Source organism: Chiloscyllium plagiosum, unplaced genomic scaffold (genome assembly GCF_037043375.1).
Source record: "Chiloscyllium plagiosum isolate Xiang-an unplaced genomic scaffold, Cpla_swu_hap1 HiC_scaffold_2, whole genome shotgun sequence".
In the NCBI taxonomy this organism is placed as follows: domain Eukaryota; kingdom Metazoa; phylum Chordata; class Chondrichthyes; order Orectolobiformes; family Hemiscylliidae; genus Chiloscyllium; species Chiloscyllium plagiosum.
In genome coordinates, this window is record NW_028270140.1 from 13,483,580 (window position 1) to 13,727,372 (window position 243,793).

The 243,793-nt window shown below is 40.5% G+C and overlaps 1 protein-coding gene across 4 annotated transcripts; it reads right to left on the minus strand.

Annotated features, from left to right (window-relative positions):
* Window positions 1-22,536: 22,536 nt before the first annotated feature.
* Window positions 22,537-238,701, minus strand: pax5 (paired box 5). 4 transcript variants are annotated; one of them, XM_087994671.1, is made up of 11 exons: window positions 238,434-238,701; window positions 222,278-222,443; window positions 213,805-214,002; window positions 208,248-208,312; window positions 204,419-204,550; window positions 159,802-159,977; window positions 152,599-152,643; window positions 118,224-118,347; window positions 73,610-73,711; window positions 44,344-44,430; window positions 22,537-29,945 (listed from the first exon to the last, which is right to left on the minus strand). In XM_087994671.1, exons 1-11 carry the CDS (start codon window positions 238,471-238,473, stop codon window positions 29,869-29,871), a joined length of 1,212 nt encoding a protein of 403 aa, XP_087850797.1. In that variant the 5' UTR covers window positions 238,474-238,701; the 3' UTR covers window positions 22,537-29,868. The 4 variants fall into 4 exon arrangements, with proteins under 4 accessions (XP_087850797.1, XP_087850806.1, XP_087850791.1 ...); XM_087994680.1 differs by lacking the exon at window positions 238,434-238,701 and adding an exon at window positions 224,992-225,480; XM_087994665.1 differs by lacking the exon at window positions 238,434-238,701 and adding an exon at window positions 224,962-225,480.
* Window positions 238,702-243,793: the final 5,092 nt, after the last annotated feature.

A 243,793-nucleotide genomic window follows, 5' to 3' on the forward strand; every position in this document is an offset into this window, starting at 1 on the left:
AGGAGAAAGTGAGGATTGCAGATGCTGGAGATCAGAGCTGAAAAATGTGTTGCTGGAAAAGCACAGCAGGTCAGGCAGCATCCAAGGAGCAGGAGAATCGTTGTATCGGGCGTAAGCCCTTCTTCAGGAATCAGAAGGGCTTATGCCTGAAACGTCGATTCTCCTGCTCCTTGGATGCTGCCTGACCTGCTGCGCTTTTCCAGCAACACATTTTTCAGCTCAGACATATCAAGCCTGGCATTTCATCTTGTTATATGGCCTTGTATTTTGTGTCATAGCTGCACTGAGCTCTAAAATCCTGTAATATGACTCAACCACTAACATCACCTTCAGAAGACTGCCAATTAATTGAACTAGTCTAGTTGACTCGAGTCAACTGCAATATGTTCCAGAAAACAAGTCATCTTATTCGCTCTTCAGGTGTAGATTACCTGGTAAAGATGGCATTTCTTGCCCATTCTGAGATGTTCTGAGAAGTTTTCCCTCTCTTTGAACCACAGCAGTGCGTCTGGTGCTGAGGTGGCCACAGTGGTGTGTAATATATATTATTGAAAATGGAACAATTGCCATACAACACAGAAGAGGCTCTTCAGTCCATTAAGTCTGCACGACTTGTCTACACTAATTCCTCTTTCCAGTACTTGACCCATAGCTTTGAATGCTATGACATTTCAAGTGCTCAGCCATGTACCTTTTAAAGGTTGTGAGGTTTCCACACCTCTACTACATCTCTGGGCAAGGTATTCCAGATTTCCCCTGCACCCTGGGGGACAAAGGTTTATTCAGATTCCTTCTAACTCCATTTCCCTTCATCTTAAAATTATGTCCCCTCATTACTGACCACTCAACTAAGGAAAACAGATGCTTCCTATCTACCCTATGCTTGCCCTTCAGAATCTTAGACACTTCATATAGATCCCCTCTTAGCCTTCTCTGCTGTAAAGAAAACAACCCAAGTTTACCCACTCTCTCTTCATTGCTAAATGCTCTATCCCAGGCAACACCCTGGTGAATCTCTTCTGCACCTCAGCTAGTGCAATCACATCCTTCCCATAGTGCAGTGACCAGAACTGCACACAGCACACAGCTTTTACATCGCTCCAACATAACCTCCCTGTTCTTGTAATCTGTACCATGACTTATAAAGACAAGTGTCATTTATGCGCCCTTAGCTACCCTATTAATCTCTCCTGCCATCTTCAACAATATCATTGTTCCTCTCAGCTTCCAAATGTCCAGCCATTCATTAAGCACTCCCTTATCTTATTATTTCTTCCAGAGTGCATCACCTCACAATACATCAGGGTTATGTTCCCTCTGTAACTGATCTGACAAAGCCATCAATATCTTTCTGTAATCAAAAATCTACTTCTTCATTATTAACCACCACATTACTTCTTCATTACTAACCAATCTTTGTAACATCTGCAAACATACTTATCATCACCCCACATTTTCTTGTATATTGCTTTATATATTTATATGTGTATATATAAATAATCACAAACAATAAGGGAACCAGCAAGTGATCTCCAATCACGCAAACAGCCTTCGATCACGAACATCTGTCTCTTACCACTACGTCAAGTTTGGATCCAACTTGTCAAATTACCGTTTACTCCTAAAATGGCCTGATCAGTAAAGCTCTTATGTAGTATTGAGGGAAAGCTGCGCTGTCAGAGGTTCCCTGGTTGAATGTTAAGCCAGTGTCCCAGCTGTCTGATCAAACAGATGTAAAATATTCCATAGGACCATGTTGAGGAAGAGAAGGGAGTAACCTCTGGTGTCCTGTCAATATTCATATTCATTCCTCAAATAATGTCAATGCTGTCTGGGCCGGAGCATTTCAGTTCTGAAGACAGACTAAATAGCCTGAGATTATTTTCCTTAGAGCAGTGAAGGCTGAGAAGAGACTTGATTGAGGTGTACAAAATGTAAAGATAATGGATAGGAAGAAACTTTCCCCCTTAGTAGTAGGTTCAATAATAGGGAGCATGGATTCAACTTGAAGGGCAGGAGGTTTAGAGGGGTTTGTGTTCACCCAAGGGTGGTGGGTATTTGGAACTCACTGCCTGAAAGGGTGGTAGAGATGGGAACAATCATAACGTTTAAGTATTAGACAAATTATTTGAAGCAGCACAACATGGACTGAAGAGCCTCTTCTGTGTTGTATGGCAATTGTTCCATTTTCAATTTCCTTTGTTCCAGAGGCAAAGTGCTGGGAAATGGAACGAGAGTAGATATGTGCTTGATGACCAGCACAGATTCAATGGGCTGAAGGCCCTCCTTCCAAAAAGTATTACTCCAAGACACTATGACAACAGCAGATTAACTGTTCATTATAGCATTGTTTATTGGAGATTACTGTGTGCATATTGATATGTAATTGCGACATTAGGACAATAACAATGCTTCAAAGAATCATTCATTGGCTTACAATGAATTACTTTGAGACATCCAGAAATTTCTTTCTTTCTTTATTTTGTCTGTTATAGATTACAACTGGTAAGTGAGTTCCATTTCAAAATACATTCAATATTCTGTCAGCCCGCATTCATGGAAAAATCCATTTTATAGGTATCAATATTTATCCACATTACTTATTATGGAGCTTAATCGGGCTTGTCACTTTTCAATGTCACATAACATTAACAGCCTCAACAACAGCAGCAGCTCTGAAGAGAAGTACCACAAAGGGTTGGATCTGTTTGTAGTTGCAAATTCTGGCCACTGAGGGCTGCTGAATTTGAGCCTTTATTGCCTTAGACAGCTGCCCTCAGCAAATAAAGGAGACAAAAGTTTAAAAGCAAGTTTATGAATTTACGTGGCGACTTTCTTCTCCTTATGGCTCTCCAAGACTTTCCTCGTTGGCTGCCTTCTCTTTGAGGCATGTTCATCTCCAACCTTCAATCAACCTGTGGACCGTCCATCCAATTTCAGCACCCAACATCCCATACACTCACCCCAGTAGCTTCTGCTGGACACCATCCTTAACCACCCTGTCCCGATCCAAATTTCCCCCAGATTGCTGTCCTCTTTTTCTCGTCAGTTGGCGGTCATTTGGATCAGGACCCTGCTCCATCACTCCACTGATTCCATCTTGGTCACTGTCAAACTCTGTGGGATTTCCACAGCCACTCCTCAAGATCCTTCCCTCAAGACCATTATCAGCCCATGCCCCACCACAACAGAATCCAAACTGACCTTTCTGAGTGGAGAAAAAGTGAGGTCTGCAGATGCTGGAGATCAGAGATGGAAATGTGTTGCTGGAGAAGGGCTCCTGAAGAAGGGCTAATGCCCGAAATGTCGATTCTCCTGTTCCCTAGATGCTGCCTGACCTGACCTTTCTGAGTGACAATTCAGACACCATCCAATCATGTCAACCCTTGCACACTACCCAAACAGAATGGGTATATGCCACATCTTAAACGACATCCGGAAGAAATCTTTCCACTACTTAACACTCCTTCACCCTAGTGAGCAATACTCCATCCCCGAGCACTCACAGAACAGAATCCAATGCCTCTTTGTTAATACACATGTGACTTTAATGCAGAGTAATTCGGCAAGAATGGACAACAGTATCTTAACATGAACCCATTCTCTTTTCCACAAGAAGCTTAGAACACAGGTTTCTGTGTTTAATGTAATGGAAGCACTACCACCTGTATAAAATAATCATCTAATGTTATATAAAATAATCTATCTAAACAGTCACTGCACCCTGGATAAACAGCATGATAACTGCACCCTATACACAGTCTGATTGCTAAACCTTACATAAACAGTCTGATCGCTGCACCCTATGTAAACAGACTTTTCAGCACATGCTTTATAAACAACATGATCACTATATGGTAGATTTTTAAAAAATGCCTAATTCTGGTGCATTATTTTGTAACTTGACCACAATATGCTACATATTTTTCACCTGTCCATTAAATGATTGATGGCAAACCCTCCTAAAATAAATGTAAAACAAAGCAATGTAACTAGTGAGTTTTATTTAAATTCTCTGATCACTCCATATTATACAAGATAGTTGTTGCATTCCCCTAGTCGTTTATGATGCTTTCCCAATTTTAATGAATGCTTTTGATATGGAGACAGAAAATTTATGATACAAAAGAGGCCTTTCAGCCCATTATATCTATGCCAGAACAAAATGAGCAATACAGTTTAATCTCATTTTCAAGGTCTTGGTCCATAGCCTCACTCCCCAAGTACTCACAGAACAGAGTCCAAAGCCTTTCTGTTAAAACGTAATTAGGCAAGAATGTAAAACAGTAGCTTAACATGAACCCATTCTCTTATCCACAAGGAGCTAGATCACAGGTTTCTGTGTTTAATGTTAGGTAACAACAACTCAAGTATATATCCAAGCACATTTTTTAAAATGTGATGAGATCTCCAGCAACCTCTGGGTGGAAAAAAGGTTTCTTCAACTCTCCTCAAAGCTTACTACAAATTATTTTAAATTTATGCCCCTGGTTATTGACCTTTTTTTGCTAGGGAAAATAGTCTTATCCACTTTATCTCAGCCCCTCACTATTTTCTGCACCTTAGTTAACTCTCCTTTTAGCCTATTCTTTTCTAAAGAAAACCATGCGAGCCTATCCAATCTTTCTTGATAGATAAAATTCTGGAAAAATCCTTGTATATGTCCTCTTTACTGTCAGTAATGCTGTCAGATCCTTTCAGTGCTGCAGTGATCAAAATGCACACAGTGTCTAACTGGAGTTTAATTAGTGTCCTATATAGTTCTAGCATGACCTCCTAGCTCTGATATTCTATGTCGAGGCTAATACAGAAATGTTCCATTAACTTCTGAACGTAGGTACTTGTATCATTCAATAGTCCCATCATTATTGTGTGCATTTATTCAGTATATCTGTTTGACAAATAACTGATGATCAGATTAAAATGGACACATTGGACACAGTTTTGAATTATAATGCAAGCCTTGAGTTTAGATTAGATTACAGTGTGGAAACAGGCCCTTCGGCCCAACAAGTCCACACCGACCCGCCAAAGCGAAACCCACCCATAACCCTACATTTACCCCTTACCTAACACTACGGGCAATTTAGTATGGCCAATTCACCTGACCCTGCACATCTTTGTGACTGTGGGAGGAAACCGGAGCACCCGGAGGAAACCCACGCAGACACGGGGAGAACGTGCAAACTCCACACAGTCAGTCGCCTGAGGCGGGAATTGAACCCGGATCTCTGGCGCTGTGAGGCAGCAGTGCTAACCACTGTGCCACCGTGCCGCCCACTGAGTTCTCTCAGAGATCACCCATTCAGATAGATGTAGATTATCATTATTCAAAGAAGAAGTTCTCCCACCCAGTTTTTTCCAAATATCAAATTATCACTCATGACTAGCAAATTTAGGACCTCTCAATTGATGAAAATTCAGAAATGCTATGGAATTGAAATTCATTAGTTTCAATGCAATTGATGAAATTAAATATCTGGCTCTGTAGCAGGTGAGAATTCTACCACTCACCATGCATTGAGTATGGGAGTTGAGAGGTCATGTTGCAGATGTACAGCACATTGGTTAGCCCACTACTGGAATACTGCATGAAATTCTGGTCTCCCTCCTATAGGAGTGATGTTGTGAAACTTGAAAAAATTCAGAAAAGATTTACAAGGATGTGGCCAGGGTTGGAGAGTTTGAGCTATAGGGTGAGGCTGAGTAGGCTGGGACTGTTTTCCCTGGAGCGTCGGAGGCTGAGGGGTGACCTTAGAGAGGTTTATAAAATCATGGCGGGCATAAATATGGTAAACAGAGAGTAACTTGCTTTTTCCTGGGGTAGGGGAGTCCAAAATAGAGGGCATAGGTTTAGGGTGAGAGGGGAAAAATTTTAAAGGGACCTAAGGGGCAATTTATTTCATGCAGAGGGTGGTGCATGTATGAAGTGAGCTGCCAGAGGAAGTGGTGGAGACTGATACAATTAGAACATTTAAAAGGCACCTGGATGGGTTTATGATAGGAAGAGTTTAGAGGGATATGGGCCAAATGCTGGCAAATGGGACTAGATTAGGTTAGGATATCTGGTCAGCATGGACAAGTTGGACCAAAGAGTCTGTCCTGTGCTGCACATCTCTATGACTCCATGACTTGTCCTAGAACCTTCACCTGAAATTGCAGATCAATCTAACAGAAAAATTATTGCAACGTAAGTTGCGTCTTCCTTACATTTTCTTTGAATAGTTTAGTTTATTTGATTATAAAAATATTGGAAATAGGAAGTAGGACATGGCTGGGCAGTTGGGAATGGGAGGTCATATTGGAGGAACTTCCAAGGTAATGCACAATCAGAGTTAGAAACCATAACACACACACACCATCCTGTGCACACTATGTGCAAACATTCCCACCAACTGTTTGAAGACAGCACCAGTGTAACACCACACGCAATCAGTTTTAGTAACTTACTTTTAAAAGTGCTGTAATAGCTTCCACAAGTCTTGGTATGAATATAGCTGTTTTTCCATTTTAATCCACAAAAACATGAAAACAAAATGATACAGTCATTACAGGCCATTTTCTGCCCATCTTGAAAGGGTGCACTAGTGTAATGCAGACGATTGTTAGATATAATTTGTTGAGGAACACTGAACATACTTTCTGAACATGCTTTCGACAAAGACCTACGTCAGAGATTCTTGTGCAATATTAAAGCACACGGGATTGGGATGGTGTATTGAGATGGATAGAAAATTGGTTATCAGACAGAAAACAAAGCGTAGAAATAAATGGATCTTTTCCGAATGGCAGGCAGTGGGGTACTGTAGGGACTGGTACTGGGAGTGCAGCTATTCACAAAATATGTCAATGACTTAGAGATAGGAACAAAACATAATATTTCAAAATGTGCAGATCACATAAAGTTGGGTGGAAGGGGGAAAGGTGAGGAGGATGCTGAGATGTTACAGTACGATTTGGACAGAGTGAGCAGGCAAATACTATACAACACAATCTCCAATATAATACAGCACAGGAACAGGCCTTGAGCCACCAAGCCGGCACTGATTCCTAATGATTATTTGGACCCAATACGTATTGGCGATGCACAGTTTCTATCCCTCTGTTCGCCTCCCGTTCATCTGTCTATCAAGATACACCTTAAATGTTGCTAACATGCCTGCTTCCACCATCTCCACTGGCAGTGAGTTCCAGGCACCCTCTGTGTGAAAAATATTTTCCCACACTTCTCCTATAAACTTTCACCCTCTCACCTGGAACCCGTGACCTCTTGTCATTGACCTTTCCACTCTAGGAAAAAGCCTCTGACTATCTACCCTATCTATGTCTCTCATAATTTTGTAGACTTCTATCAGGTCGCTCTCAGTCTTTGCCTTTCCAGTAAAAACAATGGTTTATCCAACTTCTTCTCATAATTAAAACCCTCCAGACCAGGAAACATCCTGGTAAACCTTCTTTGCACCCCCTCCAAAGCATCCATGTTCTTCTGGTAGTGTGGTGACCAGGACTGCATGCAATATTCCAAATGTGGCCTAGCTAAAGGGTTACACAGCTGTAACATAACTTTGATGAAGTGACATGTGGATAAGTGTGAAGGTATCCACTTTGGCAGCAAAAATAGGAAGACAGATTATTATTTGAATGGCTCTAAATTGAAAGTAGGGTATGTTCAATGAGACCGGAGTGTCCTTGTGCACTAGTTGCTGAAAGTAAGTGTGTAGGTGGAAGAAGCAGCAACTGTATGTTGGCCTTCATAGCTAGAGGATTCGAGTACAGGAACAAGAATGTCTTGCTGCAATTATACAAGGCATTAGTGAAGCCATGCCTGGAATATAGTGTGCAGTTGTGTCTCCTTACCTGAGGAAGAGTGTTCTTGCTAAAGTAGAAGTGCAGCAAAGGTTTCCCAGATTGATTCCTGGAATGGCAGACTGAGGAGAGGTTGCATCAGTTAGGAATGTATTCACTGGAGTTTAGAAGAGTGAGAGGGAATCTTGTAGAAACCTATAAAATTCCAACAGGGCTAGAAAGGTTAGATGCTGGAAGGATGCTCCGGATGGAGAGGGAGTCCAGAGTCAGGGGTCATAGTTTAGGGATAAGGGGTTAACCTTTTAGTGCTGAGATGAGAAGAAATGTCTTCACCCAGAGAGCAATGGGTCTGTGGAATTCACTACCACAGAAGGTCGAGGTCAAAACATTACGTATTTTCAGGAAGGAGGTAGATAAAGCTTGTCAATCTAATGGGAATCAAGGGGTATGGGGGAAGGGTGGGATACGGGCATTAAGCTTGATGATCAGCCACGATCATATTAAATGGTGAAGTAGGCTAAAAGGGTCAAAGGGCCTGATCATTTTCCTATCTTCTATGAATATAGGAGTAAGTCTGTCATTATTGCTATCTTTGATTTATTGCACCAAAGGAAAATTGGTGATGTAGTCAGTGTTCAATATAGGGGTCCCATAAAAATGGGATTTTCCTGGTATGAGATTTTATTTTACAGCTATTACAGTGGTACTTACTTTTCCAAACTTCTAACATATGAAAACAAAGGGCTGAATTGCAAGGAACACAGAAATCCCAGTGCCCACTGAACTAGTGTTAACAATTTATCTAGCACCAAATGCACCACACTGTTGGTGTGCTGTTTTCAAAAGTAAGAAGATTATATTCTTAGAAAGAATGGTAAACTAACTCTCAGATGAAGGTGGGCAAGGGGACAATGGTCATGAGTAGCTATCTCGTGGCCATTGACCAAAGCGGGGGGGTTAAACAGGAACTGTCATAGCACCAATGGCCAGCCCCTAAAGTAAGGCAGATTAACAGGCACAGTAGGGCAGGAAGGGACAAGAAAATCCAGAGAGACAAGCTACACCATCTCCTTGGGACAACACCAGGACATCCCCCAATATCAGACCCAAGGAAGAACAAAGGCTGCTGGCATCGAGACCACTAACAACTACCAGAGATTATGAATGACTACCACAGACTACCCAATGTTAACCAGACACCATCACAAAAGAGCACAGGATCACTGGGATATGGGAACATGTTGCTTCTGCTCCATTCTACAGAACAGTTCCAGGATCAGTAGAGTGCTCCCATTTGTCTCTGGTGGTATACTTCCTTCCTTTGTCTAATTAATTAATGTACCACATCTAAACTGCTGCCTCTCAATAAACAATCAGAAATTTGCTATAAATCCTCGACTACCCATCTGAGGTAGTTGTGATCACAAGCCCCCTAAATCTAATATCAGTTACCAGAATATATTCATGTCCTTGAGTATGAAAGTACCAGTGGCAAACACAGCTCAGAAGGAATCTTGTGTGAAATGAAAAGTTCGTTCGATTGTTGAGGTTGATGGAGTTCTGGCCAGAAAATAGATTCTGGGTTTTCTTCTGCACTCAAAAAGTGACCTAAATGTGTATTGTCTAATATGATGCAAGCCTTGAGGAATTATCACTTGTTTATCTTTGAACAAATATCCAGCACCAACTACACAACCAATTATACAAACAAACATAAACCATAGAGTCATAGTCATAGAGATGCACAGCATGGAAACCGACACTTCGGTCCAACCCGTCCATGCCGACCAGATACCCCAACCCAATCTAGTCCCACCTGCCAGCACCCGGCCCATATCTCTCCAAACCCTTCCTATTCATATACCCATCCAAATGCCTCTTAAATGTTGCAATTGTACCAGCTTGCACCACTTCCTCTGGCAGCTCATTCCACACACGTACCACCCTCTGTGTGAAAAGGTTGCCCCTTAGGTCCTTTTTATATCTTTCCCTTCTCACCTTAAACCTATGCCCTCTAGTTCTGGACTCCCCCATCCCCGGGAAAAGACTTTGTCTATTTATTCTATCCATGCCCCTCATAATTTTGTAAACTTCTATAAGGTCACCCCTCAGCCTCCGACGCTCCAGGGAAAATAGCCACAGCCTGTTCAGTCTCTCCCTGTAGCTCAAATCCTCCAATCCTAGCAACATCCTTGTAAATCTTTTCTGAACCCTGTCAAGTTTCACAACATCTTTCTAATTGGAAGGAGACCAACAGTGGCCTAACCAATGTCCTGTACAGCCGCAACATGACATCCCAACTCCTGTACTCAATACTCTGACCAATAAAAGAAAGCATACCAAACGCCGTCTTCACTATCTTATCTACCTGTGACTCCACTTTCAAGGAGCTATGAACCTGCACTCCAAGGTCTCTTTGTTCAGCAACACTCTCTAGGATCTTACCATTAAGTGTATAAGTCCTGCTAAGATTTGCTTTCCCAAAATGCAGCACCTTGCATTTATCTGAATTAAACTCCATCTGCCACTTCTCGGCCCATTGGCTCATCTGATCAAGATCCTGTTGTAATCTGAGGTAACCTTCTTCGCCGTCAACCAATCATCTTTGTACATGCTCTTGTAGTGCCTGTGTCTTTGCTTACGCTGACATTCCTACATTTGGCTGGTGGAAGGCTGTTGACTTTCACTGTGGAATATTGCACATGAACTTGCAAGATGCCATTGAACAGCTCAAGGTCTAAAGAGTCCAGTTTCAGACTCCATCATCTCAGCATGAGTGGCATCAGTCTAAGCTGGTTGGCTGACAGGCATCAACCTGGAGAACTGGTGATGGTGTGAGCACAAATATTAACATTTACAGACAGGTTTATCTTTCATTGAGACATTGCCACTATTATAGGACAGGAGCTCGATAATCCTGATAATCTACTCTCAGACAGATCGCTGGACTACTGTGAGAGTTTGCATGACCCTTTGAGCACTGAGATCCTCAAAACAGCATTCTGAGCTTGCATGGCACCAAAGATGAATGTCATGACATCCACTGGAAAGTCCATACCAGCACTGTAACATTGGCTGTGAGTGGAAGCTGAGACAGACACTCGATCAGAGTCTGCTCCACTCATACAATCATGGAGTTGGCCATTGGTTGCATGCTGGGAAGTATGCTCTCTGCAATGTTGGAGCCAGTCTTCCCCATGTCGCTAAATACTGACGGGAAGCTGTCTGATGCACTTGCCAACGCACCAAACATTATCATTCTCATTATTACCATATTTTTCTTTCTCTCCCTCTCAATTGTATTCCTCATTTGAAACCCTGTAGCAAAATTTATCTGTGATCATGAGTTGAGGCACGAGCCACTCTTTCCACTATTCTGGCTGCACCTTACTTCTGCCTGATGATATGCTAAGTTTATATTGGGCCCTGCACTATGCGTGGTACCAGGATCTGAGCTGCTGACTCAGGGTGTGAGAATAAGCAATGGTCATATATCATCACTATATGGATTTGTCCACTCTGTTACCCCTGGCTCTGTTGAGACTGTCTCAAAGACAATTTCTGAATATCTGGAAGCATAACAGCAGGAGGAATGAATGATGGTGGCAGGTCTTGGAGCAAAAACAGGAACTCCGTGGTTACACCATCTACAGCATTCAACCTGTAGCAGGTCTCAGAAGGAGAGTGAAGAAGAAGTTGAGAAGAGGGCAAAAGGCTATAACTCTCCCTCACCCTATATGTTCTCAGTATGCTACATAGCTCACTCTCAGCCATTGCTGGATCCATGGTTGTAAGCATCATCTTAATTGACAAGCTGAGGGGTAGAGTTATGCTGGACCATGTCTGTCGTCAATTGCTCCCTCTTTTTATGGATGCCCTGTTGCTGCAAAGGGAGTGAGAGGCCTGCCATGAACTGTGTGGAATTGTGTTTGGATGGTGCACCTGTCATAATGGAAAAACTACAAGCCATTCTAGTCAGCGAGAGGTGGATGTGAGGTTAACAGCATTTGAAGGTATGCGGCTAAGGTGGAGTTTGTGAATCTTTGGCTGAGTTCTCACTGAACTGCTGCTGAGTGAGTGGTGGGGGTGTGGTATGAAATGGGATGTAAATATGCATTCTCTTATCCTGACCATCCAGTGTGAGGCCATTAGACATCATGTGACATTGTTGCCAGGCCCTTGGGCCTAGGCTCTGATCATTGGCCTCTGGATCACATGCCTCCTAGTCCCTTCTAAGAAATGCTTTGAGGACCTCCTTGGCTCCAAAGAAACATGGTCTCTCTCCTTCTGTCCAACGTCATTACTATTGCCTTGCAGTGGCATCAGTGAATCTTTGATCTTGGGCTGTTGTTCCGGTTCCCTTCATCTTGAATATTTCTGCTGGAGATTGCCTGCAAAGTATATGAACCTCACAAGCTCTTAGGTCCCTCTATTTTGTGTGAAACCAACCAACAGCTTAGATTGCAAAGGACTGCCCGCAGAAATCATGGCAATGAGGAAAGAGCATGAAGTTTGTTGTGTTCACCTCCAAAGGAACCAGCACAGAGAAGTCACAAATTGTGATTTCTACATCTGTGACCTTTTAGCCCATAATTTTAACATTCTGTGTACAATCCATGGGAAACAGATTAATATATTATTTGAAATAACCTGAGTATTGGGTATAGCAAAAGTGGGTACCGCAGATGCTAGAGATCAGAGTCAAGATTAGAGTGGTGCTGGAAAAGCAGAGCAGGTCAGGCAGCATCTGAGGAGCAGGAAAATCGACTTTTCGGGCAAAAGCATTCCTGATGAAGGGCTTTTGCCTGAAACGTCGATTTTCCTGCTCCTCTGATGCTGTCTGACCTGCTGTGCTTTTCCAGCACCACTCTAATCTTGACTCTGAATATTGGCTATGTCAAGCAACTCATTTTAGCGCAGAGCTACAATAGGAGGAATGTCTAATATGTTAATGTGATCAACTATTTTGTTTATTTCAACTTTTTTCGGTGACATCGTACTAATTGTAGTAAACAGTTGAAACTATGTTAACAAAGTTCAAGAAGACATAGACAGAGTAGTCGAATGGACAGACATATGGTAGGTCAAACAAAATGTAGAGAATTGTGAAGAGGTGGAAGTCGGATTGAAGATTAAGGGAATGAAATGTGAAATTAATGGTACAATTTTAATTCCGGTGTAGGAACAGGATAATATTTGCGGAGGGTTAGTTCTTGAACACAAATCTTTGAAAATGACAGATCAACTTGATAACAACTGAGAAAAAAGGGATTATGAGATTTATAAATAGAAGCATAGCAAGGATGTTATACTAAACCTTTCTAATTCTCTTGTTAGGCCTCAGGTGAAATATCTCACATCAGGAGGGATACCAAGACTTTGTAGAGAGGATGGATTATGAAAGGCTTCAGACAAATGGCGAAATTAAAGAAGTATTTGGTTTCACTGGGTCAGTTGGTTAGACGACCAGTGTGTGGTAGTAATAAGTACTAAAAGTGAAGGTTCAATCTCTCCACTGGCTGATATGGTACTTGGGACCTGCCTCCTTTCATATCCCACAATAATATCACAGTATAAACCAAATACCTATCTTGAGCAACATGGGTGCTACATAGAGAGAGAAAGGATGGTAGAAGCAAACTTACTACCACTTCTTAGAAAGCAAATTATATATTGTTGAATGGGAATGATTTTGAAAGGGTTAATGTTGAAGATTTCATTAAGCTCCACCCAGCCTGATGCTGTGGTGGAGGCTGGTACAATTGCAGCATTTAAGAGGCATTTGGATGAGTATATGAATAGGAAGGGTTTGGAGGGATATGGACTGGGTGCTGGCAGGTGGGACTAGATTGGGTTGGGATATCTGGTCATCATGGACGGGTTGGACCGAAGGGTCGGTTTCCATGCTGTACATCTCTATGACTCTATGAGTAGGGAAAGGTTGGATAGCTCTGGGTCTCGGGGAAGACAGATTTATTGTGTAAAAGAAAACCAAAAGAATTTGGATGCTGTAAATCAAAATCAAAAACAGAAATTGCTGTAAAAGCTGAGTATGTCTAGCAGCATCTGTGGACAGAAATCAGAGTTAATATTTCAGGTCGAGTGAGCCTTCCTTAGGTTTATTGTCTCTGGAACAATGTCTATTACTAATGTAATTTGTATCTGATTTCTAAACCTGCTCAGGCACATAAACTGGAAACATTTTCAGGAGTCTCAGCCCCGGTACCTCTAGAGAAGAAGTTAGGTTACAACACATGTAAACAGTGCTGATCCTGTTTTCTAGTAGTTAGTGAGCAGTGTTCATGTCAACAGACTGACCTCAGGACTGGCTCATTTCACTTTCAGCAATTCTCCTCCATGCTGAAGGTATGTTTCCACGGGACTTACCGGAAATGAGTTTACTAGAGCAATAACAAAATTTGCTTCCAAAGACTTATTTTGCAACAAGAAATTGTTTCCATTAATCTGACAACTCAAATATAATAAATAAAATTTTAAAACAATATTGGCATACAATAACCAAGTACACAGAGTCCAAATGTTGGTTTTGATACTAGTCTATCGTAAACTTTGCTGAATATCTTTTATGAATTGAGTTACAGTGCTGAATAGTTCTGTGTTCTTAATACAATTGGAAAAGAAATGAAATATACATTTCAACCTCTGGCAAGTTCTGCGATGTTATCAGGCAACGTGGGATTGAGTCAGGTAGAGCAAAAACAATTCCCCATTTGAAGGTTGGAGGAAGAGCTACCATGCTATCTTGAAAATCCTGCTAGTTCCTTGCAGATTCTGTCCAATGGTTGCTTCTCCATGCGAGTTTGCTGTCCCAGCTGTAGTTCAGCTATCAATGGAGTCCAATATTAGGTGTTCAATAAATAACTGATCTCAGAGTTAAGAAAATGGAAAGGGCTTTTCTTAAATTCTGACGCAGTTCCCCAGTAATGGGATAAATGTTGTGAATGTCTACCACAGATAAATTACTCTGTGCCTAGGATTTAGCACTTAATTGTTGCACACAGTCTGATGAATGTTACATTCACTGTTTTTTCAATACTGGGACACTCTGACAGGAAGTGATTGAGTTGCCATAGTTTTTGCACATGTGCAGGGGCGGCCTGGTGGCACAGTGGTTAGCACTGCTGCCTCACAGCGCCAGAGACCCGGGTTCAATTCCCGCCTCAGGCGACTGTCTGTGTGGAGTTTGCACATTCTCCCCATGTCTGCATGGGTTTCCTCCGGGTGCTCCGGTTTCCTCCCACATTCCAAAAACGTGCAGGTCAGGTGAATTGGCCATGCTAAATTGCCCGTAGTGTTAGGTGCAGGGGTAAATGTAGGGGAATGGGTCTGGGTGGGTGCGCTTCGGCGGGTCGGTGTGGACTTGTTGGGCCGAAGGGCCTGTTTCCACACTGTAAGTAATCTAATCTAATCTAAAAAATACCTTGCAGAATGGACATGCCCCAAATGCATTTTCCGAGTTGTGACTTTCAACATGTGGGCTATCTGTGGCCACGAAGATTGAGGTGGAGACCATATCATTTCATGTATCCATTTCCATAAGGATTGTAGCCTTGGCCCAAGTGGTGGTTCCTGTGTGTTCCAAGATATCTGAAGCCCCTATACACAGAGGGGATGCCATATTGTGCTGTTTGGCACATGTATGGTACTGCCAGTCTTGTCTTATTAAAGGGAAGGTACAGAAATTATATCACGAGGACAATTCAAGGGTTCCTGAGAGAAGGATACAGACCTGCAGGCATGACTGATGCAGATGGACAGGGAAAGAGATATTATGATAGAATCCCTACAAGTGTAGAAACAGGCCATTTTGGCCTAACAAATCCACACTGACCCTCCGAAGAGTAACCCACCCAGACTCATTCCCTTACCCTATTACTCTACATTTCCCCTAACTAATGCAACTACACACCCCTGAACACTATGGGCAATTTAGCATGGCCAATTCACCTAACCTGCACATCTTTGGACTGTGGGAGGAAACTGGAGCACCCGGAGGAAACCCACATAGACACGGGGAGAATGTGCAAACTCCACACAGACAGTCGACCAAGGCTGGAATCAAACCCAAGTCCCTGGCACCGTGGGGCCTGTAATGCTAACCACGGAGCCACCACGCCTGTAGGGGCTAGGTGGCCTCCATGGATCATGCTTGGAAGGGATTTGGAGAAGGTGGACAGAAAGGTCAATGAGAGGAGCTGAGTGCAGTATCTGACAATGTCTAATAGTCTCAAATAGGTAGTCAACCTCAAAGTATGCATCTTTATATGACTATCATGGTCACCATATCGCCAATCTCTCATACTGCTCAATGCACCACACATCCAGCCACACACCCAACATTCAGGACACCGAGGTACTTTACTTCAAATGTTACCTCAAATTGAGCAAATACTTCATTTAAGAATGTATCCAGGGCATGTCCATTCTGCAAGCTATTTCTAGAATCCCAAAAGTCCTTTGCTTGCTTCTCTTACAATTTTGTTTTCACAATGTTTCCTGTTCCTGCTGTTAATGGTCACCCCACTTCTGCCAGAATTCCAGTTCAGTTTGTCTAAAACCTGCTAGTAACTATTGCAGTCAAAATCAGTATTGGGATGTTCTAAACTATGGGCTTTTCAATGTCCATTAGTTTGCAGACATTAAAACAAATAGTAAAACCATGTCAATAGGACAAAGGACAATCAAACTGCAAATGGGAATTTAGGATATTTGAATATTTGAGATTTGGAGATGCCGGTGTTGGACTGGGGTGTACAAAGTTAAAAATCACACAACTCCAGGTTATAGTCCAATAGATTTAATTGGAAGCACTAGCTTTCAGAGCGATGCTCCTTCATCAGGTGATGGAGGAGCGTTGCTCCGAAAGCTAGTGTGCTTCCAATTAAACCTATTGGACAATAACCTGGTGTTGTGTGATTTTTAACTTTGAATATTTGAGAGCAGGGAATTCCTCTACACAAAGTGAATGGTCAATTTGTGGACAGAAAATTGGTGGTTCTGAAGAAGGGTCACTGGTTTAATTACTCTCCATAGATGCTGCCAGACCTGCTGAGATTTTCCAACAACATCTGTTTTTGTTTCTGATTTCCAGCATCTGTAACTCTTTTGGATTTTTTTGAGGGTTTTGCATGTTCCCAAGTATGAGGGGCAGAAGGGATTTCTGTCCTTCAAACAAGAAATAGACAAAAGGAATGGCTATGAATATATGAAGGAATTCCAAAATGGAAACAGCAGTATGGGATTCCTATCATCCCGTCTAGGATCAGCCAGGCCTACCATTCTCCCTCTCAGAACAAACAGAATGATTCCCAATTTCACCAGTGGGAACAGATGAAAGGATTCCCATGTTCTCAATTTTCCCAGCTGTGACATTCAACACAAAAACATTTGAAAAGGCTGCAGGAAGCTAGTATCGAAAAATTTCAGCCAATCAGGCAAACCATGTGTTGGCCTTCATAGCAAAAGGCATCGAATACGGGAACAAGGATCGAAAACAAAACTTGTTGTAAAAGCTCAGCAGGTCTGACAGCATCTACGGGGAGAAATCAGATTTCAACATTTCAGGTTGAGTGACCCTTGCTGCAACTATAGAGGACATTGGTGAGGCCACTCCTGGAATATTGTGGGCAGTTTTGGGGTCCTTATCTGTGGAAAATGTTCTTGCTATAGAGGGAGTGCAGCAAAGGTTTACTAAATTGATTCATGGGATGGCAGGACTGGCATATGAGGAGAGTTATAGAGTCATAGAGATGTACAGCACGGAAACAACCCGTCCATGGCAACCAGATACCCCAATCCAATCTAGTCCCACCTGCCAGCACCCGGCCCATATCCCTCCAAACCCTTCCTATTCATGTACCCATCCAAATGCCTCTTAAATATTGCAATTGTACCAGCCTCCACCACTTCCTCTGGCAGCTCATTCCATACACGTGCCACCCTCTGCGTGAAAAAGTTGCCCTGTAGGTCTCTTTTATATCTTTCCCCTCTCATCCTAAACCTATGCCCTCTAGTTCTGAACTCCCCGATCCCAGGGAAAATACTTTGCCTATTTATCCTATCCATGCCCCTCATAATTTTGTAATCCTCTATAAGGTCACCTTTCAGCCTCTGACGCTCCAGGGAAAACAGCCCCAGCCTGTTCAGCCTCTCCCTATAACTCAAATCCTTCAACCCTGGCAACATCCTTGGAAATCTTTTCTGAAACTTTGGACAGAAACTCCAAAAATTCAACTGGGATACAAACTCCAAAGCAGAGGATGATTAATGGAGATTGACAGTGATGCTGATGGGAGAACTCTGCTTTGTGCCATAACACTACATGACCTACTGTTGGAGGAGGGGTCCCATTAGGAGAAGACCACTCCATGAGACAGATGGCAACTTGGGAAGATGCCAGATCATTTAGTGCCTAATTCACTATTGTCCTGTTTCAACCCTTCCATGGAATATTTTCCTCATTTCTTTTATGTCTCTTTGCACAATCACTGAATGTGATGGATTTTAATTAAATAACTGCCTGGGTGCAAATAGTTTTAACTTGTAAATCTTTCAAGTTTCACAACATATTTCCAATAGGAAGGAGACCAGAATTGCACGTAATATTCCAACAGTGGCCTAACCAATGCAGTGTACAGCCACAACATGACCTTCCAACTCCTATCCTCAATAGTTGGTTAGGATTGTATTTCCTGGAGTTTAGAAGAGTGAGAGGGTATCTTATAGAAACCTACAAAATTCTAACAGGATAGGTTAGATGCAGGAAGGATGCTCCTGATGATAGGAGAGCTCAGAACCAGGGGTCATAGTTTAAGGATAAGGGGAAACATTTTAGGACTGAGACAAGGAGAAATTTCTTCATCCGGACAGCAGTGAGCCTTTGGAATTCTCCATTACAGAAAGTGGTTGAGGCCAAAGCATTGTGTTTTCAAGAACAAAGTAGGTATCGCTTTTGTTGCTAAAGGTATCAAGGGACATCAAGTTGGGGGGTTGGGGAATTGAGCTCGATAATCAGCCATGATCAGATTGAATAGAGGAGCAGGCTCAAGGAACCAAATGGCTTATTCCTTCTCCTAGTTTCTGTGTTCCTATACTAAGGTCAATAAGGATCAGACGATGAAAAACTGCAGAACTAGATAAACACTTGTTGTGTAAAGGAAGCCACACTTAACACCAGCACTGCCAAACAGCAGCAACATCTGTTTTCAGGGTTAGTCAGGAGCAGGCTAGTACAGTGCAGTCTAACCCACCTGTTTAAAAATGGGTAGACAGCAGTTTGTGGTTTGGTGAACATTATGAAATTCAGCATGGGGAGCTAATGCTAATAATTACCCTTTAAGCAACACTGTCTCACATGGCCCTACAGAGCAAGACCTCAAAATTCAGAGCACTATTAAGCTTGCCGTCAGGGTGTCTGGCTATGTGACCTTGCACTCCCCATAGTGTAGATGGACGGATGTGAAAAAGTGCTTTATAATTATAGATTCATATTCAGGAGGTACGAGTCTATGAACGAGGGACCCAAGGGGAAATTTAGTTTCAGATTAAATTCTAGCTTTCATTACATGTGAATCTGGTACAAAGGATCACCATTTTTTTTTTGAAATACAGGTGTGCATTTTATGTTTGAATTTTAAATCCACTTGATGTTGAAAACAAAAACAAACTGAAATACCTGTATTGCGAAGTGGTCCACAGTAGTCGGTACGATTTGGAGTCCCATTTGGAATTCATTTTCTTATGCCACACACATTGTGAAACCGTATCATCACCTTAAATCCTCCAAACCTGCCTCCCCAAATAGTTTGACATATGGAATGTGATTTACTCAGCATTTTTCAGAGACAAATGCTGAAAATAGTGACTGAGTTTGAGTAATCAGTGCCTAACCTATATGTTCTCCTTCAACAAAACTTCAGTGAGATGTGGTGAGAAAATGGCATTACGATCATTTTTGAGAGAATCAAAATGCCATGTTCACATTGAATTAAGGACAATGGTTGGGCTGTGATAGCAGGAACACAATGGGAGGGCCCAGAGTACTACCTGAGTAGCAGCTCCACTGTCAGACAACAAAGCACAAAGGAACCTCAATATGAGGGCCATCTCAGAAGTCTGCTTTTATTTTAAATACATGAAGACAGTGTAATTGGGCCATAAATACGGAAGGGAAACATCCCCTCAGGGATGGCTAAAGCTCAGGCTGTGGCCTCTTCAAGTTTTTTTAAAATCTGATCTGATTTATTACTGTCACGTGCCAACATACAGTAAAAAGTTTGTTTTGCATAAAGTACAGGCATATGATGACATACAAAGTGCATAGGGGTAATAGAACGCAGTGAGGAATACAAGGGCAACAAAGAAGGTACACAAATAGCAAGATCAACATTAAATTTAAGATTGGAATGGTCCATTCAGAAATTTAATAACATCAGGGAAGAAGCTATTCCTGAATCTGTTGGCATATGTGTTTAAGCTTTTGTTTCCTCTACCCAACGAGTAAATTGGAAGAAATTATAAGCAAGGCTGGAGGGATCTTTGATGATCTGGATGTAGATTTGCTCACTGAGCTGGGAGGTTCATTTCCAGACGTTATGTCATCCTACTAGGTAATATCTTCAGTGGGCCTCAGGCGAAGCAGTGTACATGATTCCTGCTTTCTATTTATATGTTTGGGTTTCTTTGGGTTGGTGATGCTATTTCCTGTGTTGATGTAATTTCCTATGCTGATGCCATTTCCTGTTCTTTTTCTCAGGGGGTGGTAGATGGGGTCTAACTCGATGTGTTTGTTGATAGAGTTCCGGTTGGAATGCCATGATTCTAGGAATTCTCGTGAGTGTCTCTGTTTGGCTTGTCCTAAGATGGATGTGTTGTCCCAGTCGAAGTGGTGTCCTTCCTTATCTGTATGTAAGGGACTAGTGAGAGAGGGTCTTTGATGATGTCGGCTGCCTTCCCGAGTCAGCGAGAAGCATAGATGGAGTCAATGGATGGAAGGTTTGGTTTGTGTAATGGATTGGACTGTGTTCACTGCTCTCTGTATATATCTTGTGACTCATTTGCTGGACCAGTGAGTGAAGACTCCAGTGGCCCTCTAAGTTGCTGCCAACTTTCAGACTCAGTGTGAGGCAGGTCAGGAAAATCCCAATAGCACCTGAAACGTGTACTGGATAAAACCTTAATTGGCCTCATTGGCTTCACCATCAGCTGGGTAGCCTGTGTAGCCTTTAGCCTGTCCAGCAAGGACACAGAGGCAGGAATATGTTAGAGAGCTGACCCAATGCAGAACTCCAAGATTTCCCCGTACTTTTGTCTCCAAAGCGGGGATGGTAGTGAGACTATCAGTTACTTCCATTCTGGCAGTTAGATACACCATTGTTCTGCCATGCTCACATTCCAATCACTTCATCTGAACTATCAACATCCTTTCTCCCCAGCACTACACTCCCCTCCCCCCACTGTTGCATAAATGCTGACCCCTCTACACTTCACTTCAGCCCTGAGGAAGTCATCTAGACTCAAAATGTTGGCTTGCTTTCTCTCCATGGATGCTGCCTGACCTATTGCAATCTCCAGCATTCTTTGTTTTCAGCGATGTTACAACCCATTGGGTTTGAGTGTTTTTATTTCAAAGGCTTAAGGGATACATTGATAATCTAGCTGTGATATTGTTTCTCCCAAATTGTAAATAACCAATTTATTAGTCTGTTCTGAAGAAAACAATAAACATTTCACATTGTATTGGAAAATCTAGGATCTGATCTGGCTGCAAGCAGAAAGAGATTGTTTACAAAATAGACACAGAGACAGAGACAGAGACAGAGGAGGTTAGCTCATTTTTCTGAAACAGAATCAGGCCCAGAGACGTCTGCTATCATGTTGAAGTGTAAGGAGCACCACTAGGTATCACCCATGTGGGAAAGTATAACAAGCTCAATATTTTCATAATGTGCAAGAACAAATTGCGCAGGTTCACATATTTATGGATTAAATTAATTTAGCAACCTGGCCTCATGTCACCAAATGGATGCTTGGTTCCTCTCTGGGGAGATTGTTGAAGCATATATTTGAATGAAAGAGATGAACATGCAGTTCAGATCACCAGGGGGCCCTATTGTCTCGCCCAGGGGTATATTGTACAGTGAGACATGAGGCAGTAAGGACACCTTCCTATGACTACAACCAGATTGTAGCTATGACCAACACAGCAGTATCTCAGAGAATTTCCAAGATAATACACAAATTTGTGACATACTCCTATACCAGATCCAAAAAGTGTTTGCTGTACATCTGCACACGCATAATTGGAAAGATATCCTATTCTCCACCACTGCTGACTCCACTTCCAGCTTCTACAGTCAGTGCATTCCAAACTATCATAACTTCGTTTACTAAAAAAAAACTTCTCATCTTGCTTCTGGTTCTAATATCAATAATCTTTAATTTGGATTCTCTGACTATTGTTCCTCCTTCAATGGGAACAATTCTTAAAACTTCAACAAAATGACTCAATTCTGAACCACTGTAATAAATCTCCTTCCAATCTTATCTGCATCCATGCATAGCAATCCCATATTCTCTAGTTTCGGTATATACAGTAAGACTCTCAACCCTCTCCTTTCAATTTTGTCCAGGCTTTTAATACCTGGAAGTATAGTTCATAGAACTGGAAAAATTTCCATGTTTCAAATGATGACCAAGGATAAATACATTGAACTTAAAAAAAGTTTACTTATATTCTTATGTATGAACCAATAAAATTATAGTAAATATTTACAAATAATTATTCTTATATTAAGATTACATACATCAACAGGTCACAAACAATCATCCTTGTAAACACACATACATTGAATCTACACCCATCTTATTGCATGGTACTTTTAGCTAAATCTAATATCAGAAAACTCAGGTTGCATTCAACAGTTTACTTGGAACAGAAAGCACAAATCCCAGTATTGCAATGATGATAAAGAAAAATATCAGATATCTTTGGCAAATTGGCACTGCAGTAATTACATTCAAATGTTATTACACCAGAAAGCAACACACACAGCACAAAATAAAAACACCAAGAATTCATTTCAGTCTGTAAATTACATCCTACAAAAAACAGATAGAAAAACAGAGTTTAAAGAAGCATTTCCTGCTGGAAACAACTTTTTTTTTGTCTTCATCCTTCAAAGGCAATTACTTTCACAAGAAGTACTTAATATTTACTGTACAGAGTTTCTAAGTTGGCCTAGTGACCTTTGGTGAATGCACTGCTTATGCATTTCACAAACTGAGTTTTGCTTGTTTAATTGCAAGCTGCTTTTACTGTCTTTTGATTGTTGCTCTTCATAAAAGTATTTTAAGTTTACATTTGAAATGCGAACGCACTCACCCTTGCTGGGTGTAGCTAGTCCAGTTTGGGAGGGCATTCTGAAGTTAAAGAAGGTAGAAAGACATTTGGAACTTGGATAAAAGAAAAGGCTATCAAGAGTAAAAGATGTGCTCAGCATTCTGGACCATTCAAGTGCATCCAGTATGCTGTGTGGCTTAGTTAACAGACAAGACATCACATTCAAGAGGCCCAGCTGTCGAGTTCCTAATCTCTGTCTGGTCAATGAGGGAGACTGTCCACAAGGCTGATGGGCAACCACAGAGAAAGGGAGGGAGGATTGGGGTGGGGGGGAGCAAGTCAACCTGTGATAGTGCCCTGCAGCTCCTAGTAGCATATAGAATGGTAATGTGAAATGCCAGTTGCCATTGTCTGAGGCAACTCATACCCTCAGCCCTTTTGGATTTAATTTGCAAAAACCAAACGAGGGACAGAGAGAAATATTTTAAAATCAATGGGAGGAGTGAAAAACACTAATTGGATTTTAATAACTTACCATATTAATGACTAATTATTGAAATGGGTATAAAATGACTAGGACAAGTGAATCAGACAAGATGCCTAGGAGGAGATGAGTAACTTATCTCTGAGGGAGAAAAAAAAACAATATCTCTCCCCCTTATCATTGCTGAGCAAAGATCAAGATTCTGACAGTGACAAAGCCACACTTATAGCCCCTTCATTTTAACTGATCTGCTCAAAAGGATGCAAAGAGTCAACCACACAGGACTGAAGTCTTTTGTACACAGACTCACTCAAAGTGGCAGGTTTCCTCCTGAACGAGCTGAGTTTGTGCATTTTCACAATCACTTGCTTTCCCTCCTGGTATCTCTCTATTCCTCAAGCCAATTGCATGACAGGGTTTATTGTTAAGGTGTGGGCTGCTAGTTCAGTTCATGAAGTGTTTCTCTGCCAATCCCATCACCACCGTTCCATCAAAAGGTAGAAACACACAAAATAGGTAGAAGATTAGACTGTCCTGGCTGTCCCTCTTCTCTCTTATGACACTGACACATAACAGTAAAAGGACCAAAACCCTACATGCAGGATGAAAAAGGTTGTCAATAATCTTGTCAGACCATTTAATAATATGTACCTCACATTTCACGTGAAGGTTGAATGTTTTTGTACTAAATGAGGAAGTATGAAATTGGCAATACCCATTTTAACCATGCCATCCTCCCAGGAATCTTCCAGAACCCAATTTGATGAAGAGTCACACTGAATGTGCACTAATTTGGGAAGTGTTGATATAATATCTACATAATTAACCAAATATATTTTGGAGGTGGCCAGGAGATTACTGATGTGACAGTGAGAGTAAATATGGATGACAGAGTGCATGTGAGAGAAAGGTATAAAAGTGTGCAAGAGTGAAAGAGAAAATGTAGGGGATAATTGGCCTTCAGCAGTCACACAAGTTGTTTGATAGTAAATCAGTAGCCTGTTTTGCACTTTAGCCAACTATCTTTTTCACATATATAAACTGTTGTTGATCATATTATCCTTCACATGCTATAGAACAAGATGAAATGTTACCCCATGTATTTCCACATAACTAAAATGAATATTTTAATAAATGCAATGTTCACTTGTGCATCTCTATTTTTGCCTGTGGCATCATCTGAATATATCTCGGGGAGTTGGGAGACACTTAGTGTAACCAACCTGTGAACCGAGCAGCCCACTGTTTGCTGATCACTTGTGGGTTATGGAATCATGAGCAGGCATTAATCAAACATCCTACCCATTCCTCTGACATCCCTCTTATTTTCTATTTGATTGTATTAGGCTAAATGTTTGTCAGCAGGGAAGAGCATTCTAGCTGTTGCTGCTCGGGAGCAAGACTGCTTAAGGACACTGATGGTTCATTTTAATTTTGCTTCTGAAGTACTTCTCATGCTTTTATAGGAAATGGTAACAATCATTAAATTCTGCAGAGACAATAGGAACAATTTTAATCCAACTCCTCCATTGGGATATTGACAGTACCACATGAAACACTGGTTTTCCACCTCACCCGAGATTACTCTATTGAAATGAAAGGAGAGTAAGGTCTGGTAATGTACAAATCCAGGATGCAACACTTCAGTCTCTTGCTGACAAGTTGGTTATAACTGACTCCATGATCTATTTGCTTCAGTCTTAATGCTGCGCGCTGATTCAAAAGTTTGAACAGGAGGCTCTTGTACAATCAACTGCAGACTACTGAAGCAGATGCCTGTAGGAAATAATCTTGAGGGTTCTTGTGGCACAGTGGTAGAGTTCCTCTTCTGAGCCAGGAGGTTTAAGTCTCACCTGCTCCAGAGGGGTGTCATAACATCTTTGAACAGGTTGATGAGAAAATATTTGTAGGAAATGATCTCTAGCACAAGTGAGGATTCAAGACCACTAACTACAAAGAGGAATGACAGGACTGTTATTTATGCTGGCTAACTGCATGTACAAAATCAGTAAATAAATAATTGGCACAAGCTGCCCAGGAGTTCACTGGTAACACCTCACATATTTGCTGACTATTTAAATGTCAATTAGAGTTTGTAATGGAAATCTGCCATATCTTTTACCTCATTCTCACTGGCTGTGGTTTATCAGTCTGAGCTAGCATGAGAGTGGGATCAAATGGCCAACACTTCCACCACAGATAAGGAGGAGCAGTTTCCCACCCATTATCCAATAGCCCAAGAAAAAGGAGACATCTGAGAACACAATGGCAACATAACCAATGTTCAGAAGATGAGTTGGGCCAGTTTCTAACCTTGGCAGAGAATGTACTTTATAAATGGCAGGTAAACTACCAATTAATATTGCTAAAATTGAGAGGCTTCTAAGATTGCTCTGTTTGGGACTGTTTCTTTAAATTTACAGTCAAATTAAGGGAGTCCGATTACCTGTTCAGAAGTCTGACTGACAGTAAGCCTAGGTGGTTTGATAGAGATCAAAGGAGGGCTTAGATTGGTTTACAGGGAAGGAGGTGCTGGATATTCATGCTTAAAGACATACAATGATCGGTGCATCAACAGTAGAGGCAAAGTTTCTAGCTCCCCAACACCCCCAAAAATGGTTTAACATGTAACCTTACTTTTTAAGCTGATCATTCAGTTGCAAGATGGAGAAGAATTGAGCTCTCAAGGATAGCTTATTAGCATTGCTACCTAGGTAGAAAACCCCTATGATTCACATTAATACCAGGAAGTATGCTAATGTAAAGATCAGGTTACATAATTGAATATCACAATATTTTTGAGACTGGCTTGATATGGGAGAGGGCCAACTCAAGGCCAAAAATGTTACTATGATTTTCTACACAGGAATGCAAGTGAAAAGTTTATGCTAAGGTTAAAGATCATATGTTGTGAGGAGTTCAAACAAGACTGGAAGATTAGCCCAGCTTTGGTGAGAGAATGAGTCTCAGAGAAAAAAACCTCACTGCTCTCAGACTCAAAGGAAATAAAATGGAAATAAACCCTCAGATGCTAAGAATCACTTTTGGATTAATTCTGGGAATAATGATTAAAGAATTATAAAGAATACCTGTTTGTGTATGTTTTCTCTGTTGGACTAAGAAGTAGTTGTAGAGGTATCCCATTCTGTGATTTAAAGCATAATTACCTAAAATGGTAGTGTTCAGTTAATAGTGTCTTTAGTCATTTGTTACAGTAATTCACCAAAAATGTGAAATTTTGACCGGTCGTTCTTTCAGCTATTAACTGCATTTTCTGTTCAAAAGTTATCAAGTCCAATAGGGGTTTGTGACAACATACACATGGTTAATGTGTTCTCCAGGGCAATTTCAATTAGTTAAGGATATCCAAAAGATATTTTGTAGAGTTTTGTCCCCCTTAAATGTCCTTCTATTCTTACCATTCTTTTTTTCCCTCTCTCGGGGGTTACATTGCTGGTGGAGAAGTTGCCCGGATGGGGGTCGAGGATTTGGGTTGTGGGCTGAATGGATGTCTAGTCATTCTTTAAACATACCAATTGTATAGAGTAGGTTTTGATGGATAAGATGATCCTCATCATTTACTTCAGTTTTATTTACTTCTACAGAAGAGTCCAGCTCAGTGAACATTGCAAGAAGTGGGAATATCTTCTGTCTTCACCCACAGTTCTTTGAAACCCAAATCTAACCCACGTGTAATGAAGGGAAAGTGTGTTTCTCCCCAAGGGTTTCAGCTTGGTCTTTTATTCAGACAGCCCCGTTCTCATCTCCACATTGCACATGTTATGCAAAAGAGTTAACCATTTAAGAGCTATTTCTCAAAATAAAACACTTTTAAAAGTAATTTTAACAACTCAAAAGAATTTATGCATGAAAAACAACACAGAATAGTGGCAACACAATTACTCACTGCACCAAACCATTGTCTGAGCTTCACAAACAGAGATAAAGTAACAGTGTGTTAACTCAGGAACAGCAGGCTGCATTTTATGAATCTATGTCTGAACTTTATTTGGGGGAATGGGGTCCCCTTCCAGTATATTCCAAAACACACAAACACGTTGCACAATGCAGAATATACAGCACAGAAACAGTCAATTCAGACTCACTGATATGTGCTGATGACCATATTGCACACAAACCTTTTTCCATGTATATCATCTATTCCGTTGGTATACTCTCCTACTGCTTACACCCTCAAGTCTTTATCCAGATTCTGTGTAAATACACTTGTGCCATCTGCCTCACCTACTCCTCAACCTCCACCTCCCAATCACTCCATGTGAAGAAGTAACACACAGGCTCACCTCAGCCAACCCATACTATGGGTTTCTAGTGCCAAAAGTTTAACAAAATTAAAGGTAAAAATCTCAAAATTCATCATTATCTTAATAAATAAACACTTTAAAACTATTTTCTTATGTTCCTGAATATGATATGCAAAGCTCAAAGAGTTAAACATTCACGCCCCAATTTTAACTGCCCCCATCTGGCAAAATCTGGGGGTGAGAGCTACCACCACCCAACCCCCACATCCTTCCAGCTTTGTCCTCTTGTTTGCACTGCAAGTGTGCAGGACAACCCAAGGAATGAAGTGGACCTTTAACAGGCTAAAGGCTCGCCTCTCTCCCATCACAGACACCTACATTACTGCAGGCACCCACACAGTCCCAATCTCACAACACCCAATCATGGCTCTAACCCCTCAGTATAAATCCCACTCCCTCCAGTGGTGACCCCCAGCCTCTAAGCATATCCCAAACAATGGCCCCCACAAATGGAGACAATGGCCCAGTGGTGTTATCATGGACTATTAATCCAGAGACCCAGGTAATGTTCTGCAGATACAGGGTTGAATCCCACCATGGCAGATGGTTGAAATTGGAAGTTCCAATTAAAAGAAATGTCTGGAATTAAGAGTCGAATGATGATGACCATGAATCTATTGTCAATTGTTGGAAAAACCCATCTGGTTCGCTAATGTCCTTTAAAATCTTGTAGGCCTGGTCTGGCCTACAAGAGTCTCCAGATCCACAGCAACATGGTTGACTCATAACTGCCCTCTGGCACAATTAGGGATGGGCAATAAATGCTGGCCTAGCCATCCCATGAATGAGTTTTGAAAAATATGACCCATGACTAATACTTGGAGATGACTTTATCTTCCTTCTGCTTGTAGGTGTTACTGAGTTACAGTCATCAAGGTCCTTACACCCCCTGCATCCCTTTCACCTCCCTATTAACATCAAAGTCTTCAGTGTTGGGTATGTGAGAGAGAGAGAGAGAGAAAGAGAGAGAGCGCATACACACAGTTTCAAAAAGGAATTTGGTACTGAGTGATTCTCATATCATACCAGACTTATGGATACAATGGAAGTGAGTGGCCAGTTCTGAACTCAATGTTCAGAACCTGCTTAGTTTTCCATGGTCATCCTGTGTGCCTGCTATCATCAGCGCAAGACCAGTTGTGATTCAGTGCCTTCTAAACCCAGAATGCAGGAAGACTTCAATTTCGTTTCTAAATCATATTGTAATACTGATACAACAGTGATTTAATCTAAACATGAAATTTGATAAATTAGAATTCACAAACTGGATTGACCAAAATGCAATATTTTCTGAAATTTTTCAGAAGTCATAAATGTTTTAAGAAGCTTCTTTTTAAAAAGCAGATGCTGTTATAGGACACAAAGGATTAAGGTTGAGGCTCCCGTGATATGATGCAGTGTGTAATTATTCTACAGTTTGTTTCTTCCCCACATCAGTCTTCAAATACTTGTAAGTGCAGTGATTCAGTAATCCAAATTATGATCTTTAAATATAGACAGTTCTTTTGCTGCTTCTCAGTTTGAAATCATTTCTCAGAAAAAATATGACATGGAATAAAATATTACCCTCATTTTGAAAACCACATTACCCTAATTCAAAAAGAAACTTGAACAGTCTTTCTTTGTTACCAACTGGATGCACTCCATCGATTGCCTGGTTAACAATTGGTGTGGGTCCAAAGTCAGTAGTTTCAGTCATTCTGCAATGACTAGAACAAATGTTTGGCAGCAGTCTTTCGAAAGCCAGTTTGATTATCCTGCAGGAAGTTCACATTTGACCTTCTGAGCTTCACACATTTCCTGTTGTCTCAGACCTGATTGATATGTGTTGTAAGTGCACAATTTCTTCACTACCTGCAGGTCATGCCTCCACCCCACCCCACTCCCACCAGCTAGTGACGATCATAGGCTGTAGCAGCAGCCGCTGGTGCTGACCCTCGGGTTGCTGTGCTGTAATAATAAGGGGAACCTGAAAAAAGAACGACACCAGGGTTAGAAAAATTTGCACTATGAAAAAAATAAGTTCATGCTAAAAAGGACCACGTTGACCACATACCAATTTCCACACAGTCAGGATGATGAGCTAATTCATCAGACCAGACCGTTTGGGAACAGCTACACTTTGGAATAACTTGGGCTAATTGGCCAGCTACTCATTCACTTGGTATTAGAAGACATTAAGTTGAAACCTGCAGCATCACTGAAGCACACCAAGAAATAACATTAAACAAAAAAAAACCCAAAGGCCTACCAATGTTGGAAATCAGAAACAAAATCAGAAATTGTTAGTAAAGCTTAGCAGGTCTGGCAATGTCTGTGGAGAGAAAGCAGAGTTAATGATTGAGGTCCAGTGACCCTTCTTCAGAACTGATCATGGCTTAGGTAGAGGAGTGGAGGGAGGAGAAAGGAAAACCGACTTTTCGGGCAAAAGAGGTCTCTATTCCTGATGAAGGGCTTTTGCCCGAAACATCGATTTTCCTGCTCCCCGGATGCTGCCTGACCTGCTGTGCTTTTCCAGCACCACTCTGATCTAAACTCTGGTTTCCAGCATCAGCAGTCCTTACTTTTGCCATGTCAAGACAAGACCTAGTGTATGGATTTGAGTAAGCACTTGGAGGAGGTTGCTCAGGCCCCAAAATTATTGAATTTGACATTGAGTTCAGAAAGTTGCAAGGTTCCCAAGCTACAAATGAGGTGTTAATCTTCCTGCTTGCAATGAGTTTTGCTGGAGTACAGATGTTGGCCCGGGAACATGGTGCTATGTTGAAATAGCAGGCAACCAGAAGCTCAGGGTCATTTTTGCAGACAAAGTAGGTGTGACCAATTTGCAGAAAGAGTTCAATCATTTTAAGAAATAACACTGATCCCCTTGCAGCATTGTTCATTAACAAACATTCCCAGCTCTGATTCTCAAAATGGACATATCCCTGTTAAGAAAGTTGTTTGCAGTCAGCGCTGGATGGAAATTCATGGATCCACAACCTTCCAATTAACTGTGGAGAGGTGACGGCTTAGTGGCAATGTGTCTGGCCTGTAATCAGGCTAGTGCCCTGGGAACATGGGGTCAAATCTCACCATAGCAGATCTGCAGCTTATATTTCACAAAACTCTAGAATAAAGTACTAGCCTGGTTGAGACCATGCAGCCACTGCCAACTGTTGTAAAAACCCATCTGCTTCACTAAGGACTTTTCAGGAAATCAGTGTTAAATTTACTCAGTTAAGCAACAAATCCTATAAAAGAATAAATCGATAAACAATCTTAGCAGATCTAACAGTGGAGTACCGCAACTCAGACAGCAGCTTTTATATATTTGTATCTGAACTCCTTTTTGCTTATTAACAAAAGTTTCTATCTAATATATTTTTGGAAGTCTGAAAAAAATCACAACACTGGAGAAACTCAGCAGGTGTGGCAGCATCTGTGGAGATTTAAACAAAGTTAATGTTTTGAGTTTGATAAGACTCTTCTTCAGAAAGACACGTGTGATTTGCCTCACTGTTCTTTCAATAGCAAATTTTGTTCTAGAAAATATAGTGTTTGTTGGATCTTACTGTATATAAATTGTTCCTACCTTACAACAGTGACTATGCTTTGAAATTCAAGTATTAACTGTGGAATGGTTTTGGACATCCTGAGGCTGTAAAAGGACCTACATAAGTCCAAGTTCTGTTTGCCATTTAAGGAGTGTATCATAAATAGAGATAACCATAAAAAGAGTATAATTTGAAGAGAAGAATTACCCAAAGTGACAATACACAATAATGTTCTTCAGTAATTTCATTAAAGCTTAGTTTTAATGAATCTGTATCCTGTTCATTAAGTACTGGGAGGTGATGGCCTAGCCGTGTTATCACAAAACTATTAATCCAGAGACCCAGGCAATGTTCTGGGGAGCTGGGCTCCAATTCCAATATGGTGGATCATGGGGTTTGAATTCAATAAACTGTGGGACCAAAGTCCAATGATGATCATGAAACTGTTGTTGATTGTCAGGGAAAAAAAAACCCATCTGGTTTACTAATGCCCTTTAGGGAAGGAAACCGCTATCCTTACCCAGCCTGGCTTACATGTGACTCCAGACCCACAGCAATGTGGTTGACTCTCAACTGCCCTCTGGGCAATTGGGGATGGGCAGTAAGTGCTGGCCTCGCCAGTAATGCTCACATCCTATAAATGAATAAGATGGGCTGTGTTAGCCACAGCAGTTGCTGAATATGTTATGGCGGTTGGTGAATAATATTGCATTTTTGTCACCGTGGAAATAGATTGAAGTCTTAAGATTTGTTTCTGTTGAAGACAGATAGAACCATCTTCAATTAAGACATCTGTATCCAAAACCCCAAGAGTGAAATATTGGATTCAAGATGTTAAAGTGGTGAACATGACTAGAGTCCTGGGTTAAACATCCCACGATGTCTTTAACTTTGTCTGAAAATAATATCAAGCATTTGGTAAAAATAATACAATCTGAAACCAGACGCTCAGTGCCACATTTGCAGATGGAAGGTGGTGTCTCACAAAACTGTCAAACAGTTTAAGTTTGGTCTTCCCTATATACAGTAGACTGCTTACTGAGTAGCAAATATAGTATGCTATACTGAAAGAAGTGCACACGAATTGTTGTTTCACAGAGGGGATTTGTTCCTTCTCAGAGATTTGTGCAACAGCTTTCAAAATCTGATTGGGGGCAGATGTTCGCAGCTGGAAAATGGGAAGCCTTCAAAAATGAGATAACGAGAATCCAGAGAAAGTATATTCCTGTTAGGATGAAAGGAAAGGCTGATAGGTACAGGGAATGCTCAATGACTAAAGAAATGGAGGGTTTGGTTAAGAAAAAGAAGGAAGCATATATCAGGTATAAGACAGGATACATCGAGTGAATCCTTAGAAGAGTATAAAGGAAGTAGGAGTATACTTAAGAGGGAAATCAGGAGGGCAAAAAGGGGACACGAGATAGCTTTGGCAAATAGAATTAAGGAGAATCCAAAGGGTTTTGACAAATACATTAAGGACAAAAAGGTAACTAGGGAGAGAATAGAGCCCCTCAAAGATCAGCAAGGTGGCCTTTGTGTGGAGCTGCAGAAAGTGGGGGAGATACTAAACAAGTATTTTGCATCAGTATTTACTGTGGAAAAGGATATGGAAGATATAGAATGTAGGGAAATAGATGGTGACACCTTGCAAAATGTCCATATTACAGAGGAGGAAGTGCTGGATGTCTTGAAATGCATAAAAGTGGATAAATCCCCAGGACCTGATCAGGTGTACCCTAGAACTCTGTGGGAAGCTAGAGAAGTGATTGCTGGGCCTCTTGCTGAGATTTTTGTATCATCAATAGTCACAGGTGAGGTGCCGGAAGACTGGAGGTTGGCTAGTGTGGTGCCACAGTAAGGGTAGTAAGGACAAGACAGGGAACTATAAACCGGTGAGCCTGACATTGGTGGTGGGCAAGTTGTTGGAGGGAATCCTGAGGGACAGGATGTACATGTATTTGGAAAGGCAAGGAATGATTAGGGATAGTCAACATGGCTTTGTGCTTGGGAAATCATGTCTCACAAACTTGATTGAGTTTTTTGAAGTAGTAACAAAGAAGATCGATGAGGGCAGAGCAGTAGATGTGATCTATATGGACTTCAGTAAAACATTCGACATGGTTCCCCATGGGAGATTGGTTAGCAAGGTTACATCTCACGGAATACAGGGAGAACTAGCCATTTGGATACAGAACTGGCTTAAAGGTAGAAGGCAGAGGGTGGTGGTGGAGGGTTGCTTTTCAGACTGGAGGCCTGTAACCAGTGGAGTGCCACTACGATTGGTGCTGTGTCCACTACTTTTTGACATTTACATAAATGATTTGGATGTGAGCATAAGAGGTACAGTTAGTAAATTTGCAAATGACACCATAATTGGAGTTGTAGTGGACAGCAAAGAAGGTTACATCAGATTACAACAGGATCTTGACCAGATGGGCCAATGGGCTGAGAAGTGGCAGATGGAGTTGAATTCAGATAAATGCAAGGTGCTGCATTTTGGGAAAGCAAATCTTAGCAGAACTTATACACTTAATGGTAAGGTCCTAGGGAGTGTTGCTGAACAAAGAGACCTTGGAGTGCAGGTTCATAGGTTGCATATTGAAAGTGGAGTCGCAAGTAGATAGGATAGTGAAGGCATGCTTTCCTTTATTGGTCAGAGTATGGAGTACAGGAGTTGGAAGGTCATGTTGTGGCTGTACAGGACATTGGTTAGGCCACTGTTGGAATATTGCATGCAATTCTGGTCTCCTTCATATTGGAAGGATGCTGTGAAACTTGAAAGGGTTCAGAAAAGATTTACAAGGATGTTGTCAGGGTTGGAGGACTTGAGCTATAGAGAGAGGCTGAACAGGCTGGGACTGTTTTCCCTGGAGCGTCAGAGGTTGAGTGGTGACCTTATACAGATTTACAAAATCATGAGGGGCAAAGTCTTTTCCTTGAGGTCAGGGAGTCCAGAACTAGAGGGCTTAGATTTAGGGTAAGAGGGGAAAGATATAAGAGAGACCTAAGGGGCAACCTTTTCACACAGAGAATGGTACGTGTATGGAATGAGCTGCCAGAAGAAGTGGTGGAGGCTGGTACAATTGCAAGATTTAAAAGGCATTTGGATGGGTATATGAATAGGAAAGGTTTGGAGGGATATGGGCAGGTGGGACTAGATTGGGTTGGGATATCTGATCGGTATGGACGTGTTGGACCGAAGGGTCTGTTTCCATGCTGTACATCTCTATGACAAAAAAAACCTGTGGAGACAGTCACTGAATATTCATGTTAAACAGGGGAATTATAAATTATCTGGGCTGGATGGGGATGTGGAATTGGGAACACAAAAAATCAACCATGATTTTCTTGAATGACAGCCAAGGCTTGAAGGGCCAAATGGCCTATTTCTGCTCCCAACTCAGGCGTTCCTTTGATGGTGAGGAGGGAGGAGGTGGAAGAGATTGTTTCACATTTCCTCTTAAGTGCCACGGGTAGACGGGGGGGAATCTTGGGGATGGCCCTGGGTGCTAGGGATCTAACAGTCTCCCCTGAATGCTGAAATCAGAGAGGAGGGGAAACATGTATGTGGTGGTGGTATCGCTCTGGATTAGGCCGGAATGCTAGTGGATGACATATTGAATACAAGAAGCTGGTAGGATCTCTGGATGAAGCAGGGCCGAGAGTGTGGTGCTGGAAAAGCACAGCAGGTCAGGCAGCTTCCAAGGAGCCTGACAATCAACATTTCAGGCATAAGTCCTTCATCAGGAATGCCTGAAAGTTCGATTCTCCTCCTACTCGGAATGTGCCTGACCTGCTGTGCTTTTCAAGCACCACACTCTCGACTCTGATCTCCAGCATCTGCAGTCCTCACTTTCTCCTCTGGAAGAAGCAGTAATGACCTCCAAACTCAAAGTCTCGTTACCCTGATCGGCCCAGTTTCTATTTTCTTTCCAAGATTCACAAACACAACTGCTCTGTTGGAATTACCATTTCAGCCTGTTCCTACAGTACTGAACCAATTTGGTTTGTTTTAATTACCTTTTCTTCCTTGGTCCATTCTCCTCCCACCTATATCTAGGACTCTTTCAGGGCATGCCATTGTTTTAACAATTTCCAGATTCCTGGTCCAAACCATCACCTCTTTGTTCCCAACAACCCCTTAGGGAAAATGGGGATTTCTAACAAGAGAAGCTCAGTTTCTAACTGAATCCCAGTGACTTCTGCTGGGCTGTATTCATACAGACAATTACTGGAGTAGCTTTCCACAATAAAACCTGCTGTACAAAGGGGAGCTCAAATGCAAATTACATCATCACTTTGCTTTCAGTGTGCAAACATGGCTTTATGCTCTTGGATATCCATCTCACCCTTACACCTTGACCTGTGTGTCCTCAGCCTCCCGCAGTGCTCCAATGAAACTGAAAATGTGTTGCTGGAAAAGCGCAGCAGGTCAGGCAGCATCCAGGGAACAGGAGAATTGACGTTTCGGGCATAAGCCCTTCCTGAAGAAGGGCTTATGCCCGAAACGTCGATTCTCCTGTTCCCTGGATGCTGCCTGACCTGCTGCGCTTTTCCAGCAACACATTTTCAGCTCTGATCTCCAGCATCTGCCGACCTCACTTTCTCTCCAATGAAACTGAACAAACTCAAAGAATAGCATCTTCTCTTTTGATTAGCTACTTTATAGCCTTCTGAACTTGACAGGGAGTTCAACAATTTCACACTCTGACCCCTGTTGCCACCTGAGGTAGACAATCAGCCATGGTCATATTGAATGATGGAGCAGGTTCAAAGAACAAAGGGCCTACTCCTGCTCCCAGTTTCTAGGTCTAGGTTTCTTTTTCTTTGTAGGTTTCTGATCCACTTTGATGTTTTTCATCTCAGCTGGCAGCTGTTCATTTTTCTGCCATCACACTTCAAGACAACTCTTGATTCTCTGTCTCATTATCGTTTCCTTGGACCTTGCACCACCGATCCTTTTGTCATTTCATCTTTGTATCTTTTTTTCTACCAGACCCCCATCACGTTTACCTTGCTGAATTTCTCCAATTGTAATGAAAGGTCATTGACCTGAAATATGCAAACTACTTTTCTCCCTTCATAGATGCTGTCAGCTCTGCTGAGTAATTCTAGTGGTTTTTGCTATTATTTTAAATTCCCACCATGCTCAGAGCTTTGACATCTGCAACATGCCCCCTTGTAGGCAAAGTGCCACTCAGATGCCCCACTACCCTCCAATGTGGTGCTTGTCAATGACTAAGAGCTAACACCATAACATCAGTCATTGTGACATCCACGGAGAAGTCAGAAACTTGAAGCAAAACATTTTGTATCTTCACTTTCTTTCCTACTGAATAGTGGGACATAACCTCCCAATGTCACAGTATTACTATGCTTCCTAAGCACAATAGGTCATTAGTGATTGCCATGTACCCAATCTAAAGTTCATCCCAGTTCCTATTAGCATTTACCATGCTTGCCCAAAAAAGTCTACAGAACATATAGGTCTGACAAAACTTTCAAATGTAATTTGCCACCTGAATATATGCCCTCCCTAAGTATTGATGTGCTCACGACAGGATGCAAATAAATTAATGAACTATGGTAGCGATGGCTGGGCAGGTGATGTGTTGCAGCGGTATTTTGTGGGATCTAGTGTACACCAGTGTGGCCTACAGTGACCGTAATCTGCAGTAAGTTCTGCAGAATTCTGAGGAAGTCTCACTGGATCTGAAACATTAACTCTTATTTCTCTCCATAGATGCTTCCAGACCTGCTGAGCTTTTCCAGCTGTTTCTGTTTTTGTTGCTGCAGTTATTATTGGCTGTTTGAGGGACTTTGGCTCAACATGAGCCACGGGTAATGTGACATAAAAGGGAGGTGGAAAAGGTGCCTGGACACTGTTTGAGGAACCAGTCACACATCTTAAATGAATTCAAATGCAATTTGGTCCATGGTTAGGGACAGGAGGGTGTGATTGCAAGTAAGGCATGTGTTGAATACATAATTTAGCTTTGAAAGAGCCTCAGCCACTGCCCATGTCCAATATGTACAAGGTTATTGCTCCCACAGCACAGACTGATAGAGATAAGTGATCTGACCACAACAGTGTGGTTCAGAGCAGCCTGTGTGTGTGGGAGAAAAAAAGAACTGTAGTAGTATTAGGTCTACCATAATTAGGGGAATAAATACAGTTGTCTGCAGCTAAGAATGTCCTGATGACTGTGTTGCCTATTTGGTGCCAAGGTTCAGGGCACCTCTCCAAAGCTGTAGAGAGTGAGAGGAAAAGATAAAGTTACCATGATCCACCTATGCACCAATGACAAAGGTAGGACTAGGAAAGAGGTTCTGCTGAGGAATTACAAAGCAACTTTGTGGTTAAATTGAAAAGCAAAACCAAAAAAGGTACTAATCTCAGGATTACTAATTACCTAAACCACATGCAAATTGGTAAAGGATAAATAAGATTGGTGAGGTATATGCATGGCTCAAAAATTGGCATGGGAGAAGTAGGTTCTGATTCATGGGGCACTGGCACTAGTACTGGGGAAAGACAACAATCCTCCATTGGGGCCGGCTTGTATATTGGAACCAGCGTCCTAGCAAGTCATGTAACTGTAGTTATAACTAAATCTCTAAACTACTTGGGTTCAATCAAAAGTAAAAAAAAAACGAAAAGAAACAAAAGAGAGCAGAGCAGAGATGGTGAAGGAGTGAACGATAAGGTCTGACAGGAAGATGAGAAAAATCGACAGAATATTGCAGCAGTCATGCAGCGTAAGTAATAATGGTAACAAGTCAAAGCTTAAAACTCTTTATCAAATTACCTGCAGCATTTATAACAAGGAGGATGAGTTGCAATCACAAATTGAAATAAATGAAAATGACTTGATAGCTATTACAGAGAACTGGTTGCAATGTGTTCAGAACTGGAAACTCAATATTCAAGAGTTTTTGATGCTCTTGAAAACAGGTAAAAGGATAAAGGATGTGGGGATAGCATTTTTAATAAAAGAAAATGCAGTGGTGGTTGGGTATAATAGATGGTGATATGGTATCAGTTTGGGTGGAAATAGCAATAGTAAGGGAAAGGAGTGGGAGTTATCAATAGGCCCATAAAGAGTTACCTGACTGCAAGACAAAGCAAAAATACATTGGTAAACAATGGAGTGTGTAATAAGCACACTTGTCACGGGTGGTTTTAATCTGCATATTGACTAGACAAGTCTGACGGATAAGAGTAACATGGAAGGCAAATTTGTGCAGTGAATCAGGAATTGTTCATTGGACCAATACATTGCAGGGCCTACCCAGGCAGAGGCTATTTTAGATCTAGTAAAGAGGAGATCTCGTAGTTAAGGATTTTCTCAGGAGTAGACATCAAAATATGGCAGAATATTAAATTCAGTTTAAGGGAGAGTAATTTGAGCTTCAAACCAGCATCCTCAATTTAAATAAGGCCAATTACAGAAACATGGAGGAAGTGCTGTATATGGGCGGCACGGTGGCACAGTGGTTAGCACTGCTGCCTCGCAGCGCCAGAGACCCGGGTTCAATTCCCGCCTCAGGCGACTGACTGTGTGGAGTTTGCACATTTTCCCCGTGTCTGCGTGGGTTTCCTCCGGGTGCTCCGGTTTCCTCCCACAGTCCAAAGATGTGCAGGTCAGGTGAATTGGCCATGCTAATTTGCCCGTAGTGGTAGGTAAGGGGTAGATGTGTAGGGGTATGGGTGGGTTGCGCTTCGGCGGGTCAGTGTGGACTTGTTGGGCCGAAGGGCCTGTTTCCACACTGTAAAGTAATCTAATCTAATCTAAAGTAATCTAATCTAATCTAATCTAAAGCATGCTGGGAAAACAGAATAAAAGGAAGATCAGCGTGAGCAATGGCAAATATTTAAGATGATATTTCATAACATTCAGGAAAAAATTATTCTGGTCAAAAAGAAAGATTCCATAAGAAGAATAAATTACCTATGGTTAACAAAGCAGATCAAGGAAAGTATCCAGTTAAAAACTAAAGCACACAAAGTGGTGAAAAACAAGTGGTAGGCCAATGGATTAGGAGTTTTTTTAAGAACCAGCAGTGAATGACCAAAAGGTTGATAAAGAGAAAGTTGACTATGAAAGTAAATTGTCAAAAAAAGTAAAATACAAATGGCATTAGCTCCTATAGGGATAGTAAAAGAGTGTAGCTAAATTAACTGGAATCTTTGGAGAATGCAAATGGGACATTAATATTAGGACAGAGAATGGCAGGTAATTTAAACCAATCAACACAGTAGAGGAAAGTATAAATATCCAAAAGATAACAGATAAGCAAGGTGCTAATGGGGGGGAAGATCATGCAACAGTTTCTATTAAAAGAGTCAAAGTAATTGACAAATGAAAGCAGACAGGTCACCAGGATCTAGTGGCCTGCATCAAAAGGTTTCAAAAGAAGCAGTTGCAGCGATCGTAGAGGTATTAGTCAAAAATTTTCCAGAACTCACAGAATTCCAGGAGGATTCCAGAGTTTTGGAAGACTCCTAATGTGACGCGGCTGTTCAAGCAGAGAGAAAGAAAGAGAAAACAGATAACAGATAACTAAAGGCCCGATAGCCTACCATCTGTCATTGAGGAAATTGCCAGAGTCCACATTTGGTAGATTGCAGGTAAATGGGATTAATGTAGTTTGGTGTTTGTTGGTCAGCTTTGACATGGTTGTCTGAAGGGCCTGTTTCTATGCTGGATAACTCTGACAGAACAGGCCACAGCCTGTTAGCCAGAAAAGAAAACGGAGGGCACTCATCCCTCCCCCTCAGGGAAGCCTCACTTGGTGTGACATCTCTATAACTCCTGCTGCAATTGCCAAACTACTCCTGATCAATTAATGATCTTTCTCTCCCCTACCTCACTTCTCAATCACAGCTGACGCACTCACACACAACCTTCCTCAAGCTGTGACATTCGAGTGCTGCAGACTATCCCTAAGGACTGTTCCTCATTGCCAGTCTGACAATTTGGCTGACTGTGACTTTGGAAAAAGAATGTAAAAAAAAAGAGATTTTTCTTTCACTTTACCACTGTTAGGCATTGAATGTCTGACAAGCAAGGTATTACATCATAGGCAGTGGAGATGCCGAGAGAAGTAGGTGGCACAGTGGTTAGCACTGCTGCCTCACAGCATCAGAAACCTGGGTTCGATTCCACCCTTGGGCAACTGTCTGTGTGGAGTTGGCACATTCTGTGTGGGTTTCCTCGGAGTGCTCCAGTTTCCTCCCATAGTCCAAAAATGTCAGGTAAGGTGGATTGGCCATGGAAAAGACAGGGTTACAGAGATAGGGTAGTGAGGTGGGTCTGAGTGAGATGCTCTTCAGAGGGTCGGTGTGTGGACTCAGTAGGCTAAATGGCCTGCTTCCACATTGTTGGGATTATATGAAGTGATGGTGGGACACAGCTGGGTGTTGCAGGTGTGGAGCACAACAGTGCGTTTTTGGATGATAACATCAAGCAGTAGGATGCAGATGAGAAGTAGGAGGGAGTTGGGGATTGATTTGTGGGAATCCGTGAAGTAATGGTGCAGGAATGGAAAGAGAACCATAGCTGTGACGGTATAAATCAGCTGACAACAAAAACAACCCTGTTGGGTCTTCAAGTATATAGTACTAAATGGGGAGAATGGGTTGAAATAAAGGAAATTAGTGCAAATTGGACAGAGAATATCGAAGTATGCTTCAGTGCAATTGAAAACAACTGAGATCAAAATTTTTGGTGGTCCTAAATATCCACTCCATGGGTGAACAGTCTGATTGTGAAAGACACACATTTGCAAGCACAAGTTAAAAACACTAGCAGGTGTATGTTTTTTGTGAGCTGAAAATGTGTTGCTGGAAAAGCGCAGCAGGTCAGGCAGCATCCAAGGAACAGGAGAATCGACATTTCGGGCATAAGCCCTTCTTCAGGTTTCCTGCGCTTTTCCAGCAACACATTTTCAGCTCTGATCTCCAGCATCTGCAGTCCTCACTTTCTCCTCTATGTTTTTGTGAGGCAGGTATAGGTTACAGAGGTCGTTGAATAAATCCAACAGCATTTACGCTAAAATTAATCATTTAGAATGGACGGCAGTAACATATCCATCATTCTCACACCATCTCAGGAACACTGAGGAATAGTTTCATTTGCCAAGTCACCTCGAGAGAACCTAATCGCCGGAAATGCCCTAATTATTTAACAATTATGGAGCAAACAATCATATACTGACCCCATATCCCAGTAAAAAATAAATGCTTAACTAGCTGGGTGTATTAGAATAGGGATTCTGTCAGCTTGAGTTAAATTCTGCAGTATACACAGATCGGTGTCAAAAAGGAGATAGGAACAATGCATCAAAAGAAATTTATCTTGATCTACGTCAAGTTAAAAGTAATGAGCTAAAATGGCACAGGAGTTATCACATTCAAAGAGCATGAAATTGGATCATTTTTCTTCATTAGATTTTGTTACTTGTATTTAGTGTTCTTTTAAAGTATCAATTTGAACTCTTCCCCCTCATTCACTTCCACTTTGTTTTAAACATTTTATTTGAATTTTCAGTCCTACCAACATTTGCACTGCACATATTCCCTCAACACTCAAAATAAACACACCTCACAAGTGCTAAGTGATGAAACAACTCACTGAAAGACACTCTGAAATGGTCAACAGTGTTCAATTATCATTGTGTGGAAAGCTATACATTACCTGTCACAGCAGTTAATGCTACAAAGAAAAGGAAACAACTGGACACACTATCAATTGTATTTGAAATAGAAATGTAATCGGTTACATGCCCCTCAGTCTTCACACACCTGGGATTTAAACCAACTTTAGTAAAATAGAGGATTGCTCAGCCAAAAGTGCTCCAGCCCCAGGACAACTCTGTCCCAATATAGGTGCTCAATGACCTTCATCTATGTTGTCTGCATATAGATTCTTGACTAGGTACTCCCAGTTTCACACCCTTGTCCCATCACCAATTTTCCATCGCAAAGAGTTTGGCAGATGGATTCTGATGGAAGCATGGATAGCACACTGTTTAAGGTGAGGACATTGGACCACTGCTACTGTTCTCTCAATCTTCATGAACTGATGGTCAGATTTCAGTAAAACCCCCACTGACTGGAAGCACCCTGGAGCTGCATCTATTCTCTGGATGTTCAAGTCCTCTCTGAACTCAACCCTCGCACTTGGAGCTATGACAGGTAATTTGAGTGACTATACACTCCTATTTACCCTTTCCCATCTTTTCTTTATGGAGAGATGGTGCAGTCTGTAATTGATAGCTTTTTAACAAACATCACTTAAATGACAAAAAATGAAAGTAAGTATTAAATCAGCATGAATTGATCCTCAATCAATAGATATACAAGTCTAGAACCAAGAAACAATGTTCAGTCACTGATATGGCACCAAATTTGGTGAGGTGGGAATGGTGAGGAAGGCAGAAAAATAAAGAATGCAATGTTAGTGACATGTGAAAAAGGGTTGTTTTTTTTAAAGAAAACTGTTATTAGCAAAATCACTGTGTCAAGGGATTGTCAGATCCAGCCATTACCACAATTAGCGTAACAGACACAGAAAAGAAAAAAAATATATAATTTTAGGTAAAACATAAATAAGATGCAATGATAGGTAGGGAATGATATACAAATTGTGGCATAACACATCATATGCTTCATGTGCTATATCTGCACATACCTTGACTCCATTTACCGTACTGTCATTAACCTACTCAGATCACATCTTATTGAATCATATCTAGCCATCACACTACACTATTTAAAATAAATTCTGTCTTCATATTTAATGAAATACTTGATCAACACATTCCCAGCCACAAAGCAATATAGAAAACTGTGGATTAATTAAAAATTGATTATAAATCTAGAGCTGTGCTATTAAGTTTTGTTTTCTATATTCTTCATTTTAACCTGCATTTATTGCTCTTCCCTAATTACCCTTACCAAGTGGCTTGCTAGGCAATTTCCTTGGGTAATTGAGAATCAGTTACTCAACAGTGGATCTGGAGTCATATGTATGCCACACCAAGTAAAGATGGGCAATTTTCTTTCCTACAGGACATTAGTTAACCACATGGATTTTTACAACAATCATTTGGGACTACCTTAATATTCCAGATTTGTTAACTGAATCCAAATTCCACTAGCCAATGTGGTGGGTATTTGAACCCAAGCCACCAGAGCAATAGCCCAGGACTCTGGAATACTAGGAGAAAGTGAGGACTGCAGATGCTGGAGATCCGAGTCGAAAAGTATGGCGCTGGAAAAGCACAGCAAATCAGGCAGCATCTGAAGAGCAGGGGAATCGACATTTCAGGCATAAACCCTTCCTCATTCCTGATGAAGGGCTTACGCCTGAAACATTTATTCTCTTGCTTCTCGGATGCTGCCTGACCTGCTGTGCTTTTCCTGCTCCTCACTTTTCAAGTCTGGAATACTATCCACCGACATTACCACTATGTCACCATGAGGGTATTGAATGCCAAGTGTGATCTCCTATTTTCAGTCAGCTCACTGGTGGAACTGAAGGAATCAACGTAGGAGAAACCTTTTGAACCTCATGAGCAGATCCAAAACAACATTGATAAAGTAGGTCTCAAGATTTTTGAGATTTAGAGGTGGAATTAAAAATAACTTACTTAAATATAATTGATTATGCACCCTCTTCATTGGCCTGGAGGAGAGGGTCATCCTTCATCTTCCCCATAATGACAAATCATCATATGGCCATCAAAAATGGCCACACAAATATTCATGGAGCTTTTATTGCGCAAACAGATTTATCAAACATCATAGTCTGAAGATGCACTTACTTAATAATCCAGCATTGGGAAATCTCCAGGAGTCATTATAAGTCGTGTACTGCGGATGGGAATATGGACTTCCAGAAAAATCACCTCCTTAAAAAAAAAGAAAGTGAAACGTTGGAAAGATCCTCAAATTAATTAATCTAGGTTGTCCTACAACTGAAAAAACTATGAAGTCGTAGTTCAACATTATGAATCAAACAATTATAACTTGCATGTAGTCACACTTTGCACTTCACTTCTTGTGAAACTCAAACCTTCACTAATTTAACTATATCACATGTAACATCTTGTACTTGTTGGTACAAGGAACATGCTGTAAAATAAATTGAGATTTAATAACAAGATCAACTAACTAGGTACACTAATTAATTGAAGTTTTCTGGCAATGTGATAGATTTTTTTAAACCAAGTTTCTATCTCTCTGTGTCTTAGCTGCTGTCTTCAGTCATTAGTACTTTCTCCCCCACACAGGTAGCATGTTAAATATCAAGAACTGAGGTCACATGATGATTATCACCAGCTATATTTTGAGAGTTCTGAACATTAACCCAATGCAAATGCCGTCTCCTATGGTTCACAAAATAATTAATACATTTTAGTACACATGTAATAAAAACAATAACTCGTCACACCAATAAAATCCATTCCTTGCTTAGCTAAGTGACATCATTAAAGTATTTCTTGTTTTCACTCAGAATCTGACAGTCTGTTTCCTTTGTTTGCCAAACTTTGCCTCACACCTCAGGACTGACAGGAGTACCTCTGCCTTCTTCAGCCCTTAACTGTTAGGATGAGGTGAAGGCACTCTGCGTTGCTCTGCATATTAATCAGCAGGCGATGGGAGATTTAAAACTCATCAGCTGCACTCCTGCTCAAATGATTTGAAGCAAGCCGACACTTTGCGATGCGATTCCCTCCGTTCCCCCCGCCTTGCTCTCAGGGGGATGCGCCAGGGCCTGACAGGCTCAGACTTCCAATTCTCTGCTTTTTATGCCTCAGTGGTCAGGGTGTCAGGCTCCTGCAGTACAGACCAGCGGAGAGCTGCAAGAGTCACTGAGCACCATCAGCTCAATGACAGAATCGCTCACTTCATCCAGAAATATTCTGCATATCGAGCAGGAGCCAGGCTGTGCTGGAGATGTGGCAGGAGCTGAGTAAAACTAGAGCAGATCAATGCACATCTAAACAGCCTGCTAGCCCCTTTATGGAAATACTACCGTCCATCAGTGGTAATTCTTGACAGCTGAACTGTTCAATCATGAACGGTGATGAGGAGTCCCAGAGAGAGATAAAAACACCTTAATAAATATCAAAGATTAGAATTTTAAGGGGCACCAATTCTGCATCCCAGTCCACTACCTACCTAACAACACAAAATGTTTAATGATTACTGATTAATTAGCCTCAAGTGAACTCTTTGTGTTTCAGCTGTAAAATCTTCCCAATGGGTATCAGAGGTGCTGCAGTTTGTAACTTAATAGCAGTCTGTATGGCGCTTTGGAAATAAAACTCTGGCTAATCACATCGAATGAACATGACAAATAATAAACAAAGATCCCAATTAACAGTGAAATGAAGGATCGGGGTTTTAAGGAGTCCAAAGGTCCTTAAGTTCCACAAATAAAGCCTCTGTGGCTGTGCACTCCAGATGAGATGTCTGTTTGGCCGAAAGCTGCCCTACAAACACCATTCATTCTAGACACACACTAAAGGAATCAAATGGAAGACTAGCCCTAGGACGTCCACTTTAAATATTGCACATCCCTATCACCAAAATAACTGTAATGCAATGCACAAATTTATTTTTATATAAAGCTTTTAATATAGTAAAGCATCCAGTTTAAATATTGCACATCCCAATCATAGGAATATTCTCATATTAAATATGCAACTTAATAAACTATTAGAAAAGGTGATGTAAAACATAGTGAAAAAGGTAGGTGAATAAGGAACACCATAAAGAATAGAGAGGGGCAGAGATGTTTAAAGATAAATTCCAGAGCTTAGGGACTCAGCAGCTAAAGGAACATCCATCAATGGTTCAATAATTAAAGGATAAAGATAGGGAAGGATTCAGAAACAAGGTCGAGAATTTTAAAATGGAGAGTGAACAGAACATGGTGCATATTAGGACCAGGACAACAGAATTCTGGATGACCTCAGGTCAATGAAGGATTGAAGAAGGAGACCAGTGAGCAGTGCTAGAAGTCTTAAAGTCTCAGAGTAACAAAGTCTTGAATAAAGGTTTCAGCAATAGACAAGCTGAGGTCAGGATGGAATTGGGAATATTATGGAAGTGGAAAAATTGATTTTACGTATGATGTGGAGGTGTGGTTAGAAGCTCCACTCAAATTCCAAGCAGCCTTAGATTTGAATCTAACCTGCTCAGGTACTTACACCCCCTCCCCTTTAACTCCCCCTCCCACTCCGCCAAGGACATGCAGGTCCTTGGCCTCCTCCATCACCAGACCAGGCAACACGACGCCTGGAGGAAGAGCACCTCATCTTCTGCTTAGGAACCCTCCAACCACAAGGGATGAATGCAGATTTCTCCAGCTTCCTCATTTCCCCTCTCCCCACCTTTTCTCAGTCCCAACCCTCAGGCTCAGCACCGCCTTCTTGACCTGCAATCTTCTTCCTGACCTCTCCGCCCCCACCCCCTCTCCGGCTTATCACCCTCACCTTAACCTCCTTCCACCTATCGCATTCCCAACGCCCCTCCCCCAAGTCCCTCCTCACTACCTTTTATCTTAGCCTGCTTGGTACACCCTCCTCATTCCTGAAGAAGGGCTTATGCCCGAAACGTCGATTCCCCTGCTCCTTTGATGCTGCCTGACCTGCTTCACTTTTCCAGCAACACAGTTTTCAGCTCTGATCTCCAGCATCTGCAGTCCTCACTTTCTCCTACTTACACCCTGTCCAAGTTTTACTCTCCACTGAAGATTATGACAGATAACATAAAATCAGGGCTATACTAATTAATTCTGAAAATCTACACCAATGGTCAAAAATACTGGAGTCACTCACAAGTAGCAAAAATCTACAAAGGCAAAAGACAGGCCAATGTTTCCTCTGTAACCTTCATCAGAAAAAGGTCTTCAGTTTTGTTAACAAGGATCAGAACACACTCTCTGCATGAATACTGACAGGCCAGAACCAACCTTTTATTTTAGTTGATGTCATCTCTGCACAGAAGCAGCTTCTGATTTTGAATTCTGAAATTACCATTATGGGTTTCAGGTTAGTCCATATTATTATTCCAAATGGGATCTGATTACTTCCTATTTGATTCATTCAGGTGTTCAGCGGGTTGTTAGTCACATTTCTGCTTTTGTTGTAAGTGGGCTTTTTGTTATCTGGATCAAGCCCTGGTGTTCTGTATCTCCCTCCATTATGGTGCAGTAACGTGGCAACTTTAAACTTTTCACTATACTCATTTGACTACACGTGACAACAAAGCTGATTCTACGCTACTCTATATCAGCTGTGGTTCAATGGCAGCACTCTTATCTCAGACACCAAAGAGCTTTGGTTTAAAAGTCCCTTACCATTATTTGACCAAATGCTGAGGGACATGCAGTGCTGTCTCAGAACGAGGTATGAAACTGAGTCCCTAAATGAAAAATACCCTATCACACTATCTGAAGAGGAATAGATGGTCCTAAGACAGCATTTCATTTTCAACCAACACAAACAAAAGAAAACAACATTATCATTCATTTCATAGCACTTTGCTGAACATAAATTGATTATTGCATTTGCCTGTTTAATAATAGTGACTATATTTCAAAATAAGTCTTTTGGTTATGCAATGTTTCGGGATGCCTGAGAATACAATAAGATACCACAACAAACTTTGTTTTAAAACAGCACTTTTGAACTGATACTGTCAATAAACCAGCAAATATTATATACCTCAAATACTGCAAAGTTTACTATATTATCGTAACCTCTGCAACGTCTGAATAGTCAGTTGAGGGTGCGACTGAGATGGTCCTGTGTTGCTAAGTTTTATCTAAGGCAGCGTTGCATTATTATTCAAGTGATTTATGCTTTAAATAAGGTATAACAGTGGTCTGTATACCCTCTGCATTATGTTTTTATTACTTTACTGTGTGTTTTCATATTGATTATGTGAATCTCTTGATCAAACAGAATATTTTATCAACAGACACATTCCTGATCCCATGGGTGCTAGTTAATAAAAGGTTTGCTGTATATAAATACTTGATTTTTTTTACTTCTCTGTTCTATTACCTTGGATTCTTTCTACCACTACCTACATCAATACCCAAAGGCACTTCACCAAATAGACCTTATCCATACCAGGTGCCAGACTAACCTCTGATACACCATCATTGCTCAACCTAAGCCTTTTTATCAGAGGAGAATGCCAGCCATCATCAACCCCCATGCCCATCGCCACTGAAATAGGGACATCCATATTATATTACACCTACATTGTATTTATGATTCACTTGGTGAGGGGGGTGGGGGGGGGGGCAAATTAAGGTTTACAAGCTCATGAAGTGGAGAGGCAAAACTATGAGGATTGTTCCTACTGGTTGACAAGTTAATAATAGGTACACAAACAATAAGAATTAAGACTGGAAAGAGAGATTGGGAGGTCTGACATATATTTATCACACAAGAAATTATTAGAACATAAAATGGTTTAACCCAAGGACTTAATGAGACAGAGACTCTAACATAATTTAGAATGCAATAGGAAATGTGTTTGCAATTGAAGACTATGCAAGAATATGGTGAAAAGACAGTGATATATGGTTGAAGGAGAGAGCTTCAGTTAAGGAGATCTCACTGTAACAGGCATGAGTTGAATGATCTTCTATGTTACAATTTCCAGAGGACCACTTCCACAACCTCAACATCTCAACAGGAGGCGAAGTGCCACAGAAATACAACTGGGAGGACTCGGAAACGTATCTTACAGCATAGTCTCCATTATGCACTACTCCTTTAGGATGGAGCTCCCTCCTGGGAGTTTGGAATCATAGGTTTTGACGCTGATTGTCTGCACCATAACCTCATACAGTATGAAACCTTTCCTGAATTAAAAACAATTGAGAATTTGTATTTTCAGCAGAACCTCACTGTGATTATGAGATGATGCCTATTTCATTCACCTTCCTTTTTAATTGAAAGTTTGGGGCTCATCTCATTAAGGGACATGGAGGTATTCTCTTCAGCCTATGCCAGCTCCATGCATTCAAGTCTGGTACAGTTTCATTAAAAATCTATAAATCTCCCCAGCCTTGTCCCAGCACATGTTTCTGTTCATGTCCCAGAGGAGCATCTCTGTCTGATACAAATGATAGAATTTTCCATTTCCTGGCCTGGCCATTCTGGAGCCCCTCTGAATGAGATTGCCAAATTATGGTAATTAGTAGCTGCTATCTGCTATGGGACTACTAGAAACTGGATTGACATTGTCCAACTCACAGCCAGCAGAGTGGGGAGACTTTCATCTCGTCAATCTCTGCTGGATTTGAGCCTAGTTGAAAGACCATTGTTTATCCCACTGGATTGTAACTCCCATTTATCATTGTGTCTATAATTGAATTGTGGTTACATTTACAGAAGTTTCCTGATTTCCCTCTGAAGTAAATAGTATTGTAATCAGTTACAAAGCCTCGTGAGCTTAAAATCAAACATTTAAGGAAGTATCATGATGACCAGTATGATATCTGCAGAGAATTGAAAGATGAGTCACAAGCATATATCATTTGGTAACATACGATTATTAACATTTTTATGCCAGATCCACAAACAAAATATAGAACAACAAGTGGGATAAACAGTTACCCAAGAGAGAGAGGAGATGGGACAACCCATGGGTGAATTCCAAAGATTCCTGGTGGGATTACATTGACAATCTCCCACTGCACATTCTGAATATAGTACAGTCATAGAACACAGCATACATTTTAAAATATCAGGATCATAGGTCCACAGGGGCAGAATATGGTTGAAATTAACATAAAGACTGTAGGCAATAGAATCAGTACAAGTGAGTCTGTATGAAACAGATCAAATAAAGAGCAGAGCATCACCATGATACCTAGTAGGATTAAACTCTCAGGAGGAGAAAATAAAATAAACCTCAATTTAATTTAATTTAACTTAATTTCTTATTTTAACAATTTTGCTTTCCATATGAATTAATTAAAACCTGCCTGAATTTGCATTTAAAAAATTTAAAATGAAAAATGCAATAAAAAATTCTAATTTGCTTCAAACAGAATAGATTAGAAACAGGAATTAACTGAGTAAGTGAATATCTGTATATAGTCCATGCTTTTTCATAATAGCAGTGAAAACCATTTAGTTTAACAGCATTAACAGTAATTAGCAGGAATAATTCTTTTTTTTTTACAAGAAGGAAATAAAATGCAGCCTTAAAGAAATGAAATAACACAAATGCATTTGGACCTGACTTTGCTGACATAGTCATACTCTCAATTCTGAGTCAAGGAGTTGTAGGTTCAAGCTAGTGTCTAGAAACTGAGCCCATAATCTAAGCAGATACTTCAGTGCATTACCAAAGGAATTCTGCACCTTGATTGTTCCAGTGTTTGACTGTCTGCACGGGTAAAGGATTCCATGACACAATTTGAAGAAGAGCATAGGACGTTTACTTGTGTCCTCACTGATAATTGTCATTTAAAACACTGCTAAAACAGATTTATCTTATCATCCTCGCATTGCTGATTGAGCTTTGTGTAGATTGGCTGGAGTGTTTCTCACTTCATAGGAATGACAATATTTCAAACATATAGTACATCATTTACAGCAAAATGCTTTGGATATTGTAATGACATGAAAGATTAAGCATAAATTTAATTATTTCTTTCAGTTAGCTGGTGATATTCCTATCTTTTTCAAATGAATGGGATAGTGAGGGAGGTTGAAAGGAGAATCCCAAGCGCACATATGGAAATCACTAGCCAAGGCAACAAGTCAGCATTGGAATCTGCATCAGTAATTACACTGTCTTTCAATCACATACTGACATATTACAGCCTCTCTGCTGGTACAAAACTACAAAATATTCTGAAATACAATTCTAAGCAGGTCAACTCCACAAGTTCACAGTGGGTCCTATAGTTTGACAGTCTTCTGTTACTTTCCAAGAATAGAAATAATTTAAGCCCAGGGTCTTGTGCAGCTCAGTGGATAGTACCCTGTGCAGGGAGTTTGAGGTGCGTGTGCATTGCACTCTATTTTCTGAACTAAATTGTTTTTCAGTACTTGAATGTACTTTATTTTAAAAAATGAATAAAATGGTGATTGACCAAATTATTTTCCATTAAAAAATCAATTAAGATCACTGATTTTAATCAGTAGCATTGGAAAATAATTGGTTATTTCTTATTGCTGAATCTCTAACTGGAATATTGGGATTCAAGCAAATGAATACTTTTGTACCACTGTTTAAAGAATAATGAAGGCACGAATATTCATGCAAAACTCCCTATCGTAACATTTTATGGGCTGTATTATTTTAGGACGATCATCAGGGAGCTCCCTAAACCTTTTCTGCAGCAGGAACCTATAGCTGGGTTTAAACAAGATGCCTGCAGTATCTCAGAAAGCTGTACTGAGGTTTGCTGTGCAATTGTATTTTATTTTAAAATAATATTCCAGTAATGGCTTGTCTTGTGAAAGAACAATACCAGTCACAGGTCGGGAGAGATGGAGACTTGAGTACTTTTTATTTATTGAAATGAGTGAAAGAGCATTTCAAGTATATCTCCCCAGCAGCCTGTGGCATCATGCCAGTTTCCCAATAAACACTGCAAGCTAATCTGTAAGATGGGTAAGGGAGGAACTTTTAATTTGAGGTTGGGGGCATCAGTGTTTCAAAAGTTGAACACACACTCTAGGTGCAACACCGGCCTCTGGGAGGTACAAGGTGAAGCTGAACAATTGCCCACAAACATTTGAAATGCTAATTTCTATTTCTTCCATCCATCAAGTGGCAACTAGTATCACTGATTAAAATAAAATTTAACTAAGCAATCTGCCCTCTCCATATTTGTCACAGCAGAAGGCGGAATTTAATGCTAGAGCAAACACGTGTTTAATAAACAGAAGAACCCTTGAGAAACATCCCCAAACTCCAAATCAGCTTCGCAACCACAGTGTTTGTCATTAACACTCACATGACATTAATATTCCATAAATGAGTGATGAATCTTAAGTTCAGGTGGGCATACCTTGCTGTGAAGTAATTGTTCCACTCTGGGCCTGAAGTAGCATCCATGAAAATTTAATGCTCCCCCCAACACATTTTATGAAATATTTCAAATAGTAATTGCTAAAATAGAAAATAATTACTTGCGAGAATTTATCACTTCCAATTTTCAATGAATTGCATTTGTAGGCAGTCAAATTAAATTTCATATAAAGTATAAAGACACCCACGGGAGCAAAATAAAAGAAACAATAAAATCCTTTCCATGCTGTTTTCACCTCCCATCACTTGTCCAGGTTTAATAGAAAAGGCAAGAACAACAGGATGAAGCAGAGATCACTTTCTTGCCAATGCACAAATTCCTTGACTTCACATGCATTAAATCAAGTAATTTACAACATCATCTAAATTTGGAGATCACTCTCTGGCATTTCTTTAAGATTGAGATTAATAGATTTTTCTTTGGTCAGAGTATCAAGGGATATAGAGCAAAGATGGGTAATTGGGAACTGAGGTACAGTCTTGGTGGAATCAAAAAATGGGTCAGCCATGAGGAGGAACTGAATGTCCTACCCCTGTTCCAAATGTTCATTGTACGCAATGATTTGGATGAAAATTCAAGATGCATGGTTAGTAAGTTTGCGGGTGACATCAAAATTGGTCATAAAGATGGTTACCTAAGAGTACAAAGGGATCTTGATCAACTGGGCCAATGGGCTGAGGAGTAGCAGATGGTGTTTGGATAAATGTGATGTATTGCATTTTGGTAAAACAAACAAGGGAAGGTCTTATACAGTTAATGTAGGGCCCTGGGTACTGCTGTTGAATAGAGAGACCTAGGGTTCTAAAACATAGCTCTTTGAAAGTTGCATCATAGGTAGACTGGGTAGTTAAGAAGGCATTTAGTACACTTGTCTTCATTGCTCAGACCAATGAGTATAGGAGTTGAGACATCATGTTGAGATTTTACAGGACGTTGGTTAGGCCACTTTTGGAGTACTGCATATAGTTCTGGTCACTTGGAACAATCTTATGCAACAAGGATAAACAATTGCATTGCATCCAGGATGTTAACTGCAAACTGCAAACTGAACAATGCTATGTTCATACAGAGAAAGTGTGTCTGGCTGTTATATTTGCTTGAGTGTATTTTAAACAATATCTGCTGAGGAAAGGCAAAGAGACAGAGAAGTCTGATGACAAGCCATGTAAAAGTACTCATTCTACCTGCTCCAAAGTGTCTGCAAAGAATTATTTTGTTTGCAGAGGTAAAAACATGGTAAACAAGCTGTCATATAAACATGCTGTCAAGAGCAGAAACTCCTATGAAGCAAGTTGAGGATGTTAAGGCAGAGTGTAAAATATTCTAGATTTATTGAAGTAATAGTTCAACAGGCTGTGTAAATAGCTCAACAGGATGCAGCAGAACTATTGAATCTGGCTTGTTCAAATCAAGTAAATTATGCAACAAGATGCATTTTTCCAAGTTGTGGTGAAAGGATGAAATTTATCCATCAGTGATGAAGCATGAGCCAAAGATTGCATCTTGCACAAATAAAAAGAGTCATAATCCCCCCCAAAGAATTACAAAGAGATGTTGAAGCACTTCCATGAAGCCATCAGGGAATGGAGTCTAGTTTTAGGAAGACAAGAGGCGTGCTCTAGTGACCAAACATGAGCAATGGGATCAGGAGAGTCATGCCGACCAGTTCAGTACTTGTAACAAACACCAAGTTAAGCATGCTAAAGAATTACTTATGCCACATGGCATTACGATCAGACCATGGATGAATCTTGGAGAAAACCTCTTTAACTCTCAAGAGCTATTACAATGTCACAGCTGACTACTATGAGCTATTTTGATGTCCATGTAGTCAAGGAGTGTACCCAATCAAAAACTAGGGCATAAAAAGCTGCAAAAACTACTGGTCAGGCAAAAGACTGGGATTTCTTTTCAAAGGAACCAGCGATGGATGACTAACAAGCTAAAAAAAAGAGGTTATGAAAGTAAATTGGCAAGATATATAAATACAAACAGCAAGCGGTCCGTTAAAAAAAGGAGAGTAGCTAAAGTGACCCTTAAATTAATAATGAGGAACAAGGATTTGCAGATAAATTAAATTGACGTTTTGCTTTGGGCTTATCAGTGGGGGATAACAGATTAGCGAAAAATAATAGATTAGCGAAGCACTAATAAGACAAAATATCATGTAACAGTTTCAACCACGAAGGAAAAAGTATTTGACAAACTAATGGGACTAAACACAAACAAGTTGCCAGGATTTGATGGTGTGAATCCAAGTGTTTGAAAGGAAGTGGCTACCCAGAGGCATTAGTCAAAATATTCCAGGATTCAAATTCTGGGAAGGTTCCAACAGATTGGAAAACTTCTAATGTGACAGTGCTGTTCTAGAAGGGAGGGAGACAGAAAGCAGGACACTAAAAGACAGTTAGGCTAATGTCTGTCACTGGGGAAAATAGTAGGTTCTATTATTAAAAAAGTAGTAATAGAATATTAAGAAACACTTAATACAAAAAACCAGAATGAATATGGTTGTGTGAAAGGGAAATCATGTTTGACAAACTTGCTAGAATTCTTTGAACAGAGTTGATCAAGGGAACTAGTCGGCGTGATGCATTTATATATCCAGAAGGTTACATATAAAGGTTATTACACAAGATAGAAGTTCAAGGTATTTGGGGTTGATGTGTTAACATGGATTAAGGATTTACCAACACACAGAAGACACTGTTGGATTACTGGGTCTTTTTCAGATTAGAAAAATGTGACTTGTGGAGTGCTACAAGGATCAGTCCTAAGACCTCAATTATTTATGATCTATATTAATGATAGGAGAAAGAGGCGGAGTTTAATGTTTTCAAATTTGTTGATGATAAGAAAATAGGTGAGAGTGCATGTTGTGATGAAGACATAAGGAATCCGAAAGGGATGTAGATAAACTGAGTGAGTTATAGATGGGAGTTAAATGTGGGAAAGTGGTAGGTAGAATCAAAAGGCAGATAATTATTAAATAGAGACGGAGTCCAAAATAGAGCAAGATGGATCTGGGTGTTCTTGTCCATGAAACACAAAAGAGTAGCTTGCAGGTGCAGTAAGTGACTAAGACAACAAATGGAATCAAGTCTTCATTGCTAGAGGGTGGAATTTTGAAAATAAGAGAGATGTGTTACAATAGAACAAGGTGTAAAACATAGAACATAATCATTACAGCACAGTACAGGCCTTTCGGCCCTCGATGTTGCGCTAACCTGTGAAACCAATCTGAGGCCCATCTAATCTACACTATTCCATTATCATCCATATATTTATCCAATGATTATTTAAATGCGCTTAAAGTTGGCGAGTCTAAGTTGAACTTGGAGGATTATGTATAGTTTTGGTTCCTGTATTTCAAAAAGGATACATAGGCATTGGAGGCAGTTGAAAAGAAATTCTGAATTAAACTAAGGAACAAGTGAAAAATTTAGCTGCTCCATAAATGATTGGAAAATTCATCACCAATAATTTCCAAACCCTCCCCATCCAAATGAGAAGGCTGAGGTAGCAGTGAAAAAGAATCACTAAGAGAGCATAAAGAAATCAAGCATCACAGCATCAACTTGAACACAATCCTCCATTGGAGAAATACACCTCATAAAAGCATGAAAGGTAAGGCAGTCTGATGACTAATGTGGTGGCCACCCACACTACTGTATGAAAAACTGAACAACTGCTGCAACCAGTAATAGTAACAGGCATGAGTGACAAAAATCAAAATGACATGACAGAAAGCCAAGTTTCACTTTGATAAAGTTGCCAAGTCATTGCCAGAGTGGAACATTGGCTAACCAGTCATAGAGCAAATGTTCAATCCACTCGAGGTCTATGGAGAACAGTTGCCATCTCGCTCATTTACATATTGTAACAGATACATTGTTGTACTGCAAACACCTACATACAACTAGAGAAGCTGTATGTTCACTGCAGGCAACAAGTGAATCAGGAACAGGTGCTCTTATAGTGCACAGAGTACAGAACAATATAAATCCCAGAGGTCCACTGTACCACAGCAACAGAAATGGATCAGCAACAAGAGTTAGCACAGTAACAGCCCTCACCATGAAAACAAGGAAGAAACATCACCCTAGGAATGAACAAATATCACAGGAACAGCCAACAACAATGCACAAGTATGTCAACAGGACAACTGCACAACTTAAAGACTATGCATGAAGTGCATGTGCAGAGACTGAGGAAAAAATGGAACTGACTTGAGTTAACTCATTGTCTTTGCCAATGAATGATAATTTTTCTTTGTGATCTTCTGCATGTATTGACTGGCTTGCATAAGTTGTAATTTTAAATGATGGTGTATGTTTTTTACTCATAATAACAGAGAAATGTAATTGCATCCTTGGTGTAATCACTGGCTTGCTATAGACATGTGACTTCTACCTCTATTGAAAGCGCCTTTGTGTGCAGTCTGTGGGAGCCAGTTTTTAATTCATTCAGGGTAGTTGGGTGTCATTATCTCAGCCAACATTTATTGACCATTTTTGTTGCCCTTAAGAGGTGGTGTTAGACTAAATTCTTGAACCACTACAGTCCATTTGACATAGGTATACTCTCAATGTTGGCAGGGAGGCAGTTCCAAGTCTTCGATATAACAAAGGATATTTCCAAGTAAGGATAATGAATGGTTTCTCTGGGATGTTGCAGGTGATGGTGTCCCACTTACTTGCTGCCTTTCTAGATGATAGTGGTCATGAGTTTAGAAGGTACTGTCCAAGGAGTCTTGGTGAATTTCTGTAGCGCATCTTGTAAATGGTTCACTATACAGCTCCTCAGTGTCAGTGGTTGAGGGAGTGAATGTTTATGAATGGCGTACCAACCAAATGGGCTGCTTTGTCCTGGATGGTATCAAGCTTTTTGAGAGTTGTCAGAACTGCAGTTATCCATCATACTCCTGATTTGTGCCTTGTAGCTGGTGGACTGGTTTTGGTGAGCCAGGAGATGAGTTATTCAATGCAGGATTCCTATTCTTTGGTCTGGTCTTGTAGCCACTGCATTTATCTGGTTAGCCCAGTTCAGTTTCTGGTAAATACTGACTTATCATGTGAAACCTGGAAAGCTTTGCTTCGAGAGTAGTCATGGCTGAGCAACAAATGCTGCCTTTGCCAGCAATGGCAACATCCCATGGATAATTTTTTAAAACTACAACATTTAGCTTGCATTGGCCGCCTGTTCCTTGACTGTAATCAATGGCTCGTCAAATGGTGAATTCCCAAAGTCCACCAGCTTCACTCAGTACATGTCACAGTGATGGATTACAACTCCCAAACTACATGAGCTTCATTCACTGCATGTCACACTGATGGACTACAACTCCCAAAATGCACCACTGTCATTCCATCATGTCACACTGATGGACTACAACAAAGCACTGATACCACTATATGCACAGTCTGTGGATTAAATTCCCTAGAATTCAGCTTGAGGCTACAAGTTAATGTCAAGTCTAATATTAATTGCAGAAAAGTTGGCCTTACTTCCTCATGAATTTCCAGTCTTCATATCAATCAGCAAAAAAATGTAGTGCTTAACATTCAGGTCACTTTTCCTCTGTTCACACAGTCATAAACTTCTCTCAAACACAGAGCATTGATTGGAAATCAGATCCAGGAAGCAGATTCTGTCTGAATCATCTGTGCTCAATAATTATGCTACCACTGAGCCAAGCTGGCACATGTTTGAAAATAGCATCATTCCGTTCCCTGGTTCAATGACTCATGCAAAGGTATTAACCAGTCACACATCTTCAACGGGCAGAGGGGAGACTTCAAAGGGGCATAAACAGAGTTGGACTGGATAGAGTCCCAAAGGTTGGCTGGAGAAGCAGTAGCTGAATACTGAGCTACCTTCAAAAAGGGATGGTTTAGCCACAGTCAAGATATATTCCCTCTAAAGGGAAAGATGGGACAAATAAATCAAAAGCTCCTTGATTATAAAGGAGATAGAAATTAAGTTAAAGAAGAAATTGTGTGCTTAAGACAAGGTAATAAATATGAAGTTGAGAACTAAGCTCAATAAAGAAGGTTCAAAAGTGAAGTGGGAAAGTAAATAAGGAAAGCGGTAAGGGAATATGAAAAAAAAACTGGTAGCTAACACAATGGGAAATCTCAAAGTCTTCGAGAAGCGCATCAATAGTAAAAGGCTGGTAAGAGGACTCAGGAAGGAGAAAGTGAGGACTGCAGATGCTGGAGATCAGAGCTGAAAATGTGTTGCTGGAAAATCGCAGCAGGTCAGGCAGCATCCAAGGAGCAGGAGAATCGACGTTTCGGGCATGTGCCCTGAAGAGGACTCAGGGTCCACTTGTGACTAAAAAAGGGATTTACACATGGAGGCAACAGCCATGGCTGAGGTCTTAAATAAATACTTGTATTCTCTCTTTACCAATGAAGCAGATGCTATCCAGATAATTGAGACTGAGGAGGAAACTCTGTCATTAGAAGGATTTAAAACAGATAAGGAAGTGGTACTGGATTAGCTGTGGATGCTTAAAGTTGATAAAGGATGAGATGAGTTGCATCCAAGGATTTTGAAGGAAAGAGAATGGAGATTGCTGAGATACTGGCCACAATCTTTCAATTTTAACTGATGCGGGGCTGGTGTCCAGGGGGTTGCAAACATTATGTTCCTGTTCAACAAAGGTTATAAAGTCTGTTCCAGCAATTACAAACCAGTCAGCTTTAAATTAGTGATAGGGTTACTTCTGGAAACAGCTATTCAGGGTAAAATGAATAGTCACTTGTAAAAATGTGGATTGATTCAGAAGAAACAGCATGGCTTGATCAAGGGAAAATCATGTCAAACTTGAACAGGCAAGAGAGAGGATGATGAGAATAGGACTGTTCATGTGGTGTACGTGTATTTCCAAAAAGTATGCAGTGCCATGCAACAGATCTTTACGAGGAAAGCTGTATGTCATAGAATAAAAGGCACATGCCTACAAAATTGGCTGAAAAGGAAACCAAAAAGATTGTTGAGGGCAAAGTGGTAGACGTTGTTTACATGGACTTTAGTAAAGCCTTTGACAAGGTTCCACATAGAGTCATAGAGATCTACAGCATGGAAACAGACCCTTTGGTCCAACCCGTCCATGCCAACCAGATATCCCAACCCAATCTAGTCCCACCTGCCTGCACCTGGCCCATGTCCCTCCAAACCCTTCCTATTCATATACCTATCCAAATGCCTCTTAAATGTTGCAATTGTACCAGCCTCCACCACTTCCTCTGTAGCTCATTCCATACACGTACCACCCTCTGCGTGAAAAAGTTGCCCCTTAGGTCTCTTTTAGATCTTTCCCCTCTCACCCTAAACCTATGCCCTCTAGTTCTGGACTCCCCAACCCCACGGAAAAGACTTTGCCTATTTATCCTATCCATGCCCCTCATAATTTTGTAATCTTCTATAAGGTCACCCCTCAGCCTCCGACGCTCCTGGGAAAACAGCCCCAGCCTGTTCAGCCTATCCCTATAGCTCAAATCCTTCAACCCTGGAAACATCCTTGTAAATCTTTTCTGAACCCTTTCAAGTTTCACAACATCTTTCTGATAGGTAGGAGACCAGAATGGCACGCAATATTCCAACAGTGGCCTAACCAATGTCCTGTACACCGCAACATGACCTCCCAACTCCTGTACTCAATACCAATAAAGGAAAGCATACCAAATGTCTTCTTCACTATCCTATCTACCTGCGACTCCACTTTCAAGGAGCTATGAACCTGCAATCCAAAGTCTCTTTGTTCAGCAACACTCCCTAGGACTTAACCATTCAGTGTATAAGTCCTGCTAAGATTTGCTTTCCCAAAATGCAGCACTTCGCATTTATCTGAATTAAACTCCATCTGCCACTTCTCAGCCCATTGGCCCATCTGGTCAAGATCCTGTTGTAATCTGAGGTAACCCTCTTCGCTGTCCACTACACCTCCAATTTTGGTGTCATCTGCAAACTTATTAACTGTACCTCTTATGCTCGCATGCAAATCATTTATGTAAATGACAAAAAGTAATTGTATACAAAATTGGCTTGATGGTAGGAGACAGAGGATGGTGGTGGAGGGTTGTTTCTTTCAACTAGAGGCCTGTAACTAATGTTTGGTACTGGGTCCACTTTTGTTTGTCATTTATATTAATGATTTGAATGAGAATTTAGGAGACATGATTAGTAAGTTTGCTGATGACACCAATATTGGTGGTATAGTGGACAGTGAAGAAGGTTATCTAAGATTACAAAGAGATCTTGATCATTTGGGTCAATGGGTTGAGGAGGGCAAATGGAGTTTAATTTGGATAAATGAGAGAAACTACATTTTGGTAAAACAACCAAGAACAAGACTTGTACAATTAATAGTAGACTCCTGGGCAGATTTGTAGGATAGAGACCGAGGGAGTTCAGGTACGTAATTCTTTGAATTTTGCATCACATATGGATAGGGTGGTTAAAAGGCATTTAGCATGCTTGCCTTCATTGCTCAGATCTTTGAGTATAGGAGTCGGGAAGCCAAGTTGATTCTGTACAGGATGTGGGTGAGGCCTCTTCTGGAGTACTGTTTACAATTCTGGCTATTCTGCTATAGGAATGACATTATTAAATTGGAGAGGGTTCAGAAGGGATATAACAAGATGTTGCTGGTACCTTTTTTCACTAGAGCACAGGAGGTTGAGGGGTGGCCCTATAGAGGTTTATAAAATCATGAGGGGGATAAATAAGGTGAATAACAAGGGTCTTTTCCCTAGAGTCAGGGAGTCCAAAACTAGGGGCTGTTTTTCCTAAGGTGAGAGAAGGTAGATTTAAAAAGAACATGCAGGGCAACTTTTTATTTTACACAGAGAATGGTTCATGTGTGGAATGAACTGCTAGAGAATGTGGTGGGTGCAGGTTCAGTTACAACATTTAAAAGATATTTGGATAAATTCATGAATAGGAAAGGTTTGGAGGGAAAAGATCCAAATGTAGTCAAGTGAGACTAGTTTAGTTTGGGAACATGGTCAGCATGGATTAGTTGGACCGCAGGGGCTATTTCTATGCTGTATGACTCTCTGGTGCAATATGAAACAGGCAGAAATGGTCAATGGCATTTATTGGGCTGGAAGAAGGTTTGTCATGGAGTTTCCCAGGGATCAGTACTTGGATCCTTGCTTTATCTGTTATCTACCTTTGTGTGCAGTGGACAATTTCAAAGTTTGTAGACAATAAAACTTGGGAGGACACCATAGAACTTCAAGAAATCATTGACACATTGGCAGAATGGGCAATTCAAGGCAGAGCAGTGTGAGCTGACATACTTTGATGCAAAGAACATGGAGAGACAGTATAAAAGGCACAGTTGTAGAGTCCCTACCTCAGGGCTAGGAGACTTGATTTTAAGTCCCATCTGCTCTAAAGATGTGTAATAACATCACTGAACAGGTTGATTGGAAAGTATCTAAAAGGTACTATTCTAAAGAGTGTGCAGGAGCAGAAAGGCCTGGCTGTATATCTACATCAATCATTAAAAGTGGCAGGAGAGAAAGAGAGCTGATTTTAAAGCATGCAACATTATAGGCCTCATTATTATAAGTATAGAGTATGAAAACAGGGAGGTTATGATAAAATTACATCTGGCAATGGTTAAACCTCAGCTGGAATATCGTGTGCGGTTCAGAGTGCCATACTATTAGAAGGATGTGAACGTGTTGGAAAGAGATTTACGAGAATGGTTCCAGGGATGAGGAAATACTGGAGAAGTTGAGACTTCTTTTTAAGAGAGGGAAAGCCACAGGGAGATTTGATAAAAGTTTTCAAAATCATAAATTGTCTGGAGAGTGGATAGAGAGAAACAACTTCCATTTGGAAATGGATCGAGAACCTCCAGGCACAGTTTTAAAGTATTTTACAAAAGAGGTAAATTTTAGGCAAGAAAAAAATATTTTCCACACAGCAAGTAGCTGGGGTTTGAAATACAGTGGCTGGAAATGGCATGGAGGCTAGTTCAATTGAGGCATTCAAGCGGGCAGTGCATAATTATTTAAATAGAAACAGAAAATATAGGAGTTTGACAAAATGTTAAAATACTCAGAGAATGAGTGCAAGCATTACGGGTTGGATGGCCTCTTTCTGCACCATAACAACTCTGATTCACCTTATGAAATATCAACTGCCTTCTCATGTGCATATTAAATACCTCCTAGACGTAAAGCTCTTTAACCTCGGTTGCCTCCAGACCAAAACTAAACTGGCCATAAATGTTCTCCAGTTTGTGGATGACTGCAGAATCTGTATACATGCTGCTCCATGATTTCCAAGTGACTCTGGATTCCTTCAATTTGCACACAAGAAACTTGCCTTATCCTTAAACGTTGCCAAAACAAAACACCTACGGAGTCACGTCTAGCCAGAGGCAAATACAACATCTTATATTTGTTGTGGGAGGGACTTCATCTTGAGCACTTCTCATATTTTGCTGCCAACTCTCCCAAAAGGCACCATTGTCAAGGAAATCCTGTGAATCTTAGTGGATCAATTTGTTTTTTTACAAAAACTCAAAAGCTTTCATAGTCATTTTCCTGGTTACAACCAATATATCACTAGATTTATTTGGATGCAGATTCACAGCTGGCTATGGTGGGATTGCAACCCTTTACATCTGTGTTTTTAGTTGAGGTTGCAAGGGGACAAGTGCACATTTGAAGAGGGTCTCAGATCAGAGTAGTGCTGAAGTTATAAAGCTTCATCTCTGACCCACATTCCCAACTAGTCAGACTTGTCAAGAGAAGCTTAGCCTTTATACATAGATACGTTCTGTCAAAATGTCTTACATTTCAACAGTGACTGCATTTTAAAATCTTCTTGGCTATGATGCAATTTACGTCTATGCCCATGAAGGGAATTATTAAAAATATAAGTTCTTTATTGGGTGGCATGGTGGCTCAGTGGTTAGCATTGCTACTTCACAGTTCCAGTGATCCAGATTTGATTCCAGCCTTGGGTCACTGTCTGTGTGGAGTTTGCATTTTCTCCCTGTGTCTATGCAGATTTCCTTGGGGTGCTCCAGTTTCCTCCCACAGCCAAAAGATGGTAGGTTAGGTGGATTGTCCATGGGAAATGCAGGACGGTTGGTGTAGACTCAATGCAGGGAACGATTTCCAATTAACAAATATAAAACACTGAACACACTTGCAGTAGTTTCAGTCAAATGAAACAGAGTAACTTCACAGAGGCTGGAATCCTATCACCGAGTCACCCCTTATTCACACGTGGACAGTCCTTGGCACTGGTACATCTTTCTTAGAGTTTATAAGCAAACAGGAACCAGGACAGTTTGGTGTCTAGTGAAGGTGTAGGCTGTTTCTTTATACCCACCTTCAAAGTTTGAACTGTTCTTTCTATCAAACCATTGGATCATGATGCTCCAACTTATAATTGTCCGCACTTAGAATTAGAGCCCACCCATGAATTCGGCCTGAAGCTATGGGTGGCACTGCATTTTTCTCTTTACATAGACCTAGCAGGGGCTTTTGGTTCGTTATTACAACAAATTTATGTCTGTAAAGGTATTGGTGGAACTTCCTGACTCCAAATATGATTGCTAAACTTTCTTTCTCTATCTGGAAGTATTTTACGCTCTGCATTAGCCAAAGCCCTGGATGCAAATATTATTGAGCATGTCTCTCCATTGGGCCACCTATGAGCTAATACTACCTTGCTGCCATACAGGGAGGCATCGTATGTCAATACCAGATCTCGCATAGAGAGTCAACATCTTAGAGGATGATAACTGTTTCTTCACTTCCCTGAAAGCCTTGTTTGGCTATACAACCATTTCCAAGGCTAACCCTGTTTTTTAAAAAGGTTGATGCAAAGATGCCAGAATGGATGTCAGGTTATGTGTGAACTTCCCGTAATAATTTACCAGCCCACCTAAGCTCTGGTACAGACATGGGAGGTGGGGCACCTTTGATTACCTTCCCTTTATCTTCCAACAGGCGTAATACAATCTTGTTGACTCTGCAGCCCAAGTAGGTCTCTTGGGGTGCTTGGAACACACATCTTTTCCTTCTAAGGTATATGCTTGCCTGAGAAAAACATCTAATCACTGTATCCAAGTTCTCTAAGTGCTCCTTATTGGTCTTCCCTGTTATTAGCACATCATTAGATAAGTGGCGACCTGGGGTAGACTTTGTAAAATGTTCACCATCATCCACAAGGTGAATCTTTCTCAACCAATTTCACCCCATTAAGCTTAGGCCCAAGCCTTTTACTACAAACGTTGGTAACTGAACCAAAGAGGCCAGAACCAAAGTTGTACCCTTAAACTATAAAGGTTCCCCCATATAGGTTCTCAGTATGGCTGCGGCTTTGTGCAAACTTAGAATCCAGAACGAATTTTGTTAAAGGCTGGTTCTGTGACCACTGACACGGCCGCACCGCGTTGACTTCATTTGAACCAGGTGACCATTTAACTAGACATTTATTTTGATTGGTTCGGATTTGGATGTTGCTAAGCAATTTAACTGTTCCAAACCAGATGTATGTGAAATTTCCAGGGTGTGCAGTCTCCGGAGTCTTGGCTAATGAGTTTCGTTATTCAATTTAGGTCTAGTAGGTCTTTGCTGTCTTGAATCCACTTAACAGCAGCAACATAAAAGATAACATATCATACCATGCCTAATCTTTGATGGCAGGATCGAATGGGTCAGTCTTCTGAAATAACAGCACGATGCCAGAAATGCTTGCCCCAACTCAAAGACAACTGTTACGAGCAAATTTCTTCTGGAGCAAGCTTTTCTCCCGTCACCACTGAAATAAATCCGCAGAGGCCAATATCTCCAAGTCACCCTTTATTTTACACATGGAGAGTCCTTGACACAGATCCACTCCCTCAGAACTAGCTCTCAGAGTGAACAGGCTGTCTGACTCCTGTTTATACCAGTCAGCCAGAGCTCGCTGACTGGACCATATTAACAGCCACAATCAGGGAACTCATATTCTATGAGGTCACCTGGCTGACCTCGTTACAATCACTACAATGGGAAAGACAGATGCTGTAGATTTCAATAGAAATTAACCCAACAGTTAAATTAAAAATATCTCCAATAAGTTTCAAACACCTTATTTTATATTATTTGTACATATGTGAGATTCTTTTCATGACCAGATTAGTTGGCACTGTTTTGTTGCCAGCCTTATATGCCATCTTTATCAATTAATTTTGCACACTTCAGCTCAGGTCAAGGCTGTTAATATATTATGATTATCCAAAGAATTTTAAGTAAAAATGAATAAAAAATGTAATAGTATTGGACCTTGTTTCATTGCAGCAATATTTGTGGTTAATGTTTTGTAGACAACACCAAAAAAATATTAGAACTACTTGGCTAAAAATCGGTTTACCCTGCAAATTTGAGATGGGGGGGGAGGCAAGGGTCGGAGTCTGATCTGAGACCTGGCCCTCATCATTTTTATTGTAGTTTGACAGTACACAATTGTTTTGTTGTTATGTAATTCAAATGAATGTAGCATGGGGCTGAGCATTCCCCATGCTGCTGGCTCCTCAGTATAACCAGTCTTCTGTTCTTAAAGACAGGCTATCCTTCTTAACAGCAGCTGCACCTCTAAAAGCTGTCAGCGAGTGATTCTGAGGGAAACCAGAGCACCAACTCAAGGAGAGGCCTTCAAGATGTGGTGATCTCACTCTGGAGGCACTCGTCACAGATGTACATTCCAAAAGAGAGGCCACTCTGGAAACAGGAGGCTGTCATTGCTAAACAGCTGAAGCAGGTGGCAAAGGAAATGAATGCCCAGAATGTAGTCATGAGGACCTGGATTTGTGCTCGAAGATGTTCATGACCTCACAGATATGATCAACGTCAATGAATAGCCACCAGATTACCAATTTCTCACACAATCCAATGATACCACACTTCCACTACCCACCCAAGACTCAACCTTAACACACAAATATTCCAGCTCACTCTCACACCTTCCAATTCTGCCAGCCTTACACCAACTGGCTTCACATTCCTCCAGATAAATAACCATCACCCAGATACAGCACACCCAATTCATAGCATTCTTCTCTGTCTCTGGCAAGTAGCAGCCACATGTTACAAGGGATAGAGAGAAAGAGAGAGAGAGAGAGAGAGAAAAACAACCAGCCATACCAACTTTGTCCCATACTCCTTTGCAGAAATTGTGCTCACAATCCTTGGATTGACCACAAATTGGCCATGGTATTTGGTTATTATCAAGGTCTTCAAAGATGACAGCAGCCCCAGCCTTCTCAACTTCCTGCATACCCTCATCCTGCTATCTGGCATGAAGTGAAAGCTGGAGGCAATGTGATGGACCTCTTGGTTACTGCCCCTCACTCTTACCATTCTGGAAGCAAGCTTAGGAGAGAGCAGAGAGGGACTTGCAGCAGCTATAAAAGATTGTGTGGTGAATGCATGGCTTTATAGTCCTCAGACATCATTCAAAAGAAAATGCAAGTATGACCTTACAGAGAAGAAAATAAGTCATGTGTTGGTAAGCACTTTCCTCTTTTTGCTTTCTAAACTGAGGTCAGATTAGGTGCTGGAAATTAAACACTTCAATCAGGTTTGCATTTATAAAAATAAGTACATGGAGCAAGTCTAGAGGTATTAACTAATATTGATTGTTTAAAAAGGTTATGAACCAATTGACAAAAAGGGAATAGAGAGGGTTTTTACATCATGTAAGGGAATCTGAATGCTGTTGCTTGCAATTCATGCACTGTGTAAAGTTTCAGGATATTTCACATATCTTGGGGGACCACATGTGTACGAAGTGTCTCCAGGAACTTAACCTCAAGCTCAGGATTTCCAAATTTGACATATAGCCAGTGTCACTACGGAGCATCTGGAATGATCAAATGTTCATGTATCATGTGTTCCAGGAACCTACAGGCATTGGGAGGTCAAGATAGTAGCTGATGGCCATCCAGAATAGCAGGAGGCAGTAGGTAAGTATGAGGGTGTGGGTCACTCACAAATAGATACTCAGTGTTAGAGACAACTTGCAATGGTGATGACCCGAAAGAGGCCAGTCCAGAGAATGGCACCAGTGTGCAAGGCACTAAACAGAATGGAACAGCAAAGATGCAGCTGCAATTGTTAAAGCTAATCCAGTTGTATAAGGTATTTACTTCCAAAAGTGTTAATTCCGTGGAGCATTAGAAGGATTTGGTGGGAAATCAGCTCTGGATGACAAATGAAATCGACAAGCCATCTAGGTCCCCTCATGGTTTTAGTAACAAAGTCTATTATACCAAAGTAACTTATACCTAATCATTATCATGCAATAAACTACATGATGTTTAAGATAAGAGCCTGCCTCATGACACTACCTTCTGATTTTCCTTTATCACACTAAACTAAGTGGGCCCTGTAAATCCAAACTTGAAAGTTGGACAGTGACAATAAAACCACCTTATGGTGACCATGAATCTAGCTTTCTCATACAACATAGTGAGCAGTGGTGAGGATTTATCACACAACAGATTCCATACTTCAGGAGATCACACAGGTACTTCTGTGTTTGTGTATGCCATATAGTGTATTTTCTTCTCAGTACCAGACTAAAACGTACCATAGAGAGGGTGCTGAATATTCTTAGATTAGATTCCCTACAGTATGGAAACAGGCACAACAAATTTGGCCCAACAAATCCACACCAACCCACCAAAGAGTAACCCACAAGGACCCATTCCCCTACCCTGATTAATTCACCTAACACTTTGGGCAATTCAGCAAGGCCAATTCACCTAACCTGCACATCTTTGGATTGGAGGAGGAAACCGGAGCATCCGGAGGAAACCACGCAGACACGTGGAGAATGACAGCCACACAGACAGTTGCCTGAAGTCAGGGTCCGTGGCGCTGTGAGGCAGCGTGACACCCTTCAGGGGTGCAAAGGGAAGGGAGTAAGCCAAAAATTGTGGTGCACTTCAGTCCAATGGGAAAAGGAATATAAATTAGAAAAGCTTTAATGCAGAGGTTAGGACATTGGTGATTCCATATCTGGAGCATTGGGATGGTAAAAGATATTATTTCTTTAGAAGCAATTCAAAAATTTGACTCATTTCTGGGATGAAAGGCTTACCTTAACAAGAAAGGCAGGATAAGTTGCACCTTTGAGCATTGGAATTTTGGAGAATAGGAGTTGATCCTCCTGAAATAAATAATTTCTTGAGAAGCCTGGATAGGATGGATCCGGACAACATTTCTTCATGTGGAGGAGGCTTAAGCTACGAGACATTGTTTAAGAATAAGAGGACTCCCTTATAAGACAGAGATGAGGAGAATTTCTTTCTTTCAAAGTGTTGCTATCCGTGGAATTCTCTTCCCCAGAAGGTGGTGGAGGCTGGATGTTTAAATTTATTAAAGACTGTGTTAGATATATTTTTGATAGACAAGGAAGTCAAGGGATTTAGGGTGCAGACATGAAAGTAGAGCTGAGCATGGCCCACAAGGGTAAGTTTCAGATCTTGGAGACAACAGGCACCTTTCCAAGGAAGTCAGGTTGTACCTCAACAGGACTGGGACCATTGTCTTCATGGAGTGGTTCACATGTGCTTTGGGAGGGTTTAAACTAAATTGGGCGGCACGGTGGCACAGTGGTTAGCACTGCTGCCTCACAGCGCCAGAGACCCGGGTTCAATTCCCGACTCAGGCGACTGACTGTGTGGAGTTTGCACATTCTCCCTGTGTCTGCGTGGGTTTCCTCCGGGTGCTCCGGTTTCCTCCCACAGTCACAAAGATGTGCGGGTCAGGTGAATTGGCCATGCTAAATTGCCCGTAGTGTTAGGTTAAAGGGGTAAATGTAGGGGTCTGGGTGGGTTGCGCTTCGGCGGGTCGGTGTGGACTTGTTGGGCCGAAGGGCCTGTTTCCACACTGTAAGTAATCTAATCTAATCTAATCTAATCTAAATTGACAGAGAATGGGCACTAGCTACACAAGTAGGAAAGGAATGAGGCGCATAAAGTGAGTGTGTCAGGCAGTGCTATTGAAGAGAATAGTTCCATATCAAACAGGAACAGACCAAGAATGACAATGCAGCACACCCCAACAGGTTTAACATGCATATACATACACACAGAAAAGTGTGGTAAATATGTTTGATGGACTTCAAGTACAAATAGCTACATGAGAAGATAATGTAAAACCATTAAAGAAGCATAGCTTAAAGTGGTGAGTATCTTGTGCCTATTATTCAAGGATATAAAGTGTTCAGAACAGATAGACAAGAAGAAAAGGAAGTAGTACTGATAAGTGTTGGAAAAGGGAAAGACCATGTGGAGACAAGGTCAGAACCCATTTGGTTAGAGATGAGAAATAAAATAGGCTCCAAAAAAAACCTGACAAAGCTAGAGGAGCAAATTGGCAGTGAAATCACAGAGAGGAGAAAGTGAGCACCGCAGACGCTGGAGATCACAGTCAAAAAGTGTGGTGCAGGAAAAGCACAGCCGGTCAGGCAGCATCCGAGGAGCAGGAGTGTCAATATTTCGAGCATAAGCTCTTCATCAGGTATGTGCAAGAACTGTATGATAGTGGGAGACTTTAATTTCAGGAGAGTATCCTTGGTCAATATCTCCCAGACCACCCAAAAAAGAAGCATTGCTAGATATGGTACTGGGAAATGAGGTAAGCTAGGTACCTGGGGGAAACATTTGTGTAAAAGTTATCATTATATCATTAGATTCATAAAAGAGATAAAAGGAAACTACAGAAAGTAGAATATCTAGATTAGAAGCCAACTAATTTTGTTGCAGTGAGAAGGGATCCAGCTGTGATCTTAAAAAGGAAGAGATGCTTCAAATTCAAGCGAAGTTCATACCAACACGCACAAAAGTGAAGGAAACCAAAAACAGGGCTCCTTACATGATAAGGGAGAAAGATCATAATGGCTGAAAAAAAATGCATATGATGCACGTCTGGTGAATGTTTGAAGTGAGGACCATGTAAAATACAATAGGTTGAAAGGTAAAGATGACAAGCAAAAAAAAAAATGAAGATAGAGTGGCGTTCAATACAAAATGGAACCCCAACACTGTCTTCCAGCATGTGAACAGTAAGCAGTGGAGTGGTTTCTATTTAGGAACAAAGAAGGTGATATACATTTAGAGGTGCAGGACAAGGCTAGAATATTTAATGAGTGCATTTTATTGTTGGTTAATTTGAAAAAAGCATCAATGTAGCCATTGATGATCCTCTTCACTGAGATTCTTCTTATTGTTGTGCAGCTTTAATAAGTCATTGACCAGTCACCTTTTCCTAAACACCATCATTGTCATTCCAGTCAAGTTTGGTGGAGAGGCTCAAAGGTTCTTTCCCCTCAAATCCCCACAATCTAGCCCCTGTCAACAAACTGTACCACGGTACAAGTTGATGTGACTGATTTATTTGACTGAAACTAACCAAACTGTCTTTCATGAAGTGCCCTAAAAATGCCTCTTCTGGACATAAATACTTCAGAATGGGAAATCTGACAAGGATTTCAAATGAACAGGCTAGCAAATGTGGAACTGACAGCTCAACTGTGGAACTGGAACCATTTGCATGCTAATTTTCACATTGCTTAACTTGCCAGCAGACTGTAGCACTGAGTTCTCGCACATTCTGAAAAAAAATGCTTGACTGATCTAACTCTATTAATGAGTAAATTATGGTAATTTTGTTATTACAAATGCACAGAAATTTCTAAAACGATTTATTCCTAATTTGATGAACACTTACATTACATTGATTGCCTTTGGTTATAATGTTTTTCTCATCTTAAAGTGACTTTCTTTTAAAAGAAGAGGTTTTGTTGGTGAAAATAAACAAATCTGTTAATTGACAGCACACAGTAAAAGCATTTGGATCGAATGCAGGTGAAATTCGTCTCAGTAATGTCAGACAAACTCACAGCAAATTGAGCATCTTCTTAGCTCTGATTCTGATTTCCTTTTCCAATTGAAATCGTCAAATGTGAAAAGTGGACACAGTTTTAAAGCAGACTGGATTCCTGTGAATAATTCTACCTTCAGTCTCTGTAGCCTTGTGCTTCACCAATGTGCTGTGCAAGTGAGGAATTGTAGGTGGCACCTACAATGAATTGTAAATGGAATGGCCCATAACATATTGAAAGTTATGGGCAAAATTAATTCTTGACACATATGAGTAAGACTCCAGAGAGGGAGAACACATATGTAAGATCTGCCCTTGTATACTACAAGGTAGACAGAGAAAGGACAGTGGGATTCAAACAAGCAAGTTTTAATGAATAATTTCTGCCTGCCTTAAAGTGGGAGTGAGATGTGAATTCTGCAGAGTGATTTCATTTCAATTCATTATGTTAACACAAATTCAAGGAAAATTCCTGGCAAAGCCAATGTTGCCCATATCCCATGTATGAGCAAAATGAAAAGACTCTCAATTAAAAGCTTCATGAAAACACAAAGCACAATTTCAGCTTGTAAAGTATTAATGATTAGCACTGCAATAGTGTCTGCTGCCCTCAGGACTATTCAGGACAAATTTTCAAGGTTTGTATTTGTCACAAACTTTAGAGACATTACTATGTTTTTTTTATTGTTTGTTGATCATTATTTTCTATCACCACTAATTCTGGGCCTGTCAGCATTCAAAGACTAAATGGAAGATAGATAGGCATTGTAGATAGAAACCACAGGAAGAAAGGAAGAAAAACAAAGAAAAAATGTACAGGGAGACACCTACAGAATTGAGACACAAATAAAGAGAACATCAGATACAGAAAGTAAGTAGAATATGTAATACAAGAACAAGCAATTCAGCTAATGCCAATATTTAAGCTCCACTTACTCCTTCTTCTCCATTCTTCCTCACCTAACATTTATCAGCATTTCCTTTCTATCTCATATGCCTATCCTTACAGTACTGGGTTTCACATGGGTGAATACATTTCTCCAGATTTTCCTACTTGATTTGCTGGTGACTATCTTACACTGATGACTTTTAATTTTGCTCCTCCCCTGCAATGGAAGTGCTCTCTTGGTGTCTAATCTATCAGAACCTTTCATATTTTAAATACCTACAATAGGTCATCAGTCAGCCTTATCATAAAGGAAAAGAGATTCAACCACTTCATTCTTTTCTGATAGGTATAACTTTATATTCCCAGTGCCATCACTGTTTTTAAAAAACCCTTCTCAACAGTCTGTCTAATACCTTCATATCCTTTATATGATATGACAACTACAATTGTGCACAGTATCTAAAATGTGAGATAATCAAGGCTTGATACACATCTAACATAGCTTCTCTACTTTTCAAATTCTATCCTTCTACAAATAAACGTGCTCAAACAATTCTGTGATTCATTTTTCATGGTCTTATAAGTTGTGTAATGTGATTTGTGTATTTGTACTCCCAGGCTCCTTTGTTCCTTTAGCCCATTTAAGTCCTTATTTTCAAAAATGTGACCTCCTTATTTTGCTGCAGACACTGGTTTTGCAGTCAGTCAGTAAACTAATGTTTGGCTTATTATTGTTCATGTAATACTGAGCTATATCATTAATAAATAGCACTGAAAACTAATTTGTTAAGGGTCATTTAAAAATAAAATGCATGTTTTCATTAAAAACAAATTACCGGTCTTCTTAAAGGACAGCTGGGCTTCTGAGTCCTGTTTAATGACCAGATTTTCTACCCACATCACAATCTTGAACACCAAACCCTTTTCTGTCGCTGAATGTTGAACATCCCAGGAGATTACTAAATCTGACAGTTAAGTGAAAGAAGAAATATTAGAGATGTATCTAAGTGTTTTATCCCTGTGGAGAAGTGTCTAACTGCATAGAGGTTAATGAGACCAGTGTCTTCGTTCCTTTTCCCAGCGCTTTTTCAGCCAGTAACTGCTTCAGATATCCTTTTCTCTACTGACGCACACAGAAACTGAAACATTTCAGAGAGTTCACCTCAGCCCAGTGCCCTACTCCAAAAGCTGGAATCCACACTCACCGGGCACCATTCCTGTCAGTGTTGGGGCTGGGTAACTGCCCTGAGCAGCAGGGGGCACATGCGGAGGGTAGCCAGGAAGAGTCGTGCTGGCCAAATCGCGACCTGGAAAACAAAACAAAATAAATGAAGCTAAAACAAGGTCTTAGGAATGTCTGTGACATTAGTGCCTGCAGCTCCTGCTGTGATCAGGTCATCCATACCAACACTGTGAAACCTGCCTGTAATGACAACGTCTGGGACAGACATCAGGTGATCACTCCAGGCAGGTGGTCTCTTAACGCAGGTTCATCCATTGACTTATCATTGAGATTGACACCAGGTATTCACCGCAGAGGAATGAGAAAGTCTACTAAACGCGTTACCCTGTCGGAGGGTATCTGACCTGAGACCACATATTGAGACCACACATTGAGGGGACACAGTGAGACTCTATGCAGAGTGGGTATAATTAGATTATAGACAAGGGACATATTTAGATCACTGATAGATGAGATACATTGAGGTTATAGACAAAGGGGATTCAGTTAGTCTTTGGACAAAGGTGGTACAGTTCGGAATGCCCATTGCTGGAAAGTAATGTACACCTGAACTCCCCAAAAGTTTTCACCAAGCCGTATCCATCTAAGACATGTGTTTGATGAAAAGATTTCTTTTGTCACGATGGGACATAGACGTGAGAAAACTTTACTATAAATGGATATAAAAATGATGTATCTGTTTTGAGGAACGGGTACACACCACGAATGTCAGTTGTTTTCAAAGCATGTACATCGGAGACACTGGATGGTGTGTAAGGGTCATAGTCAAAACACCGTTTATGAAGAGTACACCCCCAGGTGATCTATTGTTATTGAGAAGTTTATAATAAAATGGATGCTTGGTAACCTGAGGTGCACATCCAAATGCCTGCTATTATTAAACAATTCAAACCCCATACATCTGACACCTAAGATGTCTAATATTGTGAAACAATATCTGTCATCATGCAGAAACACCCGTTTGAGATTCCCGTTGCTTTTTTTTAAATTCACTCGCAAAACATTGGCATTGCTGGCTGGCCAAAATTTATTGCCTGTTCCTAGCTGCCCTTGAACTGAGTGGTTTACTAAGCCATTACAGAAGTCAGTGAGAGTCAATCACCTTGCAATGGGTCTGGAGTCACATGTGAAGACCAGGTGAGGATAAGAAAGAATATGCACTTCTGGTGTCTGTTATTATGAAGGGACATAAATCTGACATACTGGTCATTGGTATGATCCAGCTGATCTTATTACTGGCCAGGTCAGATCCCAGACTGAAACAGAGCTAGACAGATCATAATGTGGTTTGTTTTTATTTTAACAAAGTAGTCTCTCGCTGAGACTTAATGCGTTCCATGCTGCAGATTTTGCTTCAACAATAATTCAACAATTAAGAAAATAAATTAAGATAAAATAGAATAAAACAAATTATTTATAACACGAATTCAAAGATTTTAAAGCATACAGTAGAAATATAATCCCATTAATCATAAAGTTCTCCTATATAAATTGAAAAGGAAAGCTTTTATATCATAGTCAAAATGCACTCCCAGTACAGTTCCCAAAAAAACTCCACTCCCACTACTCACACTAGAATTCTGTATCTAAAACCTCAATAGGTTTAAAGGTATTTATGACTTTAACTAATAGACTGGAACTGCAGATAACTTCATTCCAAAGCTATTAAGTATCCATATTCAGCTCTTCAAGGTATTATCAGAACACCTTTTGACTGGGACTAACTGATACTTTGCTCTAAAGTAATCAAGTTTTACTATATTCTTCCTTTCTTAGGAACATTGATCTACATAGCCACTTTCATCCAAGAACTTCGCAGGATGCTAATAATTCAAGGTAAAGCAAAAACATACCTCTCTCTCTAAGTTATCGATGTTTTCATTAAGCTTTGAAACCACTCTTGACCTTCTACACTGGAGCTTACCTATCTTGTTCAGCCATAAAACCCAACTAATGTACACAAAATCTCATTATTTCCAAAGCTAGGTCTCAAAACTGTTTTAAAAGGAATCACTGTGGCTACAGAGATACTTACAAGTTAATGATTAATTTCAGACAAACCTCAAAACCCACGATTCTCCGTAACCCAGAATTCCAGGAACACACTTGCAATACTAATTTCTCTTCAATCCATTCATGGATCTGAATATCACTGGCTGTAACAGCATTTCTTAACCATCCCTAATTGCCCAGAGGCAGTTAAGAGTCAACCACCTTGCTGTGAATCTGGAGTCACATGCAGGCCAGACCAGGTACAAATGGCAGATTTTCTTCCCTAAAGTACATCAATGAATCAAATGGGATTCTCCCTAACAATCGGCAATGGCTTCACAATCATTCTAGACTCTTATTTCCAGATTATTACTGAATTCAAATTCCACCATCCATGAAGGCATGATTCAAACCTTAGTCCCCAGAACATTACTGGGCCTCTGGATTTATAGTCTGGCGAAAATATCTCTCATCCATCATCTATTAAATAGCACACAGTTTACATTGCATTACAAAACAGTGAAACCTTAACATACTCGCCGTTACAAAGTGATGCATACTCAAAATGCTTCTTTCTATGAAGAAGCATAATTAAAATATCTCTGGCTGTACTTTCTCTGCAGATTCTCCATTTCCAACATTTACCATTTGTTTCCTTTTCATTTCAAGAAAATCTAAGGTGAACTGGTGATCCTGGGCACGATTGTGACTCAGGCCTAAGCGAGATGTATCTTCGTGTAACGTGAGTTTCCAACTCTGCTGGTACTGTGCGATGGGTTCTCAAAGCTGTGGCTGCCTATGCCTTGAATCACCAGTTACCAGTCTACACCACCAGTATCTGTATGACACAGTACAATGAACAATGCACTTGCCAAGTTAATAGGATAGCAAGTGAAGCAATTACTAATGTGATGACTAGTAATGATTGCCTGGGCTGCGGGAAGCTTTGTTGAGGCTTATTGATGATGTGCTAGCTGGGACAATATATGCATGATGACTAAATTGCTAATATACCATGGACATTTTTTCCCACTTAGTCCTTCACACAGTTATTAGAAGAATCCAAACTCTGAATTCTTGTATGACCTGCAAACACAAAAGCCAATAATCACTGGATCCACTTATTAACAGCTTTAGTAAAGCTGATTCTTTAGTTGCATATTAATATATATCCATTGCTACAATTAAAGCTGCAGGAATTCTTTTCATCCCTCTTTTTGAATTAAATAGTCCACATTCCTGGCAGAAATTTGAACCCCATCTTTTGGTTTTTAGTTTAATTTGTTTTAGCCTTCTCCAGTAAAATAAAAATGATTTCGTTCAAATAACATCACAATTGCCCTTAAATTAATAACACTTCAGAATAATTAGCCATTCAGAGTGGAGGAAAAAACTGATTTTCTTTTCTTTCATGGAATGTGGAATTGAGGTAAGTTAGGATGTTGCTCACTCTAAATGCCCTTGAGAAGATGGTGACAAAGCTCTTTCTTGGATTGCTGTCATCCATTCAAATATCTGATTAGTGTCACTTTGAGTTTGATCACTGGTTTTATTTGCCTGTTGTTAGATTGGGAAATATTTCTCTGTTCTGCCTGTGAAGAAAGCTTAACGGATGTATTTTTATGACCTTAGGATTCTGTTTTACACACTTTTGGCAGCTTAATCAAGGATTCTCTACAAAGCCCTCAGAGGATTTTGTATAGCAGAAATTCACAGGAGACAGTTTAAGAGTGCCACAGACAAATTAGAATGGACACTGACAATCGGCACAAGGAAATGTGCTTCTGCAGACTTAAATTTCAAATGTCATTTACTGAATTCCACCCGATTAACTCATTGGGCTAAAAACAAGCAAAAGAGCATCTGGGGAACAGAAAGCTCTACAAATCTGCAGAAGTCTATAGAAAGCTCTGCTATACTATATACATGGTTGCTTATAGGCCAGGACAGTGGTGTAGACACACATACAAATATATACACAGAAAGAGATTGGCATCAATCTGTCTCCATTCTGGCATTAGCAATGCCTCAGTAAATATCTATGACTAACCTTTCACTCGGTTTGACCATTAAAGCCTCGTAATACCTGAGCAGAAAGGGGAACAATGAAAACTATCTCACTTTGCTGGATGATTAATATCTCTTCTGTGTTTGTTGCGATAAAATATAACAGCAGTTGGTTTCATTGGCATTTTCTCCTCTCTCCCCTAAGGAAAACAACAGCATATACTTATCCAAATTGGTTTTCATCAAGTTGTCCACTTTACTTACCTTGGATTGGTCAACAATTAAACTGCGTCATGTGCTGTGATACTGACCCATATTAATCCTAGCTTCTATACCTGACCTAAGGGTCTTCTGGTGCAGTGATAGTGCCCCTACCTCTGAGCCAGGAGATTTATGTTCAAGTTCCACTTGCTCTGCAGGTGTGTCATAACATTTCTGAATAGGTTAATTAGAAAATATCTACCCCTGATCTGTACCTGGTTGATAGAACTTTATGTTCTGACACAGATAGTGCATGCATTATCTATTAATGCATTCTAATAGTTCCTACATTACAATCGTGACTCACTTCAAACGAACATCATTGATTGTAAATGTTTTGTGATGTCCTGAAATCATACAAGACACCAAATAAATACAGGAATTTGTTTCTCCGGTTCTAACAAGGAGCAGATTTTACACAGAATGTGTCCTGGGAAATTGCTGGCATTTAGATCATGATGTTTGAAAGGGTAACTAATGAGGAATGGTTTCTATTGGTAGATGGACCAACAACCTGAAAACGCAGATTTAAGATAATTGACAAAAGAACCAGTGGCAAATAAGGAGTGTTGTATGATGCAATGTGAAATACATTGTCTAAATGGGCTGTAGTAAATATAGATTCAATCAAATTTCAAAAAAAGAGTTAAATAAACACATTAAAAGGAAGAATTTCATAGGACTATGGGGGAAAGGCCTAGGATTGATTGGAGGGATCATTCAAAGAGGCAACATTGTCATGATGGGCCAAATGGTCATTTTTGAATTGCAACTATTTCATTCCATATAGCACAGGAGGTGGTTATTTGGTCCATAGTGATGCTCTGCAAACAGCAATTCAGCTAGTCCAACACTCCTCCAACCCTGCACATTTTTTCCATTGCATTACTTCTCTCATTTCCTTTGAATGCCACAACTGAATCTGTCTTTCACATACTCTCAGACAGCGTAAGCTAAATCATTAATTAAACAAAAAAAAGCTTTCCCTTACTTTGTCTTTTGTTCTTTTAACAGTCGCTTTGGATCTGCTCTGATCCTTCTCCCAGTGGAATGGTTCTCTCTACATACTATGTCTAGATCTATCATAACTTCCTCTTAATCTTCTCTTCTCACCAGAGAGTAACTCCAGCCTATCCAACATATCCCATTAATCAGTTACTTGTCCCTGGATCCATTCTTATAAGTCTTTTCTGTACCTTGTCTAAAATCTTGACATCCTACCCAAACAGTGATGGCCAGAATTGGATACAATATTCCAAATGAAACTGAGCCCATGTTTTATCAAAATTCATCAACATTCCTTAATTTTCATGTTCCAAGCCTCTACTGATAGAACCTACAATCAGTAGAGTGTGTTCTATGTCTTTTCAACTACTTTTTCTGACTGCCCCAGCACCTTCAATGATTTGTGCACATGTACTCTCAGGTCGCTGTCTCTTCTTGCAACCTCTTTAGAATTATACCATGCAGTTCATATTGTCTCTCCTCATTATTTTTACAAATTTCTGGACTAAATTTCATCTGTCACATGCTTGCCCATTCCACTAGCCTATATCCTTTTCTACAACTTCCTGTTCATTCATTTTAATACATCGTCCATGTGCCTGAAAATTCCCAAAATGCACTGATTGGGAACAGCCACTGTTATAATTGAAATCAGAGTTACTGGTTCACTATTAAATATGTTCTACGCAGGGAAATGCAAGTAAGGAATAGTCAACTGTGGTGCTCCCCATTGTTAAATAGCTTAAACAGTCTGGTCTTCTATGTGAGTGAGGTAGCGTTATACTATTGTCAGCCATCACCTTTAAAGAAAGCACAAAAGGGAAATGTTTGGGCCTAATTAAGTTATCAGTCAGCCAGAATATGATTGGTTAACATTGTGCCAGCTCACTGACAACTGGAAAATCTTTATTTCAATAAGTATGTGAATAAAGAGCAGCAGAACCATATCAGAATCCCTATTTATGGGTGCACTGGACTATTCATACTCCCGTCCAATGGGAATGGAGTGACAATGTCCTCATCACATTTAGCTGGGCCTCCTGCTGACCTCCTCCCAGGGACTCTGAGTTAGGATAATGACCTGCCTGCTTAACAGAGCCTTTGTTAGAGCAAAATAACTAGAGCTCAATCGGTTGGATCCATAAACAGTGGCAGGAAGGTGTCACCTTGTGTGCCGCAAGCAGGGAAAAAGACAGCAGCAGAAAGTCCTGAAAAATCTAGCATGATAGAAGATAGCATCAATAAAGTCTTCAGTGAGGCTTTCCATTTGTGTGTGGAAGAACAGTTGCCCAGCAGCTCTGCTGCTGTTTCTACATTTTCAGTGTTCATGTTGAGTTCCTCCACACATTATCTCATTAGTGTTGGATAAAATAACATTAACGTACATTCAACTGGACTGCTTTCGATGGCTAGATTATTCTTTCTGACAAGAGGTCTGCACTTTATCTACACAGGATGGCACTACAGGTACTAAATGAAATCAGTAGTGAGAACAGTGCTGACCCAAGGACTGAGAGGGCAAAACTAATACCTCTGTACATTAAATGTTGATAAGGTAGATACAATTATCGATCATATTACTAGTTGCCTGGAATTACCAGCTGAAGATGGGGTGGGGGGGTGGGGGGAGAAGTTAACATTAACTATGAGCATTACAGTGGTACTGTTATGACCTAGACAGGAGGTATGTAATAATGAGTATTCCAACAGACTACTGTCATTGCATAGACCAGTACAAACAAATGAAAGGAAAGCATTTAGCATTAATCAATCACATCCAGTGCAGTGAATGAAAACCAAAGACAGACTTCCTTGAAACAATAAGGCTGTGCAGTTAATAACAAATATAATGATGATATGTTACAAACCATGCAATGATAAATCAGCTCAATGTGCTTAACCAATTCCATTCCACTGTCTTCATTCATGTTCTTGCCCTTTAATTGGCTTGCCACACTTAATTTTATCTTGCACTAATTTAGTGCATTAGTGATAATCAAAATAAAATGTAGACACACCATTTGTTTCTTTACTTGCACTAATGCTGTGAGTTATCTTAGAATGCTCGAAAACCCACTCAACCCTGGAACATTTCCTTTTCCAGGATATAACTAAGTAAATGGTCCAGGGCCATTATTCAGTGAAGTTAAATAACGCTGTCCTCATCGTGCCCCATCTCCACAACCTTTCCTCCAGTTTTCTCCCTGACCCTATTTTTCTAAAGAAGGCCAATTATTGGATCACACCAACTTTCCAAGATTTTCTAAAGAGACTATTCATCATGTGTGCACCTTAATGGGATGTATTCAAATAGAGTGGGTGATTGCCTTGGGGAAAACATCCATTCCATCTATAATCATGGTCCCCAGCTTCCAGTTGCTCATCAATTTAATTTTCTACCTTGCTCACAAGTCCAAGTTTCCAGTCCTTAGCCTCCTATCAGTGTTACCATGAAATTCAACGTAAGCCTGAGGAACAGCAACTTATGTTTCAACAGGCCCTTCATTAAAGTCTTCTGGACTGAATTTCATGATTGACAATTTTATATGTAACTTATGCTTCCTTGTTTATTTTTCGCTTTTGTTTTCCTTCTTTTTATTTTTACTTTTGTACAGCTGCACACGATCCTGTGATTTATACATCCTGTAGACATACCATTTGTTTCTTTACTTGTTACTGCTCCCCCTGGCCTTGCACCATAAAGTCTTTAATCGTTTCTCCCCTCCACCCTATCAGGGATTTTTTTAACCCAACTTTTCAGTTGCTCAAAGTCTATTATATTCCAAACATTTCCCCGTTGTAGAAAGGTCACAAACCTCTGTTTCTTACTCTCAATATAGCTGTTGAGTATGTCCAGCACTTTTTATTTTGATTGTCACAGCGACCGTCTTGTTGGGCTGCAGCAATCAAGGGAGGTGTTAGGAAGGAGGAGTCACTAAGTTTCATTAAACTGGTTCATCAACCCGTAAGGCCTTAGTCACATTTTGGTTCATCTCCTGACAGGTCTGGTAGCCTGTATGGAGAAGTTCTGAAGAAAGATCACTGGACTCAAAACATTAACTCTGTTGTCTCTCTCCATAGATGCTACCAGATCTGCTGAGTTTCTCCAGCAATTTCTGTTTTTGTTTGTTTCAGAACTTCATCATCGGTAGTTCTTCATTTTATTTTCAGTTCTTATCCTGGCTGATGATGATTCATTCCACAGAATGGAAGCTATGCAATTTATTTCCTTTATCTTTGAATCTTGTAAGCTTATGTAGAAATAACTTCCATTTATAAATTTAAACATTTGTGACATCATGTTGAGGTATTGGTAATAAAAAAAATCATACATCAATTCATAGCAGGCAGCAATATCAAATATACCTAAGTACCCTTGACTTTTACATCAATTTGCTTCAGAATTATAATCCTATCGTACTAGGCAGAACTTTGAATAACTAGACCAAACCACTCTCATGTAATTCTGACTGAATCCAGCAACTTTGTGCAAGTTGGTATCAATATGTTGTTGTAATCAGACATTATAATTATTATAATAGTAAAGTGCACATGAAATTGGATTGAGATAGTCCAAGCTCATTTCTACAAGACGTAGAAAAGGTAAAAACCCATAACAACACATAATAATATTTGAGAAAATAATTTTTCTGTTGAAGTCTCAACTCTGAAACTGTGTTCTTCCTTCAGACAAGAACAAATTATCTAATCCACCATCCCAAGCCTTAAGAAACTACAGTGGTCTTTCCACAAAGCTAGTGCTTATTGCACATTTAATTATCTTTAGGTCACCAAAAGTAAATCAGTTAGTCCGGATGTGGAATCAGATATAGATGAGACAGGGGAGGGCTGACAGTTGCCTTCTTAGAGGTGAGGAACCTTTATGAATCTGCTACATTTTCTTTTAATGATCAATCAAGACTTTTTGCAGTCATTTTCTGCGGCAATCCACATTTTCAGGTTTATCAGATTCAGTTTTACAACTTGCCATGGTGGGATTCCAGGTATTTGAAGAAGTAATTCACAATCTACTCTAAGATGTGCAATGTTCAGACACTTTGCAAATTATTTTTTACTGAATGTTATCGTCTATATATAAACAGATACAGCAACTGCAAATATATGGGTTTTTTTCCAGTTGAAATGGGAATGATTTCAAAATCAGTTATGAACGAATCTAGATATTTGTCTTTTCAAATATACATCAAAAATAGTTTTGATTTCATAACAACAACTTGCATTTACACCGTATCTTTAACACTGCAAAATATCTCAAGAAAGTTCAACCTACTGTCACCTCCAAAGGTGTAGCACACTCTCAGCACTATACTGAAGTGATAATGTAGGATACCATTTTGGAGGCATTGGCATTTGCAAGAGCAGCTAACCATTTTATAATTGTTGAAGGAAGCTGTCACCTTCGAGCCAGATTTCCATCATTAATTGTGAGATGAAATTCATTTTCTGTATTCCTCTGAAATTTGATGAAGACTGTAGCACTCAAGCTCAGGATATTTTGACTGCTGATTACATTTGATTCTGCTTAGTAATATGGGCAGGACACTATGAGAGTATTTTATTGGAGCATTCAAAAGTCACTGAAGAGCAGTTCAAGAGTCAGTTTGAGTCTATCAGAAGTCTCCAATGTAGCTGGACAGTTGCTGCTAGCTGGCTATATGGCCGGTGCTCAGGAAAAGTATCGAGAGCTGCTGTTATCGAGCTGTGAAGCTGAAGCTCAGGAGAAATCCCAGGACCCTTTTCTTGGCTGTGCTGTGGTAAAAGTTAGGTCTAAAGAGAATCCAGGAGAAACATTGATAGTTCAGTGCAGCTGAGAGTGAGAGAAGGGGGGTCCACTAGCAACATTTGTTTGTTCCATCTGAGAAATACTGGAACTCTCAGATATTCGAGCAATTTCATAGAATCATAGAGATTTATAGCATGGAAACAGACCCTTCGGTCCAACTCATCCATGCTGACCAGATATCCTAAATTAATTTACCAGCATTTGGCCCACATCCCTCTAAACGCTTCCTGTTCATATAAACATCCAAATCCCTTTTAAATGTTGTAATTCGTCCCAGTTTCCACCACCTCGTCTGGTAGCTCATTCCATACATGCACCATCTACTGCATGAAAAAGTTGCCCATTGGGTCCCTTTTAAATATTTCCCCTCTCACCTTAAATGTATGCCCTCCAGTTTTTGGACTCCCCTACCCTGGGGAAAAGACCTTAACTATTCACCCTATTCATGCCCCTCATGATTTTATAAACTTCTATAAAGTCACCTTGCAGCTTCTGACACTCCAGGGAAAGGGTCTCACTGTTTGGTAAAAAGTTGAAATTGTGCCAATAATTAGGTAGTTGCAAGCAGTTTCAGGAATTATAGGGAATGCAGTCTTGGGAGAAGAGATTGAATGACCATAACGTGAGAAGTTGTGATAGAATAGCACTGAAGGAGTTCCGAGGCTGTATCTTCCTAAGTGAACAATTAGAATCCGTTTTGATGGGATTTGATGTCCCACAATGTCCCTAACATGGGGATGTGTTGCTGAGAAATCCATGGAATCTGTCTTGAATGCATTTCCTATTTGATGTGCTCTATGGACTGTTCAACCATGGTTTGCCTGTTTATCTAAATTTACCTCAATGCTGAGTGCTAGTCTAAAAGTCATACATATAAGTACATTTTATTTTTATAATCTTCTAGTCTAATAAAGCTTATTTTGCTTATTTTAAAAATGTGGAATTTTGCAGCTTTATTATCTTAGTCAGTATCTCAGATTTCAAATTCCATTCTCCTTTAAACAAAAAGGTTACTGGTCCCTCGTCAGACCAGAGGTCTGATCTGAGATCATAACATAAATTAACAGTTCTCATCTGCCAATCTAATTTTTAAAATACTTGTCCTGGAAACCATAAATTGGTAGGGTTTTGCTCATTATCTTAGGTATTAACAGAAGTTACATTGAACAGATTAATTAGAAATGAGCATAAGTATTAATGTGCCTGAACAAAATGACTCTCTTTGGGTTAGTGAGGAGAATTTCACATCTCTATGGAGCCCTGTGAGCCTTTCAAACCATTCAGTAGATGGAGAAGTGAAGATCAGGTTATGGAAACGCCTCAGCGTTTTTTAATCTATAATGGCTATATCACTGGAAATCAGAATCCAATATTAACTGAAGCCTTCAGCAATGCAGACAATCTCTAATTTTGAGTATACTCTGACAAATATTAATTTTAGTTTTAACTGACCTCGCTTGGATTTATCTCTGTAAAATTAGCACATAAAAAACATAAAAGTCCAGAATTGACATTAATTGACCACTTAAGTGCCTCATTGGTCCCTGCTGCTATTTTACCCATAGCAAGGGAAGATTCGCATCAACAGTTAGCCTATAAGATTTTGTTAACAGGGTAGACTGCTGTTGGTTGAGGAGAGGGTCTCTTTAGGGAAACTCTGTACCTAGTGGAATCACTACTTCCTCAAGGTAATGCCCACCCCTTTGCCCTCTCAAACACTACCCTCCAAACCCCTCACTGGAGCCTTCCAGCCAGATTCTCCTTCACCCTGAACCTTCCTTCTCTCTCAGGCTTCCAAAATTATCTTCTTCATTAAGGACCAGCAGCAAGCCATTGCTCAAATTTGCTGTTCCTGATGAAGGCCTTATGCTCGAAACATCGATTTTCCTGCTCCTCGGATGCTGCCTAACCTGCTGTGCTTTTCCAGCACCACACTCTTCGACTCTGATCCCCAGCACTTGCAGTCCTCACTTGCTCCCAGCAGAGCTGCTGGCCAATCTGATTGGTTAGCAATGCTCAAAGACAGGACTTCCTCCCTACATGGGGGCAGACATCTCAGTATGAGCCAACACCACTCTGAATGGAAAATGGCTGTGGGGCAGTATGTTTTTCTCGGGTGTGTTCCTGACCAACATTTTAGCTGAGGGAGCAGTAGCCGTAAAATCCAACTCAGCGTCTAAGCTGATTGCTATATTACTGTGCACAAATTGGCTCTGCATTTGTCCATGATATATTCTTTGGTTGCAAGGCATTTTGAGATGCTCTGAGATCTCTTTAAAATGTAGCATACTGAGAGTGTAAAAATGCCATTTGCACAAAAATAGCATTAATTAATAGTAATATTATATTGAATAAGTATTCTCATTCAAAAATTGCAGGTAGATATTTTCTATGCCATTTATTGACCTTCAATTAAAAAGCAAATATAATAAATATACAGGTGAATTTTGCAGTTTTTCAGTCTCGCTTATTTGTTCATATGCTTTCTATTTTAATATGCTGCTATAACAAAAGATACTTGAACATAAACCTGTACTCAACAATAATTCTACTTGATAAATTCTGAAACTGAATGTTGTTCATTTGCGAACAAAAAAAATTCAGTGGTTTGAAAAAAAGTCGTGAATTGTTTTCATATTAGAGGGGGAAAATGATTACTTCTGTCTATGCATGATAAATGACCTTATTTACAAAAGACATCAGTCATACAGGCACACACACACAGAGGCAGGCTATGGTCATTAATTCCACTCAAAACTGTAATTAAATGCATATCACAAGTCTTCCCACTTGTTAGGCAGAATTAGATTTAGCAAGCACAAGTGCTCAGCTGAGGTTCTTGTATGGAGTACTGTTTTCGACAAGCTAGGGGCCAAGGCCAAGCATCATCTTCAACGTACACTACAACACGAAAGACCAAAAGCATTTAGGACTGGTATATTTACTTTACTCATCTCTAAAACATGAGGGTAGGCAAAAAACAACACTGGACAGTGAGGAGAATATTAGAAAATGTCCCGATCCCTAGGGCAATTAATGCGATAGCCATTAATGAAGAGCTTTGGCTTTATCCAACTGCCCCTGGCCTATTGGTGCTGGGTTGGGGAACTCATATTGAGTATATCCCTGGAGATTCTGTCAAATGAACTCCCACCTCGGAAGACTTTCCTACTTAAACACCTCCACTTTCTCATGTTTTGTTAGCAATGAAAGTGTTCATAGAAAGCAAGTTTTTTTTTAATCATTCACAGGTTGTGGGTGTCACCAGTTAGGCCGATACCTATCCCTAATTGATCACTGAGCTGTTAAGACTCAAGCACATTGATGTGGATCTGGAGTGAGTGAGGGCCAGTCTAGGTAAGGACAACTAATTGTGTTCCCTAATGGGCATTTGTGAACCAGGTGGGTTTTTATGACAATCCATAATGGCATAGCCATTGGCTAGCTTTTTATTCCATGTTTTTATTCAATTTAAATTTCACCACCTGCCATGATGGGATTTGAACCCATTTCCCCAGAACATTAACCGGGGTTCTACATGACTGGTTCAGTAACAATACCACAATGCCATGCCTCCCCATTACTCCTTATCATTTTCTGTTCTGGTGTTTTAATTATGTCTGTTATTGGGATTAAACTGAGTCACCTAACAACTCGATGTACCGCTTTCTCAATTTTGGAAATTCAAGGTACCTTTGGGATCAACTTCAAAAAATGTTGGCAGAAATTACTTACACCATTTGGTTTCTAAAGCCATACACTGTAACCCAAGAAAGACATAAAGGAATGAATATAAATTCTATGCTTTTAACCCATGTGTGCTACAACATATCACCTTTGGTTTTAAAATGTCTAAGGATGTGGGGGCAGTAACAACACCAGATTTATTGCCACTGCTGAGGACTTAAATTAATATTTAAATTCTGGAACTCCAGGACAATGACAGAGGATCAACAATTTAACTAGGACTCGTAGGGAGACGCAGATCCTACCTCTGCTATTGTCCATAGCTGAATTCCATTAATAAAGCAGATCAAAGGAACAGCATTTGTTAGTTAGCAGATTTCTGTGATCACAACAATGCTGTGCTACAATGGAGAAATCATAAAATGACAATCTTTACTTTAATTTATTCACAGCTACACCAGCATTTATTGCCAACCCCTAGTTAAGAGTCAACCACATTGCTGCAGGTCTAGAGTCACATGCAGTAATTTCCTTCCTTAAAATGAACCAGATGGGTTTTTCTCCCCCAATAATTTACGATCAATCATGCCAGAATTTTTGCTGAATTCAAATTCCACCTTCTCCATGTATCCCCAGAATATTACCTGGGTCTCTGGATTAATAGCCTAGCACCTGGTCATTGCCTCACCCTAATGAAATAAGAATAAAGAGTGCTAGAAATACTCAAAAGACCTGACAAAGTCTGTGGAAAGAGAAGATCAGTTAACATTGCAGATTGATGTCCAGACAGAAGGGCATTGCTCTGATACATTAACACTATCTCACTCTGCACATGCTGTCAGACCCACTGATCATTTTCAGCATTTCCTGTTGATATTTAAAAATTCCAGCCTCAGTAGTATTTGGCATTCAGACTAGTTAGATAGTATATCTTGAGCCTAGGTGGGGCCACGTGATGCAGATGCGTCCTATTGGTGGTTATACACAAGAACAGAGAAACTGAAATTGGTCATTCAGCAAATGGTCTCTCTAATATGCCTTTGTTGCACACAGCCTGTTTATTGAATTACACAAACCTTTTCAGTTTGCTGTGCAGTTGCGAATCTGAAAGAGAACATATGCTGTTTATTGTCCATTTGCACTGCGTGATATATTCCAGCTTCACTGGCACTTTCAAGGAAACCTCGCATTCAACCTCTGAAGCTCAATTATCATTCTATAGGATCATAATGTCACTAGACCAGAGTCAACAAAGCTTTCCTATTTCCCATAGGTTGTCATCATTCCTGAAATCTATAAACTTTGGCTACCAATCCTCCTACCTCACTAGACAGGAGTTAAATAAATTCACTCCCAGTGGATCTTGAGCAGGCTTTATCTTTTGAAAATAGTTTCAATTTTTACAAAAGTCACTCTTGCAATGCAGACAGGCAGGAGGCTGGAAGAACACAGCAAGCCAGGCAGCATCAGGAGGTATAGAAGTCAAACTTTCGGGTGTACCTCTGCTTCAGGACTGCGGTGGGTGTGGGGGGAGCTGGGGAGGTGGGGGCAGAGTGATGAAGCGGGGATAGGTGAAGACAGGTCGAGGGTACGACCTGGTTGACCAATGGGAGGACTGAATCCGTTTGGTGGCAGTGAGCAGTGGAAGGGAGGGGGAGGGGCTGAGAAGGGAGTCGGGGGATGGGGAAGGAGGCTATTTAAAATTGATGAACTCAATGTTGAGTCCTCCAAGCTGAAGGTGCCCAGGTGGAAGATGAGGTGCTGTTCCACAATAGGAGCTGTGGTTTGTTTTGGCAATGGAAGAGGCAAAGGATGGTCACGTTGGAAAGGGAGTGATTGGGGGACTTGAAGTGGATGGTGCAGGAGGTCCAGTCAGTCCTTGCAGACCCTGCTGCAATGCTCAGTGAGCCGTTCCCTAAGTTTACGTTTGGTCTCCCCAATGTAGAGAAGACCACATCGGGAGCACCTGATGCAGTAAACTAGGTTGGGCGAGAGGCAGGTGAACCTCTGTCTCACCTGGAAGGACTGTTTGGGGCCCTGGATGGAGGTGAGTGGGGGTGGTGTACCAGCAGGTTTTGCATCTTTCAGGTTGCAGGGGAAGGGACCTGGAGGTTCGGTGGCAGGGGTGGCATGAACCAAGGATTGTCGGAGGGAATGGTCCTTGTGGAAGGCAGGGACAGGTTGGGAGGGGAAGACGTTCTTGGTTGTGGGTCTATGTGGAGTTGGCAGAAGTGTTTGAGGATGATGCATTGGATGCAGAGACTGCTGGGGTGGTAGGTGAGGACAAGGGGGGCTCTGTCTTTGGGGAGAGTTTAGGGCAGTGGAGCAGAGAATAGGGGTGGTGCATTGGAGGGCTGTCTGGATGACAAAGGGAGAAAAAGCACATTGTTCAAAATAGGTGGACATCTGGGATGCTCACGAGTGGAATGTCTCCTCATCCGAGCAAATGCAGCGGAGGCAGAGGAATTGGGAGAATGGGATGGAGTTCTTGCACGATACTGGGTGGGAGGAGATGTAGTCCAAGTAGTTATGGGAGTCTGTAGGTTTGTAGTAGACATCCGTCTGGAGACTATCACCGGAGATGAAAATAGTGAGGTCAAAAAAGGAGGAGGTGGTGTCCGAGATGGACCAAGTGAATTTGAGGGCGGGGTGGAAGTTGTTGGCAAAATCGATGAACTGCTTCAGTTCGGTCTAACACTTACATTGCAGCATGCTTGCACTAATGTTAACACACAGACATCAAAAAGAATAAAAAGGCCTAAAGTTCACAAATAAATAGACATTCCAATTGTAATTTGTTTATCTTCAGCAATCTAATCTGTGACTTTCCTGTTAGACTCTTCATTTGGTCTTTCATCTGTACAGTGCCAACATTCTTCAATTTCTCTCATCCTGTCTTCTAACTCAGTGCCTTTCCTGATGACAAGGCTGTAAGGACTTAACTCAATTTCTTAATTGGCACACATAAACTGTCTTCTGAAACTAACAATGGGGATAATTCAGACATCATCTGTAATAATATATAATACCCAACAATAATCTACATACTGAGAAGCACCAGAATCTAATCACACCCTGTCAGTGCCAGTACTTAGAACATGTACAAACCATTCTGAACATGCCCAGCAATTCACTAATGAGAGCATGTTCCAGAAGACTGACTGAAAAACATTCACTCCTCATCAGCTATTACAGTCAGTTACATCGTGTGCCTAGGGTCCGCATTGTCAGAAGACTAAAGAAAGCTAAGATGATGAGTAGACTATTCTTGTCATCAAAAGAGGGACCAGGGGAAAATCCATTTTGCTGTTGAAAACACTTGAAGTTACACATTCCCTTAACTCTTGTACTCAATGCACGTTGGATTATTTATTGCAATCTTTGTGCTTAACATTGCACTATTTCAAAGCCTTCATGAGTATGCCCTTACCTACCCCTATAATATTGCCCAGCTCAAAATTCCCATTCCTCAGACTCTGAGCTCCTGTGTATCCTGTCCTATTTCCATCTCCTGCAGGCACCATACCTTCAGCCTATAATCAGGGATTCTCTGTCCATGACCCTCCATCAATTTGCCAGTCTCTTTCTCTCTCTCTCTCATCTCCCTCCCCCTCCTTAGAATCCATTTCCTGTACCGAACTTTTGCCAATGCCTCCTAAAATCTCTTCCTTTGACCCAACTTTATTTTGAATTAAAACAGGTGGATACTGGAAACTTGAAACTCAGAGAGAAAATGCAGAGATCTGGCTGTATCCATGGAGACAGAAAAAGATTGAACGAAGGCTCCATGTCAGAATGAATTCTTCTTTAATTTGCTCTGTTATCGTGATTAAACCTAGTCATCTAACAACTATTGTACTGCAATCCCAATCAAGGAAATTCAAGGGACCAAAAGTGCCCCTTCAGGATCAAATCCAAAAACCCACCATGAAAGATGGTGTCACTAAATCTCTTTTTTGTTTTCCCACATAGATACAACATCAGCTGATGGCTGACAATAACCCCAAAGGACCATCACATTCTTGATCATCAGCCAGCAGCAGCAGCTCAGGTATATGGGGTTGCATCACCTGGCTATAAGAGGGACACAATTTAGTGAGAACACATCTGAGTGACATCACAGGCTGTCAGAGACTGAGATGGAGAAGACTTCTGGCAGTCAGTCACAGTAGTGGTGGTAGGAGCCTAAAAGCTAATGGTGAAGGGCTTTTGCCCGAAGCGTCGATTTTCCTGCTCCTCGGATGCTGTCTGACCTGCTGTGCTTTTCCACCACCACATTCTCAACTCTAATCTCCAGCATCTGCAGTCCTCACTTTCTCCTAAATGCTAATCCCCAGTCTAATGACAACCTTCCATGTTGCCTGTGTGGTAGGAGATGCTGGATAAACAGTGCATGGTTTATGGAGATATGCAGTGAAACAAAAGGGGTTACACACACTGATATAGACAGTGGCCCGCTGGTTACTGCCTTCCAAAGTTTAACAATCCTTTGTGGAAAGAAATTTCACATCTCGCTCCTTACTGGCAATCCCTATTTTTACATTGTGTCCCCTGGTTCTGGGAACAATTAAGGGAAACATCTGCATCTACCTTGTCTAGTATTTTGCAAGTTTTTCAAAACTGTAAAGAACACAGGCCCAGATCTCTCTTCATAGTAGTCCCACTATTGCAGGAACAAGTCTGGTGAACCTTTGTTACATCCAATCCATGGCAGGAATCTATTCCATGTGATAAGAAGATAAAACTGTGCACACTTCTCCAGGTGCAGTCTACCCATGTTTCTACACAATTGAAGCAAGACTTCACTAATCCCATATGCAAATCCACTTGTAATAAAAGGCTAAAATTCTGTTTCTTAATAGCTTGCTGCAACTGCATGTTAGTACTCTTATCAACAATGACATCTCGATCCCTCTGTGCATCTATACTTTCCAACCTCTTACCATTTCAGAAATACTCTGCATGCCTGTTTTTTTTCTCTACAAAAGTGGAAAACCTTATATTTTTCCGCATTTTATTCCATCTTACCCATTCAGAAAACATGTCTAAATCCTCCTGAAGTCATTTTACAACTTCATCATGACATACATACCCACTTAATTTCGTATCATAATATTTGGAGAGCTGGTGGAGATTTTGTGGTATTTGTATTAGGATTAAGACCTATCCAAAAACGTAACTTGATGACGATGGGCCTTCCCCAGGGGCAAGGATGCTGGAGGTGAAGACATTCTGCCCACACAAGGCTGCCACCCACTCTCAGTCTATCTGCTCTATCAAATGGTCGTGAAATGGAGTTGGTGCTGGTACAACATCCACTGACAATTTAAGCAAGACCAAGGCCAAGGCACAGAGATGTTTTAGATTAGATTCGTAATGATTATATTAGAATAGATTCCCGACAGTGTGGAAACAGGCCCTTCGGCCCAACAAGTCCACACCGACCCTCCGAAGAGTAACCCACCCACACCCACTTCCCTCTGACTAATGCACCTAAACACTATGGGCAATTTAGCATGTCCAGTTCACCTGACCTGCACATCTTTGGACTGTGGAAGGAAACCGGAGCAACCAGAGGAAACTCACGCAGACATGGGGAGAATGTGCAAACTCCACACAGACAGTCACCCAACGCTGGAATTGAACCTGGGATCCTGGTGCTGTGAGGCAGCAATGCTAACCACTGAGCCCCTGTTGAATGTAGAATGTTTCAAGGCCACAGTTGAGTGATGGCAGGAGGGCAGGTCGCATGACACCCACCCTTTGAGACAGCGACTCCTGCAATCAGGTATTGTGTGCCTTTGAATGAAGAAAGCCTAACAAACCTCCCTCAGTCTCCTACCACACCTCCCCCCAAACCCTCCCACCACCCCAGAGCCATGGTACCTACCATTTGGTTAAAATCAGTGGTATGGTTTGAAGCCTTTGAGTAGTCATTACTTGGCCATCCTAGGCCAATTAGTTGGCAGTGGGGAAGGAAGGCCATCCAAGCTACAGCTTAAATCTGGCTGGAAGTGGGAAGGCCATGGGCCCTGATCTCTTTCTGTGGAGGGAGATGAGCAAATGCCATGTACTGAGGTGTTCCGATTTGGCTGGATCAGTAAATTGTTGTACCAGCAGTCAATGCAATAAATAATTAGACAGACTTGAAAACCTACATTCTGTCCTCTAGTCTGGACTGAGTTGGTTTATCCCAAGTAGGGCTGCAATAGATTTCAGTGAGCCAGCGAGCTAAATATCAACTAGAATTTCTGCTAACCTGTTAATTCTGGAAAATGCACTTACTTGAAAACAGGGCTGGGCTCCATTCTAAATGATTAAACAGGCTGACAGAAAAACAATATACAACAAGGCTGGGTCCATACAATCTTCAAATTACTGATTGCAACCAACATCAGTATAACATTAGTCATTAATTCAGCTGTTTATGAGATCTTGCTCTGCACAAATTGTCTGTTGTGATTCCTACATTACAACAGCAGCTATACTTCAACAAATGTTTCAATGACTGTAAAGTGCTCTGAGACCAGCTGGAACAAGGGAAACTAATTTTGTGATCATCCCTTCTGGTTTCTTTTATGTTTGCATTTTCTTTACTCATTTTCACACGTAATTCCAAGCATATGAACTAACTGCACATGAACTAACAGGAAGGATAGAAACAATGAATGTTTCCACACATCTCCTGGCACGGCCTTCCCCCACGATTGGTTTTATCAAAATAATTACAGTTTCTCTGTCCTTTCCAACCAATATGTTTTGTCTCTTTGTTTTCTCTCAGTAAATGAAATGCAGTGTCATCTATCTTTGTGACATTGTTGCAGTTTGCATCATGGATATTATACATTCTAACCTATTCAAATGATCACATGTTACCAGTCCATTATCTACACTTCTAATTCTCCACTTGACCAGTGGCAATGAGCTAAGGAGGAGAATCTCTGAGTTGTTGGCAGTGATTGCCATAGAAACCATTTCAGACAGTTAAAAACATAATGAAATAACCATCACAAAACAGGACATTTGGAGGGCAGATTTTTTTGAAATGCCCCAAAACACAACATTCCTTTTACTGAAATATATAATTTTTTTTTAAAGGCGCGATATAAAATATCTCCAATTTTCTCATCAAAACCATAAAAACGAGTGAAAATGAAAACTTTCTAATGAAGCTCAAAAGGATGTTGGAGGAACAGAGCAAAGGGCCAGTGGGAATAACCGACAGAGTTCATTGGATGAAGCATGTCGAAGGAGAAATGGGTCAAAAGGTAGGTCACCAGAGGAGTTACTGCTTCAAGATAAATGGTCTCATTGCAACCACGTTGGCATGGATCCCAGATGCAAAGCCAGCTCTAAGCACAGTAACTTTGTGAGCATAATTACATTTTTATCTGGTTTTTACTTTCCACGGGTTAGTAAAGGGATTTTTCTTACTAATATTTTAGAAATAGGAAAGGGTGTGACATTTTGCAGAAGGTGACTTTGAATCAAGGCATGATTAGTGAAAATATACAGAGTGACGGGCAGTTAGTTTGAGAAAATATCTCTTTCTGTTTTGTTAATTAAATATTGAAGGTCAAGCTTTTAATCAAAGTGCAGTAGAGGTTACTGCTGAAAGCACGTAGTACAATTGGAATTTATTGCTGCTGCATTTAGAAGCAACTCGTAATGAAGACTACGCAAAAGTTGGTCTGATTTCTCATTTCTGTTATCAGGTTACAATGATCTGCTACAAGCCATCCAAAGTAACTCCTTAATAGTGGTCTCTTATAAACATTACAGCTACTCGTAAATTGCCTGTGGTGTTGACTACGGTTAGTGAATAAATAAGTCTTTTTTTTTATATTTAAGGTCATGCTTGAGATATTTGAGAAACTTGCTGTAAGGTGCCAGCTAGTGGCCAAGTCCTATAGCTACATTGTGACTGTTGACATGTCAGAATCAAATGGGTGGTTTTGTTTTTCTAAGATTTGTCATGACTATTAGAAGCAAGGTTTGTAGAAACAAAATTGAACATTTGGAGATTTGCACAATACAGACGGCTTCATGGAATGAGAGAAACCCATGAAGCTGTTCACTCTACATGACAGCACGTATTTTAACAAGTCCAAGAGAGCAACAATTTGACTGGGGATAACAGCAGGCTCATTAGGATGGAGACCATGAGTGAACAAAATAACCTGTGCAGCCAGCTGCATTCAGAGTCTGAATTGTCATATACACCTCCAGTGTGCAAGGTCGTATGTAATCTTATCCATTGATGGGAGTGGGTATTGCTGACTGGACCAACGTATTGCCCATTCCTAGTGGCCTTTGAAAAGGAGGCTGAAATAACTGCAAAGAGGCCAGTATCCCCTTTATTTACCAGGTCACCCTTTATTTACATGTGCACAGGCTCTGACCAGGCAGCTCAGAGCCAGACTCTAGAAGCAGGAGATTCTCTGAATCTCCTGTTTATATCTGTCAGCCAGGGCTCCCTGATTGAGGTTGTAAACCTGGGCCAGTTATGAATCTCAATCAATGAGATCCACCTGGGTTGACAGGGCTGGGTTTGCCATTTGTCATTTCAGATGCCTTCATTGACACCAGATGATTTGTCCGGTTTCATTCCTTTTTGAGACGTTCTGATTGTTGATACACTGAGTGTCTTGTGAGGACATTCCAGAGGTCAGTTAAGGGTCTGGAATCATATGGAAGCTAGACCAGGTAAGGACAGCAAGCTTTCTTCTGGAGAAAGGACACTAGTGAACCAGATGAGTTTTTAAGATAATTGACAATGGTCACCTTTAGACATTGATTTCCAGATTTTTATTCAACTCAAATTTCACTATCCTCTACAGTGGATTCAAACCCAGGACCTACAACAGAACCAGAGTCTTTGGATTACTATTCCAGTGACAATACCACAATGCCACTGCCACCCTGTGTTCTCAAAGAATCCTTGTTAAATATTCCCACCAACTCATGAGAGACCCTGGTTTGTGAGCAATTAAGATGGAGAAAACTAACTAAGGAAGGCATCAAACATACTGAGGCACTTTCTCAGAAACATCAAAAGTTTTGGAGTGAATGCACAAAGTACCAAATAAACTATTTACCCAGCATATTAAACACCACGTGCCCCACACATGGCAGTCTGTCAATCTTAGACTTACCAGGCATTTCAGACCCTATCAAACTAGTGTGGGATAATGACACATTTCAATGAGACAGAATTGCACGTCCACGTTTTCCAGCTTTTGCACTGATTATTCATAAGCATCACATTTACTTGCATTTACTATGGTTATAGCCATTGACAAGTGCTCCCTCCTATTGTTTCCTGGGTACACCAGTTTTGAAAATTTAACTCACAGAGGTATGTGGTAGCAAATGGCAAAAGTACAGCAATAGCATGGCCAGAGATTATTGAATATTCATGTACCGCAGTCAGCCAAACTACAGACTCCTCTCCAAAAACCTCCACTCCGTAGTTCTGTGTATTCCTCCATTTCTTTTCACATCAGGTTTTGTGATAAATCAGAAGACAGTGAACTGAACGGTTCAGGTCTTCCACATTTGTTGAGGAGATGTAGAATTTAAACTTCTGTTGCATTGCTTTGTGACATTTGGATATGAAGTTGTGCATCTTGACAGCTGTGTCTGCCACTGACAATGCTGGTGGAAACATCAGAAGTGAACTCCCTGCCACTGTCTCTTGCCAAAGGCCCAAGGTTTTGACCTGAACCCCTGAAGTATCTGTGATGGTCAGGATCATCTCTTTAATGTCTGTGAGAAATTAGCCCACCAGTCTTCATCAGATTTTTAAGACTCAGTTCATATATTGTTAAAAACTGTTTTCTCTGCAGTTCATGAACATAACACTGTACCTTCCTGCGTAAACAATGCACCTTAGTGTGTAACAGTAAACGCTGATGCTCAGCCCCCCATCTCTAAACATAAGATATAGTGAACAAAGGTGATCTGAATGGTTGTGATTTTATGTAACTCATTATTTTCATGGCTTGCTATAATATTGCAGCTAACTCTGGTGGCATTCCTTTAGCTCCATGAGTTTCCTTATGGAGGATATAATGGGTGATCAGGATTGTGCTCTTTCACCTTAATGACAAATCCTTTGACTTTCCTCATCCTGGAGGCTGCTCTGTCAGTGCAGACATGGCCCAGGTAAGTTTGTTTTCCCTAAAGTTGGCATCTGTCACCCAAAACATTTCTCCTTGGTCACATGACTCTATAGCTCCTTTCTCAAGGAAATATTGTCTTCACCTGAATGGAGTTCCCATCAACGCTTCGAATGTTGGCCAGCAGTCGGCAGTATCCATTTATAAATCGGTGGATTAATCTAATGTGCAAAGCGAACTTCCCATTAGTAGCTAACCTCGCTTGGCAGCACCTCCTCAATATCATGACATCAATTACCCATTTAATTGTGTGATCAGAGAGTGAGGTTTTGTCAAGCTCTTTTACAGCATCAGCTCCTAACGTCACACCTACGATTTCTTTACCTGCAGGCATGATTAAGATTTTGGCAATAGTCTGGGACCTCTTTGATTTGGTACACCCTCCATTGTATCTCTAAAATTAAAAAGTAGGCATACTCCATTTGATTAGATTACATTACAGTGTGGAAACAGGCCCTTCGGCCCAACAAGTCCACACTGACCCGCCGAAACGCAACCCACCCATACCCCTACATTTACCCCTTACCTAACACTACGGCAATTTAGCATGGCCAATTCACCTGACCTGCACATCTTTGGACTGTGGGAGGAAACTGGAACACCCGGAGGAAACCCACGCAGACACGGGGAGAATGTGCAAACTCCACACAGTCAGTCGCCTGAGGCGGGAGTTGAACCTGGGTCTCTGGTGCTGTGAGGCAGCAGTGCTAACCACTGTGCCACCGTGCTGCCCACTATGGATGGCATCTTGTTGAGAAAGGGGTCTTGTCAGCTGGTGAGCTGGCAATGTACCAGTTCCAGGGCTAGCCCACCGCATCTAACATCAATCAGGCATGGGTGAGGCCACCAGCAGATGCTCACCTGCCATTATGACCATTGGAACTAGTTGATTCTGCCCATACTGTGCGCTACAGCTTTCCCTGATATAAAAGGCTTTGCTATAGATCCTTCAATACTGCCCACAAAATGAGCAGATGGCAGCAACTTTCCCCACTATACATACTAGGAGAAAGTGAGGACTGCAGGTGCTGGAGATCAGAGCTGAAAAATGTGTTGCTGGAAAAGCGCAGCAGGTCAGGCAGCATCCAAGGAGCAGGAAAATCGACGTTTCGGGTATAAGCCCTTCTTCAAGAAGGTTCCTGAAGAAGGACTTATGCCCGAAATGTCGATTCTTCGGCTCCTTGGATGCTGCTTGACCTGCTGCGCTTTTCCAGCAACACATTTTTCACCACTATACATACTGATCACCCTCAGCAAAGCTTTGGGAGAAGTCGGTGGCCTGGAAATTGGTGAGGACAAAAACGAAAAAAGTCATGTGATAGGTTAGGATAAAAATGATTAAAACATAAAAAATAGGACACAATACAGAAAGAGGAAATGAGAGACAAGCAGAAACATAAAGTAGAAAGAACTAAAATATTTTAAATGTTTTGCTTTAAGTAAATTAGCATTTGAAGTGTTAATTCTAACTGTAGGGCCTTTACTATTCCTGCCATAAAACTCTCAAATCAGCATCATTACTGTAACAATTACCTCCCAGCAGTGTAGAGAAAACTGTCCTCCATAATGGCAAGAGCAATATGTATTCAAGGCACCAACATTATTCTGCTGTAAAGATAGATGTGTGAGTAACCAGGCTATTACCTTAAGACCATGGATGCTTAACAGCTAGAACCTGCTTTTAACATGACAAACAATGTAATCAGACAAAATGTGGCACCAAACCAAAGAAGGTGTTAACAAAGGTGGCTCAGAACTTTGATATAGATACAGACAAGTGACATTTTGGAACAGGTGACAGTGAATGGAGAGAGGGAAAAATGGAGGAGATGCAGATATCAGTGTTAGATAACAGAAGGCACATGGACATGAACATATAGAACCATAGAATCCCGACAGTGTGGAAGCAGGCCATTCAGGCCATCAAATCCACACATGACCTTCCAAAGAGCATTCCACTCAGACCCACCCTCCTTCCTTATCCCTGCACTTCACATGGCTCATCCACCCTACCTATACATCCTTGGGCACTATGGTCAATTTAGCATCGCCAATCCACCTAACTGCGCATCTTTGGACTATGGGATGAAACTGGAGCACCTGAAGAAAACCCATGCAGACACCGGGAAAACATGCAAACTCCACACAGACAGTCACCCAACAGTGGAATGAAACCCAGGTCCCTGGCACTGTATCTTCAGGTCTGTACAACAGTAAAAGCTCTCTATTGATTAGCAGCTGCTTGTAAAATCCTAGCTTACAAATGAAGTCAGGAAAACATCAATTGATGATTTTCTTTGCTTTTTTTAAAATTCTTCAGGCGGTTTTAAACATAATATCCTGAGATGTCAATTGCATTTAATCTATAGCATAGAAACAGGGCATTCAAACCAACAGGGTTAGGTCAATGTTTACGTTTATCATTCACCTCCTCCAAGTGTAAGTACCTCATCCAGTCTATCTGAATATCCTTTCATCTTTGTGTATTCATCAACCCACTTCCCCACTGTTCCCTCCCTTAAAAGTATCCTTTTGACATGGGCTAGCCACTCCAAGTGGCAATAAGTTCTAAATTGTCAATACTGTACATGTACAAACTCAAACTAATGACCCATCAACAAACCTGTACAGCTGTGGTGAAGAACCAAATGAAACCTTCACCGATGGCAGAGTGTATGGAGCAAGGATCAGTGGTAGCATTCCACTTCTACAAGAATGAATGCTTCAAGCCATATACCAACCAGTCCTAGAAAATGGAGTTTGGAACATGATCTCTAAATTTTAGACTGATGTCCAGTGGGGCATGCACATCCAGTTGGAACGATCACTGGCTCAAGGTACGAGTCTCAGAACAGTCAGAAGGACTTAGCTTGGGTCCTATTCCAGTCAACTGCCTCAGTTGGCATGTTGGCTCTGAAGATTAGATTGATGTCCAGCAGAGGTAATTCCCTCTATTGCTAAATCACCTTCTGACTCCCAAAGCCTGATTGTCATCAACAAGGCACAGATCAGGAGTGTAATGGAATGCTCCCCACTTTCCTGGATGGGTGCAGCTTCAACAACACTCAAGAAGCTTGATACCGTCAAAGATAAAGCAGCCCACTTGATGGGAATTACATTCACAAACGTGCATTCTCTCTACCACTGACATTCAGTAGCAGCAATTTGCAATATCTATAAGGTGCACTGCAGAAATTCACCAAAGGTCCTCAGACAGCACTTTCCAAATTCTCAATCTCTTCCATCTAAAAGGACAAGGGCAGCAGATACATAAGACTATCACCCTCTGCAGTTCCCCTCCAAGCCACTCACCGTCCTGACTTGGAAATATAATCATTATTTCTTCACTATTGCTGGTGCAAAATCCTGGAATTCCCTCCATAAGGGCAGTGCAGGTCACCTACAGCATGTGGTTTGCAGCAGTTCAAGAAGGCAGTTTACCAGCACCTTTCTCATCAGCAATAAATACTGGTCCAGCCAAAAATGTTGACATCACATGAATTAATAAGTACATGTCATCTCCAGCAAAGGACTCATAACCTACTTAGTGAAAGGTATTATGATGAGGAAAAAATATCAGAAAAATGATCACAAACCACTTCAACTATTCTTCACTCGTAAGTGGTACAAGAATCTGAGATGTCCCAGACTTTGTAATAGGACTGGATTAAGAGGCAAACACAAAGTAACAGATAATTTCATATATACAACTAATAAAAGTTTTGCTTAAATTTTATCCTGCAAATTGATGCATGATAACAAATGGTAATTTGATTGTAGGTACAGATGCCAAACATCTATATTGCAAGTTAATAGTGCCCAAAAAATAAGGTTAGGGGGCAACTTTTTCACTTATGCATTTGTTGTAAACGTGAGCTAATGTCTGTGTGTTTATTTGTCATTAAAAAGTTTCAAATGAAATAGATGGGTAAATGTAATCTATTAAGTACTATTCCATTGCACAGCTATTATAGGTTCCAAAGATTACACCATAACCCAGACAGATGTCTAGGTGATGCACATATATTGTATTGGTGTTAGCAGTGCTATGGTGTAGATGTATTCTGAATTCCCAGCCAACTCTGAATGTTTCACTCAGCAGATCAATGGAAAGAGTTCAGAAGATCGAACAACTATCAACAAGCTATGCCTCTATTTTCAAACCATAAAGCTCTTATGTCAGATTTCACTTAATTCAGAAGTTTGTTCTGTGCCTCTCTTAGCAGCCAGTCGACAGTTTGATCTGGTTGGTCCCTGGTTCTTAATGCAAACTGACTCCTAGGCCAGTTAAACTCCTAGCTGGCTGTGGGGTTGTCAATTTCCCCGACACTGTATTGGAGAACACTGCTGAAGTGTCAATTTCATTGTCACTTTGTCCTTTCAAATTGACGGGACTAAGCTGAAGTCAGCACACTGAGCCAGGGAACTGTATCTGGCAGTAATTAGTAACAATCAAGGAGCTAGGAGAGTGCTGACTGCAGCATTTACACAGCCTGCAGGTGTCATTGCCTTACAAATGAAAGTAAAGCTTATGGATGCAGCAGGAACTAAGAATTATTCTGATTTCAAATGTTTGTTCATTATTTTTATGCATAGACAATAGCACAAATTGAAACATTTGGTCATTTACAGAGGAAATGTTGAAGCAAAATAATGTAGCATTGTTCTATTTAAGATTTTTCATCTTGCATGAAAGCATGGCCAAATTTATAAGTCAAATATTAACAATTTTCACAACCTTAATACTGACTCAGCCCTTAAGTATAAAGTTTACAGTATCTGTGCCATTACCATACTTCATATATTTGTGATTATTTGAACATTGCTTTGTTTACCATAATACAACTTTATGTCATGTTATTTTGGGGTTGATATTAGCATGCTGAAAATGGCATCAAGAGGATGGTAACATCCTCAAATGGATAAGTATGCCAGGGTGAAATTGACAATAATCGGGTCAGCACCCATAATACATTCCATCTGATTTTCTTTGACATTGAGGATGGATGAGAGAATCATGGTGGGTTGGGAGCAGATGGTTGATCCACTGGTGCTTGTTTTGCTCAGTTGAATGTTTTGCCTGTCAGGTTCACAGGGACCTTTCTCCTGCACAGAGGACTGCATGCCTAAAAACTTATTTTAAAATGCAAAGTGGAGTTCTATAATGTACATGGAACCCTGATTGAGCACTTAGTGCAGAACTAGTGTAACCATGACACCGTAGTGATAATAGAACTGAAGAGATCCCATGAAAAGTAAATAATAAATAATTGAACTGCTGCTGCCCAGAAAATGTACATAGGACTGTGTTTTGGAGCTCCAGAGTCATATATCATGCCAAACAAAATAGGCACTGAGGAGTTAAATTCTCTCCCTATATCTCTTGGATAACAGTCCCTATTTTATAAACACTATGATAAAATAAAACTATATAAAGTAATTGAGTGAATGCATTTTGAGTTTCCCAAACTCAATTTGTTTTCTCAGCCCCTAGTGTAAGGCCATAGGAGAAGTAGTCCATTCAGTCCATCAATTCTGTTCCACCATTCAAGATCATGACTGATCTGATCGTCAACTCCACTTTCCTGCCTTATCCCCATAACCCTTGAATCCTTTACTGATTAAAAATCTGTCTGTGCCAGCCTTGAATATATTGAATGACACAGCCACTACAGCTTTCTATGGTAAAGAATTCCACAGATTTGTTACTCTCTAAAAGAAGAAAATCCTCCTCATCTATCTTAAATTGACAATCTCTGAAACTGAGATGATGCCTTTTGATCCTATATTCTCCAACAGGGGTGAACAGCATTTCTGCATCGACACGGTCAAGTCCACTAAAAAATCTTTTGTGTTTCAATAAATTCTCTCATTCTTCTCAATTCTTTAATGAGAACAGACTAAGCCTATTCATTTTCTCCTCATAATAAAATCAATCCATACTCAGGGCCAACTTTGTGAATCTTCTCTGGACTGCCTCCAATGCCAATGCATCTTTTATTAGAAAGAGAAATAAGAAAAAACTGTTCACAATATTCTATTTGAAATAAAGGGCAACATTCTATTTACTTTCCCTATTACCCATTGAACCTGGATATTAGTTTTTTGCAATTCATGCTTTGAGGACCCCCAGATCCCTCTGTCATGTAACCTTCTGCAGTGTCCTTCTATTTAAATAATATTCAGCTCTTCTATTCTTCCTGCCAAAGTGCATGACCTCACATTGTCTCACATTATATTCCATCTGCAATTTTTCCCCACTCACTTAACCTGTCTACATCCTTCAGCAGATGGTGTGTAATCCTCACTATTTGTACCTCACCCCCCCACTATTTTTGTGTCATTCACATACTTCACATTAGGGTACATTAATTTCTGTCTCTATTTTATCACTGATGTTTACTGTTGCTGATTTTTCTTGACCTGGGGAGGTAACAAAGGCTTGATGATTGAAGAGTTAAATCCAGGGATGCTGCAGTCCACAGTCTGCATCTGAGACCATACCTGACCCTGCAACAGTACTGATGGTTTGTTGCAATGGCAATGGGATCATTGTTTTCAGAGGCTGTATTTAGTGGCACATGTGTACAACTAAGTAATGGATCACAACTGCTGCTTGTGTGAATGTCACCCTGGAAATGGTCCTCCACTGCTCCACATTTACAAATGCTGGAAGGTAAAGCTCCACACACCTATCCATCTTTGTGGACCCAGATCATGATGCATTGAACAGTTGCTAACTCTTAGCCTAAGGCCAGATAATGAATGCTGTACCCAGATTTGACTGCATTTTGCAGCTTCATTTCAAACCTCTCATATATATGCTCATATCGTTGAACAGAGATGCCCTACAAAATTGAAGTTTTCGCAGTAAAAAAAAATCATGGGTGCTGCCAAGTTTTTAAACGCACAGATTGGAGGTAACGGTTCATCCAGCCTCAAGCTCTCCAAGTGTGGGTTGGTGTTAAACAGGTTTGTTAGAAATTCACCTCAAGAAAAGAATTCCCAATAGGTTCAGGAGGATCCATGACTACACTTTACCAAAAAAACCAAAGAACTACAGATCCTGGAAATCAGAAACAAAACAGAAATTGTTGGAGAAACTCAGCAGGTCTGGCAGCATTTGTGGAGAGAAAACACAGATAACATTTCAGGTCCAGTGACCCTTCCCGTGGATTTCCAGTTCACTGTGCTATCTCTCACTGTGTATTTGTGCTCTAAGTGGTTTGTGGTCAGTTAGTAGTGCTCTGGATGTGTTCTATATTTAACAAGGCAGTTCCTAACTCTATGATACAAGAGGACATTAGATACCAAGAGCTGAATTTTCAACAAGTCAGATTGACTCAGAAGCTGTTTTTAAAAATAACAGGTACTCCCAATTGCAAGATTCCTGATCCTTTCCCCGATTCTAAGTTTGGCCGGACCTTTAAAAAGGTGTGGGCTGATTCAGATCCCAAGTGTCACCTAGCACTCCCAAGCTGGTCAGATCCATTGTGGCGATAAACATGACCTGCCCTCCCCGCACCCCTCACAATTCTGATAGACTCAGCCAGGTCTTTAGAAGGCTCATGATTCACAGCATCTCAAAGATGTTGTGAAGCATAGTATGCAAGAGGGAACATTACGTAAAGTTGATTCATGGTGCCCTTAAGATGCCCCCACACCAGGGCAAACACCCTCCACTGTCCATGCAATTCCAATGGCCTCTCAAAGCCCCATGCCAAACTATGTCTCTCTGCTGACTCTCCATGGCCCATCCTGCCAGACTATGGCAAAACAATTCACCCACTGTACACTGTATAGAGGCAATGAACCTGAGAATTACATTTGAGTGTGTTCAACAAAATATTTAAATACTGTAAATATTTATTTGATGATAACTTTCCACTATGTTAAAAAAAACTCCTTTTCACATCAGCCAATAAAAATAGCTATTATCCAAGCCCTTTAAAGTTTCAATAATTGAAACTACAAACATTTGAAACCTCTCAACCCTGTGAAAAAAAGCAATTGATAGCAGAGATCAGACAAGCAGGGGTTCAGCTGTTTCAATAGAGTAATGAATATCTCAGCTTTCAGCCAAGCCCTATTGTGTATCTTGGCTGAAAGGTGGCATGGGTGGTGCATAGGGAGTGTATGGGGAGCATATGGGGAGTGAGGGGTGTGAAGTTGAAGATTGGAGGTCTCTCTTTCTTGTTATAATTGGGACAAAGTCCCACTGTCCCCTTCCACCGGCAGCAGGCAGACAGCTGTATCTCCAAACATTTGTTGGGCCATCTACAGCTCATCTCCTATCCACATACTTGCTGGCATTTTCTCCTATGATAGATACGCCAATCTAGGAAATTTCCCAATTCCTGCTACCTCCCTTGAGGATTGAAATTCAGCCTCTTGTTTACATAAGCAAACATTTAGTTGCGTACTGTAAATAAATAATGCACTGTATGTACATTTATACATGGGCATATTCATAAGATCTAAGCAAGTCTGAAAATAGAACCTGGTATCAGTTTACACAACCATTAATTTTTAGGATTTCTTAATTGGTCTAACCTTGACGAAATTCCAATTCCACTAGAGGGTTGGCTCTGAAGTGCTCTGGAAAAACCATTCAGTTACTGTACATTGAATCATAATAAAACTGACCACTCGTCTCAACGGAAACTGGAGATTAGCAATAAATGCCAACCTTTCCAACACATACACATCCCAAAAGAATTCTTTTTAAAGAATTCGTCAGTCTTTCACTGTAACTCAGAGTCCTGACACTACGGATCAATCTTTTGGTTTTATTATTGCTCTGTATCTCGGTGTCTTACTGCTTCCCATGTGACATGGTGACAAGAGCAAAACCCAGTGCTCCAGATGAAGCCTGACCAGAGAACTATACAGTTTGGCATTACCTTTTCTAACTTTAATTGTACTGTATGTAACTCAATATCTTTAGCTCAGGAAATCAGAGCAGGAGCAGGATATTCAGTCTGTTTAATTTGCTCCAATATTTATGCCGATCATGGCCTGGATTCCACTTTCCTGCAATGTGCCTTCCCTATATATCAGAAATCTGTCTAATTTAGCCCTGAAATAACAACCCAGACTGCGCTGCTCTTGGTAGAAGAGAAATTTAGAGATTAATGAGAAAAACGTCATCATTTTCACCTTATATGGGAGATCCTTTGTTTCTATACTGTAACCTCCAGTTCTAGATTCCCCCACAAAGGGAATCATCATCCCAGCATCTACCCTGACAAATCTCCTCAGAATATTACAGGTTTCAATAAATTACCTCGAGGCTTAAGAGGTAGATGAGGGTAGGGCAGTTGACGTGGTATACATGAACTTCAGTAAAGTCTTTGATAAGTTTCCACATTGTAGGCTGTTGGAGAAAATACAGAGGCATTGAATTGAGGGTGATTTAGCAGTTTGGAATAGAAACTGGCTTTCTGAAAGAAGGCAGCAAGTGGTGGTTGATGGAAAATATTCAGCCTGGAGTCCGGTTACTAGTGGTGTGCCACAAGGATCTGTTTTGGGACCACTGCTGTTTGTCATTTTTATAAATGACTTAGGCGCAGACATAGGTGGATGGATTAGTAAATTTACAGACAACACTAAAGTCGGTGGAGTAGTGGACTGTTTGGAAGAATGTTACAGGTTGCAGGGGGACTTGGATAAAATGCAGAATTGGGCTGAGAGGTGGCAAATGGAGTTCAATGTGGCTAAATGTGAGGTGATGCACTTTGGGAAGAATAACAGGAAGGCAGAGTACTGGGTCAATGGAAAGATTCTTGGTAGTGTGAATGTGCAGAGGGATATTGGAGTCCATGTACATAGATCCCTGAAAGTTGCCACCCAGGTTAATAGTGCTGTTAAGAAGGCATACAGTGTGTTAAGTTTCATTCATAGAGGATTGAGTTCCGGACGCACAATATCATGTTGCAACTATATAAAACGCTAGTGCGGCCACACTTGGAATATTGTGTACAGTTCTGGTCGCCATATTTCGGGAAGGATGTGGAAGCATTGGAAAAGGTGCAGAGGAAATTTATCAGGATGTTGCCCGGTCTGGAGGGAAGTTCTTATGAGGAAAGGCTGAGAGACTTGGATCTGTTCTCATTGGAAAGAAGAAGGTCAAGAGGGGATTTGATAGAGACATACGAGATGATCAGAGGATTAGATAGGGTAGACAGTGAAAGCCTTTTTCCTAGGATGATGACGTAGCTTGTACAAGAAGGCATAACTACAAATTGAGGAGTGATAGATTTAAGACAGGTGTCAGAGACAGGTTCTTTATGCAGATAGTGGTAAGGGTGTGGAATGCCCTACCTGCCAATGTAGTCAACTCGGCCACATTAGGGAGATTTAAACAATCCTTGGATAAGCACATGGATGATGATGGGATAGTGTAAGGGGACAAGCTGAGAATAGTTTACAGGTCGGCGCAACATCAAGGGCCGAAGGACCTGTTCTGCGCTGTATTGTTCTATGTTCTATGTCCGCTAAATGCCAATGACTATTGGATCAACCTGTTCAAACATTCTTGAACAGACAAACGTTTCATCCCAAGATTCGACAAAGTGGACCTTTTCTGAACTACCACTATTGTGGAAATATCCTTTCTTAAATAAAGAGACTAAAAAACTGCATGCAGTCCCCCAAGTTTGGTTTCACCAATAATCCATTCAACTGTTCCATTTAGTCTCTCAACATCTAGGTTTATATGACTTCATTGTACCATAGGTTACACATTACTTATTTCTCTTCCTATGTCTGCACTTTGCAGTTTTCTATATTGCGGGTTATACACGTGATCAGAACAATTGGAGATATGTTATCCAACGCATGCTGTAAAAGCATTATAGCTCAGAGTTCAAGTCATAGTCTATATTGCTGTTGCACTTCCAATACCTCAGCATACACATTTGATTTTGGCACATCACCTTCCAAATAATTCAGCAACTCCCTCCTCATATCAAGTGAGTGTTTCTGCTCATGTCACCCAGCATCTGGTGATCATCATCCAAATGCTTTACCTTTAAACATAGGAGCAGTGGATAACAGAAACATAGAAATTCCTTCATACAATACATTTTCTTCCCTATTATAGTGCACTTAAATTGCTACCAGCTTACTTGGTAACATTGCTTACATGTGTCTGTGCGTTCATGAAACATTGTTGATCCACATTTCTGGCAACCATGAATTTCTTTGATCACTGTTCATGTCCTCTGCCGCTACTCCATATTCTTGACTTTTTCAGATATTTTCTAAACAACCTGTTCAGAGATGCTAATGCACTCCTCTGAAACAGTTTACATGACTTCTTGCAAACTTCTGCCAGATCCTCCTGATCTTAAACAGTTGTCTCACTCTTTCTGAGGCAAGTTGACATTCTGATCATTTCCTTTACATGTTTTGGGGTCTCTCATTACCCACCAAGAATCAGCAGTGATGCTGTGTTACAGGGCTCCTCTCTAAATTGGGTTTTGCACCTACTTCAGCATGCCACGAATCTCCATATCTGTTTAAAGAACTTTGACTCACATGCTGCTTACAAATCTCATTTACAGCTTGAAGAGCATTAGGAAGGTTCACTGTTACAGGTGAGTCACAGTTGCTGCTAGTTTTCATTTCCACAAATACAAATGTGTTTGCATGAGTCCTTTGTTTTCAAATTTGTTATTCATGTCACGTCAAGGTCATCGTTCACAAAGAAAATTAAACATTTTCCTCATTCTTTTCTTCAAATCATGTCAAGTATATCCCAGCACATTGGCAAATAAGTTTTTATAAACTCTTCTTTATGTCACATTCTCTGAAGGGAATGAGGTTCCCAATGCAATACAGATAACTCCACAAGCAGCATTTTTTGTGCATTCTTACCTATGGCATCAGTCATTCTTAACAAGCTGTCAGTTTGAAGACCATGACAACAAGCCTGCCATTCTAGTACAGTCCACCATCACTGTAACTAGCCAGACAAACAACAGGGTAAAAACCACTTCTTAATATTCCGCAAATAGATTATGGTTTTTCCCAGAACGCTAATAAGGAACTAAAGACACAGGATCTTGAATCTTACACTTGTTTTAGGTATTCTCCTTTCACATTGGAATCAGAAGTGAATGCAGCATGCCTGGACATCCTCAGGAGCCTCACAGGAGAATAATCAGATAAACATTGACAGCAGTACAAAGGAAGTATTAGGGAGAGTTGGTCAAAGCTTCCTCTAAGACATAGTTTTTCTGTCATATACTGAACCTACTGTACATCCAAACTTTTGACCAGTAGGAAATATTGTGAACATACTGAATCACTGCTGCATACGTTTTCAAGTCAAACTTATGGGTTGTCTCTTTATTACAGAAACATATACATTTTCCCTGTGACAATTATTTTTTATCAGTCTGCAAGGATATGATGTATATTATTCCTTTGTGCCACTGCCACTTGGTCTATTCAAAGTTGTATAACTGAGATTTGATAATAATGTAATTCCAGATTCTGTAAACCCTATTCTGTAATAGGGTGAGATAATCTTACCATTCACAAGCTCAGACATAAGTGGGACCACGTGCCAACACTTCATATAGTTTGCAGAATTTGCTTTTTAGTCTTTGAACAGTGATTGGTGACTGAATTTTCATTGAGTTGGGCTGACATTATTACAGAAGTGAAAATCCTTACCACTAACCCCTCAGCAGTCCCCTCTAAACCTTCCCACAAGTGTTTTGGAGTTAAGCCCCTTCCATAAATGTACATGGTCCACACACCTCAGAATGTTCATAAACCACAGGGGAAAACCCATCCTGAATGGCAAAAAAGAAACCCTGATCCTGATGGGTTTTGGAACACAACAAATTCTGTTCTTAATATTTAGTAGTTAGATGCTGTACTGTATGTTAGATGTGATTTTACAGAAATTATTGATTATAGAGTTCTATCCTGCAAAAATAAGTTGACACGGAGTTGAGTTACAGTGAAGCACTCTTCCTTATTATGCATTCTAAATTTAGGAAAATGTTGCTTTGGAACTCTATTGTCATTATCTGTAGTGAGTCAAATGTCCAAACGATTTCAAAAGAGCAGTAGGCAGTTGTAGTAAAAAATGCATCTGTTCTTGGACTACTTTGATTGACAGGATTGACAAGTCCAGTTTATCAGAAAATTAAAACAAAACCATTTGTTTTTGCAGTATATTGTTTCAATTTGAAGGGCTTGTTTTCATTACCACAAAAGTTATGAATGTCAGGCTAAATGGGGCAGCACAGTGGCTCAGAGGTTAGCAGTGCTGCCTCACAGCACCAGGGACCTGGGTTTGATTCCACCCTCCAGTGACTGTCTGTTTGGAGTTTGTATGTTTCTTCCAGGTGCTCCAGTTTCCTCTCAAAGTCCAAAGATGGGCAGGTTAGGTGGATTGGCCATGCTAAATTGTTGCAAAATGTCCAGGGATAGGTAGGCTAGGTAAGTGTACAGTTATGAGGACAGGGTGGGATTCTGTTCTGAAGGTTAGTGCAGACTTGATGTGTGAATACCCTCTTTCTGCACTGTAGGGTTTCTATGATTTTAAGATCAAAAGCTTCACCAGCACTTAATGAATCAAAGAGTGATGCAGACAATTTAATTAATAGTTTTAAGAAATTATGAAAGGATAAAGACTTACCTTGATTTGGTTTAGTTACTGAATAGATGTTTGCTTGTTTTTGCAACAGAGTGATCACTTGAGGGGCATTAAACCTTTTTAAAATGGCTTTTTTTGGGGTTCTTTTTCAGTATAAGGAGTGTTTTGTGAGACTCTTTAAAAAAAACTTCTAACAATCTAATAATGTCTACTTCAGACATGGCTCGTGATACCGACAAGTGGCTATGGAGGCTAGATGGAAGATATAGAGTGGTCATTGGGAGCATGGAGGAGCCATTAAGGTCTGAAGAGTCTAGGACAGATGTGTGAGGCCTTGGAGGCATGGGAACACGTGGAGCATTTGAGGGTCTGGGATATGCAATTGAATTGATATTCCAGTAAACAAAGGAGTGGATTCTAGACTACCTACCCTTTTTGCAACTGTGAGTTTGTCTTGACCTTCCTGTTTCCTCCATAGAAATCTAGACCTGGTGTGTGTCTGTCTACCCATATGTGTGAGAACAAACAGACTGTGAACAAACAGTATAAATGTAAACAATTTCCCATGTCTCAGTATACTTGCCTGTGTGTGCATGTCTGTGTTTATCTGTGTGAAGTCAGAGGGGTGTATATGTACGTTTGTATGATTAGAGTGGTGCTGGAAAAGCACAGCAGGTCAGGCAGCATCCAAGGAGCAGGAAAATCGACGGAAGATGGAAGAAGCGCTTTAGGGAACATCTCGGGGTGGGACACCCATACCAATCAACCCCACCGCCCTGTGGCTCAACATTTCAACTCCCCCTCCCATTCTGCCGAGGACATGCAGGTCCTGGGCCTCCTCCATCACCATTCCCTCACCACCCGACGCCTGGAGGAAGAACGCCTCATTTTCCGCCTCGGAACACTTCAACCCTAGGGCATCAACGTGGATTTCACCAGTTTCCTCATTTCTCCTTCCCCACCTCACCCCAGCTCCAACCTTCCAGCTCAGCACCGCCCTCATAACCTGTCCTACCTGCCTATCTTCCTTTCCACCTATCCACTCCACCCTCTTCTCTGACCTATCACCTTCATCCCCACCCCCATTCACCTATTGTACTCTATGCTACTTTCTCCCCACCCCCACCCTCCTCTCATTTATCTCTCCACCCTGCAGGCACTCTGCCTCTATTCCTGATGAAGGGCTTTTGCCCGAAACGTCGATTTTCCTGCTCCTCAGATGCTGCCTGACCTGCTGTGCTTTTCCAGCACCACTCTAATCCAGACTCTGGTTTCCAGTATCAGCAGTCCTTGTTTTACCTGTTCGTATGATTGTCTAACTTCGTATGATTTATTTTTTTCTGGATGATCACATGTCTGTGTGCGTTCTTTTCCTTTCTTTTTCTCTTCTCTTTGTAGCAGTTTTTCTTCCCCCACCACCCCCAAACTTCTTAAACTGCCCTAATCTACCTGGAGAATGGAGGCGAGATGGAGGGAGACAAGTCATCGCCCGAGCCTGGGTGAGAGCAGAGCATATGGACAGAGACCCGCAGTGGGAGCAGAACAAGTCATGGTCAGAGCAGTAGCAGAGCAAGTCACAGGTCAGGTCCTGGCGCGTGGAGCAGGGAGCAGAGGGAGTCACAGGTCGAGTCCCGGAGCAGGGAGCAGGGTGAATCGCGGATCATGTCCTGGAACAGGGAGAAGAGGGAGTCTCAGGTGGAATCCCGGAGCAGGGAGCAGAGGGAGTCTCAAGTAGAGTCCTGGAGCAGGGAGCAGGCAGAGTTGCAGATCGGGGCCTGGAGCAGGGAGCAGGGAACAGAGGGAGTCACAGGTCTAGTTCCAGAGCAAGGGGTATCACAGGTCGAGTGCCAGGGCAGGGAGCAGAGGAGTCACGGATTGAGTCCCAGAGCAGGGAGCAGAGCGAATCGTGAACTGAGGCCAGTGTATGGAGTCAACAGGGCCTAATGTTCTGAAGCCTGGTGGGCACAGACTCCGTGAAAAAGGATTTAACCTGAGCACTTTAAAGACACTTCCTATTTTCATTCTGGACTTTTGAACTCTTTATTCCCATGCTAATCTTTTTTCAAACTTTCCAATTCTATAACAATACATAAAGTGTCTGTACCTAGGTACCCAGTACCTAAGATGGTGCCAAGAAGTAAAATTACAAACTTTTCACTGCATTCATTCGAGTACATGTGACAACAGAGACCGTACTATCTACTCTGTGTGCCTTTGCATAAATGTGTCCTGTGCATCTGTTTGTATAAATGTGTGTGCGTGTGTCTGAGAGAGAGAGAGAGAGAGAGAGAGTTATGGTTTCTAACTCTGGTTGTGTATAACCTTGGAAGTTCCATCACATGACCTCCCATTTCCAATTGCCCAGCTCAGTCAAATATCCTATTTCCCATTTTCAAAACTTTTACAACCATATAAACTAAACTGTTCAAAGAAAATGTAAGGTCACAATTTCTGTCCCAATAATGTTTCTGTTCGATTGATCTGCAATTCCAGGTGGAGGTTCTAGGAAAAGTCATAGATGTACAGCATGGAAATAGACCCTTCGATCCAATTTGTCCAAGCTAAACAAATATCCTAAATTAATCTAGTCCCATTTGCCAGTATTTGGCCCATATTTCTGTTAACCCTTCCTACTCATATACCCATCCAGATGACTTTTAAATGTTGTAATTGTACTAGCCTCCACCACTTCCTCTGGCAGCTCATTCCATATATGTACCACCCTCTGCGTGAAAACATTTGTCCCTTTGGTCCCTTAAAAATCTTTCCCCTCTCTCCTTAAACATATGCACTCTCATTTTGGGTTCCTCCACCCCAGAGACAAGACCTTGTCAATTTACCCTATCCATGCCCATCATTATTTTATAAACCTCTAAGTTCACCTCTCAGCCTCCAACACTCCAAGGAAAATAGCCCCAGCCTACTCAGCCTCTCCCTATAGCTCAAATCCTCCAACCCTGGCAATATCCTTGTAAATCTTTTCTGAACCCTTTCAAGTTTCAAAACATCCTTCCCATAGCAGGGAGACCAGAATTGCATGCAGTATTCCAAATGTGGCCTAACCAATGTCCTATACAGTCGCAACATGACGTCCCAACTCTTGTACTCAATGCAATGATCAGTAAAGGCAAGCATACCAAACGCCTTCTTCACTATCCTATCTACCTACAATTCCACTTTCAAGGAGTTATGAATCTATACTCCAAGGTCTCTTTGTTCAGCAACACTCCCCAGGACCTTACCATTAAGTGTATAAGTCCTAACCTGATTTGCCTTCCATAATGCAGCACCTCATATTTATCTAAATTAACTCCATCTGCCACTCCTCAGCCTATTGGCTTATCTGACCAAGATCCTGTTGTAATCTGAGGTAATCTTCTTCGCTGTCCACTACACCTCCAATTTTGGTGTCATCTGCCAACTTACTAATTATACCCCCTATGTTTACATCCAAATCGTTGATATAAATCACAAAAAGTAGAGGACCCAGCACCGATCCTTGTGGCACTCCGCTGGTCACAGGCCTCCAGTCTGAAAAACAACCCTCCACCACCACCCTCTATCTTCTACCTTTGAGCCAGTTCCGTATCCAAATGGCTAGTTCTCCCTGTATTCCATGAGATCTAACCTTGCTAATCAGTCTCCCATGGGGAACCTTGTCGAACGCCTTACTGAAGTCCATATGGATCACATCTACTGCTCTGCCCTCATCAATCTTCTTTGTTACTTCTTCAAAAAACTTAATTCAATTAGTGAGACATGATTTCTCATGCACAAAGCCATGTTGACTATCCCTAATCAGTCCTTGCCTTTCCAAATACATGTTAGTCCTGTCCCTCAGGATTCTCTTCAACAACCTGCCCACCACTGAGGTCAGGCTCACTGGTCTACAGTTCCCTGGCTTTTCCTTATCGCCCTTCTTAAACAGTGGCACCATGTTTGCCAACCTCCAGTCTTCCGGCACCTCACCTGTGACTATCAATGATACAAATAACAGCAAGAAGCTCAGAAATCACTTCTCTATCTTCCCACAGAGTTATAGGGTACATCTGATCAGGTCTTGGGGATTTACCCACCTTTATGCATTTTAAGATGTCCAGCAACTCCTCGTCTATAATATGGACATTTTTCGAGATGCTGCTATCTATTTCCCCATGTTCTATATCTTCCATACCCTACTCCACAGTAAACACGGATGCAAAATACTCGTTTAGTATCTCCCCCATCTCCTGCGGCTCCACACATATGGTGGCCTTGCTGATCTTTAAGGAACCCTATTCTCTCCTTAGTTACCCTTTTGTCCTTAATGTATTTGTAGAATCCCTCTGGATTCTCCTTAATCCTATTTGCCAAAGCTATCTCATGTCCCCTTTTTTCCCTCCTGATTTCCCTCTTAAGTATACTTTTGCTGCATTTGTATTCTTCTAGGGATTCACTTGATATCTGATGTCGACACTTGACATTTGCTTCCTTCTTTTTCTTGACCAAAATCTCAAATTCTCTCATCATCCAACATTCCCTACATTTACCAGTCTTGCCCTTCACCCTAAAAGGAACATGCTGTCTCTAGACTCTCATTATCTCATTTTTTGAAGGTTTCCAATTTTCCAACCGTCCCTTTACCTGTGAACATCTGCCCCCAATCACCTTTTGAAAGTTCTTGCCTAATACCATCAAAATTGGCCTTCCTCCAATTTAGAACTTCAACTTTTAGATCCAGTCTATTGCATCACTATTTTAAAACTAATAGAATTATGGTCGCTGGCCCCAAAGTGCTCCCCTACTTACACCTCAGTCGCCTGCACTGCCTTATTTCCCAAGAGTAGGTCAAGTTTTGCACCTTCTCTAGTAGGTACATCCACATACTGAATCAGAAATTTTTCTTGTACACACTTAACAAACTCCTCTCCATCCAAGCCCTTAGCACTATAGCAGTCCCAGTCTAATGTTTAAAAAGTTAAAATCCTCTACCATAACCACCCTATTATTCTTCAGATAACTGAGATCTCCTGACAAATTTATTTCTCAATTTCCTGCTAATTATTGGGGAGGTCTACAGTAAAATCCCAATACGGTGATCATCCCTTTCTTATTTCTCAGTTCCACCCAAATAACTTCCCTGCATGCATTCTCAGGAATATCCTCCCCAAGTACAGCCAACTGTCATTCCCCCAACCCATCTCCTCTCATGCCCCCCAGCCCCACCCCCCACTCCCCTCCCCCCACCCCCACTTCCGTTCCATCCTTCCAATAGCATGTTTACCCTGGAACATTAAGCTGTCAGTCGTATCCATCCCTGAGCCACATCTCTGTAATTGCTACGATATCCCAATCCCATGTTCCCAACCATGTCCTGAGTTTACCTGCCTTACCTGTTAGGCCTCTTGCATTAAGATAAATGCAGTTTAATTTATCAGTCTTACCTTGCTCTCTCCTTTGCTCCTGCCTGCCCTGACTGTTTGACTTGCTCCTTTTCCCAACTGTACCAGTCTCTGATGAAGAGCTTATGCCAGAAACATCAACTCTCCTGTTGCTCGGCTGCTGCCTGACCTGCTGTGCTTTTTCCAATGTAACACTTTTCAACTCTGACTCTCCAACATCTGCAGTCCTCACTTGCTCCCAGTCTCAGACTGATGTCTTTCCTCACTATCTCCCTGGGTCCCCCCACCAACTTGCGAGTTTAAATCCTCTCGAGCAGCTGTAGCAAAACTCCCCACCAGTATATTAGTCTCCTTCCAATTTAGGTGCAATCCATCCTTCTTACTCAGGTCACTTCTACACCAGAAGACATTCCAATGATCCAAAAATGTGAATCCTTCTCCCCTGCACCAGTTCATCAGGCAAGCATTCATCTGCTCTATCCTTCTATTCCTGCCCTCACCGGGATGTGTCTCCAGGAATAATTCATATATTATTACCCTCCAGGACCTCGTTTATAAATTCTTCCCGAATTTCCTATATTCTCTTGTCAGAATCTCATCCTTTTCTCTTCCTCTGTCATAAATTCCAATGTGTATAATGACCTCCGGCTGGTCCCGCTCCCCTTTGAGAAGATTCTGCACCCTTTCCGAAATATCCTTGATCCTGGCACCAGGGAGGTAACATACTACTCTGATGTCTCACTGTTGGCCACAGAATCGTCCATCTGTGCCTCTGACTAGAGATTCCCTTAATACAATTGAACACTTGGAACCTGACATGTCCCTCGTTATATTAGAGCCATTCTCATTAACAGAAACCTGGCTGTCAGTGCTACATTCTCCTGAGAGTCCATCATCCCTTCAAACAGCATACTTGTTTGAGATGGGGATAGTCCTGCACGACCTGCCTCCCTCCCCTACTTTCCCTGGCAGTAACCCATCTATTGACTGTATCTTCTGTTTATTCCCTTCCTGTAACTGTCATCAATCACACCTCCTAGCCCGTGCAAATTCCTCATTGCCTCTAACCCCTTCAATGCTGAATCCATTCGATAACCAACTTCCACTGAGGCCTACGAACTGGAACTTTCAATACCAACCATCCTCTGAGAGAAGAAAATTCTCCTATTTATGGAAGACTCCTTATTTTGGTACTCCCTAGTTTGAGATCACTCCCGGAAGATAGAATTTCCTATTTCTCATCCTCCTTGCCGTGAAAGAACAGCAGAATGACCAGGATTAATAATCAATCACAAAATGCCCACCAGTGTGAGAATTTTCACGATGGAGCTATTGTATTTTAATGTTGAAATGAAGAAATTGTACATTGTACATTGCAGCAGACAACTGTAGGTGCGATCTGTCCATACCTGTACACAGCTCAGTGCACACAGTTGGAGAGCACATTCAAGGTGTGTGGGGGTGGCCAGTAGAAAGAGGAAAATAAAGCTGTAATTCTTTTTCTGAAGTACTTCTTGCAAATTGTGAGAATGTTTCCAAATGTTTGCAGTGGCCATAGGGCAGTATCTGTCTGGTAGTCCATTGCTGTGCAGTCACCTAGAGACAAAGACAAGGTTCATACCAAGAGCAAACCCTCTTACCTGTTATAATGGGGTAAGACTGTGGTCCTGGGACACTGGTCCCAATGTCAGCTGAATTTGTTAGACTCGACTTCATATCTTCCAGTCCCCCAGCCAATGATGCCATGGTGGAATAGTCTGCACTCTGGAAAGACAAAAACAACTTATCAGTACAATCCCAATAACACTACGCGGAATATTAGACTGTTCAAAAGAATCGTCAATATTAAGACCATAAGACATAAGACCATAAGACACAGGAGTGGAAGTAAGGCCATTTGGCCTATCGAGGCCACTCCACCATTCAATCATGGCTGACGGGCATTTCAACGCCACTTACACACACTCTCCCCATATCCCTTAATTCCTTGCGAGATTAAGGATTTATCAACCTCTGCCTTGAAGACATTTAGCGTCCCAGCCTCCACTGCGCTCTGTGGCAATGAATTCCACAGGCCCACCACTCTCTGGCTGAAGAAATGTCTCCGCATTTCCATTTTAAATTGACCCCCTCTAATTCTAAGGCTGTTCTTACGGGTCCCAGTATCTCTGGCTAATGCAAACAAATTCCCGGTGTCCACCCTTTCAAAGCCATGAATTATCTTGTAAGTTTCTATTAAATCTCCCCTCAACCTTCTAAACTCTAATGAATACAATCCCCAGATCCTAAGCTGTTCATCGTATGTTAGGTCTACCATTCCAGGGATCATCCGTGTGAATCCCCACTGGACATGTTCCAGTGCCAGTATGTCCTTCCTGAGGTGTGGGGCCCAAAACTGGACACAGTTTTCTAAATGGGGCCTTACCAAGAGCTTTATAAAGTTTCAGTAGCACATCTCTGTTTTTACATTCCAACCCTCTTGAGATAAATGACAACATTACATTTGCTTTCTTAACCATGGACTCAACCTGCAAATCAACCTTTAGAGAATCCTGGACGAGCACTCCTGGACTATAATTGGACCATAATAAACTAGGAATCTGTGAAACAGGAGGGTAAAATTGCAAATCATGGGAAAAAGAAATAGTTGTAGATGTTAGCTGATGTCACGAAGCACAGTACAGGGAATGAACCTAAAGTTTTCCAGTTCTATAAGTATTGATATCACACTAGGGGAGGTGTGAGGGGAGGGCACATGAACATCCAGGTATGTATATGATTTTAGTAAGTGCATTGGTGTCACAGTGCAGCACATTATCTCATAGCTGTGAATGTCAAGCAAAATGAAAAATTTGTAACCCCTTTCATGCCTTCTGGGCATCCCAAACTGCTTCACAGCCAACAAAGTACATTTGAAGCTATAATTTTTGTAGTGCAGGAAGACATTTAAGTCACCAAGTCACCCTTTATTTACACATGGAGAGGCCTTGACACTAATTCAACTCCCTTGGAGCCAGCCCTCAGAGTGAACAGAACCTCTGATACTTGTGTTTATATCTGTCAGCCAGGGCTTCCTGATTGGACCAGGAACTCAATCTCAGAGGTCCACCTGGCTGAACTTGTTACAATCACTATAGGAAATGTGGCAGCCAATTGCAGATCAAATCCACACAAGTAACAAGCTGATAATGACCAGCTCACACATTTTCGCAATGTTAATTAGGAATAAATATTGTCAAAGATGTCAGGGATCATTCTCTTGCTTTACTTCAAAATAATGTCCTGCGATCTTCTGCATCCAACTGTGAGTGAAATCATGGCCTCAAGTTTAGCATCTCAGCCAAAAGAAAACACAACATACAGTGCAAGTACTGGACTGTTAGCCTTGATGCCCAAAAGCTGAAGTAAGTCTTGTACCTCCAATCTTCGGACTCTCAAATGTGTTACTGGCTGAGCCACCTTGAAACACATTAACTCAATCAAATTTTAAAACAAATACAACTGCTAATGACGTAGGTTATTGCTGACTCAGCTGACCATTGACAGAACGTGATCTCAGATTACAACGTGATCTTGATCAGATGGGCCGATGGGCTGAGAAGTGGCAGATGGAGCTTAATTCAGATAAGGGTGAGGTGCTGCAGTTTGGGAAAGCAAATCTTAGCAGGACTTGTACACTTAATGGTAAGGTCCTAAGGAATGTTGCTGAACAAAGAGACTTTGGAGTGCAGGTTCATAGCTCCTTGAAATTAGAGTCGTAAGTAGATAGGGTAGTGAAGAAGGCATTTGGCATGCTTTCCTTTATTGGTCAGAGTTAGGAGGTCATGTTGCAGTTGTACAGGATATTGGTTAGGCCACTGTTGGAATATTGCATGCAATTCTTGTCTCCTTCCTATCAGAAAGATGTTGTGCAACTTGAAAGGGGTTCAGAAAAGATTTACAAGGATGTTGCCAGGGTCGGAGGATTTGTGCTATAGGGAGAGGTTGAATAAGCTAGGGCTGTTTTCCCAGGAGCATCGGAGGTTGAGGGGTGACCTTATAGAGGTTTATAAAATTATGAGGGGCATGGATAGGATAAATAGACAAAGTATTTTCCCTGTGGTGAGGGAGTCCAGAACTAGAGGGCATAGGTTTAGGGTGAGAGGGGAAAGATATAAAAGAGACCTGCAGGGCAACTTTTTCACACAAAGAGTGGTACATGTATGGACTGAGCTGCCAGAGGAAGCAGTGGAGGCTGGTACAATTGCAACGTTTAAAAGGCATCTAGATGGATATATGAATAGGAAGGGTTTACAGGGGCCAGGTGCTGGCAGGTGGGACTAGATTGGGTTGGGATATCTGATCGGCATGGATGGGTTGGTCCGAAGGGTCTCCATGCTGTACATCTCTATGACTCTATGACTCTATATACCAAATGAAAGTTCAACCAAGTGACTATGTGTGTTTATATCATGGATAGAAATCGGCTGGTAGCCCTCAAAAACTGATCAAAGCCCAAGGAAAACAGGCCAAATCACAGGATTGGAACAAGTGCAAACCCGGATCCATGACAGGTGACAGCCATAGATCAAACTCTAGAAAATTGTTGCATGATCTCTGCAAAAAAGTTATGGGTAATTTAGTAATTTATAAAGTCGTTGATTGTTGATTGGGAAACTAATGAAAAAAAGTCAGCTATCTGTATTGTTGGTTTAAGGGACTGGTTACTTTTGCTTTCTACTAATTTTATTTTAATTGACTTGACTGATTAAATGTCAGTAAATCAGCACTATCAACTTTATAGACAGCAGTTATTTCAACCAGTGACAATATTTTCTCCTTGGACACACGGCATCTGAGAGGCAAAACACTATAGAGGTACACCAGTGTGGATTAAGGGGTTAATTATAACTTTGCTCTGAGAATAACAACTAAATATATGCAGAAGGAGCTGGGATGTAATAACATCAGATTATATGGAATTAGAGCTCGAATCTGTAAAATTTCAGCAACACATCCTCTCTTACCATGCCTTGTAGATACAGTCTGTTCATGTTAACTCACAAGAGTATCAACATCACATTTCTATAACTAGATATGAACTTTTCAAAGTATTGAAAGACAAGGGTCACTTGCTGTTTTTCTCCCAGTCAAAGAGCTAAGTCCCTATGCTTGCAGACAGGCCTTGTTTATATAAAAGGAATGCACCATAGCAACATGCCATACTGTCAGAATAGCAAATGAAATAACTGCATAGAGGCCGGTATCCCAATACTAAATCACCTTTTATTTACATGTGCACAGTACATGTGTTGTAACCAGCTAGCTCACAGCCAGTCCCTAGAGTGAGGACAGGCAACTGTCTGTGTGGAGTTTGCACATTCTCCCCGTGTCTGCGTGGGTTTCCTTTGGGTGCTCCGGTTTCCTCCCACAGTCCAAAAATGTGCAGGTTAGGTGAATTGGCCATGCTAAATTGCCCGTAGTGTTAGGTGAAGGGGTCAATGTAGGGGAACGGGTCTGGGTTGGTTGCTCTTCGGAGGGTCGGTGCGGACTTGATGGACCGAAGGGCCTGTTTCCACACTGTAAGTAATCTAAACATAAAGGACGGCACGATGGCACAGTGGTTAGCACTGCTGCCTCACAGCACCAGAGACCCGGGTTCAATTCCCACCTCAGGCGACTGACTGTGTGGAGTTTGCACATTCTCCCCGTGTCTGCGTGGGTTTCCTCCAGGTACTCCGGAGGCCTGTTTCCACACTGTAATCTAATCTAATCTAATCTGTCTAACTCTCCTCTTTATGTGTATCAGCCAGGGCACCCTGATTGACCCAAGAGAACAATCCCAATCAAGATCTCATACTCAATGAGATCCACTTGGCCCTTGTTCCAATCACTACAGGAAGTGTGGGAATGTGTTGCATCACTAAAATCGCTCTAAAAGAAGAAAGTGCTGTTAAATTCCAAAGTCAAAATGAGACTTCTTTCTTCATCAGGTGACTACAGAATCTTAGAGAATGGAAAGAGGCCATTTGGCCTGTCATGGCGCTTCCAGCTCTTCAAAAGAACAATCCAATTCCCTTCAACCAAAAATCAATTGCTGCTTAAAGGTTCCTATCAAATCAGAATCAATCATCCTCTTAATTGGTCTTAATTACCCATTGTATGGAGAACCTCCACTTCTTTCCACCCAGTTCTTTTAACTGAGACCTCCAGGGGGATCCAAGATGGCGGAGATCGGAATGGACTGCTTTGCTGGACTCCTGCACCACAGCACAAGCAAAGCAGTGATTTAACCCACCCCACTCAAACCATTTCACTATATCTAAATGCTGAAATAGCCATTGAACCTTTATCAAATGCCAAAAAGTGGAAAAAAGTCAAGTAAGTGCCAACATGTGGGGTACTCACTGGAGGCATCGAGATTGTTCCCAACCAATCCGATGGACCTGATTACTCACTGGGCTCTTATCGCGGAGCTCACAAAGATGCATGAAAAGCTTGAGTGCAAGATCAAAGTAAAGTTGAACAGTAAGTTGGACCCGCTCTCTGCCATAATTCAAAAACATAGTCAGCAGCTTGAAGACCTCGAAAGGAGAGCGGATGATGTCACATGCTGAACCACAACACCAGAGACCACCACTGATTCATCCAAAGACCAGAACCAAGCCCTTGAAAAGCAAGTCCGTAACTTAACCGACCAAGTTGATGATCGAGACTAGGGGCAGGAGGAAAAATGTTTGTACCATCGGCCTATCGGAGGGGATGGAAGGCGATCAGCCAGTGACTGGCTGCCGCGATTCCTCACATTAGAGTCAAAACGGGGTGGGTGAGAATTGAAATTGAAAGAGCTCACTGGGTTATGGTGCGAAAGTCAGGTCCAGACCTGCGCCCTCACCCTGTCTGCATGCATTTCACAGCTACAGGGACAAACAAAGAGTAATGGAAGCCTCAAATATCTAGGGAAAAGATCCGAAGGCTTTGGTGCACGAGGGCTCCAGGATCATGCTTCTTCAGGACTTCACAGCAGCGAGAAAGAAAATCTTATGATAAGATTAAGAGAAGATTAAGGGAGCTCAGGATCCAACGTGCTTTGGTTTACTTTCAATGGATCCACACATTCCTTTGACTCTCCACAGAGTGCAAAACGTTTTGTGGACACATTAAATTAGACTGAACGATTTAATGGATGCAGACAATAATGGTTTTTTTCAAAGAAAGTTTTGTTTTTTTCTATTCCCTGGTACTAACCAACATTAAGTTATACTTTGAGATGTTAACTCTACTATCTTTTTACTTTTTGCTTGTGTCTGTGGTGCGGCTCTAGCTAGCAGGAGTTAGAAAGGTGTTTACGATGGCTAGATGCCTATCTAAGGGTAGGTCATGCCCAGTTTTGGTATTAAACTGCTCTGGTTGCCATATTGGCAACAGGACAGAGACAAGTTTTTGGGATATTTAGGTACCCCCTTTAGACAGGCAGTCAGCTCCCCAATTCAGCACCATTGGCGCTTTGTGTTTTGTTTTGTTTTTTGGTTCTTGTTGTATGTAGCTTTTGTATGTTTTGAAGGTTTGGTAATTGTAGTTGTTTTAGTCTTTGTAATTTTTATGTTCTATGGATTTACTTTCATTCAGGCTCAGCAATTTATGATTCAAGCTCTTCCTCTCTGGAGTCCAAATTTTACTACAGAAAGTTATGGCTAATGACATGCTTAAATGTGTACCTGGAACATCAAGGGGAGCCACTCGCCAGTCAAGAGGAAAAAGATACTTCCAAGTCTTAAAAGGGAGAGAATAGATATTGCCCTATGCAGGAGATGCACCTGATGATAAGGAGCATTTAAAATTACAACAGAGTGGGTTTGATCGGGTTTATTTCTCATCTTTCAACACTAAGAATAGGGGAGTGGCCATACTTGTGAGGAAGGATCTCCCATTTAAGTTCCTGGATTGTATTAAAGACATGTACAGGAGGTTCATAATTCTCAATTCTCTATGGAGAAGAATACTGTATTTTAAATGTTTACTGTCCTCTGGCCCCCACCCTCTTAAATTCCTGTTAGATGTATTTTGCAAACTCATTAACCTTACATCCCTACACATTATCATGGGAGGGATTTTAACTGTCTTATGGACCTCACAGTCGACAGAATGCCCAAATGCTCCCAGTACCCTCTTTACAATCTAACCAATTAGATGATCTGTGTGTAGAGCTAGGGCTGGTGGATGTTTGGAGGTGTCTCCACCCCACACGCAGGAATTTTACATTCTTCTCCAATCCACACAGGTGCCACGCCAAGATTGATTTCTTTCTAACCCCTGCAACACTCCTGGATTTGGTGGCATCCTGTACAATTGGGAATATTACCATCTGTGATCATGCAGCAATATACTTATTGGTTAAGATTAAGGGCAATGTAACAGGTTTGGGACACTGGCGAATGGATCCCTTCATTCTTAAGGATAGTAAGTTTACTGAGTATTTTTCCAATGAATTCAGAGCTTTCCTAGCTATTAGCTCAGACTCGGCCAGCAACCCATCCATTCTCTGGGAAACTGCTAAAGCTTATGCCAGGGGGATAATTATTTCCTACTCTGCCAGTAAGAAACGACAGAAGGAAGAGCAATGGTGCTTGCTTGAAATGTGGTTGAAGGAAGCAGAGAAGGCATACTTTAATAGATCCTCGGTGGCTAGGCTACAAGGGTCACAGTGCTTCAGTCTACACTGAACTCCATGCTCACACAGACAGCCAAGAAGGAACTCACTTTTGCAAAACAAAGGTTTTGGCAATAAGCCAGGTGAGTACTTAGCATATCTTACCAGGAATAAAAGTGCCCCCCCCCCCGCCCCCCCAACCAAGCCATTGCCTCGAACAGGGAAGGGATGGGAACCCTTACCTGCGACTCTAAAAAGATTAACACAGCATGTCGGAGATTTTACTGAATTATACCAATCTGAATGTGGTGAGGATGCACGGATTAGGATGAAGTCTTTTTTTAAGAGCATGGATCTTCCAGGTGTAACCCCTTAACATCCTATTATCAGTACAGCAGGCTGTGAAGCAGCTTCAGAGTGAAAAGGTGCCCAGTCCTGACAGACTTACTAGCAAATTTTATAAAGAATTTATAAACAAACTGTCAGGGCTGATGCTCAATTTGTTCAATTACTCGTACAGTCATGACCGCCTCCCACTATCCTTAAGAGAGGCTAATATCTCTCTTATTTTTAAGAAAGGGAAGACCCCAGACGATTGTGCCTCCTATAGGCCCATCTCACTTTTAAATGTCGATTCCAAAATCCTGTCCAAGACCCTTGCACTAAGGCTGGAAACTGTGCTGCTCTCCATTGTCAAAGAGGACCAGATGGGCCTTATAAAGGGCCGCAGGTCTTCCAACAATGTTAGGAGATTGCTCAATATGATCCATATCATGCCAAATGCAAGCTGTACAGGGATTAGTGATCTCTCAAGATACAGAGGAGGCATTCGATAGGGTTGAGTGGCCATACCTCTTCTATACTCTAGAACGGTTTGGCTTAGGCAAAACCTTTATCAAGTGGGCAAAGGTCCTTTATAGTGGCCCTCTGTCCGCGGGTTCTCACCAATGGTGTTCAATCAAGTAATTTCAACATCGTTCGGGGCCGTCGACAAGGCTGACCCCCCTTGCTATTGCTTTTTACATTGGTGATTGAGTCGCCGGCAGAGGGCATGTGTAGGGACCACAACATATCTGCCCCAGAAGTGGGATTAAAGTCACACAAGATTACATTGTATGCGGACGGCATCCTTCTCTTTCTGTCAAACCCAGCAGTTTCAGTATCTCATCTGATGCAATGTATCAATTCGTTTGGTGCCTTTTCAGGCTACAAAATCAACTTTGCAAAATCGGAGGCCATGCCTTCCGAAAATACCTGATGTTGTGGATGGATCTCGATTTCCTTTTAGGTGGTCACGGGGGGTTTCCTTTATCTAGATATTAGATATACTTATCAGTCGTCTCTTTGATCAGCTATTTAAAGCAAACTTTACCCGCTTATTTGACAAAATCAAACAAGACCTCCGAAGATAGGAGGCACTTCCAATATCCTAACAGTCGGATAGCCCTTATGAAGATGAATATTTTCCCTCGCCTATTATACCCGATGCGAATGCTTTCTTTAATCTTCACTAGACAAACATTTAGGAGACTGAATGGCTGGCTCAACTCTTTCATCTGGAACCGGAAACAACCCCTTATCAAACTAACCAAATTGAAACTGCCCCACACACTGGGGGGGGGGGGGGGGGGGGAGTGGACATCCTGGATATTAAAAACTACCAATTCAGCTCTGTCTTATCTTATGTGAGCGACTGGTCTTGCAAGGACTCTGCTTCAATATGGCTGGACATTGAAACTTCTCAGGCAAAGCGCTCCCTCATCAGTCTCCTGTTCTTAGATGAAATGAAGACAGTTAAACCATAATCCAATAATTATTAATACCGGTAAAGCATGGAGGACAATGTGGCAGAGTGAGGGCAACATAACTAAAACATTATTTCTTACCCCTATAACTGGCATACTAGGCCTTCAACAGGGGACAATGGATTCCAGGTTTGAACTCTGCGAAGCTAGGGGTGTGTCTTGCCTGGGTGACTTATTTGAAGGGAAACACTGATGCCCTTTGATCAATTAACTCAGAAGTATGACCTACCTAGCAGAGACCCCTTCCATTTTTTCCAAATCAGGGATTCCATCCAAAAAAGAACTAGATTTCTAACCGACCCTTACAGATCTGATGCAGAGAAGAGGGTGCATAGGAAAAAATTTTTAATATCCTAGTTTTCTGCACAAGGAAAAACATTTTGCTATGTTGGATGTCTGAAAACCCCCCCACCGGGTCTGTCAGATTGGAGTAAGTCAGTCATGGAGCATATGCCTCTGGATTTTCTTACAAATATGGTACACCAAAAAGCTGAGAACTTTTATAAAACATGGCAGCCCTTTTTGGATTACCTGGACACAGACTCATCGACCACAATAATAAGGTCTTTTATATAGCGATGACAGTCATATTTAATGAACCTAACACCCTGAGAGGTAGAATTATGAACATATGAATATGTGCAAGTTAACACTCTCGATGATCGAGAGTTATTGTTTTGTCACACAGAGCCATATTATTTATTTATTCATACGTATATGTATATGAGTGTAGTTCTGTTCTTTTTGTAATGTTTTGATTTGTATTGTTTTTGGTTTAATGTGATTTTAAAAATCCCTTTTTCAATAAAAATACCTTTAAAAAGAAACTGGGACTTCCATTTGTAATTCATGTGTCAGGAAGTTGGGAGTGGGGGCTAGAATTCTTATTCTATGGGAAAGAAACAGCTATTTCTATCTCATGAAAAGCTCCAGCAAATTGATTAGGGTTGGTCAAGTGGATTCTTGCTGGAAGAAATTTGATGTTTCTGACTTGGGGCAATAAGGTACGGGAACGCAGAGGATGTTTATATGCAAGGGAAATATCAAAACGAAGGAGTGGCCCCACTCCTCTGCCACATTACTCATTATTTGGGAACGGGTCAGAGGAACATCAACCCCTGGTCTCTAAATCCCTTAACTGTGAATTAATTCACCTATTGGTAGGTAAATGATAGGATCAAACTACAAGGATCATTTTCATTTTGCCCCGAATTGCACTTCAGGTAGAGCCAATTGTTCATCTTTCATAAAACCCATGCAATGATCAAAAAAGGAACCAAAATCAGGTGGATTCTACAACACTTAGCAAATCCTATGCTGCTCTTTGCTACCCAACATCAAAGTTCAAAATGACCCCATCTCAATATCCACCATTCAAAACATACACTTAAAGTAATTCTCTCATTTGTACTTTGGGGATTATTTGCAGTAGCTTTTGACTTATTTAGATATGCTCTCTGTTCTCTTACTGCATTAGGAGTGATGTCACATTAAGTAATGCAACTTGCAGTTTATCTAGTATACAGTTTATCAGGTGCTACAATGTGGAATAACTTTGGCCTCTGGTCACATGATGGTTTCAAGGTACAGTCTGAGCCCTATGTTGGGATTCTTAAAGGGGTATCACTCAAAACATGATAATGAAATTTGCCACATTATTAAAATTGCAGAATCTTACAGTACAAAAGGAGGCCGTTCAGCCATTCGTTATGTACTATTGAAACAATACCATAACTTTAAGGGGTCTATTTTGTCCTGGGTTTGTTTTTTTTATGAAGAATGGTTGAGACAGAGGTACCGAGCAGTCTGCTCTAAAGCCAATAAAATAAACAGCTTGAGGGACCTTGGTTTTGTTTTTTTTAAGTTGGGACAATAAAAGCAGCCTGAATGGGTGGGATTTAGCATTCAGTAGCAGTTGCTGGGATCTTGAAGCTGGATGTGGAAGCTCTTATTCCTCTCTCTGTTACAGATAAAAAGAACTGGATTGCAAGTCTTCTTTGGTATTGGGATGATAGTGATCTTCTTGAAGCAGGAGTTCAGGTTGTAACAAGGAGCGGTTGAAGATGTCAGTGAATACCTCTGCCAGCTGATCCGCACAGTGTCTGAATGCATTACAGGGCATTCCATCTGGGTCAGTCACTTTCCTCGAGTTTACTCCCAGGAAGATCCATCTGACGTCTGCAACGGTAACAGACAGAACAGGTGCATCTGGCGCGGTCAGGGCAGGTGACACCACGCTGCTGGCATTCTGCTCGTACCAAGCATAGAAAGCATTGAGCACATCAGGGAGGGATGTGTCTTTGTCTGCTATTTGTTTCTGCTTAATTTTGTGGCCTATTTACCAGGGTCACCACATCTGAGCTTGTCACAGGCAGCCGGTCTCTGTATAGTTAGGTTTGGCCTCTAACTTGGTCCAGTACTGCCTCTTGTCATCCCTATTAGCTTTGCAGAAGTTATATCCGGATTTTATGTATAGGTCTTACTCATCTGGCTTGCCTGGTCTTCAGTAGGCAGTGGATTTCCTGGTCCATCCAAGGTTTCCATTTGGGGAACACATTGATCAACTTCTTTGGCACACAGCCCTCTAGCACTTGCTAATGAAGTCTGTGACAGCAGTGGCGTCCTCATGTAGTTTGTCTGTTGAATTCTTGAATATAGTCCAGGCCACTGATTCCAAGCAGTCCTGGTGATGCTCTACTGCTGCCCCAGACCAGTACTGTATTACTTCTTCTGATAGATCCCCCCAATCCAAACTCCGTTTGCAAGCAGGGAAGAGGAACACAGCATTGTGATCTGATTTTCCAATTTTCAGACAGGTTATGGAGCATTAGACATCTTTGATGGTTGAGTAGCAGTGGTCAAGGTTGTTTGGTCCTCTGGTGGGGCAAGAACCATGTTGGTGGCAATTTGGTCGCACCTTCTTGAGGTTGGCCTGGTTGAAGTTGCCAGCCACAATGAATAAGGCCTTGAGGAATTTTGTCTCCAGAGAATTTGTAGCAGTGTAAACTGCTTCACTTCAACCTGGGGTGGTGTATAGACTGATGTCAGGAGAGCAGAGGTGAACTCATGCAGCAGGTAGTAGAGTCAGCATTTCACTATTAGATATTCTAGGTCTGGGTAATTTACCAGGGTCACCACATCTGAGCACCAGGCCGTTTGATTCAGAGGCATACCTCACCGCCCTTTATCTTATCCAAAGACACTGAGTGGTCCATCCAGCATATAGAGAAACTCTCAGCTTGCAAGGCACAGTCAGGTATAGTAGGACTGAACCATGTCGTCATAAAACAGAGCACACAGCTCTCAGTCCCAGCTAAAAGGTAAGTCTATATCCAAGTTCATCCATGAAAGACAATCTATTTTACTGAATTTGCCTTTGCTAAGGATGTGTTTTTCTGGGATGTTATTATATTGGAACAGTTAATTTGCGGTAGTTAATACATATTATTTTGAAAGCATTTTGATAGAGTTATGGTTAGGCCAATACTTTTCTCTTATTTTTATTTGTCTATATTTTAATTATAGTGTTTGAATAATGTATGTTTTGTTTCAAGCCTAGTAGTTTGACCAATCAAATTGCACTTAGACACCTTTAAAATAAACAAAGGTTAGGGTCTAGACAACATATTTTGAGGGGGTTTGGTTTGGTCTATAACTTTGACGCCTGAAAAAGCTTCCCAGGTAGTCCCATTCTCCAGCCCTGTCTCTATGGTCCTCTAAATTCATTACTTTCAAATATATATCCAACTCTCTTTGGAATCCACCTCCACCACACTCTAGGCAGCACATTCCAAATTCTTACGTTTCTCTGAGTAAAGAGGTTTCTCCTCATCTCACTCCTAGCCTTCTTGCCGACAATCTTAAAATTGTGACTCCTAGTTACTGACACACCAACTAGAGGAAACAGAATATCCTTCTTTACTATTAAAATTGTTCATAATTTGAACATCTCATTAAGGTCTTGATATTTCCTGCTCCAGGGAAAATACACCCAATCTCTCTAACCTTCCTTGTATCTAAAATCCCTCATTCCTAGTATTATTCTAGTAAATCTCTTTTGCTTTCTCTCCAAGGCTTTAACATCATTCCTTAAGTAAGGTGCCCAGAACTCAACACAATGTCCCAAATGTGGTCTGACCAATGATTTGTAGAGGTGTAGCATCACTTACTTGCTTTTATACTCTATGCTGAAAATGTGTTGCTGGAAAAGCGCAGCAGGTCAGGCAGCATCCAAGGAGCAGCAGAATCGACGTTTCGGGCATGAGCCCTTCTTCAGGAATGAGGAAAGTGTGCCAAGCAGGCTAAGATAAAAGGTAGGGAGGTGGGACTTGGGGGAGGGGCGTTGGAAATGCGATAGGTGGAAGTAGGTTAAGGTGAGGGTGATAAAGTGAAGGTGATTGGCCGGAGTGGGGGTGGGGACGGAGAGGTCAGGAAGAAGATTGCAGGTTAGGAAGGTGGTGCTAAGTTCGAGGGTTGGGACTGAGACAAGGTGGAGGGGGGGGGAGGGAAATGAGGAAACTGGAGAAATCTGAGTTCATCCCTTGTGGTTGGAGGGTTCCTAGGTGAAAGATGAGGCGCTCTTCCTCCAGCCATCGTGTTGCTATGGTCTGGCGATGGAGGGGTCCAAGGACCTGCATGTCCTTGGAGGAGTGGGAGGGGGAGTTGAAGTGTTGAGCCACGGGGTGGTTGGGTTAGTTGGTCCGGGTGTCCCAGAGGTGTTCTCTGAAATGTTCCGCAAGTAGGCGGCCTGTCTCCCCAATAAAGAGGAGGCCACATCAGGTGCAGCGGATGCAGTAAATGATGTGTGTGGAGGTGCAGGTGAATTTGTGGCAGATATGGAAGGATCCCTTGGGGCCTTGGAGGGAAGTAAGGGGGGAGGTGTGGGCGCAAGTTTTGCATTTCTTGTGGTCGCAGGGGAAGGTGCCGGGAGTGAAGGTTGGGTTGGTGGGGAGTGTGGACCTGATGAGGGAGTCACAGAGGGAGTGGTCTTTTCGGAATGCTGATAGGGGAGGGGAGGGAAATATATCCCTGGTGGTGGGGTCCGTTTGGAGGTGGCGGAACGTTTCAGAGAACACCTCTGGGACACCCGGACCAACCAACCCAACCACCCCGTGGCTCAACACTTCAACTCCCCCTCCCACTCCACCAAGGACATGCAGGTCCTTGGACTCCTCCATCGCCAGACCATAGCAACACAACAGCTGGAGGAAGAGCGCCTCATCTTCCGCCTAGGAACCCTCAATCCACAAGGGATGAACTCAGATTTCTCCAGTTTCCTCATTTCCCCTCCCCCCACCTTGTCTCAGTCCCAACCCTCGAACTCAGCACCACCTTCCTAACCTGCAATCTTCTTCCTGACCTCTCTGCCCCCACCCCCACTCCGGCCTATCACCCTCACCTTATCATCCTCACCTTAACCTTCTTCCACCTATCGCATTTCCAACGCCCCTCCCCCAAGTCCCTCCTCCCTACCTTTTATCTTAGCCTGCTTGGCACACTTTTCTCATTCCTGAAGAAGGGCTCAAGCCCGAAACGTCGATTCTCCTGCTCCTTGGAAGCTGCCTGACCTGCTGCGCTTTTCCAGCAACACATTTTCAGCTCTGATCTCCAGCATCTGCAGTCCTCACTTTCTCCTAGAAGATTTTATACTCTATGCCCCTATTTATAAATCCAAGGATCTTTTAAGCCTTTTTAACAACTGTTTCAACCTGCCTGGCCACCTTCAGGGAATTATGCATTTGAATTCAAAGGTCCCTCTGCTCCTGTACTCCCCTCAGAATTGTAACACTGAGCTTGTGTTGCCTCTCCACTTTGATTAGTTGACTTTTGATGCAAAGATGGGAAAACATACATTCTTATTAATTATTGTTGATAACTACTCTTAACTAGATTAACTAGCAAACAGAAAATCCTGCACCTATAAATACCTTGGTAATGGTTTTATGTAGCAATCGTGCCTGCTCTGTAATGAGTCAAGTGAGTCTTGGTTAATGAAAATTCTTCATGAATTCCAATCACTCACTATTTAATAAACACAGCTCCTTTGGTGTCTGTCCCTTTAAGGTAGGTTTCAAAATTAACCTATGAGATGCACTGAAGGATAACTCCTGCTAAAATCAGACTTTTAAAATACTCTCTAATACATTTTTTCCCTTGTAAATATTTCTGCCACTTCCCAGAATACCAGCTCCTGCTGATAGCTCACAGCGGAAGGGCCCCTGAGAGCAAAACCTAGATTTCCATGTCAAACATCTTCACATTGAAGCATCTCTTCAAGGAGCTGTTGTCAGATGATGATTGGCCTGAGGCACATATCTAATCACCCTCACAGCATCATCAGATTCACTTTTAAATGCCATTGAAATGTTCACTCAAACTTTTCTCTGCAAAATTATTTTATCTGTGATGTCCTTGATTATTTAAATCAGTCAAGAACAAAGAGGGAAAGGGGATTGAAATTCTGAGATTATTGTTCCCACTGTAAATGTTTGGGCACTTGAGTACTGACCAACATATCCTCTAGTTTCTTTTGCCCTCTTGATTTGTTTAAGTCAATGTGTCCATTAAATTATTTTTCCAAGAGTACCATGTGCAGCAACTTCGAGAGGTAAGCAGTTGTACACAGTCAGCACAGGAATCTTCAGTTCCTCAATTTAGAAAGAACATCATTGCTGACTCTAAAGGACTACTGTCCCATCCCAAAGCTCAATACTGGAGTAATTTGTATAATGGGAGCAATAACCCCATGCCTACAGAAACTCCAAGTTATCACTCACTATTTAATAAACACAGCTCCTTTGGTGTCTGTCCCTTCAAGGTAGGTTTCAAAATTAACCTATGAGATGAACGGCATTTAAATGACTGGAATGTTTTAATAAACGTCTAACGGGGGATAAGAATTTTGGCACAGTGAAATAACCGATATCCTGGGATTAGAGGCCTTGCTTCTCCTTGATACCTGAGGCCTCTAAGGCCATTCAGAACCGACATGGTCTCTGAGCAAACCACGTTTCCCTCAACATTAACATGTGCGCGTGTGTGTTCGCCCAGCAGTATCTCAGATTACACTGCCAGAGTTGGCCAAGGAAATAGATCAGGGGAAGAGTGACAGAACCATTGCTCTTCAGGCCAGGGAGTAAATAGAGCAAAGTTTTAGAACATAGAACATAGAAGAATACAGCGCAGTACAGGCCCTTTGGCCCTCGATGTTGCGCCGATCCAAGCCCACCTAACCTATACTAACCCACTATCCTCCATATACCTATCCAATGCCCGCTTAAATGCCCATAAAGAGGGAGAGTCCACCACTGCTACTGGCAGGGCATTCCATGAACTTACGACTCGCTGAGTGAAGAACCTACCCCTAACTTCAGTCCTATATCTACCCCCCCTTAATTTAAAGCTATGCCCCCTTGTAATACCCGACTCCATACGCGGGAAAAGGTTCACACTGTCAACCCTATCTAACCCCCTAATCATCTTGTACACCTCAATCAAGTCACCCCTAAACCTTCTTTTCTCTAATGAAAACAGCCCCAAGTGTCTCAGTCTTTCCTCATACGATCTTCCTTCCATACCAGGCAACATCCTGGTAAACCTCCTCTGCACCCGTTCCAGTGCCTCCACATCCTTCCTATAGTATGGCGACCAAAACTGCACACAATATTCCAGATGCGGCCGCACCAGAGTCTTATACAACTGCATCATGACCTCAGGACTCCGGAACTCAATTCCTCTACCAATAAAAGCCAGTACGCCATATGCCTTCCTCACCGCACTATTTACCTGGGTGGCAACTTTCAGAGATCTGTGTACATGGACACCAAGATCCCTCTGCTCATCCACACTACCAAGTATCCGACCATTAGCCCAGTACCCCATCTTTTTGTTATTCTTCCCAAAGTGAATCACCTCACACTTAGCTACATTGAATTCCATTTGCCACCTTTCTGCCCAGCTCTGCAGCTTCTCTATATCCTGCTGTAACCTGCCACATCCTTCCTCACTGTCAACAACTCCTCCGACTTTCGTATCATCCGCAAACTTGCTCACCCAACCTTCTAACCCCTCTTCCAGGTCATTTATAAAAATGACAAACAGCAATGGTCCCAAAACAGATCCTTGTGGAACACCGCTAGTGACGGCACTCCATGAAGAAACTTTGCCATCAACTACTACCCTCTGAATGAACTGGGTTCCAGCCCAAGTATCTGCAACCTCCCTGTCCAGTCCTAAGACATTGGCCAGTTAGAATTAACATTTCTTTTCTAATTATGAAAGACAGCACTGAAAAGCAGGGGTCAGATGTATTTCCTGTAAGATTACAGCTTTCAATGTCTTTAGCATCAGCTTCACTAGGTAGAGGCTACCAGTTAATGAGGAACGGCTTTCAGTCACAGGGCAGAATAATGCACAGCCTCTCCAGAACTGTTCAAACTGCATACCCTCTATCTTTTGTTTCCCTTTATTGACAAATTAGAGTTTGGGAATGGCCATTGATATGACAGTAGGCTCCTGCTCCCCCAGCCATTTCTCTTGGGGAAGAGAGTCTGGAACAAGACTAGCAGAGGAGAAAATGTAAACTGAGTTGCTGATAATAGGGGTGATGAAACTGATGGATCTCCTAATGCCATTACTTTTGTTTACATTATGGCCCATGGTCGGGGGGGGGAGGAAGTGGGGGAATGTTGGAGTTGTGGAGTGTAGCAGGATACTAGGCCCTGCTTTCCTTCTGTCCTGTGGAGAAGCCTGGGCTGGTATCATTCCACTGCCTGATTAATCAAACTCGTTAGCGCAGATTACAGGAGTATGCTCCTGTGTCAGGGCAGAGGTTTTTTTTTTGCCGCAGGGTGGCCTAGCTCGATCAGCAACCAGCTTTGTGCGAACCAAACTCATCACACAGGTGACTGCAGGCTGACCCTGGCCTGTGCAATTTATACCAATCTCTGCTCCCTGATGTGTGAGCAGAGTGATTTACTGCCACACCGTCCCACTGCTCGGTACACTCTCCGCAAGGTATGTCTATATAACCCTTATGTCAAGATCACAGCATAATAATCTCCGATATTTATCTGCAGCAACCAGTAGAGAAATCATTTGAAACTAAAGGACACACAACAATATATTCTTCTGCTTAAGAGCAATGGAGCAGAAAGAAAAGTATTTTTTCTCTCTCCCTCTCTGACTTTTAAGCTCAAATATAGTATGTTATTTTTCTCCTTTATTCTCTGCCACATAAACAACTGTATTTTTTTTTCCCTTTAGCCTTCTTCCTTTCTTTTCTCATTTCCATCTCTCTGTAATGCCGACATGTAAATGTCTGAAAATAGCAGCGGTAATTGAAGATTATGAAGTATGACCAGGTTTTGACAGGCCACTAAGGAAGATGGATTATCCTCATTTTTCTGTAAATTCTGTCAATTTTGGAATTCATAAGCTATCAACACTGATACAAATGTGACTCTCCAGCTGCGTAAAGGATGACGTGCAACGTTTCCTAGAGTCTATTGGCCTCCAATCCCCTTTGATAGTATCTGAAATCTTGCCAATTTATTTCTGATAAGATTGAGCTAATTTCAAGCAAACTGATTCAAATGGGTCTCTGCGAGAGAATATATTTTCTTTTATTTACTTCTCGCTGCTGTACAAGATGGCTATCTGCACCTCTAAGATAAATTTCCACAGGACAATCACAGTCTAGTTGCAGCAATTGTTTTTGCCTTTTCCTTTCCCATTTTCCTATTACTGGGAGTAAATACTGCTGGGACTGTTTAATAGCCCACTGCAGCCCATACCGATAACAGATGAGGTTTAATCGTCCAATACAAAAATTATTTAGCCTCAGTAAGGACATTCAATGTCATTTGCATAATGACATTTCCATCTCACACACCAAACATGGTTGCACATAAACAAGTCATGGGACCATAAATAATAATAAATCGCAATGTCTGTGTTCTCTTCTCAGTAATAGGAGTTGCTCTTGTAGAAATTATTTCATTGGAAAATGGGGCTATAACTCTGAAGATGTGTGCCCAGTTTATTCCTCTGGACTCAATTCTGCAATCAGCTACGATTCGAGTGTATTATAACATTCATCAATTGAACAGAAAATAATAATATCAAAATTAAATAAAATTTTATGTACAATAATATAACACAAAAAACCTCAACTCTTATTTTAGAATAAGCGCAGTTATGTTTTAGTATGTTCATTGTTATATTTGGAAAAGAGCAGAACAAGTAACTGTCGGTGCACTTTCAACTACAGATACACAGTGAAAGCTTTTTGTACTTCGTATACCTTCAGTTCCTGTGTAGTTTGGTCGTTGCAGCCCAGAGTCTTGAGGAGGTCAGCGTTGGGCTGCAATCATATACATGATGAGTCTGTCAGTTCCTCGATAATTGCTTTTTGAGAGGGAACCTATCTGTGATAAACTAACATCCCTGTCCTCCTGACAGGGAGAAATCTCTTTCTCCCCACCATTCACCAACATCCTCTTTATTTTAATTCCAGGCTTCAAGGAGGTCTACCATCCACTTGAAAATATGTTGCCCACCACAGATACCAGGGTAGGCAGTATACGTTTTGTTGATTAAATACTGATGGATGTATATACCAAACAGAAATGCTGCTGACTCTCCTGCAGTTCTGAAGCTTTTGAGAGAGTGTGAAGACTCTTAATTTCTGCACAGCCTAAAAATAAATGTTTTTGATTTATTTTGTTTTTCAGTGCCATGAAAAGTTTTGTATCATTTACAATGCAAAACTGTGAGAACAGGATGGATCTTGAGAAAGTGGAGGTTCTGACAATAAGTTTGAGAGAGATTATTACTGTTGATAATATTGCTATGTCAGTGAGATAATAGTTGTAGTGCCCCATCCCAATTGTAATTTTGGAAAAAAAATGGTCTTTAGTTTTGAAAAAAATTGCCTTTCCAACTGAAATAAATTTTGAAATGGTGAAGTAGATTTGATTGCTGTAAGAATGCAATGAAATACAATTCTTTAAAGGACAGTTCCTATTGAGGGTAACTTTTCTCTCGAATGACCTTCTGTGGGGTTAACGCTCTCACATGCCCTCTGAACCCTGAGCATGGACACAGTAAATAGCAACTGCTCTTATCACAGTACCGGAGCTTCGTTTAGCCAGCCCTCGCTCTGGATTTCTAGGCCTTTTCATTTTGTTTTGGTATTGATCTTTTGGCAGCAATGGGCTGGGTAATTAGCCAGAAATTAGGGTTTCTATTACACAGGGATGACTGGTCCAGCTGATTTATCACCTGAATAATTTACTGTGATTGAAAGGAAATTAAAATGAACTCTATTTGACAACTGTGTGATTTTATGGGTTTTAGTGAAGAGTCAGAATCCAAATTAATAGCCTCATGTTGTTTAATAGTCTGCTGAAGGTAAATATGGGACAGGCCTCTCCTGCTGGAAGCCATTCTGCATGCTCCGGTGCTTGGTTTACATTTTACATCACTTAATAAATCTGTCTCAAATCAAACTAGGTTCAGGGATAGTATCCGACAGTGGATAAAGTCCAAGTCCCACGGTAACAAATCTTCATATTTTAAAATTAATCTCGGGAAATATGGACAGATGAGACAGAGCTATAGCAGATATATAGACAGGCACAGCATTTGGATAAAGCCAACAACTAGGAAAATTATAGGTAAAGGATAATAAAAATGACTGAAACTTATAATCTGCTGGATATTTTAGATGAATGAAATGATCAAAGAAATATTTTAATATATAAGCATATAGATGACTAGAGACTGTAAAAGATCAAAACATGAAATAAATTTAATCCCCATAGGCGTAATAATTGTGATATAAACAGTATATATAAAGTATATAGAATATGGTATATAGAATTCTACCTAACCAGATGGGAGACATGACAGTTAAAAGCATTTACAGATTAGAACCAGGCTGGAGTTGGAAATAATGGAAAATTGGACATACAGGTCGTCCTGCTATAATGTGCATTTCGTCAACACAAATTCACTGTAACACGATTGACGACTTGGGATACTGTTTCTAAAGCGCGAAATTTTAAAATGTGTGTTGGCTGTAACGTGATTACATTGCCAACACTTTAACGCTGTTTCTAAAGTGCGATTTTTCTATAACACGGGGTTGCACAAAAACATAGCCATCGTGTTATAGATGAACTAACTGTAGTAGCTAGGCATACATATGTAGAGACAGAAACTAAAAAAGGTAGACACAGGAAATAGCTAGAAAATAGATTAAAACCAACAAAAATAGAGAACTAAAAGAGGAAACAGAAAATTTATAAATAGAATTTGTAGTAGATGGCAAGAAGAACTGAAGGAATAGGCAGCTAGCTTTAAAAAGATCTTGGGTTATCTTGATAAGTGAAAAAAAAGGTTAATAAAAGTATTTAAAAAAAAGGATAGTACAGGAGGAAAGGTGAACAGATTGAGACAGTAGTAGAAAACGCACAAAGTATATGGGACAGATAGTTGTGGCAGACAGATAGGTAAGTAGACATATTGGTAGATAAACTAGTATAGATTAAAATAATATTATAAGATAGGTTTTTCAATTAAATTGTTCAATTACTGGCTCTTAACTAAGTATTAGTCTCATGTTTCGGCGAGGAAGAGGAGCTCAATTAACCCTTTTGCTGGAAACCAGCTTTACACTGAAATGAAAGTGAAGTCAGTGTCCATGGTTGATATCAAACAAACACTGAATAAGCATATATATTCCCGCCCAAGAAATGACCTTTGCTTACACTGATTTTCCTGGTAGCATTTAGCCTAGTCTAGTCTATCAGAAACCTGCATCAACATGGTTTCCTACTCTATACTATTTGTTCTGGGATATTTCAGAGAGGAATGGAAGAAGCTCAGCCTTCTGAATTGATGCTTTCTGATGGGTGAACAGTGTGGAGTCAGTTATATTTTACATTCTTTAAGCTGAAAATTTGTTAAAATGGCAGGGAGGTTGGATATTAACTGTTCACAAACAGAAAATGTGGGTGGTAGAGGATTAACAGTAGAGATAAGACCTGAAGAAAGATTCCAAAGCTCGGGTGTACAATAGGTCACCAAAGCGCCACTGCCAAAACTGGAAGTTCAATTACCACTTAATGGCTACATGCACTGGTCAGCAGCCACATAGAGCTAACAATTCTGTTCCAGACGTAGTTGTACAGATATACTCACCGATACCAGACTCCAACTGGGGAGTGTTCTTCAAAGTACATATATAGAGTCATAGACATGTACAGTCCAGAAACAGACCCTTCGGTCCAACTCATCCATTCCAAACAGCTATTCTAACCTAATCTAGTCCCATTTGTCAGCACTTGGCCCATTTCCCTCCAAACCCTTCCTATTTCTGTACCCATCCAGATGCCTTTTAAATGTTGTAGTTGTACTAGCCTCCACCACCTCCTCTGGCAGCTCGTTCCATACACGCACCACCGTCTGGGTGAAAACGTTACCCCTTAGGTCCCTTTTAAATTTTTCCCCTCTCACCTTAAACCTATGCCCTCTAGTTCTGGACTCCCCCACCCCAGGGAAAAGACTTTGTCTATTTACCCTATCCATGCCCCTCATGATTTTATAAACCTCTATAAGGTCACCCCTCAGCATTTGACGCTCCAGGGAAAACAGCCCCAGCCTGTTCAGCCTCTTGTTGTAGCTCAAATCCTCCAACCGTGGCAACATTCTTGTAAATCTTTTCTAAACTCTTTCAAGTTTCACAACATCCTTCCAATAGGAGGGAGACCAGAATTGCACGCAATATTCCAATAGTGGCCGAATCGATGTCCTGTGCAACCACAACATGACCTCCCAACTTCTGTACTCAATGCAATGATCAGAATTCTTTTTTTGAGCAAATGCTCTGTGTGCTGCTTCGCACTGGAAGCTTAACATCAGTGAATTTCCTGTATATATTGCTGGCAGAATTGTCCTATTTGATTTCTTTGAAGCTAGAGGTTCGGACAAGAGGTTGCCACCTTATTGATATCTTGACTTATCATCAGTTCAACGGTGAGAGGAACAATAGAATAGGAACTGCTACCTGAAGATGCTACAAAAGATAGGCTTAGTCAGGAAGAAGATAATTTGACATGATAGGTCTTCACTCACGGTTGCCTGTTTGGGCTGGGAAATCCTTCGCATTTCAGCTGGGGCCTAATTGGTCGCACTCTTGAATCTGGAATCTCCTGATTCAGAGGCATGTCTAGCAGCAGGGCCTGGGCACCAGTACAAAAGGGCAGTATTGTGGGAGGCTGACTTTCAGGCGAGATGTTAAGTCAAGGCCCTAGCTGCCTGCTTGGATGGATGTAAAAAATCCAGTAGCGCTATTTTGTAAAAGAGCGTGGAAGTTGACCTAATGTTCTGGGCAATATTTATCCCTCAAATGAGCATCACAAATAAACAGAAAATCTGCTGATTATCACACTGTGGGTGTTTTGTATGGAAATTGTCTGGAAATGTTTGTAACATTGTAACAACAAAATTATTGGCAGTTTGAGATTTCAGATATCTGGAGATTGTGAAAAACACTGCATACTGTAAATGCAAATCTTTCTTTTAACTATGTTTTTCTGTTACTGATGGTGGAGTCACAGGGTCTGCAGAAAAGCTTTTTTTCACATTCATTATCTGTACTCACCCTGGATTGTATTTTTTTCTCTTTAAGCAAAAGTTAATGTAAGAATCAACAAGCAAAAGTTACTGCAATCTTCATATTCTAATGTGGTCCATTTCTCAGTTTTGAGTTTGCTAACATGAGTGCAAGCCTCATTGTTAAATGGCATAACCTGGGGAATGGCTGGAATATTAGGTTTGTTGTATTTTTCTAACCGTTTTCTTAAATAGGAGTTATTGATCTATATATATAAATGCATTAACTGTTCATGTAAAAATATAATTAACACTTATGTCTCAACTAGTCATCTCTTAATTTAATTGATAAAATATGCACCAAAATATTTAATCTTTGACCCAAACACACAGTAAGTAATAAATGCTTCAGCACACCTACTTTGCCCTTCAGTGAAAATGCTTTAATACTTACAATTGTTGTGTGGCTCCTAAAATGACCTTTTTCCTCGGTTTGCTAATGTTGAGTATTAAATGGAGAGAGACAGAGAGAGGAGAGAGATGAATGTTCTACACTTCCAGCCACCAGCTGTTAGGGTGAGTTAGGTGAGAAAGCTATGTCTCAGTGTTGCACATTCACAATTCAATCGAGGAAGCAGAGGTCACTCCAGTGTCAGAATTTAGAAGTGATAGGGGAAGGAACCTGTAGTGATTGGAACAGTGTCAGCCAGGTGGACCTCATAGAATATGAGTTCTGACTGGGGCTGTTAATCTGGTTCAATCAGGGAGCCCTGGCTGACAGATATAAACAGGAGTGTCAAGAGTTCTGCTCACTCTCGGAGCTGGCTCTGTGCTGGCTCGTCAGTGTCATGTACTATGTATGTGCATATAAAGGGTAACTTGGTGATGGGATACTGGCCTTCATGGAGTTATTTCAGAAATTATTGTAGCTCCTCCGTAGAACCTGAACAGTCAGAGAGTGGGGTATAGAGGGGAAAACATGTTTACCTCAGACAGGCCCATCATACGGTGGCAGAGTGGTTAGCACTGCTGCCTCACGGCGCCAGAGACCCGGGTTCATTTCCCGCCTCAGGCGACTGACTGTGTGAAGTTTGCACATTCCCCCAGTGTCTGCGTGGGTTTCCTCTGGGTGCTCCGGTTTCCTCCCACAGTCCAAAAATGTGCAGGTTAGGTGAATTGGCTATGCTAAATTGCCTGTAGTGTTAGGTAAAGGGGTAAATGTAGGGGAATGGGTCTGGGTGGGTTGTGCTTCGACGGGTCGGTGTGGACTTGTTGGGCCGAAGGGCTTGTTTCCACACGGTAAAGTAGTCTAATATTCACTGCAAACTAAAGTGCTATACTTGACACCAATGGAAAATCATGTTTGAGCTACAACTTCCCACAGAACTAATTGGAAGCTAATCAACAAGGTTACCCAAATCAAAACATGAACTAGCAGTTCTTGGAAATAAGAGCAACATTCTTGACCTCAATGGTTTAATTTTAATTTCTCCTAAATCTGGATTTAATTCTTGAACCTACATCCCGCAGCATGCCAGACTTTGTCCAGATAGAAGTAATTGCATTATTTACCAGTTTAGTTCTTTTGAAAGTAATTATTTCAACTTAAAGTTTAACAGGGAACATAAAAAAAGCAGTCGTTCCCTCAGATTTTTGTTTCTTGTTTAACAGCACCATGGCTTTCTGAAAGACAGTGAGCAAAAATGGTATGGCAATCAATTGATGAATCGATGCAGACAGATAATCAAGGGTGAAAGATGAAGCCAAGCTCACTGATAATGGACATTTCCGTTATTATCAATACTTGTAATAAAATAATAGAAATGCAACAACTTACCAAAAGCTAATCAATCCTGGAAATCTTTCAGTTTTGCAGTTTCTTAATCTTACTGTACAATCACTAGAATCTGACAGTACAATCTACAGCAAGCACAGTGTACACTCATCCACATCTCTCAGTACTTTCACCAATGCCCCACAGTATAACCACTCAGAATTCATTGTACAGGCACATATCAGTTCACTGTATAATCCCACAAACCTCCCATACTGCCTACAACTTAGTCATTTTGGCCCACTCCATAAAACTGTTCCCCAACTATTGCATTTCTCTCTCTAACCACTGTGTTCAGCTGAAATCATCAAACCATACTTTGATGTTTTATGTGAATCAGAGGTGCACTTTCAGCTGCATAATCTCCCCCATCACGAAGACCACCTACTTCATCTCTGTAACAATGTCTGCTTCTGCCTTACCTCAGATCACTCTGATTTAAATATTCCAATGTGCTCCTGAACATCCTCTCACTCTGACTCCCCCTGAAACATGGACTGATTTGAACTCTGCCGCCTGGTGACCTAACTTGCATGAAGTTCTGGTCATTCATTGTCAACTTTACATTGGCTCCCAGGCTGGCTGCACTTTGAGGGATTTGAACACAACTTTAAAAGCAAACGTCAGCCTGGTAACATCTTCCAGCACATGTATGTTTGCCAAATTCTGATGACATCTCTGCCTTTCAATGTTCCACCATCACACAGTAAGGCACAACTGCCAATCATCTAAAACAGTGTACTTAGACAATCACGGTCACCTTTCTATAATGTAGTCCCAATCATCTTGCTGCACAATTATCTTACATTCTAATCAAAGTACATTGATATCTTGTTGTTTAATCACATACAGAATTTTTACTGCAAAAATCGTTCACCTTCAACACTGCTGTTATTAAAATACATTTTAAAATGTTTTGCTGCACACACATCCAATTTTAAAATAAGCACCAATTTACAGGATTATCCACCCACTATAAACATTTTACTGTAGAAATATGCAAGTCCTGCTGGAAATGATTCCGTGCAGTACACAGATCCTCCTGTGAAAATCACCTGGTTTTATAATTATCTACAACCTTTTTTTTACAATTATTGCTATTATCTTGTGGTTCTGTGGCCATCTTACAATACAATCACTTCCATTTTACTCTACAATCATTAATACTAACTTCTTGTAGGGTGCCCTTTAACTTTCTGTATTCATTCAACTGCACTAGTGACTAGATACCACTCTAGGGCCACTCACATCCTAATATTTTGTTTTCTATTGTCCCTTGTAAAGGTTGATGGGGATTTTTATTAAATTACAAAGGTTCTATAGGAATATAATTTGTTGCTGTACTACACACTCACTGCCACCTCACTCTGCAATTGCTTACATCCCTAACAGAATCACCATCATCTATAGTTATTCCCATTGTGGCATATTGGCTGGACTTAAATGCAGCAAGAATTAAATCCTAACATTGGGATGAAATAATTGATGGGTAGGGGGAGCCACAGAAGCTTTTTATTTTAATGAAAGTTCATTGCTGCATTGCCTCTTCCTAATGTCACGTCCTCCTTGGGGACCCTGCAGGCTTCAAGACTCAATATTGACTTTAATAATTTTAGGGCCTTTGCATTTCTCTCCACCTCCTTCCCTCACACCCATACACCAGGCCTTGTTGTCATATGGGCTGCTTTTATCACAGCCAACCCATTTCCACCCATTAATGGTTCCCCTTAGCAGCTATTCTTTCTTCCACGCTCATCATTATCCATTCCTTGGTCTGCCCCAACTGTTGTTCTCTTTCACTGGGCTCTATCTTCACCTATTGTTAACTCCTTCCACCTCCCTGCACTCCTGTCCCCAGCATATATACACCCAACCTTTTCTGAACGACTGTCAGTTCTGAAGAAGGATTGCTGGACCCCGAAACATTGACTCTGCTTTCTCAGTTAGAGGGCTGCCAGACCTGCTGAGTTTCTACAGTTTTTTTTCTGTTTTTGTTTCCATCCTCCTGCTTGGTTAGTTTAAATCCTTTCCAACCTATCAAACAGTCCTGGTATTGATCCCAACACTATTGAAGTGCAAGTTATCCTGGGTACATCTACCACAGAAACCAGTCCCAATGTCAGAGCAATTTAAACCCAGCCGAGCAGGAGGGCTGGAAGTTCTGAACTTTTGTCAACCGTTTATACAATTTGGGGATTCCTGCACAAGTACAGCATTTAATTTGCTGAACTATGCTAAGACATCTCAAATAAATAAGCTGCTCATTCTAACTTGCGTTCAAGTTGTGGTCCTGTTAGGTTAGAGGTCTGCTCACTTTAAAGAATTCCTGAAGAAAATACACTTCCTTTATGGGTGAGCATATGAAATATTCTACAATGATGCAAAGAATATAAGTTATAATGATTGCCAGGTTTCAAAATACTCCAGGAATTGGACACAGGGGTCAATACAGTGGAAGGATTAAAGCACCTCTTGCCCATTTGGATATTACAGTAGCAGACAAAATTTAAAATGTAACACTAGGCAAATTAATCCCACAAATGCCCAAGGAGCAATCAATGCTTTCATGTATTATCATACAATGAGCTGCTCAAAGCAAAATGACACGATGAGGAAGACAAGAAAGTAACAATAAATCTAAATAAATTATACTGGTAACAAAACGTTTCAATCATGTGCTAGTTGCAGATTCCTTTAATTAATGCAAGATAAGATAGTGATTCCACTTCTACAATATACAAAACAGATTGGCTAAAATTGTACTTAGCCTTTCTACATTAATACATAAGGTCTCGAGGAGTCTTATGGTCAAAAGTCTGTAGAAATGAATAGGGACTGGACTTGGAACTCTCACAATGTTGGAGGGCAATTTGCCAGTAACAGTTTCAGAAAAAACCATGAAAACATGAACATCGTGATCATGAAAACTGCAGTGAAGGTCTTTTCAGCAACGTACTCTGTGGGGTATCATAATGATTGATGAAGTGTTGAATGAAATTTTGACTGATCAACCAGACAACAAGTTGACAGCCACCCTGAAATGGATGGGTAGTTCATGCTCAGACTTCACTCCAGATGGTTGCAGGATAATGATCCTAATTACATTATCTCAGGCTCTAAACACAGGATAGAAGTAAACAAGGCATCTCAGATGCTCATGTGCTTTGAGATGAAGGTTCAGAGGTGAAAACTGTGATGCATCAGCTGGTTGATTGTAATGTAGGAGTGATCATGACACAAAGGGTGGAGTTATTCCATCCACAGCCAAGTAGCTAGGGTGTGTACTCAGATGGTATATACTCCAGAGGGATGTAATGATTGAAGGGACGCAACAATCATGTGCCACACAGAAAAAGTTCATGCAAGTTTAACTATTGGTCAAATGGTCAAGAAGTGAGCTGCACCAACTAGCCAAATGGGGTGCAAGTGTGGAAAATAAGAAAGTGCGTTGCAAATACTAATAATTCAGAAGTGACTGCTACATCAAAATAAAATTAAGTCTGGAGAAAAAGCCACCAAATATGGGGAGAAAAGAAAAGAAAAAGAAAAGGAAAAGAAAAAGGAGAAAAGAGAGAGAGAGCTTGGAATAGCAGTCCTGGCAGATATAAATGTAGAAGAGGCTGTAGTGAAAAATAGCATAGATAATAACATGGAGGTCACAGAACTGTCTTGAAATTGAACCAGGAACGCACGTCTTCATGATTTTGAACATTATGACGACTGACAATAAACCAAAGTATGAACTAATAAGAGACAAAATACAATGCGGTGGATAGTTGGACAGAGTTTTCAGAGTTTATGTTAAAGTACCAGATAAGAAGCAATGAGTCTTTGTACATAGGTGGATAGATAATGGAAAATGGGACTCAAATCTAAAACAGGATTGGTTTGCTAGATCTTTTGAAGATTTTCTGACTTCTCTCATAGTTGGAGAGTTAATGTTAAAAACCTTTTTAAACTCTTATGGCCACAAAATCATGGCAGTGTAGATCAATTTGTGGAATGAAGCTTTTCAGACAGAAAAGTGTTTCTGAAATTGGCTGAAGAAACAACAAATGCACAAACTAAACTATGTAAGCTAAGAAAATGCTTGAATGATATGTCCAGGGAAGATATTTTTTTGTGAGATCAGTTTTGTTGAAAATTAGGTTGTGTCAACCAAAGACGGAACCTGCAGGAAAGTAAGGACTACAGCTGCTGGAGATCAGAGTCGAGAGGGTAGTGCTGGAAAAGCACAGCAGGTCAGGCAGCATCCAAGGAGCAGGAGAATCGATGTTTCGGGCAAAAGCCCTTCCTGATGTAGGGCTTTATTTGTATCATAAAGGAAACATTTCCAGCATCCCCTTGGTGCATGTTCATGATTCCTTGTTCCTATGTTCCCAGTTTTCTACCATACAAATCACCAACATCTTACTGTAAAATCACAAGTAATCCAGCATACAATCACCTGCATCATCCTGCCCTGCTGCATCATTGTAAAATCAACATTACGCTACTCTAAGTACCTTTACAGTAAAACAGCATTTTCCTGTTTAATGAGCACACATTTTCTACAATATAATCATCAGCTGACTGCAAAAATCAACATCTGACTGCAAAATCAACATTCTGATGCTACATTCAATACAAAATGCTATAAAATCACCAGCTTTTTACTATATAGAAACCTGTAATCACCATCAGAGTCCACTTGATCTCCTACTGTACAACTGACAGTAACTTTATATATAATAAGCAACATCTTACTGTACACCAAATGGAATCTGACTATACAATCAACATAATCTTATTGCAAAATCAACACCATTCTACTCCATAGCATCCTAAAGAAAGAAATCATGAGAATCTAATTGCATAATCAGAATTATATAATGAACACATTGTATTGTGTTCATCACTATTGTTAATCACACTATTGTTCTGTAGTATCACCAACATTTTAAGAGCAACACAGTTAATGGTAGGGCCTGGGGAGTATTGGCAAATGAGAGGTGCAGGTACATAGTTCCTTGAAAGTAGTATCACAGGTAGACAGGATGGTGAAATAGGCATTTGGTGTAGGAGGCTGAGGGTTGTCTTTATAGAGGTTTATAAAATAATGAGGGGTACAAAAAGGGTTAATGGTAATTGTCTTTTCTGTAGGATGGGGGATTTTAAGATTAGGGGACCATTTTTAAGGTGAGAGGAAAGAGATTTAAAAAAGGCATGACGGGCAAATTTTTTACACAGAATGGTTTGTATGTGGAATGAACTTCCTGAGGAAGTGGTGGATGTAGGCACAGTTACAATGTTTAAAGGACACTTGGATAAGCACACAAATAGGAAAAGTTTGGATGAATATGGACTAGGAGCAGGCAATTGGGACTAGTTTAGTTGGGATTATGTTTGACATGGACTGGTTGGACAAAACTGTACTTCCATGCTGTACGACTCTATGACGGGCATATATAAGGTGAATAGCCAAAGTCTTTTCCCAGGATAGAAGGGTCCAAAACTAGAGGCACAGGGGAAAGATTTATGTGGAATCTGAGGGGCAATCTTTTTCCACAAAGAGGGTGGTGTGCATATGAAGCATAACCCTCCATCCTTTGGTATTCAATTCCCCTCACAAAATAAAAGGTAACATTATGTCATATACAGAAATGATTTGGATGTGAGCATAAGAGGTACAGTTAGTAAGTTTGCAGATGACACCAAAATTGGAGGTGTAGTGGACAGCGATGAGGGTCACCTCAGATTACAACAGGAGCTGGACCAGCTGGGCCAATGGGCTGAGAAGGGGCACATGGAGTTTAATTCAGATAAATGCGAGGTGCTGCATTTTAGGAAAGCAAATCTTAGTAGGACTTATACGCTTAATAGTAAGGTCCTAGGGAGTGTTGCTGAACAAAGAGACCTTGGAGTGCAGGTTCATAGCTCCTTGAAAGTAGAGTCGCAGGCAGATAGGATAGTGAAGAAGGCGTTTGGTATGCTTTCCTTTATTGGTCAGTGTATTGAGTACAGGAGTTGGGAGGTCATGTTGCGGCTGTACAGGACATTGGTTAGGCCACTGTTGGAATATTGCGTGCAATTCTGGTCTCCTTCCTATCAGAAAGATGTTGGGAAACTTGAAAGGGTTCAGAAAAGATTTACAAGGATGTTGCCAGGGTTGAAGGATTTGAGCTATAGGAAGAGGCTGAACAGGCCGGGGCTGTTTTCCCTGGAGCATCGGAGGCTGAGGGGTGACCTTATTGAGGTTTACAAGATTATGAGGGACATGGATAGGGTAAATAGGCAAAGTCTTTTCCCTGGGGTCAGGGAGTCCAGAACTAGAGGGCATAGGTTAAGGGTGAGTGGGGAAAGATATAAAAGAGACCTAAGGGGCAACTTTTTCATGCAGAGGGTGGTACGGGTATGGAATAAGCTGCCAGAGGAAGTGGTAGAGGCTGGTACAATTGCAACATTTAAGAGGCATTTGGATGGGTATATGAATAGGAAGGGTTTGGAGGAATATGGGCCGGGTGCTGGCAGGCGGGACTAGATTGGGTTGAGATGTCTGGTTGGCATGGACGGGTTGGACCGAAGGGTCTGTTTCCATGCTGTACATCTCTATGACTCTATGTTGGCTTTCTCAATTATTTGCTGTAACTGCAGACTAGTGTTTTGTGATTCATGCACAAGGACACCCGGATCGCTATCTATCTCATAACTCAGCAGTTTCTCAACATTTAGACAAGAATCTTCCTTTTTATTCTCTTTCTGTCAAATAGACTATTTCACATTTTCCCACATTAATCTCTATTAGTCACATCTTCGCCCACACATAAAATTTCAATATTTTTATCATCTCCTTGTGTCCCCATCAAAACTTATTTTTCTACCTATCGTTGAATTGTTAGCAAATTTGTAAATCATGCTTTCCACCCCTTCATCCAAGTCATATTTATAAACACATGAAGTTCCAGCACCCTTCCCTTTGACACAACATTCACTGCACCTTGCCAAACTGAAAATCACCCATTTATACCTACTGCCTGCTCCCTGTGAGCTAGCCAATTTTCTACCCATACCAATATGTTGCCCCTTACACCATTGCTTTGTTTATATATACACACTGTCCAATCTTTTGACCTGCTACCCACCTTTGAACAATTATATGTTTTTTCTTTGCCTTTCCAGTTAACCACAAATGGTGGAGCTGTACCAAGGAATTTTTCTTAATCACTGGCAAGTATTCGTTCCATATATTCTGAAATGCCCCCTTAAATGTCTCCCATTGTATCTTTATTGGCCTATCCTTTAAATTAATTTGCCGATACCTGGTTTCTCATACTGTACAAGATGGCATTGGTAACAGCTAAAACCATCCTACAGTTGAAAAGGGTATTCTGTTGGATTTATAAGACTTAACAAAAGCCAACCTGATAGAGTTGGCAAATAAGTTAGAAGTGCAATTTCCTGTCATGGCTAAGAAAGCAGAATTAATGGAAATATTGGCAAAGTATCACAGAATAGAAGAAATACAAGGGGGACAAAGTACACCAACTGGTGAATCACTTGAGTTAGCAAACATTCTGTAGTTAAAGCAGCTTGAACATAAGAAATAACTCAAGCAGCCTGAAATGAAAAGGGAAATGGACCTTAAAAGACTTGAACATCAAAGAGAGGTAAAAATATGATGGGAGAGCATTCATGAGGCTGGAACTAAAGATAAAAGAGAGAAAAGGATAAAGAGATGGAATTGAAAAAAGAATGCCAAATTAGGAGGGTGAAGGTTTAAAAAATGCTTCAGGTGTCAAAGGCAGCTATGATGTGGAAAATCTTAGTTATAATCTAAAGTCCTGTATAAAAATATTTAAATTTGTAGAGGACTATTTAAAGGGGGATAATGGAGTATACTAATGATATTTGAGAAAATGGCAAAACAAATGGAGTAGCTGAAGGAAAACTGGATAATGTCCGTGAAGAACAAGTTAACAGGTACAGTACATGAAACTTATGCATCAATGTTAGAGGAGGTTTCTATGGATTATGATATTGCTTTAAAAATGAGTTAGCACTGGAGACACAGGCAAAAGTAATGGGGGTGATCAGCTCAGTGGGCTATATAACTGAGGTGCAGAGTGTGTGTGGTGCATAGCAATGACAAAAGCAGCATGGGTTAAATTCCCACACCAGCTGAGGTTACCATGAAAGACTCTCCAGATGGTGACAGAGTCGGAATCTTCAACTGGCGCTCATCTGCTGCTTCTGTTTCTTTTCTTTTTTTTTCCTGTTTTTACTTCCTCATTTCTTTTTTTCCTTCTTTCTTCACGGTGATGTCCTGAACTCCCAGCTTCAGCGGGGACTCAAACTCCTGGGCTCAGTGCAGGCCCGGTGTGACAGTGTCCTGGCCCAGCGTGGCCTCAGTGTGAACTTCTTGCCTCAAGATGACTCCAGAGCATCTCTCCCAAACTTGACAACCTCAAGGTGAAGCCCTATGAAGTCTGGAGTCAAGGCCTGGTGTGGACTAGAGGCTAGGTATTGGTGTAGACTGGGTTGGAAGGACTGGTATTCTGAACTTTTTACTTCTTTATTTTTCTAATTTATTCCTATGATCAATAATGCTGGACTTTCTCATTTTTAAAAATGTTCTTTTCCCCTTAAGAATTTGAATTTAACAATCTGCACCTAGGTCCTTTTGTACCTAAGATGGCACCATAGGCGGTGACTTGTAAACTTTTCACTGTATTCATTTGAGTAAGTGTTACAATAAAGCTCATTCTAATTCTAATTCTTTCCTCACCTGAGGCACGGTGACCCTCAGGTCAAACCATTACCAGTCAGCTCTCTCTATATAATGAGAGATCAACCCTACAGTCACGTAGGACTATGGCTACTTTGCTTTTCTGTAAAAAAAGCTTTAAAAATTTTATATAACACCTTTCATGTAATAAAATGTTCTAAGGCATTTCAAAGGAACATCAAACAAAAGCAGCACCAGGCTCCAGTTCCCTGAATGGTTGCAGCTCCAAAAACATTCAAGAAGCTCTACACCATCTGGGACATTGGCAGGCACTCCATCCACCACTTTCAACATTCACTCTCTTTATCACCAATGTACAGTGCAGCAGTATATACCATCTACAAGATGCATTGTAGCAACTCACCAAGACTCCTTCGATGGCACCTTCTAAACCCATGACCTCTACAACCTAGAAGGACAAGGGCAGTAAATATATGAGAATACCATCACCTGCAAGTTCCCCTCAAAGCTACACACCATCCTTATTTGGAACTGTATTACTGTTCTTTCACTGTCACCGGGTCAACATCTTGAATGCCCTCCCTAAAAGCACTGCGTGTACCTAAAAAGAGGTAAGACGGAGATAGAGAAGTAGAGAGGTCTTGGTAAGAAATTCCAGAGGTTAGCATCTCAGCAGCTCAAAGTACTGAATAAAAGCAAATTACTGCGGATGCTGGAATCTGAAACCACAAGAGAAATTGCTGGAAAATCTCAGCAGGTCTGGCTGCATCTGTAAGGAGAGAAAAGACCTGACGTTTCAAGCCTAACTGACCCAGCTTTGACAAAGGGTCAGTTAGACTCGAAACGTCAGCTCATTTCTCTCCTAACAGATGCTGCCAGACCTGCTGAGATTTTCCAGCATTTTCTCTTTTGGTTTCAAAGTACTGAAGGTTGTCAAAGGTGGGACGGCAAAAAAGAGTGTGCAGAGCCCAGATATCTCAGAGGGCCATAAATGATGTTACAAACATAAAAAGGGTTGTCATAGAGGAAGTTAAAAATAAAGATGGGAAATTTAAAACAGGTGCTGCCAGAATGAAAGCCAAGTTTTGGTGTGGGTAGCATTGTCTTATATTGCAACCACGCTGTATAACCTAAAAATATTCTTAGTGTACAATCATTACATCATTGTAACGATACAATCACTAGCTTATTACTGTCAACTATCATACCATGCAAATCACTTAAACACATTGCCACATCACCATCTTACTGGAAAATCCCCATATTTGAATATATAACCATATAGCAGGACAGTAATACTGTAAAAATCACTTCATTCTCTTGCTGGTTATTTGCAGCACCTTACAGTACAATAGCTAAATAATCATTTTGTACTCAGTTCTATCTATTTATTGTACAATAACCACAAACCTATAGTACAATATTGTGCATTTTATAATTTGGAGGTGCCGGTGTTGGACTGGGTGTACAAAGCTAAAAATCACACAACACCAGGTTATAGTCCAACAGGTTTAATTGGAAGGACTTGCTTTCGAAGCGCTGCTCCTTCATCAGGTGGTTGTGGTCATCAGGACAACCACCTATTGAAGGAGCAGCGCTCTGAAAGCTGATGCTTCCAAATAAACCTGTTGGACTATAACCTGGTGTTGTGTGATTTTTAACTTTGTACATTTTATAGTACAATCTTGCAGTACATTACTTGTTTCAGCTCATTGTATAATCACCAAACTCTTATTTTGACCTAACTTGTGCCTAGTCCTCTTCATGCAATACCCCTGTGCTTGTGGAGTTACATCAGTTCCTGCTCCAGCAGTGCCTTGGCTTTCGAATTCTCATCCTCGTTTTCATTCTTGCCTTCACCCTTTCCATACATCTGCGGTCAACTTCAGCTCTATAACCCTCAAATCTCCTCGGCCCTCTAACACTGGCTACTTGAGCATCCCCAACTTTAATTACTTCAACATTGGTGGTCATGCCTTCAGCTTTTTAGCTCTACAATTCACTGTCTACTTTTCTAGTTCTCTCTCCTTTAAAATCCCCCTTAAAACCTACTTCTTTGACAAAGCATCCAAATACAGCCTTATATGGGCTAATGTTAAAATTAATTTGATATTCACTCCTGTGAAACACCTCCTGACATGTTATCTTATTCGGTTACTTGTTTCATCTCATTTGCCATCAGTTTGCTTTAAAATCAAACGATTACCTTATTGCAAAAAACACCATAATTTACAGTGAACTTGGCATCATCTTCCTGTACAATCACTTTCCCTCATTAAACAATAACCCACTATATAACAAATATTATTTTAAATGCATAATTGCTATCACCTTCCAGTAAAATCACTGACATCATTTTAATGTAAAGTTGCTTTCAAAAGCTTACTTGACAATTACCTTCTTTTGGTGTGATCACTAGCATCACTCTATTCTACAATCACAATCTTACTAATACAATGACAATCTTGCAATAGAATTGCTCACACAAATCTTAATAAGTAGTTATTGCTCTACAAACATCACTTAATCATTGTCGTATTACGTCTATTGGAACCTCGCTCTGCAGAAACTGGTTGCCACACTTTGTGACGTTTCTTAAAAAACACAACTATTTAATATTGCTTCGGGTGTCAGTACGAAAGGCAAGTTTTTTCTTCTTTTCACCCTGTCACTACCTTCCTAAGCAATAGTAGTTAGAATAAATAAATACTTGCATTGATATAGCACCTCATGATCTTGTGGCTTCAGTTATTTAAAATGTTTTGAAGGGTGGTCATAATGAAAAGAAGGCAACTAATTCGCACAGAGCAAGCAAATAGGGAGCAGATAATTTGATATGTTCTGAAGAAGGGTCACTGGAGACGAAATGTTAATTCAGCTTTCTCTCCACAGACACTGCCAGACCTGCTGAGTTTCTCCAGCAGTTTCTTTTTTTGTTTCAGATTTTCAGTATCTGGTGTTCTATGTTTTATGATATTGTGATGTTGTTCAAGTATAAATAATTCAGCAGGACACCAGAACCTGCTCTATCCACCTGTGAGGGAAGAAGGGACCTTGCCTTTAAATCTCATCCAGAAGATGAAACATTACCTTAGTACTTCGCCTAAGTGTTAGCCTGGATAATCGGCTCTTGTCTCTGGAATGGCCTTAAACCCACATCCTTCAGACTCAGACAAGAATGTTACCCACTGAGCCAAGCTGACTCTCACCATCTTATTTTGTGCAATCATTTATGCAACTGCTAATGGGGTGAAGCTTTGAACTATAGGGAGAGGCTGAATAGGCTGGGGCTATTTTCCCTGGAGCATCCGATACTGAGAGGGGACCTTATAAAGGCTAATAAAATCATGAGGGTCACTGGGCAGTCCAAAACGACAGAGCATAGGTTTAAAGTGAGAGTGTAAAGATTTAAAAGAGACCTAAGGGGCAACTTTTTCACACCGAGAGTGGGGTACGTGTATGGAATGAGCTGCCAGAGGAAGCAGCAGAGCCTGGTACAATTACAGCATTAAAAGGCATTCAGATGGGTATATGAATAGGAAGGGTTTAGAGGGATATGGGCCAAACGCTGGCAAATAGGAATAGATTAATTTCAGGTATTGGACAAATTGGACCGAAGGGTCTGTTTCTGTACTGTACATCTCTATGACTTGGTAGTAGCGAAGGCCTTTTCTCAAGGGTAGGGGAGTCCAAAACTAGAAGGCATAAGATCATGGTGAGAGAGAAAAGATTTAAAAGGACTTGAGGGGCAATGTTTTCACACAGAGGGTGTCATGTGCATGGAACAAGCTGCTAGATGAAGTGGTAGAGGCAAATACAATTACAACAATGAAAAGACAGGTACATGGATAGGAAACATTTAGAAGGCTATGAGTCAAATGCAGGCAAATGGGACTACTTCAGTTTAGGAAACCTGGTCAGCATGGACAAGTTGGGCCGAAGGGTCTGTTTCTGTGCTGTATGACTCTATAAAGCCAAAGGCAAAACCTATTGGGCTGTCTTCTGGCCAGCTTTCCAAAATCCCATCCTGGTCCTCCTGATATGCTGGTTTCCAGGTGACTGGGCTCATTGTATCTGCAGTTACCCAACTTTATGTTGAATGCCCCATTTCAATTCTCTTTGCCTTACTCATGGAGAGTTTTTGATCCCCCCCAGAAACTTGCTGATTAGTTGCCTGTTGTCCAAGTTACCAGTAAAATCAGTCAATTTAAACTACCATGCCACAAGGAATCATTCTAACAGTCATTATAGCATGCATAGAAGAGACATAAATTTGGGATTGGCTAAATTCAGTGGTTACATGAGCCAAGCATGATGCTCATGGCAAGGTTTGGAAATAAGATCACCTAGACCAAGAAGGGAATCACTTCAAATCAGGAAACATTGTACCCCAATGAGGAAAGTCAATGGTAATCTTGCTGTCTTCCTCCACTCAGTTGAGCAGAAAGGATAAGTTGCTAAACCTGTCTTTACTGAGGCTTATTCTAATTGCATTCGCTATGACTTAAATTTTTGTTTGGACATCATCTAGGAGCTGACATCTTGACTTAAGTTTAACCCCTTCCTCCCCCAAAAGCAGGAGAAAGGTCGGAGAGAAAATAAATTACTGGGGTCAGGCAACCTTCCTTCAAACCAACCACAATTGATCAAGCACTCAAACTACTCAAGACTTCTGCGTATTTTTAAAATAAGGTCCGACTATTCAGAGAAGCAGGACCTTTACATGTATGGATTCTTAGGAAATCTTCCAAATACTGGGCCCTTGTTATTGTCAGCAACTGTGATTAATTCTATTCCTGAAGTTTCATCCCATAACTTGCCCCACACTACAGCCATTAGTGGCCTCTTTGTGATGCACTGCTTTCCTATGCCAATTGGAAAGCAAAACAATCTCACTACCCAATTGGATGATATTTATTTGTCAGCTAAATAGGCACTTGTTTTAGTTTTTCAATAATTTTATACCAAGTGAAGAGAAATGTTCAAAGGAAGTGACAATAAAATGTCATTGTTCCTATGATTTTTCTGCAGGTTTGGACACAGTAGGGTCCTGGAGGTCAATTTTCATTTCTTGAAGACTCCAGTCCTGGAGAGTTGTCAACTCTCACACTTGTATGGAATAACTCTGACAGGATGTCCTGTGTTAGGATAGCAGACTGTGGCCAGCATGGTGAATTAACACTATTGGATGACAGAGGCCAAAGCTACCTGAAATGATCAGTTTAAATTATTTTAAAATTAACACAGTGAGGTGATTATATCTTCATTACCAAGTAGAAATTCAAGTTTTATTTAATGCAAGTGAATGATGTGGCACTTCCACCAATTGATGTGTCCAGACAATTAGAGAAAATAAAAATTCATCTTCTAGAATTCTCGTTTTCTATATTACTTATCCCAGGTTTGATGTATTACTTCCAAGAGAAAAGCAAAACTGCTTGTATTGGTTCAGTTAACGATTAGGAAAGCAAATGCAATGTCAGTATTAATTTCAAAAGGGCTAGGTTAGAAGACCAGACGTACTCCGAGGCCGCATAAGGCCCTGGTCAGATGGCATGTGGAATATTGAGAGTGGTTTTGGGCTCCATATCCATATCTAAAGCAAGATGTGCTGGCACTGGGATTCCAAAAGGGGTTTACAAGAATGATCCCGGAAATGAAGGGCTCGTCATATGAGGAGAGTGAGGACTCAGTCTGTTCTCGATAGAGTTTAGAACGATTTGGGGGTTGTGGGGGTGGTGCATGGTGATGTGGTGGTGATGAAATCTCATTGAAACTTACAGACTACTGAGAGGCCTGGATAGACTGGATGTGGAGACGATGTTTCCACCAGTAAAGGAGACCAGGACCCAATGGCACAGACTCAGAATGAAGGAACAATCCTGAAGAACTGAGAGGAATAAGAATTTCTTTAGCCTGAGGAGGTTAATCTGTGGAATTCATTACCACAGAGGGCTGTGAGGCACAAATCATTGAGTGTATTTAAGACATAGATAGATAGCATCTTGATTAATAAGTAGACCAAGGGCTACAGGGAGAAGGAAGGAGAATGGGGTTGAGAAATATATCAGTCATGACCAACTGGCAGAATGGCCTAATTCTGCTCCTATATCTTATGGTCTAATTGTCTTATTAAAGATCAAATTAATTTAATAATTAGCTAATTTGTTTTAAAGAGAAAGTCAACATAAGTCACAAAAATGATAATAGGGCTTAACGACTCTACAAATATAAGTTTAATGAATGTGGCTTCTCTTGAACTAAGATCTCAAAAAATACAGAAATAACCTCCTCTGATCAAAAATACCTACAATCAGGAAACATAATCTTAAAAATAAAGGTAGTTCATCTGTAATTGAAATGAGGAAGTACTTCTTCATAAAGGGAGTGAAAATCTGGAAGTCTCGTCCACCAAAGGACTATGGAAGCTGAGGGATTTGCAGTTTCTAAGATTGGGGCTGAGACATCTGCAGTTTTTAAGATTGAGGTTTATTGGCTGGGAATTTCCGATTTATATTCTCAGTGTGGATGCCATGACATGTGTCTATTAGGCACCGATGCAATCACTGAGTTGGATTTTGGCTCGTCGTTTCCTGGTGCAGCAATGGTGTTGTTGGTACAACAATGCAGAAATTCAGGAGCAGCAAGGCAAGATATGTGACTTTGCACAAGTGGAGGTGGGGATCGCAGGGAATGGGTGTGTAGGGGCAAGGGGCCAAACCTACACAAGGGCCCATTTATTTCTCCACTCAGCCCTAGATTGGGTCAGATCCAGTCCTTATGTCAACTCGGCAAGCAGGCCACTTTGTTTCACTCCCCTGCAAGGCTGCCACTGCTCTCGCCTGCAGGGGTTAGAGTTAATCATGACAACGGTGTTCATTGAATACTTAAGAGCTCCAATTGGTAGCAAGGTAGGAAAGTCGATCTTGGGTCTCCCTACCCTGAATTTAATTTCTGTGATGGCAAACACATCCAATTATCTTTCCCTTCTACCACCTTCCCTGCCACTTTTCAGGAGGGGAAGATTCTAGCCATTGAGTTTTTATTATTAGGTAAAAGTGTCAAGGCGAATGAGCGAAAGCTGGTAAACGAAGCTGAGCAAGGAACAGGCTCAAGGAGCTGAATGGCCTACTCTGGTTCCTAATTTTCTATGAAACCCAATTGTCACTCAAGGATGTTTATCAATCACTCCTTCGTTCTACACTGTTCCTGTTTTAATGGTGTCTCCATATAAAAGACAAACTGGACCTTTTAGGCACGGCTTTGAGGTCCCCATCCTTTATTCATTCAATCCTTTTCAATTCAACACCCCCTGCCTACCCCACTCACTATCCTTCCACCACGAGTAACTGGGATGAACAAGCTTTTCCACATTTTTCATGCTCTTGTGCTCTATTTCTATGTAATATAGAGATTTTCAACCCACTTACAATCCAAACTGACAAATTCATTTCACTTGAGATCTTTGGCTTTTTCTGGCTATTAGTTGGCATCACCGTCTTTGACAGAAGAGGGATTCAAACTTCTGGCCTCCAAAGTCCACTGTAGCAAGGCCCATCTCAATTCATTAATGAGGGAGGTTGTGTGAAAGTGTTTTCATTCTCACCTGCTCTGATTTGATCTGTTCTGTGGTTGTGAAGATGTCTGAATAGTGCTGTCTTTCAAAGACTCTGTCTAACACTTCTAACTGCTGCTGTGTGAAGAGTTCGCCCCTCATCTGTTTCCGTAGAAAATCCCGGCTTGGGTGGGAGTGTCCGTTGTGCATTGGGTTTTCCTGAGCACCTTGACAAAACAGACACAGAGAGGCATTTAGCATAATGTGTTAAAAGGCACAGGAGAAAACAGAGCTGGACACATTGATGGACTACTAGAGATTTCTACTTTAGACACTGCCAAAACGAAATTTGAGCCCTATACAGGATTTATTTAAGCTACATGAAGTGGGTAGTGAAACATTTGAAGGAGCTCTATACCATGTCTGTAAAATATTGAAATGAATCTTCTATCCAGCAGGTTTAATTTTCAGTATCAAATATGCAAATGCTTTTAAGCATTTAGCAGCTGGAAAGATCATTTCTATTGCTAAATATTATACAGCACAGTTAGAGAAATATGAGGAACAACAGGAGACTTAACACTGACAGTGAATGAATTAAAGGCACCATACTATTACTATTCCTTTACATACAAATATAAAAATAACCAGCAGAATACAAGGCGTTCACTTTCAGATTTCCAGTTCTTCATTTCTCTCATCTGTATAAAATTTCACATCTCCACCTTTCTTTTCAGCCTCCAAATACAGCTAAACACATCACTTTTTTGTTCAAAAGCCTTCAGGCACAAAAGCTAAACCAATGATCTAATTTTTCACATTATCAAACAAAACAGCCTTCTCTTCCCCAATCCATCCCACAAACACTGAACAAAAAAAAAATTTCTAAAGGTAGAATAAAAATAAAAATTTATGATTATATTTTAGCTATATATTTATTGCACAAATTTTGAAGCAAAATCATTATATTTCCTTCAAGATGGTTACAGTTTCTCTGTAAATCAACCTGACTAAAAGATAAATCAACAGAGTTCCAAAAATACTTTTCATTTGTCCAAGATATCAGCCCATTTCAGTCATACTGATGGAGTTTCAGCTCTGTCTCCATTATAGTGAAGACAGCTGGAGTCAGGGGCTGCCTAGAGTAGATTATATTCCCTATAAGATGGTCACCGATATATGATCTTCAACCTCTATTGATTGACCAATTTCACAAGCAAAGACTGGTGAAATGAAGCTGAAATGAACATCATGCTTTAACTCATTGAACCTATCAGCCCTGACTTAATCTGGCTGTCCACTCTCTTTGATAGAATTCAATTGATCAATCATGTTTTGGTGATAGTACCATTTCACTGGCTTATTGCTTCTTCATTTCAAAGCTTGACCTGTAAGATACATTTGGACCAGCTCCATACTCCTTGGATATACAGAGATCAGCTACTTCAATACACACCTTTAATGATACACGTGCCCATTTACTGTATAGCAGCTGGATCTGCCTGATCCTTAGACACTACCTCCACATTTTTACTTTAATAAAATAATGAGTTAGTTTTCATTTTCTCTTCAGTTGTGTTTTCAAAGGAACCCTGCAGTCAGGTGATCACAGTCGCCAGTGTACATCCTAATATCCAGGAGCTCAACTCCAAATAGGGATTGCCTTTCAAAACCATTTCCAAATAAAGATGTGCTGAATTTTTCTGCTCTCTCTGTCACACCACTTCATCAGACATTTGATTATACAAACCTGAGTCCAGCCAAGGTTACATAGATCTATTGAGTGAGGCACTTAAACTTCTGATTAGCACAGTCACATGCATATGACATTCTACATTTCCAGTCACTTCAATCATACCGAACTACTTAATGAAACACTCTACACCTCTGGTGAGCTCAGACTCAAGAGCTTCAAAAACCGCAGGGTGTCCACTGTCTCCCATCGCATATTTTTCATTGAAGCAGAAAGTTTTTAATGATAAGGGCAATAAAGTGGGATGAAACAATTAACTTTTTCAATTTATAATTCATGCAGATATCATCTCTAGCAAGTTTCTTAATTATAATTTAATGTGGTACATTGTAGCAGTATATTGGTATAATATGGTGGTACACTACAGACTGGTAGAAAACTGCGCTGCGTGCTTAATTTGTGAAAGTTGAGTTTAAAGCAAAAAAATAGAAGGCAATCAGTAGAATAAAAATCTTCTGTTCATTAAAGAAGAGGTCAAAGCTAACAAAACACTTTTACTCTCAGTTAGAGAACAGCACTTATTTGTTCAGTGTATTGGCCAAATATTAAAGATCCGAACTTCAAGATTTCAGTACATTCCAAAGTGCTTTATGGTCACTGAGGTGCTATTGAAGTGCAGTCACTGCTATAGGGACATTTGTTGAATTGATCATGATTTTTGATACTCACTTTACCTCAGAAATAGGTAAAAACTACAATGAAACAGCTAAGAACCATCATTATGAAGCAAACAACAGCAAAGGGAAGATTTCATCTGACCACTGTTTGTTAGCAACGTTTTGAATGTAGTGGAGAAATTGTCCAAGTTGGTCACCTCAGCAAAATTATAAATGCTCTTTTTTAATATATGTTTGAACACAGGTTTGCTCAAACTATGAACAGTATTATATTTACTATGATACAACAGCTAAAGAACACTTGTCCCAGCTTGGAAATAGTCCCAGTTCCCACCTCATTCGTCTTACTTAACTACATCACTATTTCTTTACTGTCACTCTGGGTCAAGATCCTGGAACCCTACTTCTAACAGCTTTGTGAAGTGCATATACCACATGGGCTGCAGCTTCAAGAAGGGGAGTAAGGCTATCTGCTTAAGGGCAATAAATGTTGGCTTGGCCAGAGCAGCCCACATTCCATGCAATAATTTTTAAAATTACCATATTGGGGCAATGATAATGCCTTTGTGAAGTTTCCAGATAAACTGTTAAATGGAGGTCCTACTTGCCCTCTTTATGTGGTCGCAATATCTCCAACTGCACCACTCAAAGAAGAGCATGAGAGTTCTCCGATGCTCTGTCCATCAATTATACCTGAACTAACATCATGAAATCAAATTGTCCACTCAATTCGCATTGCTGGTTTATTGGATCTTGCTGTTTACTAATTGACTGACATTTTTCCTACATTGCAATGAATGCACTTTATAAGTTCTTCTCTGGTTGCAATGCAAATTGTGCCATCCCAATGTCATGGATGTTATCACCTAAATGCAAGTCTTTCTTTCATGAAAAGATTCTAACGCGCTAAATCACTTCCTTTGACAAACAATGGGCTGAGGAATGACAGACAGAGTTTAATTTGGATAAATGTGAGGTATTCCATTTTGGTTCAACAAACCAGGGCAGGACTTATACAATAAATGGTAGGGCCCTGGTTAATGCTGTTGAACAGAAAGACCTAAAGAACAGCACTTATTTGTTCAGTGTATTGACCAAATATTAAAGATCCAAATTTTAAGGCTTCAGTACATTCCGGGGGTTCAGGTACATAATTCTTTGAAATTTGTGTCACAAGTAGACAGGGTGGTTAAGAAGGCATTCAGCACACTTGCCTTCATTGCTCAGGCCTTTGAGTATAGGAGTTGGCAAGTCATGTTGAGGTTGTACAGAAGAGGTGAAGCCTCTGTGTGCAGTTCCGGGTGCCCTGTTATAGGAAGGATATTATTAAGCTGAAGAGAGTTCAGGAAACATTTACCAGGATGTTGCCAAGAATGAAGAGTTTGAATTATAAAAAAGGCTGGATAGGCTGGGACCTTTGTCACTGGAGCGTAGGAGGTTGAGGGGTGACCTTATAGTGATTTATAAAATCATGACAGGCAAAGACAAGGTGAATAGCAATGGTGTTTTCCCTCAGATGGGGGAGTTCAAAACAAGAGGGCATATTTTTATGGTGACAGGAGAAAAATACAAAAAGGACATGAGGGGCAACATCTACATGGAGTATATAGACCAAAGGGTCAGTTTCCATATTATATGACTCGATAACTCTAAACACAGATCAACACATCTGTTGTGAAGTTCCTATTGTGAGATAAAAACAATGAAAAATCATAAGGACCCATAGAGTGTACCCCCCATAGCAACGGAAATCGATTATCCAAGTCCCAATTCCTTTAATTTGAATAATTCATTCCGTAAGAAGCTACGTAAGGAGGAGTATGTCACATGTTTCCATTAGGACAGGTTTAAAATGAAAAGCAGGAATTCTCTCACATTGCATGTAATAGACAGACTTCCATCAATCCTGAGAACAAAGTAAATTTCAGGCTAAGCTGGTTGTTTGCATAACTGCAGCCCTCTGTTTTCGCCATTAACCTGTCATCATTTATAATTGTATAACTCATGACTTAGCAAACACTGGACTGAATAACAACAAAGGTTTCATTACTTATGGAGAAGCTACTTAACATGAGTTTATTCATTGTTCTACCATTTGATCTTATTATTAATTTGCCACCTTAGTCTGAAATTAAAGTCACTGCAATATAGGCAAAACACTACAACTCCTTAAGACGTTGTTTTCCAATCACTTGCACTGTTCATTTATTATATGCAGCTTTCTATGGACAGGTCAAATACTGTTCATGAGAGCTGCTATACAGGCAATTCATCAAATCACTCCACCTCCTCATCTACTGCAATTTAAAAATGTAGGACTGAATCACTTAACTTTATTGACACTTCATTTGCCAAACACTCCCAATACATGAGGATCATCTGGTGCTTTGCCCAGCTGTAGTTGCAGACTTAACACATCCCTTGAGCCCAGAGAAGCTGGCATCAGTTGTTGCCATAACAAACTCAATTGTTCTCGGCCGTGCTCAAGCAAATAGAGTCATTAATTACATTCTCTCAACTGCTGTTGGCTGAAACAGCAATCAGTGTGAGACTGTTCATTGCCTTCTCTCAGGGAGCACAGACACATGCAGGAAAAATAAACTGCAACATGAACAGAACCCCACTGACTCGCCAGTGCTGTGGCGTGCACAATAACTGCTGTCACGCTGATCCTGGGGGTTCAGCCACATTTATTTGCACTGAAACTGCGAGGTGGGGAAAGGATCACATTAAGAGATCATTTTTATCTCATAACGTCAATTTACTTATACTGATTGACTTCCTACCTTCAAAAATCAATTAAATTGCAAAAGTCTTTTAAAGGGTCAACCCTTTCCTCCCTCCTTACTGTTATTCCAACATAATTTGATTTATTTTCCTTTCCAAACCATAAAGGAAGATCTATATCTTTCGAAGGTCATGGCTGCAGTTCCTATACTTAGACTTTACTAACTTATATAATCTGGACTGATGGTCAGATATTATCAAACAGAAACAATCCTTCAACACATCACTGTGACCATTTGTTTTGTTTCAAAAGATTATTCTGCCTTCAATTATTATTATTTCCCTCTTGCCTTTGTTTCCAAGTTGAACAGATTCTCTGACAAAGGGTCACTTGACCCGAAAAGTTAGCTCTGATTTCTCTCCACAGATGTTGCCAGACCTGCTGAGATTTTTTGGCAATTTCTGTTTTTGTTTCTATTTTACAGTATCTGCAATCATTTTGATTTTTATTTGAACAGATTGTCTAACAGATTTAAAATCTGCAGGTTTTTTTCCCATTGCCCTTTCCTTTTTGTCTCAGGATTTCTATAAAATTGTGAGTGGTATGAATCAGTTTCCACTGAATTGATGGAATAAAGAATTTGTAGCATTTTAATTTCTTTGCATTCCTGGCATTCTTTTCTACAAACAATTTCTTGTCGCTGTATTGCAAAAGTTCTCATAAGCCAACCCCAGCATGTTGAAACGTCCTTGGCACAGTTAGTTTCCATTTAGTCAGCTCCACATGGAGCAGTTATGACAGTATAAGGAGCGCTGTCCATTCTCATGGCTCCCTTGGACAATGTATAACCTGCAATCTAGTCAGTGTCACATATAAGTTGGCAATAGTGCCCTCGGTGACAACATCAGGACTCAAACTTGATAAGCTGGTAGAACTGTACTGCTGGAGGAGGCTCATGTGAGGCACTATGACTAGCATAGAACAGTTGGTCCAAGGTCCTGCTTTTTTGTTGTCATTTCTACACAACTGACTGGTTGCTGCTGCACACCACACAGTTTATTATACAGAGCTATTAAACATGTCGTTTTCTACATGTATTTGTTTTAATATTCTAGATATAATGTTAATTCTTTGCATCTTCACATATCAACCACAACCTTCCTGAATGGTCGAGCAGATTCAAGGGGCTGAATTGCCTACATTCTCCTTTTATTTCTTGTCTAAGATTGTTGTTAATGGTGATGAACACTTCTTTAACAAAATAGAATTCCATGAAATGACGGACCATCTTATTTCCCATGACAACAAAATGCCCAGGTTCCCAGGGTTAAACTTTACTGAAAATGTTTACTTCAACTTTACTAAACTAAATGAAAGAGACCTTGCAGCTGGAAAAAGTTTGGAGGTGTTCCTGCTTTTATTGCAGTGCAGAGAGCATATAGTGCTCCAGGGCCATACTGCCTACTCATATCAATATAGAGTGAGCGTGGAAAGGCACACATTCGGTACTGACTGATGGACTTCTCACATTCTAGCAATAAACTAGGCACAGGAGTCCAGTTCCACCTCCTCATTTCAATCATTACTTCTTTATCCCAACCTTCCTGCTCACTCCCTCCTACTCTTAGGGGGAGATTATAACATATTGGTATTGTCACTGAACTACCCAGCTGTGCTACAAAGATGTCTGCACAAGGGACATGAAGTCATTTGATATCGTTATGGAGCCTTGGAAAGGCTTGCAACTGATCGCACGAGATGGAGAAGAACCCTAAACAAACACTTCAGAACAGGGGAAAAAATGCCGATGAGCACTGCAACAGACAAGCAGCCATGCAGGAGGGAGTGCAGCAGTTCTAGCAGATTGACAACCACATACAGATGTGACCTCTGTGACTGGGACTGTCACTCCAGCACTGGTCTCTTCGGTCACAAGTGACGTTATTGCTGGGAAGCAGTAAGCCAGAACAACGAGGATGCAACCCATGGTCAGTCATGACGAAAAGGAGACTCACTCACTCACTCACTGAACTAGAATCCCGAGACCCAGGCTACAGTTCTGAAAACACAAATTCCAATCCCCTATAGCTTTTGGTGAAATTTAAATTCAATTTTTTCATAAAATCAGAAATTGAAAACTAGTTTCAGTAATGGTGACCATGAAAAGACCATAGATTGTTGCAAAAACCCATCCTGTTCATGAATGCACTTTAGGGAAAGAAATCTGCCATCATTATCTCGCCTGGCCTACATGTGACTCCAGTTCCACAGCAATGTGTTTGACTCTCAACTGCCTTTTGAAATGGCTCTGGCAAGATGTTCAGTTCAAGGGCAACTAGGAATGAACAACAAATGCTGATCTTGCTGGTGATGCCTTCACTCCATGAAAGAATAAGCTGGCACAGTGGTTAGCACCGCTGCCTCACAGTGCCAGGAACTTGTGTTCAATCCCAGCCTCAGGTGACTGTCAGTGTGACCTTTGCAAATTCTCCCTGTGTCTGCATGGGTTTCCACTGGGCGGTCTGATTTCCTCCTGCAGTCTAAAGATATGCAGGCTAGGTGGATTGGCCATGGAAAATGCAGGGTTACAGGTATGGCGTTGGTCTGACTGGAATGGTCTTCAAAGGGTCGGTGTGGCTCAATGTGCTGAATGGTCTACATCCACATTGTAGGGATTCTACGAATAAATAAACTCGTTGCTTACCCTTTGACTCACTGCTTCCCTCTCCCACTCTCCAGGTGCTCCAAATTTGCCATCTTGCTAGTTCAAGTGATCAGGATAGGGGCAGTAGGTGGAGAGAGTGAGGAGCTCTGGGGAGGGAAGCAGTGAGCAGTAGATAGTGAGTGGCAGTGAGACAGAAGCAGTGACTGTGAGGGAGAGGGAAGTGCGGGGGAGGTGATTAGGACAGTTAGTATGTAATGGGAAAAGATGGATGGGAGGTGGGAAATAACAAGCTTGAAGAAAATAGGAGGGGTAGTAGTTTGTTAGTAAATGTATGAAGTAGTGAGAATAAAGAGATTTGGGCCACAAAAGTTCAGCACAGGCAACATGTTTTAACATTGGAATTACAGCTGTCATGTAGTGAGGATGGCAAGATGAGTCTACAGGCAGATAGAAACAGGTTGAGTGAATGGGCGTAAATTTGGTACATTGAATATAATGTGGGAAAATGTGAGTTTATGCATTTTGGCAGGAAGAATAGAAGAACTGAATATTATTTAATTGGAGAAAGACTGCAGGGTCATCTCGGAGTCGTTGTGCATGTATTACAAGAAGCTGACATTCAATTTCAGCAAGCGATAGAGGAGGCAAATGGAACATTGGCCTTTATTTCAAAAGAAATGGAGTATAAAACTAGGGAGTGGTTTCTAAGACTGTACAAAACACTAGTCAGATCATGCCCAACATACAGTAAACTGTTTTGATTCCCTTCACTAAATGAAGATATACTGGCAATGGAGGCAATCTAGAGCAGATTCACCAGGTTGATCCTGGATAAAGAGGAACTGCCTTGTGAGGAAAGGTTGCATAGGTTTGGCTTGTGGCCAGTGGAGTTAAGGAGAATGAGAGAAGACCTTTTACTGAAACATACAAGAGTCTCCAAGAGCTTGTCGGGGTAGATGTGAATAGATTGTTTTCTCGTGTGGAAGAGTCTGGGACCAGAGGGAATAACCTCTGAGTAAGGAGTTACTATTTAGGACAGAGACGAGGAGGAATTCTTTCTCTCAGAGGCTGGTGAGTCTGTGGAATTCCTTACTGCAGAAGGCTGCTGTGGTTGGGTTATTGAGCGTATCTAAGGCTGAAATAGAGAGGTAGTTAATCAGTGAGGGAATCAAGGGTTGTACAAAGGTAGTGAGGATCAGATTAGTCATGATTTCATTGAAAAGAGAAGCAGGTTCAATGGACTGAATGGTCTAGTTATGCTACTACATCGTATGGTCTTTAGGAATGTAAACCACCTTATTAATGCTTTTTAATGGTGAAGTGATTTTCATTGTATGTCTTTTTGCAGTGATTTGCATTTTGTATGTTTTTACTCATCCCACCATGTATTAGGTACACGTTGGGACTGCTAAATGAGGGATAGCTGTATTATGTTAAGGTTTTCTTGTGGCCCTTTAATCCAAGGTAAACAGTTGGTTCAACAGTCACACCAAAGACACGTCAGAAGTCATTATCATTGGTGGGGGGGGAGATTGGGGATGTACTGGTAATGTCACTGAACCAGTAACCCAGAGGCCCAGGCTAATATATTGGGAACAGAAATTCAAATCCCAGTACGGCAGTTGGGGGAATTTAAAATTAATTCATAAATTAATCTGGATTTGCAAGACAGTCACGGAAAAAGTGACCATGACACAACTGTTGATTGTCATAAAATCTCACCTCGATCACGGCTACAATTTAGGAAAGAAAGTCTGCCTTTAATTGTGACTCCAGACCCATAGTGATGTGGTTAAGTCTTAGCTGTCCCCTGCAATGGCTCTAGCACTTCAAAGTCAGTTAGACATGGGCAATAAATGCTGACCTTGTCAGTGACACCCACAACCCATGAAAGAATAAAAAGACCATATAATCACAAATCCATTTCTCGGTATATCTGCAAAATTTAGACAGTACATTTGCTTGATACCAACTAATTGGTGCAGAGTTTTAATACATTTCTTCCAAAATGGTCAAAATCAGTGCAGTAAATGAGCTTCACAATTTACCCAAGCTACTATAAGTATGTCAACTTATCAACTTACTGCCAGTCCTTGCCCTAACCGATGAAAATCTCCTTTGCGAAAGGCAAAATCATCCCACAAGGTTCTGTTAATTATGCACTAATGATCCAATTCTAAAAGGATCTGAGTTGATACTCATGATTTTCCAGAAGGACTAACAACCCGTTATTACACAGTGGAAAATACATGTTATTTTTGTAACCTCTCAAGTTCATAACAAAATTGGTGGCTCAGTAGTTAGCACTGCTGCCTCACAGCACCAGGGACCTCAGGTTACTGTCTGTGTAGAATTTGCACATTCTCCCCGTGTCTGCATAGGTTTCTTCCAGTTGCTCCGATTTCCTCCCACAGTCCAAAGATGTGAAGGTCAGGTGAATTGGCCATGCTAAATGGGCCACAGTGACCAGGAATTGTAAGTTAAGTGTGTTAGCCATGGGAAATCCAGGGTTAAAGGAATAAAGTTGGTGAGATGCTCTTTGGAGGGTTGGTGTAGACTCGATGGGCCAAATGACCTGCTTCCACACTGTAGGGATTCTATGGAAATTCAAGAGAGGAGACAAGGACAGGATCTTTCCTAAAATGGTTGCAGGAATGCCCATAAGATGACAGCTAGACATTGAGTGTAATCTTCCTCTGATGTTATTTTAAAACTTAAGAAAACTCATGGTGAATGTTTTGGGATACAAGGAGGTATCTTATATAGTAATACAAAAAATATTGGAAATATTAAACAATCTGCAGAGAGAGAAACACAGAGCCAATGTTTCAGTTTGTTATCTTTCAGCAAATCTAGAACAAGTTAAAAATACATGAAGGAGGTGAAATGGGGGTAAGGGAAAACAAACAGAGGGGAAGGTCCTTCTTGCAGCAATTATTGGGAATATCCAGTCTGCAAGCACGATCTGAGTTTCAGCAGAACGTGAGGACTGCAGATGCTGGAGATCAGATTCAAAAAGTGTGATGGTGAAAAAGCACAGCCGGTCAGGCAGCATCCGAGCCGGAGAGCCAACGTTTCAAATATAAGCTCTTCATTCCCAATGGCTTCCACAGCCTTCTGTGGCAGTGAATTCCACAGACTCACCACTCTCTGGCTGAAGAAGTTTCTCCTTATCTCTGTTCTAAAAACTCTTCCCTATATTCTAAGACTCGGCTCCTAGTCCCTCCTACCTACAGAAACATCTTCCCAACATCCACTCTGTCCAGGTTATCCAGTATTCTGTAAGTTTCAATTAGATCACCCCTCATTCTTCTAAGTTCCATCGAGTATACACCCAGAGTCGTCAAACGTTCCTCATACATTAAGCTGTTCATTCCTGGGACCATACTCATAATTCTCCTCTGATCACTCTCCAGGGTCGGTACATCCTTCCTGATATGTCAGGCCCAAAACTGCACACAATACACAAAATGTGGCCTGACCAAATATGTTCTGCCAACATTTCTAACTGTTCTGAGGACCTGGGCATGTTTGGCTCACGCACCATTTGTGAGTTTGCAGCTTTCACGTAGTCCATGTGCTTGTTCAGGACCATTGAACCTGACCTCACATCAACCATGCCTCTCACCCATGCAGGGCCATTCAACTGGTTCCTACACCAAACATTGTCCCCTTCCACTCAGCAGAGTCTTGTGTCTGGCATTGGCATTCCTGATGATGTTTTACCAAGCCTCCCAGGGCCGGGAAGATCAGATTTAACCTGTTATGAAGTCTTCTCCCCGTTAGCAACTCTGCTGGACCTCTCCCTGTAGTTGAATGAAGGGTGGTCCTATAATCAAATAGGAATCGAGATAATTTGATTTTGAGCAAAGCTGTAGACTGTTTCTTTAAGCTTCCCTCCAAGGTTTGGAGCTGCTCTTTCTGCCAGGCCATTAGATGTTGGATCGTATGGAGCTATCCTTATATGTTGAATACCATTCAACTTTAGGAAATACTCAAATTCTCTGCTGGTAATGCGTGGCCCTTTATCTGTGACCACACTTCTGGGAGTCTGTGTATTGCAAAATTTGTGTGCAATTTTCCTATCATCAGCCCTGTGTTTGAGAGATGAACTCGATGCACGACCTTGAGTGAGCATCCACCATGCCTCAGAACATTGAACCTATAAAAGGACCTGCATAGTCAACATGCAACCGAGTCCACAGTTTACCCGGCCTTTCCCATGAATATGAGGGAGCTGCTGATGGTAATTTTTGTCCTTGTTGGTACTCTGGGCACTGCCCCTCTAAAGCAGCTATGTCTGCTTCCAATCCTGGCCACCAGATATAACATCTCACCAACATCTTCATTTTGGAAACCCTGGATGCCCTGGTGGTGTTATCAGGCAGCAATCTTTGTTCGGGTCAATTTGTTCTTGCTCCCCATAATAATATGCTGTCCTCTACTGTCAGCTGGTATGTCATGGTCCAAAAACATTTCAATTCTGGTTGTGATGGCCCGTTGGTTTCCCCATCACTACCAGTTGTTTCAGTTTTGCCAGGACCAGATCTTTTGGCATCCAAGGTCTAATACCGTCAGCTATGATTGGAAATGTAGCCAGAAAATGTAAAACCATTACAGATTCTTCCAGTACCACAGCAATGTATCTGCCGGTGGGAGGTGGCTTAATGCATCCGCATTCGCTACTTGGCTTCTCAGACGGTGTTCCGACTTGTAATTCTACGCATTTAGTGATAGAGCTCACCACTGAATTCAGCTTGAAGTGATGGCTGGCACTGCCTTGTCCATTTTAAGATGACCTGGCAGGGGTTTGTGGTCCATTATTATTACAAATTTATGCCCATAAAAATATTGGTGGAACTTCCTGACTCCCTTCCTTCTCTATCTGGATTTATTTACGCTCTGCAATGGCCAAACTCTCGAATATATAGGCTATTGGACATTTCTCTCTATTGGGCCACTTTTGAGCTAATTCCATGCTGATGCCACATGGGAGGCATTGTATGTCAATAACAGATCTTGCTTAGAGGATGATTATTGTGTCTTCACTTTCCTGAAAGCTTTGGTTTGGCTACACGACCATTTCCAAGGCTGACCTTTCTTTAGGAGTTGATGCAAAGGTGCCAGGAAAACAGGTTATGTATGAATTTTCCATAAAAGTTACCAGCCCAAGGAAAACCCTATCCTTTGGTACAGACTTGGGAGCCATAACATCTTTGATCATCCTCACTTCATCTTCCAACAGGTGTAACCCAGTCATGTCACCTCTGTAGCCGCAGTGGGTCAGTTAGGGTGCCTGGATCATATATTTTTCTCTTCTACACATACCTGGGAGAAACATCTAAGGACTATGTCCAAGTGGTCTAAGTGCTCCATATTAGTTTTCCCTGTTATTAGCATGTATGATGATGCTGCTCCTTTAACAAGGTTAGGTTGTCCTTGGTTTTATTTCATAGGGTCGTAAATGCATAGATTCCGATGTGTCTGGTTTGTATGAGTTTTAGGGCCAATTTGATTGTAGCTATCAGATACTGCTTCAGGAAAAAGGCTTTCAAGTTTAAAAAGAACATCTGTACATTGAAAGGAGAGTGCCAGTTCTCCCAGCTCAGCTTTTCTTTGGTTTTAGCAGTCTGGCTATTTAGAACTGCTGGTCGGGTGTTTGAGGCTGCTGGTCAAAGAAATAGCTCCATGCTGATCCTCTCTCTCTCTCTCTCTCTCTCCCTGACATCTCTCCTATAAAAACTTGTGTTTGATTTTACCTTTTTTGCCAAGCTGGTGTTTATAGGATGTTGCAAGTATTTGGAACAGCATCATTAAGTTGCGATAGAGTTGATTAAGTTTTTAACTAGTTATATTGTTCTAAATTCAGTTTTCTTTTGTTCATGCGTAAACAAATACTGTCTTGTTTAAAACTGAGTGGTTGGGCCAGCTGCATCACTCCTGGAATATCCACTTTACACCTGCTTAAAACAATTAAAAAGGTTAGGGTCTGGGTTACCTTCTTGAAACGATTTGAGGAAGTCTGGCCTGATATATAACATGTGTCATCTAGATAAATGGGACCTGGCATAGACCTTGTAAATGTTCTCCTTTGTCTGCTGAAAAACTGAACAGGCTGACGATACCCTAAATGGCAGAAATAGGAAACAGTTGTTGTGAGAGTGACTAGTGTGTCACTGAACCTGTTGGCGAGGAACAACATTGCAAAAGCTCATTTTTTGATGATTAAGTTTCCAATAAGTATTTTGTTGGATTTGAACATCCAAAGCCTTATGAACGGGCCATTTAGGTTCTTCCACCAGTTAGAAGAGAAATGTACTTTATATACAATTCATGAAGAATGTATTCACAAGTCTAAGCACAACAATGCTGGATGACTTTCAGGAAGCTTGATTAATTCCAATGGAATTTTCATGGAGATAATAGATAGGAATGAAGCTGAAGTTCTGGGATAGATTCAGTCATCAGATCCATTTAACAACAATAACACATTAATCCCAGGCTTCACTGCTGATTGACAAAATCAGCCAAAATTGCTAATGTAACCTCTGTTGAGGGGACACCCCAGTCACTAGAATCTTGGGTACGTTACCACTGAGTTGCAGATAACTTTGTAAATTCAATGCCACTGTCAGTAAAGTACAATTACTAAACCAGGGCCTTCTACCATTGAGCTATGCAAATTTACCTGGTTAAACTACAACATCATTCAGAACATTAAGAGCCCCAAGGCTTGGCTTCTACCAAGTCATACTTCTGTTCTCTGATAAATTCTACTGTAGGTATTCCAAACTGGGTGTATAAAATCTCTACCTCAGGAGGCAAGTTTTAAAGGATTATGAAGAATCTGAGCTGCACTGTGGTTGATGTAGGTTCCTTTAAAGTATGATCACTGTGGGAGAAGAGGCCCAAGAAATGTTATTATTCTAATTATTTCCTTTGCTTCTTAAAATTGCATTTAATACAGAAAACTCAATGGATTGAATTTTATTGGGGAGAGGGGAGAGAAAGTATTGCTTGTACTCCCCAAAAAGAAATTCACTCCTGAACCAATATAAAATATGGCAAATTGCAGCCCGAACACACAGCGCATGGCTTTATGAGGAGGGGATTTGAATTATATCCCTCAGTGCCATCTTCAAGAGCCGCCAACCAATTGATTGCCCACTTGCTTTAGCAGTTCCCAGCAGTATCACAACTCTGAATATTGGATGGGAGATGAATTGCAGAGCCTTGGTAATGGGGATTGTCTGGTTGACAGGTGACATTTTACAGGGGAGGGGACTTTCCCCAGGTATGCATAATGCACCGTCCAGAGGATATGCCTTCCCCCTTCATCCCTATTAGCCATTTGTAAATGTGGCTTCCAACCCTGCGTAAGGCAACAGTTAATTGTACTATTAACAGCCTCAATTGACTTGCTTTTAAAAATGGAGGTGAGTTGCCAATTTTCGCCTATTGTTTTATGAAGAATGGGTCATGGAATGGACATGGTGATATTGGGCTTGCCAACAAAATCATACTTTACATGGTCCCCAAAAAAAGGTAATATTCAATCCATTGAATACTTTTAATCATTCTGCCTAGAATTTGGAAAATGTAACTAGGTGGTAGGGCTGGACCTACAAAATACATTTTATAATGCACCAGAACTGTCTCATAGATTAAAGAGCAATGTAATACTATAAAAAAGTATGTATTCCCTTTAATTTTGTTTCAACAATACAAACGCGTAACTCTGTCTTATATAAAGTACGCTTCACAGTTCATCTTTGAAAGCTCCTTCTGTGACCTTAGTTGGAAGCAGCACTCTAGGCAGAGCAAGCAAGATGCAGACCTTTTACTTCAGTTCAGAGCAATTGCACATCTCTGTCAGAATCACCTGCAGAGACTGACAGTAAACAAGTTCATGTAGCAGAGCGATTTTTACTTGTGCACTGCAAAGTCATTCTCTGACTGAACACCATCAGTAACCCATTAAAACCTCAACTCAGCACCAATTTCTGAAGGCAGTGTGTTATGTGTGCAGTTCCTCTCTATCATTTAACTGCTGGGCCTATCTCATAGCCATAATCTCAAGTCCAAGTATTTTTTTGTATATAGATAAAATCATAAACAGGTACACCTTGGTCAAAGTGCTTCCCTCTGTCATTGCGAAAGGAACTTCTTGAATGAAGTGTTACCTTTATGAAAACACCATCAAAATGAACTACAGCATCAAGCCCCTCATGTTACCCACACCTAAATGGTTGAGAGATGTCAATTACTGGAGAAAATTCCTCAATGTAAAATCCCTTGAAAATGAGCACTGACATTTCTTAAATCAAATAAAAGGCAAACAAATCTGCAAACCAGATTTCAAAAGAAAATACTGTACAATACAAAGATCCAGCAGCACCTGTGGAGAAAAGATTGGTTTGGGTGTGAACTCTTCGGAGTTGATCCTTTTAATAAACTGATAGGGATTTATGTTTCTCTTAAAACGCAATCGTTATATCCATGCAGAGCAAATCCAAACGTAGCATGGACTAACTGACTTCATTAGAAGTCCTCTTCACAAATTTTATATTGATTGAATAAACACCATATACCTGTACAATACACTTTCATTGATGTCTGTGCAACTCTGCAAATGCTTAGAAACATTAACTGTTTAAAGCTCCCCCACCATTTTTTCAGAACCCTGGAATTTTATACTGGTATTCATCCATCCATCATGACTGTGGAGGTTCTCTGAAAGAGCCATTCCCATAGGTTAATTCCTCCCTCCATTCCAGATACGCGCAGCAGCTTAAGGGGACCAATGCATGCACAGGTTTCTCGAGAGTTTTAGCAGCTGGGAGGAAAAATACATGAGTTTATTACCTTGGCCATGCCTCTATATGGTTCCTACCACGTTTTGCACAATAGACTGATCAGCATTTAGTAAAATGACAGCACTGTATGTAAACATGGAAAAGTGTGATTCATTCTTCCAGCCATGTCTTATCAGCAAAAAACATATTTAGCTCCCGTTTTTATATTTCCCTCTCACCTAATATATGAATGAGCAAATCAAAGCTCAGTGTATTTCAAAGTTTAATAACTAAAATAGTAAATACAATCACACCATGTTATCACTGTTTATTGGAGGATGTTTGTTTTTGTTTTGGAAGTTTGGCATGTACCTTTAAATTTACAGTTCCTACCAAAGTCAGAGAAACACCAGCAGTAAATGACTGACTGGCATTTACTTTTTTGATTCAAGCATAACACAGTAAATGTGGAAGTGCACTGTCCAAATTGTGAAGTCTGGTGTGACAAATGCACCTCAATTTTTTTTATAATTTAAAACATCCCTATTAGCTTTATTTTTAATACTTAACAACACACAACCTAAAATCAGAAGTTCAGTAGTCAATCAATTAATTTAAGAGTATTTGCTCATTGCTACACATAGAAATTTACGGTACCGCTGATTTAACATCCTGAAACTGTACATATTAGAATAGCTGAAACTATAATAAGGGGAAAATAGTTATCTATTTAACTTGCATTCTGTACATAATGCATTTTTATGCAGTCATTTCTTGTGATGTTGAAAGCATTGCCCTGATATTAGATTCTTGACATGTGGCAGAAATACGTTGTAAGCAAAGCTCTCTGTCAATTATCGTGACGTCTGTGACATGCTGATGTCACCTGCTTTCATTGTGGCTCAGCCTTTGCTTTCATGAGAGAAGAATGTTTTCTTCTTGAGTGACATGAAAGGGTGGCGAATAGATAAAAGGAGTCAAAAGTAAGATTCGGTATTTTTTTTTGTCTGGTTTTGTAAACAAGCTTGAAGCCTTTTCTAGATGTTAAACAGATTAGAGTGTCATTTTTATTTTGGCCCAGGAATGGACAGTGATAGTCAGATTTTTTAAAAAAATGTAAACTCCATAAACTTCAATTGTTACAGGTGCTAAATCAGATGTGATAGAACCCACCAAAAATCCGATCTTACAGAGTTAGTATCTAATGAATACTCAACGTGCCACTCCAGTGAGAGAAAGACATCAACAAGCCAGAAACATCAGTGTACCACCATCATCATATACTAGCTGTGAATGAACCAGCATATAGTCATTACTGTAATGTATACTTAGTTATTACTCTATGACAGAGTCAGGAATATGCTCCTGTACAATTGCTAAGATTAAATAAGATTAGCAAATTTACTTGCATTTAAAGTGATGATAGTGTGGTAATAGCAGCTGAAGGTAGGGCAGGGTGTGAAAATATGCATGTCACAGGGCTTTCAGAAAACATAAGAAAGTAAGGAAAGGAGGAAGGGTGTGGTGTTGGTTAAGTGGAACATTGCAGTACTGGAGAAAAAGGATGGCTAGAAAGTTCAAGCACAGAACTTATTTAACTAGAATCAAGGAACAATAAGGGTACAATGATATTGCCCAGTATAATTTACAGATCCCTAAATTGTGGGACAATGTAAAAGATCAAATCTGCATCATACAGTAGTTATAACAGGGAACTTAAATTACATGAATATAAACTAGCATGCTGGCAGTGTTAAGGGCAGTGAGGGGCAAATATTCTGAGACTATGTTCAGGAAAAATATTCTTTGGCAGTATGTGTCAAGTATAACAAGAAAAGAGGCACTTCTAGACCTAGGTTCCTAGGAATGAGATGAGCCAAGTAGGTCAATGACAGTGGGCAAAACATCTCAAGGATAGTGATGATAATAGGTTTTGAATAGAAAAAGGCAATGAACTTCCAGAGTATGAATAATCAGCTAAGGGAGAGTCGACTTCAATGGAGCAAGAACAGAGCTGAGTCAAATAGACTGGAGTCAAAGGTTGGCAGGAGTAAACAAAACCAGAGATCCCTGGATGTACATGTGCATAAGTCATTAAAGGAGGCAGGACAGGTGAAGAGTGTACATATAAGAGCATAAAGCACATATTCACCTAGGCTTTATTAACAGGGCTGCAGAGTATAAGAACAAGGAGGTTATGATGATCTTACATTGGATACTGGTTAGCCATTAGCTGCAGTATTGTGTACAACTCTGGAAGTCACAGTTCAGACAAGATGTAAATACATTAGAGAGAGAGAGTTCAGGGAAGAGAAACTGCAATTATGAAGATAGTTGGAAAATTGGGACTTCTTTCTTGGAAAGGAGATGGCAAAGAGGAAATTTAATTGAAATTTTCAAAATCATGACAGGTCTGAACAGAGTAGACAGGGATAAACCATTCCTGCTTGTGAAAGAATTAAGAAGTAGAGGGCATGAATTAAAGAAGTGAGAAACTTATTTTTCACACAGCAAATGGTTTGAGTCTGAAATGCTGTGCCTGGACATGTGGTGAAGGCAGTTTCAATCAAGGTACTCAAGAAGGCATTTGGTAGTTGCTTAAATAAAAATAACACTGCAGGGTTATGGAGAAAGGGTAGATGATTGGCTCTAAGTCATGAAGCTCAGTTAGGGAACCAATGCAGATATGATAAGTCAAATGGCCATCTTCTGCACTACAACAATTCTGTGACTTGGTGATATAGTCAGAAATGTAGCATAAGACAGCAATTACAGTATCATATACAGACACTAATATGTCAGACAAGGTCACAATACAATCATATAGTTATTACCATACCTTTCTAAATACTCACTACTCTACTATCTGACAATTGCTACTGTACCTTCAGACACATTCACCATTGAGTTATCATCTACAGTCTCCAATGTAGCATCAAATACAGCCATTACTAGCGTATCATATAGATCAGCAATCTTCAATGATTTGAACAGGGCGTGGTTATTTTTGGCACTGGTGTTTTCCCATACTCTTTATGCCTGAGAATATCTTTGATTTCTTGCCAGTAAATGTCCCCAATATGTTTTATGGATGTAACAATATAAAACTACCAAAAATAAAGTCAAAGGCATAGTAGCTATAAAGTGTTACCAGATTTAGGGTTTTGATAGGTAGTGTCCCCATCTCAGCAAGAGAAGATCCACCTTATGAACTAGAGATGTGCCACAGCCTGTAGAAGCAGGTTGATTAAAATAACTCTATTTATGCAAATATAGCAGTGCTCAAAATATAGTGTCACTGGTATTTGGGTTGTCCTCCATAATCACAGAAATGTTACATTCATATGTACACAATGAGCCACAATTACAGATGGTTCTTAATGGCTCAGTCCATGTGAATATGTCAATTATTACAGCTCTGGTTCAGTAGTAGCAACTTTCCTCACAGTCAAAACAAACTTGAGAGTTCAAGGCCTACTCCAGAGCATGTAATCTGAGGTAATACTTTAGCACACTATTGAGGGAGTGCTGCATTGTTGGAGCAGCCATCTTTCTGATTACGTATTCAACCTACCCTTGCTGCCTCTCAATTGAGCATATAAGATCCTACAGCCCCATTAAGATGATCAGGGAATTTCTCCTGGTGTCCTGGCCAATATTTATCCCTCAAAGGATATCACCAAAATAGATCAATCAACTCATTATTTCAGCAATCCTGTGCTGTATAAATTAGCCACTGAATTTCTCAACAGTACAACAGTGGTGGCAAAGTCCTTCACTGAACGGTCTAGGTCATAAAAGATGTTGTATGAATGCAAGTTTTTTTTATTTACCGTTGACACAGAGTCATGGCAGTATCTTTTAACCTTATCCATTCACCAAAGTACATCACCACGGTGAATTGAAATATATCACCAAGTGTCACCAATGTAAAATACCTTGCCCATCAAAGCTTCAAACCTATCAGAAGAACTAGGCTCAGAAAATTATGAGCAGTAATATGTCAAACGTTACTAAACCATAACTTCAAACCTCAGAATAACACCATGACCATGTACAGATACAAATGAGTAGTAAGGACTGCAAATTCTTCCAGCGCAGTAATGTAGTATGGTCCTGTTGACATTTTATTTAAAACTCCTTTACAGTCACATTCCTAACAAAAAGCTTTTACTAATTGGTTTGTCGTGTGCTACCAGTTTATTGACATTAGCTAGTGGAACTGTATTCCCACTGGAAGCAAATGTCAACTTTAAAAAAAATGCCACTTCTAACTTGTCAAGTTGCTTAGGGTATTGTAGTCAACATAATAGTAAATGTTCCATTCATTACATCAAACATTGTCTGATTTTTTACTCTGAAACATGGCTGCTTAGCATTTCTCATCATTTCCTAATTTTTAAAGCTTCACTGTTACTAGAAATTGAAGCATTTAGTAGCTTAAAACATATATAATTTGAAAACCTGTCAAGAAAAAAAACAGGGAAATCTTTACAGTAAAACTACATAAATTCCTAGATAATACCTAACTGTATAAAGATACATTTTTAAAATTCTCTGCAACTTGGAGCCTCATTGGATGAAATTGTGGGTCAATCAAGACTTTTTATACTCAGCTAGTACTCTAGCAAGGCACCTCATCAAATTACTGTTAGATATATTTTTAATAACAGTTCATGTATTTGTTGTTCATGTTCAGTAATCAATAAATAAAACCTTTCTTGTTACGTGTTCTTCCTGCTTTGTACATAGGAACAAAATTATATTGTAATCAGTTACTCTCCAAGTTTGTTTTCCAGTCTTGTTATGCAAAACCTTTATCGAAATGTTGCCATTTCCAATCATGTTCCATCATTTAAAAAAAGTAATGTTTTTTAATTAAAATATGTGTTTATAAATGCAGACAAGGCCATTTGACCCTTTGTGCCTGTGCTTGTACTGTTACAATTGTCCAATTTGACCTACGCCCCTGTTCTTTCCCCATGGCCGTACAAGTTTTACTTTTCACATATATAACTAGTTCTCTTTTGAAAGTTACTATTGAATCTGCTTCCATCATATTGTCAGTCAGTGCATTACAAATCATAAATACTTCCTATGTCATGAAAATTCTCTTCGCTTACCTCCATTCTTTAATCAATTATCCTGAGTTATTACGAGCACACACTTGTCTCTCCTCACACAATATAGGCACATATCCCAATTCTGTCAGACCTTAAAGGCGGTTTGGTCCAAGTGACCCTCTCTCAGTACTCCATTGTTAATCTAAAACAAGTGCCACTCTCCAGATCGCACAAGACCCTGTATTATTATATATTATTCTCGCACAGACAAGAACCATTAATCTAAACTCATGAGTCTAAAGAAAGAAAGCACAGTCCAACTTTAAGCAGCCATTGCCTAATGAAATAGCTCAAATCCTGGACTTTTATGTTCCATCGTTCCCTATCTATAGCCTTTCCCACTCTGCTATTCTGCCCATTTGCAGCACCCCCTGCCTTGACACAATCTACTTTCACAAACCATATAATTACATTTCTTACTGATTAGCAATGTCCTCAAATCTGTTGGAAAACAAAAATCAAGTCAGTATAACTATTGGCTATTAATTTATTTATCATCCATTTTGCATCACCACTCATAATTAATTGAAACTTCATTATGACATAAGCATTAGTCACCTCTCATCGAATCCTTACAGCTTGGGAGGAGACCATTCTGCTCATCAATTCTGCACAAAGCCTCCAAACAGCATTCCACCCAGACCAACCCCAATCCTATACTCATAAAGCCGTATTTGCCATGGCTAATCCACTTAGCCTACACATCGCTGGACACTACGGGGCAATTCTACAGATACATCGTTGGACTGTGGGAGGAAATGGGAGCATCTGGCAGAACCCACACTGACACGAGGAAAACATGCAACTCCACACAGGCAGTCACCCAAGACTAGAATCAAACCCAGCTCCCTGATACTGTGAGGCAACAGTGTTAACCACTGAGCCACCATGCCACTTCTCAAACCAAAAGCTTCTGACTCTTGGGGCTCTCAACCAGTATCCTGCAATAATTTAGAAATTTTTTTTCTCTCAGTCTGTGCCCAGGAGTAACAAATATCAGAAATCATGATGATTAAGCATTGAGATGTAAAATTGAACCATGCTAGTTTTGGAATACTGTATTCAGTGTACCCTGGCAACTAGGCAGGAGCAGACAGGCTCCTGAGGGTCTTACTGTTCCATCCCCATGCAATGTGCTCTATGTGTCAAAGATACAAAGTTTTTACTTCTCAGAGAAAAAAGTAATTTGACTTTAATTTCAAAGAACTGCATAATTGTTTCACCAACAGTCATCCAATTAAAACAGAATATGACAAGTAAAAATGGTCTATTCATCCTGAAAATGGAAACATCATTAGTTGGATTTAGGATTCTATTTTCATTATAATTCAATGAAAAAAAATCTTCCTTTTTCTTGGTTTAGCATTTTGCAGTGGGGAAGATACAATTAAATGAGCTGAAGCTGAAATCTAAGTGTTTGCAATATAATTGATAATAGGCCTATCTTCTAAATAATTCGTATTAAAAGGCTCTCTTTCAAATTACTAAAGCTTATTGATTAAAGATTATCCATACAATACAATGTTGTGCAGGCATTTTCCTAGAACTTATCTTTGCTAATAAGGAAATTTGTGACTTTACAATGGTAAGATGTAAGGAGGTGACTAAACAACCAATCGGGAGACGAAGAGAATTTCATTTGCACAGTCAATTGTTATGATGTAGAACACATTGCCTGAAAGAATGGTGAAAACAGATTTGATGGTAACATTCAAAAATAAATTGATAATATGTATTTGAAAACATTGAAAAATCAGAACTATAGGAAATTGCGGGTATGAAACTAATTGGATAGCTCTTTATGAATATAAAATAAATTAATTTACAGAGGTTTCAGGAATTACAAGTGTTATGCTACTTATCAGCCGTGTACACAGGAAACAGAGGAAACAAAGAAATTACCTGATGAACTCTATGCTAATTATCCAAATGCTATGCACCTATAGCACCTATAGCACCCAAAAAGAAGCCATATCCCTGCTTCAGATTTCAAAACTAAATACATAAAAGAACTTTGAAATTTAAACAAAGCAGAACAAGCAATTACAAGCAGGAACATTAACAGTGAATAGGTTAAAATAGAGAAAGAAGCTTGTGTCGTAATTCAGTTATTGCTGCTTGACTGAAAGATATTTCAGGTGTTGCCATCTGTAGCTAACTTCTTTGGAGACTGTGGACAGCTCAGAAGGAGCAGAAGTGACTTTTATTTTGGCAAAGTCCTCAGCCTCAGGAGTTGGTTACAGGTGACTCATCAGCATGAATCAACTGATGTCAATTCCTATGGCATGGTGACTCCGATATCTACATCGTAACTTCTGGAACACACCACATTTGTCCTGTTCCAGCAATCTGACAGCAGAATACCATCTATACCATTCAGTGGTTTAGCATTCCCATTGCAGTAACACTGCTGACATTACTTTGTACCAATAAACACCCAAGTGTCTTCCTCAATTGAATTGCTAGGCTGTGGAAATGTGCCTATTACAGGAAATAGTGTCTTGCACTTTTGACCCATTTCTCTCAGTGACGGACTTGTAGCTACCCTTACATTTAGCAAGTTGAATCAAGATGTAAGATTTAGAAGCTCTGACCAGAATCCTTACATTGCACAAGGAGTGACTTAACGATTGTGACAGCATTTTCAACTTTATCATTGAGCTGTAAGTAGTGACATAATGAAGCTTTCTGTCTCTATCCCCATCTCTTGACAAACACTGCAAATTGTGAACTTTCATCAGTTACTAGCAAATCATGAGCACGTCTCTTGAACATCTTTTGGAACAGTCTACTCAGAACAGAAGTGAGGATGGCTTCACCTTTAAAGTGATGAGAATAATCACATATGATAAGCAGGATATTGCGATGTAATTCACAAAGATCAGCCCCAACTATTGACAAAGGCCTAACTATGATCTTGTGTCATAATAAGGGTTCCTTACAAAGAATCCTAATAAGTCAAACAGATATCATATTTTGGAATGGGTTATTTAACTTTGACTGATATCCTGAGTCAACAGTCACGGACTCTGCAGGTTTGTTCTATGGTTAAGCCTGCTGAATGAACGACTGAAATTAATTATTTTTGCAATGCAGCAGGTACATAAATTGTTGTCCTCTGAATATCAATCCTCTTGCAGAGTTAGTTTATTTTGAAAGTTAAAGTAATGAATAAATAATTCAGGCATCTCTGAAGTGATATAGGACTTGCCTTGCCAAATAATAATTTACAATTATTTCTGCACCAAGTCATCCATTGCAGCTTCATTAAAGTTGTTGCCAGTGTGAATCTCCAACTGGAAGTAATCCACATTTATCAATTTCTGGTTTTAAAATTAAAATCACAGGTAACAACATCTGGTAGGTTTTGGCAAAGTATCCATTAGGACCATCTTTTCTAATGTCTTATAAGTTACTTTCAGATTAGGTTTTTGAAGCCGTAACATTATTCTTTGAAGTATTCAAGGTGCTCCATTTAACTTTAACTTTGATTGGATCCCCACATAATCCTTATCCTGTAGCAAGGTTTCCTATAAATTGGTGTGTTTCCTCTTATAAAATATCATTTTATCAGTTTGTAACACCACACCATGATCACTGCAGCCAGGTAGTGGCATGGTGGCTCAGTGATTAGCACTGTTGCCTCCCAGCACCAGAGACCTGGGTTCAATTCCATCCTTGGGTGACAATTTGCATATTCTCCCTGCAGGTGTGTTCCAGTTTCCTCCCGCATCTAAAAATTTGCAGGATGGGTGGATTGGCCATGCTAAATTGCCCAAAGTGTTTGGGTTAGATGGATCAGCAATGGGAAATGAAAGGTTGTGGAGATGGAGTAGGATGCTCTTTGGAGGGCTAATGTTAACTCGATGGGCCTTATAGCCTACTTCCTCAATGTAAGGAAGCATTTAATTTTATAGTTGTCTTTGCTTCACAAACATTTCTCTGAAACCAACTGTCACAAAATCTTCTGCAAAATCTTTAAATACTTGCAGCCCTTCAATCAGCTCATGTATATTTTGTTGGAAAACATATGGCACTGAACTAATCCCTTATTGCATACACATCCAGCAGGGTTGTCCTGAAGATCTGTTGAATCTTGTCAGATAATATAACTATTCATTGAGACATTTTTGCCAAAATCCATTTCAGGCGTCAATAAGCATGAAAACTTGAGATTGAGCTAAAGGTGTGGCTACATCTTTAATTATTGGTCAAGGATAATGGTCTCACTTGATGATGTTTAGGTTTTATGCAGAGATGTAGCATACCATTCTGGTTAGGTATAGCTGCCATAAAACAAATCCATAAAACTGACATTATTTCAGGAGCAATGATCTTCTGTCTGACCAGACCATCAAGGCTTTCTTCCACCTTAGCCTTTAAAACGCTGCTGGTACATGTCAGAAGACAAAACAAGGTAGAAATTAAGCTGTGAGGAGGACACAAAAGGGCTGCAGAGAAGTATGGATATGTTAAGTGAATGAACAACAATGTGGAAATTGGAAAAAAATTTGGGTGAATTTATTTGGTGGCAATTAAAAGATATTAGCTTTTTTGTTCTAAGGCATGAATTTGTAAATCTCGATGTTCAGAAAGACTTTGCTGTATTGTACACCAAACACATATCATTAGCATGGAAGCAGAACAATCAACTCAGAAAACAAAGACATGTGGCCTTTATAATAATAGGGGTTGAAGTCCAAGAATAAAGAAGTTCATTACAGTTGAATGGGTTTGGTGAGCCCACACCTGAAATAGTGTGTGCAGTTTTGGTCTCCATATTTACAAGAAGTCTATACTCATGTTTCAAGCAGAACAGTTAAAGTTCATGAGTTTGGTCACTGGAATGAATAATTTGAGTCTCTATTCTCTGCAATTTAGAAGCACAAGATGTGATCCCAGTGAGACATTAAAGTTTGTGACATTGGCTTAACAGAATAAGATCTTTATTTCTCCTAGCTGGGGAATCTAGAACAAGCAGGCACTGTTTTAGCTGATGAGACTGATCAGTTCTGTCTGAGATAAGGAGAAATGTATTATTAAAACGTTTGAAAATCTTTGGAATGTTTTTTACCGCACAGAATTGTGGATGTGCCATTTTGAATATAATTAAGGCTGGCATAGGCAGATCTTTGGTCTCTCAAAGAATCAAAGGCTATGGGAAATAGGCAGGAAAGTAAAATTGAAGCCATGATCATAATAAGTAGTGAAAGAGGTTCAATGCAATGAGTAATCTTATCCTGTTCCTAATCCTTCTATTTTTATATTCTTATGAAACACAATGCACTGCTTTGTCAAGCCTAATTCAGTACTTTCACTCAAATTGTCCAACTCAAATCACTGAATACTTGAGGATATTGACTTTTGCTCATTATTCATGTTTACCATTAGTCCAGTAGTTGGTGTCTACTAATGTTACATTGTGCAACCATAGCAATTTGAAATCCGAGATGGCTGCCAGACTCCAGCTTAATTATAACACACTTTGAACCATCTAATTATTTGCACTGATCACATTGATGACAAATAGCTATTTTCCCTGCATTGTCATCCATTGCTTTAGCGGTCTCTCTGTGTGCAGATAGTGTAATAAACACCACTATTCCATTTACCTTACTAATCACTTGCTGTACCTGCAGATTAACTTTTTTTATAATTCATGTACGAGGACAACTAGAACCCTCTGTATCTCAGAGTTCTGCAATCCCTCCCTATTTAAATAAAATGCTTCTTTTATATCCTTCCTCTCAAGGTGGACAAGTTTACATTTTCCTACCCTAAACCATTTCTGCCAAAGTTTTGCCAACTCGCTTAACCTATTGATATCCCTTTACGGATGCCTTAAGTTCTCTTTGCAACTTATTTTCCTATCTACCTTATGTCATCAGCAAAGTTACCAACCATATGTTTGATCCCATCATCCAATTTATTGCCTTGGATTGAAAATGGTTGAGGCCCCAATACAGATTCTTGTCCTATTCTACTTCTTACATCTTGCCAACCTCAAAATGACTCATTTATGCCTACATTCTGTTTTCTGTCAGCTAACCAGTCTTCTACCCACGCTAATATTATCCTCCACACCATGAATTCTCATTTTGTGTAAGAACCTTTGATGTAGCACCTTGTCAAATGCCTTCTGGGAATCTAAGTAAACCACAACCACAAGTTCCCCTTTATTCATGTGGTTTTCTCAAAGAACTCAAATAAACTTTCAAACACAATTTTCCTTTCGCAAAACTATATTAGCTCTACTTGATTGTACTAAGATTTTCTTTTCTGCTATTTTGTAATCTGATGTCACCTTTCCATAATTGAGGAAACTTCAAACTATGAAAGCCAATATAACTGCCTCTCAGCAGCCACTTTTTTTTAATACCTTAGAAATAAGTTTATCAGCTTTTAGTTGTAAGCATTTTATCAGTACTATTTCCAGGCAACTGTTAATGTTTCAAGTTCCACTGTCCTTTATTCACAAGTCTTGATTCACAATTATTCCTGATGGTTATTTGTATCCTTTTCTGTGAAATGTAAGTAAAGTGAGCATTGGTCCTCCAAAAAGTGTGTTTGGGAAATTAATAGTGGAAAATAAAGAAAGGGCAGGTTAATTGCACAGATATTTTATATCTATTTTCTGTGAAGATAGATATAAAATATCTGTGCAATTAACCTGCCCTTTCTTTATTTTCCACTATTAATTTCCCAAACACACTTTTTGGAGGACCAATGCTCACTTTACTTACATTTCTCCTTTTTAAATACCAGTAGAAACTCTTACTGTTTTATATTTCTAGCTAGCTTTTTCTCTTACTCTAATTTATTTCTCATTCATCTTTTGGTCATTCTTTGCTTTATTGACATGCCACAATTCTTTGCATAACTATACATTTTCCATTCAATTTGATACTATCTTCAGCCATGGATGTTACATCCTTCCCAAGCAAAGTATTGTTTGTCGGTTTTTAAATCCACATTTGCAGTTACCTAATCATAATCTCTTGCCTTCCTCATCTTCTCTCCTTTTCTTTGCCAATGGCCTTCACTGGGCCTTTCAACTACTTCTGTTAGATCATTCAACCTGTATCTTGGAATGTAATCATAAATTTGTATTATATTGGACACAAACCTCTTTAAGACAATAATGTTCTAACCACACACAGTATCTTCAGTTGAAATCAAAGGTTTGCCCCTATTTCACAGTAGATTAGATTAGATTACTTACAGTGTAGAAACAGGCCCTTCAGCCCAACAAGTCCACACTGACCCTCTGAAGAGCACCCCATTCAGACCCATTCCCCTACACCTAACACTACGGGCAATTTAGCATGGCCAATTCACCTAACCCACACATCTTTGGACTGTGGGAGGAAACCGGAGCACCCGGAGGAAACCCACACAGACACGGGGAGAACGTGCAAACTCCACACAGACAGTTGACCGAGGCGGGAATTGAACCCAAATCTCTGGCGCTGTGAGGCAGTAGTGCTGACCACTGTGCCACCGTGCCACCCACAGCATCAAATAACACAAAACCATAAATAAATGCATGGTGCTATTTTAAACATACAAGTCAGAAATATGTAACACATCAAGACTGTAATCGTATCCATAAGTGTAGGTTATATTTATAAATGGGAGTCATTTCATCCTTGTAATTTACCCTCTGATCCTGTGATTAGATTATTGCTTGTAATTCACTTGCTCATATCTCTTATTCTATAATGTGATCAATAGTCACTGAGACAAGTTTATGTCAAAACATGTTACCAAGTGAATAATCCACATTTGCTAACATCATTGTCGCATACAATGAAGTCAGGGCAGAAAATGCATTGATTCTATTAAAATGTAGCGAAACAATTTTGTGTTATTCTATGCCCAACAATTTGAGGACTAAAGCTCATCTCTCTATAGTGAACATAGATTTAATATGCATTAATGGCACAGAAAATTCCATCAATTCAGGGAGCTCATCTATTTATCTATTTCCTTGTCTTCCCTGCACACCTATCTCTTTCCCCATTCCCAGGGATGAAATGTTGCTGGAAAGAGTGTCGCCAGATATTCAGGATACCAGTTAGAAAACAGAACATAGAATACAGAACAGTACAGCACTGGAATGGGCCCTTCACTCAACAATGTTGTGTCAAACATGACGCCAAATTAAAATAATCCCTTCCACCTGCCCCGGTCCATTTTCAGAAAGATCTTGAGCAAGACAAGCCCCATAAACAGTCAAATGTTTTTCTCATTTAAATTATGCCAAGAAACAAAATGTTATTATCTTTATCCCCATACCAGGCGACCCTCGAAGCTCCTGTGAATGTCCTCCTCTTTAAGACCAAGGGTTATGTGCTTGAGACTCTCCACAGTCTCTCTCTCATTGTCTTGTTCTTGATGTGACTACACCACAGTTTACAGTTAAAACAGGGGCTAGTCCATCCATCTTTCAATGACGTTTCCTTCCTTGAGAATCTAATGGACCTTTCTCTGGAAGCTCATCCACCTGAGATTATTGATGCTTGGAGGCCAAGTTGTTCACCCATCAGCAGCTTTTGACATTTACCATGCTCAGGTACCACCATTTATAATCACATGATAACACAGGTTAAGTCCATGACTGACTAGTTTGAATTTTCTTGTGTAACATGTCCTTACCTATTATTGACTAGTTAAATAGTAGGAAATGGTTTCCTATAATTCTTTCTCTCCAAATCACTTTTTTTTTTCTCCTTTCTCTGCAATGTTTGTAGAGTACTTTTTTTCTACTCATACAGTTAACCCTCACAATTTTTCTCACTGTCTGGCTGAGCTGGAAATCCCTTTGAATTTTTTTACAATACCATCAATCTCCATATCATTTCCCTGTTATTCTCAAATCCCTATTAGAATGTGTGTTCACTCTGGGGATCTCCCTAGCCTGTCAGTCACAACCTAAGTTGTGTCACTTTTCTTCCCTTGCAGATCTCTATCAGCAGCTGCACTACAAATAAAAAAACACAATTTTTACAGAGCAGATGAGGCCATTTGGTCCATTCTGTCTGCATCAGTTCTCCAAATGAGTAATTCACTAACTACCACACACCTGCCTTCTCCCCATAACCGTGCACACTCTTCCTTCACTGTCAACAGTCTAATTCCCTTTGCATATTTCGATTGAAGTTGCCATCACACCTTGGGCAGTGCACTCCAGATCTTGATCACTCAATGCATGAAAAGATTTTTTTCTCATGTTATTTTGCTATTTTACCAATTACTTTAAATCTGTGGTCTCTCATTGTTGATCCTTTCACAAGTGGGAACAATAACCATTCTGGGAACCACTTGAAAGAATAACCTTTCAGTCTCTCTGATACCTGTCTCTCATGTTGCTTCAATGCAATAAAGGCACCATCTTATACAGTCAGATCGTTGGTATCTTCCAGCCTTCGGCTGCAAGCAGCTTCCTCTTCTCCACTGAGAATGAATATACAGGCCATTGCTGGTTACATCAATCAAATATTTTGAACAGAGCTGCACATTTTCAATGATCCAGGCTTCACTCCCGCTCCTTTCTGTGAGGATACTGTATAAGTTTATCTACTGAAACAATTCTTGCTCTTTCAATTCTATTTTTCAATCTCTCCCTCGATTTTCTTTTCTTGGTACTCAATTATTTGGATTTATGCATCTTGCTCATCCTTCCTCTCTATTAATTTTCTTTCACTTCCCTGCTTATTTTGAATCCCAGTTTCCCTTGACCTTACTTCTCTTATTTGAAGTCCTTTATTTGCTTCTCTTCCCTTTTAATCCTTTTCCTTTCCCACTCCTACATTTTGTCATTCTTGTGTTTTACTTCCCTCACCTGTTGGCTTTCTCTCTCTCCCTTTGTGCTGGGTTTTCAATTTTTACACTTTTTTTAAGCTTCAGCAAGCGTACCACAGAACAGCACAATAGAACATAAAATACTATAATACAATAGGTGGCGGCATCAGGAGAGTAGTCCATCAAAACAGACAAAGGATCGACAAACCAAGAGGTAAGGCAGCAGATCAGAAGCAATCAGAAAGAACAGGCTAAGGGGCAAACAATCAGTTCATGGCCACGAATCGACAGTCTGAGAGAACAGACAATAGAGCCAACAATCAGATTGTGGGCAATGGAGCAACAAACCTTAGGAAGCAGGCAGAAAAATAGCAAAAACTTGCATTTGTTTAGCACTTAAATATACAAAAACAGCCCAAGGAGCTTTTCAGAAGTGTTATCAAACAAAAGTTAACAGCAATCCAGGTAAAGGCATATTGGATCAGATGCTTAGTCAATGCATTATGTTTTCAGACGTGTCTTAAAAAGAAAAGAGTGAAACAGAGAGGCTTCAAAACAGAATTCCAGACCTTAGGGTCTTAGCAGCTAAATAACCAAGTCAAGATATTGTATAATTGAGTAACAATCCAAGAGCACAGATGGAAAGACTGCATGTCGACTCATTAGAATTATAATGCTTTACATCAGTGCCAAACTCAAGCACATGCAGGATTTTTAGTCTACATCAGGAGATTTACAAATATAGGTGTTCAAATATCTGGATACAGATAACAAAAGCTAAGGATTTTCACACAATGTACTTTTCTACTGAGAAAAGGTGAGGTAAAGAACTTCATGGAACTAAATTCATAGACAAATCTGTTATCTGAGTGCTGCTGATATTTCTTCATGTGTTTCTTCTGAAGATTGTTCTCAATCTAAAAAATTACTCTGTTGCAATGTAACTGCAGAACAGATTTGGTAATGTCCAATGCAAAAAAAAAATTGTAATTAGGGAGAGAATTTTGTGCAATATGCAAGGTGAATGAGAAAGCTGGAACTGAATAGTTAAAAAAGAAAATATCTTAAATATTTACCTAGTGTGAAAGGAAACTGACATTATCTTACAGAATAAAAATTATAAAGTTGTGTACATGTACATTGGAAAATCTGCAATTTTTACAGTATATTTCTTGCAAAACCAAAGCAACGTTTGTCACATGCAATTGTGAGTCATAAATCCATAAGCTAGAAAATACCTATGCAAACAAATACAAAAAAACTGAAATTTTCCTTATGATCAGTCATTTTCTGAATATTTAGTTAAAAGACTTCTTTCCCCTTTCTGACATGAATGTGAATTATGGTAAGAGGGACCAATGACATCAAATCTAATGTTGTGATTCATCTAGAGATAAAGAATGTTTGGTTTACATAGAGATATAAAATTGAACAGATGCTCTAGCTTCAGTACACACAGCAGTACCACAGGCATATGGAACTGAAGCAACTCAAGAATAAAATGGTACCAAAAGGCTTTGGTTCTACTTAAGTCTGCACTTTTAATAAAACCAATTTAACATTCCCACTCATATTTTTTAAATATATGTTTCAAATGATATACTAACAAGTGCCGATAGAAGAAAGGGTAGTCCTAATGGACACTACGTTGATTCCCATGTTCTGTTAATAATAGATTTCCATTATTTGTTGAATTGTTTCACTGGAGACAAAATATTTAAACTCAACTCAAATTATTAAGTCCATTTTATTAAAGTAACAAGAAGAGTATAGGGCTATGTTTCAGAACCAGCATTGGAATCAATGCCAGGAATAGTTTTTAAGAGCAATTGTGAATAGCAGAAGACGCGCACTGAATATTAGACACAAATTGGAAACAAATACCATTGTGTCAATGTTCACGCTTCTAACATTGAAGACCTTTGGTTCAAGTTTCTCAGTGATGTGTTTTTTGTGCGGCATAGGGAGTTTAAGAAGACACTGTTGTGTGAGAAATTCGAAAATATACATTTAAAGCTTGTAGTGGAATATACTGTTCACGTTTTCAATATCATCAGGGACAGAAATGCATGTTTTAGTAAAATATTCTGTGAAGTGTGGCATTCTGCCATTACTACATCGTCTCTAGAGTAGAGTTATTGGCTGCCAACTGCAGTGCCAATTCAGATGGAGCTGAATGCAGTGCCAATTACTTTTTTTAATTTGCTGTCACTTGACATAACCCATTAATGAAACTGGTCCTGTCCCATCCCATCTCAGTGTTACAGCACGGTGCAACCCTATGGTGCCACAATTGTAATTCCACATCTGCAGCTTTGTACATTATCATGATTGTGTTGTCAATGCGGAGATGGTGTATCTATAAATACGTTTGCCTGAAATGGTCGTGTTAGTTTGCAGCAGGTACTTTGCTAAGGCCTATCTGCACAGAAGGACCAGTAGTATTACAAACAGATCTATCAGGAACAACACCAGGAAATAAAGCACAAGGCTCATTATAGATTTTTCCTCTGTTCTTGATTCTGACCAGCAGCAGGAGGAAGCTGGTCATCAAGGGATTCTGAAAACCAATTTAGTTCTTAGTTGGTTAGGCCAACTGAAATTTATTGCAGACCTCAAACAAGAACAAAAGGTGCCCTTACAAATGACAATGCCAAAAGCAAAACAAAAAGTGGAGGAGGAACTCTCTCAAAGAGGCAGCATGACTGTCAATGAATCAAAGGGCCTTCCTCAGTGCCTATGGTCTCACTTGAATTGCCATCTTATCTCAGATCTCTTATTTCTCTAGCTGAAAATGTGTTGCTGGAAAAGCGCAGCAGGTCAGGCAGCATCCAAGGAGCAGGAGAATCAACGTTTCGGGCATGAGCCCTTCTTCAGGAATCTTTCCTGAAGAAGGGCTCATGCCCAAAACGTCAATTCTCCTGCTCCTTGGATGCTGCCTGACCTGCTGCACTTTTCCAGCAACATATTTTCAGCTCTGATCTCCAGCATCTGCAGTCCTCACTTTCTCCTCTTATTTCTCTAGTAAAGTATCCAGTTGCTTCCGAAGTTAGTATATACTGTCAATTTTAATGGTCATCCCCACAAGACTATTACCCACAAAGAAAATATTCTTCCTGACTTCCACCTCATTTGTCCTCAACCCATCACTTTGTATTTATGAACACTGTGAGAAGTTTGCTGGGATTCATTTGGTTAACTCCTCTTAGAATCTTGAAAAACCATGAAAACCCTTAATTTCTAAAGCAAATAAGCAAAATTTCCTTCTCAAGTTTTGGCTCATTAATAGTTTTTGCACTGAAACTTTGAAGGATGTAGGTTCAGGACCAACTCCAGAGACTTGAGTCTGTAGTCTGTTTCAGCATTTCACAGCATTACTGCGGAGTGCTGAATTGTCATGGGTCGAGAGAGTGGTGCTGGAAAAGCACAACAGGTCAGGAAGCATCTGAGGAGCAGGAGGATCAACATTTCCAGCAAAAGCACTTCATCAGAAATGAGGCTGGGAGCTTCAGTTGGAGAGATAAATGGGAGGGAGGTGGGGCTGGGGGGAAGGTAGCTGACAGTGTAATAGTTGGATGGAGGTGGGGGTGAAGGTGATAGGTCAGAGGGGAGGGTGGAGCGGATAGTTGGGAAGCAAGATGGACAAGTAGGATAGGTCATGAGGGTGGTGCTGAGCTGGAAGGTTGGAGCTGGGATAAGGTGGGGGGAGGGGAAATGAGGAAACAGGTGAAATCCACATTGATGCCATGGGTTTGGAGGGTCCCGAGGTGGAAGATGAGGCGTTCTTCCTCCAGGCATTGGGTGATGAGGGAGTGAGGAGGTCCAGGACCTGCATGTCCTTGGCAGAGTGGGTGAGGGAGTTGAAGTGTTCAGCCACAGGGCAGTGGGGTTGGTTGGTGCGGGTGTCCCAGAAATGTTCTCTGAAGCACTTTATGAATAGATGTCCTATCTCGCCAATGTAGAGGAGACCACATCAGGAGCAACAGATACAGTAAATGACATGTGTGGAAGGGCAGGTGAAACTTTGATGGATGTGGAAGTTTCCTTTGGGGCGTTGGATGGAGGTGACGGTTTTGCAATTCCTGTGGCAAGGGAAGGTAATAGGAGGGGTGGGTGGGTTGCTGGGGGACGTGCACCTGACAAGGTAGTTGCAGAGGAAATGGTCTTTATGGAAAGCAGATAGGCGTGGGGAGGGAAGTATATCTCCAATGGTGGGGTCCATTTGTAGGTGGCGAATGGGTCCCAGGTTCAATTCCAGCCTCGGGCAACTGTCTGTGTGGAGTTTGCACATTCTCCCCGTGTGTGCCTGTGTTTCCTCCGAGTGCTCCGGTTTCCTCCCACAGTCCAAAAATGAGCAAGTCAGGTGAATTGGCCATGCTAAATTGCCCATTGTGTTAGGTGCATTAGTCAGAGGGAAATGGGTCCGGGTGGGTTACTCTTCGGCGGGTCAGTGTGGACTTGTTGGGCCGAAGGGCCTGTTTCCAAACTGTAGGGAATCTAATCTAATCTAAATGGTGGAGGATGATGTGATGTATACAGAGGTTGGTGTGATGGAAGGTGAGGACCGGGGTATTCTGGGCTTGTTGCAGTTGGAGGAGTGGGGTTCGAGGGCAGAGGTGCAGGAAGTGGTTGAGTTGCACTGGTGGGCATCATCAACCATGTGGGAGGGAAATTGTGGTCTTTAAAGAAGGAGGCCATCTGATGTGTTCTGTGGAGGAACTGGTCCTGAATTGTCATGGGTACTAATTTCCAGTTGAGGAATTAAACCAAGAACCCATCCGTTCCCTCGGACTAATATGAAAGACTTTGATGGCACTCATTGAAACAACTGGGAAATTCTCCTGATCAATACTTATCTGTCTACTACCATCTCGAAATTTGACTGTCTAGACATTATCTCATTTGTTGTTTCTGGGGCATGATATTGTTACACTCCACTTCAATTGAATATTTCATTACATGCAAATCTTTCTTGGAGTTATGATGGCCAGGTCTTCCAGCTGTCCAATTTAGGATCTTTATCATTGGCCTTTCCGGGTAATTTCTATCAATACTACCTTTCTAACAACTAATAGCCACAATAACACTGTTTCTTTAGAACCCAGACTTCGGTTAAAAAACGATTAGATAACTTACGGCGTGGAAACAGGCACTTCGGCCCAACAAGTCTACTCCGAAGAGCAACCCACCCAGACCCATTCCCCTACACCTAACACTACGGGCAATTTACCATAGCTAATTCACCTAACCTGCACATTTTTGGACTGTGGGAGGGAACCGGAGCAAACCCATGCAGACACGGGGAGAATGTGCAAACTCCACACAGACAGTTGCCTGAGGTGGGAATTGAACCGGGTCTCTAGCGCTGTGAGGCAGCAATGCTAACCACTGTGCCGCCGTTGTAATTGTATCGCTAACGAGAAAGGGATGTCCAGTCAAACCCAGCGAGACTCTCTGCAGTTAAATATTTCAGATACTGGTCCATAATAGGTTGTGCCTCAAGCATATGGATTTGCCAGTTCCTCAGGAGGGTGGAGGGTTCAAATGGCCTCTGAACACTCTGTGGGCGGGTCTTCACTATTCCGGGCAATATCAATGACTGGAAACTCTCCGGGAGATCAAAGCAACAGCAACGTGACGACGTGGGGGAGCTTGGTGTACTATCTGGTTGTTCACGGTCCTTAACAGTGAATGAATCACCAGTGATGTTGGCGCCATACCGTGATTAACGATAACAAAAGTCCTCTCAAACAACTGTAAGGAACCATTACCAACACGAGGTGTATGCAGCTTCTCCTGTGACAGGGACCTTATTCTAACTCAAAGACATTTTCTGTATCAGTTTTGTAAAAGTAAACTTTGCGTGGAGTCTACAGCCTCGGTTGATGAACTGTGCAAGTGGGGTAGTTTTATTGAAGCAAATTGTTTCCAGCCCCGCTGTTATATTAATTAATGTAAAAGACAGAACTCCCATCGTCACTCTGTTTGTCAAAGATAAATGACCGGCATTAATCAGCCCATAACACCTATCAAGCCCCTACCAAAGTCCCTCCTCCCTTTAAATCGAAATGAGGAGTGAATGTCCCATCTATTGTATAACAATCCACGACAGATGTCCTTGTGCTGAGACTCAGCAACAGATCTCCCACCAAGGCACAACATCTGCTCTAAGTCCATTTACTCCAGGAAACAGAGGAGGGGAAAATTGCTCTTTAATTCATGCAGAAACCCAACAGACACTGCCTTCCCCCGTCAACAAATATTCTGTGACTCACTGGTTTAAACGTAAGCTAATCTGGTATCTAACAATACTAGTAAAATAGAGAAAGAGTAACAAAACACTTTTAAAAAATATTTTAGCCCCACCAGGTCAATTGCCATTTGGAAAGGAACAAATTGAGATTCTGAGGGTCAGATGTGACCTGCAAAAAATGAATACGAATATTCTGATATGTAGGGCCAGCAGCACTGAAGGTGACTGTAAAAGAATAGCACTATTAAATGGGTCAAAAGTACAAAGTCCAGAATCAAGACGCAGCTGTCCCGTTGTAAAACATTTTCATTCCTGCACTATATCTCAGTTCTGTAAATAGAAAGACCTTCTATTTACACTATGCACCTTCACATTCCCAAACCCTTAACAGCCACTGAATTGGTGCTTTTTTATTGTATGCTTTGTAGGCAAGTGTAGCAATCAATTGCACACAGTAAGTTCTCAAACATCAAATAGATAAATGACGAGTTAATCTTTTAGATGAATGCTAAAGATCTTATGGCACTATTTGAAAGAGTGAGTCTCAGTTAACATCTGAGAGAGAATGAGTTTATGTGATGCCTGAGTTTATGTGATGCCTTTCACAAGCAGGCTGCTGCACAAGCCTTATAGTTAATTATGTGCATTTCAAAAAATAGTTAAAAACCAAAGGAACTGTGGATGCTGTAAATCAGAAACAAAAATAACAATTGCTGTAAAAGATCAACAGGCCTGGCAGCATCAATGGAGGTAAATTAGAGTTAATATTTCAGGTTCAGTTCTGAGGAAGGGTCACTCACACCCAAAATGTTAACTCTGATTTCTCTCCACAGTTGCTGCCAGACCTGCTGAGCTTTTCCAGCAATTTCTATTTTTGTTTCAAATTATAGTCACTGTTATAAAGTAGGAGGCCATCATAAGTTTAAACAGCAATGTGACAATGGCTAGATTATTTGCATGTGTTACAAGTATTGGCCAAGACACCAAAAGGAACTACCTGGCCTCCTTCAAATACTGCCATGGGATCTTTTAACTCCATTGAGGCAGCAGGTGAATATGCTTTAATGGAGAAAGTGAGGTCTGCAGATGCTGGAGATCAGAGCTGAAAATGTGTTGCTGGAGAAGCGCAGCAGGTCAGGCAGCATCCAGGGAACAGAAGAATCGACGTTTCGGGCATAAGCCATTCCTGAAGAAGGGCTTATGCCTGAAACGCTGATTCACCTGTTCCCTGGATGCTGCCTGACCTGCTGCGCTTCTCCAGCAACACATTTTCAGCGAATATGCTTTAATATCTAAAAAGCCACATGTCTAATCTGGATACACTCACTCTGTACTGGACTAAAGTATCAATCTGGATTATGCATTCAGTTCCTTGAGTAGAACTTTAATTCACAACCTTTTAATTCAGAGGCAACTAGCAAATGCTGAGTCAAGCTGATATTATTGTTTCAGGGCTAAAACTATTCTGCACTAAATATAAAATCAAACTGATGAGCTTACTTACAAATGTATCACCACAAAATATTCTGTTCCATTCTCATTTGATGAAAGGATTAGGATTTTGGTCTCTACATTTTTTGCTTTATTTTTGTAATGTAGAACAAATGAATATCTACAAGGGATGTTGAATTTCTTTGTAGTCAGTTGCAGATTATTCCATGATAAATCTACAGTACGGGCATCACAAGACATTATTAACCTTTTGTGAATGTCACTAGACATCAAGGATATGGCATGCACACTGACAGCTGCAGCAAGCTTTCAGGGAAAGCAGAGCTAATATTAAACAATAAACATGTATGAATAGAGGGTGTCTGAGAAAGAATGAAAAACCAAGGAGTTTCCAGCAGTAATGTGAGATATTCAAAAACACTGAAGTAAAATCTTCTCACTCACAAGCATCCATCCATTTCCCTACTGCCTTTCTTCCCTCTCTGAGATGGCGAATTCTGCGGAGCTATTGTTTTATTCCATCAGCAGCTCTTCCAGGTAGCTGTTCCTCATGGAAGTACTAATAGCCTATTCAACCATGGAAGCATCATGGTCCCAGCCCCAGATCCTGTCCTCATATGACATCTGCAAGCATGCACTGTCTTGGAAGGAACCACTGAAAAGTGAACTGGAATTGGGAATGGAGCTGGGTTAAAATATTGTGACTCCTATTTCTGCCCTGACTGAAATTAGCCAACGTGGAGCATTTAACCTTCTACTTACATGTTCAATCATGAACCCTTTCCATTACTACGATGGGAATACAATTAAGAAATAGTCAATTGTCTTTGAAATGTTTTGGTAAGTCCTAGGCTGAAAGGGACTATATAAATAGTAAAACATATTGAGTTTTTCTTTTTAAACCATCTGTATATATTGTAAAGTAAACATTTATTTTTATTTTTCATTGATATAATAAATCCATTTTACAAGCTCGTGTAGATTATTGGATAGTTCATACCCATTTGGAAATAAAATGAGAGTGCATGAATTCAAGATGGGTTTTGACTATAGCTCAAAATTAATTAGAAGGTAGAAAACACAATGTGGAAATAAAAAAGGTAGGTACTCTAATCATTAGATTGTAACAAATGTCCTGGGACCTAATTTCACCATATTTATTAATGATTTGAATGAAGGAATAGAGAATTATTTATTTGAGGTTGCATGTGGCCTAAATTAGAAGGCACATTGAATATTGCAAATGGAAGTAGAAAGTTGCAAAGCAACACAAATTAAGTGAGTTGGCAAAACTGTGACAGATGGAGTTTAATGTTGCAAGTGTGTGGTCATTCACCTTCAGTCTGATAAAGATAAATCTGAACATGTTCCAAATGCTAAAGCATTAGGAACTTCAGAAGAACAACGAGATTTGGCATCAAAGTACACAAATCATTTAAAGCTACAAGACAGGTACAAAAAGACACTCAAACCGGCTAATGAAATGTTGACTTCTATCTCAGGCAGAGGAAATACAACAGGGCAGAAGGTTTACTTCAATAGCATTATAGCCTTCATCAGAGTTCATATAGAATTCTGCATGCGGTTTGATTTAGGATGACATACCTGAGGAAATATATATTGGCGTAGCAAGGTGTTTCCTTAGATTCACCAGAATGCGACTGGGAATTAAATATATGCATTTCTTTGAGGGCAGTGAGGGATTTAAAATTTTAAAAGGAATCTAAAGGAAAAATATTTCCCCTGATGAAGGAGTCAAGAACAAGGGGACATAGCATTAAAATGCAACCTAGGCCATTTAGGAGGGAAATCTGGAAGCACTTCTTCACACAATAGAGAGAGTAGAAATCTGCAATTCTCTGCACTGAAAGGCGTTGGACACAGAAGCACTTGGAACTTATAAGTCTCAGCTTGATAGGTTTTATTTTGGGTAAATGTTATCAAGGGATATGAAGTTGAGGTATGTATCAGCCATGATCTAATTGAAAGAAGATGCAGACCCAAGGGGCTGAATGGCCTACTCTTGTCCCTGTGCTGCTTCTTTAGAAAATAGGCACTTGGAGTCCACATTTCACAAATTTAAGAAAAGATTTTATATGTGGTGGTTAATGAGCTATGAGCTCATTAGATTGTACAGGAGTTTCAGAGTCCCTGAGGTTATTTAGATTACAGCCTGCTTTTACAATACCCTGGACTCGGAATGCCTGCACTGTTTGTAAATGTTACTTACTGATATTGTAAAGCTGTCTTGGCCAGCGATAACAAAGTTCATTAAAATCTTACGCTTCCTCTGATAAAGTCAAGTGCATATGAGGAAAGTTGTTAGTTAGAAATCCTAATATGAAAAGCAGAGCTGGAATAAATCGAGACCGTCTCATTTGGTCAAGCATGAGTTTTAATTCTCACTGCTCATCAACCTCAGTCCATTAAAATCTCCAACCAGAAAGCTAGTTATTCTATTTCAACCTGTGATTTTTTTCTTTCTCCCTCCCTGAAGGTGCTGAGTTATTGTTTCTGTCCCTGAAGGTACTGACTCTCTATCCTACCCTGAGGCTGTTAGCTCTCATTCTTTTTCTCTGTCTATTCCCCAAGGGTTCTGACTCTCTCCCTTCTTCCAGAAGGTATTCTCTCTTGCTCTCTCGCTCTCTTCTGTGTTGAAGAAAATTATTGTCTCTCTTTCTTTCCTCTCCATCCTACTGTATAGGTGCTGACTTTCTCCCCACTGTGAAAATGTTAACTCTCTTTCTCCTTCACCAAAGGCAAGTCATTTAGGAATGAGATAGGCGGAAGTTCTTCACTAAGAGTGTGGTGAATCATCAGAATTATCCATTCCAGAGAGCAAGGGAAGCTCAGTAAGTAAGTTCCAGAGATTGATAGATTTGTAGTCATTAATGGCATTAAGTGAAACGAGAATAGTGCAGGGATGTGGTAGTGAGGTAGATGATCAGCCATGATCTGGATGGCAGAGCAGGCTCAGAGGCTGCATTGTATAATCATGCTGATATGCTTTTATGTTTCCTGAAGGTACAGTCCCTTGTTAGGGAACAACTGTAAAGGTAGCTATCATCTGGTATATCATGCAATCACCTATCCTTCAAATGTCATACACCGTGGATCTGTTCAGGCAATTTGTTTGAATGCAGCATCACAACTGAGACCTATTTCAACCTCTCCAATTGCCAATGAAAGCACAATCCCATCCAACGTTAGCAGACTGATTAAGAAATTGTACTATTTTTATTCAGTTCTGCAAAAACCACAGGGCCAACAGTATGAACTTATGAGTCCCAAGAGTTACATACCAGTGACACTCCTGGGTTCTTCAAAATATTATAGTTCATGACTCACTTCAAAACAATTCCTCCTTGAAAAACAGCAACTTTTAAATTCAGCATAGCATCAATTTTTTATCTAATGTCAGCAATGCCCACATACCAGGAAAGGGTAAGTTTAATCAAAAGCTTTGATTCTATGTTAAAACACTTGGATAATAACTACAAAAGTCCAGCTTGTAAAAAGAAGATGTAGCTGAATTCTAGAGAAGGTGCCAGGATTGGCGTCCAATGCACTGCTTTCAGCCTGAATGAGAGTGGCAATACTACAATTAGCCTTCCCCCAGCATCCATGGAAATAAGAAGCATCATACCCATTAGTGAACTTTGCTGCAAAGTCCACAGTGGCAGATTCAACCACTGTCTAGCCGTACATTGAGCAAAAACTGCCCACTTCAATGGGCTGCCGGATGCTGAACTGCACCCATGGAAATGTCCTCAGTAGCATCCAACATCTTTAAGACAAAGGGTTAGTGCAAAATTGGTAATAACATAACCTGGATCTGGATCTGGAAAATAAATGCCATCTGACCTTCATTTTGATTCCCATACTCTTCTGGTTGGTATTCCTGGTCTAACCAACTTCAAACACCCACTAACTTGAAAGGTGTCATTTCAAAAAGCCAAAACCTCATATAAAGCAATTCAGAAAGCAAACAATTAATTTGATCTATGCATGCTTTATCTTTTTAGTAACCCACTTTATGGGGTTTAGGAGAGAATATTTCACACAAATGTATTGTTTCATTGTTATTAAAATAGCATTGTTCTGCAAATAAAACTACAGCAAACAGTCAGCTAGAATCCTAATTATGAGTGGAAATACAAAGGATACTGGGATGGAGTTAAGGTCCTAGCCCACACTCCAGCATGATGTGAACTAAGCATTAGTGAAAGATTATGCCTTCCCTTTCACGCATTCAAAAATTAAAGTTTCCAATTTGCTAAAGTGCCAGTGGAAAGCTATATTTTTTAAAAAACATGTTTTAAAATGTTAATATCTTAAAATTTATGCAAATTATAATATTATCTGCATATAAGATGACAAATCAAAGTTAAATAAACTCGTTAGGCCATCATATACTGGAAAACAGATACTTCAAGTATAGGGTTTGAATATTAATGAAAAATATGTACTGCACTTTGTGACAAATCTTGGGCTAAACAGTGCTTCATATTCATTCAGAACACATCTCACAACAGCCTGAATTAGGTTTCACAGCTCAGAAAACTGCAAAAATAGAACTTTAGAAAAACAGTGAATAACAAGAATGCATGAAGTGTGCATCTCTCCAATATTGTTCAGAATTGAACAGTATATCATCTTCCCTTTCCCAGTTTTCACATTTCAGTAAACAGGACCACAGCTGGAGAACTCTGTCCTATGATCACCGTCACCCTATTAACTCATGCCTATAGCAGCATTTCAATCAACTGGCAGCGCAAACAATGTCTCTGTGTAAATGTCTGCACATACGCCTCTGTTACAGCAAAATACGTACTTTTCAAACTTAACATGTTGTAAAAAGGCTCACACAACACAACCAGGGACAATAAAAATAATGGTACCTGGTGAAGTATTTGGTTTTGTACATAGGTGATAAACAAGGCAATGAAAAACTGTTACATTTCATGCTGCCTTCTATCTACAACCAACCATAAAAATTCAAGAATACCAACTAAAAAAATGTAAAACAGAGGAAGACTATGACTTTAAATTCCAAAACGTTGATTATCAGAAAATGTTTCTACATTTCAAAACAGCCATTAATTTCTGCTTAAGTAACATAATAGCCTGATCCTTTATCTGCAGTTCAAAAGTATATTGTTACACCATGCTTGTCTGGTATAAATAATAATCAATTTGAATTTATTTATTCCATTTGAAGTTATATCATTGTAACTTTAGCACTAACTGCCAAAGGTTGTGCTCTTTCATCATTCACTGTGCTAACCATGTCAACGCATTATCATTCCAAATCTGACTTTACTTCATACCAGTGAGGAATTTGGATTTAATGGCAAAAGCAGGACATTCTGTATCTACAAGAAGAAAGTGTTTGCATTTCTCTCTTTGACATGATAACATTCTTATTAATTCCTCAGAAAGGAGTTTTATTTTTCCAGCTGGTGTTCTTCCACTTACCTTCATCGCGTTTTCTCTTGTTATTCTCAGCACCGGAAGGTGTGATTCCCAGAATGCCACTGATAGAGTAGGAGGATCCCGCAGGGTCAGTGGCAGCAGATGGAACAGGAGTCACTGCCACTGTGCTTGGTGCTGTGCCGAAACAACAACAGCAAGGTTTAGACAGAATAGAATAAATATACTACCCAGACCTGAAACCAATCCAGCACAGTCAATAGTGATTTCCCAACTAAGACTGTGTTTCAAAATGATTACACATAAAGCAACCTTCTACACTCAGGATAAACAGGATTAGGATTGCAGACATCCAAAGATGCAACCCTGATCTGCATCCATGGTGGTAAATTCAACTCAAATCGAAATATACATTGTTTCATCAAACAGTTTTGTCAATATTTCTGGCCTTTCTTAATCATTAAGTTGACATTAATAAAAATATTTTTTTCTAGAATTCACACGTGGATCCCAACACTTGTGACATGGCCATGGAGTGTCCAGCCCCAGTTTTCTCATTTGAACATAAGAGCAGCCAGGCCACTGATCAGGAAATGTCTGAAAGTCAAACAGTTAACACAATCGGCTCGACAGTCCCTTTTAATTGATTTTGAAGTCTGTAGTTGTTTTACTGTAGCCCAACTAGTTCTGTTTAACCAACGTAGCAGTCTCTGTGTCGCCTTATCTTAATTAATTGAACTCCAAACTTCCAACATAAAGATCCTGATTTGAAGCCATTCAGATATTAATCCATTGAGACTGTGAGAACTCTATGTACATTCAACTATTGAACCCATTTGAAACTGTGGATATTGGTCTGTTGAATCTAAAAGAAGCTTATGGATATTGGGCAATGAAATTAATTTCTTTACTTGAGTTGGCTTTACCAGTCTTTAAATTGGTCATACCATTGAAAGGAATGAACTGCATTTAATAATTTACCCACAGAAAATATTGTGTGGAGGGAAATTATCTACTGAAGTTCACTGTCTAATCTGGCACATAAAGACACTCAGTTGAGGTACTGAAGATCTCACTTTCAGTGAAACTATTCTCCAATATGAGACACTGTCTTGAGGAAAGATGGTAAGAATGGAATTGGAGTTCTTCAATGAATCCTTAATTTCTTACAATCTCAGTTTTTGAGAAGTACCATTGTGCCTAAAACAACCACTTTATAACACAATCAATGCAAAGCTTGGCAATTGATAGTCCATCAGTGCTGTAAAGCATAAACATACAGGAGTGCAGAGAGTTATGCTTAAAAATTACACATCAAAAAAGCTCAATTTTAATAGAAACCTGAATCTCATGCTGAGAACTGCAAAGACACAATCAGCACAGGAGAACAGAAATTAAAAGAAAAGAAAAAAAACTTTCATAACTCCTTAGTAGCTAATGATGCAGAAAATGTAATGAATAGTCCCCTTTGTGAATTTATTACTTTAATTACATCACATTCAATGGCCATTCTATTGCTGCTTTAAATTTTAGATTTCAATTTTGTATTACAATGTGAAATCTTTTTATCATAATAATCGTCAGACTTCAAAACCCAAGTTATATTGGCAAATTTCATTTGAAGTATTAAGTTGCTTAGAAATACAGAGGCAGTTGAGAATTTGAGCAGTTTGATTGTTAAACAGAGAAACCCAACCATAATAACAATCAGGTTACGTTTCAGTTATTGCTCAAATGAGTAGTAACTAATTAGAGGTTAATCCTCATATCATGTTTTGAGATCAGTCTGATTGAGGACGAATACAATAGTGGCCTAATGTGTATTCATATCAAGGGTAGGCATGGCCAGGTGCAGGAGATGAGTTTTCATGAGATACAGTGGGCTATCAGCAGTAGCAGAATTGTATTTCATCACAATCTGTAGCCTCATAGCCCAGCACATTCCTCATTCTATCTTTACTAGCATCACAGGGGTGCACATAGAGCTAATATCAACTAGAAGACAATCAACTCAATGAAATACTTTACTTGGTCTCATCTGCTAGTCTTCCAATGCAAAGAGCAGTTGATGACGGACTGTTGCAGACTAGCACATTTCAAGGTAAAAGATTATTTGCTGAGAGAAGCACTAAAGCATGGGATAACTGCTGCAAAGCCTAAATGGGAAAGCCACTGATTAAAGCCCTTCTATCATAGTATAACAAGGAATTGAGAACCTTGTAAAGAACTTTAGGTTGTTTGTACGAAAGAATGTTTGATAGAAAACATAAATAAACATTGTAAATATAAACTTTCATGTCAAGATTATGAAGGAACCCAATGTACAATGTTGAAAGAAACTTGATTTAATGTCAAGTGCACTTATTTATGTATTATTTATTGAATTTCTGCAATTTTTCTGAATAAAGTATATTTTTGAAAAAGTAATTCTTGTCAATACAGAAATCCAGCCATGGTTTAAAAAAGGAATGTAGAAGAGCTTGAAAGGATGTACCAAAATTTTAGATGTAAATCTGGCAAAGCTACTGCACACATCTGTATACATGCAGAACAGCAGAAGCAACATGAGTTAGACAGAGCAAAGTGATTTTACAACAGGTGCATCAGATCGAAACTCTGAATCACATCCAATCATGAACAGTGGTTGACAATTAACTAACCTTTTGTGCAGTTTTGCAACTTCAATGTTGGCAGAGCCCTTTGCCTTACTACAAAAGATACTTACAACCATCTTCAGCCAAAGGTCCTACAGAAATGCCATCACAACCTCTTCGTCAGGTACCCACCATTAACAGAAGCCTACATTCAATCAATTTCACTCACCTGATGTGTTACCAAGGAGCAGCTGAGAACACTGGCTTCAGCACAGGATAGTGGTCCTGACAACGTGCCAGCCTCAGCCTGACTCTTCCAGCAGTTACAACACTAGCACTACCTGACAATATGGAAATAGCCTGGGCATACCCTGTCCACAAAAGGCAGGATAATCAGGGGAAAATTCTTTACTAATGGGAGGCATGCATAGTGCAAAGACAGATGGTTTTGTTTGTTAAAGGCCAATCAGCTGAGCTCAAAGACATTTCCACAGGAACTGCTCAAGACATCAACCTAAGCTCATTTTCAGCTTCTTCCTTAATGATCTTTCTTCTATCACAAAGTCAGGTGTTGAAATTTTCATTGATCATTGCGTAGTGTTCATCTCCATATGCAACTCCTCAGATAAAGTAGCAGACGTTCCCTACACATAGCAAGACTTTAACAATACTCATACATGGATTGATAAGTAGCAAGTAACATTCATGTCCCACAAGTGTCAGGCAATGGTCATCTCCAACAAGAGAAAGTGTAATTCCCCTCCCTTGACATTAATTGAAATTACTATTGTTAAATACTCCATTATCAAAACTCTGCAGGCCACCATTAACCAAAACTTGGACTGAACCAACCACAATAATCCTCTGGCTACAACAGCAAATCAAAAGCTGGATGTTATATGGTCAGTGATTCACCTCTTGTTTTACCAAATCCACCATCCCATCATCTACAAGGCAGAAGTCAGGAATATGATGGAATACTTTCCAGTTACCAGAATAAATTCAACCACAACAATACTCCAAAAACATTATATCACCCTGGAAATGAGATGACCATCTTGATTGTGCTGGTGTCAGGAAAACAAGGTGCATGCATGGGGTGGAGGTCACAAGAAACAACACAGGAAGGATTTGGACCAGAGAGCAAGAATGAGTTCCTACAGAGGTAAATAGTCATTGTAGACACCATTTAATCCTGAGAAAGAATATCAGATTTTTCAAAGATTTAAAGCAGTATCATTCTAATGGAAGGGAAGTGACAAAATAGCAATGATTCTCACCTATGGTATGGGATGTGACCGGCGATTGCTGGTTTGGAGGTTGCTGCACCTTTGTTCGAATAATCCTGAATAAAGGTAAATTAATTAAAGAAAATCAATTTTCAAGAACACATTGCTAAAAAGAAAAAAAAAATTAAATAACTCCAAACTAGGAATTTTCTATTCATTCTTTTCATACGATGTTTCTCTTAAGAATTATACATAAAATTCCAAACATGACAATTTTTTTGTAAAATAAATAATCTATGCATGTTTCAAGGAGTGAATTTACTTTGCACTTCTCTACTCTTATCTTATGTAACCATGCCCCATGTCCCAATCAAGAATAATGGAGGAATAGCTCCCAAGTTGTGACCACAGTGCTGTGGAGCCAGAGAGCTAGACATGAGGAAGTGTGCGACTATTGAATACCCACTATGAAAGAATCTTACACCTTTTCAGAGTGGTACAGAGTGATCCACAACCAACAAATTACTTTTAAAATGCTGTCACTGTTGTAATGAAGGCAAACACAGCGGTCCGTTGGTATACAGTTTGCACAAACAACAAGTGAGATGAATGAGCAGATTTTTTTTTTCATGGTGTTGAAAAATAAATATTAGCCACAATACCAGAAGGAGTCCTGGTCGTCAGAAAATGTACAATGGATTGTCTAAGTCTACCTGAAAGGCAAGCTGATCTTTTTTTAGTTGTCTCATCCAAAGGACTAAATTTTTGATAGCAAAATACTAAATTAAGTGCCGGCAGAGATTGTGCTCTTAAACCTGGTGTGTATTTTAATCTCTGACTTTCTACTTCAGAGATAACAGCACCAGCTTTGCACCAAGGTTGAAACAAGGCTGCTCACCCCACCTTTCATTCATTTGGAGTGTGGAACTGTTGTCTGTCTTCTAGGATAAGTAACTGTGTTTGTAAAATGGTAATACACTGGTGAGGCAGTCTGATCTCTGCCTAAGTTTTCCCTTGTCTGGAAATTTGGGAATACTCTGCTACAAGTAAGGTAAATAATGGGACTTCATCTTATAGATAGAGATATGATCTGATGTCACTTTTCTTTAACTTAATCTGTTTATTGTAAAATAAAGCTCATATTTATATTGACCACTGTACATCCCAATGCAGTCTAAAACCTATGAAGAACTCTTGGAGTGTAATAATACAGAGAAAGTGCCAGCCAGTATGTACACAGCAAGTCCCCTAAACAGCAATGTGACAACAACTAAATAATCATTTTTTATGGTGTCGACTGAGCAATAAATATTGGCCAGCATACATGGAAAGACTCACTACTCTTCTTCAAAATAATTATACTTGGAGAGAAGACAAGACCTCAGTTTAATAGTTCATCTGAAGAACAGAACCACCTACAGAGTAGCTCTCCCTCAGTATTGCATTTTACTGTCAGCCTAGATGTCTATGCTCAAGTACTGGAGAGGGTTTGAATCCACAATATTGGGACACTTTAGGCAACTGTGCTACACAGTAATTCACAGAAGACACAATCTATTTATATCCAGGTAAATAATCCAGTCTTTTAAAGTATTACAACACAAAGTATCATCCACTATTGCTGCTAAGGAATGCTGGTCCTGATCTATTTCAGGAAGTTAGTACAAAACCCGTTTTATACATATGCTATTGTACTTACTAACACATTGTAAAACATTTATTGCACTGCAGCATCAGTATAGATTTTTGCGTCCAAGTATTGGAGTAGGCTTGAATCCACAACCTTTGGATTCAGAAGACAAATATGCTACAAATTGAGAAGACATATAATTTGAAGTAACAAATCAAGTTTTAAAATCAGTACAACCTAAAGTATAACCTATTTATGCTGCAGTTCAATAAAACAGTGCAATAAAACTTGAGAATTACAATAATAATTCTCATTACTGCCTTCAACGGTGGTCCAAAAAGGAGGATATTGTTAAATGCGTATTCTTCCTCTTTGTATCTAACTGCTTTCACATTTTGTTTATAAATTGACACTTGACGGTCAGAGATTTTCTTGTGACTTTAATCATTTCCACCTTTCCTCTGTTTACGTCAGTATACTAATACCAATTATAATGATAATGCAAATTTAAAACTTGCATTATGTTATGAGGGCTACATATTACAGCAAATCATTTTTTAAAGAGGACGGACACTTTGCTGAATCTGTGTGGAGATCAAGGTAGTCAGGTTAAGCAAATGCAGTAGGAGATTACCTAGTATATAATGATCCTAGGATATAAATGAGGCTACAGAATAGGACAAAAAGCATTCTAGAATAAAATGCTTAATTGGTGAATTTCCAGAGAGTTGGAAAGGGAACTGACTCAAATTGGAATAAATAATTGAAGGACAAAACTGTATCCTTTAATCAGCATCCTTTAAGGAACAGGTAATCTGAACACAGTTTAGGTAAATTCTAATGAAGGTAGAAAGCACGGCAACCAAAATCAAAACTCTCTGGATGATGAAAATAGTAGAGTAAAATGAAGCAGAAAAAGGTAATGTATAATAGATGTCATGTTTCTAACACAAGAGAGAATCAGGCTAAATATGGAAAAATTCAGAGAGCATGTCAAAAGTGAGATAAGAGAATATGAGAGAAAGATTGACAGCTAACATAAAAAACATCAAAAAGTCCTCAAGTCCTCTCAAAAAGGCAAATAAATAATCGACACATGATAGGAGGAGGGATAGGTCAGACTACAGACCAAAAATGAAACATACAGATGGAAGCAGAGGACATGAACATGGTACTAGAAGAATTCTTGCCTTTGTCTTTATTAAAAAGAATAACTACCAAAGTCACAGTAAGAGAGGAGAGGCTTGACAATGCTGAATGGATTGAACATTGATAAAGAGAAGGTACTGGCTGACTTGATAGAAGATAGATAAAAAGGAGGTGGTGCCAGAGTACTTAAAGATTGTGATTGTTACACATTTGTTCTTAAAATAGAATAAGTATAATCATGCAATTATAGATTAATCAATTTGATGTCAGTAGTGCTGAAGCTTTTAGAAACTATAATCCAGCCAAAATGAACAGCCACCTGAACAGGTAGTGCAGAGTTGCTAAAACTAAATCATGTTTAATCATTCGAATGAGTTTATTGATAGGGTAACAGGGAGATTTAGAGTCATTGAGTCATACAGCATGGAAACATTTAGTCCAACTAGTCCATGTTGACCATGTTCCCAAACTAAACTTGCCTGCGTTTGGCCCACATCTCTCCAAATCTTTCTTATTTATATACTTATCCAAATGTCTTATAGACATTGTAACTGTACCTGCATCCACTATTTCCTCTGGCAATTCAATACACACACAAACCACTCTGTGTCAAGAAGTTGCTCCTCATGACCTTTTTAAAGCGTTCTCCTCTCACACATGCCACCTAGTTTTGAAATCCCCCATCCTACGGAAAAGACCCTTGCTATTCACCTTATTTATACCCCTCATGATTTTATAAACCTCTGTAAGGTGACCCCTCAAGCTCTTATGCTCCAGTGAAAACCTCCCAGCCTATCCAGCCTATTTTTATAGCTCAAACCCTCCATTCCTGGCAACATCCTGGATTTAGTAATATTCTTCCCAAAGCAGGGGCAACTAGAATTACACACAGTATCCCCGAAGATGCCTCACAAATGTTCTGTACAACCTCAACATGACATCCCAAATCCTTTACTCAAACGTCTGAGCAATGAAGACAAGTGTGCTAAATGCTTTCTTAACCACCCTGTCTCTGTGATGCAAATTTTAAAGAATTATGTACCTGAACCCTAAGTCTCTCTGTTCTACCACACCAGCCAGAGACGTATCATTAATTGTGTAAGCCCTGTCCTTAGTTGTTTTACCAAAATGCAATACCTCGCATTTATCCAAATTAAACCCCATCTGCTACTCCTCAGCCGATTGATCAAAATCTATTTGTAATCTTAGATAACCTTCTTCACTGTCCACTAAACCACCAATGTGATGAGAGTCATGTGGTCCTTCGAGAGTACAGGGACTCACAAGTGGCATTGGATGAAGTGCCACACAGCTGGCTTGTCAGCAAAGTTGAAGCTTACCAACACAAAAACAGCAATGACAATAGGGAAATGGAATTGGCCAAATGGTAGAAAACAGTGAGTAGTGGTGAATAGTTACTGCCAGACTGAAGGGTGGTATCCAGTGGGATACTCAGGGGTCAGTACCAGCTTTTCATGATACATGAAATATTAACACAGTATTTTTACAAAATCAAACAGCCAAAGCTGACATGAGGAAAAGCCTTTCTTTGTGGCAAGAGATTGTGATCTAGAATATACTGCCAGAAAGGATGTGGAGTCAAATTCAAAGATAGTTTTCAAAAGGAAATGAAGTTAAAGAAAAAATATTGCAGGAGTAATAATGTAGTTGGTAGTGTGAGACTACTTGGTTGTTCTTGCAAAATCCTGAACTCCTGAATGAATGCATAACAGCCTCCTTTTGCCCTATAGCCATTATATGATTCTTCTTCAGTTTTGAGGACCTCAGAAAGGATCATTTGAAGAAGTTGACTCAGTAGGACCAGTTAAGATTTTTAATTTTAATGCATCACTGATGTAAGCAGGTGGAAAGGAATTTAGTTTGGTCTATTTGTAGCTTAGAAGAAATGTAGGTAAGAAAGTTAAGAGACTTGGCTGTAATAATAGATGATAGAAAGAATGAGAGAAATTAAATTCTAAAGGTAAGAGAGGGACTACAGTCTACCTAAGGATACAAGAAAGAGGTTTTGGAACAGTATAGAAGTGTTTCTCATGTTCTTTTAACTGACTTGAGCAGCTGAAAGTGATGAGTTGTTGGTGAATGACTATTGGTATGAAAGGGAAAAATTAAGCTTCCAGAAAACACCATCAGCCATGGAGAAGTGGGTGTAAAATTCGTCATTGTAGCAGATACTTAGCCCTAAATACAAAAAGCTATGAGAGGAGTCAAAGATTAGACCACTGTTCAGATTTATGACAGACATGGAGAATATAACTTTAAAAGACTGAAATTATTTTGAGGATCCCAGAATGAAAGGCAGGAGGAAGATGGAGGTATAATGACCCAGATTTTTTCAATTAAAGAAAAACAGTTGTTTATGCCAAAAGTGATTAATTAGAAGGAGGCAAACGCATGAAACAAGAAAAAAATCAACAAAGTTGCATGGTGACAGAAAGAAGTAACTAATGTTAAGAAGGAATTAAGTAGTGCCATGGAAAGCCACTGTATAGAATTGCAGGATGAGGAATAATCACTTGGGCACGACATCAGACTGGCCTAGGACCTGTGGAGCTGTACCTCAATTAGGATCTAATTCTTCAGAAGATGAAACGTGAATCTGGGAAAATGAAATATAAATTTTAAAGTTATTTACATACTAATATTTAATTGACCAAATTTCTCAAAATTAGTGCTATCAGCTTTTTTTATTTTCTGTTTCTTTTGTCCATCTACTCCAATCCAATTTACAAATCACTGAAACAGAATAAAGTTGCTGTATGAGAATAACGTCAGTTAAAGTTGGACAGTGCACCCCCTATGGGTCAGTACCTGTTAATAGAACTGACACTAGGCACTGTATCATTGTCACAGACTCTCTCTGCCAACAGTCTATCTCGAATCTCCCAGGCAAACATGGTGGGGTTTTGGCGCTTGTAGTCGGCGATTTTATCTACCACTTTGGGTGTAGCGACCTTTGGTTTGGATCCTCCAATTACTCCTGGCTTAATACTTCCAGTCTCATAATACCTTTAAAAAGAAGAGGAGAAGGAAATTGTAAGGCATTATGTGAGATTGGACAATCCCTTGGTTAAAAACAAAATTAATCTGCAAAGAGAATTCACTTAAAGGGCTACTATCAAACATTTCTAATATCTGTGACTGATTCATGTCCCATTTGCGCTAAAGTAGTATAAAAGCATTTTTAATTATAAAGGTAATAAAGCATTTGTTCTATTTTGGTCATCTTTAAAAGGTATGTTTGGATGTGCATAACAAATTTAAATATATTCTGTGGGGTATATACATGTAATTGAATGTGTAAACATTGTGCGTTTGTGTACACGTATATTTGTTGATGCTTGTATGTGTATAATGCATGTGTAAATGTATGCTTATGCATGCTTATGTATGTGCATTTGTATTGCATAAGAAGGAAAATGTTTTAGCTCAAAGATTTCTTTGCTGATGAAATTACAAATTAATCACTTACAAAGTGACCACTTCCAGCATGCAGCAGGCTTCTTGAGGGCGAAAAAAGACTTATTATGTAAATACTGTTAGACAGCAGTTTCATGACTTGTGATAATACGAAAAGGTCTATGATCCTTAATGTCACATTTTTCCTCTGTATTTTCATCATAAAAGTTCAAGAGCAACAAGATGCAATTTTCTATGTTATGGTAGCAGTTTATTTTTGAAGAAGCCTGCTACATGCCGGAAGTGGTCACTTAGTAAGTGATTAATTTGTAATTTCATTAGCAAGGAAATGTCTGAGCTAAAACATTTTCTCTCTTATGGAGTTATGTAGGCAGATGTTTATCAGCATGAACAGTCAAACCTAGTTGATCATGAAATGTTTTGCATGGAATGCCTTAAATATATAATAGACATTTCAAAGTTTTTCACATTATATTTTGACTCAGCTTTAACTTTGATTTCAGGAAAAAGTGAGGACTGCAGATGCTGGAAACCAGAGTTTAGATTAGAGTGGTGCTGGAAAAGCACAGCAGGTCAGGCAGCATCAGAGGAGCAGGAAAATCGACGTTTCGAGCAAAAGCCCTTCATCAGGAATGTCAGCCATTAGTTTTGTTTTAAAGTACTTCCATGAGCTATCATTTTTACTTTATAGTTATTTTGTTATTTATATGTAATTTAAGGTTTTAAGATGTCGAATGCATATATTTCTTTTGTTTGTTGTCAACCTTTCCAATATGTCAATCTTTGCTGCATATCTCTAACATAACAAATATCAAAGACCAAAAAGAACGAGAAAAGGAGATATAGAATTGTGTGATAGCAGGAGGAAGAAAAACTGCAAGTGCAACAAAGGGAGAGAAAAAAGAAAACAGCTAGCGAAGAAGTTAGGTAGATGAAGAAAGAAAGTATAATAAATACAGAAGGAAAGGGAAAACCAGCTTACGTGAAGATGGAATGAAGAGGGTGAGTGAGGCCATGAAAAAGGAACAAAACACATACCTATTCCAGAAAAGAACGTGGAAAAACACATCACAAAGCCATAAAAGTCAGGCAGACAGCTTTTAGTTAACTCATGCGGGTACAGTGCTAGTAGGAGAAAGTGAGGACTGCAGATGCTGGAGATCAGAGCTGAAAATGTGTTGCTGGAAAAGCGCAGCAGGTAAGTAGATGAACATATTGACCGAAATGTTCATGTTTCTATTACCAAGTAAGTCAAGAATGGTAACATTATCACGATGTCAAAAGCAAATATGCTTCAGCGTAATTTATTCTTTTAAGCACATTAATTTCTTTTTTGAGAGCTATAATAAGTTGCCTAAATGTAAGTTATCACGTCTTTGTTTTGTTCGTAGGTTTGGAGAAGACTACTAACGACGATTGACTCTCAGATGGTCATTAGTGTGGCCTCAATTTCAGTGAATGTGGTGCAGCTTTTGTCTGTCAATTTATTAGAAATTTTGACAGAAATATCAAAAATAATACTGATACAATCCCTAGGGTCAATGTACATAGTCTAATTCTGACAATTAACCCCAATAGCATCAGTGTGTTCCTCTCTAAACACTTGGTCTTAAAAAGGAAATGCATGCTCTTAACTGTTCATTTTTGTTTTGGAATATATCATATACTTTCATAAATGAAATCGGGAAAATCAATCTGCCATTTCAGGTGTGCTAGATAGACAGTTGCACCAATTAAATGTCTAGAGTACGGTGTCCTTGCGAAACCATTGCTAAGCATAACACTATCACGTGGACAATTTCAGCTTTAACGTCGTGTCTCAAAAGGAAATAATTTAACTACTGGAATGGGATAGAAGAAGATTAACGTTGTTCTAATTATTAAAAATCCATAGTTAGAGTCTGCAGTGGCTTGTTCCTACATGTTACTGTTTCAGCCTCAAATCATCAGAGTAATGAATTTTATTCTGAGCATCGCCACCTCGACGTAATGTAACTTCAGTGAAACATGTAAACAACTTGTGTGAAGGTTCAACCCGCGCTGTCACTGGTTCATTGACCAATCTGTGGAAGTGTGGCGTTTCCCACCGCAATTTCATCCATGGCCTGGTCTCAGTTCGAGTTGTCTGTAAACACAGCTTTCTATTTAATGGTGCAAATGGGAAAGCATGAGGCCACATTAGTACGGCTTTCCTACGCTCTAGATTTACACATTTTTTTAAAATGGTAGGACGGGAAGAAGCGAAGAGTTCAGAGAACGTGAAAGGAGACAGAGACTAGAAGAAACACCTTACAATTTAAATCCAGATATCTAAAACCGGGCTGGAGCTGCAACTGGAGCATTGTTCGCTAGGGTTTTGAGGACCATCGAAATAGGGAGAGTGGACATTTCGATTCTTCTGGCAAAAATATTCAATTAAGCATGTCCAGGATCTGAGGCCAATTCTCACGCACCAATCGTTTTAACTTGTTACTTCCTTTTGATCCTGCCATACTCTTCATTTTGTAGATGCCCCAGGAGCTTTGTTATAACAAATGTACTGGTGACGTTTAGAGTTGCCTTATGCTTCTAATTTCTATAAATGTAAATTATTCTCTGGATTCAGCATCAAACCTCAAGCTCACGTTCTATCTGATCCGGAAGACTGAAAGAGTGAGTTTAAAGGAGTGAAATCAAATGGAAAACCTGGTGAATAAGAAAGTGGGACATATTTAATGGAAGATTGAAGACGGAGAACAGAAAAATTAAAGAAACAACAAAAAGTAATAAATCCCAGTGGTAAACTACAGACAAATTATTTCTGTGTATTATTTACACCCAATTGAGAGACAAAATCGTTATAATCCATTGAAACTTTCCGACTTGCTTTTTTCTATTTTCCTGACTGCACACTCCTCCATTTCTGGCTCCTTCTTTCTCATTTTGTTTCGGTCCCCTTCAACTCACTCTTTGATTTTTCGAGCTCTCCCTGGCTAATCACACCAGACCTGCCGGATCCGGTCACCTCTGGTTAATGTTCTCGCTCTCATTTATTTAATTTAAAATCTACTTTTTTATTATTATTCTCTGTTCTTTGAGAGGCGCTGTCGACAGCAGTGTGAAGCCAATCTGTGCAACCGCCCGGAAGATATTGTTGATCTTGGCTCGTCAGGGTGCACTGGATTGCTACCACAAATCACCCAAACCTCCATTATCCGGAACGGGTAATATGTGAAAACAGCTTCTGTCCTTGGTGCTGAACCTAATGGACGAAATGAAAGGGAGGAGAGTAGAAACAGACCCAACAGGTCGCGTAAAAGAGTAGGAAAGGAGTTAAGGGAGACCTAGATAGATCAAAAGTATGAAAGAGTGAGTGGAAGAGTCAAAGCAGGTGAAGGAAAAGCAGACAGATTGAGGCAAAGAGAGGCAGGTGGATAGAGAAAGCGAGATGGGCTTAGGACAAAGGTGAAAATGAATCAATGCAGGCTGTCGTCTAAGCCTTCCCATTCAGAACTAGAGATGAAGCACTTGGGCAACGGGTTAGAACATTATTTGATAATGTAGCTAATCACACAATGTCCAGTCAGCAATACAATTGTATATAACGTTACATGGGAGTTACACTGTCCCAAAGAAAGCCTTTTCTTCTCTCTCAGGATTTTCGTTCCTAACGGTGAAAGTAGTTGTGAACCTTCAGAAGGCGTTGAGACATCTCTAAGCTCTGAAGGCTGATTAAAGAGACAACTCACCAAACAGAGACACCTTCAGGATGCTCTCTTAACTGACACTGTCAAAGCTCCTCAGAACTAAACCAGGTGTCTGTTAGAAACAAGGGCCTAAGATTTGATTAGATTAGATTAGATTACTTACAGTGTGGAAACAGGCCCTTCGGACCAACAAGTCCACACCGACCCTCCGAAGCCCACCCACCCAGACCCATTCCCCTACATTTACCCCGTCACCTAACACTACGGCTGAGCATACAAATCTAGACGAGATTTGGAACCGGGAGAGTCCAGCAAAACCGCACAGGACATCATTTCTGACAGAGAGATTAAAAAAAAGCTTTGCCCCGTTCCAAACTGGGGTAATACATTGGCTGGACCTTTTCTCGCCGCATTTGTTTCGCTCATCCTTGGCTTTCCTCACTCTAATGGCCTCTTCCATCTCTTTTTTATCTTTACCTCTCTGGTCTTATTTTTCCAAGCTTTTCTTCCCGTTCTCAATTTTCAAGGTGAGGTCTATTATCTAAGAAGCAATGCACAGGGAGTTCGGTATTAAACAGAAAATGATGGAAATACTTAGCCGGTCTGGCAGCATTAGAGAGAGAAACAGAGTTAACGTTTCAGACCGATGACCGTTCATCAGAAACTGAAATATGAACTGTTTATCGCTCCACAAATACTGTCTGGCCTCCTGAGTGTTTCCAGTATCCCCGGTATTTCACTTTTGCATATTGGCTTCTGCCTTACTGTTTGCAAACGTCGACAATGAAGGAAATGAACTGAGCCCCCTGCTATGTAACGGGAGGTTGGGGGTGGAGGCGGGATATTTTGAAACTCCCAACCCACTGATAGATCCCAAAATGAAACAAATTAGCGCTGAGTGAGTGACCTATGGCTGGCAAGCATGATAATTCGGACTGAAATGATCTTTGGGAAGCCCTCAGCTTGAAAATAAATAAACGCGGTAGACACCCAACGACGTTGTGAGATTTGCAGCAAAACTGCTTGGTGTCCCAAGCAAAGTGAGGAGTTTTTTTTTAGAAAAATTAAGCTTTACATGGCGAGAGCGGTTTTGCACTGTTAAGCTGCTTACCACAGTGCCCTTCACGCGGGAACGAGATCAATAAATCAGCAGAGATTTCGGATAGAAGAGCAATTAGCGTTTAATTTCAAATGATGTATCCGCCTAAACAGACACCTAAGAAGCAAAAGCACTCACTGCTTGTTTTTGTGACATATCAATGCAGTTTACCGATCCTTTTCAGTGGAGGGAATTTGACTGCAATAACAGCATCATGACTCTCTGTTGGACAGAAATGCGGGGAACACAGAGGGACTGGTGGCCGTGGTCTGCTAGACGTGTTGAAAGCTCAGTCAGTGGGGACCAGAATGTTAATCCCTGCTTCACAACTCTCAGACCGCCCTTCTCTGCATAAGCTGGATTTTTTTTTTGTTTCTCTTTACGTTTCTTTCCTGCCTTCTCTTAAACCTACGACTACCGCGGGAGACTAATCTGAGCTCAGTATTATTGCTGAGTCCGAACGGTAGAAGTTAGCGCCGGGAAAATCAGTGCACTGGCCGAGGTTTTGTCCAAACGGATTACTTTTGCAGATGAACCATGAAATGTGGCTACAAACATGTCAGGTTTTTATTAACACCGAAGGCAATCGGTGACTATTAGTTAATTATTAAATTAATTAGTAAAGACAGCTTTTCTGAAGTCGTGACAGGTTCATTGAAATTAATAACTTAAATGAAGCCAGTAGGAAATGTAAGGGAGGTCATAGCTATTGCGATGTTGTAATGATTTGTCAATGTAATTGGAATTTATTCTAGCGCCTGTGTGCTGAAACGTTCCCTGAGACCATACTAACAGAATCACAGCATTCTACTGTGACTAGGAACCTTCGTGTTTAGGCGTTTCGTTATTCGTTTGCCCAACTTTCAAACGTGGCATGAGAGTCAAATAAGACATATGCAATTGAACTAACTTTTCACCAATTGTAAACTAATAATAAGAAAAAAAGGAAATTGTACAAAAAGGCTTGACGGTATAGTGGGACATTGCAACCTGGTTTAAATAGGAACAGAAACTAACGCCTTCACTATATGTGATTAATTATCCGGACTCTGATCTGCGATTGTAGTTTGGACCCAGTGCGATTGATCAACTGCCATGACTTCCAAAAACGACGGGGCAGATTTCGATAATATTTCGTTTATTTTGTCTAAAATTTTGCCAGTTTATGACCAAAACATATTGCGTTTTTGAACCCAAACAGCCAGCTGTCGAATATCTGCTGTGCCCATTAATTTTAAACCGACACGGGGACTGAGAAGGGTTATCCCGGTTTATTTTGTTGGGACAGAAAAGAACACGTCTCCTTGTGCGGTGCTTCACAATGTAGAGAAATGTAGCGAGCGGCTATTGGATCAGGCCTGCTTTCCTTAAAATTGTGCTCGGCCACGGTAAAGCAAATCCAAACGCAGCCTGGGACACACTGTGTAGGGCTGAGTCCTCATCTAAAGAGCAGGAACACGGAGAATACCCGGAAATAACATGAAACGTCTCCAGATGTATTGAGAAAGAAGGTTTCACTAAATTCAATTTAAAAAAAAAACTTTTTACATGTTCCCTGGTTCAACACTAGTGAAGTATCAATAAAAAGTTAATTTCCTGCCTGTGTTTTGATATATGTAATCGACACGGGCAATAACGCCCCTGTGTACCCCAGCTCTAATGTTCAGGCACATATCATAGCTATTATAAATCCTATTGTTATAATCCAATAAAAAGGGTTTCATCAATCAAAATCTCCCAGTCCCTCGCAGCTTCTACAATAGTCATACGGCCAACTCTATATGATGATTATACCTCCTATTTTTAACAGTCAGTTCTGACTGTTTTATTTTGTAACAGTTTATAAAGCGGTTAATTTCCGAAGGAATTAAGTCATTTTTACGCGCAAAGTGGACGATCTTCCGTGACAAGATGCGACATCACAGAAAAATTTGAAATATGAATTGAATGTATCTAATTAAACCGAGAGAGAGCCAGTGTGTAAAAAAAAATTAGAAAGGGCCTTGTTAGATTGACCCCTCTCGGTTGTGGATCTGTATGTGAGAGCTTCCTTTTTCTTGATGCAAGTATGCATTGTTTAGCTTGTTAGTGTTCACATGGGGCTGGGTACCACCTATACATGTGTAAAGATATTTACATTTGACGCAGTTTCATGTTAGTGCAGTTGGAACCCACTGCAGACAGCCCAGATAAAAATCTGTGTATACGTGTGATGTCTCATACAAGTCTAGCTTTGCAGATATACGGCTCTGAAACTTTTTTGTTGCCCTTGTCCGTACTCTGTGTGGATACTGGTTGGTAGAAAGTCATGACAGCGGTCAGGGCTGATATTTGAGGTCAGGAGGGGTAGAATGTGCCAAGTGCCCAGATACGAAGTAGAAAACTCTAACCGCTAAAAAAAATCCTGATAGACACCGACGCTGAAACTGTAGCAGTGTCTATAGTCACTGGTTTTCTGAGTGTTTATCTATGTACCTAGCAGGTGTTTACTGCTTGTACCGGAAGGGGCCACATACATTAAAGGATTATTTTGCTTTCTTATAACCTAAGGATGTTTTCTGCATTATGCGTGCCTTTTATTAGCTGGGATTTTAGTGAATCGTTTTCTGCTATTCTCTGATATCTGATTTTCTTAATTTAAGGATTACCTTGTTGTCATATCCCTTCTGATGGATTACCTGCAGGAAAGGCTTTGTCTGGGATATGTCGCTCTTGGATTATTTCTGCTCCTCATATCTGCAAATGCTAGGTTTGAATTACTACCGATTCTCTTGCCTCTAACACTATTTCCCATTATCACTCACATGCCTCTAAGATTGTTTCCAATATTAGCATGAGGCGCTATCACACCGTCTCATGATCAATGCTTTCCAGTCTGCACTGTCAATTTCGGGCTTTTTGAAATCTACTCGAAATTTTGGCTTTGAAACTCAACGTAATGACTCTGTGTGAGTTTACATTCGCTTATTATATCCAATGTCAAAGTCGTTGCTGTGGATTTGTAATGGGTCAGTTTGCTGTTCCAGTTGTTGTTCCAGTGAATCTGGCCTGATATTTTCCTTTCTCTCCTGGTTCTTACCTGCCCAGGATCTTGCTGACACAGCCGTGGCTCACCCGGAGTTGCCTGGAGATGTCACACGGTCTCACTCCTTGATGGGCCAGCTCGACGATCCGCTGCCGGACAACATCGGGGAGAGGACGACCATTGACAAAGACCCCTCCGAGCTGATTCACCCCGCCGTGCCCTGTATACAACATACAAGACAAGAAAGAGAAAAAAAACACTGCAGGCTCTACAGTAGATTTCCAATACCGAGTCTGCATTTCCCAGCTCGAGTCTAGTGGCCGCACACAGGGCCCAAGCAGAAACATGGGCAGGAGAAGGAGTGACCTCCCCCATCCCCCACCCTAATCAGCAGCAATCCAACCCCCCACCCCCACCCCTCACCCCTCCCCATTACCCCCCGCCACCCTTGCACTAAGTAGCTGTCTACTTGCATGGAAAGATGGGGGAGGGGGAGACATGGGGTGGGAAGACATTTCAGGCACATTGGAGAGTGGGGAGATCAGGAGAGTGAGGACACAAGACAATGTTTAAAAGAGGGGAACAGTGTTCAAACACAGGCCCAGCATTAGGCTGCACAGGAAGACAGGGAGCCCGCAGCTTCCTGGTACACTTTTCATATCAGCAGATCACAGCCACACGCTCTCCGCCAGCAACTGGACCTCCGGCAAGGAACAAGGATTTTATACCCCAGTGTATTGTGAGATGTCTACAATATGGACCCACACTGGCTTCAGTTAACAGCCTTTAAACAGAAAACAGAATGGTTGTTGCTGTGAGTTACAGACACACCAGTCGTTTACTGAAAGCGAAAGTGGTCTACTGAATTCGGAACAGAAAATGAGCCCCTTTCGCTGACAGTTCAGCTTCCTGTGTTAAAAAAGAGTGGTCGATCGGAGTTCTGCGGACGGATTTTAGTCGCACCCACAACCTTATGGGACTAAGACATGTTCCTATTGAGTAATCGGCTGCAGGACTGCAAAGCGTTCAATTCTCAAACCGAATCTAAGAGAATTTTTAGAGGTTTGCTAGACTTTTTGAGACAGTTTGTGAGTTATCTGTCCAAAAAAAAGCATTTTTTCAATCCTAATGCGATGATAAATTTCTGCAAGTCTTTCAAGAAAACCAATGGGAAAGTGAATGGAAAATCATAACACAAAATTAGAGCGTTTTTCTTTTCTCTAACATGGCTCCAAATTGCATTCAAAGCAAATGGAATCCACATTCAGAAATAAAACACCCTTCCTTCACTATGACAAGTATTGATAAATGTTGTTAAGCAATCCTACACTTCAGTACCTGGGTGTGTTTGAGAAAATCGGCCTGCTTCAATTTTTTTATCAATCTGTTTTAGCCAAGGGGGACGAAAGTTAAAACGGGGACAGTCTAATACCTGGAATAGAGGGGTAACAGGCGCCGCGGGCTATTTAACCTCTTCCACTGTCCCTTTCACTGTTTTCAGCATTAAGTGAAATCAACGTTTTGCTAATGAGTCAGAAATGACACACTACTTCCTTTTTTTCTACTGAATTGGCATTTGATTTCACCCGATGGAACAAGAATGGATCGCGACTATAAGATCATTTGGTTTTATTTAAATATATAGATGCCATCAGATTTCACGCCGGATCCGTTTAAATTTCCCAAGTTTGATTTTGAGATTTTGGTCCACTTTCCAAAGCGAAAGCCACTGCCATTTACTTCCGCGAATAAGTTTACTGGGAGCGGATAAATACGGAATAGAATTGTAACAATCGCCCGACTTTGAACGGTTTTCCTAAAATCGATAATATTTGATTCGATCTGGAACTTTGTGTGCGCGCTTTACTCCACATCACTGTATAGCAACAATCTTAAATCGATACAGCGGCAGAAAAAAATCCTGCCTGCTTTTGTACCAAGCAAACCTGGTCAACGAGGTGCGATTCCTAAAGTGTGTTTAGTTCCCTCTCTACAATATGATTAGTTCGAGTTGGTAAAGCATCTGTTTACAAGCAGTAGGTATAATAACTCTTAACACACCGTGATAGAATGTGTCATTTCATATAACGCCGACCAAATGGACAAGTCCCAGCCAACTCTGTCAAGCGAAACTAACGTGCTGGAGATTTTTCTGTGGTCCACAACCTTCAGAACGGACTTTCACTGCTTCACATCAACTTAATCTTCACCGGTTAAGCACAAAAGTAATTGCAATCGGAGAAAGCAAAATCATACAGTTACACGCCGACTTTATTTAATCTGCAGGTTAATGCTCGCTAGCAAATTACTGGGAACTAGATTATTTTGTTTTGTTCACGAATTTTAATGATTCATCTATTGATGCGGCTGACTTTTACTAACGATGCTTAGAAAGCAACTGCATCACATGCTCTTTGGCAGCAAAAAGTACAAGCCTTTAAGATAATATTCCAACTGTGCTGTCGCTTTCGATTTAACTGTGAGAATTAAGAAATCTTTGTATTAACCCGCTTTCTTTTTTAATTCGGGAAAACCCGGAGGTGATATTAAAATGAACCGTGCACGTGTGACTCGATCGTGCCTTTCTGTTAAAAAGAGTCCCTTTCAAAGACTTCGCATTGCTCCGGGTCTAGGAGTATCTGATCACCAGCTTGTGGATACGGGTCTCCCAGCACTCTCTACACACTATCGCTCACTAGGAACCGCCAGACAAGCCAGGGAAGGAGCTGCCTACTTACTATGCATTGCTGCAAACGGGTCGTGCTTACAGTGGATTTCCATGAAAAGGCGCAGCCGGTCTTCAACTCGGAGAACACCTCGATTTCCTGGTCTGGATTTAACCCCTTCACCTATACTCCCAAAAACAAAAGAGGGGTGAACATCACCCCACGCAAACCCAGAAGAAGGTCTCGATGCCAGCCACTAATTGCAGGTCCTATGTCTTTGTGATCCACAAGGTTTCGGACGGATTGTGCAAGGAACGTAAAAGTTAAGTTTGACAAATGCAATTCATTGCCCCCAAAAAAGAGATCCAATTGCTACCCAGTGACAGCAGTGAATTTTAACTTCGAAATCGTTCGAAACCGGAAAAAAAATTCCTTTATGAATTCCAGCTTTTTTTGGCGTTTTCCTATGCAATTTGTCCGCTGTGTGTGTGTGAAGGCGGGTTTCCCGTTTCCCCGGAGTGCGCTGGCCCCCTGCTCTGTATTCAGTGGCGCTCACTCTCCTCCATAGTGTTTAAATGTGGCTGAGCCCGCGGTGAGTCGCCCCAGGCTCCGCCCGCCGCTCAGCCCCAGTCGCTGGCAATCACAACAGCACTGGCCAATCAGTGAGTGGCCCTCCTCGTCAGCAGCCAACCACGCTTAAGGGCTCTGCTGGTGAGCCAATCCTCGGTCAAGTTATTCGTCATTCACGCATGATCCGCCCCCGTCTGTGAAAGGCGGCCAATCATAAGCAGGTCCGTTTCAGCATTAACCAATCATCCGAAAGTCTTCTGTAAGGAAGAGGCAGTCTCCTTGTTAATTGGTTAATTCATGCAATACCTCGATTGGCTCATTCTGCTAAACTCGAGAGACGGGCTTCTTTATTCAAGGAATTCATTCACATGTTCAAAAACGAATTTAATTTTTCATTTGAATAATTTTAGACAATAATTATTTCAAAGAAAATCCTTCGACTTTTTGACTATATAAATAAATCCTTTACTTTTGACTGTAACTTAAAGAGCCTGTATCACATTATAGCGTCAAACTTGAGTGCAAATATCAGTTTTAAATGCAGATGTTGACACCAATCAATGAAAGATATTAGCTGGTTGGGGCATACATTACAGTACAACAAAATTAAGATATTGGTAAATTGTTTAACAAAACAGTTCTTGGGTAAGACCAAAAGCAGGGTTGCTAATAATGAAGAGTCGACTTGTATTTTAGTATATGTTGACCATGCATAGAGAACCTTAAGGGTTTCACGTTATTTTAGGACAGGTTAGCTGCAGTGTTTAACGGTCCTGCAGCCAAAACGATTTTTGGTCAGTTAACAAGTATCAAATGTTCACAATTTGATCATTGAAATTGAATTTACATATTATTTAGTACTGCTGTTTAGGGAAATGGGTTAAATAAAAGTGTGCTAAATGTGTATTACTAATTGAGCTCAAATACTTGTCGGCTGATGAGAAACTGTTAACCTCGTCATTTCGATGTTGAAATAATTAGACAAAATCTGTCCACCACGAGTTGACCCTTGAACCAATGGATCTTTCATTGCTAATTTAAAAGAATCTCAGTGATCGCATGCATCGGATTAATTAATTGTAATTGTGGTCAGTCATATCTTAAAGGGCAAGTCATTCCGTCTCACTTTCATTGTTAAATCTCTATCTGTTCTAGGAGACCATCCGGTTGCTTAAAGCTTTTTTCTTTCTCTCTACGACTTCAAAGTGCCAACCCGCATACCCACTATACACATATTTTGCGCGCACACGCACGGACACACTTTCTGGTTTTGAGTTCACACTCTATTTGCATAGAAACCACTTATCAATTCTCATTGACAAATGATACAAATCAATAACATAGTAAACCTCCACGACTATTTAACATTCGATAATGGTTATATGAGCGATATTCAGCAATTCAAATAGACTGCAATACCACATCAACACTAATATTTAATCAAGTGACCTCCGAGACGAGTTTGTCTTCCAGAAATATATAAAAAGAATCCTCGCTATTTTATTCCAATATCAGCAATTAGTAAAGAGTTTTAAAAGTTAAATTCGCCAAATATCACAATTAAAACACATTAGAAATTCCACATCAGAATTTACTTTGGATTCCAAATGCCATTAATTCATCCTTTTTGGTATAAACTGTTTTCTATGTATATTGAAATGACCATAGATACAGGGTAATACAGTTCAGCAATTGTTTGCATTTTATAACAATGTTTATGACAGAATTAAAATATCACTGCTAATCTCGTGGATAGTCGTGATTTAATCAATAACATCAAACTTTCACGACAGTATTTATAATACCCTGTTTGTAACTATTTTTAATTTTTTTTCCATATTTCTAATAAACCTGCGGGTATTGATCTTAACAAAAAGGGGAAAATCCATATCCTTATTAAAAGAGCAGAGGCTTGGTCTGACGACTAGGTTCCATGGCGTCTTGGATATGTCTGATTGGATTTATTAAGGATGTGAATTTTCGAGCTAAGCTGAGCTGAGGAAAAATGTTAGTTGGACGAACTTCTTAAATCCGAATAAAATGCCTTTGGCGAGACATTGAGTCCAAGCGCCCAGCAACTGCAGATCTACGAGAACTTCTCCTTCATCTAGCCCAGTGTTTCCGAACCTAGGTTTCAAGAAATTTCAATTCCCTGGTGCCGCCCTCATTTCATTTCAGAGCTGCTAGGGAACCACTCTGTTTAGCTTTCACCTGCGGAAACGTTTGCTCAGATACGACTTTGTTTTCACATCAGCAAGTTCACAGTTTCCTGTCTAAGAGTTACCTGACGTAAGTAATGCGTATCCTCTCGGGGCGAAATATTGTCTCAGACACTGATAATTTGAACTTCTCGGAAGTTATACTTTTTGAAGGATTGAGGAATCTTTCTCTACCCGTGGGTACAGATTTACCGAAGCAAACAACTATTTCATGTGGTGAAATGCCATTTTCGAATTTTTCCAACAAGCTCACAAATGATCTTAAAACAAAATGTGTATGAAACGTTGTTCATTAACCTGTTCTCCAGTGCATTTAACTGGTACTATTAAAGAGCACCTTTTCTAGTTTTATTTTCTATCTACACTCTGAAAGGGTTTACTGCTGTAAACTCTTCGTGGAAAGACACTAGAAAGATCCGTTCAACAGCAGCCCAGTCGTTTCTGCAATGTTGATGTTCCTGTATTATAAGCCCGGTGATGATAATGATATATCGGTGTCAAAGGATAATGGGTAATGTCCTCCATCCCCTGTATAGCAACAAAAACTAACCAAGGCCTGCTTTTTCTGGCAGAAATTCCTTGTTCGGTCGCCCCATCCCAATATAAAAACAGGCAGCTCCTCCTATGCTCATGTTCTTTGCTAAATAATACATACCGGGGAGGGGGCAGGATAAACTCCCAGGCCTCCCCTAAGGTCAAGCCAAAGATACCCACCATAGGTCCAGACCGCTTAGGAACTACCAGTGGGGTCTTCATCATAGTCATTGTCATAGAGATGTACAGCAGAAATACAGCACAGACCTTTCGGTCCAACTCACCCATACCGACCAGATATCCTAAAATAATCTAGTCCCATTTGCCAACATTTGACCCATATCCCTCTAAATCTTTCTTATTCATGCACCCATCCAGATGACTTTTAAATGTTGTAATTGTACCAGCCTCTACCACTTCCTTTAGTAGCTCCTTCTATACACGCGCCACCCTCTACGTGGAAAAGGTGCCCCTTATGTCCCTTTTAAATCTTTCGCCTCTCACCTTAAATGTATGGTCCCTAGTTTTAGACTTCCCTACCCTGGGGGAAAAAAAGACCTTGTCTATTCACCCTATCCATGCCCCTCATGGTTTTAATAAACCTCCAAAGGTCAGCCGTCGGCCTCCGACGCTCCGGAGAAAAAAAAGCCCCAGCCTACTCAGCCTCCCTCTATAGCTCAAACCCTCCAGATCCGGCAACATCTTTATAAACCTTTCTGAACCCTTTCTCTACATCTTTCTCATAGTAGAGAGACCAGAACTGACCAGAAATATCCTAAAAGTGGCCAAACTCCTGAAGAAGGCTTACGCCCGAAACATCGACTCTCTCGCTCCTCGGATGCTGCCTGACCGGCTGTGCTTTTCCCAGAGCAGCGCTTTATCAACTCTGACTCTCCAGCATCTGCACTCCTCACTTTCTCCTTTACTCAATACACTGACAAATAAAGGCAAGTGTAACAGACGCTTTCTTCACCAGTCTGCGACTCCACTTTCGAGGAACGATTCCAGTCCTTACTGGCTGGACTTTCTCCGGCAGTCCTAAAGTGGGGCCGCGCTGTGTCAAGCAGTGACTCAGGTGTTCCACGACCTGTTTGATCTAATGGATGGAGAAGCCAAATGATGTCTTAGTTGTACTTCTTATTTGTATCTCTCATTTGAAGGAAATTACTTTATTGGATCCCATGCAATCTAGCCTTCCAGAGCAGCCTACTATGTGGAACTTTATCGAAGGTCTTACTGAAATTCATATAGACTACTTCTACCACCTTGCCCTCTTGGGCGGCACGGTGGCACAGTGGTTAGCACTGCTGCCTCACAGCGCCAGAGACCCTGGTTCAATTCCCGCCTCAGGCGACTGACTGTGTGGAGTTTGCACGTTCTCCCCGTGTCTGCGTGGGTTTCCTCCGGGTGCTCCGGTTTCCTCCCACAGTCCAAAGATGTGCAGGTCAGGTGAATTGGCCATGCTAAATTGCCCGTAGTGTTAGGTAAGGGGTAAATGTAGGGGTATGGGTGGGTTGCGCTTCGGCGGGGCGGTGTGGACTTGTTGGGCCGAAGGGCCTGTTTCCACATTGTAAGTAATCTAATCTAATCTAATCTAATTGATCATAACTTCTGAGGGCATTCTTGCAACAATGCAAATTAGAAGGTCAAATTAGAAGGTTCTGAAAGTTCCTAGACATCCTTCTGATCCAATTCAAACAGTGCAGGAATAAAAGGCAAGGACGCCAATCAATGTTTTTCTAACATCACTGACCTTTTCATATTTTGGAAAACATTTGTATAAAAACAAAAAAAGTCAAGTGTCAGGTCGAAAATAATTATTTAATTTGGCATATATTTAAACAATATTTATGAACTTTGTGTTTCCTCTCACCTCCGCTACCTTGTCGTGAACACACTCTCAAACCGCAGAGTGATCACTAACCAGGTAACCTCATTAACTAGACGATAACTTATCATTTCCCATGAATAAGCATTTTGGATAATGTTGGATATTTACGGGGCGTCATGTTAAAATGAAACATAGATCGTTCCACCTTTCACTGACACATCTCAGCCCCAACAGGAGAGACTTACTTATTAGCTTAGAATCGAATAGAATCCCTACAGTGTGGAAACAGTCCATTTGGCCCAACAAGTCCACAGTGACCCTCCGAAGAGTAACCCACCCAGACCCAGTCTCAAACCACTCTATATTTACCCCTGACTAAAGCACCAAACCTACACATCCCTCAAGACTATGGGCAATTTAGCATGGCCAATTCACCTAACCTGCACATATTTGGATTGTGTGAGGAAATCGGGGAACTTGGAGGAAACCCAGACATGGGGAGAATGTGCAAACTCCACACAGACATCTGACTGCCCTCGAAACACAATGGGAGAAATTCCACAAAGCTCGGTTTATTGGAGAGTTGCTAACTACAAGGGATTCACACAATGGAGCCCAAGCTAACAAGAGGAGCCTAGTCAAGATGTTGTTTCTGTTAGCAAAAGGGAGCTTTAGCGAGAAATTCAGGTATGCGGAGAAATTCACGGGATGACATTTAACCCGGAAAACAATGTGGGCTTCATGGCAAGACGGTGCTAGAGGATAGCCACGGCGAAAGGTCGGTAAGAAGTGAGCAGGCAGAATGAACAGCCAGTGCTGTCAGTATGGAACCATTTTCCTCTCTAAAAAAAGCGCCAGAAGCTTGGGGTTAGATATGTTCCTGAAGGGTCAATGCAGGAATCACTTGTTAAGATATCTGCTTTGGGGGAGTTAGTTTTTTTTCACACATTCTCATGACAAGTCCGAAATTTATTGCTGCCATAACAATAGAATGGCTCTCTTAGTCACTCCAAAGAACAATTTAGCGTCAAACATTGTAATGTGGCGCTGGCACCGTGTTATATAGCGCAGGGCTACAGGCTTCCTTTTGAGGAACATTAGCAAATCAATTTGGGTTTTATTATATACTGTTACGCCTTTTGATTACCTTTCACTTTTTTTAAATTAATTTAAAACTGAATTCAAGTACTAAACATCCATGATCTGTGGATTCCTGCTCCGCCCTCTGCCACACGGCTCCATTAGTTAAGCTACTGCACTTCTTACTGTCTAACCTGAAACCTATGGCAATTCTTAACATTCATAATCACAGGTTGCATTTTTACTGCGTCTAAACAGCAATGTTTCATTATTGTTGGAGTTCACAAAAGGTACAATTTTACTGAGAAAACCAAGCCAATGAAGGGCGTCACACCGATTTGTGTTTCCAAAGCTGCCCGCATTAACTCGAGGAAGACTTATTTTGTTTGTCATACGACTTGTCTTATTTGAACAAATGGACTGAACAATTTCAGTCATCTTCCAGCATAACGTGACTCCAATAACGGCTTAGTGTACGTACATCGCCAGTTGAGAAATGAAATCAGACGAAGGGCAGAGGTAGCAATTTATGTTATCGCTTTCGGCATTGGCTGGGAACTAGTGTCAGTTAAAAGATAACTCAGGAGTTACAGCGACTACCGACTCCACTAAACCAAGTCAAAAACAAAACTGCAGATGCTGTACATCTGAAATGAAAACAGAAAATGACGGAAAACTTCAGTGGATTTGGTAGTATCTGTGGAGTCAAAACCCGAGTTAATGTTTCAGGTCCATAACGTTTCATCAAAGTTAAACGCTTCCAGCAATTGGAAAGGGGCGGGGAGGGAAAGGAACGTATATGATAGAGTGCAGGGTGGGAGAGATTAAAAGACAGAAAGTTGATGTCACTGTATCAAAAGGAGTGGAAATTGGACAAGTGAAGAAAACAACAACTGGGGCTGGATGGCAGAATTATATACACGTGAGAAGTAACCTCCGTTTATCTCTCCACAGTAGTTACCTGATCTCCATCTTGTTACGTGCTATGTCCGATTTCTGGGATCGATGACACAAAACCAGTTCATGCTTGTGCTTATTCTCCTGTTTTTTCTCATTTACATGCATCATGGTGACCTTCTATTCCCCTGGCCATCATTTGCTTGTCTATTTTCCCCTTACATGCACCCATGCTTTTCGCTTTACCCACTCCCTATGGTACCGAATTTGATACTGTCAACACTCCAGGTTAAAAAAAAAAGTTTAATTTGAATTCCCTATTGGATTTCTCGGTCACTATGTTATATTACTGACCTCTTGTTAAGCTGTTTCCCACATAAGGAAACATTTTCTCTGTATCCCCTCTAGTAAATATTGCAGATTTTTTTTTAAAAATCCCTGTTTGTTTCAAGAGGGAAGACACTCAGCCTCTTTTTTGATATGTAAACCACACATTTCTACTAAAGTAAAAGTCGTGAGGCCCTCTCAAGTAAATTATGCACATACAGCACAATAGAAAGCCACATCTTAAAAGTGCACACGACCAATTTAGGACACTATGAAACTTTACAAATTTATCATTGGCTTTTAATACAGCACTGTAATTCTCCGTTCCCCCGTGTGGTATTAAAATGAGTTCTCCGTAGAGTAAAGTTCGATCTCTGCGGTCAAACACCCACCACTCCCCTCCCCCCAACCTGTTCCTAAAGCCGCCTCCAGGTGCGGTATAACTGGGGTCTGAAGACTGGAAGTTTTTTTTTCTGTAAACATGCCGGTCTGAGCAAGTGTCTGTAGCGTAACTGCAACCTCGAACTATGATCTGGGCTATACAGGTACCATTTCCCGATGCGGCGCCTTAGAAACTTATTTTAATATACGCTGCTCAAGGAAGGAAGCTACTGTCGTTCTCCCCGCTAAACTGGACCTGTTTTAGTCCAAGCGCAACTTTGGCAGTCAACATCCTGCAAAATGAAAGGGATTATTCTTACTCCACTTGCGCTTCCAGTTTGGATTCACGGATCGAACGGGTCTTGTCGAATTTTGTTTTTTAAAATGTGCAAGTGTTCAGAGCAGTCTTAGTGGTGAAGGGCAGAACGAGATCCAAGTGAAGATTACAGTGTTTGTGCAGAGTTACACACTGGAACGTTCGACAGAGGGCACTAAATCGCAAACTATTGCTTGTCACTTTCTCCTTTTCCAGCACCACTTCCTCTCCTTATTTCCTCGGACATTACCTATTCTTCGAAGTCCATTTCTCACATTTATCTTCCATTTCTATTCGCTATTTGACCATATAATGTTTACCCAATAATTACATTCCCACGTCTTTAATAATTGTTCATCATTAATTTGGTTTTAACTGATTGTCTCTGAAGTTAGTATTATTAGTTAGATAGCGTTATTATTTTGGGGATGGATTCCGAACCCTAATGCAAGGAACCTTTCGCTTCTTACACCTCCAGTTAATGGTATAAAGGTCAAATAGAGTGGTATCACTGGGACTAAACAACTATGGCGACTGTCAACCAGCCGAGTCACAATAATTTTGAGTTGGTTGAAGAAAATTGTTAAGTTCAATGATTGGGCCGAGTACAGTAATATGAAATGTAAATACTGTGCAGAAGTAGTGTTTTAAGTTTCAATAACTAATGTTGCCGAATTCGTTAGTCACAGAGCGACCACAAATGTATCATATTTGGTTTTAAATGTGATGTTTGTTGTTATTTGCACATCCGCACTTACTGACATGATACCATAACTGAATTAAAGCACAGATTATTATTTGAGTAATTATCAAGTCCGAATGAGGTTAATTGACCAATATGGCCAACATTGTCCAATGAGTGTATCCTATCATTCCTTTCTGTAATGTTCTTTAGCAGAAAAATCGTCCGTGAAATTCAGAAGCTTTATTTTCATTAAAATAATCCCAATATCAAAGTAGGAAATCGGATGCTGCCGACTAAATGTAGCCCAAAATAAAATTATTACTGGCAATTTCAGAATTCCGTCCGAGGTTTGGAATCATGCCTGTTGACACTGGTTTATTTTTTCCTGGCACGATATTATCTCCCAACAAATTTATAATATTGCGTACAAGGAAATCATCACAACTTTATCAGAGAAAATTGCAAAAGTCTTTTTTCAAGTGTCTGGTCACTCTGATTTGACCGTGTATCTTGGCACTGGCAGTCCTGTAACTTCATTCAAATCTACACAGGATGCACGATGTGAACGGTACGTTGTGTCACTTTTGCATGCCGCTACAATCACAGCACTCTATAGGTGTGATGTTAGATCTCTGATCTACAGTGGTATCAGTCACCTACTATTTACAATATTTCATATTGGGATTCAGTGGAACAGATACAGAGGATGAATTATGGAGAGAATTGTGACGGAAGATAATACATCTATCGATTCTCCTTGTATAATACACAGCGTACTACTAAAGGTCTAGCTTACTCTTGTGTTTTCCTGTAGCCTGACAGTGACTGACACTTGTGACCTGGCAAATCTAATCTTTCTACATCATGAAACGTATCAGGCCATTGATTTAAGGGAGACATTCAGACGGCGCTTGAAATTATCTGTGAATGAGGTGGGTAAAAAAGTGATTGTTGTCAATCCATGAAGAACAGAGCTGGGCTGAAAACGCCAACTCTCAACACATTGGTGCAGACCACAAGTCTGACTTTACTCTCGCTTTGCTTCACTGTAGTAAATGTGAATCTCCCTGTGATTAAAACCACGATTCAAAACGGGAGAGAACAATTTATAATTTGCACTTGAAGGACACTGCACTTCTCCCTCTCTGTTCATCTCTCCGCCCTATTCTGGCGGTTTTCATCTTGCAGGTGCAGAAAGTGAAATTGCACTCTTTGACGGGGTGAGGGGAAGTTCAATACGTTTCTATCTTAAGCAACTGCTGCCAATTTCTTTGCTGCTGTTTGGGCTAACTCCTGCGCTGAACAGGGCCTCACTTCGGTGCATGGCTTTGCACCTTCCAACCTCGGGAGGACATTCCTGCTGTACGTTTTCTGAACCGGAAACGTGCCAGTCCGTAGCCCAGTGAGTCCAGTCTGACAGAGATGTGAGGTCTATGTTTTTCCTCACTACCGCCCCCCCCCATACACACACACACACAAGCCCCCCAGCCCACCATCTTATACCTTCTAATAGGAATTGATCTCCTATGCGTCTTTTGAGGCTCTAAATCACAAAGAGGCTCTTTTCGGAGCATATTTAAAAGCTATCATTGTAAAACTCGACTGGAGTCTATTCAAAAGGCATTTGTCCTGTTAAGTGGACACTTTCAAAAGCTGCTCCTTAAGCGTGAATGTATCGTTTGGAAATATTGGTACTTTTTTTCTCTAAAGTTTTAAGCAAAGACCAGAATCTAACAACAATACGGTGACTGTAACTTGCAATTGTGCTAAGTTGCTTTCGAGTGTTTTTTTTTGACCCAGGAAGCGCAGCCCCTTGAACTTCTGCACCGTTTCAACTGTGTGTGTACGTGTCTATAAATAGTGGATGGCACGCAGCCTGGATGGTTTATTTGACATGAATATACAGGCAGACAATGTAAAGTTCATCACCAGAAAGGCAACTAATTAACAAAGGCAGCATTTTAAAACAGGCCAGGCCATACCGAACAAGTGTGGCGCGCACGTGCTGGTACAAAGGATTTCGACCCTGTCATCTGTCAGCTCGGAAGCTGAAGGTAAACAATGATATAGATTATTTCACGGGTCACAGACAGGAAAAGCAGTTAATGTCCCAGAATGGCACAAATTCATTCTGGTGTCAACCTCGGCAACTGGAGCCCTTTATGATCAATAACTGGGCAGGATTCTTTCGCAAGCTGAACTGGGGAAGGGCGGAGGGGTCAGTTAATCTGTCAGGGACTGAAGGGCACAGGAACCCACTCTTTGTTTTCAGTGATTCCTCGTGAATTATGTGAGAAATTTCAGATTCAGACGTCGAAGAACACTTGAGGTTAAATGCGGTCTGCTTTCTTTTCCCTTGGAGTAAACCTGTTCGAGGTCCTATTCTTCTTGTTTCTTTTAATTTTTTTTCCATGTTGCCATTGAGAGAAAGCACCCTGGTGATCGAGTGCCCGGCCACTGCAGCCGGAGTGCAAGCGACTGTGTTATCCTAAATAGCAAACCAAAAGGTAAAACTACCCTATAAACGCCAGCGTTTACGGAGCTGAGTCCTTAGAAGGCATTCCAATTTTGGAAGCTCGGGATTGAGTTTCATTGAATAACTTCTTTCTTGCAAAATAAACGATTATCTATAACCGGCTTTAATGTTGTAAAAGAGCGGTGTAGAGGGGCGGGGTGGACGGGGGCGGGTGGTGATGGGATGTGCTGAGTGGAGAACAGGCAACGCTAAACACAGTCCGCTGAACTCAACCATCACAACACAAGCCACGGGCTGCTTTAATTGGTATTGGCGAACAGGCTGCTGAGCAGACCTGTTGAATTAATTTTCAAATAAGCAAAATAACAGTGGTTTGAAATTCGTAGAAAATCACATAGCGTTTCACACGCCGAGACATCCGCCACCAGGCCCCCGGTTACTTTACAACCTGTTTCCCCCACTGCAGTTCTCAAAAGCATGATCTCAGCGCCCGGTTCCACCATGTTCGGTGCATTCACAGCTCATCGCTTTAAAATTGAAGCAAATCAAAAGGAGGTGTTGTTTGTGGCCAGATGCTACAAAGTTGTTCTGTTAAGAAATGCAGGCCCATACAAGACAAAACGCGATGCTAGATTTCACACTGGAGAATATACAATAAAAGTTTCACATTTGCAGACTTAATTCCCAGTCCCTAGACTATATCCGAGTATCGGGTTTAAATCGACTTTGAAACTGCTCTCGTCGAATCAATTTTGCCTTACATTTTAATCTGGAAAGTGGACGAGCAAAATCGTATGGATTTATTGGAATTGCTGGGTCTTGTGTTGACAGACTGATTGCAGAAGCATGCCTTGATGGTTCAATGGGCGCTGTGGAGAAAGTTACCGGCGAACCCAAATCAGAGACATTTTGGTTACAGTAAAACTAACACCCCCTCCCCCCACCCTCTTTACCAACCTACATTTACAAAGTAATGTGTGTAAAGCTGGTTTCAGTTTGCCGATGAATCGTTCTGTGCAATTGATTTTGTTTTCGGTCAAAGAGCAGGTGTTCAAGAATAGAGACAAAGTGACATCCCAAAAGAGGTTTTTTTTTAACCTATTTTTAACAATTTCTCAGGGTTTCTTTTTGCTACGCCAAGTTTCACCGGCAAATTTTAAATCAATGTTTATCAACAAACCGAATAGGGTGGGTCAATTTCGGTTCGCTGTAGAGGTCTCCTATATTCTGATTTCACATTTGGAGCTCTCGTTTAAACTGTAACGGGCGACAGTTATTTCAAAACTATTCGGAACAAGGGTTGGGGGGATTTTTTTTATCAACATGTCAATCACAAATATTTTCTATTAACCTCCGAAACTGAACGTCCGGTATCGCTTGCACCCGCAGCATGTCTATCGAACCGTCGAAATGCTATTTTAAAAAAAACACAATCGATATGAACTGAGCAAAGAAAACGAGAATGGGGCACCCAGTTCAGCCACTTCCACGTGTTTTAGCTATTTTAATGTTGAAAAACAGCAAAATAAAATCTACAATCACCCCCCAATCGGCACACACAAACAGCGCCAATGCCCTTCTCGCACATGACAGCAGAAATTGCGGTGAACCGTAGGACTTTTTTTAAAAAGTGATTTTCTCTCAGTACACTCAGCTGCAGACTTGGTTTCAATAGTTTTGCGTCGTGCGTACTGATGGCAACCGTCACCTTGTAAATATTCAATGGAAACCAAACTATTCTTTGAGCTTAAACATGAACCAAATGATGTGACTGCTAACTCTGCGCAGCGACCATTGATTATCTTTCGAGATCAGTGAGATCGCGGGCCGGTTTTTAACTACCACAGTTTGCTACAAAGCATGAAAAAGTTACCACGCTCAGGTTGTGAAGGGGAAACTACTCTCAAATCAGTATCAAATCAGATGATCAATCACTAACCTGCTCAATTCAGACAGACAGTGCATGCACCGATATTCACACCCAGAAATACATATCCTCTTTGTTTGCGCTCAGTATTCAGTTTAAGTTGTCAAAGTACATGAATATTCCCAAGACAACTCACCATCAGTTGATTATTTAAAATTCTTTTAAACAAGTGTCTAAACAGCAGATTGTTTTACACGGATATTGATTAATTGTAAAAATAAACACGAGGCTGGCAGTCATGCAGTCGTTGCATGCTTTTAACATTCTTTTTTCACAGAAAGATTAAAAAAAATAAACCTACCTGATCGGACACTCCTGAGCGCGCTGCTATTTTTTTCCATGCTAGTTCTGGGATTTCGAATCCTTTGTGAAAAGATTGGAAGAAAAGTTGCCCCGTTTCGGTGTGTGTGCGTGTTTTTGTCGGCTCCGAATAATTTGACTCTTCCGCTACCCCGTCGCGTCTTTGGTGCTGCCCATTGATCCGAAACTAAACGTTTTAGGTGGAGAAAAGGCTCTGAACAAACCGTGAAATGATTAAGGAACTAAAAGAGCTCGCTACATGTGAGATCATGTCCTGTTCGCCTTTAGAGAGAGAGGGAGAGAAAAAAAATCGGAGAGTCCCTCGACACAAGCGAAAAGAAAGTAAAACTCTTACATCTGCCGGACAAATCACTCCCACCTATGGGGTTCTTGATAACTTTGACGTTGTCTCTCTCTCTCTCTCGCCTCCTATCCTCCTAGTTTCGGCCTGCGAATCAGGCCGATTATAATGCGCGGCATCTGCAATATTTTCTACAGTTTGAGGATAGGGATTCTGAAATGCTACATCACAAGCCGACCAAAGCATTGCTCTCTAACATTCTGAATAATGAAAAGCTTTTTTTTCCCCCATCACTTCACTCATTGTATAAGCGCACCTCCCCCCCCCCTCCCCGCACCTTGAATTTGCCTCGAGAAACGTACCAAACACTTTCTACCAAACCTCAGGAGCAATAATGGGGAAAAAAGCGTATCCTTCCCCCGAAATCCAGTGGGCTCTGTGCACCCACTTGCCTGCTTTCGGTTTATTCCTTTATTGTAGCGGGAAGATTGTTTACAAATTGCATTGAATTGATTCGCTTTTCATGGTGTGGGGGTTGGTGGTGGTGAGAGATACTCTAGCAACTGCATGCCCTCCCCCGCCCCTTTGTTTCGGACCGGATACTTTCTTGAAATATTAAAACAAGATTTTTCTTCTAAACGATTGCTGCACTTACAGGTAGGAAGATAAACAACTTGCCGCGCTTCTGTCTTCAGCCCTTTCTGAGGTGGTGCCAATATTGAGGTACGGAGAATAAGAGTGGGTTGCAGTAGTAACCCGAGACAGGTATACCACTAATGCACAGCTCCAATTGCATTTCAACATTAAACTGTGACCTCCGTATAACTTTGTATTACAAACCTGGATTTATCGGGGTGGGAGTAGGGATGTTTACATTGCTTTGCAGAAGCACAAATGGTACTGACTTCAGTCAAATTAAAACATGTGAGTGGAACGTGGGTAAGTTTGACAGTGCTCGCAATTTTCCCGTGTTCTCTGTATTTTACACATTTAACAAATTGCACATCGCAAAAGCATCTCTCTTTATACGTATAATACCGAGATAACATATTTTAGCTGGATATAATCTCATGGGAAACCTCAAAGCAAATTTTAAAGGACAAATCTATCAACGCTTTTCAATTCATATTTTTCTGACTTGTTTAAAAAGGCCAGATATTTCATGCCAAGAATATTCATGAACAAAAATATATATCTCCTTTTTTATATTAAATGAACGCCAACAATCCTAAAACAGTGTAGTTAAGAGTACAGAATATCTTTTATGGAAACATTTGCTGGCAGACTTTATTGAATCAACCGGTCTCTAAAATGCACACGGGTTAAAGGTAAAATCCAAGGGATGAAAAAAACACTCGTTCTGAAGTAGCCAGGCTCAAGAGCAAAGTCTATAGGGAGGACCTTGTCTTTGTTCCAGTCCAAAAGGATTCAGGTGATGCATCTTAATTGTTTATTTAAATGTCAAAGCTCATTAATGAACTAAAACAGGTATGCTTAGACTCCGCCTAAATCTGGACCATCTTGGTTTAACTTAAATAAAATGATTGCACTCTGCATCGAATTATCGAAAGTAATTACTGAGCAATTGATATAGAATCGGGGTGTTTGAAAGTTTTTGAACCAATTAGATATCGACTGCAAAACGTATGTAACAGACCGAACCAAGTTCAGATTCTGTCCAGGGCTTGGTTTACAACAAACTGACCAGGGAATGTTGTCAAATGAGAAACTTTATGAAGATTACAATGTTGACAGTGGAAAAATCCTTCCTAAAATATTTAAAAGAGATACGTGACATTTTATCTTAAGGTCATCCACATTTAACAATTCTGTTAATCGCATAAAACCAACACAACCGCTGGAATTGACTGAGTTCTCTTCTTGATAAGTGGAAGGGCAATTTAATGAAGGGTCAAAATAATGCAAGTTCTCTTACAAGTTGTATTGTAACCTTCCAAGCTAACCCCGAATTTAAGAAAGAAATCATTATGCCTGCTGTCATCTTAATTATGAATCAATTCTTTTTTTTACCAACTGTTTAGCATTCTCATTGGTCTTGAACGGTGTCTAGATTCCAGGATTTGCTCAAGATCGTAAAACATGGAAATCCACTCAACTGAGTAAAACACGTCAAACGTATTCTTGCACACAGCAAGTCACTAAATCCCAAGATCCTCGCAGTTAACTAGTGTTTTGAAACGCAACGTGCGAGTATAACGCTATAAATTGCGTCCGCCTATTGACACAAGCATTGGAAATATATAACTGATTAATAAGTACCTGAAATATGAACGATAGTGAGTTGTGCACAGTAAATTAAATTATGTTCCGTTCCCTCACTGATATCAGCCTACAGTAATTACACGAGCCCTAACTACCCTCACTACTTCTGCCTATCCATTAACAGGTAATTGTATGAAACGTGTCAAAATGGTTACCATATTTTATTGTCTCTAGAACTAACCTATACAGTTGACATTTATCAGTCTATCAATGATACTGAAGTAAAGCACACGTCTCAATCTGACATATCTGCTTTTGTTTTAATGGAGCTGCACTTTTCCAGAGCCCATCGCCTTCTACCTTCACAGTCTCAAATGTTTGTTCGAAACTTTAAACAGGCTTCACGAAAATCAATGATTCCGGTCACACCGTGGCTTGATTAGATTTCTTTTTCACAAGTGGTCATATGATAATTATAATTTGCAATAAGTTGTTTACATTGTGAAGAAGGTAGCCGCCGGTACTAATCCAGATTTTTCTCTCCAGCCGTGTGAGTTTGGCTATCCGTTTTTCCATCATACAGGGATATAACAGGGATACAGGAATGCACTTTTATTAATTTTCAAATGTAATTGTGTTTACATTTTGCCCGCTGTGCCGAAGATAAAACTAAAACCTAAATAGCAGCCTAAGTCTCACCAAACTTCACTTTTACCTGATGGAGTTCGTTAATCCAAATGCTGATGATTCAACGCTCTCGTTGAGAGGTTTGGAAAAAGGTAACCGGGACTAAGAAATGTTAGGGCTGTTGGTCTGGACCCGTGGAGGCAATTGTTAGGAAAACGTGCTCGAGTTGTGTGTCTTGTGAAGACCTAAAATTCAGGGGTTGACAATAAATGTCGTTCACTTCAAATGCAACAGTTCAACCTGATCCGAATTCGCATCTCACACAAATCTTTTCACAAGATTATACTGATCACAAGATTATTCCATGTGCTTTAGAACAAAGTTTTTTTTTGGAGAAAATGCAATTGCTTTAAAGAAAATCTGGTCCACTGATCCAGTTGGTAATATGACTTTTTATCTGCGACAGTTTTTCCACAGGGATTTTTCTTGACGGGGTTAGGGTCGAGGAACAGAACCAGAGGTAATAATCGAAACTGAAATATATAGTTTTACATCACCCTGAAAAAGCAGACAAATGAATGAGAGTCACCTGGGGAGCATAGTTGGAATAATCTTTTGCACCGTCAATAAACAGCAAGAGAAACTCCTGATGAAGGGCTTTTGCCCGAAACGTCGATTTTACTGCTCCTCGGATGCTGCCTGAACTGCTGTGCTCTTCCAGCACCACTAATCCAGAAGCAAGAGAAACAGGGCAGCCACATTCGTAGTGGTTATTCTCAGTCTGTTTTAATTCTGCACCTTATATTTAGGCATTGACATGTCTTCACTTTACACTGTCAGCAAGTATTTCGAGATATTTCCAGACCTTACAGTTTCATAACTCTGGTTCATGATAAAATATATCAACGTAACAAATATCAATAAATTCACACTGAAGGTGTAAAAGTTCTATTTTACCCAATTTAAATACACAAAGTGCAAAAATGTTAAAATTCAATTTACTGCAGGTGATTTATGACCCTTAGAATTCACAAGAATTTGACTGTCACTTACTGTGGTTGTATTTCAACACTAAATAATGTTTTGTTGTTCTTAAGTCATAAGGTAAGAACCAGTGGTGTTGGAGGTAGTACATTAGCATGGATAGAGAATTGGTTAATGGGCAGGAAACAGCAAGGAGGGATAACACCAGGTTGGCGGCCCATGATCAGTGGGGCTCCGTGCTGGGATTGCAACTGTTTATAATATATACTAATAACTTGGAGGACAGAAAGAATGTGTTGTAGCCAAATTTGCAGATGACACAAAAATAGAAGAAATAGCAGGTTGTGAGAGGGATACAAACAGTTTACAGAGATATATTGATAAGTTAACTAAGTGGACAAAAAATTTGACAAATGGAATATTGATGGGAAAATGCGAATTTGTTCATTTTGGAACAGAATATTATTTAAATGGAGAAAAACTGCAAACACCGACAATCCAAAAGGACTCGGGGGTACTTATACATAAAGCACAGAAAGCCAACACACAGGTGCAGCAGATAATCAGGAAGGCTAAAGGAATGTTTGCCCTTACTTTAAGGAGCTGGAGTATAGAAATTCTTATTTCAACTGTACAAGGTGCTGGTGAGAACACATTTGGAGTACTCTGAGCAATTTTGTACCCCTTATGTAAGGAAAGATATCATTTCAGTAGAAGCACTTCAGAGAACATTCATTTTGATGATCCCTGGCTTGGAGAGATTGTCTTATGAGCTAAACAGATTGGGACTCTATTCACTGGAGTTTATAAGAGTGAGGGGCAATCCCACTGAAATGCATAGGATTCTTAAGGTACTTGACATGGTAGGTGCTGAGAGGATGCTTCACCTCATGGGAGAGTTTAGAACAGAGGGCATAGGCTCAGATTAAAGAGGTGACAATTTAAAACTGAGTTGAGGAGAAATTTCTTTTCTCAGAGGGTCGTGAGCCTTTGGCACCCCTTGTCACAGAGAGATGTGGGGGAAGATTCCTTGTGTATACTTAAGGCCGAGATTGATAGATTCTTGATCAGTAGTGGAATCAAGGGTTACAGGGAAGGGAAAGGAAAGGAAAGTGGATGTGAGGATTGTCAAATCAGTTGCGATCCTGTTAACTAGTGGAGCAAGCTCAAAGGGCTGATCAACCTACTTTTGACTTGATTTCTTATGATCTTGTGATCTTAATTTG

Bases quoted from the DNA above. Each gene is read 5' to 3' on its own strand.
- pax5 (XM_087994665.1), bottom strand. From the start codon at position 225,004: ATGGAAATCCACTGTAAGCACGACCCGTTTGCAGCAATGCATA. The intron at 159,978-204,418 runs GTAAGTGGAAGA...TGTTTTGTCAAG, and splicing joins CAAGAGAAAACGCGATGAAG to GTGCTCAGGAAAACCCAATG. The intron at 29,946-44,343 runs GTAAGTGCATCT...TTCTTTTTTCAG, and splicing joins TCCCAATGCTGGATTATTAA to GTTCCCCTTATTATTACAGC.